Source organism: Zosterops lateralis (genome assembly GCF_965231275.1).
Source record: "Zosterops lateralis genome assembly, chromosome: 4".
Taxonomy (NCBI): domain Eukaryota; kingdom Metazoa; phylum Chordata; class Aves; order Passeriformes; family Zosteropidae; genus Zosterops; species Zosterops lateralis.
Genome location: NC_139765.1, coordinates 33,657,788 through 33,946,145, shown reverse-complemented (window position 1 = coordinate 33,946,145; position 288,358 = coordinate 33,657,788). Strand labels below are relative to the sequence as shown.

General features: G+C 37.8%; 1 protein-coding gene across 1 annotated transcript; it reads left to right on the top strand.

Annotated features, from left to right (window-relative positions):
• Positions 1-51,159: 51,159 nt before the first annotated feature.
• On the top strand, positions 51,160-282,716 carry TMTC2 (transmembrane O-mannosyltransferase targeting cadherins 2). Its single transcript, XM_083858728.1, has 12 exons — positions 51,160-51,258; positions 149,954-150,524; positions 189,241-190,069; positions 202,016-202,130; positions 211,124-211,209; positions 212,058-212,242; positions 213,848-213,926; positions 226,164-226,285; positions 239,696-239,777; positions 253,166-253,280; positions 260,303-260,366; positions 279,846-282,716. Exons 1-12 carry the CDS (start codon positions 51,176-51,178, stop codon positions 280,023-280,025), a joined length of 2,511 nt encoding a protein of 836 aa, XP_083714854.1. The 5' UTR covers positions 51,160-51,175; the 3' UTR covers positions 280,026-282,716.
• Positions 282,717-288,358: the final 5,642 nt, after the last annotated feature.

Sequence of the window (288,358 nt, the reverse complement as noted above, 5' to 3'; positions counted from 1 at the left end):
CTACTGAAAGGAGATTTTTGAACCTTATGAAAGATATTCATTATATTATACTATTATATGTAGTTCTTCTATATTAGTAGTAGTTCTGTGCATGCTCTTCAAGAATTTATTAGTTTTCTTGAAATATTTTTAGATTTTCCTTTTTTAGTATGACAGTTAATCACCAGTCACATAATCAGCATTCCTACCTGTATTCCTACTAGTCCAGGATTTCTTGTATAGCCTATGAAAAAGGGAAAAGTGAATTGATGGGGACAGTTCTCTGTGACCTATATAATCAAAACTTCCTCTTCTCAGTGAAAAATATAAGGAATTTTCCTACAAATTATCTTTGTACCATTTTTATGGCATGTAGCAAGGACACCAGTACATTTTCTATTACAAACAAGTATCAACAATCCAAACTAGTTCTCACACATTTTTCTACCAGGAAGTTAAATTAAAGATTCTTTTTTATTAATAAGAATGCTCTCCTTTTTTGTAGCAGCAAGCAGGGGGAAAAGAAGAAGAAAATCAACCCATTTGCACAATACCTTTTTCACCATATAAACCAAAATTTGAATGTCAGTATCAAGCCTTCAAGGCGCAAACTTTTAAAGTCACCACCCCACATTAACTGCGGAATGTTACAGCTCTCTTAGTGAAATCCTTACATTTGCCAAGAAAATAAGCTTAAATTTTGTCTGCTAGGTTTCCCTTCTTTCAGATTTCACTTTTGGGTCTATGTATACATAACCATGTGTCATATGCTTCTACATTTTTAAAGTCCTACCTGGACTTTAAAAGTCTTACTGGAAAAGAAAACTGAATTCAAAGTGTTGAACTACAGGTTACTCTTGGTCGACTGGAATTGGTTCATGTATGGTTTTGGGTTCCATAAGCTTCTCTGTTAATCTTTGGCTTACCCCAGTTCAAAGCATTAATCTACACTGTAGATTCCCAAAAATGGAAGTGCTTGACAGAGGCCTATTGTACAAACTCAGTATGGATTGTTTTCTCCTCAAGAAAACTTAGGTATCACAGTAATTGCATGACGATGTCACCTTGCCAGGCTTCTGGCAATTTTCCAGTCTTCTGAGCTTGCAGACCTCAGAAATCCATTTAGCTCCCCACAGAATATAAATTTTAGCATTTGCACATGAATTTAGCTCACATGAATGTTTCCTGTTCAAAGTTCTTTTTCCTCCAAACACAGGCAGAATACTTATGAAGGTTCAGAGAAAATCTGCAGAGCTCTCTTCTGAGAGTAAGGAAGAGAGATGCTACAGGGCTATGTAACAAGAGATGGAAAAAATGATTTTTTTTTCTACTGATGTGTGCTGTAACTCACTGACTGTCACAGATAATCAGTTTTTCTCTGCTACCACCCCAGGCCTCCTGTGTCTGTATATATGGCTGGCTCCAAAGGCACAGGGCTCCCCATCTCCCATCCCATCTTTTGTACACCCTGTTCACTGTAACTTGCAGCATAGAGCCTTTCAATGCACACAGTGATGAGCACAAAGCTGGCAGGAAGATGAGCATTAATATGGGATGAATGCTCACTTCAGCCTTTCCAGTGCAGTATTGTGTCTATATCCTGCTCACCACTTCACATCCACTCATCTGCATCCTCATCTCTTACTGAGTCCATTGCTTATGCATCCAAGGGCACTCAGGCTTCACTGCATTAGGATGTTTTTTATGTAAAAATGATGACACAGGAGATGTTCAGTTGGCACAGAGCCAAGTCGGCTCTGGCAAAGCTTGATATCCAATCTAATTCATAGGTGACCTCCACTCACTAGAATCAAAAGGGCTACATGATCCCTAGAGAGCCCTTCCAGAGCCATATCTTTGTCTTTACCCCAGTGTATCATCTTCCACATGTTTTACTGTCCTTATCAAAGCTAGAAATACCAATTTACACAATGTCAGCTTTCAAATCTTCTCAGTCCTCTAGTCAACCACTGAACCCTTTTGTGAATTACAAAATAAGGTTAGTACTGGCACTCAAACAACATAAAGAATATGTTCATAGCTGCTTCTTCCTAGCTTTGACGCTAAGAATATTAAAATACAATTCCATGCCTATTTTTCAAATGAGAGAATGAAGACAAATGTAATAAACTATGTTCTGCAGAAGAGACAAATAGATAATATATGCTCTCCTTCTATATGTCAGCTTGCTCACTTCTAGGACAATCACATTCACTTTTCATTACAGGGCTTCTGAAGTAAATTATTCTTTGGTTAACCCGCAACTTTCTCCCTGTCTCCCTGTCTACTTTAGTGATTTCATAGACTAACACTACAATATAAGTTAAAGGTATATCTCACAGGAGTAATAAAAAAAATCAGTAGTATTTAAAGAGCACTTTAATATTGAGTTTGAGAATCAATTAAATATATACTGACATTCACCAAATGTATATTTAAATTTGCATTCAGACTTAAAGCTATTGTGATGATCCGATTCTGAACTCTGAAACATGTAGGCAGGGAAAAAGTTTACAGACTAATGGCAAACTTATTAGAAAATGAAAAAAAATATGTAAGTTTATATTAAATATCAAGAAGTCCTATATCATTGTGTATCAAGAAAAATACACATCTTCAGCTTTGACTGAGGTTCCTTTGTGTAAGTTGCTGAACTAGCAGAGAGCTAGAGATTTCACAAGCCCTTCAAAAGCTGCAGGGAATGCATTGTGCTCTGCTGAGGCTCGCTTTCTGTATGTGCTGCCAGCTTACAACTCAGGCACTGAGGTCATGCTCTGACTGCACACTGCAGTCAGGTTTAGAGTCTATAGTGCAAGATCAAAAATCACACCGTCTAAAGGCAGCATTAACACCCTGTTGAGTGCTCTTAATTTTATGTAACAGTATTTGTATGATTACACCTGATCTCCATCAAGAATATATTAGTGCTGATCTGGAAATGTATCAATACAGTGTTAATGACTGCAAGATTACAACCTAAAGCAGACACTTGTCAAGCACTTTGATATTTATGCTTCCTAAGGGATGTGGGATGCCAGAAAGGAAACTCAAAAACACAAACACCAGGACAGACAGAAAAGGCACACTCTGAAACTCAGAGAAGTGGAGGAATGCTCTGCTTCCTGTTACATGAAATGGAAGGAAGGTGTTCTTAGTCACAGAATGAACAGAGAATACAAGACTTTCCAACTTACAGAGGGTTGAAACACCTCAAATTTTGGAGGCTAAGTTTCTGAATAGCAAATCACATTGGAAATCTGAAACAGAATTTACTAATTAATAGGGGATCCAGTTTCAAACCTTTAAAAATTAACTTGGATTTTACTTTGAAGAAGTGAAGGCAGTCTCGACCCAGAAGATGCAAAAGAAGATTAACTACTGCAATAAGGAAGAAATAATGCGTGTGGAGATGAAAATCAGCATACATGGAACAGTTCCGTGCATTGCAATAAACAACACAATTCCTGGCCTTCAGAAAAGAATGTAGACACTGTAAGTAATTACACCACATTGTAAGAGTTTACTGGTGCCAGGAGAGAATAAAGGAACAGGAATTTTTAGATGTCATTGCATCACAAGATGAATTAACCACCAGTCCAAAACAAATGAAACATTCATCCTTTTTAAGTTGAACACAGGTGCACAAGCCTGTGTGCGGCCAGAAACCAGGATATTATCACTGAAAAAAAAAAAAAGGCCAGAATTAGTAGATGATAACAGAGTCAGGGTTCAATAGGCAGGATCTTTCACCTATTAAGAAAGGAAAAATGTATGTGAGGAAAAATGATTTGGAAACTTCACAATTTCTGAACCCTCCCAGCCCAAAAAAAAGGTGTTCATTTTTGTAAATTATCTTCTCAAGAAGAATCATTGTTGAAAGAAACAAAATACTGAGGAAGAGTTTAAGGATGCTTCCCAGTAGATAATATATTTCCCAAAGGAGTACCTGCCAGGTCTGACAGAACTGACAGTGCACACTTCCAGCAAAGTTCTGCTTACTGTTAGGGATCCACACAGTATCTCTTAGCTGGCAGAAATAAGCCTGTGAGCAAGACCAGAAGCTTTGTGTTGTGCCAGACATTACCAAAGATACAGATCTAAAATCTCACCATTTAATTTGAACATAAGGAACAGAAGCAAGAGATAACCATAGAGAATGTCAGTCTCTTGTAATTCCCAGAAGCATGGAGGAGGAGGAGTCCATGGGGATCACAGGGAGAGCCTATGCCCACTCAGCCACAGCTGGAGTGTGCCCCTTTGCCTTACCACCCAAGACCCAGAGCTTAAAAACTCTGGTAGTGTTTGAGGTGGCTGTGCAAGAGGTGCATCTGAGAAATGAGTTAGAAATACATAGAGACCAAGGCCTAAGGTGTCACGAGCCTGAGGACAAAACCTTTTGGATTGCCCATAAATACTGAAGAGAAGATGATGCATATGTTTGAGAGTGGAAACTTACAACAGCTGTTGTCACAGGACATTTCCAGGATATCTGAAACTACGTCTGTTTATTTGCCACTCTAGTGAAAAGGGAGAGCTCACACCTGGGTAGAAGAAGGTCTGCAGAGTTTGTAGCCATATGTCTACCTCTCTAAAAAAAAGATGGCCTCATCCATCCTTTACTGTTTGGAATGTTCCATGACCCTTTACCAGGGTCCTGATGACACCACGGTCCTCAGGATCCTGATCCCATGCCTGTGCCTGTGACGCCATGTGAGCCCCCGAGGCAGCAGCAGCTCTGGAGCGGCATCACTGCCCAGCTGCCCACACCCTGCTGCCCCCATGGCCCGGCCTCAGCCCATCCCCAGGGAGGGCCCAGTGCCCCGGGATGGGCTGTCCCTGGCTGGGACAGTGGGATGGGGTCTGGAGCCAGGCCCTGCCCTGGTGCACTGAGGAGACTGCTCCCCCTGCCCCCCAGCACCCCAACAGCATCCAAAGCCAGGATAAATGACACAGCCCAGCACCTCTCCGGGGCTGCTTCATTAGGAGTTTATCTTGAACCTGTGTCCTCTAATTTCTGCCTATGAATAGAGACATGATCTCTAGTCTAGTTGTGTTCTGCTGGTATCTTACAGATAGATGGGAAAATATTTTGACCTTTTTTGCTGCATTAAGATGATTTTCAGTTACTGATTTAAAGTTTAATTTCAGCTGGGTAAAAAGAGTGGTAAGGTATCAAAACTTAAAGAAGCACTTTCCTAACCAGAGCCATAATCTGTGGCTTTGAGGACTTGGTTCATGGCTTGCTGCTCAGCTCAAAATGGTGCAGAAGTGAAACAAGCTCTCTGCCAGGCTGCTTTAGTGCAAAACCAGAAAAAAAGTTGCTGAATAAAGGATCTTGTTGAGAAACCCAAATGCATTTTAGCTGGTATCTGAGTGGCTGGAGTTGAAGTTCATTTTCCCCAGAGACAGTCCTCTTGGTATCACATCTGAATTTTAGGGACTGAAATTTTAGGCACCCAGGAGATATGAGTCCTACTAAGTAGTACCTGACATCCCTTAAGAGATGGCAGAATCAAGCATCCATACGCATAGTAAACTATCTGCATCTCACCAGTTTGACAAACTCCACAGACAGGATTTAATTTCCTTAGTATTTCTTATTATTTATACCTACCCCCTTATTCATTGCAAAATTCCCAAGGGAAAAAAAAAAAAAAAAAAAAAAAAAAAAAAAAAAAAAAAAAAAAAAGGTCTACAGTGTTTCTTGCAGAAAATTAGCAAGGACTACTGCTGGCTTTTAAAATATGCGTAGCAGGTGTTATAATCACATAATAACTTAGGCTGGAAGGGGCCTCTGAGGGTCAGCCCCAAAACAAGACTAACTCTAAAGTCAGCCAAAAGCTAAGATGAAGCGTAGCAGTCTCCATTTGTCACGTTAGTGGCCAGAACACAGCAGGTGATGGGGATGCAAAAAGAGAAGGAAAAAGGAAGACAATTAAAAACTTGTTTCTCCTGGCCATATTCTGAAGGGTTTGCTTGCTTCACCTGTGTGCTGTGTGGACTGCAGGCTTTTCAGACGTGCTCTGAGAATGTCTCCCAGACCAGTGCAGCAGCCTTGGTCAGGGGCTCCCAATTCCATCCCTCTAGTTCTAAATTAGATGTAGCACCAGGCGCAGACAGCACTGCTTAGCCCTGCCAAGAAGAAATACATGTGCACATGCCAAGAATAGGAGCTAAGGATATCAATGGAAACTCTGTGATAAAAACAAGAGTGCCTACAGAATTTAAGCAAATCCAAGGTCTGTTAGCAGCTGTGCAGAGATTCACAGGATTATATTTTTGTATTGGCACTTACATGTGACCTAAATTTCACCTGAAATGGCGTCCTTTTGTGTTGTCTGCAGTGCCACCTTCTTACTGATTATAAGAGCACAACCCTGTGTTTATGCAGGTTTGTCTCTGCAGGTCATTAGCAACACTTGATCACTGCACTTTCCCTTCCAAATTCTATTTTCAAATTACAATTTTCAGAATAAATATATGTGGAACCACTTTTGTGAATGATGACAAAAAAAGACTGCTTTTTCTTGTAATTGTCACATTGCTTGAGATGAAGTTCTTCGTTTCTCTTAATTAGTTTATCATTGAAAAAAAATGTTAGTTTTTATTGGAAAACCACTAGTTAAAGTCTTTTAAATTGCTTCTGCAAAGGAATTGTGTACTGCTTTCTATACCTCTAGCACCTGATTTGTGTGCCCAGAACACATGCTTCATTAGTCCTTTTCACAAGCTAAGCGTCTGCTGCTCCAAATGTAATGCAAATCACTTTTTAATGGTCACATTGACTAGATAGGAAATGCTTTTATTGGAGCTATGACTTGCAGTTAATTAAACCAATTAGCATGTGATATAAGCACTTCTGAGAAGACAATGCCCAAGAATAGCTCTCAAAAAAAGGTGGAAGACTTTCATGCAGATAGAAACGCTATAGAAGAGAAAGGGAATGAAGCAAGAGGAAGTTTAAAAATAAATTCTAAATGTATTCACTACTTTTTCTAGTTTACAGCAGTCTCAGCTGATCTTCTGTGAGAAACATATTTGTGGGGCTGAGAATCTACTTACTATGTCTGTGTAAGGAGATAAAAACAGACTTTTTACTCAGCAGAGATGATGGGCCCTAACATTTCTGCTGAGATCCTGCTTATATCATGAAATTATCTGATTTATCAATTGCACTTTTGACTTCTGAAAGAAGACTTTTCTGCTTAACACCAGAAGAGAGTCTCAGAGTCTGTCTGTGAGGGTAAGGACTGTCCTTTTTCCAAAGTAACAGCAAAAAGACTCCTGAGCCTTTAAAATGGAAATGTGTCCCATTCCTTCTAACACTGTTTCTCAAAATAATGGGTAACAGTGAAACATTTTATAATTTAACCACCCTAGAAATATGCAGTCTATACATGAAATCTTAGGAATAAGTTGCATTGCTCTTGCAGAAATTCTACTAAATTGGGTCCATGTATGATTTGAAACATGCAAGGACCAAGAGGTGTAAGTTATGATACATTCATTTCAGTGTGCATGATACCTGGGTTTCATTTCCTGGGAATTTTCAATGCTTTTGAGAAACCTGTTTTTGCTCAATGTAAAATAACAAATCTTTTGCAGTCTTTCCTAATACAAAAACAAGGTTTGAACCTTGTTATTGTTCTGCCAGTTGCTTCTTCTTTTATATCCCGGAATGAAACCTGATTCTCAAACAAAGAAAAATCTCATTCTGTCAGATAAAGTAGAAGTTGGTTAGGATGCTAAACTACTTAATGGCTATTGTTAGTTAATTTTTATGCCCTTCTAATTTAATTAATAAAAGTGTCAAATCAGCTGGCAGGATTTTGAACAAAGGAAATGAGCCTGTATGCCTGTATTGCATTCTTATGCTTTAATTGGAAATTTGCTAACTGCTGTTGCAAAACTTCAGACTAGAAAATTACTGCCTATACAGTGTTCACCCCTATGTAATTCCACCCCCCTCCCCCATGTTGCATCCCTCCTCTTTTTTTCCCCCTCTTTTTCTTCTTTCCACCCTGAATATACAGGGGGTTTAAAATTACTGTTTAGCTTATTCATAAGTTTGCAATTGGCTTTATGAGACTGGACCTGACACCCTCCAACTGAATTTGAATTTCATACAAATACAAAGGACTAATTGTGTGACAGACATCTTTTGCAAGAGGAAAGCTTGGACAATTCTAGCTGACCAGTCTTCCTCTAAAAATAAAATAAACTCTACTCTAGTTCTTTCATATACATAAAGGTGCCTTGAAAGATTTTTTTTGTCTCACTTATCAACTATGTTCCATAGTTGCTCCACAGTTTCTTTTCTGTTTTGCTTATGAAGATGTTAAAATGGCCATAATCATGTAATCTGTAATTTTGTGCTCAGTAGCAATGGCTAAAAGAGTTTCTCTTCCCTACCTTTGATTTGGTTTTAGGAATGGGGTGTTTTGACTTCTCTAAATAAAGAGGATTTTTTTAGGAACATGTCCTAATCAAAGAGGTTATAGTGAAGATGCAAGTCCTCTTGAAAACTCATATATGGTTTTTAGAGAACAGTTGATTTTCTTTCCTCATAAAATAATCCTTGATCTTATAATTCAGTTCTGCAAAGGGCAAAATACTCTTGACTTATATTAACTTGAATAAAATGGGGGGGACTCACTGCACTACAGAATTGTGACCAGTATTTGGTAAATCACTGTTGGTCTCTCAAACCTTGCCTAAACACACAGTTAAATTGTATTTAAATTTAACAGAAGTTTAATTCAGTAGCTGACAAGATTCTGTTTGTCAGTAATTTATTGATTTTCTAAGGTACTTTCTATTACCAAGCCATTTACTAGATAAACTTTTCATTTTTAGAAAGTCTACAAAATACTAAACTGAACATCTGTTCTTCACTGAAGGATCACACAGGGCAAATTAGTTTGGATATTTTTCTCATGGTGCAATCCTGCTTGCAAATCATAAAGCTAAAAAATACTGTTATGTTACCTATTGACAATGCTACTGTACAAGAAAAGATGTTTGAGAATTCTAATGCACTACAGGAAATGACATTAGGAAAAATAAGTACTTAATTTTAATATCAGCTTCAATTAGAAACAGACATACGATTAAGGAGAGAGTCTGGAAGAAAATATTTCAACCTGCTGAGTGGGAAATTAAAATCAGCACAATGTAAACATCACCAGCAAAATAGTTCATCATATTCAAAGCTAGTAACTTTTTATAATAACACTCTTGCATATCCACACTTGAATTTTTGTGCCAGCTATTCCCATAGTGCAGCAGCTGTACTCATCCAGATGAGACATGCCCTAGGATTTGTGTTGGGCAGCAGTAGGGAGTAGATGTGAGCCATCCCTATGAAGTTACTGTTGCTGGTTCCCTCCCTGCACCTCTGACCCTGCATTGCTGCAAGAGGCCGAGCTAGAAGGGGCTCTTGGATGTGGCAAAGGTCATCAGCCAGGCAGAAAGGGTTCAGGGATTACGTGAGTCATGACGTGTATTTACACCTGGGAGCTGGGTGCTCTGACAGCTCAGCACACCCAGCACCTGCTGGTTTTGCAAAAAATTGGATGACTCTTTTGCACAGCAGACCTTACGTAAACAACTGTGTGCTGTTAAATTGTTGGCTCTCCTTCCATATTGACTGGCTTTTGAGACTAAATGTTGAATTAAACAAATGTTTTATTCCACTGTGGCTTACACCACTATGATATCTTTACTTCCAGATGTCGGTGTTTTCTAAAGCTTCCTATTTGCCATTAATCTTTCTCTTACAGGCTTTCCAGAAGAGAAGGTTCGAGTCAATCTGAAATGTGTACATAACATGATAACTGAAGCCATTTGACTGTTCATACCATGTAGTTTTAGCAAAGAATCTGTATTTCATATGTAGCAAACTTAAGGATACAATAATCCACTCAAGCCTAACTATCTTATCTATACAGAGGCTGAGATGAACTGTTTTCGTGCTGATTGAGAAGTCTGAATGTGACAATTATTCAGATTAAGATTTAGGAATATTACAGAGCAAAATTTTAATGGCATTTTTCAGCGCACTGGCAACAGCTCTTATCCCTGAAGAGAAATGCTTCAGATCCAATTAAAGATTAGTGCTTAATAAAGAATTCTCTTTCCAAAGGAACTGGACAGATTATTGGATGTGGTGACTGCAGAATCACATAGTGAACCAAAATAACACACAGCAGTTTGGTGTAAAAAAAATCAAACAAAACAATCACAGGAAGACTCTTTTTCATTTCAGGGACATGCATTTGCAGTAAAACTTTAAAATCTCTCATAGAAGCCTTTTGGTGTATCACAGACTATATTTCATTTTACACTGTCAAGTGATAAAAATGGTTTCACTATTCTGCAATCTTGTGCCTTCTATCTAGAGTATTTTATAACTTCATTTTCCATGAATCCTGAATTTGTGAGTACTCTCTCACTTCTGAGTCAGGAATGACTGCCAGCTGTGACTGATGTGTAATTACCAACAGTTGATTGAACTGCTAAACGTCAATAGACAAATTAGAGCTTCTTTCTAAGTGCACAGTGACCTACATGTAAAGAATTCTATACAGGGTAGGAACCTGAGACTCAGGAAAAGAAAAATTTGGAAGTGGTAATTTGGAGGAAAATAATGATCAAAATTATTTATGCTCTTACATGCAAACAGTGCAGAGGAGCAAAGTGACTAGAAGGTAAGAAAGTGTGTTGAAGCCACTAAGCTAAATGCTGTTCTGCTGTTCAAGAAAGGCAGCTTTACATAATTCATGAGCAGATGAGATGTTCAGATATGAGCATGCACACCCAAGTTTGCTAATGATAATATCTAGCTGATAAAACTTTTTAGGAGGTTTGGCTGTGACCAGATGCCCATAAAGATAGTGTGATCAGGTCACAGAGAGTTGTTTTCTTAGTCTTTATTAGTGTTCACCACTGAGCACATCTCACACCAGGAAGTGGGAAATCACCCTTCCTAGCTATTGTTAACTGTTTTAAATTAGATTTCTAGCTTGAGGAACTTTCCACTTAAATAAATTCTTAATTTAACTTAAAATACATATTAAAACCTGTGGGAGCAGGCACAAAATGGTAGGCATTAATTAAAAATGGTCATTTAAGGTCATGCTTTTGAGTTAATTTAAGAAGAACAAAAACAAAGAGTGGGAATCTGAAGTAATAGTCTTCACATGGTTGCATGTGATTGTTAAAGGATAGGTGGTTGAGTAAATTATGTGACTTTCTCATGATAAGCCATGTCACCTCATCTAACTTAAGTGGGATAGTAAAGAAATGCCATGGAGTAGGGAAATTTCAACTCAGAAGATGGAAATTTTATATACTGACAAACCCAGATGCAATCTACCTTTGTTTTGGGATTTTTTCAGAAGGTAGGCTGAAAAATAGTTTCACAAATTAAACTGGGTTTTTTTGTTTGTTTGTTTGGGTTTTTTGTTTTGTTTTTGTTTGTTTGTTTGTTTTGTTTCCTAGCAAAGTAGAAAGGTTTGGCTGTGGGCTGAGAAACTCTGTTACCATTTTTGCTCCTGCAGAGTCATATGATAGACATTAGAATATTTTTAAAGCCAGACTTTGGAGTGTGAAATAATCTCTGGAGAAGATCACAAGAGAAACTTTCTCTTCTTGTATAAATGTGTGTATCCCAAACAAAGGAGTGTAAATGTCTTGCTAACATTCTACCACTGGAATACAGATGTTACAAATCATGTTTATATTCATGAATATTCATTGCCTAAACAGTAGCAGGCATGAAAAAGTCTGAATGGGAAGCTTAATAGGAACAGTCTTCTTTATTATTTATTATTTTTCAAAGTGATTTTATTTTAAAAGTGACTTAAAATTCTCTTTTAAAAAAGTCTTTGATAACTATGAACACTTGTATTATGGGGTATTTTATTATTGGATATTACTGGAATTTTTCCTGATCTAAGTGCAGACTATAATCTAAAGTAACTGCAATGTCTTAGAGCAGTAAGTTTGCACTAACTTCTGCCATGTTTCATGGAAAGCCCTGAAGGACCTTGACTCATGTTCTGAAAGAAAGAGGCAATAATAATCTGTCTCGGTTTAAGACAGCTTAAAGAATTGGAATCTTTGAAACAAGTTACTTCCCCTTAGTTCCAAACAATCCTCTTCCACTAATAAGGAACAAATACCAGTCGATAAAAGTGAAAAGAAAAACCACCAAAAACCCCAGTTTACTAACAAGCAAAACTCAACAGGAAAAAAATGTCAGTAAATAATATCTAGATACAAAGTTGCTAAATGTCAGGGACTCCCTGAGAGCAAAGGGACCCCCAGATTGTTGGGGTGCTGCCCCTTTCCACAATGGTGGCTCCTGTTGCCAGCTGCACTCAGGGAGACAAAGGGAAAATGGCAGCTGGGGCTACCCACAAGTGTCTGCCCTCACAGGCAACTGCATGGCTGGAAAGGCCATGGGAAGTGGTGTCAGCTCTCTACCCCAGGACTGTGGCCTTCCCAGGCAATGTACCTTCTTTCCCCCTGCACCTCTCATGATGTTACACGCCCTATGTGTGCTCAGTCTGGGGGCAGAAAAGTGTGCTGCAAAAACACCCCCTTTTCCACTAAAGCCTCCTTACAGGTTCTTTAAAAGAAATGTTGCTTACCTCTTCCCTGAAAACAAAACCAAGCCAAACAACCTCACAGATCCACAAGGATATTCCTGGTGCAGTAAACACCTTGAAACTTTCTGGGTGTCTCAGTTGTGCCACAGCAGCTGGAGCAGTCAATGCTCATGCACCTTAATCTCTTAGCCATGCGAGAGTTTCAGGATTTAGAAACAAACTGGATTTTTCTCTCTTCTTTCCCAAACCCCTTGATTTTTGTTTTTATCACTTAAAAAGAGAATAGGAACACGTAGAAGAATAAAGCTGGAAAATGGGAATGTAAAGGCAACATCAATTCTTTAAAGTATTTTATCCTGAACCGAATTTAATTAAATTCCTTTTATTCCTGGGGCTCTACTAACACCAAATGACTTTGTTCAGGCCTTGCATGACATAAAATGTGCCTAGAAGAGATGCAGCATGTCAGATGTTTTTAATCTTGAATCTATTGAAGGGTCCCAGACAAATATCACAGTTCCATCTACTGAATCTCACTCAGCAATGGGTGCTGTCATACCTTCTGGGAAAGGATATAAATAACTTTACTGACTGAACAAGGATAAAGAAAGGTAGCCTGGAAAAGTCTTTTGTTCCAGAATGTGAAATGGTACCACTGTTTGTATTGACTAAGGCATTCCCATCTTCTAAATCATCTGTCATTTCAGATTTTGGAAAGAGTCTGAAGGTTGCAACAAAACATATGTGAGTGCAAGTCATGGATCTTGCCGTTGGTGCCATAACTTTGTACTGATACAGTTTTATTTCTGCGATAGTTTTGGGAAGTGAGAATGAGAGTTATATGGAGAATCTATGGGTTGCAGATAAACTGTTGATAGTATTTTGCACAGAGAAAATACTTTCTAGCATGCTTCTATACCTTATTGCATGCTAAATCTTGGAATTTATAATTTAGAAATTAATAATGAAGTTGTTCCACAAAATGAAATTACAGATAGTGTATTTTATTCAATATGCACAATTTTCATCTGGGTAAACAACAGATGTGGCCAAACACCTGGAGTTACACTGGACAGCATTTCAGCTGAAATGTTCCAACACTATTATAAATCTGTGAAACAGGCACACCCTATTTGAGATACACTGTTTTCTTCTAGACTCAAGTGGTTTATTGTGCAGCTGGTTATCTGAAACCTTCCCAAAGTAGTCCAAGCTAACATTGCAGAAAAAGTATTGTATGTTTTCTCCATGAAATACTTACATTTGTTGCAGTGCTGTGCTTCTGTTAAACCTTGTATGACTACAGCAGTGCACAGGAAGCAGAGGTCACCACACATCAAGCTCCACCCGCCTCCACACTTCAGCTGGGAAGTGGGCTGGGCACCAATTCACATAACATTGGTTCCAATTGATCTGAAACTCTGAAAGAGTTCTAGTCAGCAAATGACTGCATATGGTGGGAGGAACATTCTAAATGCTGCAGCAATAATTGACTTCTGGGAAAAGAATACAAACATTAAAGTGTTTGTAATTAATAACCATTTCAAGATGCTTGCCATGAATTGGAAACCTTTTTGCAAACTGTCCTGCTTAACTAATCATCCTATACTAGTCCTTGTAATTTGTCCAGTGCCTCTGAGACAAATTGTAAAATGTCTGATCCATGCCCTTTAAAACACATTAATAATAAAGTGAAATCCAAATGTGTTCATTTTAGCTCTGAAGTAAAGCTCAAGCTCCATGCTGAGCACAATTACAAATAATGTATGAACTACCATGATGCTAACTACAGATGTCCAGCTGGTGAAAAAGAGGCTAAGCTGTGTTTGCTAGTGTGTGTACTTACATAGTTTAAAACATATGACTTATCTTAATGTATTTTGCCTTCCTAACAGTGCACAACTTCTTGCTGATACCACAGTGTACTCAGCTGCAATTGGGTATTTTCATGGATAATCTGTAGAAGGAATGTTCTCAGACTAAGGGCAACATTATCCACAGGGTTTTAATATATCTACAAAATATAGGGTAAACTAATATTGTTTAAAAGGGGGAACTCAATAATTCATGTGCAATAGCCATGAAAATGTTGCTAACACAACGTTGTCTAAGTAAGTGTTAAGATTTCTGAAAATACTGGAGTGCAGCATTTTGTATGTAGTCTCTTGTAGGTCTTTGTCATGGTTTGAAAGCAAAACAACTGAGAGGCTCCAAAACAGAAATACAATTTAATAAGAAGAAAGGTAAAAAGTCAAAATAAAATAAAATAAAATAAAATAAAAGCAATAACACAAAAGACCACTGACAGAGTTAGAATACAACCTGAACAGGATAGTGGAAGCAGTCCAGATGAGATGGTCTTCCTGAAGCAGTGATCCTGTAAAAAGGTCTGGTAGCTCTGGTCCTCTGGGAATCCAGTGAGTAAAGGCTGCCTGTGCTGTCCCAAATCCCAGATTATATCCAGGTGAGAATGCTTGGCTCCTCCTCCTGGGCAGAGCATCTCACAATGGGATGATGAGTTGTGAAGTGGGTCCTTGATGGCCCATTAAACAGAGATAACTCCTGGAGGGAGTTACCTGTGAGTCATGGGCAAGGCATTGATGGGCCATTAGCAGAAGACAGCCCAAAGGCAGGGGGGCCTGGGAAGAACACTGCTCCACTTGGTTTAACAGTTCATGAAAGATGGTGATAGAATACTTTGTGTACATCCTACACTACAACCCAAGACAGTCTTTGATTGAAGAGGCTTCTCCATTTGTTTTTTGAACTAGCATAAGATGAAAGAAGAGTGAGTTTTAAACCAAAGTCAAGGTGTTGCTTCATCTCATAAAGATGACAAAATTGCAAATACAGCTGAAATTTTGTCCATAGGTTATGCTGTGTTCTGATACTGGTGCAGAAGTACAGCAGTCAGGCTGAAGAAGAGGGAGAGACCAAGCATGTGTCAGTGAGGAGCCTTGAGGGAGCAGTTGCAGAGACACAGATTAAATTTGAGATGTGAAGTCACAGCTAATTTACGAAAGTTATTTTTAAAATGTTTTGTGAGTGTTTTATCAATGAAGTGGGTGTTTTGTATCTATTTTGTGGCTGAGAACAGAAGGGTGCAAAGTCGAATGACTGATAACAGTTTTGTTCCACTCTCTATGAACTTCTGTTTTCAGTGGCTTGTTTTTGGCCTTTTCAGTAACCTCAGATTGTACATCACTGAAACATTCCTTTCAATGAAGGTAAAGCTGGATCAGCACAAAGTCTGTTAACCATGAGTTTAGGTATAGAAATAGCTGGTGATATGTCTCCTAAAATTAGAAGACACTGTGTCTGTTTTTCTACTGAAGTACCCTGACTGGATACCTACTGTATGCATATGGCATCTCTCCAGTGGAAGAGCCTGCATCTCTCTCCAAAGAAGTCCTCACCAAGTTGTCTTCTTCTAAAACCCTCCTTTGAGGATTGTAGCACTGAAGGGGATGATGTGGTCCAACTGTTGTAAACAATAATTCAAAAACATAATGATACTTAATCCAATGGGACAAATGCATAGAATGCCACAGAAATTAAATTACTCAATCTGATTAAATTAGTATTGTAAAATATTATAGAACCTATTCCTAAAGGTATCTAAAACCAGTCTAAATAACTTAATGGAGAAATATGTCCATTCTGTTAAAGGTGTATGTCAGTTCAACACTAACTGTAGCAAGATTTCTCTATAAAGAGAGAAAAAGATTGATTCACATTTAAAATTATCTTTCATTCTTGTGACAGCTCTTGTAAATGCTTAAAATTTCCTGTAGTTTCACCCTTTCTCCCCACACTAGACAATATTAATGTATTTTACATTCATTTATTATACATTCCCTCTGGTCTAGATATACATTATAATATTTGCAGGCAGAACACTCTATTTAACTAGTAATTTAAAGTTTCACAGCTCGCCAAGAAGACTAAGGAGTTTGAGTGGTGGAGATTAAAATGAAGAAGAAATTCCAGCACTGTAAATTGTAAAACTTTACAGCTTACAGCTGCCTGCTGTAATCCACAAGGAGACAGCGTTCTTAAGCTCCCAGGAACTTAGACCATTTTTTAGCAAATACTTTTGTTGCTCCTTCAGAAAAGGAAGAAAAGGGAAGTCAGACCCCAAAAAAACCCCAGAAGTCCCAAACCCCAGAAGAACCTTTACATACAGAGTACACAGCATTCATGAGGAGTTATTTTGTCCTTGAGTGTGGAAGGATTGTGGTGATTTGATAAGATCTGTTAAGATTGCACTTTGCTTGTTATTGCAGTTGAAATATAACAGCTGAAATGTTACACAGGCTAAGTCATACTAAGCCTGAGAGGATTTTCACAATGTAACATTTATATAAGATAAGGACATGGTGGTTTCTAGTTCTTTTTAACTAAAATGCCTTCATGTTACTATTACCACGCTATTTCTATCTTAAACCAGCTTTTACTGTAAGATTAAATGTATTTGTTTTAAATCCAAAACAAGGTTTATTTTAATAACCCATTTTCTTAATAACTTTAATAAATTAGCATCAGACAAAATCCAAGATGCAGTTCAGATTCCTGAAGTTACAGCTAACTTGCAGAAGTAAAGCAATACTTTCAGCACTGAGGGATGCTGGGCAGCACATTGCTGTGCTGAGACCTTCAAAAAGGAAAACCACATCTTCTGAGAGGCCCAACAGTTGCCTCTTTTTTCCTCTAACAAAAGAAGGAGCAATGGAAAACTATTTTGGGCAGGTCCAGGGAAGCTTGAATTTAAGAAGTGTGGCAAGGCAAGGGAAAGGAGAGAAAGACACAGGACAGCTCTACCTATCTGTTTATCATGTTTTGTCTGTTTCTTTGTGGTGAGAGAGAAAAAAGGAAGAAAGAGGCATAAGAAATGATCAGTCAAAGGTCAAATCTCAAGATGAAATAACCACAAATGCAGAGCTCAGAGGGAATACTGGAAGACAAGAGAGAAAAAAACCTTCTGAACAAAACTGAGGGATAGTGTGTTCCTTGCTAGTGGCTATAGCTTATGAAGAAATATCTGGATTCAGAATGAGTTTGTTTTCCTGGTGAAAATATCCCAGAGAAGTCTCTGTAAGATCTAGATATCCAAGGCAAGCAAAATAACCTAGTGTTGTAACCCTTAAAATTCATTAGTCACTGGGGGGACAAAAAGTAATCTTGACAACACTAAATAAGTGCATTACAAAAGAAAGGGGCTTAGTAATCTGTGTATTCAGTAGTTTTGAATAGTGGCTATTTTTTCAAGTACTTCTTGATTGTGCCTTTAAATTGCACCTTTGTTGTCAACTGATCTTGATTTTGTCTGAGGTTTCTTCCATGTCCATTTCTTTGGAACATACTTTTTAATTGGTACTATAAAACACTTCTACAAAATTAAATAGAGAACAAATACCTTGTGTTATGGAAGAACTCCATGAAGTCCCTAGACTTAGTTTGTTTTAATTCAGATTCACATAGGTAGGTTTAGTGCTAGTCAAATCTGTGAGCTGAATTAGAGATACTTCCTTAAACCATGCTTAAAAGATTATCATATCTTCCTCTGTCATTTTCAATGCAGCCATCACTTTATGACTTTTCTTCCAGTTAGAAAAGGGAGGCAAGATTAATATGGAAATCCACTGCTATTCTGTGGGGTTTTTTGGTCTGAAGTAAGCCACAGGAAAACTGAAGTAGCAAACACAAGAGAAAATGGTCTTATGCTTGTGTTAAGCTGCATTTACTTGGTTTGACCCAGGGATAAGCACATGAAATCTTAGATCCAAAGGAAATTTGTCTATATAATTCTGAAGTTTGCTTTTTGGTCCTGAAATCCTATGAATCTGAGTCCCTTCATGGCACTTTGGGGACAGGTCATTAAAAAGAAAAACCCTTTTCACTGGGCATGGAAGGAGCCTTTTCCCTCTTAGCAGTCCATATGGTGTGGCTATAAAAAAGGTGACTCCACCACCAGGAAGCCTGGCTGTCCAAAGAACCAGCATTTAGTAAAAAACATTTTCCTTGTAGGCAATGAATGAACCTGCTAGAAATGTTATAATGCTGGAATAAAATCCTTTCCAGAAGTCAGATTTTTACACAGATTTCCCATCAGTATCACTCTAAGAGAAGGCACACTGCATTTAATGTGAGCCCTAAAAAGCATGAACCAAAGTATAATTTGAATCTCATGTCAAAACCAACTACTCTGTGAGGAATTATCTCCTGGCAATAGTAAAGAGAAATGTAAGAGAAACACAGATTTCAAAACACTTCAGGATAGTTATGCTTTTCACATTTTAATCTTTTCTGACACAACAGAGCTACCTTCCCTGCCATCACATTTCATCATTGAGTTTCTGTAGCAGGAAACTGCATACAGAAGAGCTCTTATCCTCTAGGTAAATCATAGATAAAGGGGCTTAAGTTGGAATCTCTTAGACTATAAGTAGTTTCTACTTAAATGTTGAGAAATGCTCCAGAGAATGCATCACTTTGAAATAATTTTGATAAGGAACTATAGGTCTTTTGTAGAAAGCATTTTTAATGTTTTTAACAAATTTCTGAGGGTTTGGGAAAATATGCTTTTTCTTAAAGTTTGCCAGGTTTACTAGTTCAGCAAGACCTGTTGAAAGTGTTGCTTTAATAAGTGACCACTTCTTCTCAGCTCAGTAAAAAGTCATTATTTATCCATTTATCTTTTCTCTGTCAAATGCAAAATCCAATCCAAGTTTAAAAGGTTAATTTATAGTTATTATTAATATTACTCTTGTTTGTTTTGGTTATTGTTTACAATGGCTACGTGGCTACGTAGAGAACTTTTACACTATTGAGATTTATACTGTGCAAAACTTATGTCAGTTGAAATACCTACAGTACTTTGAGTGATGCAGAACTAGAAGAGGATTGGTCAAGGAAAAGAGACTGATACACTCTGCTTTATTCACTCGATACAATTTAAGGGATAATTTTCTCATGTAACAGATTCTGTATATTTTTCAAATACAGCCTTATTCAAAATATTTTCAAATTCAAAATTTGTTAGTAACTATGCTTGTTGTCTCCTGTGTTTTATACCCACGAATTGATCTCATATTGCTGCATTTCAGAAGTGACCCTGTTAATAATTTTTCATATTTTCATAGAAGGACGTAAAAATTACTATATATACACATTCTGAAGAAGTTCAGAGTGACATGCTGAAAAGACAGGTGACTGGAAGAATATCTTCACAGCTGCTCCACTTTTGTTAGTATTTCCAGTATATGAATATCTCTTATTTTGTTCAAATGAAGTATGTTGACATACTAACTGCTTTTAGTTTTCATTGCTAATGTTTAATTTTCACTGTTAATGATTCTTCAACAGGTTTTCCAGGGTCATGCATTTTCTCTTTTCCTACAGCTTGTGTCAGTCACCAAGCAAACTTGCAGGTTACCACAATATCCTGGACATGAAAATAGCCTTAGTGCATTACTTTTTTCCAATGCTGCTAACCTGGCACGGGTAGTCTAAGAGAGTATATACTTGAAAAAAATTGTTCTTTCTTTGACTTCTTTTCCTTTTCTCAACACCATAGTGGTCTGTCAGGTTTATAACCGTATTGCACATGGATGTCTCTCCCTCCTTGCTGTTTCATCATGTATCATTTCCAAATGCTCTGGAAGTGCTCAGTAAAGCTGAACAATATCCCTTTTTTGAAGACTTATTGCATGTGGGTTCTAAAGCTGCACATATTTCCTATGGATGCTTGAATGCTTTATCAAGTCTTCCTCTCTTTTTCGCCTTTTAGTTCACCTGTGGCCCAAGATATCTTTTTCAACAGATTTTTGTTGGGGCTCATTACACTGACATTTGTATTTTTATGGAAGTTTTCCTTTGATGTTGACTGTGAGATGAGTAGATTTTATAATGAAATGTACATCAAAGAGTTTGTTCACTCTTTCATGAATGTTCTTTGGAGACAAATGGGGGAGAGACATCTTGAAAATTACATTTAAATTACTCCTGAAAATGCATAAGCTGCAAACTGCTCATCTCAGTAAAAGTTTTAGCCAATGGAAAAGGCCAGCTGGAAGAGAAAGCCAGGTTCAGCCCAAGTGAGTGGGCAGATGGAAGGGGTTAGTCAGGCCTTTCCAGAGCCAAGAGCTTTAAGAGATTTTCGCACCCACTGTCATCACTCTTCCCTCTCCCCACTCCCTCCAGCTATCCTTGAGCTTTTTTTCCTTGTACTCCTTTCAACCACTGCCACTTTTTTTTTTTTTTTTCTTTTTTTTTTTTTTTTTTTCTGGAGCAGCAGAAGCCAGCAAGCCTTAGCCATATTTGCCCCTTCTGGTCATGCTTGCTCTGCCTTGGCCCATCATCACGCACCATCACCTCCGTGGAGCACTGACCCCTCCGCAGCTCACCTGCGCTTCCAGCTGCCTTTCTTCAGTCTCCCCTTCCTCCCGTTCTGTTTGCCCTGTGCTTCATTTTCACCCATCATCTTATTCTCATTGACACAAACTCTTCTTTACATTTCCCCTGGCAAAATAAAGGATTCACTGAGTGAATAAAAATTATACCTGAATGCATGTCCATGAGAGACAGTGAGAGGATAAAAAGTAAAGAACAAGGAAAGCTACAACGAGGCCTGATAGTAAAAAAGGTACCCCCTAAATCCTTTTCAGACTTCACTAAGCTAGTGTGCTTAGTGAAGCACACTAAGGGAAAAGAAGACATGGAAATAATTCAACTGGGAAACAATAGGAGAAGAACCTTTATATGAGAGGAAAAATTCAGCATTTCATTGTCACAGCCTGGTTTATGGAGGACATGGAGGACTGAATCATGAATTTACATTGAAGGAACATAAATTTAAAGGAATTTTATTAAGGGCCTATGAATATAGGAAAAGGGAACACTGTAAGGTCATTATTCACCTGGAAGAATAATGTCTTTAATATTTTGCTATTAGACTCTGACCTAATATGTAACACATTACAAAACTAAAAATATTCATCTTATAATAATTCTAGATACAGAGATTCAATAGCTTTTTTTGCAGGGATGTCAATATTACAGCTGAAATAGAACTTTAAAAGGAAAGAGGAGAAATAGGCTGATGATTTAGATCCACTGTTTTTGCTTTATAGATAATTGTATTGATTACTCAATTGCAAGTGACATGCCTGATTATTTTATTATGTTAAACTGTAAGTGCCTCATAAATCTAGGGAGTGAATCATAGTAATGACACACTCCCAAAATCATAGACTGGAAGTCTTGCTAAATACTTGTAAAAGTTGATTTTTTGTGTATCTGCATTGAATATTAAAAAACAGTTGTATCACATCATGCAACAAATAACTTCAGTGAGGAACTAGAAATACCTTTATTATCACACATGGAAATCAAAGTTCTTCCATTTTAAATCTGCTTAAACTAAAGTGGGCAGTTCCACAGAACAAGTTTGACAGTCTGACTGTTTGTGGAGAATGTCTGGAATAGAGAGGTCCAAATCTTGTGCTATGTTGATAATTGTGTTGTTTCGTTTGCAGTAAGTTGCCCTAGTAGTGATAACTACTCATCTTGGTTCAGTTATGCAACTGCTCCAGTCTGTTTGGCTCTCTTTTGGATCGTATCTGAGTGGAGGAACTTAATCAGTCTCCTGACTTCCATATGGACCTGGAGAGCTATTAGGAGATAGAGCTGTTGCTGAGGAAAGGGACCAAGTTGACACAGGCTTGTGGTTTTGAAACAAAGAAGTTTTGTTGCTTCAGGGTACTGACATATGATAAAAGCACTATTTGTAGTGACAGTAGCATCAGAACAAAGAAAGAAATAATGTATAATGGAAACCTCAGGTCATATGCTCATCTATCCTTACATCTGTAAAGGAAGAACCTTCTCTGAAATGCAGGTGGTCCACAAAGAGGGGCATATAAAATGCCTAAATCAAAATACAAGCTTCAGATAATGGCTGAAATAGGTCCCCAGAGGATCTCCCTTCCTCAAACCAACTCTGTACATGACAGCCTGTAAAAGGGAAGACAGAAACACAGATAATTTTACAATACAATAGTTGTAAGATCAGACTGTCGCCAGCAGATGAGCCTGCTTCAGACCTACTGTTATTTTAGAAGAATCCAACACTAAACGACGCTAGCAATGGCGCAGATGAATCTTATAAAACACATTTAACTATTAAAGGTCTTGACACAAAGGTGAAGTAATTCCAGCTGTCCTGCTGGACCACATGAAAGTGATATATGATGTCTAACTAAGATATTTATACCAGGTGCAAGTGACAGATGCAACCAGCTTGATGGCAGATCAAGAGTTCTTGTAAATCTCATCAGGAGAGGCCATTTATTAAAGGCTTCAGCATCTCCAGCTGTTTCACGTCAGCAGATCTGGCTGAATTTCTCTGTTAATAGACCTTACAAAGTTTCTGTGATTATTCTCGTCCTTATTCTAAATTTTTGGTTGTGGATGATGTACTACAGGAAAGATAGTTGAAAAGTTCCTTGATACACAGACCTTATTTCCAGCCCCATTTTGGTTTTTATCTGGCTGTATTCAGACATTTCCTGAGGCAAGGCTTTTCCAGCTGAGAAGCAGAACACAGCACAAGTATTTTGAACAGCAGGAAAGTATATGTGGGACTGCTTTTTATGTCACTTTTCACATGCAATAGTGATCCTGGACAGCAAGAAGCTGAACTTAAATAAACTGCATGAATCATCCCTTTCTGAACATGTGGAGAGTAGACTGAGGCATTATAGTACAGTCTGTGAAAGCCATGGGTTGCATTAGTTGCCCTCTGTGACTCTGCAGTGACTTTCTCATGGTCCCTAGAGGATGAATTCCCTCTGAACTGGGCCTGATCTAGATATCCACTCCAGTGTCATTGCAGACATCTTAAGACATTACAAATTAATGATAATCCTAGCCAAATTAAGTAAAGCAACTGAGCTAGCATAAATTGCACAGCTGGGGTGAAAAATTAGTTTCTCAAACGATATTAATGTTATTGTTATACCCATTATCTGATTATTACAGATGACACTATTTATATATAATGAAACAAATGAGCTTTTTCTCAGTGTTCAAGCTTGTTCTGTGTTTTTAGTTAAAATCCTCAGTTATGGGAATAACCACAAAGTGACAAGGGCTGACCGGGGTCAGTACAGACTGGAGGATGAGCAGATTGAGAACAGCCCTGCCCAGAAGGACTTGGGAGTGCTGGTGGATGAGAGGCTGGACATGACCCAGCAGTGTGCACTCACAGCCCGGAAACCAAACATATCCTGGGTTGCATCCAAAATGGTGTGTGCAGCAGGGCCAGGGAGGGGATTCTGCCCCTCTGCTCTGCTCTGCTCTGGTGAGGCCCCACCTGCAGTGCTACATCCAGCTCTGGGCTCCCAGCACAGGAAGGACAGGGACCTGGTAGAGTGGATCCAGAGGAGTCTACCAAGATGATCAGAGGGTGGAGCACCTCTCCTGTGAGGAAAGGCTGACACAACTGGGGTTGTTCAGGCTGGAGAAGAGAAGGCTTTGGAGTGACCTAATTGTGGCCTCCTAGTACCAGAAGGGAGCCTGCAGGAAATATGGAGAGAGAATTTTTACATGAGCCTGTAGTGATAGGACAAGGGGAAATGGCTTCAAACTGAAAGAGTAGGTTTAGATTAGATATTAGGAAGAAATTCTTTACTGTGAGGTTGGTAAGGCACTGGAACAGATTGCTCACAGAAACTGTGGATGTCCTATCCCTGGAAGTGTTCAAAGCCATGTGGCATGGAGTCCATGGTAGAAGGATTGGAATGAGATGATCTTTAAGCTTCCAACCCTAGCTGTTTTATGATCCCATGGTTCTATGATTCTATGACTCTACTCTGGACAATGCAGACTGTCTGATGTGAGTGGCACAACTTGATACTGCAGTGACTGGCACGCCAGTACCAGTCATGGCTGGATTATGCCAGCTGCAGACCACAAGACTTCATGAGGCACAGGCCTGACATGGTAACTCTATAGGACTACAGCAAACAATTTGAAGAGTCCAGTGAAAATGACATAGCAAAGAATCAGAAAATGGGGCTTTGGAGGCATCAAGGACTCATTGAACCCCCTGAAAATCAGTTCTTTAGCTACACTGAAGTAGCTCTACTGACTGCTGAAAAATAAAGGTTAGAAAACTAAGTTGCATCTCTAACAAATACAAATTGATATTCTTTTTTATTTGGAGTTCTTGAAGAAGAGTAAAAGTGAGCATGTTTTTTATATACATAAGGTGGTAACATAAAAAAGCAGTAAAGAAAATCAACTGAGGTGTAAAACTGGTCCATTACCTAATGTTATTCTAACCTCCTCTAAGCCTCATGGTCCCTGACTAAGGATTTGTTTATAAGCTGGTGATATTTTGCTCTCAACGCTACTGCAGTATCTGAACTATTTAAATTAAAGTTAGCTTGCCTATCTCAACATTATATTGCAGTCCTATTCATGATGCCAGTGTAGATGTATACACCTCAGATCTCCAAACATTCAGGTCAGTTATGGTTTATCAAGAAACTTAGAAAAGAATTCACAGGGAAAGAACTGTCTTAAAAATTTCATCTTTCATTTCTGTTTTTTTCTTGCACAAAGAGCAGTCTTGTATTTTCAGTCTGCATAGCCTCAGGCAATTCACACAGTACAGAATAATACTATTCTACTGAATAGTATGAGAAATTAATTACAGTGAAAGGCACTGGAGAGCTCTGTAACCTCAGAGAGCATCAAAAAGTGTTTCATAGAGGTGTTGCAAAACTCCCCTTCAGCCAGGGGTCACAGTAACACTTCTGTGAGGAAACCTACCTATTACTCACTGAATACCTATCCAGGTTGTTCAGGAAGGACACAGGCCCAGAATCATATATACTGAAACCTTGAGAATGGATTTAAGCGTGTCAAGATCCATTACCTGCATGTCTGCTACCTGTCCTGTTTACGTGTTAGCTTAAAGTCTCTTTGCTCTTGGTGCACTTTGCCCTCCTTCCTTTTTCAGTGAATTGAACACCTGTAGCTAGGGCAAAGGAGAGGCTGCTATTAAGCAGTGGTTTTGTGCATCTACCGACTTTGCCCAGTTAGGAACAGGATCATCAGGAAACCAAATGTGTGCTGAAAGCCTAACAGGAGTTTGTAGACCTGCTAAGGAAACTACTCAGTCTGAGCATTCACAAGACTCTGGCAGTCTGGGACTGAAGCTCCTCCACAGCTCCAGTGAGCCCACGGGTGCCCCACACACCCCACTCACAGTCACACCAGGTTTCCTGACCAGTTCAACCCCAGGTTTTCCATAGCAAAGTCTGAGATGTCTCATTCCATAAAGCCATTCATTCACAGCACAGTAACACAAAAACACCCCGGGCTGGTCCCTCTAAGGAGAAACCCCCAACAAAGGAACCTCTGGGCTTTTATGCCCTCACGATCTACCCAGGTACAAGTTTCATTTTTCCTCCTGAGGCCTCTCTTCCTGCTGTGTCTCCCAGGATCCATCCACCTAGCTGGCACCGCCTTCTTTGTGCCATTTGTTAACCAAAAGATTGTCAGTTCATGGCCTCTTGTCTCAGGCTTCCTTCCAGAGTTTAACCTGTCAATCTCCAGCTTGCAAATAGAGCTACCTGCATCAGACGTATTCCTCAACAGACCATGCCTTCGGGCTGACAACTAAGGTACTGACACCAAAATTGGCTCAAAATCAGCCTGGGCGAAAAGTCATTATGTGATCATCTGTGACTGCTGCAGACTCTGTGCAGCTTAGTGAGGAGCTGTTTCAGCCAGTTTCATTCTAGAAAGGTAGATAACTTTGTATAGCTCTCTTCTAGATGACTTGCAGCATTTCACTGTACCTAGCCAGTACACCTTAGCCTTGGTAGATTTCAATGTGATACTTTTTTATTTCTTATAACTAGTCTCTAGGGTACACCATAAATTTGCAGAGAATTATTCTGTCTCTTTTTCATTTGTCTTTTCTTCCTTGTCCCTGCTTCCCAAAGCCCTATGATTAGCATTTTGAATGTATTCCTTTATACACCTTAGTTTGCACATTACTGGCTTTAGCCTGCACTTCTTACTTGCAGCCTTCTGAAGTCACACCAACGGCAACCAATTTATTATATAATGAGATATAATAAATGAAACATTCTTGTTTAATTGACAATTGTTTTGGTTGGCACCATATAAAGGCTTAATCTAGTGATAAAGTACTTCTGATTAATTCATTGTCCCCACCCCTGATCCCCACCATTATTTTCATGGGGACTTCTACCGTAGTCTTCATTGAGAACTTCTTTGGGCAAGTGTATAAATTGAAGTGTCTTGCAGTGATGAGGCCTTATTCTCAGTCACATACATGCTTCCCCTCTTTCTGTGGGCACCTGAGGTGGATTTATGTTCTGAGAAATTATGTTTATGTATTGGATGCAAAATATCTGCCTAGTAATCACCTGCACATGAACCTGGAAGGTCCCTGACCCTTTAGATTATTGTCTATCATCACCTACAGCCAGTCTCTCTCTCAGGACTGCTAGATTCATTCTCTTTCCCAGCTCTCTGAGGATGCCACTGGAAGAACTAGTGACACTCTTCTCTCAACAGTCAGATTTGTCAGTATAGGAATACTTGGTAAAGTTTTTGTTTTATTGTAATTTTTTAAAATATATTTTTAGAACTATCTCTGATGGAATCACCATAGGGCTCCTTGTTTTCAAAGCTCAAGTTCGTCTCTCACTGTCCATGCTAGAGCCAAGTCAGAGTTGCTGCAGAGGATGACAGAAGGGATGTGTTGAAGCAGCAGCTCACAAACTTTTTTTTGGTCCATGATGCAACATTTAGCAGTCCTGTGCTCTGACCTCAACTGTAACACTACTTGGGCCTGCAGGAGTCCATCCTCAAGCCCCAGAAGAGACACTCATACCTGTCTGCCTGCTTATTTCCTTCACAGACTTGTCCTAACTGGCTTATCCTCACTGACTTATCTTAGTCAAGTGCAAAGTAAGGTTATACTGCAAAGGAAGGTTGCTCCTATGGGAGAATGGTGCACCAATCTGGCACCTCCTGTGAGAAGCTTGCAGCCCAGCTGAGGACAAAGTCCTGACAAGGAGCTCTCTCAAACAGACACAGAGGGCCCTTAATGAATGTACAAATACCCTGAAGTGCCAGTTCATTGTTGCTCCAGGCCAAAGGCAGAAGGATCCTTTTACTCCACCCTCTGTTACAGGGCCCAAGAGCCAAATACCCTCATTGAACAGACTGTCTCTCGCTCTCCAGATGTTCGCCCACTCCTGGGCAGTGACATAGGAAAATGTTTCATGTAGCAGGAAGTTTAACAGTTCCTGCACATTCCTGAAAGCTTTTAATGAGGCTGAGGCTCATTAAAACACACCCAGCTCTCACACCATGGGAGCTGAAGTAAGGGCATAAAATACCAGATTAGTGTTACTGCAGGTGAGAGGACACACCAAGCCTGGTCTGGAAAACCAGGAAAATCATTCTGGCACTACAAGATTTAAGAAGTCTTCTGAAGCCGTGCTTGGCTGCACAATCTGAAGAGAGAGAAGTGTGATGGAGGCCATAAGTAGGCAATAATATGTCAATGAGACAGCCTGTCTGTCTCCTTCTTATGCACAAAGCCTGATATTTCTTTATTCTCCCTCTTCCATCAAATCACTGCCACCACCTTCAGCAGATGACCACTCAAGTCTGCAAATCATTCACTATGATCTGAGTCCATGCCCCTTCTTATCTGAACTGATGCTCTCCTTTTGTTGTCTAGTCAACATGTGCAGAGAGCAGCAGGGAAATCAAAGGGTTCTTTCAGATGCTGCTTCCTGGATAAAAATGTTCAGAATGGGGAAGTCAGTTCACAGATCTTGTCCAGGGGATGGACTTCAAAGGAAGTGGATAAGCAGACTAAATTCTATATTGACTAGGAGGTTCAAAGAGTCTACAAATGTAGACTTGTGTTATTTATAATCTGTTCCACATGAGATTCCCTCTTAAGCCTGCCCTGGACCTATCTCTGTGACTTGGATAGAGGATCATGAATAAAGACAGAAAATACTGGGTTCTGCAGTACGGGAGAAATCTGAAAACTTTCACAGTGGCACATGATCTCTCTTTGTGATGAAAGGGCCAGGTTGGTGTACTGTACATTTCACTGAGAATGAATCAGATGTTCCTGGCACAAGAGATTAATGATCAACTAAAACCGAAAATTTTTGCACTTTACAACCACCTTTTCCTGTTCTTCCTACAGTGCCTGCAATACCTCCTCCATGTGCTGATGGAGTACACCTCAGCTGTCTGCTTGTCTCCCTAGATTGTCACCATCCTGCACCTACAGGAGCCACCAATCATAGCAATTGCTGCAAGCCTGTCCAAACCAGGAGGGGCCACACCGCACTGATGGAGTCTTGTCTTGGTTTGAAAAGACAGGTGTCTGCCAAGGAAAGTAGGAGCCTCCCTTGAAATGGAGAATGTAAACTCCCTCCCTCCTAATTATTATAATTTTGAAATTAAGGGGCTCTCAGGCAAAGATATGGGAATAGGAATAACAGTTATTTACTAGGAAAATTAAAATGAAAATGTAGTAGTTGAAAAAAAAGCAAACAAACAAACAAAAAAAACCCCAAGATTGACAGAGTCAGAATACAACCTGACAGCCTTTTGGTCAGGGTGTTGTTAGCAGTCCAGTTAAGTTCTCCTGGAGTGACAGATGTGGTTCTGTTGAGCAATGATCCTGTAGAAAGGTGTAGTTTTCCTCTGAAGGTCCAGTGGTGGTGAGATGGGTCTGGTCTTCCTTTGAGAACGCAGTGGAAATAGGCTGTCCTGGTGTTCTGAACCTCAGGTTTTATCCAGGTAGGGATGCTTGGCTCCTCCTTCTGGGTGGAGCATTTCCAAGTGGGATCTTGTAATTTTACCAGACACGCAGTGAGACTCAATGGCCTGTTAACAGCAGATATCCCCCTGGAGGGAGGATGGGTCACGGAAGAGATAAAGAACACTGCCCCACCTGGTTTTAACAGGTGAAACAGAATCCATACTTTTGGTTACATCTTGCATTGCAACCTAAGACAGGTGTGAAAGCATCCATTGCTTGAAAATCTCAAGCTGAAGCCCTAGATTTTGAAGGTTACATTTTAGAGGCTGTGCATCCTTCAATCATTAAATCTTGGTTCCTGCCCTGGAGGACACAGTGGACAAAAGCCACTTACTAAGTCTTGTTTTCTTTCCAAACAAATCCTAGAGCTTTAAGCACATTTTTTATTTGTCATATTACTTAAAAGTGTAAGATGAAAGGGGCTGTCTTTATGTTCCCTGTATATCTTTCAGCAATTTGCCTAGCCCAAGCAGGAATGCTAGTGTTTATATCCTCTATATTTCACAAAGTACTCACTCTGTGGCCAGAGGGTTTATGTATTATTGTTATTTTTGGTTCAGCTTTCAGGACTTGCATATTGCAAACAGCCAATTTTTTTTTCTTTTGTAAGGAGACAGTAAAAAACTTTGCATTTGACAATGTCTGTGTCTCTCGACTCAGTGCACTTTTGGAAAGCCATCTCCTCTGGTATTCACACTATATCATCCTCCACCACAAGACAATTTAAAGTAAGATATTCCCAGTCCTGCCAGCTTTCCCTAAACAAAGCCAGTGAGTCAAGAATGAGCTCAGTATATGCATGACATGTATTGGCATAGACACACCAATGGAAGAGGTTAGGGTAATTTAGGATATCCTTGGAGATTTTGGAGAGAACTGTGGACCTCTCACTTGTCTTCCTTCAGGGACCTCAATTTTCATTCATTTCAGACCATCAGCCTTCATAGCCCCCAGTAAAGCACTGAAACAGAATGCCTGGGCAACAGGGTTTCCTGTTTCTGCAGCTGCCACAGAGAAATGGGATGAGAAGGCAAAGATTTATTCTCCATGAGGTGGTGGTTTGAGATGCATCTGCCTCTGGAACAGCCAATGCATGTTGTCTAGCAAAGGTCCAGTAGGGGTTCTGATGAAGGAGAGAGCTGCCTTTGTTTTTATACACAAAGCTGTCCCTGAACCTGATAAGGAGATATGTGGTATTCTTATATCTTTAGTATGGCTAAAATTTCTATTTATTGATGATGTGAATCATTAATGTACTAAAATGTACATCAGAATATACACTTTAGAAAAAATGAATAATCAGACACTGTTTTAAAAAGTGCCTAAATGAATAACAGAGTAACATGAAATTCTTATTTGGAAGTGTCTATATAATTTAAGTGCTATTTAAATATCACTAATGGTTTGAATTTTGTACAATGTTTCAGAAGCATTCACCTTAACATCAGAGCCTATGAGGCATACAAATATCTTTGCAGTAGTTTTCAAAGGTCTCAAATGCATATTAGCACTGAAAACAGAATGCTGGTTTGTTGTTTTGTTGTGAACTTTTATTTACAGGCTGCCTGTCTTTACCAGAAGTTTGTCCACTGGTTGCTGACTTTTTTTTTGAAATGTTCAAGCACTTTGAATAGTTTTGTTTGTCCTCAGTGTAACTAATCTCACAGATGGATTATTAGGCTTGTAGAATTTGTTTACATTTATAAATATTTTCTCTCATGGCTGAAACATTTTTGAGGGAAAATTTTTACTGAAACGCTCCCTTTCTTTATAGAAAATGTGCTTGTGTTTTGTTTGAAGGAGGCCACGTGCCCTCGCTAGCCTGCCATGAACTGGTGTATGGCTGCACGTACAGTACACAGTGTACTTTTTTTGGTAATTTTTTTCATCTCTCCCAGTCTCTGCTTCTTTTATTCCCACAAACTTTAATAAACTGAAAGACAAATCCTATGAAGGCTGGAGGTTTCAAACCAAAAATGTAGCACTTGAAATGAAATGGTATGATCTCATCAATCCCTATTTTTTAGTGCCTTTTCTATGCCCAGTAGACAGCTTTACTTTTATAAAACTTGAGTCCTTGTCAGCCTTGAAAATACTGTTTATTGACTTTGTCACTTCCATTTTGTATAAGCTATTACCTCTTGTATATGGCCATACATAATGAGTTTCCAAACAAAATATTAAGTATTTTTTATGTTGATCAAGAGATTTAATTCCAAAGTCAAACTATTCTCCAACTGTGCACAAGTGTAGGAAAAGTTTTTCAATGTACTATGGTACAGTTTTGTACTCCTATACATCTGACATAAGAATAATGTGCACTGGGCTGGATCCAACCGAGAGTGGCTTTTGTGTCTGTTGATCCTGGACATTTCCAGAGCTCCCCAGGATCTCTAGTCAAAAAGTCTATTTTTGATTCTAATGGGAGAAAAATGCTTCCTTCTATGGCTGCAGACTGCCAAATTATGCATCCCATTTTCCTGACTGGCACTGCAATAATAGCTGTAGTAAAGATTTTAGTCTTTACCTCTAAAGCCAGTTTGGCATGAAAGATTGATAAGCTGATGATAAGCTGATGACTCAAAACCAAATGTAGTATTTCATAAGAGAACATAGGCAGAAAGAGCTGCTGATTGTTTTCCCCTTTTGCACAGTAAATGAACTAACTAGCCAAATCCATTGTTAGGTATCTCTTAAAGGGCTTTTGTTTTCCCATAAATAACCCCTGCAAGTTTTGAAAATGAAATCAGCCATCACAAGCAGGCTTTTGAACATGCCATCAGGGCTGAATGCAGTCAGCATGCTCAAGAAATCATTTATCATGATTCAATCAATGGGCCAGAGCAAAAATCTAAAGAAAAGGCTGAAGCAGAATAAAGCAGCATCAGGTTCCATGCATACAGTTTCACTTCAGAAAATGATGAATCCAGCAACAATTACGTACTTATAGTATCCTGCATATTAAAGAAAAAAAAAAAAACAAAACCAAAAACAAACAAACAAACAAACAAAACCCACCAAAAAACCCTGAAATTGGAAGAGTACTTTATTTATCAAAATAACCTGATAATAATACCATTGATGCAGCCAGAGATGTAGGGAGCAACAGGAAATTGCCAGACTGCCTCTGTTGATACCTTTCAGTACTGTGGATCCAAAGCTGGAATAGATCACTGATCCACTGAAGTATTTAAGCATGTGTGACATTCCCAGTGAGTTCAAAGAGACTTAATCTTGTCCTTAAAGTAAGCATCTGCTTAAACATTTAAACTGAATGAGGACCTATCTTGATCCCATTTTTATTGGAAACATCCACTGACTTCCGTAACTGCAGAATTATACTCCTAAATAGGACTTGCAGAACTGTGGATCTGGGCTTTAGTTATTCACCTACTTTGGTTTAAACATGTGTCCTGTGTACAGCCCATCAGGGTATGTATTTATTCAGTCTTGGGATAGCCAACTCTTCTCTGTAGTGAATGTTGACAGAGGATCTCTTCTCTGTAGTGAATGTTGACAGAGGATCTCTTCTCTGTAGTGAATGTTGACAGACGGAAGTTGTGCTGGGGAGGCTTAAGGTTGGATATTGGAAAAATGTTCTTCTCTTGTTGGGCACTTGAACAGGCTCCCCAGGGCAGTTGTCACATCACCAAGCCTGACAGAATTCATGAACTGGTTGGACAATACTCTCAGGCACATGGTGTGACTTTTGGGGAGTCCTATGCAGGGCCAGGAGTTGGACTTAGTGATCCTTGTGCGTGCCTTCCAACTCAGCTAATTTTCAGTATCCTTACTTGAAATCTCAGTAAGGATGGTAGAACCTGACTCAGCAAAATACTTGACATGACTGCACAAGCTGGATAATAAGATGAAGTTGGTTGGTGTTGGTCTAGGAATGCTCTGAATAAATACCACAATTGCCACTTACTCCCAGTCCATTTTCCCAGAGGCCAGATGCAGCTGTGAGGACACAGCTGAGTGGAACAAGGTCATAAGGCTCATGGGGTTGCAGAGCCAAAGGGGCTGTGGCATTTTGCAAAGATTCAGGGCACAGGCCCTGCTGCAGGGGCGGGCAAGGTGGAAGCAGTGGTGAAAGTGTCATGCTCAGCACACAAGGTTTGATGGGTCTTTATGTAGCCCCATTAAAGTCAATGAGAACGAAACACACACTTTGCTCTGCAGAGATGGGATTACTCATGCGCCTAAAATTAAACATGTGGTTAAGTGCTCTGCTGAATCAGGGCCAGAGAGATGGAAAATGAGCACTGCCAGTACTGATTCTCCCCCATCGTCTTTTCCACACAGCTGCCTCCTGACGCCTGCTGACTCTTTTGTAAATATGGACTGTAGCTGTAGTACTATATTAATTACTGAAAGAGACTGGGCCATATCCAAAGCCCTGGCCTCACTGAGGTCTAAGACAAAACTTCCATTAACATCAAGTTAAGATCATAAAAATGGGTTTCTGCAGCATAAGAATGGAGTTGTTCCTAACACAATGGATGGAGATGAGGTTTCCTATGACAGAACCAAATTAGTGGGAAAGTACAACTACCAGATAAGTCTAGAGGAATAAGTCTAGCTAAATTTTCTGTTGGAAGGTGTACATTAGAGAACTTCTTCTGTACTTCCCTTTTGTGTGCACTTAATCAGTTAACTTGTCAAATTTTTAGTGTAAATAACTCTTACAGTTCCAGAGAAAATTATGTATGTTTCTGTACAGCAGATTTATTATTAACACATCTGCTTATTTAACAGGTGTGTTAATAATCATTAATTTGATCCAACATACAAAAGATTTGTGGTTGCATCAAATTGTTTCTTTAGTTTAAAAACCAAAAATGCAAGCTAGAGTGGAATCTCTGAATCAGGGAAAATGTCATATGTGTGTGTTTGACATAAATGATTATTCATTTGACAACCATCTGGAATTCGTGTTACATAAATTTGGTAAGTCACCATATTCCTACATTTCCTCACTGCTTTCAGAATGACATTCCAAGAGTTACATTCAACCTTTTTCTAGAATAGGCTGTATTTCCTCTATTCATGTAAGCATCCCATGAGAAAACAATTGTGGTAAAGCATATCATACAAGAATATAAGTGGTACTACAGATATTATAGATAATAAACTGTGTTTTATATTTGTATAAATTATAAAGCTATGGGTTTTCTGATAAACATTGCTGATAAGGCTTTGATATGCATTTTATTATCTTTGGAAATGTGGGCATTTCTGATTGAAATAAGCACTGAAAAGTAGACAGGATGCAGAATTATAGAAAATGTTGTCTTCCCCTCTCACAGTGCAACAAACTTTAAAAGATTTTAAAACTGCTTACCATATGGTTTGTTCTGTTAAAATAAATCAATATCAGAGTAAAGACCCAGGAATTCCAAGAATTTTTGCACAGGTCATTTAACTTATCTGTTTCTCCACTTGTTACTGTGTTATCAGTGTATTACTGATAACTGCCTTTGAACCAACAAAATAAAATAGAATTTGAATTGTAAAAAGCTTGATGATATTCAATAAAGACTGATGTGTAAGAATAAATTACGATGTCAAATATGTACTAAATCTACTATGTAGTACACACTACATAATAATTGATAATAACCAATAATAATGCAATGCATAACAGTCCTTTAAAAACCTGGTGTCTTTCATTACTGCCAGTAGATTTGGGTGTACAAGAGAAGATACTCCAGCTACTTGCTTTTTAATGAAAAAGTGTGTTTCCAGGCCAGACACTTATCAGTCAGGCTTTGTTAGATACAGATTAACCCCAGGAAACGCAGAACTGGGCACATACTTCTGCCATGCTCCAGAAGACCATAAAGCCTCTACAACTGTTATAAATAATTGGGCGGAGATAATATTAATCTCCTTAAAATGCCTTTATTAATCAGCTCTTACAATGGTTGCTCGAGGGGTGTGGCAGCCCGATGCGCCGTGGAAGAGGAGGGTCTTTTCAGCCCTGCAGCAGGACAGCAGGGCTGGAGAACTCTTCCCTCGCTGGGAGTATACCCAAAGTTCTGTATTTCCTGTGTTTTCCTCAGGGTCTCACCTCTGGCTTGGTACTTTCAAGTCACAGCAAGTCACAGAAACTGGAAAAATCAGTTCCCCTGATACTCTAGGGTTTACACGGCCTAGTATTGGTTCCTGTGTGTTTTAATTTTACTTAGTTTTATTTTTATAAGGGGTTTCTGGTGTTAAAAGAGTCTTGAGATGCACCTCGGACTTTTGATTTGCATGTACAGGGTCGCCCTCGGGCAGCAGGGGCTGTGGGCTCTCATGGCAGTTTTGCAATTCAATATGGCGTCTTGGAGGTTTCGATGGTGGGCAGCACCGGGGCTGTGAGGTGGGGATGGAACGTGGCGGGCATGGGTTCCCCTTTTTTGGAGCAGGGCGGTGGTCTGGGCGCTTGTGGACGCGCCCTCCAGCAGCGGCGGCTAGCCGCCCGACGGCCGTGCCACGTGGTGGTTTTGCGGGCTTTGGGGTTTTCCACACTGGGGATTGGGCCGGGCAGCTGGCTGCTCGGTGGCTGGAGCCGCACCGGGGGTCGCCGCGCCGGGGCGGGCGGCTCGGCAGGGACACCAGGAGCCAGCCCTGCGGTGGCGGCGGAGGTCGGGGCCAGACGGCCCCGCTCACTGGGGTCCCCGCTGTGGGCAGGGAGAAGTGGCCGGTTCTGTTCGCTCTCGCCCCAGGCCGCCGCCGCTGCGCCGCAGCATGGCGCCGGCGGGGACGAGCTCCGCCCCAGTGGCTCGCTCCGGGAACGGGGAGCTCGCAGACAGCCGCTCGCATGGCGGGGGGGGGGGGGGGGGGGGGAGTCCGGGGACAAGGCCCGCGCCTTCCGTCTCTTCGAAGCCCTCTCTCTCGGTCCTCGGCGCCAAGCTCTGGTGGCGGCAGTGCCGGCTGCTCCGGCGGTGGTCCCCCTCGCTCTGGCGTCAGGGGTGAGGGAGCCGCGGTGCCGGGCATCTCTGAATGGAGCTATCGAGGTTCGTTTTTAAGGTGGTCTGGGGGGAGGTGCCATGGAGGTGGCCCCTCACTGCTACATTTACAAGATAAACATTCCAAATTTCATTTTTATCACAACCATGCCTCAATATTTAACTCCCTTCTTGGTTCTTGCCTTGATAATCATCATGGAAAATGCAATCTAAGACAGTTGGTCTGTGTTGCTTTTTGTCAATTCTCACATATTAAATGCATACATGTTCTATCTGTGGTGTTTTAGGTGTAAGAGGGCAAATACAAAGGTCATACAAATCAAAAACTAATTAATGTCCCTTTCCAAAATTAAAAGAACTTAGCCTTCACAATGTCCTTATCTTGCAATGACACTTTTCTTTAGTCATTGATCCATACTTACATTTACAGTTGAAATCTGAAGATGGAGAGAAGCACATCCATGTTAAACTTCTTGCCTGTAACAGACATTTGAAGAACACAGTGGCTAAAACTCAAAAATGCTGCTGTCAATCAGACTTCTCTGTTGAACAGTAGACCTTGGAGTTTGTGTTTGCTCTTCTTGGTTGTAAAAAAAATCACCTTAAACTGAGCTCAAGTAAAATGCATTTTAAAAAATTTTCCTCCCTCCCCCCGCCCCACCCCAGCATTACTGTTTATAAGGTAATGAAGAGTGTATAGGGAATGTAATCCAGGAAAGATGGCAGAGGCCTTTTTGTGGTTAGATTAATACTAGAGCAGCTATAACTCTTACATGACCAGCTTACTTTAAGAGATAGTGATATTTGGATGAATAAGCTAAAAGGCCTGGTGTTGCAGTGTGCATTTCGGGTTTTCTAGAATTTCTGTGATTTTTGTTAATAAGTTTCTGTAAAAGGTTTCATTCCTACCCCCACACCCCCCTGCTTCCCTTGATCACTGTCATTAACTCACATAATAGCCTTGGCCTTGCCCATTGTATCTTCTTAATAGTCCTGGCCTAGGCCATTGTAGACCTATTGTATCTTATCTTGGACACTCCCGGGTATTTGATGGCTCCAGTAGCCTGGTGGCTCAGCCAAAGCATCAGGTATCATCCACACCCCTTTCACCCCTATGTCAATGTCAATGCCCCCTGTACCTGAATCCCTCCCCCCTCATTTCCATTTGTAACACCCATGTTGATAAAGGGCAAGCCAGAACTCTCACAGACACTTACGCTTTGACCTCCTGGGCCTTCGCCCTGAATAAACACCTTCCTAAGTAACACCAAGTGTGAGCTGCTCCTTCTTCCAAGCAAGGTCACGTCTCTGTCTGAAATCTGGACGCAAAGGATTAACTCATTTGTATGGTGTCTGAAGAGCAGAGCTAGCAGGAGAGACAAGCTTGGAAGGACCATAGCCTGGAAGGAGATAAAATCGAACAATGCTGCACAGTGGTGAGCAGCAACAGATGCCCAGGCATATCCTACGGGAAATACTAATGTGTGACAGTTTACTCCTGGCACTGAGGTATGTAATTTTTTCTCTGCGTTCATCACAATCATCTTCTTCCCCACTTCCTCTAACCATTTTACTTATTTTTATTATTTTTTCATATATTTTTAACACATGTATTTTCAGTGACACTGAGTGTCACAGAAAATAATCTACTGTACAGGACCCAGGATTAAGAAGCCTGTATGATTTACCCATCCCACAAGTAACGACCAGAAGCTGGAATACCTCTGTCTAGCAGTTTTTAGGGTGGTTTCAAGAAGATAAGGACTCTCTGTAAAATGTGACTGAAGAAGCCATTTAGCCTGCAAGGCAGACAGGACACGTCAATTAAGAATGACCTAGTTTCACTGGACTGGTGGAGATTTGGGGTATTCTCTGAACTATGTTGGAAAGAAACCACAAATCATACGGCTCTGCTTGGGAAAACTACCCATGAGAAGTGGGATTAATTTTGGCTTGAAAAATGGAGTTTTGCCAGTTTGGACAGCTATCTCACAGAGACAGTCTGGTCTGTGCCTGTGGTACCCTCAGCTTACCAAGCAGCAGGTGCTGAGCTGAGGGGTCGTAAGGCTAGATTCAAGTAATAGAATTAAAGAGTGGCTGGTCATTTTATCTTCCTGACAGAGAGAGCAATACAAGAGCAGGAAGTATGAGGTAAGAACCACAAACAAAGCCTGGAGGGATGATTTGTTACGGCTTAGGATCTTATGAGAAGTCTTGAAAGAACGTCAACAAAATCTGGGTGTGGTAAAAGTGGGTCCAGCAGAAGGTCTTAAAGCAGGCAGCAAAACAATAGCAGGACTTCATATGGTCTAGACCAATGGCCAAATACAGGAAACCAAAAAGTGTGCTTGCTGGCAGAAAGGAAGAGGTGCCTGAGAGCAGAAAATTGCTGTGACGGCCAAGCAATATCCAGGAGGGACACAGACACTTCCTCACAGAGCACCAGGAATTATGTGGGCGACCCTGGCTCTGTGTTCTCAAGGATGGATCAGGACAGATGCCAGCAGTGAAAGCAGCATCCCTGGAGGAGTGTATACAAGGAGGGAAAAGCAGAGCAGCAGGAGGGGAAGTTGAATCGAGACATAAATACCCATTCCATGGTTACCCATCACACAAAGTGGTCTGTAAGATCAATTGAGGTCTGAAAGCAGTTTGTCCTGCAGATGACCTTATGAAGGAGAGCAGCTGGCTAAGGGCTCTCTGTCAGCTAAGGAAAACAGAAGTCTTAGGGATTATGTCAGACAGTGATAGGTGTCTGTAGATGCTCAGCCTTGGATCACCATCACCCAGTGATGAAAATCTAAGGGTCACACTGGCTGTGAGCCACAGTGGTCCAGCTGCACAAGACTGCAAGTGAGCCTGACAACCCAGTGTCTGGGCAAAGAGTAACACTTACTGAGGTGTCAATTGGACTGAACAGAAAGAATCACTCGGTGGACTAGCACAAGATAAATTTGCAGTACATGAGTGTCATATGCTTTTTTGGTAAAAACCTAACATACTGCAAAAGAGAGTAAAACACAAAACACATAACCTTGATTTACAAGATTTAGATAACCCTGCTGTTCTCAGTGCATGCAGTTAACCTAATGGTATAACTTCTAGTTGACTTCTCTGATAGGGCTGAATGGCCGGAAAGCTACAGCCAGAACATCCCTACTGAAAAGCATTGTTTTTCTGCATTGCTGCTAGCAACTTAGTGTTGCCTGAAGCCATGACAGCAGAAGCATTTGGTATTTTGCCAAAGCAAAAAGGAACGGGTGTTTTACCCAAACTGCTTGGAAGGATTCAACTCTCTTTGTGTTTCCTGCATACCTCTGCAATGTACCCAGAGCACCATGGAGGCGAAGCAAATTTTGTATGTGAGTCAGAGAAGAAATTGACACTGAAAAGTGATGGAAGTTTGCTGGATTTGCCAGAAAAAACAGTGGAAGCAGGAACTATTATCCAGTCCTTTGCCATCCAGCAGTGATAAAGAAGGAGTGACCACCAAGGGGCAGCATTTTCTTAATTGCTTTGTCATGTTATTTCTAAGATCTTCTGCCCTACTATTCATTCCTATGACACCATTTGGATATCTGAAATAAATAAATAAATAAATAAATAAACAAACAAACAAATAAATAAATAAAGTAGTGGTTGTGAAAATGGCCTTGAGAGCCTGTATATGACAGTCAACAGGAGAGTGCCCGGCACTCGCCTCTTTTTGGAGGTACAGAGTAGAGAGGTCACAGAATCTGGAAGAGATTTGTAAATTGCCCTGACTTATGTGGAAGGTACCATTGATCAATACTTTACACTTTAATGTCACGCAGTGCAAAAGCGTGATTAATAGAACAATTAAATACCCTTGCTTCAAGCAGAGACCTGAACTTTCATTTTGGTGGGGTTTTTTTCAGTACCATAATGTTTAGCTAGTTTAAAGGTGTTCTTTAATTTCATTTTAATGAAATTAAATCATATCCAAATTTTACAGATACAGTGAAAAATTATCATATTGTCAGCAAAAACCAATTAGATTATGATCCTTTAATCACTCATTTTGAACATGAAGTCCCTGATTCAGCAATTCATTTAAGTGTGCTCTGAATTTTAATTATGTATGACGATCATTGTTATTCAGAAAGGTGTTTAGGCATATGCTTATATGTTTTGCTGAACTGAAGCTTGAGAGCAATAAGAAGGCATCTGGCACTTACCTAAGAGCAATTGAGGGTGAGTCATAGTAGCGAAACTGAAGCTGTGGCCACAGAGAGTTACTGCATAGAGCAGTCTCCAATCCCTGAATTAATAATCAAGAAAGAAAAAGATCTGCTTATCTCAGTCTTCAGATTCCATGGGTGTCTTTTTCTCTGGTTGAAACTGCATTATTTTACTAGGGTCGTTTCATTTCTTGTCAATCAAGGATGATGAATATGGGAATGTTTGTTTTTTTCATCACACTTTCCACTGGACAAATAATTCCCAGCACGAAGGGGTAGCTGTTGAACAAACTCCTGCTGTAAAACCAGTTGAAAGGCTCCCATTGATTCTGAGGAAAGCGGCTGCAGGCCCTGGGTGAGTCACTGCATGGGCAGGCCTGGTCTCAGCACTTCTTGTTCTGTTTCTGTAATACAGCAGCAGATCAAGGTCTCCCAGCCAGTGACTAACAAATGCTTAGATTGGAGAATCACTTCCCGATCCTAAAGTCTTCTGACAGCAGGCTGCTGCCTCTTTCTAGCTGTTTCTTTCCTTCTAGATGTCTCAGTCATCAGTGTGAGCTACTCTAGGATGGCAGACTGTCTCTAAGAGCACCTGGCAGGGCTCTGGCAAGCACTGCACTTGGCAGCACTGCTCTACTTGCCTCATCATGATACTAAGGGAAGAATTTAACCCCCTGTCAACTCAGAGTAATAAATGAGAGAACTCCCCAGCTGATTATCAGCTCTTTTACCTGCAGTGTCCAGAACCATTTAAATCTCACTATGACTGATTAAAAAACATAATGGAAAATTGATTTTTTTCTGTGTTATAGGGGGAAAATCAATGCAGATTAAGAACGAGAGAAACCAAGAGTATATATTCTAAACTGCAGAAACACATGCTTTCTAAGGCCTCCTAAGTCTCTGCACTGGTAAAATAATCTCAAACAAACTTGAAAGCAGATTGAAAATAGATGGGGTGTCTCTAAGCGAAAAGAGACAGTTATCCTCTGCACCTGCTAACAAACAGTTCCTTTTTTTGTTATGAAATGTCTCTAACTTAAAATACTGCCTGAAAGTAAACTCCTTCATCAGTTCATGATGAATTCTTCAAAGGCATTTTGGAAGACACTCTAAACCATTGGCTTTATGGTAGCTTTATTTAGGATTTGAGGAGAGAGAATACTGCAATCAGAAAGGAAGAAAGACAGACATAGGAAATTATTACCTTTCAACCCCTGTGATTTAGAAAGAATAACATGCTTCTTTCTTGATCTGTTATATTATATACTTACAGATTAAAATTTGACAATGTGGCATTGAACTGTAACTGCCTGCTGAAGTGATATCATTCACTGCTGTATACCAGGAACTTCTGGACTTGGGAATCCTGTGCCGTTTCTAGGATGTATCCTTCCACTGCTTTTGGATTATTCACTGTAGGCTCTCCTCTGTACTTTCCAGCAGAAATGATTAATGGAAAGGGTGGATAGCCATGCCCTCATTACTGTGTAATCACTTCTCTTCATTTAGAATAAAGGTCAATTTTGACAGCAATACTTTTTTTTTTTAATTATTGTTTTTCTAAGTTCCTCAAACTCTTTTGACAAACCTAGGTAAGTTTTCCTCCTTTCTGAAGTTGTGCACCCACACATATTTCTTCCTCATGTAAAGGAGAAAAAAGTTGTTGCTGCAGTGCTCTGGGCATTTAAGACCTGCTAAAAGTACAGCACCAAGTAGGTACTTCTTCTGGTGGTGATGAGTGCATATCTGTCTGAGGATGTAGAGCTGAGCTTGCTGTTCGGTTTTGGTGGCCTTCCCAAACACTTCACCATTTCACCTGATAAGGAAAGTAAGCTGGGAAAAATGCTAGACATTAATTGTGGCAAAGATTGTCCTGTCTCCATTTTGACAACAGGATTAAGACAACATGATTTCTAATGGCTACACTGAGAATTAGGGATGTTTGACATCTGTTTCTGTAATTCTGCACTCCCTAAATGCTCTAAAAAGCATCCAAAAGCATCAGATTCTGTGATAGGAACACCAGAACCAATACCTCGAGGAATATAACTGGGAAACTGGGCACTGCATATAATGGGTACTGACCTCCAGAATTGCCTTCAGCAGGGCCCTGAGCTCAGCATTGCCACCCCGTTCTTTTTTTTTTTTTTTTATCACGTCCTCTGCTATGTGAGTATTTCTGTCTATCCACTGCCAAACTTTAAACATCAGAAAACTTATAAACTCAAACTAAACCATTTGGCTTTAAAAGCTGCAATAAAAGTGAACATTGGAGAATATGAATCAGATAAATGTGTCCCTGTGACAAGAGTTTGTTTTTTCTACTGAAAAATAATTTCTTATTCTGTATGTTTTGCCACTGAAGGTTTGCTTTTAGAAAGCACCTTACAGAGACTATCAGAATTTTTCTCTGAAGCTGAGTTCAAATATGTGCAAAAATTGGATATTTCTCTTTTATGGTGTGTGTATAAATAACATTATAGCACTCTCCCCGCAGAGTGCATGGCAAAGATGGAGGTACATTTACAGACAACCTATGTAAGCCACAGCAGCTTTGGCGTCTTTGTACGAAAGCAATGAAGATGTAAGTTAGCTAAGGATTTGCTCCTCATTCACAAAACCGGCTCATGCCTCAGTTCCTTTTTTGCTGGTAAAGCTCTTGGGTTACCAGCAGCACTTTTGGAGTCTTATTTGGTAATCCTGTTGCCTGGCTGGTGCTGCTCGGTAGCCCTGAGGCAATATTTATCTGGCAGTATTTATGACTAACTTTTGTCAGAACCCTTTTAAAGTTGAATTCTTATTGAAGGAGGGTTGGAATTGCAAATAAAGAACCTTTTTTCTTATCTGATTTCAGCCATGGCCAGGGGAAAACAAGTATTTTGTGGATTGTTTGTGGGTTATTTGTACACGCAAAGGATTGTGTCACAGGAACCTTGCAGCCAACTACCATCTGCTGCTGCTAATGGAAACTGTATAAACGGGCCCAAATTAGCAAGTCTCTGAGATCAAACCATATGAAGAATGAAGAATCAGCAGTCAGTTAAATTTTCAAAATGGCATTCTAAAATGTGGGGGTTTCTTCCAAGTCCCACACTAAAATATGCTGCAATGTACAACAGTGCAGTGCTGAGGGTGAGTCTGGGGAACGAGGGGGTAATTCTGAGGTAATGGAAAAGACAGTTTCCTCAAAATACTTGGAATATACCCAGTGATTTGGATAGTTCTATATGTTGTGGGTGCTGGGAATAGGCTGGAGAGATGGAAATCACCTGGGAAAATTTATTTCAGTGGTGGAGTTTATGAACACAAGGCAACTGAGCAGACGTACCTTGCATGTTTGTGTGATTAATAGCTGTGGTGAAGGGTGAGTGATTAACAGCCTGGTGCCAAATGGATATCAATGGGATCAAACCATGCATTTGGCAGATACAGGAAGGAGCATTCATTGTTGCACACAGAATAAAGGAGAGTGCAGCAGCAGCTCCCCAAACCCCCGGTAGAGCTCTGGCATGTGAACAAGAATCTGGCTGTAACCCTGCACAATAAGGACCACGCATGTACACATGTGCACGCAATTACATGGCATGAATGTAACAAGAGAAAATTGAATATAAAATATTACAGAAAGCCAATAATTCTGGTTTATATCTTTCTTTCTCCTTGATGCATAAGAGAACCTGGCTATTTTAAAATCTGGGTTCTATTTACATAGCCAAATTTAATGCTCTTTCTTGTGCAAAATATGGTAGGAAGGAATTTAAAATGTTAACATTCTCTAGATCTGTTTATCTCTTTTCATGCCTCCCTCTGTATTAAGGAATAGACACTAGATGATTGAAACTGTGACACTTCCGCTGAAGATACGACAAACTATGCCAGCTGCAAACATGATCCAAAATCTTTGACAACGCACCAACGTACAGAATAAGGATTTAATCACATGGTAGCCAGCATATGGGAAAATCCTTTTGTTGATCATGCAAGTTGCATCTTTTACTCATTACCTGATTCAGGAAACTAAATTAAGGCCTTAACACAGGAAGTCAGTGTTTTCCATAAGATGTATTCAGTAGGACATTGTTGCTTTCCAAAAATTCCTAATGGAAATAGAAAGGAAAAACATTCTTTTTACCAACTTTATCTAAAAATTGTAACAAAAACAATCTCACGAGGCTCAATTTTCCTCAAGGTCATTAGAGACTGATGAAATCTCTGAAAGTTTGCTACTACCAGTGCGGAAAGACCTTGGTATAAACGGGCCAGTTTGGTGATGGCAAATTTCATGGCAGCTAGAGATAGGTATGTTTTCCAGGGTATACTTTCCCAAGCAAACAAAGTAAGCAAACATTACTGGAATAAAAAATAAGAAGAGATTCGATAAATTAGAAAGCTGCTACTTTGCAAATGTACATGGGAGGGAAAAAGTACTGGAACAGAGTCTCCAAAAAATTTTATTTTTGGTATGCACGCTGGAGATTATAACCTTCATTTCATTGCATCCTATGGCACACATCAATGTAATTGGAATTCAACATGTATGTGAAATAGCCGGTAGCCATCAACTCATTGTTCACAGAGTACACAATTCTGTATCTATCTGTTCATGTGACACAGCAGGGGAGAAATCTGGGTCACCTGCATTTCCTGAGTCACTGCAGTCACTTAAAAGCTGCAAATGTTCCACTGAACGGATTAAACTTCTGCTACAAATCTTGTGCACAAAAACAATCCCTCACATGTTTCATATTTTGCATTTTACCATATTTGAAAATAAAAGAAGGAATTGCCTTATCTCTAAATCAACATAGAAATGTCCTTAAACCACTAAAAATGCAGTAATGTGTTTATTTCATTAAAAATTCAGTTTAATGTGACTTTATTGCTAGCATGTGCTAATTATATTTTGACATATGGAGACAGAGGACATCCTCTGATTTCATGTATACAGAGAAGGTGTTTCCTCAAATTGAGTGAGCAGATGAGAAGAAACATTAATTCCTGCTAATTTACTTCCTGTTTCTGCTATATTGTTAATTAAGAACCTAGAACTCCTTGAATTATCCTCTCTGGGCTTGTCTATATTGCAGTAAAAAAGTCATTTAGTTCCAATATTATTATGAAAAATCAAACTGACTCTGTTTAGAGGGGTTCAAAGGTTTACTCCCTATAATAATTTTCCTTTGTTTATTTAACTCTTGAGAATTGTGCTTGTGCTAGTGTTAGATATGTTTTGGTAATGCTGACATATTCCCTCTGAAATAAGAATAATCATGGTTTTCCTGGCTTTACTTCATGCTTATACAGCAGGAAGCCAGGACTGTACTGAAGAAGTAAATTAGGTTATTCCATAGAAAATCTGCAGGGATTGAGGTGGAAATTACACTTGCATCTTTGGCTGCTTTTGCACTGCTGTGGGATGAAGATCTGATCTTGTATCATTTTTTTTCTCCAATTTTCGCAGCCAATATCCTAAGTTGTACATTTGAAGAACAAATAAAGTAGAAGTAGACAGAGCTAGAGTAAAAACTGTCTTTCAACATCTGTATCACAGGGGAAGTGTCAATAGCCTGAAAAGTAAAGGACTTATGGACAGCACAATGATTCACTTCTTTCTATGGGAAGGAAGATGACAAGGAACAGATTTTCAGTTGCTGATGAAACTTTTCCATCTACTGGGCAATACAGCTGCCAAGAAATGATGAGAGGCAGGATATGATACACAACTCATACTCCCTATCCTCCACCTGCACAAAATCCAGACACTGCACCACAGACCTCTTGGTTATGTTGCAGGCATCCATCTGTCACGTAGGACTTTTCTCAGAATTAGTGTCCTAGGCCAAATTAATCCCTCAGATAATTCCATTGTGTTTTGTCTAAGGAAATATCAATAACTGTGAATGGAAGGATGATCTCATGATGAAAGCAAATGAATGACTTGGAGTCAGGGCTGGGACCTTGGATAGATTTCTCTTCTGCTGTAGATTTCTCATATGATTTGGGTAAATAGACACAAATGCCAGTTGCCTCAATTTCCACCTATATAAAATGGGCTTAACTCATTTCCTTCCAGAGCCATCTTTTAAGAATCTGTATTTCTTTGGGCTGTTTTGATAAAAAAGAACTACAAAAAGCCCAAGCTAACAAAACCAAACCAAAACAAACCAAACGAAAAAAAACCCCCAAACTGGCATACTGCTATTTTTATTAAGCATGAGAAAACCGGTAAGAGGATCATGTTCTGGGAGATGACAAATAGACATATCTGCATTTAGTAACTTTATACTGTCAACTTACTCTGAACAAGAAGGATTAAAAAGTCTTTTTGATCCGTCTTTGAGTTATCTCAAAGGACATGGGGGATAAATATGCAAAGCAGATTAGGATTAGTCTAAAATAGAGTAATATTAAGAAAATAATCCTTGAAAATTCAGAAGAAACTAAAAATTACCTTTTTCTCTGCCAGTGAGATATACTCACCTATGAGTCACACATATGCTCCTGCATGTGTTGTGCATACAAGAAACTTCCCTTGAACTATCTTTTTTTTTCCTCTGTAGAGAGAGCCTGCATAATTAGATTAGGTCAAGTTAAAAATGCATTCGTTTTCTCTCTCCCTCTCTCCCTTTCTCTCCTCCCCTCTCTCTCTCCAGCTCTGCAGCAATACTCTAGCTCCACTGACTGATCTAAAGTAGGAACTGGTGCCTCCTAGAAATGTACATCCTTAGGAAATGTGTTCAGTTTAAATATCTCCAAATACTGACAGAAGTCCTGTGTGTGCTTGTTTTTCTTGCATCTGTTTAGTTTTTATTGTCATATTTCATACAGATTTCTATGAAATTTTACAGTTTTGGAGTTGCAACTTATTTTTACTTTGGCTGTCATTGCTGATATTATCATAACACTAGCAAAAAAGAAAAAAAAAAGCAATTTCTTAGAGAAAGCAGAAATACTGGTATCTTTGAAGATTTACATGATCTTGTTAGCATGAAAGGAAAACAACAGCTTGGATCCTAGTCCACAGAATCCAACAATTTTACTTCTATGGATCAGTGAGTAATTGTGAAAGCATCAAGGCTAAAGCATTCTCCTCTGCTCCTCATTCTCCACTTTTGATCAAGTAAAATCACTTTTTCCTTTCTTAGATAACACCAGTTTATTCTGGAATGTGTGGATGTTTCAAAATGCACCCAAGTTTACATTTTGGAGGTTTATTAAGTTACATCTTTGAGTGTCATTTGGATTGTTCAAAATTAGGCACAGTATGTTACGACATTTCTTTGGTGTTATCTGAACATAAAAACTTGCAAAAAAAAAATCCCACTTAATTATTACTATAGTAACATTTAATATCCAGTTACCTCACTCTAATCAAAACTCCAGCAGCTTTCAAGGGGTTATCCTTTCTCTTCTCAGATGCTTTAAGGAAGTTGGCACAAATATTTTTTACAAGCTCCAGCAAATGAACCCAGTGTATAGAAATTGAAGTGTCTAATCTAATCTGTTGAGGGATCTGTACCACATGCATTACCCTGACATTTAAGGTCTCATAGTCAGTGACCGGTTAACCAAATCTGTCACTGTGACAGACATGTATTTCTACATGCTGTGCCACAACTTAATCTTTCAGGCACCGTTTAGGTGAAATATTTTGTAACACAGTGACTCAGAGTCTGTAATTCTTTAATGAAGAAATTTCCCAGCTGGCATTAAAACAGATAATTGTGATTGTCATATTTGCAGTAAAGCAAAACAAAGTGAATTTGTCTACTAAGCTCTACACAGTAGATCAGCTGTTAGACTATGTAACTCTAGTTATCTTTACAATTACTGTTGCTAATATGTGTTTTTACAACCCTACACCTCTTCCCTCTTCCCTGGCACCACAGCCTATGACTTTCTGGAGGTAAAGACTGTTCTTGAAATGTCTGCTTAGTGACAGATCTGAACTTCTAAATTAGCTCTTCTGACACCTTGTGGGCTCCTGTACATCACACTGTAAATGTGCTGTGAGTCAGAATGTTGTCTGATATCTCTCAATGATATACTAAAATACAATTTTTTCATAACTGCATGCATTTAATATTTTTAACTAAGTATGAGAAGGAATTCTTTTATCATGATTTGATTTGATTTTTCTTTTGTGGGGTTAACGGGGTCAATAATTTTTATGTTCAATTTGTCTCCAGGTTTCTGCACTGGCTTTTTCTAGCTGCTGCCCCTGGCATGGTCTGGCTTGTGGAGTCCCAGAGCAGACAGGTGGGGTGGTGCATGCACATGTTGCCATCTGTATCTTTCTACAAAGCTATCTCCACTGCAGACAGTCCTTGCCATTGGGAGGAAACTTGTCCTTTGCTTGTAGAGAAATATCTCCGCAAGATACAGACTCTGTGGATTCTTGTAGTGTAGTTAAATCTACTTGGACAGGCTGGTTCCAGCCACCCTGGAGCACTTGGGATGTCCTGGGGAACAGGCACTCTCTACACAGTCTACACATTTCATCCCACCCTTTCTTGACATTTGCTTTTATTAGACAGTGTCTGGTTTTGTTAAACTTTTTTTCCTGGAGGATCTATTTTGTTTCTAAAGCTTTTCTGCCAGACCTCATCTGCAGTTGGTAGTCCTACCTCTTTGAAGAAAAAATACACATGCTTTTGATGGATAACAAGAGGTTTCTGCCACTATGACTCAGCAGCAATTATACTGCTTTTTATGCAGAGTTTATTAGGATACTCCAAAGAAGGAGCTGTACAAACCTAGTGCATGAATTCAGCAGTTCCACTGCAGCAAGAAGGACTAAGTCGTGATGACTGGGATCTTGGAAGTAGGTCCAGAAGCATATTGAGAACTGCGGTTTGAAAGGAAGGATCACAGGTCTGACAAAGAGTACCAACTCTTTAAAATCTAGGTTACTATATTCAGTGCTTCAGGCTGAAAAGTTTAATGCCAGATCAATGTGATCTGCTAATGGGTTCAATAAGGCTCCTCAAAGCCTTAATATTCTGAAAAAAATGCACCCTCCCACCATGTCTGCAATTACTGCCACTGATGGTGATAACACACTCCCTGAATCTAAGTAGAAGCAGCTGAGACGTTTGTGACACTTGGGGCAGACTTCCCAGGAGCACTTTAAGCATTGCTCCAAGAGAGGTCTTAATGCACTTCGTATATTTTGAGGTTGCAAAGAACAGCATTAAATAATCACATAGGGGAGAAAGCTTGTTAAAAGCTCCCCAGTTTATTAGACACAGCTTGATGAACAGACTCCCATTCTTCTGGGACAGCATGATGTGCCACTTGATGGAAATCATGAGGAAAGAGTTACATAAAAGGGCTGGCCAGCACCGAAAGGAGGCGACGTTTTAAAAGCTCTCTATAAAATGAAATAATCAGCTTGATGGACCCATATCCTTTCCATAACTTCATGCCTCTATATCCCATGAATTCTGGAAGACTGTTTCAGCACATTTCCTTTCTAGTCTATTTATCTGTTCTACTCAAAGGGCACATCTCTGGCCATACCCACCCTCCTCTCACGGACAGCAGTTGTGGGGCTGTGCTGAGGGGCGCCAGCTTGAGCACTCCTCGCCTTGGGCTGTGTTTGTTTCCAACCCTCTCTGCCAAGTTCCAGTGATTCTGCTTAACTGCAAGCTGAGCTAAGAGCTCCCAATGTTCACACTGACAGAGGGAGAAACAGCGGGCTGTGGGCGAGTGGGGAGGGGAGCCCCCTGCTCCGGCACCCCATCCCCAATATACCGATCTGACCTATTCAGCAGGGCTGAGGAAAAGGGAAAAAAGGAGGGAAAAGGGAAACAGGAAAACAAGGAAAATAAAGACGGGAAAAGGAAGAAAAGGGGAACAGAGAAAAAGGGAAGAGAAAGGAAAAAGAGAAGTCAAAGGGAAAACAGAATGGCAAAGGAAAATGGGAAAAGGAGGAAAAAGGAAGAGAAATAAACCCAGCAGCACACAGCCGGCAGGGAACGCGGCCCGGCCCGAGCCCCGGTGCCGGAGCGGGGCCGCCTCAGCCGCCGGCGCGCGGGAGGGGCGGGGAGGGGCGCGCGGGAGGGGCGGGGAGGGGCGCGCGGGAGGGGCGGGGAGGGGCGCGCGGGAGGGGCGGGGCGGGGAGGGGCGGGCCCTTGCGCAGGCGCGGTGGGAGCCCGGGGCGCCCCACGCGGGCGCTCCCAGAGCCTCGGCGGCGGCGCCCGGCTCGGCTGCGAGGGGCGCGGGCCGGGAGCGGAGCTGTGGTAGCGCCGGGGCGCCGCGGGAGGAAGGCGGGAGCCGCGCCCCGCTCCGCTCAGCCCCGCTCCGCTCAGTCCAGCTGCGCTCTCCCGCCGACCGCCGTGCTGCCATGGGGTAGGGGCGGCGGAGCGGGGGACGCCGTCAGGCTGTGGCTGCGGGCGGAGCGCGGGCCGGGGGGCACGAGGGGCTGGCGCGGGAGGCCGGGCACGGCACGGCAGGGCAGGGCAGGGCAGGGGCTGCCCCGGTGCCAGAGCGGCGGCGGCGGCGGCAGGCGGAGAGATGATCGCGGAGTTGTTGAGCAGCGCCCTGGGGCTCGCCCTGTACCTCAACACCCTGAGCGCCGACTTCTGCTACGATGACAGGTAGGGCGGGAGCGGCGCGGCGGGCGGGCGGGCGGGGGGTGCTCACCTGTCGGGGACGGAGCTTCGCCCCCCTCCTTGTGCCCGGGCGGCGCCGGAGGGTCCCGGTGCTCCGGAGCTCCGGGTGGCCGCGGCGGCACCGGGGCTCTGACAGCTCGTACTTAGTCCTGTCGAGCCCCAGGGCAGCGGAGGGGACCCGCCGTTCCGAGTTGGCGTGTCCGGGCTGATCTGATCCCCCATGCGCGGTGTCAGCGGGGTGCCCGTCCCGTCCCGTCCCGCTCCGCCCCGCCGGGACCAGCGCCCCGGGAAGGTGCCGTGCGCTGCTGGGCGGCCGCGGGCAGGGGAGACCCCGGCCGGGCTCGGGCTGCCCCGGGCTGCCCACCTGCTCCGCTCCCGGCCCAACCTGCCCGCCGGAGCTGCGGAAAGGCGCTGCTCTTAGCCGGGGGAAATTCCGATTTGTGCCTTTTCCGGTGACTTAATCTGATCGCATTTAAAACAGATGCATAATTATAATGTATTATTAGGGAGAACAGCACGCCTGGCTAAACTTATTAACCGTCCTGGGGTGATTCATGCTCCATTGGAATGAAACCATCCAAAAAGTGAGCTGGGATTGACTCTGACAGCGTTTCAATCAGCCTTTCTCCTCTGTGGCCGGAGCCCGGCTGCCCCGGGAGTCCCGTCCCGTCCGGTCCCGTCCCGGCAGCGCGGCCGGAGCCCCGCGGGAGCGAGGAGGGGCCAGCAGTGCCCCGGGCCGGGTGTGTGAGCCCAGGCTCGGGCTCACGGCGCCGGCGAACTCCCTGAGCAGCTGTCAGGCAGGGTCGGTGCCTTGGAGCCTTGGTGTGAGAAGAGGAAAGGCGAGGAAGCGCGGCGAGGTGGGATGAGTGATGTGCCTGATCAGGAGGATGTTTGCTGGATGAGTTGAACTTCCCGGCGAGCTGATGGGATGCGAAAGGGTCAGATGTGTCCTTGATTAGGCATTTGCCTTGGAAAATAACTTGCCTGTCCTGCAGTAATTAGTTACTAAAGTTGGAATTTTTCTCCCTTAAGCGGTGTTACAGTGCACCTGCCGTGTTTAAGATCTGTCACCGCTTCCAGAATACTCCCCCCTGTTTGCAAGGCTTGCTACTATTAAACCTATTATACTGGAAGCAAATGCCAAGTGTTAGTCCTGGTATAGGTCTCTGGCTGGGAACAGAGTTGGCTGCAGAATGTGGCAATTCAGGCTTCAGCCCTCCAGGTAATTTACATGTACTTGAAGCCTTATGAGCAATTAAGTGGTTTTAGGTTTCTGTGAGTCTTCCAATTTTATACAGTGCTTTTTCTTAAACCTATTTTAAAGTTTTGAAGCTTCATTCATAAACAATGAAAGAGAAAAGTCGGCTGTTGCCCTGAAATGTCAGGTCTGAGTCGGATCAATAGGAAGCGGTGAATATTTTGATACAGTGAAGCTATTTTAAACCCACTTATTATAGTTAAGAACTGCAGGAGTTGTGGAGTATTTATATAACCCTACGTAGCATCTATTGCAGTGTTTGGGCAAAACTGGGTTGTTTAAGCACAAGCTTAAAAGCTTGTCCTGCGGGCCGGTTCAAATGGACTAGGCATGGAAAGCGGTATGAAGTATTTTCTGGTGCTGTTGATGTGGAGGTCAAGGTTGCGCTTGATCTTGGCTGAGCGAGTTTTAATGCAGTTAGAAAAAAGTGGTATTTGAGTGTCATCTCTGAAAGTGTGAAAAAGATAATCACACACTGATTTTGCTAGTACTAATCCCACACTGTTCAAAAGGTGTTCTAAAAGACTGCTTTGTTCATGTGTTTACCTCCTAACTAACTAAAGTACTTCTCATCATTGTAGCTGAGATTTAGGCATTGACTAGAGTGCTCTGAAAGACAGTTAATGGCGTATCTGTATGTGGGGTCATCTAATTAGGATGTTTTTCACTTGCAGCACTGGAAGGGACAAGACAGAAAGGGCTGTTCCGTGCTAGTGATTGTTGAACTAGAAAGGGTTATCTATTCAAAGAGGCAGGCTCTCAGACCCAAAATTTTCTTTTAACTGTAATCACAGAATCTTGCTACCCTGCAGCAGCCAGCTCGAAATGTAACAGTAGAAAAGGAGGTCGATGCTGGAGCTGCAGGACACAGCCCTCCATGTGGGAGATGGATCATGCTGCTAACTTGAACTGAACCAAGATTGTGCATTTAAGCTGGGAACCAGCAATGTCTGTTTCAGGAGGGCAGCACATTGCCATTTTTTTTTCTTACTTCCTTTGCTATTATATTGAAATTACATCACACTGTTCTCTTTTTAATATAGTGATCAAACTTAACACATAAAGGGTCTGTAATTGCTTTCTGTATTTTTTTATGTAGGTTGGGCAAGATTAAGTGGCATCATAAAACTTCTTATAGCAAAATCAATTTTCCAGTGGTAAAACATAATATTTTAGCAGCAGCATGGCACCAAACTAAAGACTATATGGACAGTGATATAACAAACTTGCTTGTAGTCTGGGCTTTGACTGTGTATCAAAGGATTCAATATTTTGTTTCCCACCCTTTACCCACTTAAACTGAAATAGCATGGATTTTAAGCCTGAGGAAGTTGAGCAAGCAAATGTACGTGTTCTCACTTTTTGTCATCAGTCTGCCTAACTTGTTTCTTTCAGACTAAGCAGATCTATTGCGCAAAATCAGTGCAATCCCGATATTTTTGAGCAGTTGACTTATTGATTACTTTGAATGAAAGTGTCACTTGTCAGTTTCTAACACAAGAGCCAGTGTTGTTGAATTTTTTGGTTTTTTTTTTTTTCTTTGTTCTGTAGATGTAGACCTAGAAAACACAAGCTTTTGCCACCCTTGTCTCTGCCACTGTAATTCTTACAGACAGCTGTGATATTTCCTAGTTACGTGTGTAGATTATTACTGAGAGTTTCACCTCCCCAGCTCAAAACCTCCTTGTTCAGCTAGGAGCAAATAGATGTATTTTCCCCCTCTTTTTTACTTATTTATTTGAAGCTGAATGTGGCATGTAGTAACCCAAAACAAGAGATTAATGAAGAAAGGGGGAGAAAATACTTAATGCTGCAGTAGCTCACATTGCTTCTTAATAAAGGTTTATTTATTAAGCAAAATCATCTTGAAACTGGTAACAGTAGAAATGAGTTCTCTCTGTGTACAGAGAAATGCAATTTCCATTCCTACAGATGTGTTGAAGATCTTGCTTGTTGCACCGTGTTAAGTCCAGCTTCTTGCTAGATTAAGGGGGGGCTAATCTCTGCACACACAGTTTGTGTTTCATGCTGGTATCTACCAGTGTTACAGGAGGGAGACCCCTTGCTGCAATTAGGCTTACACATAGGCATGACTCCTTTGCCTGCCATTTAAGCTCCAACAGCCCACCTGGTAGTTTGACCTGCAGGTGTCTTACACTGAAGCTGTCATCCTTCATGTGGCCTGTGCTGGCTAAGACAGGTCACTGTCAGTTTATAGCTGGGGTGGGGAAGATTCAGTGCTCTGTGTATCCAAGGTCGTGCATTGTTACAGTGAATGTGGCAAAAGCAACTCATCTATTGAGGTGGTCCTTCCTTCTAAATCTCAGAAGAAAGGCATATTTTAGGGAGAGTACGGTAGGAAGCTTTAACCTTGAGTGATGTATTGTCTCAGTGACACATTGTCAAAATTGATGTTCTGGAAAATGCATACAGATTTGTCTGTCTGTGTAGGGCTCTTCCATGAAATTTGGTAGCACAGACCACCTTTCTCTAGCTTACACTGCATTTTATTTAGCAAGCCTGAATGGGGCAGCCTTGCTGATGGTAAAAAATATCCATCAACCCTGTTTCAAAGTTGCTGGGCAATATTCCAGACTGTGTTGAAAAAAATCCTGTTAAATGTTTTCACCCTGTAGTGTCAGACTTGCATCATTTTAAAACAGGCCGAGCCCATACACATTTGACAGTACCTCTGTTGGGTCTGCCACATGAGATTTAATCTAGCAAGTGACCCAAATACGTGCACTAGAAGAACAAGTGTAAGTGCACTGGGGAAAATTACTCGCCATCTGTCTCCTTGTTGTGTGTGTATATTTGATTATTAATTTGCATTTGTGATTTTTATGGCCCCTTTTTGTTGTCTTCTCAGTTTATTCAGCTCCAACTACACCTCTCCAGTAGTTTTTAGTAGCTCCAGTTTACAGGTAGCTGCAATCTTCTGAATTCCAGGAGTGAGGTTGGAGATGGGGGGACAGGGATTTGTGTGCTTTCTCTATAGTGTTTTCCCTTTGTCACCTCTGTTCCATCTTCTGCATGCTAATTTCAAACCACCATAAAGATAATTTTTATATGAAACAGGAGCTTTAACATATTCATAAAGGATCAAAGGTAACTTGGAGAAGATGACTGAGTAACTTAGGCTGTGTAGTAAAGGTTTGTAGTTAAGTTTGTGTTGTAGCTGAGTATTAACCAAGTGAACCGATAACTGACTGTCTAATGGGATGAACCTGGCACAATAATACTCTTAATATCAGTTCTTTTTTAAATGCTGAGCATAACCTAAATATGTATTTGGCTTTTGATTTAAAAATGGTTTCTGCATAAAAAAATTATGTGGAACAAAACACTTGGATCCAAATGTGAAATCTTAGTTTCATCTAAATATCGGTAGGTGGTTTGTTTTGGTTCTTTTCTTTTTCCATTTGAGATGCTGTAGTACAGAGATTTTAGAAAGAAAAAAAAAAAGTCCCCACTGGCTTTATTTTAAGATTCTTGTTGCATATGTAACAGTAACATAAAGCATGTCACTTCTGGTAGCTGGTTCAGAGAATAAATTCATGCCTGTTAGCAGACGGAAAGTCTCCCTGAGTCACTGACGGGATGCGCCTCATCTGCAGGAAGTTCTTCCAGCACACAATGGAGTTACAAATTCAAATGATCAACTTTCTCCAACATCTCCCATATGTATTCCAGCTGCACTTCTGAATCTTTTAAGTTTGCCAGAGCGAAAGTTGCTGAAAGGCTCAGAAGTATCTCATCTCAATTTGTTAGCCATCTGATAGCTGCAAGAGTGATGAATTAGAGCTCCTTTGCTTCCCTCATCTGGAAGTTTGCCCTTTCCTTGTTGTTTGCTGCTAGGTTTGGGGTTTTTTTTTTTTTTTTTTTTTTTATTCTTTTTATTCTGTGAAGTTGACTGAATCAGACTTTGCTGTTTGTTTATGGAGTTTCTTTCTTTAGCTGAAATATTTGATGCTGAAACTGATGCAAGACTGCTGGCAACCTGTGCTGAGAGTTGCTCCAAAAACAAAGCTGGAGAAACAGACTAAATCTGAAAGCGGAGATGCTTAGTGTTATTGTTACTTATGTAAAGGTGAATCTGTTCTTTGGGCCAGTGTTTTACATTAGATTTTTTGAAATTTTTATTTCTAAATATTTCGTAGGCTTTTGAGGTAATTCTGTTTTTTTTGGAAAAGAAACCTTTTTAAAATGCCCATTTCCTTTTCTCTTCTTTTAACCCTAATTTTCATCTGCAGTGGTTGTTTGAAAGGTGGAAGCATTTTATCTGGAGACCTGAACCTTATGCCGAAAGTTTTAAAATAAATTTTAGAATTTCTCTTGGTTGTGGAAGCCTATTGTTTGCCTTGGGGCTTGGCAACCTTCGACTCCTTCTGCTTTCCCGGTTGGGGCGACTGATCATATAAACTCTCCATATGATCCTTTGGAGTTGGAGCTTGTTGTGTGGGAAGATTGTTTAAGTCAGGATGGCTGTAGGATTTCATTCCACATCTGCTAGATCAGGTTCTTATCTTGTTTCAGGATGGTCATCCAGACTTAAGATGTGTTATTTTTTGTGCAGGCAGTCCCTCCCTAGTCAGATGGTGTAAATTTTGCAATTTCTTTCCCAGTTTCACCCTCTGCAGAGCTCCATACTTAACTTAGCTCCATTTTTCCCCAAAGGCTAGCCTGTTGGTGAATGAAACTCAAAGAGTCAGGGGAAAGTGGCATGGAATGGCATCCTAAATATTGCTTAACATGTCAACTCTACTGCTCCGTTTGTTACTTCAGGACAGTTGAAATATTTTGTGGACTTGTGAATGGCTTATGACAGACATCTCCAAAGGCAGCGACATGCACTTGGCTCTGCCTTCAGAGGATGCTTCAGGCTAGCACAGGGTTGCTGCTGTTTGTGTATGACAGCTGATTGTGGAACAAAGGAACAAGCTGGATTACTGGAGCAGCCGCCAAGGATCAAGTAATCTATCAATCTCTGTTTTACTTCAAGGAAAAAGAAAATTGGTAAATCAAACTGTTTGAAGCAAATAAAATTTTGTGACCCAGCCTCTTCTCCTCTGTAACTGGGGAAGATTCATTGATGATGCTTCACCAACCATTCCTGGCCTTGTTAAGCTTTGAGAGGGAGAGAAAAAGTAAAAGTGGCTTCCTTGAATACTAATCCTTGTGTTCCCTAGGACACTATGAATTACTCTGTTAGCCTTCATTGTCCTAGTGGCTTCATGAGGAAATTTTTCAAGAATAGTGGCAGGTTTCAGTTGGAGGTAAATAGTTCTCGTTTACTGTCTTCATGTCTCTTATTTCCTTTAACACTTCATATTTTTAATTGCTTTTTGTTTTATTGGAAATATTGTGCTTTCAGCATAAGATTTGTTTTTCTTTTATATCTTAATTATTTTGATTTTTTTTTTTTTGTCCAGTGGTTTATTCAAGTGGCCCATGTTAATGCTTCAAAACTGTTAAACTGTTAAGCAGCAGTGTAATCTGTAAAAACACTGTGAGTGTATATACTATCATTACATTGAATAACAGAATTCTGTTGTATACTAAAATTTGAGATCCTGCCTTTTATGGCATCTTTCTTCCAACAGAGAGCTGGACAGGTTTGCTATTAGTCTGCCACAAAGGCCCCTTAATATATTCACGGGGGTCACTGTTGACTGCCTCAGATCATTTCCTTCTCTCCAGGATTTAAGCACATTGGCCTCAGCAGCATTCCTGGTCCCAGCTGGCCTGGGAAGCCAGAGACTGACAGATAATTGAACGTGGATTTTCTATTTGATGGTACAGACCATTGTTTCTAGATGACTGGACTGGGCTGTGGAATCCCCTTATCGCTCACCAACTTGTCAGTAGACCCCGAAAGCCCTGCCCTGACCTCTGACCTGGGTTTTAAGGGAGAACAGATTTTTCTGAATTAAGCATCCTGCGTCCAGGATGGGTGTTTCTGAATTTAGTGTTACTCTTGGCTATTTTGCTAATGAGAGGATTGTATGATTTTTAGCTCCTGCATGTTTTTGTCAGCTAGTCTAATTTGTGTTCAGGGGAACAGCACATTAATTGGTAGCAGAACTATTGCTGTGAAGTCCCTGCCAGTGCCTGGATGCTATTTTCATGCAGCTTGGTAATTTGCGTACTTAAATCCTAAAAAAGGACTTGAACTCTTGAAACAGGATCACTGTTCAGTGACCAAAATTGTCATGGAAACAAACCCATTCAACAGCAGCCAATGCCCTCCTAGGCCTCTGTCCAGTCTTCTCTTCTCACCTCTGTGGCTTTTTACATATAGCAGTTCGTAATTGGAAGCTGGGCCCAGGAACCAGACTCTAGTGTGCCACTTCCATGTCATTGCTGTAGAGTCACCTGCACCCAGTGCTTGGGTGGGAAACCAGTCTCTGAACACTCTCAAATGCCTAACTAAAAGATGCACCACAAGTGTTTATCTGCAGCCCCAGCTTAGAGAGAGCATTTAATTTCTGTACATAGTGTTTCCAATTGCTTGGCTGCCTGCTCTAAGTGTAACTTGAGTTAACTGCTTGTTTAAGATTTTTCTCTCCCTCTGATACAAGGGAATATGGCTCAAAGTTGTATGGCTTCATGGAGAGCTCTCTGTGAATCAGGCACTTTTATTTAGGAGGTGGTGCTGGGCTGAGTGTGTGGGTTTCGTGTCATGATGCATCAGGAGTGCCTTTGCAGCATCCAACCTCCAATTTCTACACAGGAATATTTCTCAGCTGATGCTTTTTAAAATAGCTTTTATGTTTTTTTTAGCAACTATTGAAGCTGGTAATGGTTAGTACTTTGGTACTAAAAAAGCCAGCATGGAGTTCCAGTGTACAAATAAAGCACTAAGAAATATTCTTCCACTGAAAATAGTTTCCTGAAGTTGATGTTTGGAGCAGTTTTAAGGTGACATAATTACTTAATGGGGGGAGAAAGAAAAACCCCCGAGTTACTGGATGTTGTCTGTTACAAAGATCTTTAAGAATTAAGGAAAATAAAAACCTGTCTGTAGATAGGGGTCAGCCAAGCCCTTTATTGTGGAATATCATGGTTGAAACCAAGCCCTGAAATCCAGCCAACCAGTGCAAAACTGTTTGCTTTTATCAAAGAGCCCCTTGATATGTCTTCATCCAGATTTCAATAGGAGGTGAAAGACTTCAGGAGGAAAACGGCTTGTGTGTACAAAAGATTGGGTGTGCTGAAGTTGCCTCTAGAAGGTAGGCAGAGGAGGTCTGTCCCATTGTCATTTAAATGGTAAATATGCAGCGTGTGGCTGATTTTGGCACCACGTTATTACTGTGTGGTAATTCCTGTGCCTGCATTTTACCCCAGGTGTTTCCCAGAGATGTTTTGTAGCATGCTTAGGGTTCAACCTGCTGTACGTCAGGTTGTGAGTTGTTGAGTTGAAGTTCTTTACTGTATTTATGCCTATACACCTGGCAGGCTTTTAGTAAACAATTTGCTTTGAAACATGCAATTCATTGGATTATAAATAATCAACATCTTGGATGCAAACTGGGGAGAACTGGAATTCTTGATTTCTTAATCCAGGATAATTTGATTTTTTTTTTTGATAAATGAATGATTTGTTTCAGGTTTCTCACATAAAATCTTGAAGTGGGAATTAATTTCAAAAGTCTGCCACTTCTGTGACTTTAAATTTGGTTTCTCCAAGTCTTTTGTGTGTGTGTATATTTTAATCTTGTTTTCAGTGGTGGACCCTTGAAAAGACATGGGAGGCTCTTGCTGCCCAACGTGCAAAACAATACGTTAAATAATACACTTAAACATCTTCCTTTTGAAACACACAATGCCTGTGCCATTATAGGCCATTTAGTAATTTCTCCTCCACAGACTGATCCTGTTGGTATTTTTAGTCTTTGTGATATTGTAGCACTTTGGAAACCTTGGAATATTCTTGGTTTCATTTCACAGCCTGTCAACTTTCCTGGGTCGGAATCAGTTATGTTTGGCTGACTTCTTTGTTTGAGGGGACTTGTATTGGGCTACTTTGAGAAGAGGGTTAGGTCCAGTTGGAAATTCAGATGAGATGCCTGCAGTCACTTCTGGCCTTTAGAGTAACTTTCCTAAGTTTCCTATTTCCAAATAACACTGTAGATTTCCTTTAGTGAAGTAGAAGGAGCCCATATTGTGCTGTGCGTGACTGTGGGTGGAACTTGCAGCTGTTTTTCTGTAGGTTATGAACCTTCTGGTCTATACTCTTTTTATTCATGCTTCATATGCCTTTAAAAATAGATCTTTTTCTTTTCAGATAAAAAGACATGAAGGTACACTGTGCCTTGTTTTGTCCTCTCATTTCCAACAGTTATGTGACAGTGAAGGTGCTGTCATACCTTCTCTTATATTTGGTATTGTACTTATTTGATATTACTACTTAGTGTGACAACAGTATTGATTGTTTTAATATTTTGTATAAGAAGGTGAAAAAATTAGACTCACATTTGAGGCAGGATCTTAACAAGCCTTATTTTCTGTGTTTTACATCGGCACTCAAGATACCACTAAAATGATAAGAATCTTTATATCCTGGATTAAGCCTCTCTGTATTGGTCCATCTTTTTGGTATCAGTATTTAGTTGGTGAATCATCTCTCTGAAATAAATGAATTGGTGAATCATTTAGTTGGAGAATCATCTCTCTGAAATAATTTCTGGTTTGGAAGTTTGGTTCATGAATCGCTGGGAAGATTGATCCCATTCTGTTGTCCTTTCTTTGGCTTTCTAGGCCTCCTTCCAGCCTACATGCCAAAAGAAACACTGGGAAGATACTTCTAGGTATGGTATGCTTCTATCTATGTATTTCCTTACTGCAGAATCTTGAGTTATAGCAAGAATTTCCTTGTAATAAATTCCATGGATTTTCAGTGTATGTGTTTCATTTTCTTCAAACAGTTTTAGATGTACTTGAGGAAACTTTTAAAGGTAGTTTTTTTCTGTGGGTGGTTTTTTGTTTGTTTGTTAGGGTTTTTTTAAGAAAGAAAAGAGGGTTTCTCTGGAAAAATTAACATTAGTTGCAGAAGAAAGGTTTCCTTTTTTTAACCAATTATTTGTAATTAAACTTCTGATGTCTTACATTTTTATAATTAAAGGAGAAGAAAACTTAGGCTTTTTAAATCACTTTGATCTGAATTAAGGTTCCAATGCCAAAAAAATAATTTAAATGCTGCGTGGCTGTATAAATAAAGACTGCTGAAAGAAAAGGTACTAAGAGCATAATGAAAAAATTTAATCAAATGGAATTTTTGTGTCTAGCAGCTCTTATTTTGTAGCACAGTTCTTTATAGCTTCTTTGTAATGCTAGTGTACTTGAATAAATTTTCTGTTTTTGTGAAAAGATGTAGTTATATGTTCTATTCCATTTCACAGTACATTACTCATCTCCTGCATGTAAATCACTTGGCTTGTTAAAAATGTTAGTATTTCTCTTTAATAAACATCACGCTTCTGGAGAGTTCTCAAAATAAACTTTTATCCAGAAGATGAAAGACTTAAGGACAAGGAAAGGCCACAAAGAAAACGGTTCCTCACGTTGTTCTGCTCTCATGGTAAAAAAGCCAAGCCCAGGCTGGATCTCCTGGAGTTGTGTCTGCCCTGCTGTTTGCTGCCAGGCACATTCCTGCTCTGCCTGGCTGTTGGAAGCAGCTCCTGCTATGGGGTGATGTGGCCTCTGGAGTATGGCTGGCAGGAGAAGCCTCAGGTGAGTGCCTGCTGCACCCGCTGAGCCTGGGGCTGTGTGTCGGGATGGGCCCCGAGCGATGCTGCAAGTCACTGCGAATCTCTTACTGCTTTGTATCTTCCCCCATTCCTGCTCATTGTGACAGCAAGCTTGTGGCCACTGAACCGCATCCTTTGATGGTCTGTGGTGCTGGATGGTTCCACGTGGTTCCATCCATGTGCTGGATGCTTCCATCAGGGTATCTGGCTATTTTGAAATGACGGCTTGGTCTTAAAGAAAGGAACTTGTTTTATATACTTCCCCTTTCCGCAGGAATTGCGAAGTGTCTAGATGCTGCTTAGCCAGAGCAATTTTGGTTTCTCTAGTGTGTTTTGCTGTAGTGCTGTACTTGCTTTAATTAAAAGACAAGAGGAGTTGTGGAGAGTCTCCTTCTCTGGAAGTAATTAAAACCCACCTGGACACAATCATGTGCAGCCTGCTCCAGGTGAATGTGCTTTATTTGGATGGAGTAGGGTGTGTCTTGGACGAGATGACCTCCAGCGGTCCCTCCTGAAAGTTTCAATTCTGTGAAAGTCTCACTGAATCAGTTCTGTTTAATGTTGAATGAGTAGGTTTGTATGTGTTCTGAGCAGAATTTGGGATTACCCTGATGGAGTTGAGTAACTGGAGTTTCATGCCTGACTGATACAGGGTTAAAAGCAAAAGGAAGGGTTGGATGTCCAGTGACCAAGGAAGTTACTTGGTCTTCTGAAATTTAGAGCCCACTTGTAGCACATGACAAAATAAAATAGGATATTAATAAAAAAGGTGATGTTTATATGTTAGCATCAGTAAACCTTTGAGAATTTTCAAGAAACTCTTCTCCTCTAGGGGACACTCAGCTCTTTCTTCCATTTTTTTCATAAATGTTCAGTTTTCATTCAATATGAACAATCCTGTCTGAGAACATTTGAGGGCCATGTCATTTAGGGGCTGGGCAAATGTGTGATGAGGTGAGGAAAGAATCCCACAAAGATGAAAGGCCTTAAGTAATATTGACTTTCACCTATTTGTATGCCATGTACCTGGTCTGCTAGCTTGCCATACTAATAATTATTAATATTTGGTATTTTACTCTTGAAAAATGATGAAAAGACTGTCTGTATAGGAATACCTGTAGCGTTTTGTCCATATATCACTAAGATAAGTGTTAACCCTATTGTAATTCTGAGCCGTTTGCTTAATGTGTACAGGAATAAACTAGTTTTGCAGGCAAAAAGGTTTGCTGCTCTTTGCAGCTCTAGATCTTGGTGCTGCTTGGAGAAGGCAGCTTCTCGAAGCAGGAAATTGGAATGGTGCAGATCTGCAGGTACCGTGGTGATGAGCACCATACGTGCCTTGAAAGGCTCTCATGCAGTAGCTTGGAGCAGGGTACCCCCCTGTTAGGCACAGTTTCCAGAAACACATGCTGTGTGTGGTATTTCAGTCTACCAATTTGGCTCTGTGCTTGGCTTGTTCTGAACATCTTGCAGACTGAAATTTGTAGATTTTGTTGAGGTTCTCTGTGTTGTAGCTTACTATAGGCAGGGAGCTCCAGTTTGTGTTCACAGTATGCTTGCTAATTGTTAATAATGTGAAAAAGCACAGGAGTTTATTTTAAAGCAAAAAGATTTAAACCTCAGTTTCTTACTACTGAATCCTAATGTTAGGGTACTGTTTCTGAATAAATAAAATTACTCTAAAGCATAAAAAGAAATAACTAAGACATAGGTAAATGAAAATATGGGAAAGGTTACAGCATTCCAGAATAAAAACTTACTTTACTAATGCCTGTGCCTCAGTCTTTCTGTAAATATTTAAGGAAAAATCTGAGTGATATGGGTGAGAATTTTCAGTGATGAATGTGATTGAAATAATTTATCAGATTTTTTCCTGCTTGTCCACTGAACTGAAACAATTCTGCTTCAGAATGCAAATTGCACTGGATCTTAGTGTGTTCAAGGATCTAAGGAACTAGTCTTTGTGTGGCATAGTGGGAGTGATGGCTGAAGGTTTTTGCTTGAACAAGGGCACTGAGAGCACTTTATTTTGCATACTTCTTTCAAGATAAGAAATCGTGGGGAAACATCTGTGTGGAAATGTACCATGTTGTACTTTATGTGCTGCTGTATGCTGTATTAGTGGAGAGTATTTGTTTTCCACCCTCATTTTTCTTGGACTGAAATCCTGTATAAAGTGTGTGAAGTAGCAGAGAATGGTCCTGTTAAGGCAGAGCAAATACTGTCATAGTTCTAAGAATGAATCTGAAATTGTACCACTTTGCCAAGAGTGAGTATACTTGTAGAATAAGTGCTCAAGGAAGACTTCTTGTCTTTTATGGTGTATTTTGTGTTGTAAAATGCAAAAGAACCCTTTTCATTACAGGATGGTTGCATTTAATATGCATACTTAATTACGTATCTAACTATATATATATACACAATAAAATACATAATTTTTCATTCCGTCTGTACTCGCATGCCATCTTATGTCTGCACCAGCAGCACAGGTCATGGATAAAGTAAATGATTGGGCCCTGCAATCAGTGACTTTTCCAACAGAGTGATTAAATTATTATCCAGAGTGATTAAATTATTATGCCCTTGGGAGTTTCTGAGCTTCTAAATATAGTAAGAAGTATGGTAATCAGAAAAAGCAAGTTGTTTGTTTTGTGTTTAGTGAGTCCTTATTTCTTTAGTCTTTGTTCTGAATAGCATCAGGAACAGCTGAATTTTTACTTTCTGCAGTGAAGGATCTCTTCTGACTTTGCAATATTTGGGTTTCCTTCTTTTTTTTTTGCTGAAGGTTGGAAGTTAGCTCCTTGGGTCAGCTTACACTATTATGTTTTAAAATAAAACTAAATGAGAAAGCAAATGCAGAGATCATATTTCAGGTCTTGCTTCAGAAACTGACTAAACTTTGATGTAATTGAATTCAATTTAGATTGGTTGAATATTGCTGCTGTTCTAATTAAAGAAAGAAGACTAGACCTTACTAATCTGTTATTCTTGTAGCTGCCTAAAATTTATTCTCTTTTGAAGTACAAATGAACAAGTGAACTCTTCTGCTTCAGTGAAGAAGCAGAGTCAGTGTTTGTGCATAGACAATTATGCATTAACTATTTCTTGCAGATTGGAGAGGATAACCTGCTTAGTAATATTCAAAAATAAGGATAAATATAACTTAATAATCTGCTTTAGTGATGATTTGTTTATTTTGTCCAAACTTAGTTAAAATCAAAAGGAAAGCAAATAGGTCTGACATGCTAGTAAGAGATAAAATGGCAGAGTATGCCTTGGCTTTGCTGTTGGGACTTCAGTTTTACAAACACTTGGACATGTGTTCAGCTTTTCAGATGTAAATAGTCCCATTAGATGAAATCTGGGTCTAAATGGAATCAATGGTAAAACCTGTGGCAATTTAAATAAGGCTAGAATTTCATGAATGAGTTCACTGAGACTACTTGTATGCATAAACACATGGCTGAGTGTTTGCAGGATGGAGGGCCTGCGAGGATGTGAGAATAAGACCCTTTCGACACAGTTTGAAGTCTGACCTGTCCTGCTGCTGAACGATCAAGAGCCACAGTGAGGAAGTAGGGGACCATTTTGTGCATAAACAACTGCAGTACATAAAACATCATAAATAACTACAATTCATAAAATGCTTGGTTGGTCCTAAATAATGAAGCAGTGAAAATGTTTATGGGATGTGCTTGTAATATGTTTTTATTTTATATTTTTGGCACAAATACATGTAAGCATCATTATTATGCTTTATTATTCAGAAAAACTCAGTAGCAGTAGACTTTCTTTTAGAAGAGGGACGGTAAAATAGAAATTACAGGGCAGCCCCCCTACCTTGTTCTTTCAGTCGTAGGAGTCACTCAACATTTGATAATTGTGTCAGCTGTTTTAATCATCATGTATATTAACTACTCAATTTTACATCACACTTGGTAAAGAAACGCTGTGGGTATTACCATAATTGTGATGGTTCTCACCATCTGAGGCTCTCCCTTCCAGATGTTTCACCAGTTTTCAAATTTGATTTGGAGCTGCATGTGCAGCAAAGCAACTGTTATATAAACTAACAGATCTGTCTCTCTTTGTGCAGAGCATCTTTGCAGAGCCTAGTTTCACATTTCTTGGTGAGAAATATTACTGAATGACTGCCCTCTTACAATCCTGTGAGATTTATATAAGTGCAATTTTCCAGGTTTTTGAGGGAGCCCTAATTTACATTTCATAACACATACAAAGCAATTAGCATGAAGTCTTATGGCAGCTTGACAGTCCTTTGTGCCTGTGGAAACAGTTATACAATAGTGCATGTGCAGATAATGTTATCAGGTGCCCTTTGTGCGTGCTCACTTGTTTTACTTGGGGCATACTAAAAAGCTGCAGCCTAATTCTCATTTAAACTAAACTTGCTCTATTGTACAATGAACTTGCATAAAGCGAGAAATGTCGAGGTCTTAAGAATATAATAGTTACTGTTCATTGTTCTGAGCGACCTCATTTTGGCATGCTCAGGGTGTTTTTCTCTATGAGTATGGCTTTGAATGGCAGTGATGAAGTAACATGACCTCTTAGGTGAGGTCAGACTCAGGCTTCAAGGCTTCCTTCTGTCTTTGCTCTCTGTCTCCTCACAGTTGGATGTAGAACCTTGTATCTTCCCTGAGGTGGCAACTAATAGTGCTTATGTCTTTGAAGAATGGAGAAGAACATCTCAACTGCATTCTCCTGCTGATTGTGCAGTCCAGCCGTTGTTGGGGAATAGAGAGGGGAGAGTTGGTGTAGTGGGAAAGAAGGCAAAGAAGTAAAGCAGCAAGGTTGTAGAAGGTTTGACACTGGTAACAGCTTCTTTGGCTGTTGTGTGCACAGATGACTGGGGCAAATACTTCTGTACTTCTTACTCATCTTTGTTGATTTTTTTAAGGTTTAAAGTGTTTTTGTTTCAGTCTGGTAAGATACTGATACAATTTCATTCACTTAAGTTAATTTATCCAGCTGTGCAGGGAGCAATACCTTAGGGTGCTTTCAGGAGCTCTTGAGAAGAGATTTTCTGCCCCAGGGAGTTGTGGACTGAAAGGTGTGAGAAGAGCAATGCATGGAAAAGAGGCAGTGTATGCAGGGTGGTCCTGTGTCTTGGAGATGAATAGGTCTGCGGGTACAAGAGCCATTTAAACATTATGGTGTCAAATACGGGGAGTCTGGTGAATGGAAAAGGCAAAGCAGAAGGTGTAAGGGAAAGGTGAAATGGGATACAGACCTTACAGACTTTGTTGGCTTTTAGGTGTGTGACATGCAGAAGATACAAGCCCAGTACACAAGCTGTGAGAAGAACTGCTCTCAGAGTATGAATGCAGCTGAGAGACATTATCCCTAGGCTTTGGCAATCTCAGCTGTTTCTGTTGTAGGAAGCCAGGCTGGGTCAAACTGCTTAAGCCTGTTTGCTTGATGGGAACAAACCTAAGATCGATCACACCATCAGCATGGTCAGCAGGTCTGAAGGGATGACAGTTAGTAGGGTAAGTAAGGGTAAGCAATCAGTGCAGATAATGTGGTCAGAAGGTACTGGGGAAGCCTGTCCAGAGAGGTCTCTGGGGATTTCACTCCTGCCTTTCATGGGTTTTCATCTTGCTCTTCTAACCGGTTCTCTCTGTCTCCCTGGGTGGTTTCTCGTCATTTCCTACAATAGAAAGCTATTAAGACATATACTGAAAACAGATGCTGGAACCAAAGGAGGAGAAATGAGCAATGACTGACTTAATGGACTTGGGCCCGTTCAAGAAGAGACACAATATGGCCTAAAAAAGAGATTTGCTTCCCCTTTTGGGGAAGCAAAATGGATAAAACAGTGTGGTTGAAGACAGACTTAGCTGATGCTGTGCAAAAGCGAGGTTGCTACAGAACCTACAATTTTGTGATTGCCTTGTTTGGCTGTTCCTTGCACTAATTCCTAGTTTGGGACAGATGGTGATGATGCAGAGCACTGCTGCTTTGAGCTGGCCCTTGCCAAGGCTGCTGTGTGGCTAATGAAGCACGAGGCTTTAACCTTGTCTTGGCAGTAGCGGTTTGGATGGAAGTCCAAGCTGAACTATCGTCAGAGACAAGGCTATTTTTAGGGCTATGTGTATGAAGAAATAGTCAATACAAAGCTATGGAAAACTCTTGAAAAGTGGCCTTGTGCCTTGAATACTTTATGCTGAAGAAATTTTCAAATCTCTCTCAACATGATAACTGACTGTGAGTGTCAAACCTGGCACTGCACAGCATGTGGCATTCATTTATTACTCCATTATAAGATTAAGTGTTATGAATGACATCAGTATTCTTTTTTCTGTTTGCTTAGATTATTGTTATAGTAGACACACATCTTTAATTCCAGGAAGATAGGCTTTTCTCTCTCTTTTTGGACTTGCTCATTTTTCCTACCATGTCTTAGCTTCAAGGACAAAGGAAAACTTAATTTTTACATTAAAGAAGAAATTATTTGTAAAGACACATTATACTCCCAGGCTTCCAAAACTTGTGGTCTGAAACTGGAGCTGTAGCCACAACTAATGTGTTCAGAGAGCAGCTCGGTGTGGAGTTTTACTGAAATGTTTGGTGAATGCTCTCAAGAGCAGTGAGTGAAGCTTTATAAGTTTTCCTGTAGTTCCCTGTATACTGCCTGATGTTTACTGCTGGCATGATCTTGCTAGAAATGCATTATAAAATTAGACCTATCAATTTACCATGAAAGACAGAATAGCGATAGTATTCCCCATCCACATTAGCTTGTTTGTATATCTCCTCTCTCTTCCTAAACCAGGAAGAAGATACTGAGATTTTCATGTTGTTGCCATTTTTTAAAAATATGCCATTTTCTTAGGAAAGAGGAATGCTTTAGAAGTGCTAATGGCTATGGCCTGTGTTCACCATACAAGAAATGATACAGTGTTTCTTGTAATGCATCTGTATTCTGTGTGTGGTGAGCTGGGCTTTGCACTTAGTGGCAGAACTGCAGTGTGGGGGCAACATCCTTGAACAGGTGAGCCCATAGCAACTGCAGGGAAAATTTTCTTGTACTCTGGAAGTGCTGCTCCCACCAACTGTTGGTCAAGGTAATGCTATGAAAACAATTCAAGTGGTAGGTAGATAATGGCAAAATTCAGAAGGCAATAACTAGACCTATTATATGTAAAAGTAAAAAACCCACCATTATCTATAAGTGAGCATTCCGGAATGCTAATACTTTTCATAATGATTTTATCACTTGTTTTGGTTAACTATTTTAAGTTCATGTGGTAGTAATATTCTATTTTCAAGGTGATTAAGTTGGAGTTTTGGAGACTTTAAATATGAGGAACAGCTGCAATCTCTGTCTGACCTAAGAAAGGACTAAAAGCAGGAAATCATCCAGGGTGACATATGGGCAGTGCTTACTCTTGAGTTCCTCAAAGATCTAAATATACTCAGAATCTGAGGTGAAACAGTGTTGTTTGTGTGCTTCAGTGTTAATCTGGGTTATATTTCTGGCATGTGCTAGAGTCGTAGCTCTATCTTCAGGGCAGGTGTAGCCAGAAAACTGAGATAGAGACCAGGACCAGACTTAGCTGATGAATGGCTTATCTGCAGTGTGGGTGGTTGAAAAGTATAAACTATATAATTTATAATTTATTATCATAACATGATTTCTGAAGCAGTCTGATCCTTCTAGAGTTGCATCCTTGCTATTTGAGAGACTATAGAAATCAAAGCTGTCTCAGCCCCTAAAACCTTGTTGTTCAGGCCCCTATTCTGGAAAAAAAGCCCCTACCCAAAATCAACATACTTCATATCTACCCCTGCACATTTTTTATCTTATTTAGTAGGATTACTTTTATAAACCTAAACATTGGTATGGCTGTCTTATTTTTTCAAGAACATTAAAATCTCAGGCATTTTGCTCATGTTTTACTTCTGATTACTTCATGCTGTGGGTATTGATGAGATAAGAAAATCTGTATCTAGAGCATTGTTGTGGGGAAAGAAAAATTGTGTGCAATGTTTCTCATCAACCATAATTAAAAGATTGACTATTACAATTAAAATTAATTGATTTTTAATAAAGGATTGCTGTACTTTAAAAAAATATATTTAAATCACCCACTCATAACTTTTGCTTCATGTTTCAGAAAGCTTTTGGAAAATTTTGTTTTCCTCTTTCAGTGTAACTATGTCTAAGAGAAAAGGAATTCGGTATTTCCTGAAGGTAGTTATATTTCTTAAATCATTGAATCAAAATGCAGTGGTTAAAGTTAATAAATATTTACTTTGGTTTTAAGCTTGGAACCATCAGCCACCAGCTAATCTGTGAATTTGCCTGAGGTGGTGATATGAGCCTTCAGAGCATTATATTTGAAGTTGCACTCATCCGTTGATTAACCGAATAAAATTTGCATCTTTAACAAAGACCAGCCTATAGCTTTCTCTAAGTAAATAATTCTATGCATATTTTTCAGTAGTGTTTTACAAATTTTTCCCTTTTAATTGTTTTAACATTACTTTAATCTGTGTGTTGGTTTTTTTTTTTTTTTTTTGGGGGGGGGTTTCCCTCTTTTTTTTATCTTTAGAGAAAGCTTGTTTTCAATATCAAACAAACCCCAAACCCTATCAGAAAAAAAATGTTGGGAATAAAAGCAATTTCATATTATCATAGACCATGAACTGTGAAAGTGATACAAGCTCAACTAATCTTCTCACAAGTCAGTATTAAATTTTTTTAGTCTCTGGTTTTTGTGATGTTATGTTTGGTTTTTTTTAATATATCTTTTTTATTGTTGTCACTTGCTTTGTCTGCTTTATTCTTTCCTACCTCACTGCTACATCATACTTTCTATGGGGCAAAGACAAACCTCCTTGAGCTTGTACTTGTCTTTTGTCTTGTCTTTCAGGAAAGCCTCTTCAGTGATGGATTGAATTCTTTAAATGTCATTACTCTCTTCTCAAAACCTGATATTTTTATTGATATTTATAACTTATGTAACCTGCTGCCTCTCACTTTTAGGTATTTGGTCAGGATGAGTGTCAGGGTTGATGTAGGTGAATACAGGTAATTATGTCTCTTCTATATTACGTGAAGTTTTTGAAAAATATGAGATCATAAAATAGAAAAATAATAGGAAACCATTGTGTTAATGTAAAATGTGTTCTACTCATCAGTTTTGCTCATGAGCTGCGGTGCACTCTCTAGGACACATTTGCCAGCAGGGCAGATCTATGAGAGTTTCCCCTTGTTGGGGTCAGGATTGCCTTTAGATCTGGAGCATCTGCAGTCCTGAGGATGTGCTGGTTTCTGGGAGTGTTTGCTGCAGAACTGGTGTGTCGCCTCACCGAAAGCCTTTGGCTTGTCCTCCCCTGCCTGCTTTGCTTGGATAATCCTGCAGCAGCTGTCGGAGTTTCCCTTTGATCCCTCTGGCTTCAGAGACACTAGAAACCTGGCCCTGACCCCTGCTGAGCTGGTGGAGATAAGAGCAACATCATCCTCATTGAACCTGTGTGTACCATTGCCCTATTTTAGCTAAGTGAAGGGTCAAAATCAGATCCCTGATTTGATTTCCAAGGATGAGTGACAGGCAGTCCTCCCCACATTGCTTGTTCCCCAGTGATGGCAGCTGCATGTGCCCTGTCCCCAGTGTCCCTGTGTGTGGAGTAGTGATATGGTGTCAGCAGTTCCCTGTGATAGCACCCCTGCTTCTGACAGCTGGAGGGAAAAGCAGGTGTTTGTGGATGAGGTTATACTCATATTTGATTGAGACCTGCTGTCTGTCATTGCGGTCCAATGCAGAAAGTGTTGTCAGTGGATATCTGGGGAGAAGCTGCATGTAAGGCAGCAAGAGATCAAAAAATACAGAGCTGCTGAGTTTGTCCTGTTGTATTTGGTATTGTTTGTGAGGCTCAGTGGAACGCACATCCTTTATTTTAGATGATGTCTCACTGTCCCTGAAAACATGTCTTTTAAAAGTTTTGCTCTTATTATTTTTTGCTTCAGCATGCATTTGTGAACTAAACATACACAGGAAGGGTGCTCTGCCATTGATTCAGTTCCTGTCCTACAAAGCATCCCCACTGAATTGTTTTGGAAATGGTTTAATGCATAATCTGCAGTGTGAAGAGGCAGGCAGTGAGAAGGGTAGGTGATTAAATCATTCCATAAATACTGATACACAATTTGAACACAATACTGCTTGGATTAACTGCCTCTACTTTATGTACATCATTTTCTGTTAAAATAATTTGTTTTTCTACAGGTAAAAAGTTAATCTTGTAATTTTAAATTAATCTGGGTTTAAATTCTATTGGCACAATCTACTTTCTCTTTTCATTTTGACAAAATGTTCCACTCTGCTAGGCAAATGCAAAAGTTTACCATAGGAATCTGGTACATGAGACCTTTTCAAGTGTATAGGTATTGCAGATTGCCTTTTCTACAGCTTCCACATCACTTTGTTTAATAGCAACTTTTTCAATGTCTAGAAATGTACAGGGGTGATGCAAAGATTATGCTTTACTATTTCAGTCTACTTTGAGGAACTGGACTTGGCAATAACCCTTGTACCCTTGGCCCCTCTTGTGCAGTATTAATCCCAGGGTAACTAATGAATGGTGCATGTACAAGATTGAAATGTATTTTTGCAAAGTCTTGCAATGTCATGAGATTAAACGTGTGTCTTTCTGCCTTGGTTTTTGTTGTTATCAAAATGTCTAGGTTGTGGCTTTGATATTAGGTGGCTGGTGTAAGCTTGGTTTTGACCCCTCTGTGAGGTGTCAGAAACTCCTGTCTGAAGATGTTTTCAGCTCCAAAGTCGGGTAGTCTTGAAGCATTTCTTTTTGTCCTACTGCTGGCAGTACTGATCTGACAAGATGCAGGTGAAAGCAGCAGCCCGAGGTCCCCACTCACAGTGTGTCTGGGGACCTCAGGGCTCAGTCACAGTTGCTTCTGGCTGCTGAGAGCTAAAACTCAGGCATGAGCATGGGAACCTGCCTAGGGGTGCCTAAACTGCTGGTGCATCCTGGAAGAATTAGTACCTAAGTGCTTTCTTGCACAAAGTGTTATGAATACCATCCTATCACCATTAAAAAACCCAGAGTGAAACAGAACCCTTTGTGATTGTTTGTTCCTTTGTGTGCTTCATGGCTTTCTAATTAAAAAAACACCTAATGTGTCTGTTCTGTTCTTTCTTTCAAAGCACGAAATATGCATTTCTGTATTGGAAAGGGGATACATCTTTTATCCCTTTCCTTTTTCATCTGAAAAAAAGTGGCAGGAAAGAAATACAAATGCAGTGTTTGAATTAATTTCCCCCTGATGTTGAAGAAGGCTTTTCTCACATATTGACTGTAGTTTTTGCTTTGAAAAATGATGTGTGTGTAACCCCTAGTGTGCTACACAGTCACTCTGTGAATGCTGGATGGGGACATCAGTCAAATCCTCCTTTAGCCACTCTCTACTAAGCCTAGTCAGGCTTTACTTTACTGTCCAGTGGATATCTCTGGGCCTTGCAGATTTAGTCTCTTATCCAGGGCAATTTTCAGGAATTCCATTTTGGGGCATTCTTGCTACCAGAAGAGTTGCCCAAATATTGAAACTTGTAATTTCACATACGTTGCTCCTGTTAGAGGAGATAATGTACAATGGGGAAGAGTATTTTTGGCCTCTGTAAAATGCAGTTTCTCAGCAGCTGTACTTTCTGGTTCCAGTGTGGTAATTCATAGATTTTGAAGTTTTGTTTGTGTCTTCGTTGGGTTTTGGTTTTTATTTTGTATTTTTTGTTCTGATGTGGGTGTTGAGTTTGTCTAGGTTTTTCAATTGTGTTGCATTTCCACCTTCCTCAGATTTTTCTTCTTTACTGTGGGAAAACTAGCTGTTCTTTCCTTGTTCTTTTAATGAAAGTTTTGAAAATGACCCTGGAACAAATGACACAGAAGTTCTTTTGGTGAGGTAGCTTTACCTGAGTCTTTGCATTTATGTAGCTGGGTGCTGCTGGCTGTAATGCAAGCAGACCTACTGGCAGATGCTTTAAGGCAGATGGAGATTTTTTTTTTTTTTACCTCTTTTCCAGGTGTTTTCTGATTTTGGTATTTACTCAGTTGTTCTTTGGAGTGGTTTTAATGTTGGATCGCTGAGCAGTATTACTGACAGTGCAAAGCCTGAAGATATCTGCTTAGTTATTGCAGTATTTTCTGTTAATAGTTGACAATATATTTGCAGAATGCTTCTGTTTATTAATTTAATGGTTTTACCTGTCAAGGCATAGGGCTAAGCACACTACCAGCTTTAAACCAGCATCAGTCCAATGCACAGATGGAGAACACCTATTTTGTGCTTCAGGGTAGGATTTTCCCCAGCACAGATGTGTGTAAATAGAAGTCATAGATATATTTGCTTAGTTTGTGCTTTTCATCAAATTCTGCTTCTGTTTAAGGACTTTTTCTCAACCTCTTAGGAGTTTCTTTCCTGAACATGTATGAAGAAGAACCAGGAGGTGAACTCCTGTTTCCAGAGTAATGTACTTTTAATCAAGTGGGGTTGTAAGCTCTTAAATTGGGTATGACCTGTTTGGCCTTACAAATCCCTTCTAGAAGAGATAGTCAGCAGATGTATTGTAACTAGAGTCTATTGGAAAAGGTTGCAGTCTGGAGAGGAATGTGCATGACGTCCTTTAAATCTCTTTCCATTAAAAGTTTCTTTTGTTCCCAAGGAAGTAAAGCAATGATTATGTTATGGGGTTGACGGTTTTGCAAAAGTTTCATATTTTCAGAACAAGGCTATTCAGCTGTTGAGGATGATGTAAAATTCAAGGACTCTTACTAATCTTTTTGATGGGACTAAAGTATATTTTTACACCTCCTCCCTCCTTATAAAACTCCAAACCTCATTTCACAAGGTGACCAAGGATTGGACTCCCTATTTCATGGATTTTGGTAATTATAGCAAGTCATTAGGTACTCTCTGCCCCTCTGGTGGTGTAAAAAGCTCCACAGACTCTCTCAGCTGGGTTCCCTTTACTGAGGATTAAGTGTGTTGGAGTTCTTCCTGCTGTGTCCTGCTGCTGCTTTTCACAACGCCTTTGGTGTTGTAAGTTGTCACTGGGAGGAGGAGCTGTTACCCACGTCTGATTCATAGCTACCTTGTTCCTACTTCATCTCTTCATAGTGAAAAGTGTTATTTTCATCCCTTCCTTTTTTCCTTTGGTCCATTCACTTAGGAGATAAGATACAGAGGCTGTGGTTGCTCTCTCTGTTGCAGTTACCTTTGTGTGTTTAAGGGCATTGGAGTTAAGAGTTTTATTACATGCATTGGGTATCTATGCTTATGGTAAAGTGATGTTAACTCAGGTACTGATGACTTTTCTTTCTTCCTCAAATTCAGGACGTCAGCAAAAGACTCAGGAGTGACCAATCTGCAGTTGAGACCATGATGCTGCATCCTCATCCTCTTCCCTTAACTTTTTCCGAGAAAGAGACAGGAAGTGATATTCTTCCTTACTTTTGATATTGGCAAACATGGTGATACCTTTTTTATTGAATAAAGAAGAAACATAACTGGAGGCAGTTTGAATTCTACTTTTTTTCTGCTATGCATGTTGTTGTGTGTGTGTTTGTTCTCAGTGGTGTCTGATACTGATTGAATAGCTCTTGCTGTGTAACCCATTTCTGATTTAAAATCTTGAGCCTGATGTCATACTAGGAGTATGAACAAGATTTATTTTGCCTAACTTCTTAAAGTATTTTGGTCTAGTTGAAAGTTGTTATGAGGGTAAGAATATTGTTCACAGGGAACAAAGGTGTGCAGCTTGTGCAGGCTCAATGAACTTCATTACCAGAGTGGCTTCTCCCCTTCTCTGTCTCCATTCACAATGGTTTAGTATTTCAAGTCATATATTTTAAAACATTTACTTCTACATGCATGAGAGGATTCTCTCCTTTAACTTGAGTATGGTTGTTTATTAATAACCTTTGGAAATAATCATCTTAGTTGATAAGGAGTGAATGCTGGTTTCTTGCTTTAGAGGACAAAGATATTGAATATGACCAAATACTGTTGCTAAAATATGGAGAATATATCATGTTAACCTTTGTTTTAAAAATCTTTCTATGCCTGTAATACCACATGAGAAATCTATCACATAAAAAGATAAGGTAGAGAGAGACTAGCATTGTTGATCTGCTGTGCATACAAATACTAGTCTTTTTTAAAGCAGGATTACTAGAAAAATAATCATCACAAAATCAGTGGCATAATCTTTTATCCTCCTTCCCTTTCTCTGTTCTTTGTGTTAAAAAGAAAAAAAATCCAAGAAAGCACCCTGCTATTGTATCTGAGCTAAAGTTTTAGCTGCTGTAAGTTAATACATTGCTAGTAAACAGAATTAGGCTGACTCACAACAAAAGAGGTTCCTTATTTCAGCTTTCAGATGCAGGAAGAAGGCAGACTGATTTTTAACAACAGCTACAATTACAGCAAAGGAAAGAAATCAAAATATTCTGTAGAAACAAGGAGAGTTCACGGAGTTGTCTTTTCCTAGGCATGCAGGGAGACGGAGACATGGTGCAAGTGAAGTGGTTAAATTAGGTTGTGGCATGAGCTTTAGTGGGGATTGCTAGGAAATAATTTGCAGAGTGGAGGAGAGCTTCCTTCCTTAATTGTTTCCACCTGGTAGCAGGCTATTGTCAGACCAGGGACCTCTCTGCCCCTTGGAGCAGCACTCTGAATGAGAAATACACTGTGCTCTGCGAGTAAGTAGTGTTTGGATAATAGCTAATTCTGCCTGGCTTCGTTTTACAAATCTGTTTGGAAATGTGGTAGAACAGCATTCTCCTCTAGGAATATGTGCTTTCCCGCTATGGTCTCACTTGGGAGACTGTTTTTCTGTGTTTTTGTGTTGTTGCTACTGCAAGCACCATGGTATGTTTTCAAAGTTCTGTATAAAAATGTGAAGTGTTACATTACTTGTTAAAGTACTGTGACTTTTTTGTCCTGAAAAAATGCACCCAGAAGTTTAGGAATGCAGTGCCTTACTAGAAGACAAATTAAGTAGAGAGTCCTTTATTATGCTCTAGATTTAGCTACTAGGAAGGAGAAAAAAGCCTTGCCTAACACTAAAAAAAAGTGGAAGGAACAGGCATGCATGTGAAGTGATATCACCACCTGATCTTAAAAAAAAAAAAAAATCATAATGACTTCTAATGCAAGACCTCACTCTGTGAAATTAACTTACCACATCTAATGCAGCTCAGAAATTCGATCCAGTTTCAGTAGCTGAAGGCTAGAATGTGGAAGTCCCTTCTTTTGTAATCTGTGCCTCTTAAAAAGTGTCCTTGATTTCTGCCTTCAAAGTCTAGAGGACATAGAAGTGAAATGGGATAAGCCTTTATCAGAAATCAAATGAAATGTGGATTTCCAAGGTAAGTGTGTAGGATTACTGCAGACTGCCTGTGTACACCTGTTGTAGTTCTAGTCTCATTTAATTTCTCTCAAATGATGGTACTGTATCCTAATTAATAGTTTGCTATGTTTGTTGATGGACTTGGGAATCAAAAATTCAAAATGAAGTTGCAGCGATTAAAAACGTCTCAGCAATGAGACTCAGGACTCTGGATACATTAGTCAGTGCAATCCCATTGGTAGCTGACAGCCCACTGCTGGTGTTGCACAGGTGGCTTTGCCACAATGGAACCTGCACATTCCTCACACACCTGGCATCCCTGACATGGAGCAGGAGGCAGACAAATGCCTACCAACTACTGGGGATGCTTTGTCTGCCAGAGCTACCCTGGATTCCAGGAGCTGCTTGGTACTGGCTGTGGAATATTAAGCAGGGCTGAATCTGCCTCAGTATGTTGGAATGGGATTGCATATTTCATTAAAGCCTAATTTGTTTTTCATGGGGAAATACCAGAGGCTTCAGCAATTATCGTACTTCTAAGATCAGGAGAAAGATGCTTGGATGAAATTTAGCAAACAAGGCTGTCAGTGCTCATTTGGTAACTCCTTTGTGAATCATTTTGAACCAAATTTGCATGATTATAGCAGACCCAGAAAACCTTTTGCTGCAATTATTCAGAGATACCACTATATAATCAGCTGGAGGTAGTAGGTATGCTTCTTACAAAGCTTTTTTTCACCATTTCTGGCCTTTTCAGTCCCTTTCTCAGCCTCCCTGGGGGCATTCAGAGACAACCTGGCACTGACCCAGAGAAGATAGATACATGAAGGATAGTGGGTTGGACAGAGGAGGGATGTTGACCTTTTGACAGAAGGATAAGATTCTGTTTTTTCAGATTTGACCCTGCATTTCTTGAAATCTGCAAGGTTTAGGGACAAAAACCTTGTGAGTTGCTCACATCCCTCATACTGGAGCCTGGATTGAAAGTGCTTCATACATCTAGGGTTAACAATCTAATCTAGGAATTGAATTGAGCCCGTGTAACTTGCATGCTAAATTTTGAAATGCTTGCCAGATGAGGAAAAAAAAGGTGGTAGGGAAATTAGAGAGTCAGTAGTGCCAAATCAGCTCTAAAGCTGTCTTGCTTTGCTCTTTATTTCAAGTAGTGGAGTAGGAAGCTGAGTCTTGCGTTACAATGAAAAAGGAGTTTGTGCCTCACAGTATCGTTGTGAAAGTTAATTATTTGTAAATAAGAGAGTTCAAGACTGACAGGAAAAAAACCCCACATTAAATCTGAAACAACAGCACAGGTATTTTTGATGGTGATGGGGTAAGGGGGAGAGTGCATGTGGAGCTCTGTGAGACAATGTAATTTTTGTTCCCAGCCTATGGAAGTGGTTAGCAGCTGCTTATTGACTGTAACAGTTTGTTCTTAATTGACAAGGTTCCCATCTTGAGAGTTTTCAGTTGTATGCTTATATCTCCTCTGTCTTGGTGTTCTCTAAACAGTTGAAGAAGCCTGGCATGTCTCTTCCACCACGGCAGCAGAAATCGAATTGCATCAGAACAATCAGACATTGTGAAGTGAGTTGTTGGGAAGTCTGTGCCTGAGATACAGCTGTTTCTCAAGCATATGTTATCACAACAGCTATGAGTCTCAGTAATGCTGCATGGAAAAGAAAGAATTGTCACTGAATTACTATTCAAAAGAGAAATAAAATCCAAGTGAACACACATCTTCAGAGGAGCTGAAATACAGTGTGGCTTGCATTTACTGCCTTTTGAGTGTGCTTGGTTTTTATTTATTCCACAGCATAGATGGATGGGCTGAGGAAAAAAACAATTAAAAATACACAGACCGTTTTCAAGGATAATATTACTGAACTGACTGGTCTATTCCGTGCAGAGCAGTTCCAGTATGCTGTTGCACGTGTGTTCGTGCACATAGAAAATTGACTTCAGAAGTTTAATGCTGTTCTTAGTCCACAGTTGCTTTTGCAATTGCTTAGTTTGATACTTGGTATTAAAGCTGGGAGTAGTTTTGTCAATGTGCTTGTAATGTTAACTAACACACTCCTAGTTTTTTTAAGAATTCAGAGATAATTTAATTGTTTTTAAATATATTATTGCTATTTAAAAGATGTGTTGGCTAAGCTAAAAGGAAACATAAATGCTTTGAATAATATATATATATGTATGAACACTGTTTAATTTTAAGCAGTCATGCCACTTTACCTGCAGTATATTGGTTTCCTGAATTTCAATAGCCATTGGTCTGATCCCTTCATGAACAACTGAATCCTGCTGGCAGCACAGGGATCTTCTCAAGTATTGCCATGCCATGTGCATGCATTTCTGCGCTGTGATATTGTTGCCTCCAGTAATGTTTTAAAAACTGTGCCTCCATGTCTAATATTCTTGGTTAGTAATTTTCCCAATCTCTTCTATAAATGTGATCTTTTTGTTTCCACTTCATTGCCGTGCAATTGCATGGCCTGCTTAATTTTATGGTTAACGGACAATCTCTCTTCAAAGGATTTGGAAATCCTTCTACCAGTTAGATAACATCTATTTTGCCATTGTGCTTATATAATGGTGTATGATAATGTAAAACTGAGGCTCCTAAAGCAATTTGATTATTCGTTCCGATAAGAAGTCTTACCATAAGTCACTGTTGACAGTGAAATGGAAACAGGGTGATTTTAGTGACTTAGGTGAATGTACAATTGCTTCAGCATTCTCTGAGTGTGCTATGAAATGGTTCCCTGTAAGAGAATTCTTACGGGGTACCCTATGGCCATGTGTTCTTTGTTCTTTTTTATGGAAACAGTTTCTTGTATCTGTTGTATCTCTTACTAGGCAAAAGCATCATTCTCTCCTGCAGAGCAAAGGTGTAGTGAGGGAATGGGTTTTATGGTGGGCCTCTGCTTTTTCTCTGTGGAAACACAGGACAAGGATATACTGTGCAGGAGAAATGGAGATGGGCAAAGTCATTTAAGTGCTCATGTTCTGCAGTGAAGGAAGCTTGTAGCATGAAGAGTGCACTTGAACTTAATGGTGCTCATGTTGCAGAATAAGACAAAAAATGACCTTTTTGATATAAGCATCTTTCTCTTGAACCTTTAAGTTTCACAGTTGGTGGGAAGGGAAGGAAGCCGCATGTGGCTGCTTCATTAAGTAGCAGAGATTGTAATTATGACTTGTATTTTTGATTTATTGTTGAGCACTGATGTTGAGTGACAGCATGAAGAATGCTCTTAGAAGTACAGTCTGTCTCAAACTTTGTGGCTGAGCTTCAGCTTGTCTTTAGCATCTGTGTTGGTTGTGTTGGGCGGATGCCCAGGTTGTCAGAAATGTTGGTGACTCTGCTCTCTGCATCTTCATCAGAGCATAAGGAATCTGAATAAATGATTAGGAGGCCAGGCTGGTTTTCTGGCTTCTCCTCCTGCCTTGCCTTTTCATTTTTTTTCTTTTTTCTGACTGAAGGCATCCTTAATTACATCTGCACACTGCTGTCAGAAGTGTACTTGGCTAGCAGGAAAGATACCAGCCCAATTCCTACTTGCTGCCTCCTGGAGGTGAGGCAGGACAGAAGAAAATCAATTAAGAGATGAAAAAGCACATTTTAAAATAAACTGAGTAGATGAAACTCCCAAAAGAATGGAACTATTTGCCAGACATGATGAAAGTTTTGACATTTGCATAATTACATTAAAATTTGTAAATCAAATGCATTTCTTGCATCACAGTGAGATAGGCAGGTTTTAGGTATTCTATGAATTTTTATTTAATATTTGCTAGTGAAAGAATTTTTTAGAGCATGTAATTGACTTGGATTCATGGATAAACAAGTTAAAAGTGATTTCCATCTGTATTTCTTGTTCCACATAAATCCCCAATTTTGTGTTTTCTCTTGAGTACTCTTACACTTCAGCAGTAAAACCTTTATTTTACCTGACATTAGAACTGATTTCTCAGTGAAAGCAATTTCTACTATTAAAGCATCATTCCTTTGTCAGTAAGAATATTGCTTAATTGAAAATCCTGTCTGTAAGTACTAATTTGTGCTTCCAGGTAACCTCCAGGTATGCTTCTAATCTTGTCAATATAGAAGGGTGCTTGAAGACCAAAGACAGAGGGAACATTTTTGGAGGGACTGTATTCCCAGCTTAGTTACCTGACGATAATTTCTTCTGTATCACTTAGGACTTGGTGTCCCTGATATGTGATAGTAGCATTTTCTTCCAATTTTGTTTTGCAAGATTGTTAAATGATATATTCATGATTTGTGAAATGTTAGGCATATATCTGTTGCATACTATGTTTTTATAGAGTTCTGTTATTTTGACAGTATTGTCACTACCAGTAATGTAAGGTTGATTTGAAATTGAATCTCTGCTATGCCAGTGAGTAGTGCACTCAATTTGCATACAAACCAATCCATTTGTGTTCTGAACTCAGGGGAAATACAGCCTTTTCCAAAAGAAGGCCTGATATCCTAGAATGTTGATTACTTTTAAAATATCTTACAGAGGTCTATGAACACCACTTAATAATTAACAGATTCATTTAGAAAAAAAAATGTGTTAACCTCCTTGATACAGGAAGCCTTGCATAGTTCTTGAGCAGAGATTTGTATCACATTCTTCATCAAGCTGGGCTTCCGTGGATTGTTCTGAGCTGCAAGCACGAGAATCAGCTTTGCAAACAGACAGTTTCACATTTGCTTCAGAGGTAGCTTGTAAATGAAGTGGTAAATTTTAGTTAAGGAAGGTACAACAAAGATTTGTGTGCTTAATCTTGACATTGCTGAACTCTGATGTTTGAGGATAAGTCCTTGCAGCGTTTTGCTTTGATAGCCAAGCCAAATCCTTGCCACTGTATCACACCGCCATTGTTCAGTGCGGAAGGATTGGAAAGTGTCTTGCTAGGAATTGTTTGGTACAGTGTAGTGTCTCAGCGCTCTGCTGGAAGTTATGCTTACTAAGTACAATAATGTTCTTGGTGAGGAGAAATAACATGCTATCAGGAAATAACTAAAGAAAGCTGTATGGCATACCATATATTAATTGTAGGGGGCGGCAAATTCTTGGCAAGAAATTTAGGAATGTTTCCATTTAAGACTGTAAAGTCCAAATATTTATTTTTCTTTTCTTCCAAGAAGGAAAAGAAACATTGGCTTTTCAAAAATTAAGTGTTTTGTCCTGTTTTGTAAAGTAATGGTGTTGCTGTTGAGTCTCAACTGGAGAATATAAGCTCTCACCTCTCATAGATAGAGTACTTAAGATACTGTGTACTCTACATGTTAGTCATAGTTAGAAGTTCCTATCAAGGAAGCCAGCAAATGAGGAGATAAGGGTACACTTAAAATGTACAAAAATGATTGTAGACTCATTTATCTGACTGCTCCGGTACGCCCTGCATTAAAGTACATAATGAATAACTACATCATGGTTCATGTAGGGTTTAACATTCTTAGGTTAGGCTTTTATCAAAGGCATTAAAAGAATGAATGGCTATCGTATGTATAAATCACATGGATAAGCAGAATGTAAAGCAGCAGTGAAGTATGCTGCACTCCTTGGTGGCTAGTCTGCAAAGGATAACAGCATATTTTCTACTTTTATACTATAACTATGGTTATGTAGCTACCCCTTCAGTTTGCATAATTCCCATCATTCATCTTCAAGCTTCAAATCATATTTGTTTATTTATAACAATTTATTTGTTGTCCGAATTTGAAGTTATTATATGAGAATAATGTGAAGTTTTCTCTGTTAATGATGAGTGCATATAAGCAGTTAGAATGTAGTACAGTACTGTGTCTTTTGTTTTCTGTTCTTCCCTGCTCTCCCCCTCTTTTTCATTTTTTTTTTGCCTTCTGATTTTGTACTGAATAAGAAAGGATCCTACCAACTTGTTTGGTGTGTGCTTGGAACAAAGAACACTTCTCTGGTAGACTTTGGAATAAAAAAAAGTACATTATCAGTACTGATGGATGGTTAACTGGTTTTCCATGATACACTGGGAGAACAGTGAGGAGAAGTTTAGTCATGTATTTTTATCTCCTTTGCTTTACACTAGGGAGGTGTGATCTTTAGTTTGGACTGGTGACCTTTCACCTGCACATAATGTTTTGGTTGTCTAGTTCAATCTAGATCTAGATCTTGATTTCTGTGTTACCTTAAATATGTTGAAAGAATGAAGTTACTGCAAGAAGAGAGTGTGCTATTTGTAAATGGATTCCTCACTATTGCTTGGTGGCCCCTACCATATCACTGTATATGAGTGCAAAAATGTAGCTTGTATTTGTCTGCAAGAGAAATCTGCAAATAGGCTCTCAGAAGTAGGTGTCTTCTGCTGCCTATTACATTGAATGTATCTTCAGGAGAGGCACCAAAAACTCAAGGCTGCTTGGAAGGGGACTGGGCTGTTTGGTTCTGAGGTTTTCTTCACTTCAGAATTTACTTAGTTTCTTTTTCCCTCTGACTGATATGAAAAAGTCCAAACTAGGATTAGCTCTGAAGCAGGCTGTGAAGTCATTCTGTTTTCCCAGACTTTAGGAAGAGAAGGTTATGTTGACTTTACTCTCCTTAAACTCTGTTCTCATCCATAGTCAGTGCATTCTCTGGGTTTCTGGCAAGGAGCACACCTTATAGAAGAAAATTTATTTAGCTGGTAACCTTTTTCAGGAAACCCTGAAAAAGAGAGCTTTTGGCGGTGTATAAATATATATCCACCTGAGGCAATGTCTGAAAATTACTAAGGGGACAAAATTTTTCCACTCACTGAATCTGGTTTTGATGATAATAGAGAATTACATTGAAGCAAAAAGAATGTACACCTTTAAGCCTTCAATTGATATTAAAAATTAATCAAGAGGAGGATATTCTTCCTGTGCTTTCCTTCTGCTTCAGATTTTAAGATCTAACCATTAGAGGCTTTGGGTTATATAAAGATACAACTGTTGGCTTTTGTACCTTCATTTTATGCTGTTTCAGTGAAACAAACAAAATGACAACTAATCAAGTCTAATACTCCCTCTAAATTATTGCAAACTTAATTAAGAGACATCTCTAACGGTGCTGATATTTTGATAATAGGGAGGTGCTTACAATCTGATTAACACATGCTGCATTTTTCTTCTCTTCTGCTGGGAATAAAAGTCTGGGGCTAATAAAATGTTTCCTGACCTTGAATGGAAGGGTATAGTATTTTTTTCTTTATTAACATATAACTATGAGTGCTTATATTTGCTGATTTTGTTCGAGGGGTATAGTAAACAATACAACTTGTGAGAAAATATCCATAGTAAATTTTACTCATCTTTTCTCTTTTTTTTTCATGAGAATGTCTTACTCCATGAAGGATTAAGTTAAAAAAAGTAGGTATGTATGTAGCTACCATGTAGCTAATAAAATAAAGTGTTCGTTTTAGTTTAAAGAGCCTTCTGTTCAAAATTTATACTCAAAACATTGAATTAAAAATAGGATAATTGTTATAGTTTTTTGTATATACATCTGGAATTCTGCTTTGCTTCTTCTTAGCACAGTAAATATAAAAAGAAGGAACTAGAACATATCTGACTTTAAAAGTTTGCTAAAAATGTATCTAAATTTTTTTTGAAGACGCTTTCCCCCTTTCTGATTTCCCAAATACTTTTTATTTCAGTGGTGCTTCCAGTCTTTTTGGGCTGAGTTAAAGTGGTTTCCTTTGTAGCTTGCAATGACACATAATAAGGGTCTGCCTACAACCACAGTTGAATTAGGAAGTGTTGAGAGTCAGGAGACTAGAGAGGAGAAATGCCTGGCTGAAAGCATTTGAATTGTAGATGTTTAGCTTTTCATAACAATCAAACAGAAAAAAAAGTAATGACTTGTTGTTCCCTCCTGGTTATGTAGTTCAGATGTCTTAACAACAAAGGTTATCCTAGTGTAGCCAAGGTTTGCTTCTAAAGTAGCAGTTTCCTCAGCTGCAGATGATAACAGATGGAGATGGATGGATGGATGGATGGATGATGGATGGATGGAGATGCAGATGCAACTCAAGCTGGGGAGATGTTTGCCAGTCAGTTTGTTATCCCTCACCTCTTTGAAGTGCTGGCTCCGGATTTTGTCAAGAGTCCCATTTGGCTTCCATTCAAATCTGATAAAATAAAGATGAGAGAGAAATTTACATCTTTGCTATACCAGACATTCTCTTAGGGGTATTTGTTTTTGGTGGCTGGTACACCATATTTGTCAGGAAATTGTCTTTAAAATGCTCTTTACACTCAGCACTTGATAGATATCTTCCGTACAGTATAACCTGATACTTCCTGAGCAGTTCTCAAACTTCTTCAGGAAATGTGGGAGCATCTTCCCCCATTTGAGTGTCTTGAGATTCAGGAGTTCCTTCCCAGCCCTAAAAATGGGATTAGTGTCATAGTCACTGTTTAAAACCAACAATAGCTCTAGACCAAATAATAGCTAGCACAGTCTTGCGACAGTCCTAGAAGTGGGAGGTTGGTGCTCACTGAAAAGTGAGTCTGGTTTTGTTCTGATATATAGGAGATGGCAGCTAGGGGCCACCTCCAGTGATGTTGAATTTCTGTGGGTTAAGGAAATGAGGATGAGAGGAAGAGCTCTGTAAGATGAGCCCTTTTGTCTCAGAGTCTTCTGGCATTTAAGGTTATGGAGAGCACATCTACACTGGAACTGTGGAACTGCAGGAACTGTGACGTTTTTGTTGCTATATTGGTTTTAGAGTTGGAGGAGGAAGAGAGGAGGGATGCTTGTAAAAGGTGCTTTCCTCCTAGGGAGGATGTTTTTCCTGTTTGAACCTGTGACTACAACAGGAAGGAAATAGAGGCCATAGAACTTGCAGGAGACACGTTTCTTCAGTAGAAAGTTGCCAACATGCAACTGTCAGCTGAGCAATCTCCTAAAATGCTGTTGCTTCCATCCTGTTTGCTCCTGGTTTCCAGTGATCAGCAGCTGGGCTGTCAGCTTCTGTTTATAAATCATTGTTACTAGCTTGGTTCCTCCTTCTGGGGTTGGTGCAAGATGCAGACATGGCTACAGCAGTGCCCTGTGGTATTTATTTGAACAGTTGGGTTTTTGACACGGGAGGGCAACATTTACTGAGAACTTCAGAGGGACAATGCGAAACGTCATCCACAGCCTTGTGCCTGGAAAGTGAAGGGAGGGATTATAGGATTTGCTGTGGGTGATGTGAACCTGCACATCTGCCTGGTTTTGTTATGGTGAGGATCAAATGTTATTTATGGATTCATTTTGGGGCCTTTGAAGTGGTGGCCTTGCTTGAGTCAGTAAGCAATGCCCGTATAAAGGTTATGAAGGTCAATCATGTGACACAAGACTGCATAAATGAAATATACATTTTTTTTATACAATCACATTGCGCCTGGTCCACTGGTGCTCTACTCCTCTAGAAGCCTTTGGTGATGGGCTGGCAGTCTATTCAGATCAGAAAAATAAACCTTTCCCTGCTTTTTCATGATCTCACACAGTTCACCATTTTCAGCTTGCTATTTTAACAACAACAACAAAGGTTAATTCATGTATTTAAAATGCATCTTTGAAAACAATTTTCTAAGCATTGTTCAGTTATCATTTATGGCTCTGAACTTCCCATGTGGTGTTTATTAGAAAATATTTTAATAGTTTTCCAGTTGTTCAATACAGATATGTTTGGTTTTTTTCTTTTTGAAGGCAGCTTTTAGCAGATCAGTGGGTTTTGAAAATCATCCCCCTATTTTGTGACTGAAATTACTTCATGTCCACCTTTCTGCTGTGTGTGAAATCAGTGGCGTTGGGATGGAAGTCACTGTCTGCAAATGTACTATTTCTTGTAAAGTCCTCTGAAGTGATAAAGTGATCTAAAACATTTTGTTGAGAAGAGGATTGTTTTCCTCAAATACAGGAAGTAAAAGCAGCATTCTTTTTTCTTTTCAGTGTTAACAGAACAGTATCAAAGAATTCGATGTGTGCTTAAAAAGCAAACATGCAGAAGAACAAAAAATAAGAAACAAGGCTTTGATGTTTTTTCTCCCCCCAGACTCTAATACTAACAGGCTCTGAGCATTATCTTGTAGGGATTTACACCTGATAGGAAACCAGAGTGCATTTTGAAGGACAGAATTACTTTGTTGTCTTTGGAATGGTTACTAAGCCGGGTAACAGCATGACTGTTTACAGGGAATAATGCCTCCAGGCTTTTGGCAAAGGAGTGTGAAGGATGTGAGAATAACTGGCCCTGGGAGACACCAGAGAAAGCCGAGCCTGTGATAGGCTTCAGCATCCCCAGGCATCTGATCCACTGTGAAATCCAGCAAAAATAATGGTACTTTGTAACTCAGGTAGCAAGAATTTAGGATCCAGTGTTGCTACTTATTTCTTTCCTGAAGTGGTCTGTTGACATTTATGTTGTTTCTTTTGTGTGCAGATGCGACTCTCTGGGCCTGTGGGGAAGGCTGGTAGTAAGATACGTATGTGTGCTGTTTATTGTGTCTTTGGCTCTGACACGTTACATATTTCTTATTTAATCCTTTGAAGTTTTTAAATGGAAACTTTTACTGTGAATGATTTTCAGAAATTGAGCTATGCAATTGCATAGCTCATATTAATGTTTGTGCAGTTATAATGTGCCATGATTTTAGTAATGGGATTTGCAGCTCTGGGCTGATGATCTTAGCCCTGCAGTACTATTTGGAAATAAAAGTGCCTAAAGTGGTTAGCAAAATTATTTGTAAGCTCAGTAAGCATCAGGCTGGAGTCAAGGTTACTATTCTGTAAGTGAGCATCCTGCTTCTACCAGTCTGCCCTTCCAGCTCTCTTCTCACCTTTTTTTATTTCTCCTCTGCACGTTTAGTATGTTTTGACAATAGTTCCAATAGGAAAGAGTCTGTCCCCTGCTGAGCCCAGGGAAGCCTTCAAAGCTGGAAGTTAGTGTTTTGCTGAAAGGTAAGAGATCATATTTTGAAATAAAAAGAAGAAAAAGGGGGAGGGGGCTGGGTTTGAGTCCGAGTCTGGCTGGGATCTGGGATCTGGAAGGTAGCTGTGCAGCGCAGGGTCCTTCCTCATGTTTTTCAGCCTCCTTATGCTAGGCAGCCACTGGAAGGATGCTGGCTCTCAAAATGAGTTGGTCTTGCATGAACCAGTATTTTATTTAGCTCCCAATTTACGTATATTAAAAGTGTGAAGGAGGAATAGGTTATACTGATCTAGGGGAAATAATGTCTTCTTCATTTTCAATATTGCTCTGCCTTTGAAGTTGATGTATGATAGGGCCTCTGTCCCGTCCTTATAGCAGACTTGAGCTCTTTTGAAGTTCCTTGCACAGAATGAAAACATGAAGGAGCTCAGGTAAATATTTTGTAATAAAATTACTAACAAAGACCTCTTACTGAGAAAGCGTTCTTCTCTGTTTAGGGGTGTGCATGAGGTGATTCCACTACCCCCCCATACTTCATATAATCTTGTGTGTTTGCATGTGTGGACTCTCCTTTTTCCTCTGTGCCAGCTCTCAGTAAGTGACATCTCATTGATTTATGTGTGCAGAGAATCCTGCACATATAACACAATAGTTCCAGTAGGCATGACACTTAAAATGCATTCTTACAGACAAGTGACACTTACATGAGAATCATATTGGTAATTAAAGTCTTTCCTGAAACACTGATTTGAAATCGGTTTGAACCCACACTCAATTAAGACAACTGTGCTGAGAAACTATGTTCAGTTACATTGAACTAGCAGCTATACACACACTCTACAAAAATATCTATGCTATTATTTCCATAAAAGTAAACCTTCTGTAGCAGTGTAAGTCAAATAAGGGAGAGTGTAAGGCTGGTTATGCTTTCACCATGTTGTCGCTTCAGAGCAACGTGAAAATGGGAGTGTGTGGGAATGGCTGCAGATTTGTATTTTTGAGTTGGAAAAGGTCACCTTTCTGCATTTGAGTGTGTAGGGACGCTGAATACATTAAAAAATGGGTTGCTAGTTAGTTGGTGATAGAGGGTCTGATTGTGACCTTGAGCTCTACTGCTGTGAATTAAGTTTGTTTTGAGGTGTTACAAGGTTGAATTAGCACTTTTGTTAGTGAGGGAAAGTTCTGGCTCAGCATTTGCTTTTTAATGCCAAAATCTAGCCACGGGGGGAAAAATTTCTGTTCTCTAAATCCCCAGATGCTATTTTCTGGAAGTAGGTAATACACTGATGCAAGACAGTGGTTCTTGGAGTATCTGCTGCAAATGGTTGTATGTCAAAAAAATGTTATGGATACCTAGTGTGAAAAAAAAAAAAAAGGAGGCAAGTATTCTGTTGCCTGCATGCTCTGCTAGTAAATATTACACTGAAGCGTTGTCAGAACATAAAAGGACTTTGAGTAAAATCATTAAAAAAATAGGTTTCACATAAATTCACAATGTAAGGCATGAAAGGAATGTTAAGACATCCTGTAATCTGAATTATACTAGATGCTTCTATCTTTCACTCATTTATCCCTTTTGTAAAAGTGTTAAATTACTGGACAGAAATATAATCTAGGGTTATACAACACTTCTTCTTACGTACTTTGCTATTTTTCTGTTTTTTGTTTTTAATCAAGACCTGCAGTCTGTGCATCTGTGGCTCCTAGAAAGCTGAAGACAGATGTATTTGCTTCCATGCCTGATGTATAATTTCTGCAGTTGTGATCATTTCCATTCACTTCACTTTTCATCTTTTTTTGTATAGTGTGAAAAAGAGGCCAGTTGGTTTTTTGAACATCTGTCTGTTAAAATCTGTATTCTGTGGGTTTTGGATGAGTTCTGCATCTCCACTAAAGGACACTGGTGTTTGAGGACGGTGTCTTAAAAGACCTTGAAGTGAATCTAAGAGGTGGGTTGTGCTTTTAAGTGTTTTTCCTGCCATTCTCTCATCCAGAGGAAGGTCAGATTTTGGTCTAGAGAAAAGGACCTTCTTGTGTCATTGGAAAAGTTGAAAAGCCTAATTGTCTTTCCTCCACTTCTCTTGAAGCGCTCCTCAGTGTTCACCTCATCAGCTTTCTGAGGGGAGAGGGGGCAGGGGAGTCAGACTACCTTATAAGTACAGCAAGTTTCCATTTAGTTGACATTTGAGTTGCAGTATCTGTAGCACAAGTAAATAAATAACAATAATAATTGAAGCCAAACAAAGCAATTAGAGGGCAAGACTTTACAATCTGACTGTCTACAGGAGAATTAGTACATCAGATAACAAACCAATCACACACAGCATCAGGTTATTAAAAAGCCTGATGATATTTTCAGTTTGTTTATGGCCAAGACATAAATCCATAAAAACTGGTTTCCACAGAAAAGTATCAGGCTGTAAAAGCAACAGTTTTGTGTAATATGTGTAGAGTTGTTGCTTCTGCATCTTTTGATTTTTTTAAAAAATTTTTATTTCAAACTGTTTCTAGATTTCTGTGATGATGCACAATGCAATAATCCTATTGAATCCTGAGAAAGAAAAATGCAGTATTTTATTCACTTCCTACTTTTTTTTTTTTTTTGGTTAATGTACAGCTGTAGAGTGGGAAGCTTAGTGGCCAATATCAGTGCTGCTCTGAGTGCTGCTTCCAGGTGGGCTCCAGTGAGTCACATACATGACTGTCCTGCCTGGGCCCCAGCCGGCTTTTGCTGCTGGAGGCAGAGCAGTGACTGTGTGCTGGGGGCATCCACTCCTGCCCTGAACACTGGTACACAAGCTCTGGGAGGCGTCAGGACGTGCCCTGGCTGGGACAGGGCGTGTGGGTGAGGCTGGTCAGGAGACCTCTGGCCAGTATCCTCACTGTGTGATTCTTGGGAATAAGGATGTGTGTTGAACTACACAAAGTATTGGAGCAAATCAAAGCCTGGTGTTATCAGTTGAACCATTTGGTATCTTATGTTTTTACTTTTTTTAAAGATCAGTATGCCTTTCTTTAAAAAATAAAGAGAATCTCTTAGTGATGAGATTCAGCGCTGTTGCGTAAGTGGGCACTGCAGCACCCTCATTGCACTGAGGGGTTTTTTGTTTGGTTTTTCAAGTAAACTACATTTCTCTGGTTGCTGACTAGCCTTCACTTTTAATCAAACACAAATAAAGGCGCATCAAAAACTGGAAAACAAACAAAAACACTTAGGAAGGGGAAAACTAAAGAACTGTTGAAGACATGATATGTATGAAATAGTGAGCCTCCTATAATGTTTTACAGTATAATAAAATGTGTAAAGGTTTTTATTACAGTGTATTTTTTTACTTCTTTACAACACAGGTTGTCTGAGACACTCAGCTGATACTGCCTTTCATCTCTCTAGTCTGAAACAAGTTTGTTAAAATCACTTATAATATTAGGTGAGGATCAGAATATCTGTTTTAGCAGGGCTTTCAGCCAGAAGCAGCCTCAGAGCCGAATCAGTGCTTGATACTTGATGTTTCATGAAAAAAAAAAGTTGAATGAGAGAATACAGATTTTTCAAAATGTGGAAATAGCATTTATGACTGTCATGTAGTCCAACATCTTATCCTCCCAAATGTCCAAAATCATTTACATCTAAGGGATACAAATGTTATATTTTTGTACAGTGAACAGAACCAAAAAATGCTAGAAACATTTGTTTCAGAAAGACATGGTAAATCCTTTTTGTCTGATCTACTGAATAAATTTTGCTGCAGCACAACACTTCAATATTGCAAAACTAATATTCTAAGCACTATGAGCAAAATCTAACTTCTATTATGAATAACCATATTTGCTGTGATGTGCTGAGATTCCAGAAAATCACTCATGCAGTTCACTGTCTCTATCAAATCCCAGGTTAGTCCAGTGGTACAAACTCATGTGATTTCCAGGTAAGTAATCTGACTGATTTATTATCTTGCCAGATTTTCTTTTCTGTAAAGCTGGCAGAATTTCTTTCTGACACTTGCTAAAAAGCATTTTAAAAGGATTTTTCCAGTTCTCCTTTTTATCTTATTTTTCTCCTGGGCCAGTACTCTAAATGATGATTTTAGGTCCTTGCTGATGGTGATATATTTGTAATTTTCATCCTGAGTCACATAATCCTGAACACAACAGTTTGCAAAACGCTGCTTTACAACACTGAAGTGCTATTCTTGTGATCTCATGGAATACTATTCCGTTTCATTTAATTTCATCAGGATTGATTTTTGAGTAAGCAGATGGCTTGATCTTCTCTAAGAGTCTATAAGGAAATGCCTTGCCAGAAATACTTTGTGTTTCATGATATTTAAGTTTGCTGTGATTTAAGGCTTTATAGGAGCGTATTCAGCTTTTTTTTTTGCGCAGTTCATCAGTAGGGTTTCACTGCTGATCCTCAGACTCATAAATGAAGACCCCAGTTCTGTTGCCAGATGCCTTTCAGAGCAAAGCCTGTTTGGCCGACAGGAGGCTGGCTCCACGCGTGCCGTTGCTTAGGTTGCTCAGGGAGGCTCTTCAAAAGCTTAATCCTCTGTCGGTTTGGAGGATCTGAATATATCCAGTGCAGATAATACGAACTGAAGAAAAATAGCACAAAAAAGACAACATCTTCTTTTGTTTTTCCTACATAATGGATAAATCCAAATAGAAAGATTCTAAAATGCTATTTTAATTGCCCAAATAATTATTTTTAAAAAAAAATCAGGAAATATTTAATTCATTTTGACCTCTAACTATCATGACGTACTGGATAGTGATTAAGTATATAATTACATATTATGAAAATTAACTTTTCTATTACTTAATTTTTTCTTTTTCCAATGTATATGTTCAGTGTTAATTTTTCTTTTGTTATAAAACAGTGAATGATGCTTTGAATTGCATTATTTTCCTCAGGTTTTTTTTTTTTTTTTTTTTTTTTTTAGCTTTAATCAGGCTACTTTCAGTTAAATATTGTTGCAGTATCTTGGATATTATTGCATTGTGACACAGTTAAGTCCAACCAAGTAATGTTCCATATGAGGAAAAGTGCAGCCAGAAGGTAAAGATAAGCAATGGCTCTCTTTTAGCCAGTGCCTAGGAGCTTGCACCTGGGCAATTGCATCCAGTGTGGGGCTTCCTGGTGCAAGAGAAAAGTTTATGAAGAAGAGTGAGTCCAGCAGAGCAATGTTCTTGGTTTGGGGATGAAGGTGTAAGTGCAGGGGGGAAAGCTGAGGAAGTTGGATTGTCTCAAGTTGAAGATGAGAGTACCGAGGGGGAGTCTGACTGCTGACTTCAGCTCTCTAAAGGAGGGCATTTAGAGAAGATAGATCTTGGACACATTTAGTGGAAATGGCAGACAACAGTCACATGTTCTTGAAGGAAAATTCTGATTAGGTAAAAGGCAAATAAGTATCTACAGTGTATGTAGCTAACCACTGGAAGAGGTTTCTCAGGTTTCTTTGCTCTTGGAGCCCTTAAGCAGCCTGGACTGGTTAAGGTAATGGAGCAAACCAGTCTTGCTCATGAATTAGCCCTTGTCTGGTGTAAGGGTTTGGATGAGATGGCCTCTGAAGGTCTTTCCCAACTTAGAGTATATGCTGCTTCAGTGAATATTCTTATGAATGATGGATGTATTATTATCTTTTTTTTTAAGTTCTTGTTGCCTTGTATATACTGAATAACTAAGAGAAATCTTAATAGCCTTCCCTCTAATGTCTACTTATCAAGGGAGGTATTTGTAGTTGAGGGACTAGACCTAATTAATTTTACTTACGATTGTCCCTCCAGATTTGTTTGTGGAACTAAGAGAGATCACACTTTCATTTTACTGATGGACTGGAAAATAAGCTCTCCTGTTTTTGCAACTCCCGGAAGGTTCATCCGTTTTGAATAAATTGGTAACTGAATGGAGCAATTTGCATGAGCCAAGATAAAAAGAAAAAATATAGAGCCTTGCTGTATTCATAAAACATGTTATAGCTGTCAAAGCTGGCTTCTCTCTTGAAGGAACTACATGTGCTTAGACAAACATATTATATCGGGTTTTTAAAATAAAAGCTCACCATAAAGTTTTCACTCTTGTATTGTCATGCAGTCAGTATTGTTCTTGAGAGTGTTAGTACATTTTTGCATGTATAAAAATGAATCTGTCTTGGTCTCCTTGCCAGGCAGACTAGGTGCATTATGTATGTGGAATAATAGTGTAAAGTATATGTATATTAAAGGACCTTTTAGGGGAAAGGGAGCTTAAAAAAGCAGGAATTTTGTTTTGAAAATTTCTAGCAGCTAGTATAGTGTAGCCTTTAAATTTGGACTGTTTGACTGGATTTTATTGTTACATATGCCCTCTCTGCAGCTCACTGCTTTTGAATTGAATATTTGCTGAGGTGGAGGGAAAGTTTTAAATTGGTACTATGAGCAAAATTGCCTGAACAAAGTTGTGCCTCAGCAACACAGTAGTTTTGTTTTTCAGTTGGTTGTGAGCTAAACGTAAGGAAAGAAACTGGGAAACCTCATTGGACAGCACTGTTAATTAGTACATTCCCTTCAAAAAGTGTTAGGGTGATTATCAGCTCAAATTTACTGTCTGTGATTGGGATTGTTTTCACATGTCCCAGATCTTACCTTTTCAAAGCAACTCCCTGACAGGACTATGGATTGTTAAGGATTTTCTTGAGTGTATGTGGAGTGGAGCAACAAATAGAATTGGGGAAAAAATGCTCATGAATTGTTCTAGTATCTTTTCCATTCCCAATTTTTTGCTATTTTAGCTGGTGATTCTGTTGGTCTCTCTGACTGACCTAAATCACGGGTTATGTTCTTTCATTTCCATCTTCCAAGATCTTCCTACTTCTCCTGGGCCTGAATCACCATCATTGTGTGACTGTATGTGTAGCTCAGCCTATGCAACAATGGCTCAAATGTCCTTTCCCTGTTACATGCAGTTTCTGTGAGTGGTGAATTTGGGAGGCATGTGTGGTGAAGAAGTAGTTCTACAGAAATGAGTATTCATTGGTTTCTGTTTCTTCCTTATTCAGTTTGCACCATGTGTGTTTCAGGGATAATCTGGGGTGTGGAGGCACTGGTAAAAACAGCACTGCTCCCTGTGCTCATGGACTATGAGGTGTCTTTCAAAGCACTGGTGTGTATCTAGAAATGTAATAATGATAGAATCCTGCTTTCTGTCTTAACGTGGTTGAGAACACTGGGAAATAAAAAACCTCATCTCATTTTTTTAGTCAGACTATTGCCGTATATGTACCAGCTACCCTACTTGGGGGAAAAACCCCAAACAAAAACCTCGGCAAAACAAAACCTCAAGCAAACAAACAAAACGACCCCACCAAGCCCTCTAGAAACTGCAGAAAGACACCAAACTTCTGCATAGTGATATCATGAGTATCCTGAGGGCTCAATCTGGTGAGAAGAGTGTCTAGCAAGAAGGGCTTGGCTATATATTGATGTGTGGTCACACGCCTGCCAGCCATTCCTGTCTGTTGGGCATTGTTTCTGCAGTGCTGAAACTGTTTTGCCCTCTGGTCATGTTCAATGATTTGTTCCATGCTCTTGGTTGTAGATGCTCTTTACTATTAAAAGGTAAAGCTTCACTGTGGGTGAAACATGTTTAAGGAGAAAACAGACCAGTGATCTTACCCAGCAGTGCTTTAGCAAAATGGTACACAGTGTTCTTTTGTCTCAGACAAACTGTCCTTTCTATTTCCTCTTAATATAATTAGGAATGGAGTTCTGTTTTGTTTTATCTGCTTTTGAAATATATTCATGGTATCGTTTCTTTTCTTGTGCAGAAAAAATAAATTGCATTTCCAGGGACAGATCAGACCACAAACTTAGAAACAATGCAATTAGGTTATAAAGCATGTAACTGATATAATGTGTTAGTAATAGCATTGTTCCATTAGATAGCTTCACAGCAAAGTGGGAATCATCAGAACCACAATTACATATTTCAGATGTTCCAATTTATGTCTTTTACAAGTGAAATCAAGCAGATGCTATTCTGTAGCAAGAAATACATTAGACTGAAAGAAGGCGTGTTTTACTTGCCTTTGCAGGTGTCTCTAGGTTATGAATAATGTTAGATGCATTGGTCTTCCTCCTGGCTTTAGGGGTCAGCAGTGGTGGCAGGCACAGCTTTGGTGCTGTGAGATTTGTCTCCAGCTCTGCTGTAAACTCTTCCTGCAGTGGTGAGGGGGATGGGGATGATGTTGTAGCTGAAGGTCAACCGAGAAAGATGCAATCTGCTGGAAATGTTAGCTTATTTGAAAAGCATTTTTATCCCATAATGACTAAAATGATGGCACCAGATGCAGAGTAGTGGTTTTGAGATGATTTGTATTGATCATCTTTACTGGTGTCCTATTATACTACCTAATAAGTACTGCTGAGATTTTTTTTGTCCTAAGCTGATGATAAGATACAAGGATTGTCAATACCTTTCATTATCATTATTTTGAATTTGCATATTAACACACACGCCATAATTACCCTGTTTTTTATGGCCGTTTGTACAGAGGGAAAGGAAATAAAAATCTGTATTTTTCATTTTGGTGTTTGTCTGGACAATAGGATGGATGCAGTAACATATAATCAGTAGGAAGGGCTATAGATAGCAGTCTTAAAAACTTGGCTTTTTTTTTTCTCTTTGTTTTAACATGTGACCTTTTCATCTCTTTGATCCCTTAAGCTGTGTACTGCATAACCTTGGATTAGTAGAAACAAGAAATGCTGTGCATCATCTAATGACATATTTCTTCTACATCAAAAGAAGGTTAGATAAGATCTGTTGTAGGAAATCTGCGTAGTCTACAGGAGTAATGGTTTGTAGCCAAGGATACTGTGACTTCCTTTTGCAAAGAAGGATAAAACTGAAACAGTCTGCCATGCTGATTTACCTTAAAATGCTTAGGAAAGCCTTGAATATACTCAAAATAATGTTAATGGTGTAAGGGCAGAGCTCATGTGTTCTCCTTGCCTACATGCTGACACTGGAAATAGTAGTGAGAAGTTACTGAGGGTTGATACGAGTTGTACCTCATTCTAGATTATTGAGAACTGCTTTTAATTCCCTTGGTATTGATAGTGCAGTGTTCAAAATTCTTCTTGGGTGAAGGTGGTGAACAATATTTTTTTCTTCCATCTAAAACTGAAATAGTGGTAATACTACTTTTCAATATGTGTTGCTGTTGTGTAGCCCTGAAGGCAAATAGGTTTCGTTGCATCATGTAACAGAAATGGATGGCAAATCTGGCTTTGTTCCAGCACCATCTGTAAAATGGGAGTAATGTTTTTATGGTTTGGAGATGGTGCAAAACTGGCAAAATAAGTTCAAAGATGACATCAGTTTTTAACCATACATAGTGCTCCTCTCCTCCACTTTAATAAAATTGATATTCACTTCTATTGGGAAGAAAAACAACCAGTGTGAGAAGGAATCTTTAAAATTACTTCTCTCTTGAAAGGTTAAAAACAATGCTGTAGTCTTGCAGAACAGAAATGTGTAGGCACTGTGCAGTAACATTTGGGATGCAATGAATTAAAGTACTATGTACAGGGAGAAACAAGCTGATCTCACTTTATGTAGAAATTCCAAGGTGCTTCAAGTTGGAATTGGTTGAAGTTACTATGTGTAGGTACAGTAAAGGTAGAAGCTAGCTTTGATGCCAGGCTGCATCTTCTGTCCTCCATTTGCAGCTCTTTCCTCCTACTCCTGGCACAGGGAGAACTGACACCTGCATTGAGTGATATCCCAAGAATTGGTGCAGTGTGCTGAAGTGCCCTGCAGTGAATTACTTCTCCTTTGACAGTTTGCATCCGTCACACGCTGGCCAATATTATTGAATGCAACAAATCTATGGTGATCTTCACGTTTAATTGATGGCTTTTAAGAAATCTGTGCAAAAGCACGTATTTCAACTATACCATGTTGTGACTGATATTCACAGAGATGTTCAGTTGCCTCATTCACAGGGTGGGCTTGATGAAGTACAGAGGAAATACCAACATAATAAACAACTTATTATTGGCCAACAGAATTAAGGATTTGTGAGTGTTTCTCATTATTATAACTGAAAGTAACATATTTACTTTCTTGCATAAGAGAATGTGTAGTGATTGTAGTAAGTAGCAGTAAGATGATGTTACAAATGTTAAACTTCTGTGCATAAAGTTATTTGATGGCTGATCTGGCCTGAATCAGCATTTTCCTTTAATCTCAGTGCAGCAAAGATTCTGCTCCCCTCTGCCTAGGTACCATTACTAAATGTCTTAGCAGAGTTCAGTCTTTGCATCTATTAAGAAGAAGAATAGTCAGTGTGAGAAGGAAGTTTCCTGTAGCTGGACCCTTAGACTAGGAAGAGACCTGAATAGCTTTTTTAGGAGAGAAGTATGCTTTAGGATAGAGAGGAGGGGGAAAACTGACACAGGAAAATTCAGTAATTCAGCCTAGAATTTTTGTAACTAATGTTTTCAGAGGTAAAGTAGGCAGGCTAACAGTTCAGGAATCCAGTTCAAAAGTATTTTTGCAAAGCTTCTCTTGGGAAAGTGAGGGTGGACTGCTATTTTTGCTCTGGCATTTTAGCAAGTACAAATCTTTAGCTTTGGCATTTCTTGTCTTCAAAATCTATTCTTAGTTTAAACCTAAATAGCAAAACTCACATACATGCACTGAAGTATTGGCTGTATCTGACATTGAATAAAAGTGCCTACAGTAACAATGAATTTTAAATAAATAAAATATTTAGGATTTTTTTCACTTGGCATCAGAGCTCCAGTTACCTCAGAGCAATACCTTTTCACCACTGTTCATTGTGGATGAAAATGCTTCTGATTCATTGCTGAAGTGGAAGCTCTCCCTAGCCAAACTGCAATCCAGCTATCTGGGGTGTGAGATCAGAATTTTTAATGAAGTTTTTCGTTTACTTTCGGCAACTGAATTGTAAAGATGTGATAATTGTTTAAGATTTGGCCTTTTGTAGAACTAATGTCAAACCATGTTACGAATTTCCTTTTGAGTCCAGTGTACATGTTGAAGTAGAAGCTGATCATTTTGGTTGTAAATATTTTGATCTCCAAGCTGGATATCTGGATATCACATGAAGATACAGTTAAGACTGTCTACGTTTAAAGTGTATTTCCACTGGTTAATTGAAATGGTGCAAATGGTTGAAGTGATTGCAAGTCATTGCTAGTTGTTTAGAGCCAGTTCTTCATCTCTTTTGCCTGGTCAAGGAGCCTAAAGCTGCTCAATGTGTCCAAGTTTAGTATTTCAATTTAGAACAGAACGGAATGAAAAATATTTCATTAAAATGCATATAGCAAGAAAGGAATTCAAGACAGCTAATAGTAATCGATCTCTAAAAAAAATTCTGTAAACAGAAGGAAAAGCACACACTTAAAAATGGGCTTCTTGGGTATTTGTGAGATCATTTGGACAAGTCTTGTCCAATGTAATGAAAAATGTCTTTGGTGCCTCCTAGTTCATCAAGTTTGTACATCTGCAACATTTCACATGATACAAACAGAACAGAACTTTTGGTATGTAGTCATTTTACAGAAAAAAAAGTAATTGGCGTGAATAAGCTTTTTAATGTTATCCCTTTTTTTCAGTTCGTTCTGTAGCACTGAAATCCTTTCCTCTTTCAAATGAGCATGGAATCACAATTTGATCATATCCTTTCCAAGATTCTACTGTTTAAACAGATGGGGGAAAAAAAAGAAACAGCAAATACAGCTCTTTGCAGCAGATGACTCCAGCCGGTGTGTTTAGAGGAAGTTTAGCTGCCAGAGCGCTTTTCTGTTCCTTAGTGATTCATTGTAGAACAACTCTGCCTTTAGCACTACTGGTGCTTGCTTGGTTTCCTTCCTGGGACTTACTGGTTTCAAGTTTCTTTTCTGTGTACCCCCTTGTAACCCTGACATGGATTCTGTGACTGCAGGGACCATAAAAGATTGGTATTGTGCTGCTAATCAGGAGGGTGTGGAGATGTTTCATGTGGATGAGACTGAGTCAATGAAGCAGTTTCAGAGAGTGGTCAGGGCATATCAGATTGCAAATATATACTTTCATAAAACTGAAGAAGTGGGATGTAGGCTGTAGATATTTGGAGTATTCTGAGATTATATTTAAGTATGTGGTCCCTTCAAGGCCAGGCAGAAGTTCCTGGTTACCTTCTTGTGTGATGGTTTATCTTATTAGAGCTGACTCTTCACTGATCTTCAGCTGGTGTGGTTGATGTTTGTCATTGTGGAGAATGTCTGCTCAGAGCTAGTGTAGGAGCTTTGCTTTGAAGTGTGGCGTAGATGTTTGTGCCTTTGAAACTGTGGCCCTCTGGAGGGTAGCCCTTAGAGGATGACAGTATAAAGCCTGGGGATCATGATACATTGCTCTTAAACATGATATCATTATCAGGGTACAGAAATGTTTTTTAATGACTGAAATGAAAACAAGCATAGGAAACATTTCATGCTCCTAACAAGCTACATCTTAGTAAAACTCTTAATTCTCTGTTATTTATTTCATTTGGGAGATGTGCAAAGTGATACAATCAAAAGACTGTTTTAAGTCATAGTGATGGAATAGGTTAACTCTTACTGTGCATTTTGCTGACAGCTGGGTAAGATGGCATTCAAATGTTAAGCACAATTTTCAGTATCAGCAGTGTTAGTGAAGGCTTTTTGAGCATTTTGCTGTTCTAAACAGTCTAACACATAATTTATTTCTCAGTCTTTGGACACGAAGAACACTGTAAGGCTATAATGAAAAAAGTGTGAAGTTTCTGAGTAGCACTCTGAAAAATGAAGTTCTAAAATAACTTCTCATTTTAAATTCTTAATTAAGAAAGTGTGCTCAAATTCATCCTGTGATTTAGTTTTTTACCCCCCATGACAGTAAGTAAATAGCTCCTGTCAGATTTTCTTTTTGCTGTCTAACTGTTCTGGCCACAGCAAGTTCTGTGCTTAAGTTATGGATTTTACTTTTTTGACAGTAACTTTTGGCCCATAGCTGGTTTATGCTGAGGCTCTAACGTGGCATGAATCTGATTCAGTACAAACCGGACAATGAATTCTCCAAAAGATGAAAAAGCAGAGCTGAGTAAAGCCCACAGAGTCCAGAGCCAGCTGAGTCTTAAAAGCTGAGCTGTTCACTTAGCAGGTGAACTGAAATGACCTCCACAATTTGTGGCTGGGCTTTTTGTTGGAAAAAATTTGCTAGAATTGTGTCTACTATGAGAGCGTGTGGTACATGGCTGGTCTAGAGGGATTCATCTGCTTCGTATGACAGTATGTAACCACAAACCATATGTTCCTAGCTATTGAGTACATCTCTTATGGGTTTTAGGAGTTGGGAAGGAGCCATTAGCCTCAGAAAATTAGTCTGGGGTGGGGGAAATATCTCTGCAATGGTCTGTTTCATCATGGGCTTTTGCTTAGTAAGCATACATACCATGTTAAATAAGGATGTGGAGAAATATGTACCTATAAATCTCAGTGACACTCTGCCAGTCTGACTTGGGGTAAAGTTTCGTCATGACTCGGCTGTGGAGATTTGATAAGATATTAAGTGCTTGAGCAGAGAACATCAGTTTAAATAGAAACATTAAAGCATCCTTTATATAGTTGTGATAGAAAGCTCATGCTTTGGAAGAGGGTGAAATCTCCCTCCTTCTCATTAGTCTAAATTAATTAACTAATAGTTAATAGAGAAATAGTGAAACAATGAAAATTCTAGTTTGCCCCTCATATTGCAGTGCATTCCTGAAAATCCTCCTCTGTTCCCGTTAATAAACCCGCTAAGAAGTTCAGGACAGATAAACTGAACTTTTTTTTTCTTGCACGACTTGGGAGAGGCACAAAGAGTTCTTTATAGAAGAGATCTCTTTTAGAGGAAATGCTCTGAATTTCTCCTGCTGTGTTCCATTGTCCTTGTGGTGATCAGTGGAGTAGCTTGGCCTGCGTGGAACAAGTGAAAATAAATGTGACTTTACCCATTTAAATATTTTTGAATGTGATATCTAGCTCATAGGTGCGATAAGGTTTGAATATACAATATGGCTCTGTTCTTAAATTGGTACTAATTTCTTTATTATGGTAATTTTTACTATTATTCTTTATTACAGTAATTCTGTACCTGGTATGTGCTGCATTGTGCACAAGAATCTGAAAAAAGGTGCTTGGATAGATGACAGAATATCTATGTATTTTGAGAATTAAGAAAAAAAGAATTTTCAGACAGAATTGTACCTCAAGGTCAGCTGTCAGACAAAGCAAATGGTGAAATTGAAGCATTAACAGGTGACAAGAGAAGTGGAAAGTTTGTCTTCATAGCACCAGTCTGCCTTATAGTAAATGAAATTGCTATTCCTGAATTATACAAGTGTTGCGCTTTACTATTTCTGGCCCAGACATATCCTGGCATATTATAATTTTGCGGATCTCATAATGGACAGAAGGAAATGTGATTAGAGGCCTTTTTTTGTTGTTGTTTTTTAACATTAGTATGGAGAGGCTTACTGACATTGTAATTTGATAAAATGAAATGGACAAAACGAGTTAGAATAGTTAGAATTCTTGTAGGCCATCAGGCTTTTCCTATTACTGTATAAACCCAGAATATTTACCTTATTTTTTCTTTTTTTCCTTTATTAAATGTTCACAGTATACATTATTAGTTATCCAGGTCCAAGACTGAATAATCTTTGTGCTTGTGTGGGAATACATATCCTTGCTTTCTGACTTCCAACTTCTGTGTAAAATGTAATGCCATTGTGATTATCCAGCTGTGTCAGTATGGTCAAAGTCTTGTTACATCAAGATTTGTAAATGACTCTGAGTGAAATGGCTGCAGAAGGCAAATATTGTATTAAATGCCGCCATCCGATATTTGAAGCAAGCTGATGTTACTGGTTCACGGTGTTCTGTGAGGAGTAAAATAAGCATTTGGCCAAAAGCTGACAATGGAAAGCAGTAGCCTGTGTGAATGTGAGTCAGTAGTGCTCCCTTGAGCTAGAGGTTTTAAAAACCAACTGACGTGTGAAAATAGTTCTTAAAAGGAAAGGTTGAGAGAGTAACTTAATATTCGTTAAAACAGTAAAACACTTGGACTCCCCAAATTTCATTTAATGGATGCTAAAATCATGGCTTAATTTTAACATTTCAAGAACTGAAAGCACATGTGAGAGTACTGTAGCTAGCATGTGTAACCAGGTGCCCATAGTCGTCGTTTCATGAGTACTAAATTTGTAGCTCTTCTGGAAGCAGTCATTGTTTTTAAATTTGATTTCTAGAATTTGGGAAGCAGTGAATGCAGTTTTACTAATCAGCTGCATTTGTTGGTAAATTATAATTTGCTATTTAGTTAGGCGAGCAGAGTATTTTATTTAGACACTTTCCAGTTAAAACCTCTTGTAGTTTGTAAGAGGATAAGTACACAAAGCATCAGTCTATCAAAGCAGCAAGACTGTCATTGCTACCCTGACAATCTGTTCCTGTTTTATGGATGCTTCCCTCTATATGGCTAGTATAGGCTTTGTTTTCTGGAATTTGGAATATACCTTTTTAAATTTATCTCAGAATACTAAAGGATATTGTTGTATGCCCCCAGAGGGGATATACAGTATTTAAAAGAATTGCCATTCTCATTCCCATAAAATGTTAGTTTTGTTTTCAGCAAGATGATGGTGATTTGATTGCATATCGAGGTAATTTAGTACCTGAATAACTCCCTTTTTTAGTAAAAACTGCACAAGAATTTCTTCCTAGCTCAGATCAACTTTTCATTTTTATATATTCAAGTAAGCAGATTAATAGCTGATCTCAAAGTTTAAAAAATGAAATGCCTGATCTTTGATTTATAGAGGTCACAGAATTTGTTTAATCATCTTCTAGAATGTAGATAAACATGATGTGCCTCCTGATAGACTGAAGGCTGCTTTTCTACCAGATGAAACTAGTAGGCTTTGCTGTGAATTTTTGAAACAAGTTCCTGCAGTGATATAGATTTTGGATTTTAATGCAAAAAATAGAAGCAAATAATTTATTATTACAGTGTTTAACATTTCAAAAGTTTCCGGTCTGCTATCATGCTATATATTCTAATGTTTACAAGTAAGCAGAGATCTAATCTTGCTACAGTTAGTTTCCATTTTCCATGATTTGTACAAACATCTTTGCTAAATAATTGCTTGAAAAAATTGTGTATACTAATTCTTCCTTGGAATATTGGATTGTTTCATTTTGACTCAAGAACTGAATTACATGTGTTGAGCTTTTTTGAGTGTAAGCAAGTTTTCTTTGACTGCAACATCTTGCTCACAGTTTGTATGATTTGATGTAGCTTTTGGAGACTGCAAGAGCATTTGCCTGTAGGGTTTCAAATGAAATGAGCTTTCTACAGCTGTTGGCTTCCCTAATGCCAAGACTCCACAAATTAAACTGTTCCTTGTTGTTTTCAAGAAAGATCTTCAAGCATGCTTGTAACCTCCTACAAAACTCCCTCTCCCTTGATATTAGCCATATCTGAGAATGAAAGCAAGATAGGTCAAATGAAAAATAAGAAAATATGATCTTTTGTATGTATTTCAATATATATTTAAACTTGAAAGTTGAAGTTAAATGTACAAGTCTTGTTCCCATCAGCTGTCTACATTAAATCATGTAGCAGCTTTAACTTTATATTTAGGATGTGGGAAAAACAGTTCTGTCAAAACAATATGAACATTTATTATGCAAATATCCAAGAAGCATATTCTGAACTTTTGAGCCTTAAACTTGTCAGTTTCTGGTGTGCATTGTGTAAACAGGCTCTCCAATAGGATGTTAGGATCCTGGAGTAAGAGGCTAGGAAATAATTAATTCTTCCTGTAGACTCCACTGGGGCAGGCATTCTCAGAGTTCTTATATGCGTGGTTCAACTGCAGTCTTTCCAAACCTTAATGCCTTTGTGCTCTTTTTTTTTTTTTTTTCCCTTCCAAAGTATGTGTGTGCAAATTAGGACAGAATCATTAAAATGCCTGTGCACATGCATGTGTGTTGGTATATTCACTGTTCCCATGTGTGCTTTTTGTGAGAGACTATTGACAATTAAAACCTATGCTGTATTTGGACCAGCTTTAGTTTTATTGCTATGTCCAGATATACATACCTGCCTTACATCCTCACTTATTAATGCTAAATACATCTATTCAAAAGGAGACTTAAGCTGTGTGGTTTCCAATTCCTGTTTCTTTCTTTCTCTGTGGATTATTTTGATGCTCTTCATTTAGCAAATGAGGAAAGCAGCATTATTTAATACAGCTCACCCACATTAATGAAGTTGGCAACTAAAGAATTTACATGTTATGATGATGTGCTTGTGTACAGCAGGTTTTAAAAGAATGTATAATGAATTGTAATGGAAAAAAGGTATCATGGGAACAGATAATATATGTAGTGAGTGTGCAGACTATTAAGACTGCAGATTTTCCCTCTGAGAATGTTACAGTTTCTTCAAGTATTTTAACTATTCTGTTTTGTAATCTCAGAGAAGAAAGTTCTCATTTCTTTGTTGTTTGTTTTTCTGAAATACTAATCAATAGTGTTGTATACTTCATTACAACAGAAAGTCTCACGTAAGTCCAAGATACAGGTTAAATGCCTATTCACTTAATGAGTAAGATTAAATGTCAGATAAAATGGCTGAAACTTTGAACTTGTTTCAGGGAAAACAGTTTTGCTGGCTTCAGAGCTGATGTTCAAGTATTGTAAACAGTAGCAGCAACTGAATTCCAGGGAAATACTGCACCGGCGGAGGTCGCTTACACCAGGTTTGTGCTTGTTGCAGTAATGACCTGGAACGCTTCTCAACCGCTGTTCATTATAAATCCAAACAGTTACATCGGTATAATAGGATGCAGTGAAGAGCAGTATTGTATTGTTTGGGAGGATCTCATCAGAGCTTGGGTTCAAGCCCCAAAGATTTAAGTCTTCATCATGTGTGGTTTGCAGAGAGAGGCAAGCGCTGAACGGGCTTGAGAGAGGGATGTGTTGGCCAGGCCAGGCTGAGCCCTGCTGCCTGAAAGGCTCTCATATACTCATGTTGTTACCTCCTCGTGGCTTAAGCTTGAGTAAAGCAGAGGGAGGGAGTTTCAGTGTCTTGTCAGTATTTCTAGACTGAGAGGTATCCTTTTTCCTTTGTTTTGTTGTTTGAAAAAAGGAAAACAAAAAGAAAGGTGCCATTAGGAATTATGACCTGGAGGTATTCACCAGGTTACTTCACTGGTCCGTAAATTCCTCAGATAAATCTTGTTAGAGATCACAAGGTTAAAAGAAATGTCAGAACTTGAAAAGGAGATAAGGGTGAGAGTTATGGCAATGATTTTGATGGTAAAAGAAGTTAAAATTTTGAAGCCTCATGTGGATGATGTAGAAGTCCTTACAAGTTGTCACAGCTTCTCTCATTTAGAGAAATAAATCCAATTTATGCTGATATTTAAATTTCAAAGCATATTGCATGTTACAGTGATGTCTTTTGATCTATATCCAGAGTATCTGCAACTTTGAATACAAGTAACACTCCTTGCTGTTACTAAATTATTAAGGAGGAATCAACATAAAAGTAATTAGCATCTTCATGTCTTCAGTCTAAATTCAGAGGAACTGGCTTGCAGAAACAATAAGAATCAAAACTTCTTCCTATGTGCTGAAGAGCTGCAAATTAAAAGATATAATGCTGAATATACTGTTATAGACAGTTTTTTTTTCCTCTGAGGATCATGTAATGAAGTGCAAGCAGCTGCAAATACATTAACCTTGTTAGTTGAATAGAATGAAATTTTTACTTGCCTACTTGCAAAAAAGTGAAAAAAGATCCTTACCCTCTCCCCCTGTGCAAAAAAACCCCCAAATAGACCTAAACCTCATTATACCTTGTCTTACCTTCATGCAGTCTGTTTTTCATGAGGTCTTGAGAATTCTGGATATGATCTGTAATCCAGCCACGCAAACGTTTCTCATCTTACAGCTTTATTTTAGACCTAGTCTGCTTGCATGCATAAGAAACTCGTCAATTAATTTTTCTTCGTAGGGTTGCAGTCTTTCTTTCAGACTTCCTTGTGATCACGTTCACCTAGTCTGAATGGAATTTTGGACAAAAAATTGGAACTATTTACTTCCTCTTTAGAGACCTCTCATACAGTGAGGTTGATTTTGCTTAATCGGAATCAGACCTTATGAATTTAAGTAAGTGCTGTGATTTCAAAATTGGATTCTTTGTTGTCCAGAAAAAAAAAAATGAGTGAAACACTGGACTCTGTTCTGTCTGTCTCTGGGCCATAATATGCAAAATACAAATTTAGGGAAAGGAGGGCAGGGTGTGAGCAGTCACAAGGTCAAATTTGTTAAATAAGTTAATTAAATTCTGTTTATGGATGTTCTTTTGTAAGCCACTTTAGGAAAGGAATGTGTTGAGAAAGCTGTACCAACCACAAGCAAAATCACTTGTCATTTAAAGAAGTTGAGGGGAGGATTTGCTTGCAGGTAAGGTGGAGGTAGAGCAGAGTTGTGTTGTATCTGAGGAAAGTCCCTCACCACCATTCAGTGAATTGTCCATCACAACTCTTAGTTCTGGAACTCTGGAAAAACGAATTGCATATCTTCTCCTCTTAAGTAGCTGGGTGGAACTAATATAGTAATTGTACTGTGGGAAAAAAAAGATGTTACTGAACCTCTGGAAATACCTCCTGCAGTATGATGATCTGTCTGTGATCCCAGGCAGTAATCTTGTCAGATTGGCGTGAATGTGTAGTCATGCCTAATGAGGGCAATTTAGGGCTGAGATACATATTGCATTGCCTAATAGTTGCTTTCTGTAGCTATCAGTATATAAATTGTTTTGTTAGTATATACAAAATACTTCAAATGTAGAAAGGAACTTTACAATATCACGTTTATTATTAAAATTCCCCACTAAAAGTCCAGCTGTAGCTTGAGTTCTAGGGAAGCAGTGAAACGTTTAAACTTCTCAAACCATGTAAATTTGTATATCCGGTAAAATATGCAAAAGTCCTTCTTTTTACTTAAAATGAGTTTGCTGCTCCTTTTCCTCATGTGCAGTGGTTCTGATGTGTATATTTATTCTATAAACATCTATAGAAACAAATAGTAAATTCAGGAATACCTCATTCCTTTGTGCTGTAGATGAGCTGTGTAATTATTTAAGAAACTATTGGAGGGGCTTCAGTGTGATGCAAGATGTATTTGCATTGTGTTACGCTGTGGAATCTTGCATATGAGGTTTGTGTGCATGTGCCAGCAGCAGAGCTGAGTGATTTACTAGGGGCACTTGAAGAGTAAGGATGATTCATAATACAAAGTAGAAAACATCCAAAGTAATGTTATGATCATCCATGTCCCACATTTCTTGCATTATTGATACACTTTTTCTGTACCTTCTCTTTCCAAAATAGCAGATAACCTTGATGTCCAACAGAGTGCCAATGGCTTAACATTTGTTGTCCCTGTGATTGGTACTGGTGGGTCTGTTATGCTTCTGGCTTTTGCAGAAATGTTTGGTGGTTTTGTGGTGTGAAACGTGTTGTTACATACTCTGAGCAGTGGCTAACAGGTTCACTTCAGCTTTTACCAGAGCCTGATTCCAACCAATTACCCCAGAGAGTGCATCCTGGCACCTTGTGCCGGTGCTGTTACTCTGGTAGACATCAAGAACAGATCCAGGCAGCTCTGCAGCTTCAAAGTTAATATTGTTGTTCAGCACTGCTGTTGCTGTAGACACATTCTTGTTCCTTGTGCTTGCTGAATGGAAGAAAGGTGAGAACTAAATACTTACTTAAAATTAGAGGAAACATTTTCAAGAAAAGCACTCAAAATGAGATTCACCTCCAGCTTGTTTGCCTCTCATAAGTTTGAGTGCTCTTCATTGACTGAATGTTGTGTGCTATTTTTCCTGTGTAGACCTCTAGGGGAAATTTAAGTTAACTAAGAGAAAAATGTTAATATAAATTAAATACTTTTTTTTCTTTCCTTGGTTGACATGCCATCTTGCTATCTGCCAATTGCACAGAGGAAGCACAATTGAGTGTTTCCAAAGTCTAGTTGTTATTTTCTTTAGCACGGGAGTTATTTTCTTTAGCAAGCTGTTCTCAAGAGCTGAGTCCCTTTGTTCTCCCCAGAGTAGCTTATACAGTGATGACTTCAGGTTTTAATCAACTGATAGCTTGTTCTTGCTTTTTCTTCCAGCTCTGGCACTTCAGCACTTGCAATTTTGACAGTGTTTTGGCTGGACTTCACATGCATATTAGTTCTATCGGGTCAATAGTCTCTTAGCTGTGTTAAGTTACCTGCAATATTGCCAGCTTTCACAGTATCACTGGACATGTTCCTTCCTGTCTTTTGCCTGCTTGCTTACTTTCCCTAGCTCAGGTGATAATGTAATAATTTTCTTGGAAAATATGATCCAAACTCCAAAGTTTATCAAGAAATCCATATTCCAGGAATAAAGCACCTGTGCTCTTAATATGTGTCTGCCCAGTGATGTACTCCTGAAGACATTTATCATTCAGTTTTGATAGTTACTACTTCGTAGTTGCTTGGTGATGTCATGAGCAGCCAGTGTTCTAGTCTTTTTTTCTCTCAGAAAAGACATTTTGGGGAATGTGAGCTAAGGATAATTGATGCTAGCATTCCACAAAATCATGTCAGGACTATTTTAAGATGGGAGTACTTCCTGCTTTTTCTACTTCATTGGATCCGTAGAAATGGTGGTTCTAAGCACAAAAAGCTACATGTTATACCTTACATGTTATACATATATATACATGTTATACATGTTGCACTGCCATTGGTATTGTGTGCCACTTGCTTACGAGAAAAGGAGCTCAAGTTTACTGAAGCTGTGCCTTCGTGTAGAGAAGGAAATGTTGGAAATGACCAATTTTGTCTCTGCACTAAGGTAGAGTTTGAGTGAAATAGGAGAGCGTTCCTCTTGCAACTGCTCGTGTAAGTGAACTTCTGGTAACGGTTGTGTGTGTGAGACTGCTAAGAGAGGCTGGGAAGGAAAGAACCTGTCAGGGGTAGAAGAGCCTATCAGAATGTCTCTGCAGTTTGTAGTATTTCAGCTCTGGATCCCTATTTCCAATTTTGAGGCATGGATCTCCATGAAAGCTAAAATTCTCTTTGTAATATACTCGCTAAAATGTCCACTGCTAGTGTCAACATTTCCCACTGATCTGCCATTGCAATAGCCAGCATCAACCCTGTTCTTACCCAGGCCAGAGTAGATGGTGTTAGGATAACAACCTCAAAGATTCATGGTGGTGAAGAAGGACGTCATTGTTTCTGTTTATTTTGTTAAACTGAGAGTCCAAAGTGACATATACCTGGGGAGACACAAGAAGTAGAGCAGGAAGGAAAGGAAATCTTTTATCTAGTTGTGAGGATGATGAGCAAGAGTCTCCTTGGTATACCATGGCATCTGAGATTTAAAGTAAAGTTGTATTTTTGATGATTCCTCCTCACAATGAAACAAAATTTCTTATTCTCTAGAGTCTCAACAAGAGTTTTACCTTATGTATTTATTTTCTCTTTAAACCCAACTGATGTTGTTGAGCAACTGAAGCGCTTAAAGGCAGTGCTTATATTGGAACTGCTCAGTAGCCTAAAGTAGAAAGCCTTATGGGATCAGGAATGAAAAGGAAGGGTATTATGTATATCTCCCCCGGCTTTCAGTGAAAAAGGTGAGATGCAGAATTTTCTGTCAAACACCAATCTCTTATTAGGGAAATAAATATGAAATATTGATATGTGATGGAGTGCCTGCTTGTTCCCCTAATGATGCTCTGAGAAACAATTTTTTTAATATCCATAATCATATATGACTCTGAGACTGGACTCTAATCTTGTTTCTCAAGTACGGGGGCTTTATTATTGTTTTATAATAATAGCTTGTCTTCTCTTTGAAATGTAGATTTATTTTTTTATTTTTTTATTTATCTTTGTTTATGTGTGGTTTAAGTTCTTGTAGGTTTGCCAGCTAAAGCTGTTCGTGTGGTTAAAGTGTGAGAAAAGGGAAGTCTTTTCTGTTCTCTCCAATTTGACTTCTCTCTGGTTCCTGGAGTGGAGCAGAAGAGAAAGGAAAGAAAAATGCTTGTTATTACAGTTTTTAACATTGAACAGCTGCTTTTAAAATTATTATTATTATTCTTACATGTACATTCTGGCAAGACTCACAAGTGAGATAGGGTTTATGGGATTCAAAAGTTATGGGATGTTTATCAGCATCAGAGAAAAATCACACATTGTGACAGCATTGGCAACCTGTGTTCCTCAGAGACCCAGTGCTGGAACCGATGGGTAGTTGTAGGTAGGGAGGGAGCCGCACTGGCAAAGCTTGCTCATGTTTGCACAGCACCTGCCTTGGCTGTGTCTTCATCTGTCCCAGGCCCTTAGTTCCAACAGCAGTATAGGACCCAAATTAGGACTCTGCTTCATGGGAGGGAGGAAAGACTTGAGCCATTCTTGCAGAGTCCTGCAAAACTCCACCAGTGGCTTCCAGAGTTAAATCTGTAAGCAGCCAACATGCAATTTGAGTGCCCTAAGGAAGACACTGTAAGAGACCTTAAAAAGCACTGTCCAACAAATATTCTCATTAAGTTTCTGCATGGCATCCATTTCCCCCTTACCTTAATAAGCAAACATGCTAATAAAATGGTTTAGTAGGGGACAGTAGATACTTACTACAGTATGTGGCAGCTTCTCTGAAAGACAGAATACCCTTGCAGTCATTTGAATTGTATTTTGCAAGCAGAGCGATGTTTCAGAAGAAATTACACTGGCAGTCAGCAAACTGGCTGGTGAGGAGTGAGGAAGTGCTACAGTCAGTATTTTGGAATTCAGCTTGCTTGTGCAAAGCAGGCTTCTATCCAGTTTTGTGAAGACTTTTGGAAGGAAAGTCTCAAACTTGTGGAGGGTTTATTATGTCATTGCAAAATACTAAGCCTGTTTTTCCCTTTTAGCGCATCTTGCTAAAGGCTGTCTTCACTCTGGTTTGCAGCTTCATTCAATCCATTCTGGTTTTGCTCTTTTAAAGGTTTGGTTTCGCTGCAGTATAGCTTTCAGCATCTGTAAGGACTCTCTGTGGATTGGTGAACAATAGAGGGGAGTGAAACCTGTGCCAGCTCCACATGAACTGAAGCCTACACTTTAAAATGTTCTGGGCCTCAATGCATCCCTCTAATGTCAAGGTCCTGATTGATCAGTGCTGGGAATAGCATCAGATTCCATCTGGTTGTGATGTGCCACATAATGATTAAACTGTCTCATTTGGAAAGAGGGAAAGAAAGGGAGATGCATAAATACATATTCTGCAATTCCTTAAGTCAGGATTCCTGTAGCTCTACAGGTGTGGAATAATTTTGACCACTTATTCCTTAGTACCTCAGAGCTTTTCTAGACTGAAGTCAGTGAGGAATGGCCTTATGGGATCAAGCTGCTGTTAGAGAAGTTTGGGTATATTGCTACCTGTGATTTTTTTTTTGTATGAAACCCAAAGTATTCAAGTCTGGCTTAGCAAAATTCTGAACTCTTGTGCAAGCTGTGATTTTCCCAGCTGTGGAATAATATCGCAAATAAGTTTTTATATGTAACTTAAAAAGCAGGAAGATTGCATTTTGTTTTGTGTGATTAGATAAGGAATCCTTTAGTTAAAGGCCTGTCCTAAATGAATCCCTCTCAAAGAAATGAATTAAATTAAGGTTTTAAGCATGTTGTCTCAAAAGTTTCTCTTCAATAAATACTTTTTAAGAAAAAGAATTTTGAAATTTGGGGTTACTAGATATGTTAAATGCGGGCCTTGTGTAGTAAAACTTAAGCTCAGCATAAACTAATGCATTTGCTTTAATTCCTCCAAAAGCATGAAACTAATATGTATGGAGCTGCAGATCAGAATGTGAATGTGGTGTAATGTTTTTTAGTGGAGATGTGAGTGAATTCACCAACAAAATTAGAGCGAGTTTGTAGGTTTCCAAATTACGCTTAACTATAAATGTGGTCACTTCTTCTATCAAGTAGTAGAAAATAGGAAAAGCAATTATAAAGAAAATGAAGATTTGTTTTCCTTTTTGTTGATAGGCTCATTTCACAGAATCACAGAATAGGTAGGACTGGAAGGGGCCTCTGGAGATCATCACCCCTCTGCCAAGGCAGGGTCATCTAGAGCAGGTTAAACAGAAACTCAGGTGAGTTTATTTCTCCAGAGAGGGAGACTCCAAAACCTCACTAAGCAATCTGCTCAGTGCTCTGCCACCCTCAGTGTAAAGAAGGTCTTCCTCAGATTGAGGTGGGACTTCCTGTATTTTAGTTAATGGCCATTGCTCCTCATCCTGTTGCTGCACACCACTGAAAAGAGTCCATCACCACCCTCTTGGTAGCAGCCTTTGAAATATTTAAACACACTGATGAGATCCTGTCTCGGTCTTCTCCAGACTAAACATGCCCAGCTCCCTCAGTCTCTCCTGACAGGAGAGATGCTCCAGATCCCTCGTCATCTTTGTGGCCTCTGCTGGACCCTTTCTAGCAGCTCCTTGAGCTGTGGAGACGATAATTATTGATCACAATATTCCAGATATTCTGATATTCCAGATTAGGGCTTAGCAGAGGGGGAAGAACACCTCCCCTGAGCTGTTGCCCACACTCCTCTGATGCACCCCAGGGTACCACTGGCCCTCCTGGCCACAAGGGCACTGCAGGCTTGTGGCCAGCTTGTCACCCACTGGGCCTCCCAGGTCCTTTTTTAGGAGCTGTTCTCTAGTCAGTCAGCCCCCAACCCCCGTGTCCTTCAGTTTAAGGCCCCTCTCACCACTGCCCAACTGGCTGCCAAAGGGTCTCTTGCCCTTTTAGGCAGGTGGATCCCATTTCTCCTTGCCAAGCTATAATCATTTAAGTACAATTTCTGAAGTTAATTTTAAAGTCTGTGGTCTTCCTTTTCAGTCATAACCCAGACTGCTGTTTTGAAAGATCCTGATGAATTGCTTAAACAAGGGTGGGTATTCTGCTGTTACAACATTTGTTCTTTAATTTCTTTGATTGAAATATTTAACACAACTTGCTACTTGCTTATCTTAGATAATGCTATGGTTACTTGCCACCTCCATTCTTTGTCTTTTCCCCACCTCAGCTTTGTTTAACTCATTGGTTTAAAGATTCATTTGAAAATAAGTCTCCTGAAACTTCAAAATAATTAGTCTTTTCACTTTAATGATAGACCTTGAAAAGGGAAGTTAGATTGGCTTTCTCTGAGGTTTAAATTCTCCTCCATTCTTTAAAGCAGCATAAAGTGATACTGCACATAAGCAAGGAGGGGAAAAAATTGCCCCATTACGTTCAAAACTGCTCCTTATGGAAAAGCTATTAAAAAGAAATTGCATGTAAAAAAACCCCAAAACTTTGTTTTTCAAGACAAAAATGTACTCCAAAATTGTTAGTGACTTTTTTTTACATCCTATCAATAACTGAAATGAGAACTGAATGCATGTTTAACACATAATACATATGGCACGTATTAGGCATATATAGTACTAAAAGCATAAGTTGGGTTTTTTCTCCTTTCTTGGAAGAAAATTTCCTGAATGTCAGGCGCCATGTTAGTTATCATTCCTAAGACATAGCATGAGATATTTCTTAAATTCTCAGCTTGAACCAATAGGAATATAGATCTCCATTTGAATGTTACCATCTCTAGAGCATTCACTGTAGTTAAATATAGAAAATGTGTGAGTTAGTAAACAGTTAATACACAGGTGTTATTTTAGAAGGGGCCCCATTGCATTGTTCTATTTAGAAAGGTTATTCCCTTTCCAATTCATCTATCTCTAAACAACGCCCAAATGTGAAAGCAGTGATTTATTTTAACATGCTGAACTGCTGCTCCTGACCTATATTATTCTGGAACATCTGTTGCCCTAAATTTTTAGGTTTTGAAGTAGTCTGAAGAAGTCTACACTATTTAGTCAGGTCATATATTGACTTTCTATGAATTTCCTCTTCCATGTTAATTTTATTTGAATGATGACTTCAGATTTGACTCTTAATAACAAGCCTTTCTTTCATCTTCCCAAGGCTTCATTTCCCATCTCCCACCCTGAATTTAAGAGTTTCAGAATTATCTTAATGTTTTGGTCAATTCCTCTTGGTCATTGAGCTCTGGCTCTCTTTATGTGTATCCTTTAGTGTCTTTGGAGCAGTGACCACCTGTTTACTCCTACTCTCATTATATTTTTAGTGGTCTACTCATTTAGTCACTTAATTTTTTTTGAAAACATACTGAGTGATAATTCCCGAAGCATCCCAAAATGTGGATTCTTTTATTTCCTTTTAACACAAAATAATGTTTTCCTGTTTGTTTGTAAGTGTGTGGCTTACAGGATTAGCAATGCAGTGTATACCTTCTTAAATAAAATAATTACACAATGTCTTGCTATTTATTCATCACTTTTTGGCAGAGTTCCTGAACTGATTAGGAGAAGACTCGAGTCCTCAGTGGAAGTGCTTTGGTTTTTTTGGTTTTGGGTTTTTTTTTACCCCCTCCAGTTAGCACATGGATGGTACCTTTTATTCTATATTTTATAATAATCACTACAAAACACCAAATACAACAGGACGCATAATATCTTTGGAATGTCATTTCATTTCCCATTCAGGGTTCTTTTGATGCCCTGCATTCCTGTGCCTTTCACTGCTCTTGCTCTTCCCTTGCTCTCCTACTGCCTTAGCTCCCTTCTCCTCCTCTGTGTGTAAACCTGGTTTTTGCCCTCCACATCTCCCCAGGGTACACTCATTTCCCATTGCCATTTCCTGCCTTTGCTGTGCATTATATTGAGGTTTGGCCCTTTGGGCTTAGAGAAGTTTGACTTGATGCCAGGGAAGCAATGAGAAGTGATGGTCTTGCTGGCTGATGACAGCTTGTTCCTGAGCAGAGCAGCTGCAGGTAAATTTAGTTCTCTGATGAGAGCAACACTTTCTGCCCCCTCCCCCCCAGTTTTTTTTTTTTTTTTTTTTTTTTTTTTTTCCCCCCCCCCCACGGGGAAATTTTGAAAACGGACAAGCATTTCATCAAAGTTTAAGGAAGATGTGAAGTTTATGAAATGTCTTAATTATAATAGTTTAGCAAAATCAGACAATGTACCTCAATTTTTACATGATATTTGAAGAGGAAAAAGAAGTCCACCAGCAACAGAGCTTCAGTGTATATGTTAGCATCTAAACTAGGATTCTGGACCCCCTTCAAAGCCAGAGGAACAAATAGGCAATCTGGGCATGACTCGTTTTAAGCTGTGTTGAAAATAGGTGGATGAGTGCTAATTTCTCAAAGGTAGACATCTAAAGTTTGAAGTGTGTTATCTCACTGGAGGATCCCTTCAGGAATGAGGAGCATTTACTTAGAAGCAACAATCAGTAGTAATTTTACTTTTGAGAAACAACTTTCTGAACTTAAATTACTACCTTTTAAAAACAAAATTCATTGAAGTATCAGTCCTTGTAATTAAATAAATCAGAGTCGTTGAATATGTATGATTGATTCCTTACAGAAATGTTTCTGTGTGTTTTCTACCCTGTATAATGAGAAGCGTGTAGTTTTTTAGGGAATATTTGTACTTTCTTAATGCTCAGCTAATTAAAATATAATTTTAAATATATTTATGTAAAATATATTTTATATATAAATAAAATACTAAAAATATAGCATAAGCATGATGTTTATGTTAAGGGCCCTTAAATATTGCATAAACATTTTTGGCTGGAAGTGATGTGGACTTGGCCTCTGCTTCGTTTTGGTTTTTTTTCATTAAATTGTAACTGCAAATTAGTGATTGTGTCACAGTAATGACAGAGGCATTTAATTTTATTTTCCCCTTTAGGTAGGGTAAGACAGTGAGAAGGAGGAGGAGAGTTTAGAGTTTTTAGCATAGCTTATTGTCTTCGCAGGCGAGAAGCTTTGCTGCCTTGTAGCTTCTGTATTGTCCTGTAGAGTTTTGGTGGCTTGACCTGCTCTTCAGTCTGTTTGACCCTTGTCTTTCTGCTCAAGCTTGTGCCTGTCTGATGCTAATTAGAGAGCTGTTTTCAGCCGTGTTCTCCTGAAAGCAGGATGTTGTCTAAAGACCACACTGGTGGTCCCAAACAGAGTGATGCAAGACATTTTCCCATTGCCCTCACTGCCTGCACTGTGAGCAGTTACCATACAAAGTCCATTATGTAATTATTAAGCAATGAGGTTAAGGTCTCCAGAGCTCAAAGGCTGTAGCATTGGCTTGGTCTCTGACTGGCTAGGTAACACATTCAGCAAGGAGTGTGGTGGTGTCCTGCCTGTCTGTGCTCACATTCTGGTTTAGGTTTTTGAGATGTTTTTGAAATGAACCCCATTGATTCCGAACACGGACAGTGCCATATAAAAGACTATTATGTTGAAGATTCAAATAGGGCAAGACTTTTTGTGTGCTGGGCTGCCTTTGCATTCTTTGTGAAAGTAGCACAGAAGACCTGATAGGCATTAGGTGTCAGGGCTTCAGAAAATAACTTGAATGTTTTGAAGCAGCTGCCTTAATAGAACCAAAACCAATGTATAAATTACCCTCAAATGACCTGTTTCTATTCTTTCTTTATTGTGCAGGACTTTGTTAAAAGTATGAATCTTGCCTATAGAATTTTTCTGAATAATTAGTATAATGTTGTTATATTGCACTAGTGAACTAGAGTATCCTGGAAACATATAATAAAATACATTGACAGAAAACAGAGTTGCCTGAGTCCATCTCAGTAAGGCTCGTATCAACTTCCCAGGTATGTCCTTGGATAGCTAGGACGGCTTGGAAAGCATATGAACTAAAATTTCTAATTTTATGCCTTTTCCTTGCATCATGATTTCACATTTTGAGAAAGATTGATGATGGTGGTGTTCAGAAACTGCTGATTCTTTTGGTTTTTTTCTCCTCTTTCGAGTAGTGTTACAAATGACATGAAAAGTTTGCTTTTGAGTCCATTATAAATTGAGAACCGTTTTTAAAATCCAAACTATTTTGAGGTAACAAAGGCACAAAAATTAATTTCTATAAGATATCTTTGTGTTTAGCAAATGAATAATTGCAGAATATCTGTACTCAAAACCAGCTCAAACAGTTTTATGTGCATACTGCAGGTGTATAAGACTTGCTTAGTCAAGGAAATAGTCTTGACTAATTGAAAAATGTGACAAGTTTTGAGTTCAGAAATTTTGTTAGTGAGACCTAAGTGCTTTCTTGAGTGAAGTTTGTGAGCAAGAAAGACTGTGCACAGTCCCTTTTTAATTAGGAGCTGTGGGCCTTATTATTTGGAAGTGATTAAACAATGCTGAAAGACTGTCAGCTAAGGTGGAAAACTTACTTTCCTGCTGACTATTTTTAAAAATTGCAAGTGCAAACATAGAGTGCAGTACACTAAGGGTGATTATTATTCATAGAGTCATAGGATATCTGGAGTCGGAAGGGACCCAGAAGGATCACTGAAGTCAAACTCCTGGCCCTACAGGAGAATCTCAAGGATCAGACTGTGCGCCCAACAGCATCGTCCGAATGCTTGAACTCTGTCAGGCTTGGTTCTGTGACTGCTTACTTCCCTGGGCAGCCTGTTCCAGTGCATGACCACATTCTGGGTGAAGAACCTTTTCCTAAGCATCTTCTGACACAGCTTCATGCCATTCCCTTGGCTCCTGTCACTGGTCACCAGTGAAAAGAGATCACTGTCTGCCCCTCTGCTTCCCCTTGTGAGGAATCTGTAGACCATGATGAGGTCTCTTCTCATTTCTCCAGGCTGAACAGACCAAATGACCTCAGCTGCTCATCATAAAGGTTCCTCTCCAGACTCAGACCCATCCCCATCTTGATAGCCCTTCTCTGGATGCTTTCTGATAGCTTTTAGAAAAATGAATGGAGCCCTGTGGAGCCTCTCTAGTGACAAGTCACCACTTTGATGTCACTCCATTCACTGTAACCCTTTGTGCCTGACCCGCGAGCCAGTTGCTCACTCATCACATGATGTGTTTCTTCATCTGTGTGCTGGACGTTTTGTTCAGAAGGATCCCGTGAGAGACAATATCAAAAGCTTTACTGAATTCTGAAAAGATTACCTCAACTTGTTTTCCTCCATCAACTGGATAGGTCACCTTGTTGTACAAGGAGGTAATTTTGACAAGTAGGACTTTGCCTTCATGAAGCTGTGCTGGCTGTGACAGATGACTGTGTCGTCCTTCACGTGTTTTTCAATACCTTCCAGGATAATCTTCTCCATAATTTTACCTGAACTGTTACTCTGTTTTGTGTTTGAACACAGTTATTGTGTTAAATGTTTGTTGGTGTGCTTGAATATTGAGAAGTTCTATAATAAGTGGATTGCTATGAGTCATCTTGGTTGTTCATCAGACTGAAAAATTACTCCATAGAAGAAAAATTACAGGAGTAAAAGCTTCTTAGTGCATGTATCTGTGGTTTGTAATGCAGGAATGTGGATTTCATGTGTGCGTGCTTTATTTCCGGTGTCTTTACTGTGAGTGATTACTGCTGAGCTTTCTGTGATTCTATCACAGCCCCAAATTGCTCTCAAACAGGAAACCTTGTCCAGTCATTTTTTAAAAAGAGTGCTTTGGCTGATGTATTTGGCATGCACCTTGTCTAGGACTATAGTTATAAGATACCTTTTTATTAAGTGAACAAGAGGAAGAACTGTAATAAAGAAAAATGTCATGACACATAAGATCTCTTCAGGTGTTTTTAATCATAGTGCTGCTTTTCTCTTACTAAAGCAGCATCAAGATTTTCACCCCTTCATCACTCTCTGGTTTACAGATACCTTCCTGAATATTACTTTGCTTCCAAACAACTTCATTTTTATTAAATAAAAATCAGTTAAGAGTAATTTTTGCTTGGAATCTGTGCCTCTTTGAACTATCACCTGAACATTTTGATAAAACATAAAATACTTCTTAGTGTTGATTTCAAAACTGGTGTGCTGATACCATTTGATGTAAGGGCTGCTTTAAGTTTGTTTAAAACTTTGTGATCTACTTTTGTGGGAAACGTACTGGAATATTTTTCCTCTAAAAGTGAGTAAAGTTATATAGGGACTAGTGTGAAAATCTCTGATTTTATAGCTAAATACAGACTGCCTAGAGGTTGTTTAAAAAAATCCTGGAACTTGTGTATTGATGCCCTTTGTAATTCTGTTTTATTTTGCTACAGTTATGGACGTTGTTCTTATCTCTGTTGCTACTCTTACCAAACTGTTGGAGTCAATGTCTTCCAAGAGTTAATTCCACCTACTTCACTTTCTTGCTTCTACAGTGAAATCTGTTCTTTTTAATTTTCGTCTAAATTTGAAAGCTCTCTTCCCCCACTAGTTTTGTGTAAGAGCATTGTTTCATTATTCCTGTTGCATCCCGAATGTTTTATTTATTTATATATTTCTCCAGTGGAGTGGGGTTAGAAAAGGTCATTAAATAATTGGGCATTTTCTATCCCCTTTTTCTCACAGTAAATCAGATCTTATTGCTCAGTTACTCTGGAGCTATTGCAGAGTAGGTATAAGTCACTATGCTCTAATTTGGCAGCATTTTAGACTTTCTCTTTTGGCTTTTCTACCAACACTTCAGCTATTGGTAAAAATGACTGTATGATGCAAGACAAAGAAGAGTCAAATTGAAGGGTATAACAGAATCTTTTCTTTAATACCAAATTTCTAAATCTGAGTCTTTTGCTGAAGTGCTGCTGCCTTCAAGTTGTCATGTGCAATGCCTTTTGCATGACTATGTTTAAAATTATTAATAAACCTTTTAAATTAAGGAGAGTAAGTTCTATGATGCTAATTACTAGCAGCATTTGACATTTATATTAGCACTTAAAATCCAGGAAGGCTATTGTATGAGGCAGGTTATTGTTTTTTAATGCTGTCTCATACAAATTTTAACCTCCAAGTTGTCATTTCTTTAATAATTTTACCAGCATTCTTCGATCATAGGTTTTTTTATCCCTAATAAGAATGTATGAGTGGTCATACTAGATCAAATTACTTATCCATCTTATTATTATGCTCACAGGAGTGAACAGCAGGTGAGTACAGATGTGAACGAGAGCAGAGGAAAACACAGTGATATTTTCTTGGAATCTTAATACCAAGAATCTGCATTTTGGATCTGCACTGAATACCTTTATTATATTAGTGAGTGTTAGAAAGAGTAAAGCAAAACCCCTCACTTTGTAGTTCATTTCCTGCATACCACCAAATGTTTACACATAGGTGTTCCATGGCATTTTTGTGGGTTTTTTTTTTTTCCAATTTACAAGTTCTCAGTCTGTTGAACTGCTCCTTATGTGAAATGTGTATATCTTTTTTTTTTTAATCTGTATGATTTCTTGTTTCCTTGTTAAGGGAAAAAGCAAAGAGAGCATGGGCTTTCTATATAAATAAATAATTGAGTATATGCACAAGGATATAGTATGAGATTTTTTAAAAAAATATCCTTTTATTCTACTTGAAGTTTGTAATAAATCAGCATTAAAACTCAAGTTTATGAATATCTAATAATTCCTGAGATTTTTTTTTTTCATGGCAATAGCTTAGTCCAAGTCCATTACTTTCTAAATAGGTATACTCAGGATATGTTCTGCTTGAATAAATGTACATCTATAGAATATGTTAGGATTTACTAATTTAATAATTTTCATGTAATGAATTGTGAGGACTTTCTGCAATGCTTCAGAGTTGGCAATAATCCTTACTATTTGATTTAACCCAGCAAACTTGTTTTATTTTCATTGTTACTTATTTTTACTCCTACACCTTTTTTTTTTTCTTCAATAATTTAATAAAATGTGAACAGCAGAGGTGCTTTTTGGATTTTTCTAAAGACATTCCAATGGGTGTTAAGAATATTTTGAGCCAGGCTCAAAATAAGGCTTATGTCTTTTTTCTGGCTGTCTTGTTTTAAAAGCAGCATTGTCTTTTAATTGCATCCTTCATGGCAGCATTTTGTTCGTAAACCTTTTATCAAAAGCAGTTTTATGGTTCTGGAAATTCCCTGACTTTTTGGAAGAAATCACCAAAATTGAATTGGTTAGGAATTTATAATACTATAATAATATAATACTAACAAGTAAACTAAGCCTTTAGTTTACTTGTTAGTATTATAATACATGCATTTTTCTATTTTAATTTTCTTCTATTGTATTTAGCTCTGTTTGAAAGTATTATATCTGCTTCTTTTGTTGAAGTTTTGTATCAGAATTTTGATCAACATAAATGGTTACTACCACTTTATGCAAATTAAACTAAGACTCATAATTGCATTAGCCATGGTAATGAACAGATTTTTGAGATATAAACTGTAAACCTAGAAGTGCATATGTGGTTTGTCTTTCATGAAGGCTTTATTTAAATATGCATGAAGATTTACCTGCAGCTTAGTTTTGCTAGGTTGCTTTGGAACTTTGCACAGTGCTGTTTCATCTTGACTAACCTACATAATTTCCTGCCATCAGCGTTTTTTCCATCTCCTCTAGGTCATTAATAAATACATGGAACAGTGTAAGTCTCCGTGCAGCTCCCCAGGGCACACCGCTGTTAACTTCTTTCTGTTCTGAGAGTCTGCCATTTATTAATACTCCTTTGCTTCCTACCTGTTGGCTGGTTTTCAGGCTGTGACAGGGCTTTACTACTCTGTGGTTACCAAGGCTGTGTTTTGTGTTGTTTGTTTCTTAAACAGCCTGTGATGTAGGACGTGTAACCTACATTCAGGGCTGCTTCCTTGCCCATTGTTTTCTTAACTCTTCCAAAGAGTTCTGGCTGTGGAGGGAGGCCATATTTCATTTGTAAAGGCTGTACTTCTTTTCATCTCTGTAATGCTCATCAAAATGCTTTATCTGTCCATGTAGATTCAACCTTACAGTCCTCAACCTCCAGATACTTTTCACTTTCAAGTATGCTACAGCTTACTGTTCAGTAAAAGAGGGTTTTAGCAGAAAACCATAATTCAGGTTGATTGTGTGTGGTAATGAATGACGCAGCTAGATATTTTCTAGTGAAATTGTAGCACTGGTATCCTCCTATTCTGTTGCCTATTCTGTAGCAAAGAAAGTGAAATTATATCTACATATGCTTAGGGTTTTTTTTCAGTTACCTTATTTTGTGAAGCATATACATTTTGTTACTGAAAATTGCACCCTAAAAGTAATTTACAGGATTTTAAACTTCCTGAATAAAGAAGTCCTTTCTTTCTATACACTTTATTTAATTTAGCATATTAGAAACTGTAAAATTGTTTTATTAATTTGGTGATATTACGGTGTTTCTTTCATGTGGTATTTCTCTTCTATGGTATTGTTTGGCTTTGAATTTATTTTCTGAGTTTCAACAGTTAACATAGTTGCTATTTTTTATTTTGGGTTCATTGCCCCATTTCACACTTCCTCCTGATTCTCTCAAATGTGAGAGCTAAGTAGGCTGTTTGCTTGTTTTAGCTATGTTGCAATTTATGGAAAGAAAAGCTTTTCTGTTTAGCAGCAAGCATAGATGTAATGAGTTTTATAGCTGGTGTGTAGGAAATCAAAGCTTGGTTTATCTTACCTTTGTCTAAAACATTTCAGGGCATTTCCACTGTCAGCTGAAATTCAAAACCATCAAATTTCTGTCTTCAGTCTATTGTAATGTAATATAAATTTCCACATTGGTGGGTTCATGAACAAGAGCTTTGCTATCACAGGATTTGTACACATGCGTAGACATGTTGCCATATGCAAACCCCTTACTAGTTTAATATTTAGAAATTTTGATTATTTTGGGGTAGACCATTGGTATTTTAAAGCATGGTGCACGTGTTGCATATTTGAATTTCTCATCTGATGTTACTGAGATAATAAAGTTTTCAAATTAAGAAAAAACATCATGTGGATGAATGGAAGATGATCTGTAACAAGATCAGGTGCTGCTGTACTTGGGTGTATCCGTGTGTTTCATTATTTAAATACATTGTGACACGGATTATGTGTGTGTATGTGTGTGTGTGTAGATATGAGTGTGTGGATCAGTTAAAGCTTTGGGGTTTTATTTAGAAAAATACTTTAAAAGCAGAATAATAATTTAATACTGTTATGATTGATTCCTCCCTGAAGATTATGGGGAAAATAGTTTTGGGGAGTGGAGGGGTTTTAGTTCTATTTATAACCTGGTAATAAACTTCAATATTCCCAGCAGTCAGAAGGCTGCTGGGAAGACCTTGTCCTTTGGCTTCATTTGCTTCATTCTTTGTAGAGTCTGTTCCTTTGGGAAATACTTAGGTAATACCATTTATTTAGAGTATTTGAGATAACGAAGTAATTCATAGCAGATTGCTTTGATTGATGATGAGTGCTGCTGCTGTTTGCAGTGAGATAGTCAGAGGTAGCTGAATAGATAGCTGTTCTTCTACATGGGAAATAATGTCTTAAATGTCTTAAAGCTTGAAGTTGCTCCTTGTCACCCTCCCTTGCCTCCTCCCAGCTGTGGTACCACATTCCAGCTGAAAGCACACAACTTTCTCAATAACAGTGAGGAAAATAAAGAGATCTGTTGTCACTTATACTTGCTCTGCAGTTGTGAGGGGTTCCAGTTAAGAACAGACTTTGTTGTGTGGCATCTAATGTAATCCACCCAAGAGAAAGACCTTGTGCTGAACAGATTCATTCAAATACAGATAGATTAGTGCAAATCAAACAGAGGTAGATTAGCCCAAACCAAATTCCTTACTTTTTTCTGGAATGCTATGCTGCTCTTCGGCATTCAGAGGTGACAGACTGCCTTCTTTGTCCTGTGAGTGCAGCCAAGAATGGGGCTCACCTCGGGGCGAGCTGAAGCTTGAGAGGTGGTTGTTTAGGTAGGTACGAATGGATGAAAGATGCAGATGTTAAGTTCAGATGCTCCTTCAGAAGACCCAAGAGGTAAAGCTAGAGAAGGGTTGTGTAAGTTGTTTTTTCTCCATTGTGGTTGGAGCCCAGCAGCAGGGTTGAGAAACCCTGGGGGCGTGCAGATGCTGAGCATGAGAATGATTAGTCTGGGCTGCCAGGTCATTCTGGACAGGCATATCCTCACTGCCTGAGATGTAGAAGTGATTTTAATTCTTGTTTTTTTGGCCAGCAGAATTACAAACAAATCAATTTCTCTCACTTTCTTCCCTTATTTAAGACTCGATTCATAGTTCCTGGGTTTTTTTCCTGCCTCACCCTTTATAGTTTGGTGGCAGCAGGAAAAGGTGGCCATGCAGGTCTTTACTATTCTCTGGACAGTTGCTGTTGAAGGAAGATAATTGGGTATATGTGGCTCCAAGCAAGTGGTGACATACCTTGAACTGGGGAGGTGTGTGCTGGGAGTGGCACAGCGCTGCTTTCATCTGTTCAGCTGTTAGAAGCTTCCAGGCTGGGCATGCTTTCTGTACAGTGCCTGTCTGCTGTTGTTCACTTGCTGCTGCTGTAAAATTTGCTTCCTAGTTTTGTTTCTGCTGAAAGTTCTCAATAGTGTATGCTCATTCACACCTAAATCATCCTGTCTTTCTGGCCAAAATGTAATTCTGTATTCTCATAATAAAAAAACCCCAGCATAATAGTCATCTGGGTCATTTGTTAGAGGATGACATCTTAGAGGTCAGGGCAGGCAAAGAGCTGGCTGCTATATTGATTTGGAATGCTGCAGAGTATTTCTTGAAGGCTGGAAGTCATTACTTTTACAGACCTGTTATGTCTTATGTGCTCAGCATAAGCTTACTCTTTTGGCCTTTGCTGCATGCTCTCCTGCTGTGGTCCAAGTGTTTCAGACACTGGCTGCACAGCCTTGCTTCCGCCTCGTATCACTCACAGCTGATTCACAGATCTGTGACCTTTCACTGATCTACTGGTGTATAGTCCAGAAATGTGGGAGGGACAGAAGAGGGGCTCTGTTACTTGTTGGAAAATCTGTTAAAAGAAACAGACTTTCAGTACCAGCTTCATAAAGTAGGCATTCCCTTTCAAAGAGTCTAATTTGCCTTTGGCAAAACAGCCTCACAGCTCTGCACGGGCTGTGTTGTGAACCCATGCAGAAGTGCGTGTTTTTTGTGTGAATAGATGCCTTCTTCCCTGGATGCTGCTTCCATGGAATGATGTGTTAGACTTTTACATGAGACTTCTAAGAACTGGGGACATTTGCTTTTGTATAAAATCATTTGGGTAAAAGTCCTTTTGAGCTAATCTGGGGAAGAATTGAACAAAGATGTCTTTGCTGCTTATTCAGAAATTACTGAGCTGCCACTTAGTCTGAACAGAGAGGTAGGGAATAAACTTCATAGAAAGTTTAAGAAAACGAAGCAGGAATTTTCAGGAATATAACAGACGTAATTCACGCTGATTATTCAAAAAAATTATGTGAAATTAAGGGTGCTACTGCTGATAGCTTTTGCTTACAATTGCAGATTGTTAAATTACTCAGTTATCTGCATGCACTCTGTATTGCTTTCTATACTTTTGGTTTTGTTAACTGCATAGCCTTTACCTTCTTCCACTTTCTGCTTTCTCTGAACAGTCTTTGAATGTCATGAGAAATGCATGCATCTTTTTTTTGTGCTTGAAGAGATGTTCATGTGCCATCTCACTTGGAGTGCCATAAAAATGCAACTGTTTGATACTTGCAGACTTCAAGTTATTTCACGTGTGTGGTGAAGCATGAACATCTCACGTAGTGGTCATGGAAAAGGACAAACAAGATTTGCTTTTCAAAAAAGAAAAGTCATGTTTTGGTATTATAAGTAATGTACAATCCATTATTTACAAATAAAATGTGAATATATGAAATGTATGTATGAACGAAGAGTTCTGTACATTCAGGGCAGACACTAGCTATATATGCTCAGTGGCAAGCACTTCCAAACTTCTATCAAGTGTACAAGATTTTTAAGAAATTCATGGCTAACATGACTGACTTTGTTATTCTATAGGTCATTTTGTTATTGTATAGAGCAGCAGCTCTTGCACTATATATGGTATGTTTAAAGCCTATAAATTACTTTACGTGCTACTAGGACACAAAAAATCTTTGAAAGGAGTATTTGGTATGAAACGTGTTTGTTTGCAAATCCAACTGATTGATTGCTGAACTTCCATTTTTCATATTGCCAGCCTATTCAGAAAAATCAAGGTTTTTCTGAAACTAATTCATTGACAAAATCCCATTTTCATCAGTGAAGTAAGATCCAGATATGCACTTCCATGTAATCTTAATTCTTTTACATGTCTCTTCAATTTGTCTGCCCTGAAATGTTGTTCAGTGGAAATATTAGCGCTTAATATTTTTCTTCAAGGACTGTTATGTTTGCTTACATAATAATTTTATTCCTCTCCACAACAGAATAAAGAAAATTCCCCTGCAGGGATGAGTGCCTTCAGTGCAGAGCTTGAATGGAAGCCCAAACACTGAGCTGCTATTTTTCTTTTCAACAGGAGAGAAACGTGTAATGTCTTAGCAGTATTACTTCTGCTCTTCCCGTTATTGATGTAATCCCCCTGCATTCCATCAAACTAATGTCTTCCAACGAAAATACGTGAAGGAAAAAGGAAGGACTATTTGTAATTATTTTCATTTGTCAAGCGAATTAGTGCTTGTTCTGTCTTCACGTTACTTCTTGCATTTGAAACTGAGTTCTCCATCCTACGTCATTATAGCATTTGAGCTCCTCACAGTCTTTGTAGTGCTCATTATTGGAGCACAGTAAATAATTTTTTTAATAACTTTTCTACAGAAAAGTAATTATGGATCAAAAAGTTTTTTAAAGTTACATCTTAAGCATTTCTCTGTGTCTTTCAATGATATTAGTGGGCATTAAAATTCTGGTAATCTGAGTTATGTTCACTGCCAAGCCTAGAGCTGCATCCCGTTTGCCTTATGTGAGCATGGCAAATGGTAATGCTGGGTACAGGCCTCTAAGGAGTGTTTCATTAGACCACAGAGGTGATGTGCTTGACAAAGCCAACTACATGAGCTCCTCCAGGTTGGCAGTTTCTGTTGGTCTTTGGGACATGGAAACAGGATTTCCTCCTCTCCCAGGTGGTTCACTGTGACCTAAAGCTGCAGCAATCAGCTGATACTAAGGGACAACCTTATTACTCATCTCCCTAACAAATAGTACAGCATGTATCTTTTAAGCAGTGAACCGGCAACGAATTAAATAGTTTTACTGTTCGTGACAGAACCTTAATTAATAAAATCTGACTCAAAGTGAGCAATTCTGCCCCTAGGCAGAATTGTAATTAAATGTTTTAAAGAATCATGGTAATATTTTTCATGTGTTGTTGCTGTAATTATTGTATTTTTGGTCTTCAGTTCTCATTCATGCATTCAAGAATCCTGAAGATCTGAAAACTGAGAGAAAAGAAGTATTACTATACTGTTGTGTGATTAAGTGTTGCTTACATTGTTCTTTCTGTTTGTAACTCATAGGCATTTTATTTATCCCCTCTGGTTATTTGCTGCTTTATTCCATGCCCGTTGTTGATATTTTTAAAAGGAAACTGAGAGTGAAGTAAAAATTGACTGAAGGATACAAAGTTATTAGAGAGCATCCAAAGGCAGGTCACAGAAATGGGGAAGGTTCTGGAGGAGAAGTTACGAGGAGCAGCTGAGGTCACTTGGTGTATTCAGCCTGGAGGGGAGTGGTCAGGAGATTCCTCATGAAGGGAGGTGCAGGGGCCAGCCCTGATCTCTTCTCTGTGGTGACCATGGCAGGACCTGAGGGCATGACATGAAGCTTTGTCAAGAGAGCATTAGTTGTGGTGTTGGGAAAAGTTTCTTTGCCCAAGGGTTTACTCAAGCACTGAAAGGTGCTCTCCAGGGACGTGGTCACAGCACCAAGCCTAACAGAGTTCAAGAAACACTTGGACAATGCTCTCAGGAACGTGGTGTAATTTTTGGGGTTGTGTTGTGCAAGGTCAGGAGCTGGACTCAGTGATCCTTGTGAGTCTCTTCCAACTCAGAATACTCTATGATTTGAAGTAATTACATTCATATATCTGTCCTTATGTAAGCTCGCCTGGTTTTAGTAGCCCATGTAAATTTAAATTGAATTGCCAGTTATGGTTAAACCATGACAATGGGACACTATTTAATGTTGAAATAGAATAAATTCTCCTGTTAGATGGTTAATTTTTTTTTCTTGTAATTAAGGCATAATGGAATGTTTAACCTCTCTGTTAGGAAGCCAGGTGGAGGATGACTGACAAGAAAATGGGACACAGTGTTTTCTAGAAAACGTTGGTCCTTTCTTGCAGATTTTTTCTGTTGAGGAATTGGCAGTGCTGTCCAAAAGTGATGTTTTTCTCCAACTGTACTGTTTAATGCAAGATTGATAAATATTATTCTTGATTTGAGTCCTTGAATAGATAAAGGAATATATTTGTCAAATTGGTAATGGTTATGTAGGCTATATATGGCAGGTAGATGCTGTAGCATGTGGGTTTATTTCAGGTGGCCTTTCACGCTTCAAAACCCAGACATTTTTACAGCACAGGTGAAAACCAGTCAACATCATATTATTATCAGAAACTGGTGGTGGGGAGGAAGGAGAAAATATCAAGGAGCTGTTAAGGGAACTTCTTTTTCTACTGCAATGAGTTTTTCAGGTAGTGAAGATACTACCTTCTTCTTGTTACTCAGCTAATAAATGTTGACCTCTAAAACATGATTCGAAGTTCACAGTAGTTAGATCAGTCTCATTGTCCTCTATGACTTTTTGGGTTACAGCAGCCAAAAAGACACTCATTCCTTGCCTTTTCATTTGGGAACTGTGATTTTGTGGGGGTTTCTGTTACCATAAGGTGACTGCTCTGAGTTGACTTCATTCAGAATTGATTACAGAAACAAGTTGAGGGTGTCCGTGCTTTTAGTGTGCTTGTCAGGGCCTATTAACGTGTTTGTCAGGCTTTTTATAGACAGTCTGCGAACTTTAAAAATATAAAATGTTTACATTCAGTATGATGAATGGGATTTAACTGAACTACTCTTATTAACTGGGTGCCTGTAGTATTTATGTAGCATTTTACACTTTTGAAGTGCTATACTAACATTAATTAATTTTCAAAACGCCCCTATACTATACTGTACGTGAGAAACTTGGTGTCTAAATACCCATCAGCAGTACTGAGAATGTCCCCACAAGGCTATAAAAAATGACTGAACAAAGGTGTTATAAATTAAAGACCTGTTTTATTTAGTTTAATGTAATTTACTAATTCTAACTTTCATTCATAAAGAACAATAGATGACTGTGCTTGCTCTTAAGACTCTTGGCTCTCCTGGGTATAATGGGACAGTAGTATGCAAGACACAATCCCATGTTTCTTTGCTTCCTCTCCCCTAAATTATGCTGACTGGTTTCTGCATAAATATATTTATTGTGTTTGTAGTGCCTAGAGAGGGACGTTGTAAGGTGTGAAGTTTATACGTACATTAAAAAAAGCCATAAAAGAACAATGTGCTTGATGATAAATCTGTTTATGTAATTGGGGAAAAAGAGAGGGTGTGTATTCACAACAGCTCAGAGTCAGATGTAAAAGTTTTTTGACCTGCTTTTAGGAGCAAGAACTTGCTATGAAGGCATTTTTAACTAGACTATTAAGAAGTGACATTATCCAAAAAGGCAGATTGTTTGAAATTTTGATCACTTGCTTAATAGAATGTTTAAGTTCCGAAGATTGCTGCATTTTAAATTAACACTTGGTCGGAGAGGGAAGAACCTCTAGCACTCAGTCCAGCAATCAACAAGGAAAAAAGGTATTTACTGTAAATTGATTAATTTCTAGATTATTGTGGCATTTAAAAGGAAGCAATATAGAGGGAAAAAAAGGTCCCAACCATTTACTGGATGGAGTTTTTTATTTCTGAAAGGACCATCATGTATTTGGACAATTTAATGCATTTGTATTAAATTAAAGAATTTAATTTCTATAGCATGGGAGAGTAATTGTATTATTTATTGTGTAACATTTTTTTTCCTCAGTGTGGTTTAGTAATCCTACAGTCCTAAATGGAAATGGGAGAATACAGAAGACAAAAAAAAAAAAAAAAAAAAAAAAGCTGGAGGAAAGGGAACTGTTTTCTAATCTGATGTAGAACTGAAGAAATGTTAAATAGTTTGACCAAAGAAGAATATGAAGTCTTATGGCAGAAAGATACTTGAGGCTCAGCAACCATAGTTCTTGAAATTATGGTGTGTAAAGCCAGTTTGCCGTTATAGTATTGAATGTTTTTGTGCACGAAAGCACACTTACAAGAGAAAAATTTACTGAATGTTAGATCCCTGCTGCTGCTGTAATTTTATTTGTTTAGATTATCTTTGTTTGGCTAGATGAGTCGTACAAAAGGAAAATTAGTCAATAATGCATCAGTCATGTAGAAATAATTCTTTACAGGGATATTTATTTTGGAATGCCTGAGTTTTTATTTATACTAACCACTTTACCCCAGGAGCTAAAGAGCTTCCAGATACCTAATCATTGGGGCTTGTCTCCTGAACACTGTTTTCTAGTGGCTGTTAAGTTATTGTACCTTTTCCTAGAAGTCATGGAATTACAGAATCCTTTAGGTTGAAAAAAGATCTCTAAGATCATGGAGTCCAAGATCACCACTAAATCATATCCCTAAGTGCCACATCTACATTACATGGAAATTTGGATCTAGGAAATTGGTGAATATTTTAGTTGTTTGGATTAAAACAGAAATAATCCCCAGCAAGTTGTTTTTTCTGTAAAACAAGATCTGATTTACTCTCAGAAAGAAGTTGGCAGCTTAGACAGTGTTAATGGCAAAACAAGGAGATGTAATTTTACATCATAATGTTTCTTTGGCAGTTAATTTTGAAGTTGAAAAGGTGGTTTCTGTCATCTGACCATAACCACACTTCCAAAAGGGCCAAGTGCCTGCTTAAAAATAAACCACATCAGCTTTATTGAGGGTGTTGAAATTGTTGTCTTTATGATTCTACCTATTATGTCAGTTTTACTACTACTGGCCCTGCAAAACAGGTACTGTCATGGGAGGCTGAGCTGGTTCATACGTAACCTAGAGAATTGCTAATGAAGTTTCAGCTGCCAAATTCCGCCTGCAAATTAGAAGCATAGAACACTTTCACCTTGTTTATGTGGCTATTTAATATTCTACTTTGTCTTTTAATTTCTAATGAATCTGCTTGCTCCTCCAAAGCCTTACTCTTGTTTTTATGTTCAACTCAAACTGATTGTCCTGTACATTAATTTTCAGTGTTACGTTTTTGAGCACAGTAGATGTACTCCTATGCATGTCTTGTTGTGATCTGTGATGTTTAACACTGCATTATATAGATGTCACTGCAGTTGTAATTAGTCCTCCAAACTTTTACTGCTAAATCAAAGGCCATATAGGTTTCAAAGGGGAACAGTTTGATTTGCAGAACTCTGATGATTTTGTAGAGCTAACAGCTGGAGATCAGTAACTTCTTTTTGTGAGCACATTGATCTGGATTAGAAGGCTATAAACGTAGAACCAGTCAGTCATTTTCACAGTTGGTTTTCCAAGAGGAAGTGCTCTTTCATTTCTGATTAAATGACATAGAATTAAAGAACCGTGACAGATGAGGTAATATGTCTATGTGCAATTCCTCTGTTTTTATGAATAGGAGCTATGATTGTAGCCATCAGTGTGGATTAGAACTTCCATTTTGTAGCAGAAAACATGCCATGCCTGAAGACTTGAAAAAGGGGCATGAAGGGAGTTGTCATCGATGAGTAGCTGTAAGTTTGTAGAACATGGATTGCTCAAGACAGTCATTCAGTTTTTGCCTAATTTCTGTCCCTACTATTCTCCAGCATGGGAAAACCTGAAGAATGGAAAGAACAGACAAAGAGGTATGTTAGATTGCTTTTAACACTGGTGTTCTAGGGCTGGAATCCAATGACTTCAAGAGAGAAATAGGAGCAGATAGAAAATGGCTTCTCTGAATTCTAGTTCTAGCTAAGAGCCTTGCAGTTGCTTCCCATATTGTCTTTCCTCCTCTCAAATTAATTGAGTTTGATGAAGAGAATGGATGCAGTTTGAGTGATTATTCTGTGGTCAGGGATGCTATTTCACTGGTCAAGAAAGAGAGTGGAATGAAGCAGTGGCAGAATTTTGCCCTACTCTACCATGATGGGAGCACTCAAGACTCGTTGCATGTGTACTGTTCTCTAAAAATAAGATGCTCCACCGGAAAGACTGTAACAGAAATCTCCCACTTTCCCTCCCTTGCCTCAGCTAGGAGAACCAAAGTGGTGCTCAGTAATTCTCTGTTAAGAAGAGCTAAAATCACCTGGGTTTAGGAAATCAGTTGCAGTGCAATGCGGATTTCATTTTTATGTGAGGAGCTTCATAATTAATCATAATAAACTCTACAGTATTCCAATATGAAGCTTTCAGTCTCCCTCATTGTAAATCTGTACCTGTAAAAAAGGTTCAAATGTTATTACTGGTACGTGTGTGGTTCTTTCTAGTTGTTGCAGCTTCTCTACTGGAGTATTTCTGGCTATATTCAAAGAACAGTTATCCACATAAGCAAGGTTTTTTTAATATTAATACTAAGACTGAAATGGCCTTGAAATACGTACCAAAAAGTACTTTTATAATATTATATTTAGAGAGAGATCTGTGTATTTGTAAGGGTTTCAGAAGTAATGGGAAGACATGCCAATATTTGAATACTTTATTTATTTGAATAATTTTATTTATTTTTCCTATAAATTCACTTTCCTAAAGCCAAAGAGTAATTTGTGTTTATCAGCACCAGAGATGAATTTGTTGTGTCTTCTTTCCAGTCACAGATATCTGGGGGTATATATTTAGACCTGATCCGAATGGCAGAGATGGAAAGGGCTCTGCACTTACAAGTTCATTTGTATAGGAGTTTTTACATCACAACAATGAAGTTTTATTTCCCACAAGTGAATAAAACCTCCAACAATCCATGCTTATAATTTTCTAGTAGCAAAACCCCCAGAAAACTAGAACTAAAAAGCTTAATTACAATTAATTGAAAAGGTTTTTCTCTAAAAGCTAGTGGCAGTGATTTGCATAAATTCTTATTTAGGTGAATAATATATTTTCTTCAAGATCCATTAAACAAGCTTTAATCAGTTGAGCTTGAAAAACATTACCATGAAACTTCAGTTTAAAAGTAATTGCACAGCATCTATTTAACTTCTGAAAAATTACAAAAATGTACCTAAATAGACATCAGCGTTCTTCACAGAGTGAGAAGCCATGTTATAAATACCAAGAGGAAAGGTGGATTGTTGTTCCTGGCTTTAAGTTAATTCCACAGAGGCAAAACATGCCTGGTGGGAAGGAAGCCCAGTGGGGTGTCCTATCAGAGTGAGTCTGCAAACTACTTTTTGTGCTATTTTGATGAAGGGAACATAATAAACTGCAGGTATGCTACAAAAATCAGTACTTATCACCTCTGCCTTATGTGGTAAATACCCTGCTACAGGTCTGGCTTTTTTTTTTCCTTCCCTTTTGAACAGTTAAGCTGAGGTGGCTATTAAAGCATTTACTTATGTATGCAACCTAAACATTTGTGTATGTTTCTATCCTGTTTTAGTTTTCAGCTTTGTCAGATGCAGTCTTTCAGATCACAGATACAATTGATTAGATGCACTGTCTGTAGCCTGTGTTTAATTAACAACTTTCCTTTCTGAGTTAATCCATTTGATGTTAAGATGTGTGGAATTCAGTTTGGAGCAACCATTATCTTTTTTTAACAATCTTTTGGATGCTGGGAAAGGTGGAGTTTCAGGAACTCAGAGTATCTGCTGCTCTTGGCAATACTTTCCTCTCTTTATTTAAGGCCAAAGAGAACAGAGCACTTTAAAAGTTGCTCTAATAATAATAGTAGTAGTAATAATCATAATAATAATTCAGTTTTATTAATTGATATTTAATGTTATTGAAAGTTGCACTGAATTCCTTCCTTGGCATTTAGTAAGAAGTCACGTAGATGTCAAATTGAAACCTTATATGCAGGCACTGAACTATCTAAAACAGCAGTTCCTCAATTGCAGTGTGTGTCACACTTGTATAATTTATTGCACACAATTTATTGTTCAAAGTGGTAGTTGACCTGGCTGGAGCTGGTCCTGCTGGAATTGATACCTGACAACCTGTATTATGGTACCTGTTCAGAGAAAAAAAATCATTACAGTTTTGTCCTGTTCTAGTGTGTTTTTCTTGCTGCTTTCTTTTCTTTGATCACTATTCTTCACAATGTGAAATATAGACATGGGGCATGTATTTTAGAAGGGATAGGGATGACTGCTATTAGGAAGTCCTAAAAACTTCATTCTCTTTATTTGGGTCTTTGGGTCAATGTGACACTTGTTGTCTTTGAGAGATACCTTTCATGGTAGATAGCAGTATCACCAGCAAGAAAACAAAGCAATAAGTATAACTTTTATGTACGAAAACAAGTTTGACACATCTTTCTTCCTGCTGATCATTTGGCATAGATTTTTTTCCTCATGAGTTTCTTTTATTTAAGAGACCTCAGCTGTAAAGGTTGAAATAAGATAGTCTGATATTTTCTTGCACTATGAAAACTCCCTTAATTAAAAATTACCAAAAAGTTTCTGGAGCTTTTGAATGAAAAAGTAATTCATGATTACTTTTGGGGCTCTGGAGCTCAGAATGAGAAAATGATTCTGTGTTTCTTCAGTTAGCAGGCTGCCCCTAAGACTACTGTTTGTTGTGAATGTTCAAATTTTAATTTGTTTTGATTTCCCCACATCATTGTGGTATTCTTGATAATATGAGTTGCAGCTGTTGCAGCTTCTTTTTGTGACTCTGGAGGAGAAAGGGGAAAAAAGAGTTAATTTTATTTATTAAAAAACTTCACAACCCAAACAAACGAAAAAACAAATCTAAAAGACACAAAAACACCCCAGTATGGTGGCCTAAATGACTTTCTGTTTTGTAATAATTATCACCATTGTTTCTTGTTTTATTGTATTGGGCAGTTTGTGTATTTCTTTTGGCTGTGTAAGGGCATTTATGGTCTTTATTCTGCTATTGTAATTAAACCATCCCCAAAATGTTGCCTGACTCATCTGTAGAGGCATATACACATTAAAATATCTCCAGATAAACTCTACTGTGATGTTTTTTCCCTGTTGCTTCAATTTTCAATGATTTTACATCATGTTCGAAAAACTAATGTCCCAGGGATAACTGGTGTATGTTAAGATTCAGTTGATTCAGCTCCTTTAAGTGTTATGGGAGGTCTATAAGTTATGGGTGGCCCAAAACCCAAAGTCACCATTCTATTCAAATAAACACACAAAGAAAGTATGTGCAAGACCTTTAACTCTTACAGGAGCTTGGCTTTGTGCCATGCTTCTGACTTAATGGAATGACTGATTTCAGGGTTGCCTGGGGCCATAACCACAAATAAGCATATGTATCTCTGAGGTCATTGAAACCAATTTTATTATTTTCAGACATACTAGAAATAAGTCACCTGGCTTGATTTATACATAAAATTGCAGAATGTCACCCTACAGAAGGGCTGTTTAATTAAAAACTTTCACCTGTTTTGTTGCCCCGTAATGTTAAATTAACAGCTGCTTGTGTCTCTAGAAATGCTGTTTTACCCTTCTTAGAAGTTGATGTTAAGCATTCACTTAAGGTTGAGATTTAAGTTGAATGTCTTCATTGAAGTAAGTGGAATAAGGCTCATATTCAGCACTGTTGCAGTTCTGGGTTTCCTGTGGACTCCTGGTGCCTCTTACGAGCCAGAAGCTACCTCTGTTCTACAACAATTTCTACATGCTTTTGTCCTAAAAGACTAAGATAAAGAAGGAGTTGATTTAAATGAGGTGTTTATGGCTGATTACATTCATCATCCAGGTATTTTTTTCTAAAGTAGTTGGATAGCAATTATCTTATTGTCTCAGTATTTCTTTGGATTTCCTTAAAAGAACATGGCAGCATACACTGAAATCTTCATAGGCCATTGCTGTCACTTTGTCTTAGTGGATGGTACAAATGGATTGCATCGCTGTAATTATTTATTGGCTATGTCATAATTAATTTCTCAGTGTCTTTCTGTGTACCACAGCATGTGAGGAACTTGAGAAATTTATGATGCACAATAATACATCAGTGTATTGTTCCAAACAACTAATTTCCTGTGGTAAGGAATAAATCTCAAATTCCTGATTATATTGCAGCAAGATCAATGTAGAGCCCTAGAAAGAGAAGCAAGAAACTGCTAATTCCTTGTACTATTCTAGGTTGATTTTATTATGCAGAAATAATACATCCTGGTGATTTATATGGCCTAACAAACTATAATTTTCTTTATTAAACTTTGAGTGGCTTACAGTGCCAGGGGAGACAGTAAATAGGGCTCCTGAACTCTGAAGAGGCAACCTTCTCCTAGCTTTGCAGGCAATAGGTATTTGCTTAGTTTATGTAAAAATTCAAATGGACTGTTGCTCTTTGGATAAAAAAAAGGCTTCACATTGCTCTTTCTTAAATGGTACATAAAACATGTGTTTTCTATATCATCATATATCATCTCAAACATCATTATATATCATTACATATCATATCAATCTGATCATATCAGTCTTCATGCCCGAGCAGAAAAGAATCTCAGTTCAAGCTCAGACATGTGAATTTGAACCTTCTTTCTGGAATTCTGCATTTCTCATCTTCTCACATATGGACAGAAGATACTTGAAGAGAGTATGTTTGCCTTGTCAACAAGTGTAACTATACAGTACCCACTTTTTTTCCTTTTTGAACTCTGAAAGTGCCAAATGACCTCTCCAAGGCAGCCCGTTCTCTGATTTGTTTGGGTCAGCTTCATTGTGCTGGGTTGCATGTTTTTCTTCTTAATCTACCTGTGTTTTTCCCCCCTATGTTTGAGGTTTCTTCTTATTGTGATCTCAAGCAGTCTTCCTGCTTTGGCAAGAGGAGCAAAATTATTACTGTTCTTTGGCAGTGCTGGAGTTGTGATAGATAACATACAATTTCTGTTGTGATAAAATGCTACATGAATTGTGCTCTCACAGACTTTTTTTTTTTTTAATGAAGGCTACTAAAAGAAGCAAACTACTTACTTTTTTAAAGCTTTCATAAACCTTTGTGTGTGATCAGTTTTCCTCTATAGGTCTCTCTAGGCATAACTTACAGCTGTCATTGTCTAAAGGCAGGTTTTATGAAATGCCATAACCTTTTGTGGCACTTGAGTTTCTTCTCTGCCAGGAAAAAATGTAGTCTTCTGTTGTGCTGCTGTCAGGAGTGGTTGTACTTTAATGTTAGAGTGGACAGTTAAGCCTGGCGGTTAAGTATCGGTTTGATCTTTCAGGAGATCTTCAGACCTTCATTTATAAAAGGATGGAGTTTACTCTGGAAAGTTAAAGTTGCTTGGGAGAAAAAAAAAACAACCAAAAGCACAGAAATCACTACTGGAGAAGAATGCAAGCACTTGGCTAACATAGAACTGGAGAGACTTGAAAATCTGGCATGTTTCAGTTCAAAGCTCCCTACTTTTGTAGTTCAGCTTGATTTAGCTCTAGTTTTATTGTCAAGAAAGGTTGATCAGTTTTGTGATTCAGGTAATGGCTTCAGTTTACTTGAATTGCTGTCTGAGATCCTTCGTGTTAACTGCCTGCCTCCTGGTAGCTGTTCTAAAACATAGAAAGAAATGGGGTTTGGTTGTTTTGTTTTTATGCTCGGAAGTCTAAAAAGTGTACAGAAAGGCTATAAAAGCTTATGCCAATTGCAGTTGATTGTAAAACCTACTGATTTCAGTGACATAAAGTGCAAGTTATTCCATTACCAATGTGAGCTAAAGCTAATATAGCAGAAATCAGGATTTGATCTGGTGTGTTCTGATAACATAATTCAACTAATTTGTAATTTCCTGCCTTTTTACCTCAATCTTTGACTGCATGCAGTAAAATCCTCAAGAGTATGCTTGATACAAACTTACCTATAATGGTACCTGTAAAGCACATTTTTATTCCAGAATAGCTGTGAGTAGTTGTCTTGATGTCACTCCCAAACTGTTGCCTACTAGCTGGAGCTCTAGCCAAGCAATTCAGTGAAAATAAAATTTATTTTAAACACTGCTATGGTTTCAATTTCTAGAGTTTCACAATTGCTATGGCATGTCATGAAACTTGTTTTACTCCTGTGAATTCCTGCATCTCTATAAACTATTGAGGCACAAAGGTGAAACAAATCAGTAAAAGTAATTTCAGCCTTTTTCAGTAGGATTCACACTTTCCAAATGAGTGGGTGCCATCTGCTCTGTTAAAGTACATTTTTGAAGGGCATCCCACAGTGCTCTCTAAAGATGTTGGGGAGTAGGAAAAGCCTAGTTCATTCATAGAATTATTATGGTTTAAAAAGATCTCCAAGATCATCAAGTCAAACCTGTCATGAAATACCACCATGCCCACTAAACCTTACCACAGAGTGCCACGTCTGCTTAGGTATTTAGTACTTCCAAAGATGGTGACTTCACCACTTTCCTGGGGAGCCTGTTTCAGGACTATGCTGAACAGTCTCTCTATTCACTACAAGTGGTTACACACCTTCACGTACGTGAACAAATATTGGTTTTAATTATCTGGGTAGTTTTACTTTTTTGTGAGCATTTAGTTTTCATAAAAATTGGTTTTGACATAAGTCTGTAGTAAGTCCCACTTTTTCCCAGCTAAAATTATAAAACTATAAAAATGCTTACAGGAATGTCTGACATGTCTGTGCAAAGACTGAAGGTGAAATCTAACTCTGTCACAAATGCTTTTTAGCCAGATTTTGGGCCCTCTATATATTATGTAGAAATTTTGATTAATAGACATCTGAGAAGGGAAAGTCTGCAGGTTTTTTTTTAAATTTGGAATCCTCTGAGAAGGTACTTAAAATTTATTTTGGTTGATTAACTGGTGAGTAAACTATCATCACAGAGAAATGTAAGTCTCAGCTATATGTTAACGTTTCTTACTGCATTTTCCATCAAGTTAAGCTTTCTTTTTGTGTTTCCTCAAGAGAATTTAGCTGAAATGGCAGTACATCTCTCTTGGTTCATGATAATGTAGCTGGACTTTATAGCTGACACCAGAATAAATTTTGGTAATCCTCAGGGAGTATTCCCTTACCCTTATTTAATATCTGCCTTTGAATGGGACTATGATTACAACATCATTGACGGCATATCAGGCAAGTTGATAAATTAGACTAGGAAGATAGTAGTGACTTAAAGACAAGTGGTATCTGTTTGGTTTCTTAGACCTGACTGATTTCAGGAAAGAAAAATTACAAGCAGAAGTTGCTGTCTAAAAATGGTACCTTTTGTAGTCTGCTAATGTATTTGTGGGCAATTTATGTATGTAATTGGGCAGGTTGTGAGGGCAGTTATACTAAAAATGCATAAATATACTGCAAGAAAAAAATATACAGAAGTTCTAGTTTCTTGCCATTCAAAATAGTCTTTTAAAGCCTCAGCATCAATATTTGTAATATACCAAAACAGACTTACCCTAAATGGAAAATGTTTATTCTGTACAGTATTATTAAAAAAACCCAACTCCAAACCCAGACAACCCACCTGACAAATCTGCTAATATGGTACCCTTTGGATAGGAAAAGTGATATGTGGTGCACAATTGATGTGTGTTAGAATATTAGTTTTACGTATTTATGTATCTTATTGTGGGGCTGGAGGGAAGGAAGAAGAGACTTCTTGGAGACAGGAGAATTTTGGGGGAGCACCTGTCTGATAGTTTGTAGTGTGGCACAGTCTGTCCTTGCAATTCTTTGGATAATCAGAGCCAAGGTGGATCTGACTTCTCTGAATCACTTGATTCTTATGGTGAGTAACATGAACATGACAAGGGATAGCTGGGTGTTTTTGTGATTTGGACTTTTTTTGTGATTGGGTTTTTTTCCCCTCTCTCTGCCCATACGGATATTTCTTCAGTATGAGTTCTAAAGACAGCGTGAAGGTTAAATTGAGCTCTGTGGATATGCATGGACCAAATTGTTTTCACTGACTAGATTTTGAATAATACTTTTCAGTTAAACCAGTAAAACTAAGTTTAGATCAGCCCTTGTTAATGAAGGGGTTGTTTTACTGCTAAAATAAAAGACTTGAAGGAGCAAACTTATGCACTAAAACCCTGTTGCATTTCTTTATCCTTTGCCCCCTTCAAAAGATAAGAGAAGGAAAGCGTCTGTACGTTACCTTGTGGTTTGGTGGTTTTTCCTAAACTCAATGTCTGTGTATTTGTATGGGTATGTCTTCCTGGTTATTCTCTTCAATGCTTCCCTAAAATTAAAAAATCAAAATCAGAACCTACAAAGTGTTTCAGGCTTTAAATTTAGAGTGCACAAGAGTCATGGCCTTAGGCATAATTCTGTACAATCTCCTCAAACTTCCTGAAAATCCTCACTATCAAAAAATAAATTAAATGTGGAAAAAAAATAGTTTTTCAAAAATAAATTGCTGAAGTTAATTTTTGTTGTAGTCTGTCATGTATTGAAAAATAACCAGTGAATTGTCATGGGACTGAAGTATGGCTGATAAACTCTTTTTTGTAGTGCTACAGTATGGGTGCCTCTGTTTTCAGATAATGGCTTAAAATGTGTGTGTCTTGGAGAGGCTTTTTGCATGTTCAGCAGGTGACCTGTCAAAAAAAGTACTTTAATATCCATACTATTAATTTGGGTAAGAAAAATCAACATTTTTACTCTAATTGCTCCATTCTCAAACATTTAAATATCTGTCCTTGTACTGAGTGGCAAAAATTATTTATGTTTAATTTTTTCAGCAGGAAGTGGGGAAGAGAAATAATGTGGTGCCATATTGTACCACAGAACAGTAAATCTAATAAGGCCTACTGGGCCCGCTTTTATAATCTAAAATAGATCTGAAAAAGTCAGCAGAGGTTCCAGCTATGGATTCTAACCATGCTCTGGAAGCTGGTATTACATACATATATAAAATAAACAAATTGCAAGTTATTGCTAGGCAGTGATTTGGCACAGAAGAATGTTTTAAAGAACAGCTTCAGACAGATGTTTGAAAGAATATTTATCAGGTAAAAGCAAAGTATCTTGAAGTTTCAGAAAAACAGAATTAGCAATTTTGTGTTGCTGGGTGTGGTCGGGAGTGAAGCTAGTTTATAAAAGAACTGTGAGAATAGCAGAAAGCATTTCCAATTTAAGAATGAAAGTATCTTTTCACAGACCTATGGTCCATACTGTGATGAAGAAGCTCAGGGAGCAGATACAAAGACAGGAGTTGTTCTTAAGTTTTTATCTGCCTCCTCATAAGGGGACACTGATGGTGTCCCATTGTTCAGCATATGAAAATATTTAGTACATCTTTTATTTCCCTCTAGTGGTTGTTTTTTTTTTTTTTTTAGTCTGTGAATGAATAATCAAATAGTACTGTGCCAGGCAGTTGGAATTAATTAGGATTTCAAATTTCACATAGTCCATCTTCTAGTGTTTGTTATGTCAGGCTAAATCTTAAACTGGGTGAGGTGCATTTAGGGTTAATATTAAGGCCATATTTTTTCCCCATGGGAGGACATACATAGAAATAGAAAGGCTTATACAATGGAGAAAGAGTCCAAAATCTTTATAGTTAGCTTTTGAAATATTTATATTCTGGACAGAAAAAAAATATTTAAGGCCATCTTGACCTTCTTGTAACCAAAATATTTTTAACTTCTAGTTACATAAAGATTTGAAAGCTCTCTTAGTCAATAAGAAAATCAATAGATGCAGCATGCTTCAATGTAGTTAAAGCAATTCCTAATAACATTCAGTGTTATATGTAAGTATTGCCACCACTTCCTTCTTTTGAGTAACATCCTGCATCTTTAGTTGCAAAATTACAAATTCTAGAAGCATATGCAGCTGATGGGCTGCTGGATCATAGCCAGTTACTGGCAAAGTCAAACCACAGCAGATAAAGTCATTGATGGAAAAGAACAAGGAACAAGTTATTGCTTATTTTAAAAGATCAATTTCATTAAAAGAGAGAATGCAATACAGAAAAATCTTAGAAAGTTTGTGTGTATAAAACCATGACCTTTGTGTTTTTACTGTTTTTCTTTGAGGTTTTACTGTTTTCTTTTCTTTAGTATTTTTGTTTCTTTGTCTTTGGTACTGGTTGCAATCATCTAATGGTATAGTTACAGTTGTCTCACTCATCCATTTTTCCACTCTGTTCATATCTAATTCAGGAAAGTCTCATCCAAGAAAGTTTTACAAAAAAACCACTCTTTACCGACCTGTTATTTGTAGCTCTTATTTGTTCTGGTACTAAACTGAAGGTGGCTGTAGAATTACTTTCATAGTCAAATACCAAATTAATATTATCATTTGTTAACATATTTTCCAGAGGCCCTGTACTCTGTATAGGGTTAATAGCTTTCACTAGTAATTACATAAGATAGGAAAATTATTTTAAAACTGTATGTTGTGTTGTGTTTGAACTCCGAGTTCAGCTATTTCTATACAGTTATAAAACGACCATAATATTGGCAGAAATTAACTAGATAGAATGTTCTAGTAAGCTAACTTTCCCTTTTGTGATGTGTTTTTCTTTAATTAGTTTAAAATATGACTTGAACCTAGGTGTTTTCATCAATCTGTATGTATAGACCCATTCTCAGAGCCAGCTAGCAGCTCAGGATCCTGTATGTCATGTAGCTGGTTGTTGCCAAGTATTTCCTTTCTGAAAACAGCTGAATTATTAGATTTTCCTTAGAGATTCACTAAGAACAAATTTTCGTGAGACAAACCAAAAGCTGCAAGTTGAAACTCAGAGGATGCACAGATTTTGGCTCCTGCAGGTGTCCCTAGTTGATATACACTGCAGAGGTATATCCCTAGTTAATATACACTGTTGTTGTTGTGAAGTGGCTTGGGTAAAGCTTCACTACCTGCTGGGTTTGAAGGTAGATTCCACTTCAACAGCTGTTGAGAATGATGAGCTTTAATACATGTCAGACATAATTGCCACCAGAATTCTACCAGAATGGCAAATAGTTCCCTTGAGTCTATAGTTAACCATTTAGATGAATGTGTTTTCATGTACTTAAGCTTATTACTTTCTTAAGATATCACTGCATCTTTAGTAGTATTTTCTGTCTTTATCCTATCAATTCAGACTCTGTGTGTGTATATATATAGTAGTCTGCAGGCAAGTATGACAAGCTCTACTTCCCTGTTTTCTGACCACCACCTGCTTAACAACCTGTAAGTAGTTTGGAGGATTTACTTAGCTGCTGTATGTTTTTGGGGATGTGAAGCTGTTTGTACTCAAGCAAGTAGGCTCTTGGATGTGTTTTCAGTGTTGTTGTCTATATAAGTAACATATAGTCTTGAAAGCATCCTTAGGGTATCTCATTAATATCCACTGTAAAAATACCCTAGGGTGTTTTCCCATTGCTATTCAAGAAAAAAACACTAAATTAATACCGTTTAAAAATGACTGAGGAAAGACAACAATGAGCCTCCATGTTCATCCTTGCCAGTCCATCACTGACTATCTATTTTATGTGAGAGACGTCTGGTCAATGGCTTCCTGCATGCACAGTTGGGAATTCTCCTTTTCCTTTAAAATACGTTGTCTGCTTCAAATGCTGATGGTAATTTTCAGCATATGGGGACCATTAGCAATACTGGGGCTGGATATAAGGCTTAACTTGTTAAATCACTTTAGAATGTCGCATCTGTTTTTTTACCCTAGTGTTAACACCTGGATCAGTTTAACACCAGCACAGAAGTTTAGAACATATATAGCTGTTAATTTTGAGAACATCTGGAATTTTTTTGTGTGCGTATGCACGTATATGTGCACGTGTGAACAGCTGTATCTCTGGCATTTTTAGGTTTGATGAATAAAACTCAGTGAGTTGTGCTTAAGGTGTGTACTGACCTGTGGCAAATAAGTGATTTATGGCAGGAGGCTGAAGCATTGTTTCAAGTGGATTAGAAATGATGATTTTGTCTTTACAACTTTTTTGTCCTTCTTCAGCTATTTCTGAACAACTGATAATTGAATCTAATTCCTTTCCTTCTCCCTGCCCCCAGCATGTCCATTTGTTGTATACTGAATAAGGTACTCCATTCTCCTGGGATATATGAAATGGACAGGCATTGCAAATTGAAGAAAGCAAGTTCCCTGCCTGAGGATTGGCCTTTTCAACGTTGGGCGCCAGATTGTAGGAATTTTTCCGTGGATGGCAGGGACAAGGAACTTTGCAGACTTGAGATGTTCTAGAAACACGTGGTTTTATTATTACAAGGGTCGTGGGTAAAAAGGGCCTGCTTCCAGCCACCAGCCTCGGCTGGAGCAAAGCCCTGAAGAGAGAATGGGGGAAGAGAGATATAGAAGAGAGCTAGGGGGTAAAAACGGGGTAGGAGCAGGGGAGGGAAAAACGTGGGGAGAAAACAGGAGCAAGTGAGGTGAGAGAGAGGAGGGGAGATGGGCCAAGAGAGGTAAGGGAAGAAGGGTGAGAGGGCCAGAGAAGAGGGTAGGAGACCCAAGAGAAGAGAGTGATCCTCTTATTACAATACATTATATCTCTTTTTGTGTTGAATATTCTAATTTACAGTGACCAATCGGTGTGTGATACAAAACCTACAAACCTTGCATGCAGCCTATAAGAACTACTACATTACCATGTCATTTTATATTCTAAACTCTATAGACTTCTTTCTTATGCACTTGTTCCCGGATGTCTTTGCCAAAGTGGAAAGGCAACATTCTTGTCTTTTGTTTTCCTGTCTTCGGCTAATCACCGTCTTCCTGCCTGCCATGCTCGCATCTCAAAGCTGGCTTTCATTTCTATTTCACTCACAGGTTTTATATCTGCAGTATTTCTTACCATGAAGTCATATTCATAAGTCCTTCCTGTCCCTTCTTTCCCAACAAGTGTGCAACCCTGTTCAGAGGCTACTTGGAAGTAAAATGCCAGTTGTGTTGGAATTTTGAGACACGACTTTTTCAGGTGACCTGCTGCCTGTTAGTGAGAGCAGAGTTTGCAGCTCTGGCAAAGAATGATGAGTGCAGTTGGAGAGCTTCTCTTATGCCTATTAGCAAAATTGAACTAATTTGCAGGACACAACTTCATGGTAAACTGTGAGTGAAGCAGGAAGCAGGGCTAATACAGCATTTTGCAATTCCCAGAGTCTTTTCCAGAGCCAGCAATTAATACAATTTTCTATCTGCGGAGAGTGAGGGTGGCTGCTAGCACCAGAGGCTTTGCTGGAGACAAACTGGCACTGCTGCCAGGCTCTGAGGGGGTGTTGCTGTCAGAATTTCTGCTGGAACTGGAGACCAAGCAGGGTTAACGGCTTGGTAAATTCAGTAACTAGAGAAAAAACCAGAGTCTTACCACAGCCGGGAGTCCAAGCCGTGGGCATTGGGACAAGGACAGGCTGGGATACAGGCTCAGCCCAGCAAGACCCTTGTCAGGGTGGGGCCTGGGGAGCTGAAGCCTGGCCCTGCTGAGGTGTCCCTGGGGCAGGAGCTGAGAGCCTTGGGAGACTCACATGGGGTCCTGGGCAGCTTTGGGGGACCTTCGGAGACCTGATATGAGGTCCTGGGACTGTGGGCAGGGTGTGGGAACCTCGGGAGGGGAGTCAGGCTGTCAAGGCTCATTAGTGCCCTTGGAACCATATGGAAACCATACAGAAAGAAATTTTATTTAAAATTTTGATCTGTAGGAAAAGCAGCATTTGATCTGACTAAACACTGAGTAAGGTGGAACTGTCAGCTTCTGTATTCTTCATGCCAATGGGCATGCTAATTTGTTGTATTCACATGCACAAGAAACTAGGAGTATTATAGAACTGCCTGCTGAAATCTGTACCCAAATACAGTTGGATTGATACTGTATCTTCAGGGCTTCTTTTGATTTTTTTGTTACATGTGGGGCTTTTTTTGTTGTCTGTTTCTTTGTTTTAATTTTTAATATAGACAGGTCTAAACAGAAAAGAATCAAAGATGCATGAAATTTGTTGCTAAAGCTGTGAATAAGATTTGACTGAATTAATGCCTTTGGAATTTACAGTAAGTTTCTGTACAAACAGTTTACTTTTGGTAGGGATGAGTTCAACATGAATGTCTGCTGCATGAAAACCATCAGCTTAGAGAGAAGGCAAAAGAAATACTAAAAGTTACCATTTCCTGGGAACAACTTAGGAACCGTCTGGGTTTTTTGTAGAAGAATGCTTTGCCTTGGAGGAGGGTGGTTGTGCTGGCAATGTTGTTGCCATTCTTATTGTTTCCCCAAGAAAAAACACTTTTACAGTTCAGGATTTCAACTCTAAATCCTGACATCTGATAGCCATTCTTAGCCTTTGGGAGCCTGTCATCTAATATATTATGTTTTTTCTCAGAGAAATGAGTCTTTCTTGCCTGACACCTGCTTTATTTTTGCCAAATTCCTAGGTTTCTGATAGCGGTTCTGAGAGTTATACTACAAACAGAAATCACAAACAGAGGAATTAGGTTTCAAGAAAGGACAACACAGAAGGACAAGATAAATAATGTGAAAACAACGATCTTGTTTTCCTCCAGTGTTCTTTTGTGACTCGCCTAAAATGAGAAAAATGTGTGTGGGATTGGGAAAACAAATGCAGGCAGCCTGATCCACTGCATAAACAGAAGTCAAAATTAAAATTCTCAAATATTATAAAAAGCATCATCAGATCTTTAAAGGATTTAAGCTGACCTCTCTATAACCTCTGTGTGCTCAGAGACAAAAGGACATGCTGAGAGGAAGCGTGTCTGAAAGCATTACAGCAGGATGCTCTGGACAATGGAAATGCTGAGCTGTGTGGTATTTGGAGTATTTGCATGGAGATTCTGTGGTGCAGTATATCAGTTTTGAGCATTTTTTTTCCCAGAACAAGACAACATTCTTGAAAGGAATGTGATGGAGGAAAAAAAAAAAAAAGGGATTTTGCATACAGGTTCGAAGGAACTGGAGAATGTGAGGAGAGTCTTGGAATATGAATTAGTCATGCGTTTTAAATGTGGGCTTGAGTTTCACACCTTTTTTTTTCCTTCCTCATCTGAATTGGAAAATTATTAATTATATGAGGGTATTTATTGGTAAGGAGGATAGAGGTCTTGAATAGAGAATGAGATATAAATCATCTCTCTTGTTTAGTATTTTGTATAAAAGAGTCTTGAGCTGGCTGGATTCTTAATTACCTTAATAAAATAAATGCTAAATGAGTTAAGCTCAGTGGTAACGACAACAATGCATCTTTAAATAATTGCTTAAATACAACTAATTAAATTCTAGTCATATCTTTGCACCAAGCAGGTCTCACACCTTCTCCCACTGCATAAATTTAAATGCAAATCTTTGGATTTGTACAAACACTATAGGAGACAGATTTTTACAGTAATGAATTAGACTTAGAGACTGCTGATGGCTGGCATGAGTTCTTGCCAGTGTGGTTGTAAGCACAAATGCTGAAAGCTGCAGCATTTTTTTTCTAATCAAGTGGACAGACTTGAATTCATAAGCTAATGCAATGAAAAATAGTTTTTCTCCCCTCATTTGGAAATACAAGAAATTTAAAAAGAAAGTGTATTTTCATCTGTAAAATATTCTGTTGTCTGTCTTCAGCAAGGTGTTGCAGAAAATGTTGTTAGTCAAAATATGCACAGGACAATTATACAAGGGAAGTGCCCTGTCCAGAAGCAGGAAATTGCACACTCCTACCAACTTCTATATTTATTGTTCATCCATGTTAGCAAAATCCATTCCAACATCTAAATTAAAATTTCAGTATAAAAGGGCAGTTGGGGTTCTAGTTCTGAATTACTGGAGGATCCATTGTTTCAACAATAATGTTTGCAAGATTTTCATATTTCTTTTATATTTTAATTATAACTCATCAAATCTTAACTGATTACTCCTGGGTTAGACTCAGAAGAATGTCACTGAAGGGTGTTTTAATTTAACAGAAACAGCATAACGTCTGTTTCTAATGTTTTAAAAGCCAATTTATATGGAAATTTTCCTCTAGAAGGAAGTCAATAGATATGTAGTTTTTTAACACCTCCTGTTAAAATTCAAAACTTGAATTGAAGCACTACCAAAGCAATGCCATTTTTTTTTCTTGTAGCAGTGTGATTGCATTTTCACAGCCTTTCATTTGTAGCCATTTTCTTCTGTTAAAACGAAGTTTTTATTTGTCTTTTGTAGTCGAGCTATCAAGACAAACCAGGACCTTCTGCCTGAGACGCCGTGGATCCACATCTTCTACAATGACTTCTGGGGGACACTGCTTACTCACAGTGGGAGCCACAAATCCTACAGACCGCTCTGCACACTTTCCTTCCGCATTAACCATGCTGTTGGGGGAATGGACCCATGGGGCTACCACCTTGTAAATGTCCTCCTACATGCTGCAGTCACTGGCCTTTTCACAAATTTCTCCAGGATTCTCTTTGGTGATGGGTACTGGACCTTGATAGCGGGCCTGCTGTTTGCATCTCATCCCATCCACACGGAAGCCGTAGCAGGGATTGTAGGGAGGGCAGATATTGGAGCCTGCCTCTTCTTTCTGCTTTCCCTCATGTGTTATGTGAAGCACTGCTCTACCAGAGGTTCCTCACCAAGTACTTGGGGCTGGATCTTGGGAGCAGGGCTGTGTGCAGGATGCAGCATGCTGTGGAAGGAGCAAGGAGTGACTGTTCTTGCCATTTCAGCTGTGTATGATATCTTTGTGTTTCACCGACTGAAAATGCATCAGATCATTTCTGCTTTATACAAGGTGAGTCTTCTTTGCGGTAAGCTTTTTGTGAGGCACCATTCACTGTTAAACAGGTGCTAAATGAGTTTTTGAGTACACAATAATTCTTAGTAGTTTAGTCAACTCCCAAAAATAAGCACAGATGTTTAATGCTGAAAGAACACTTTAGAGCATTAGTATGGTCTTCTTACATTTTGTTTAAGCAATGTGTTATTAGCCATTGCTATTACTCAGTGCTGGGGATGGGCTTTTTCAGTTACTCTCCTTACTTTCAGCAGCTCCCTCATTCTGTTTACTATCAAGCACTGGATATCTGACTGCCTTTTGTAAAGACTTCATTCATTCTCTTATCCTCTTGCATCTTGCAAACTCAGCTTAGTTTGGTCAGGCGTGCAAGTGCACAGCTGATATCATCAGCTTTGCTCCCTGAGGCAAAGATAAAACTCTTATTGTTCTAGTTTTAACAGAGATGCATAGGACTTGGTGCGTGCCTTTGGCACATATTCTTTTCTTCCCCTAGTAGGAGCTATGACTTAAATGTATTACTGCCTTAATAAAATAAGTATTTCCTTTTTTTTAACTTCTTCCCAAAGAACAAACAAGTAAAATAAGCAAACAAACAAGCTCATCAAATCCCCTGCTTTACACAAAACTGTGTGTATTTTAGTGTACTCAGAAATCCCAGGTACAATCAAGAGTCCTTTACAGCAGTTGCTGTTCAAATGAGTAAGCTGAGTATATGTAATTTTCTTTTCAGTGAAATGGCTGTCTTTCAGAAAAATACTGTCTTGACAGAAGGACACCAGGGTTTCATATGGACACGTGTTGTATTTTTCAATTGGATGTAGATTGCAAAAATGAAGTTTGTTTTATTGCTTTTCTTACTTATCTCAAACACCTTGATTTGCAAATTTTGATTTCTCTTTGAAATGGATTGAAAAGAAATTGTAGTTTTTGATAAAGCACTGATGATTTCTGTTTGTACAGACTACATAACTGTAATACAAAAGAAAATAGTAGAGGAAAAAAAACCCCTAAACACCCAGTCACTTGTAGTTTCCTCTTAAACTGCTCTAAGGTGTTGACTTAGTTATTATGCTCTTTTCTGACAAAATGGTAAAGAAAAGAACAATTTCATATATATACACATACACACACATACTTGTTTTTTTTTTTTTTACTCATGTACTATGACATATATAAGACCTCTGAATGTCTGTAGCCAAATGCTGTATGGTACATTGTGCATCTAACACTGAGCAGAAACCAGCAGGAAACTGATTAGGTTGTTGGATTTAGCTTTTCCTTAAAGTGCATCTGCAACAGCAGGCTTTATACTGAAAGGCACAAAGATGGGACCTTTACAAGTGCTTCAAGGAGTTTAGTTAATAACTCAAGTATTACTCTATCCTATGGATTTAAACAGTAGTAAAAATGTGTTTTCTGTCATATGACGGAAAATTCTGAACATCTAGGAAGTTTTTATTATTGAACACTCATTGCTCAAACCCACAATCTTTGCAGATATTTCTGATGGACTTTTAATTGAGAAAAGTTTGTTTTCAACTTTTCCCTCCTTTTCCATGTCAGGGCCAGAGTAAAATTGGTCCAGAAGAGACCTGAATGACACAGGTGAAATCCAAGCTTCCACATCCAAACTTTTTGAATACAAGATCTCTCTTCCTAGGTGTGGAGCTCTAAATTTGGACACCTGGCTTGTGAGATTTTTTTTTGCACCCAGCATCAGAGTTGTCTTGGATAGAAAGCTGATGTCTTTGAAATTTTATTTTTTCATTTGTACTGCTAGAAATGGTAATTCTGTGTTTTGTAGGTTACAGAACTTTGTGGAGATTTGATTTTTGATGGAGACAGTTTTACGGGGAAAGACTACATTGAATGAAAATATGAATATTTCGATTAATTGGCCAGAAATGCATTTATTAATTCACTACATTACTAGGCTGCATGTTTCTTGCACATACGTTCTGGCTGAGTGCTGCTCAGCCGGAACAAATTAGAAAGAATTGTGTCCGTATACCTGTTCTGGAATTTGTTCTTTGTGTTTTCCTAGTGTAAGACTGGGAGAGAGCAACTTCAGAAGAAAGGGAAAAAAAAAGACATCAAAAAGGTCAGTTGAGGAGGAAGTTGTAGTCTTTTGTAGTGTGTTGGAGGGCAGTACTGTAGAATGGAGCCAAGGAAGAAAGGAAAATAATTTCAAAGTTGGTTAGCTCAAGCTTGTACAACCTGAGTAAGCAGTAACTGAATGTTTTGTAATGGAACAATAAAAGGTCTGTACCTTTCAGTCTGCCTAACCTTTAGCTCAGCCCTGTCCAGTTGAGCTGATATAGCTGTTTCCTAGGCTGTGCTTCAAACTGAACTGAGAGGAAATGCAGGTAAAAAAATAACCTTTAAATGCCATAGCCCTTCCCCAAATATCCCAGGTACATCTTGTAGGAGTTATTTTAAACCTGAATCCATTCAGTTATATTCAGTCCTTGTCAATTCCCTACAGACAGCTGTACTGACTAGCAGTGAGAGGAAAGATGCAGTGTGGGCACAGAAACAAGGAATGGAGAGAGACAGATTTGGAGGAGTGGCTGGTTAAGGACCTGGGCAGGTGTGCTGCCAGACTATTGCTTTCAACTTCAAAAACTATAACATTTTTCAGAATATACCACTGGGGAAACTGAGACGTAATTATTTATGTTTAAAGAATAGTAAAACTACTGACCATCTTCAGGATGTTCAGTAAAGTATGAACTGGTACAAGCAACTTGAAAAATACTCCAGCTGATGATAGGATATTGTATTGGGTGACAAGCCTATTTTTTTTCCATTGTGCTCTTATCTTTGGGCCAAGTACCCAATGATATAAAATGATGGCTACTACACAAGACCAGTTATCATGTGCATCCTGATTTGTCACATTGAGAGAATGAAAACATCCCACTGGAATTTGAGTAGACTGGCAGGACTTACAGACAAGGTAGTTGCAAAGCTGGACCACTAGTTGAGCAGATTAATGCTGCCCCTCATTTAGATGCTGTTCTTGAGGTATCTTAAAAATTTATGTTGTAGTCACTTGTTAAACTATCCAGCTTTTTTCTCAGTCATCTGTGAATTAGTTATTCAGTAGAACTTGGCTACTGATTTTTTTTCTTTTGCCAAGTCTTGTATTCCTATCTGTCTGTCATGCTCTCACTCTGGCTGGAAAAGTTGTCAGTCTGGACTCCATTTTGTTTGGTTAGTTCCATATTATTCTGACTGACTGACATGAAGGTATTCACCATTTTTGACTCAGAAGATTTTGATGGAATTGTATTTATTGCAGTAATAAATGAGTTGTCTGAAATGAGAGTAATTGAAAAAGTGGTGTTCTGCTGGGGTAAAGCATTCCTTGTGGAAGTTAGACTTTTGTTTTATTTTTCAGCATTCTTGACCTTGAGTAATTTCCAGTGTAAGTTGCATAGCAGGTATGCAGATTGAGTTGTCAGGTGTGATAGGTATCAGAGACTGTACCTGTCAGCAGCTGGAGTTGTGCAAGTTAAACCACCAGAGGTGTAGTACTGGGAGAGGGAGCTTGAATATGAGAGAGAGCTGTGATCAAGTTTATTATTACAAAAAATATGCAAATAGAGAGGCTTAATTGTTTTGTACTTTCAATATTCAGCTTGAGTGTGGAATCATTAATCAACAGTCTTCTGTCCAATTAACAATACAAAGCTAATACAAACCCTACTGTGCTGTTCTTTTTTCACCTTGTGGGGTTTTTTTTAGGTTTTCTTTTGTTGGCTTGGTTGTTTTGTTGTTGGTTTTGTTTTTTTTTGTTTAAAGTGTGAGTGGATCTGAATAACATTGGCAGTTAAAAAGATGGGGCAAATGCATTTAAAGCTCAGTTTAAATATAACGGATAAAGTATTTATTGCTCTGTGGCTTATATGTACAAACTGCTGTACTGAAATAAGTAAACCAGATGTAAGTTCTACTAATGTTGCACTGCTACAATACAGTAACATTTTACCAGATCAACATATTGTTAGTACACAGGGTTTGTTATACCAAAATAAGGAAATGTATCTTTTCCCATCACTTACTTGATTAAAATCTCCCTCTGGGAGGTCTGTCTCACATGTGGAATTAGTTATTGGTGTCTATAGCTTAACATGAGCCCCAAATTGGATTGCAGGATGCATTATCTAGCCTCCTGTACTATTATAACAGTATTGGTTTTGTAAAAGACAAATATATTGGAGGCCTATATTTTATTTAAGATAATGATGTAAACCTAGGGCCTCCATGGATGACATCAACCACCAAACTAAATTTTATAAAATTCTTCTTTCTTTTATGGTCTTGGAACAGTCTTAGTTGTGGGTGATGATATGCTGCTAAGTATTAGATAAAGCCACTGATTTTTGAGAAAACTCTAAACTTCAAGTAAGGGGGTTTCTGCATTCTTTAGTCTTTTAAGTTGCTACTTTTAGAACTATTACGCTTTGAAAAGCAATGTCAAAATAAAATTCTGCACTTGATTTAAATTTGCAGTTTTATCTTTCTCTTCTGAGGCGCTCTAACCCTTAGTAATGTAGTAGTCAGTATTGCTTATTGTTCTTCTCTTCTCCATTTGCAAGTTATACTATTTTACAGAAGTGTTTTATCATTATTTAAAATCTAACTCAGTGGTTTATTTTCTGCTCATTCCCTATCATCTGAGGAATTTTATTATGCTGAATTTACCCAGAAGTCTTGATAATTTGGCACAACTGATCAGAAACCTATTATTTTGTAAGTTATTTCTCTTTTGGGTGGTCATGGTCCAGTCTTGTCTCCATGTCTTTGAAGTATAACATTTACAGTGTTTAGACTGTTAGGGCAGCAGCTACTCCCTTGCAGGACAGACTTCATCCTTGGAGTCAGATATTTAGTAAATATGCTTTTCATAGAGACAGCTTTTATTCCAGTTAAAAATAATAAATAACTTACACCTTCAAAACATGACTTGACCTCTCACAGGTTCATTTTGTCTAACAAGGGCCACATATTCAAGTGCACTGAGCTGTTAAATACTGCGTTTGTGGGTTGGGTAACTTTTAGCATTTCAAGAATTGTGGAAGAGATTGGGGGCTCTGTTGCCAGCTGGGGCCCCGTTTATCCCTAGCATCTCTCATTCTGCAGTAGTGAGCTGGGGGTTAATTTTCTTGTCAGGTTTAAGGCTGTACAGAGTGCTGAAGATGGTGAGACAAATGTGCCTGCACATACATTGCTCATATTTGCGGATGAGCCGGCCTGATGCTTTTCTCTTCACTCTGCTGGATGGCAACAACATGAGGCCTGTGTGGTCTTGACCATCGCTCCCCCCTCTGCTCCCCCCGATATTTCCTAGACAAAAGAAGCTTTTTCCAATTTACTTCTCCCTTGACAGTTTCAAGCAGCTAATACTGCTGTTTCCTGTAGTTCCCACAGCTCCTTGCTGGTTTTCTGTTTGATCCTGAAATAAGAAAAGCAAGATTAGCCTCCACTATCTTCTCAGAGATATTGATCTCCTGCAGGTCTCTGTGATGTTGGTGGAGTGGTACTGAATTGGACATCAATATGTATAAATAGCTGTTGTTTCCTGAAAATATTTTCATGGGGTGATTTAAACCACTGGAACAGATCACATGTGACATAAATACAGCATCCTAAGGCAAATTTATCAGAGTTGTATCTTGTTAAAAACGAGAAATCATAAGATGTCTTGCTGAAGTCGCTGACACTGGCATAATATGGATTGTATTTTAATATTAAATCTGTAATGTCTTCATAGGAATTGCCACTAAAATCTCCATTACTTTTATCTATCCACTTGAAGTCTACAGTAATATTTAGGAACCTATATTTGAAAATGCCTCTCTAGAAGAATGAAAAAGGCAAAGTATTCTTTAATAAATGAATAAGTAAATAACAAAAGAGAAAAGGCTTTTCATATTTATAGGAACTGTGGAGAATCTTCAGTTTACCAGAGAGGTTAGTGTGCCCCAGAAAGGTTGTTACTCTCTTCAGTCTTGCATAAGGTTCACACTGCATGGTAGCATATAAAGTATGCTGTGTTGCTCCATTCTTCCCTGTTACGGTTTAACCTCACCCGGCACCTCAGCCCCACACAGCTGCTTGTGTACTCTGTCCCCTTAGGATGGGGAAGGGGAAAACTCAGGATTGAGATAAAGGTAGTTTGATAGGTAAAGCAGAAGATGTGTGTGCAGAGAAAGCAAGGAATTCGTTCACTGGTTCTCATGGGCAGGAAGGTGTTCAGCCACATCCAGGAGAGCAGGGCTCTATCATGCACTGCCATTACTTGGGAAGACATACACTATCACTGTCATTATCTGCCCCTTCCTGCTTGTTCCCTTAGCTTTATATGCTGAGCATGATGCCATATGTCTGAAACATCTCTATGATGAGCTGTCCTGGCTGTGTCCTCTCCCAGCTCCTCGTGCACCCCCAGCCCCTCGCTGTTGGGATGGTGTGAGGGGAAGAAAAACCCTTGATGCTGTTTGAGCACTGCTCAGCAATAGCTAAAACATCCCTGTGACATCAACACTCTTTGCTGCACAAATCCAAACATAGGCCCATTCTACCTACTATGAAGAAAATTACCTCTATCTTAGACAAAACCAGCACATTCTCCCTGGCTTAAAAGGGATCTCTTTTAGAGGTATGAGTTACAAAAGTTTCCACAGGCTTTGCATAGTTTTTGTTAGCACTTTTCATTCTGAGGTTCCATGCCAATTACTGACATCAACAGCATGACTTTTTCATGGTGGCTTTTAATTACAGGGTATTGGGGCACTCACTACTTTCAACTCTACAACATCTTTGCAAATAATATCAATCAGAAAATGTTACTCTCCTAATTTTTAATGTTTTCATGATATTTAAGGTATTAATTGAAAGCACCAAGCTTATTGTGTTGTTTAACAACTGAGTTTCAGAATATTAGGCATTATTGCAGAAGTATATTTTTTAAATCTTAGTGATTAGTTAGCTCCCTATTTAAAGAAATTCTGTAAAACTGTTTTCCTAGAAGCTGACAATTTTCCTGTTTAAAATACCAGTATTAAAGAACAGTTAAATTTCATGCTTTTTGGTAGGATTAGTCAATGTTTAATATGTTTAATACTTAGTGTATTTTATGCTGTGGTAAGGGAACTTGGGTTTCTGCAAACTTTGAGGGATAGGAAATATATGTAGCTTTGGCCAATCTTCAGTTATCCATTTGTTCACTAGCTAGAAAGCAGTGTTCCTTTCCCCTCTGGCTCTGCTTCTTCCATGGGTCAGTTGACCAGGTACTGGCCACAGAATGGGAAAAACACCATCCAGTGCTAAAAGCTCAGTGGTGTTTTAATGAGTTAAACATTACAATTTGGTGTGATTCCTTTTGTGCAGATTTGCCTCAGGAATTATACCTTTCTGCTTAAACCTGGTGTATGCCATGGTTAAAATGCATGCATTCATGGTTGTATTCATCAAGTATGGACTGTGCTTGTTAAATGCCACACAGAAAGGTATACCTGTGCCTGTGTGTTCAGTCGTAAGTACTTTACATTAGCCTCCTAATATCATGTTTACATGTATACACCTAAATATCCCTGGTTTGTTGCAGAAATGCTCGTAACACCTGGTGAGCTTTACCTAATGAACCCATTGCACTTGGTCAATCACAGCTAAATAGCAAGCTAAACCTCTTGCTCCCAGGAGTCAGGGCATACAATAATAGTGTCAGAAGAGGGAAAACCTGGAAGTAGGTCCTCAATCAGAATCAGATAGATTAGGGAACAGGTGCAGCTTCTGGATGCTCTGAGTTCTGACTTCAGCAGTTTGTTACAGCACCTTTGAGAAAAATAAGGAGCCCAAGGGTGTGAAGGTCAGGCTCCTGATATTTTCAGCATCTTAATTGTGGTCATCTAAGTTTCAGCACTGTAGACCTCTGACAGCATTTCCTGAGTCTCTTCTAGAGAGCTGCATTCTCAGTTGAGTTCCTAGAGTCCTGTGTAAGAGAGAGCCATTCCTGGTACATGAACATGAGGTCTGGTTCCTAACCTGAGAGAACTTCTTCTGAAGGAAAAAAATATACAGAAGCCTTGAGCCACAGGGGAGATATTTTTTCTGATATTAGGTTTCATTTCAAACTTCCTGGTTTATGCTCAGTTTCATTTAAATTGTAATGATTTAATGATTACATACATGCTTTTTCTGAGTGGTTCTAAACCTTAACCTACGTAGGCAGTTACAATATTGAAAAGGGGGGGAAGTACAAGTGTGTGAGATTTATGGTGGAAATAGCCAGTTGTGATAGGAGACAGCAAACACTTCTTGACATATTTACTGGAGGAACTGAACTATATTTTGTACCTATTGCATGTATTTCTTTTTTCCAGCTGCAATATCGATTAGTTATGTGTAGGGAAGGAACCCATGCTTGCAATTTTGTAGCTGTCTTTATGGGTCAGTTACTACTAGGTGAATTTCTGGCCTCACTAACCTTGAATGTCACTTACAAAAGAGAAGAATCTCTTGGTAATGTGGGTAGTCCTCATTGGAAAAAAGGAAAAACAAAATATGTTTTATTCTTGAGATTCTAGGAAACTAATTGAAAATGCGCATGCAGAAATTATGTTAAAATTATCCAGAAGGTTTTGGGGGAAGGGAGAGAGAATTTTTGTACTTGGCTTTTAAATGCCAGGTGGAACATATATACCTTTTTGTGATCAGAACTGTAAGACTTTCAAACACATACACAGTTGTTTTTTTTTAAGGCTGTAGATTTGATTAGGTTGTGCAAAAGTCAGAGCTTCTGTGACATTTAATCACCAAAATCTTGTTTTTCTCCCTGACAATAAAATATGGAAATAAATTCCCATAGCAACAAAGTCTTTAAACTGAGTGTAGGGACATATTGAGTTAATAAAGGCAATGAGGGAGCAAGGCAAAAGAGAGGGTAGAATTGTATTGAGTCTCTGTAAATTCTTCCTCTCCCAGAAAACAGGACTTTGGGGGTTATGGATAAATTTTTTGCATGTTTTAGTCTGCATGTTTTAAAAGTATCCTGGCCAGCTTGTACTGCTGTAGAGTACAATGAAGATTGCATCAATAGCAGTGTTCATTTAGTAGGGATTTTGGGATTATGGTTTATTCCTAAAATATATGTTTATTTTCATTCTACCTCTATACTTAGAAACTTTTCTCCTTAGAACATTATTGAAAGTAGCAAAACATCACCACAAAATATCTCTCACAAGTTTTAAAACAGAAGAAATGCCATTTTTTAAAACTTTAATTCTTGCTTCTTTGGACTACTTCATGTATAGCGTTTTTGGCTGTTTATAATTTGAAATCTGTGGAAAGTCCACATTAGCAATCTTGTGGAGTGATTTTTGTTCATTTGTTTCTTTGTTTAAACAATTACATTTTTGCCTCTTCTGATCTGAGTTGTTAGCCAAGAATTTGATAGTTGTGGGTAATTCTGGATTGAAAGATACCAGGTTCCATGATTTTGCAGTCTTGTTTAGATTTCCCAAGAAATCTAAAGAAAGAAAATCCCAAGGAAAATTTCTTCCAGAACAAAAATTACCAAACTGTGTATCTTTGTTTTACTTCTAAACCCCTTTCAGCTAGAAGGTACCTGCATAATATATTTTTTTGCACCTCCTCTGATCTCTTCCTGATTCACCTATAAACCACATACCACACCAAGCTAGAAAATTAAAAATACCCCTCCAAAAAAAACCCCCCAAATTAGAAACTCCCTCAAAGCAAAGAAAAATCCCTCAACCACACCCACTCCTTATATCTTTGTTCTGGTGGTAGCATTTTTGCTTGGAAAAGCACAATTAATTTTTTCAGTCAACTTCTGTAAAAGCTGGCTGAGTTTAGGGGCCTTGGTACAGGCTGCAAAAATGGATTTAGAGGCAAGGTAAATGGGTAGGGTCCTTGGCTCCCCCATACTAGACTGATACTAGTGCACAAAATTTGAGGCTGGCCAGATGGTACATATTTGCTAATTTTATAATTTGACCTAAGTATTTATAAGCCCTCTCTTTGTCAGGACACCTTGTAAACAAAATAAATTAGTACTATTATCATCTCAGGCCCTTCAAAATAAGAAGGAAGTGTTAATAATTTAGAGGTAAACTTTGGAATGTTTTAATTTGCTTTCTGTTTTGCAAATCTGTGGAATAAATCTTTTCAGGATTTCATCTCTAAGACAGAAGTTTGAAAAGGGGGAAGAAAAATTCTTTACTTGCTCAAAATTGTGCTTGTTACTCAATGTTAGGATGCTTTCAGATGGAACTATATCCTGGCTGCAGTTGGGACAGATAACTTGATGTTTATAATTCCACTTTTTACCTGCAGTTACACTTTAGGTACCACATGTAACCCAATTTTTTTGGGGAAAAAAACCCCCCAAGACCAAAAAAATGCCACTAAAAAGAAGAGTAAGCACAATTAATATCTGTTTATATTTTAATTATTGGTTTGATACCTCTATGTTGATGTATTTTGAAGATGTTGTTTCTAAGTGCAACTTTGGATTTTAAAAAGGTGTTTTTTTTAATTTTCAGACCAGAAAATTGTTTGCACTCCAACATAGACCACCATATATATGGTACTATATTGATTGTAGATCCTGTTAAATAATCATTTCTGCCTTGGCAGTGCCTTGCACATGGTGTGGCATGTTGTCAGCAATCTGTGGTCGCACTGCAGCAAAAAGAGTTGATGTGTCCTTGTGCTCTCAGGTTGGTCTCCAAGGCTCTGCATACCCAGATGGCTCCTCTGTGCTCTGATAGTTACCCCTGGCATCATCAGGTGAAATACTGAAGGTACAGGTGCCAGTGTAGCTTCTTCGCTGTCAATCTGCCCTACTCATATTTGTGACTGCAAATCTACATCCACTGAGGAAGAAGTATGTCTGTGTAATAGCTACATGGCATAGAGCTCTCCTTCAGTTACAGCCTGGTTTCCTGCTGGAAATGAATGCAGTCTGAGAATAAAAGCTTACTCTGAAGCAGCAGAGATTTATTAGTAGGTTTATTAATGAAAGCAGTGCTCTTTGACTTAGTCCTTATTGCTCAGTGTTTTTAGCTTCAGGTCTATACCAATCCTAATTAAAATGTTTGGTTTTCTCCCTGTGATATTTAGAATGAAAGAATGGCCTGCTTAAGTCCAAGTCTTTGGACTATCTGCTGAAATTGTAAGGAAAAAAGGGAGAAAGTAGTAAAGGTGGAAAAAAAGCACATTGGAAAGCTGAGTATTCCCAAGTGAAAATTTGGGAACATATACAGGTCAAATATTAGTATTAAACAGCAGAATTGTTCTTATCAGCCAGATGATATATCTCTTTTCCTCTGCCCTTATTGTATGCAGTGTTTGTACTTTTTCTTGTTAATTTTGGCAGAGTAATGAAAAGTGAAATTTTAGAAAATCTTTTTTGATATGTGAACTTCCATTCTATGGCATTGGTGGTTAGCAATCAACATACTGCCTCTGTGGGCTAATAAATTCATGTTTTAATAGAGTTATTTGTTTTGCTTGTAGTATAGCTCCCTCCCTCAGGGGGAGCTTTACAAGTCCATCTGTCAGGTGCTCTGCTTTGCTGTTTCATCCTCTGGGCATGGTTACAGTATTTTGATTAAATGCTATATTACTGTGATACACAAATAATGCTAATATTTTTTCTAAAAAAAAAAGGTATTTAAAAGAACCCCAAATGTACGTGTCTGAAAATGCAGGCATAACCTTTTTGTGAGTCTCAAAGCCATGTTGCTTCACATCAACAGACTTCTTCCAAGCCTGTCAACATGAAGAGATGCACCAAAATGTCTCCAAAATTTTCTAACTAGAAATACTAGAAGTCTTTTTTAAGGAAGCTAATTTTTCTATGAGTTAAAGGAAATAAATAATGTTTTTCTTCATTTTTCCTCCTGTTACTACTGTCAGTAGCTGCAAAAATTTAAGTTTGTCATGTTTTTTTATACGTAGTATTTTGGTAAGGTGATATATTCCTCCAGTAGCTGGCTGCTACAGCCAATTCTTAATTGCAGAAATACAAACTCCTTGTGAGAGCCTACTTACGTGTAAGTGCCCTGGCAGCCAGGAGGGCCAACCCTGTCCTGGGGGGCACCAGGCACAGCATCACCAGCCTGGCAAGGGAGGGGATTGTCCCCTCTGCTCTGCACTGGGGCAGCCTCACCTCCAGTGCTGGGGGCAGTTTTGAGTGCCACAGTGTAAGAAAGATCTTAAATTATTAGAGAGCATCCAAAGGACAGCAACACAGATGATGGAGAGCCTTGAGTCAAGCTGTATGAAAAATGGCTGAGGTCCCTTGGTCTGTTCAACCTGGGGAAGAGGAAACTGAGGGGACAGTGACAGACCTGAGGGAATGGCCTGAAGTTGTGTCAGGGGAGGTTTAGGTTGGATATTAGAAAAAGGTTCTTCACCCAGAATGTGGGTTGGGCACGGGAACAGGCTCCCTGGGGAAGTGGTGACAACACCAAGCCTGACAGAGTTCAAGAAGCGTTTGGACAACATACACATGGTGTGACTCTTGAGGATGATTCTGTGCATGGCAAAGAGGTGATATTGATGCTCGTGGGTCCCTTCCCATTATGTGGGTCCCCACAGCGTATTCTGTGGTTCTGTATGTTGTTGCCCTTTTACTAGAACAGAAGATCTGAAAAGGGTAGCGTTGGTTTTTTTTGTTTTGTTTTGACATACTAGATTCAACCCCTGTGCCTCTTTGCACCTTGCCCATCTGCTGCAATTTTTATGATGCCAAATGTTTCTTTAATAGGTGCTCTGTTGAGCTCAAATACACGTTTGGAACTGGAACGCGACCCAGTTTTAATGATGTGCAATTTCAAAGTGGCTTTAAGAAATCAGAGTGATTTTCTTCTGAGAAATTGTAATCTAAAACTAATGATCACAGATGTTCACTCAGGTGTAGGAAATAATTACCATACCTAAAGTCAGGATACAGTTTTGCCATTCCTATCTTCCACTTAATGTTTCAAAGTGTTGCTAACTTAGGCTATTATCTGTTACTTCAGAAGACTGCCCTTGGGATTGCATTAAAAAGGGTTTATAGTCCTGTGTTTTATGAGGATATATGCAACCATTTAGGAACTATTACCAAAAATTGGTTAGAAGTATAGATATGAAAATTTGTTTTAAAGTGCTAGTCAATGCAGGGGATTTATTTGCAAAAAGGACAACTGTGTAAAGAAATTCTGGGTGGTGGTGTGGCAAAATACAAACTGTGTGTTAGAAGAGGAATAATCTGAAGATGCCAATTGTGAAAGTGTGTCCTGCCATATCTTCCTGAAGACAAGGATCAGTGAATTCAACCTGAATATCTGTTTGCTGTGGTATGAGAAACTGTCATTGAAATAGATTCTGTGGCCTGTGTCATTCTGCCACAATGCAAGAATAAAGTAATTTCTTGGTATATAATATTTTCATATTTAAAAGCCAAACCTTTTTTTTTCTTCAGAATTTTCTCCATTTGAGATAATTATGGCTAAAAAAAGTGAGAAACCAGAAAAAAGCAGCATAAAATTGTAGGCTGGATGCTTTTAATTTTTTTTAAATAAGGAAAACCAGAAAAAATACGCAAGTTAAGCATGATGATGACAGCTCCCTGTTAATTTATAAATAATTGAATAATATAAACATAATGCTTGAAGGGACTTCCTTTCATGTTCTCTAGCAAGGAATGAACTTCTTATACCAGGTTGTCAGAATATTCCTTCAAATTAAGATGGAAGCCTTTTATATGGTGTGAACAGAGCCAGATCGGAAAGGTTCATTATGAGGAGGAAAAAAAAAATAAATAGGTAAATCATGGAAGTGGAATGTGTTCCTAATTCATAGTCTGATATCTTAAGGTCTTGTCTTTACCTTCATGCTTTGTTAGAAGAAACATGTCCTATAAAAATCTAAATCTTACGGAAAGAGAGGTATAAATACAAGTTAGCTGTAGAGGCTTATTGGCAAGGTATGTCAGTCCAGACTCTGCCATAAACATACAACAGATCAAGATGTGAACAAGACTTTCATTTAACTAGTTCCTGCAAAATAGCCCTTTGCTTTAGAAGAACAATACAGGCCAAACCTAAATATTATTAATTTATACAGGCCAAGACTGTAAATTTGCCATAGAAGGCTTTCTTTTAGGAAAGACAAAACCCATTTACTCTTGTGTTAGCTCTGTACTGTCCCAAGGACCCAACCCTTTATTCTTGTTTTAGTGTGGTCAATGATAACCTAAAGCCAAAAAGTTTAGTCTTATCTAAATATATCATCTTTAAAATTCCAGCAAGGAAATGAAGTAGGAAAAAATCGCTGAACCTGAAAGACCTGCTAATTGCCCACATATCTCTCAATCATGTGAAGAGTTACTTTGTCAGTAAGATTGAACAATATGTATGTTGCTCTCTAGGTCTAGTAGAGTGTCTTATTAAAAAAAGGATTTAAAAATGTGTATTTGGCCAGTCTTTGTACTGTCAGTTATTGTTTAGGGAAATGTTAACAACTGATTAGAATGCCTAGACAACTGAGTGGCAGCAAATTTTTTTGAGTTCAGGAGATAAGCTGAAGAACTTTCAGCATATTTTAATATTTTATTGTTTATCTCTGGATATTACCAATCTGTCAAAAAGTTATGCTGTCATGTCTCTCTCCTGTCAAGTAAATAGTCATAAAAACATGTGTGAAGCACTGGGAGGTTCTCACTTCCTCCACCTGTCAATTCTAAAAGGGAAAATACTGTCCCTCAAAATTAGTGAATTTTATGATACATTTTTACAGAAAGCTGAGGTCCTCTGCCTTCTGTTTTATGCACTGGGTTTTGTACGATACCACTTTAAAACCAAACCTGTCAGTCTGAAGGTAACATCATTAATGAAAGTTGATCAATCACTGTATTTATACTGCAGTCTTCAGACCCTAGGACACTTCTCAATTAGCAAGCAAGAGTAAAGCTTGTTGAGACCTGCATCACTGAGGTAGCTTAAGAAAAACCCAGTGGGAAAAGATAAGCTGACAGTTTTAGCGTCTAATCTGTAAGGGCACACATGACTGCTGGTAGTACGTTTCAGGCATGAACCAGGAAAGTACCATCCTGTCAGCCCAGCACTGTAAGGGCTACCAGAATGTCTGTCACAATCGTTGGAGTCTCTGGAAATCAAGGGAACGGACTGGTTCAGCAGCATAATTCTTTGTGTGGAGGAGCCAGGGGACAACACATTTAAGAGCTTTCTTCTAAGAACCAAAGACCTGATGCCAAGTACTGGAAGTAGATGATCTGTTCTGAGTCAGATAAATAGAAATATATTAAACCCTATGTCTGGCAATTACAGGTGATTAGCACAATTATGTTTCTTTCTGAAATGCAGTTTCCTTCTGAGTATCTTCCATTTCTAATTCTTAAGTTCTGTTTTGTTCTCTAGAAGAAATGTAATTTCAAAACTCTTCCGGATAAAACTCGAAACTTGGAATTTTTAGACATCTCAGTGTTATCTTCTCCCTACCTATTCAACAAAATAACATTTTTAATACTTTCCTCCCAGTATCCTCCTAAAGTGACCTTGACAAACAGATGTTAGTTCCAAACTTACTTCTAGAATTTATAGCCTAGCTATAAATGTTTTTTAGGTCAAAATTTAGCATAGATCATAAAGTGGCAGAAAAAAGGTTTGATATTCCTGAACTATGGATAAAATTTGCTAATTTTCTATCTCACAGAAGGTCTTTAGCAAGGTAAGAATCTCTGGAGGGTGTTGTCTCAGAAACTAGTTTTAGTTTAAGCTTATGTTAATATGCTTGGAATTTCTGCCACCTTTTTATTTACTTATTTTAGTATTCATCAGTCAAGGAGAAGCAAATTTGACAGAGGAACAATGTTCTCAAAGGTGAAGCACTTAAAAGCTTTATTAAAATTGTAATAGGAATCGAGAAGTTTCCTGAGAGAAGAATAATTTGGGAGCACCTTTTAAGATACTGGAAATCCAAGCAGCAGCAGCAGCAACACATTCTGAGTTCTGTATCAGGCAGGCCATGCCTCTTGCCGTTGTTATGTGCATTCAGGGGAAAGCAGGCTTCATTAATGCTAACGTTTGCAAACTGATTGTATGTAGGTGGCTTACAAGTTTTGTTTTTTTGTTTCTTTTGCAGTCCTCCAGAAATACATAAGCTTTATGCTGGTACATACTCTACTCCCCAAGGGCAGAAATAGGGAGGTATTCTGTTGAAACACCTAAATTGAAAACAAAATTTTCTTTCAGTTCTTGTCACTGATACTCAAAACCTTCCTCATTCAAAGTATTCAGAAACAAATAACTGAATAGGATTTGTCAGAAGGTGTGTTTTCAGTCTGTTTTTTAAATCTATTTTTAAAGGCAATGTTAAAACTGATTGCCACAAAACTAGTCCTCTCCATATAGACCTGTGCTCACTAAGACCCAAGTCATGTTGTATTCTCTTATAACTTTGCTTTCTCTTGCTTTTGCGTGGGAATTCCAAGCTAATAGTCAGTGAAGAGTTTTGGGGAAAGTTTGAATCCTATGCATGTACACAAAAGCTCATTTTATACAGTATGAAGAGAAATGCTCATCAATTAGCTGAAAGATTCACCAGTTTGTGGCCAAAGTTTTAAATCCTTACAGGAGTTATTAAAAATGTTCTTTAGTGTGTTTTATGTGTAATGTGTTTATGAATCACCATGTAAAGGAGTGATACTTAATCTTTTGTTGGACCAGAGTCACCTAATCCTTTGGTTTTGCCAGTAAAAATGCTACCGAGATGATAATTAGCAATTGTTTTTCTCCCTCTTTTTTTCCTTTCTTTGTAATGTTTAAGACAGAATATTCTCTGTGGCTACTTGATCGAAGTTCTCAATCCCTTACAGGTTTTCTAAAGCTACTGCAGAGCTTTCGAAGAAAATGTGCTTCTTTTTGCTTTGAAAATAAAATAATTGGCTGTAATTGCATGAAATGCTTCTTGAAAATGGTTAGCAGTTTTTAAAATGCTTTAATATTTCAGAATAATATATTTAATTTTGCTTTGTTTTCCTAATAGTTACAGAAGCTTTTGTCAATTCTAGAAAATGTGATGAGAAAAGGGCAAAATAATGTGGCTGCTGTTCTTGTAGCTAGTTATAACAGAAATTTACCAGAAATAGGAATGTTTATCTCACAGGACAGTGCTACAAAGTGTAGATTTTCCCCTGAGGAATCTGACAATATTTGCCTTTTCCCCTCTCTGCTTTAGTATTGCTATTTAAATACTTTCTATGTGCTGTGTTTACCAACATGCATTAAACTGCTGTGGCAAGATGAAAAGGATTTTTAAGAAGGTCAGGTTCTTTCAGCTTCTACCACTGACCCATTATTACCTTAGACAAGTTCATTATTCTATCTAGATTCTTTTTCTGTGGATTAGGAATGATAATAGTAGACTGTTTCCATGATTTCCACAATCCTTTAAAAAGCTTAATTTCTATAGGCTGGTTTGCTATAAGTTTATTGATACATTTTTGGAAGTAGTACAGTTAAACAGCTCACAAGAGTTCAGAGTGAGAAATAGAAAGGAATGGGATTGTCTGTAAATGGCATTTGTGTGGTGTAAATTCCTCTTCCTTCAAGGAGGTACTCTGGTTTTAGGTTTCAAGTATGAATGAAGTCCTTTTATAAAGTTTATAAGAGACTAGCAATTTTAGAAGACATCTCTTTTGTCTATGAGATTCCTTTACTGAGAAATTTTCCAAATAGGACTTAATGAGAAAAAAAGATATATGGAATATTCAGTCTTAAAATTTTGAAGATTATTTTGTATCAATAAAGGGTCTAGTGTTGGAAGAATTTCAGAATATGATCATTTTGTCTACTGGTAAATTAAAACTTTTCAATTTGTAATTTTAATTTCTAAATTAAATTCCATTATAAGAGTTGTTTAGTAATTTTTCTCATCTACCTCTTTTTCAGATTGCACTAAGCCTTCATTCCTTCAAGAGGAATGAATGCCAGTTAAACTGAGTGTAGATCTTCCCCTTCTTTTATGTAGGTTAACTGTATCAGACTCCAGTCAGTTTTGTCAAATTACAATAACCGCAAAGAAAGCAGTGTAAAGATTGGAAATACCTTAGTCTTAAGAGAAATGTGATTTGCATATATATATGTATGTATGTATGTATGTATTGTATTTTTGGAGGAAATATCTGTGCTATGCAGTGGTAAATTTCTTCATTTATGCTTTATCTGCGGCACTGGCCAGTGTAGTGTTATGAAAACCTGCTCTATCTCCATACATCTGTCAACAGGTCTTGCAGTTACTCATCAACAGTTCACTCTGCTGCAGCTATGTTAGTTTGGCACGATGAAGGTTTTCTCTTAAAGCAGCGGTTGTTTCCCACCTGTACAGGTCCTTGCTGGTCTGCAGATCTGGGGCCTCACGTGGGCCATGTTTGCCTATTATGCCAGATGTGCAATCCATTAGGAACTTGCACTGCAGCATTTCACACATACGTAACAAAAATTTTCTATAAAATAGCATGGCTGTTGGCCACCTGGGACAAGGCAAAAATCCAAGGAGGTGCCCAAAGCAAAAGGTCAGATTCCACAAATTTGCTCAGTGCCTCCCCTGCTGGTTCCCTCCTCCTGCTCTCTGTATGAGTGCTGCACCTGATAAAGCACCACCCAGCATTTCCCAGCAGGGTCATGAATGCTGAAAGCCTATCAGGAGATGATTGACGACTTGATGGAAGTGCCTCAGCTCAGGCATGATGCCCAAACCAGGCAGAATTCCCATTAGACATATTTATCTAGAAATTAATACAATTACTTTAATCCACTGGACAAGTTGTCTAATCTCATAGGTCAACAGAGTGGAAGGTGTCTTTAAGAATGCCAGTGTTGGCAATGGAACTAACACATACTCATGGTTTTCAGTCGTTGTGGAAAAATTGTGTGGGGTCAGATGATCACTTTCTAAATTCTGAAATTTGTTAACATTCTTTAGGTGTTCATTCAAGACTGTGTTTAATGTGTACAAAGTGTTTGTTATATGATGTAGAAAAAAAAACATGTCTACCTTTGCTTTAAGTTATTCATGAAAGTATTTCCTTACTAGTAATAGTAGGGTCTTACAGTAAATCTTTGGAAGACAGCAATGTTTTGTACAAGCTCTTTCTAGTTGTCCCCTGGCTGTACAAAGCAGGATCCCAGACAGACATGAGAAGTTAAAAAAACCTAAGCTACTTCCTAAAAAAAGCTTTACATTCCGAGATATATATGTTACATTTTCCAGGCTTGTATTCCTATTTTAACTTTGTTTCCAGGGTAAAGTATTATATGAATTGTCTATCATAGTGTCTATGAACAGTGCTCTGTGGCCAAGTACCATGTGCACAACTCTATGTAGATAAAAAGGTGGACTCAGCACTGTCCCAGAAGGCTTGGATGGTGACAACTGGCTGGACATGGAGAGATGCTGCTTTGCAAAGTACAACTCTTGTGGACATTCAGTAACTCTCATATCAATGTTTTCATATCAAGCATAGGTTAACTGTACAAAACTTCTCTTCGTGTTCTTCACCATGTGTTTTATTTACTACATGCAGTGGAGGAATGTGGCGTAGCTTTGAGATCAGCTATACATTGGGTGAATGATTGGGACTGTTCTGATTCTTCAGTTGCTCACATCCTTGTAGTATCTTCTTTTATTAATGGGCAGTACTATTAAAAAGGCATGGTTATGGCTGTAAGAACAGCAATTAGACGTATTTATTAATAGGTTTTTTTCAGTTTCTATAGTTCAGATGTACAGTACAGTTCAGTGAAGGCTTAGGGGAAACTTTTGACTTTGGATAACATAAAGACGATTAGCCAACCAAAAATATCTCCAAGTAGCTTCCTTCATTCTTCATTTGTTTATCCACCCCAAAAGCTAAGCTTGGATTTCTCAAAGCTGTTTTAACCCTCTTTAGACCCTGCTGGAAACTTTCAGGCTCATCCTTAAGCAGTTAATGTTAATGAAATAATGAAGGTTGTTAATTCACCAAAGGAGATCAGTTTGTGTAAGCTGATGGTTTTTGTCAGTTGGAAACTATCATGGTCAGCTAAAGAACATTTGCTGTATTCAAACAGATAAATTTACAATTGCAATGGTAAAAAAACCAAACCAATCACCAAAAACCCCCAAATCAATGAAAAAAATTGTAGTCTCTTTAGGTGTTGTAAAGATTGTATGCCTAGCAGAATGGGAGAGCTCTTTAGTAGTTATTCTAGTACCTCATCCAACAAATCCCTGCCAATACTGTGCTCTTTCTGCCTTCAGTATCTGAAATTGTCTTTCAGTCAAAAACAGTGTAGTTAGTCTACCAAAAATGTCACTGTGCTAAACACTGCATCTTTACTCCACTTACCAGCCCATTTTTTTTTCAGGGAGAGTTATTTCACTGTCACACACATGCCTTGCAAAACTCTTTCTGCCCTGTCCTGCTCTTACTCCTTACCAACCTGCAGACAGAAGAGCTGTCTTAGCTGGTTGCTAAAGAGGGAGTTTGAGTTGGGACAGCTGGTGGGTAGGGTGAGGAGAGAAAAAGGTCTCTACTGCACTGAGAATCAAGGTAGGTGTCTTGGTTTGGAAAGACAGGTGTCTGCCAGGGAAAGCTGGAGCTTCCCTTGGAATGGAGAATGTACCCCGCCTCCAAATTATTATAATTTTGTAATGATATGGGAATAGAAATAATAGTTCTTTACTCGGAATATTAAGAAAGACAAATGTAGTAGTACAAAAAACAAGCTGACAAAAAAATAATCCTAGAAACACTGACAGAGTCAGAATACGACCTGACACCCTGTTAGTCAGGGTATTGGGAGCAGTCCTCCCAAACATAAGTCCTCCTGGAGTAACAGATGTGGTTCTGCTGGAGTAGAGATCATCCTGTAAAAGGGTCCAGTGGTGATGAGATGAATCAGGTCTTCCTCTGGGAATCCAGTGGAAAGCAGGCTGTCCTGCTGTTCTGAATCTCAGCTTTTATCCAGGTAGGAATGCTTGGCTCCTCCCACTGGGTGGAGCATCTCACAATGGGATGATGTAATTTTATCAGTCATTGGTGAGCCTTAATGGCCCATTAACAGCAGATATCCCCCTGGAGGGAGGATGGGTCATGGAAGAGATAAGGAACACTGCCCCACCTGGTTTTAACAGCTGGCCCATTAACAGAAAGACACCTTCCCCTCCCCCCTGGAGCTGTGAGGAATGGGTTATACAAGAGATAAAGAAAACACCTCCCCAACTGGTTTCAGCAAATGGCAAATAGAATCCACATTTTTGGTTACATATTGCAACCCAAGACAGTGGGCATGAGCAGAAGAGCTGGGACTGACGTGGGAGAGTGAGAAGGGAAAGAAGAGTTTGCTCTGCTGGAGCAAGCTTTTAAATCTTGCTTTTGCTCAAGTGGAGGAAACACAACAGGTCTCAGGAGCAAGTTCTTGTACTTTGTTTTAATGCCACCCATGTTTTGTTTGGTAACATTTATAGTTTTTCAGGATATCCTTCCTGAAAAGTTTTGCAGCGCCCTTTGAGAAACCTGTTAAACTACTGGTAAAAAGTTTTATTAGGGATGTGAAGGGAAATTAATTAAATACTATCAAGAAAAGAACATAGGATTAAAAGAGTTACTTTATTGCAGAATTATCTAGTATATACACATTTAATATTGGTACAATGATCCCCAACTGTGTACTTGGTGCTTTTGCAACTTTGCAAATTCTTGGTGGGTTTTTTGTTTGTTTGTTCTTCACTTCACTTCACTTCACTTCACTTCACTTCACTTCACTTCACTTCACTTCAAACAGAGTTTTGGAATTGCTGATGGTTTTTTTCCTGAGCATATTCATTTTGCATGCTCTCACAGTCTGCAATATTAAATGCAGTTACTGTGCAGAGGAAAACAAGCACATTTTGGCTATAAATTTATTATTTTCTGAGATTTTCAGGGGCACAACTTAGCATATATATCCTGGCTAGGGTGGTAGTTCTAAAGATATTTGAAAGGTACACCTTCAAGCCAGAAGGATTTTAAACTGGGTGATTATGATTTAATTATGATTTTTAGAGTATATAAAATCACATTATTGAGTCAGAGAAAACTATTTTTCTGTTTTGAGATGGAGGGAGAACTGTCAGCCTGTCAAACAATTTTGATCTGAAGAATTTTGATTAAAATTTGGGAAGAGCTTGCACATTTTTAGTTAGTGTAAACACAGCCACAATGACATGTTCTGGACTGAAGATGTCTTTTCTTACATGGAAACCTTTACTGTGGCAGAGGCAAAGTTTCAGAGGATTTAAAGCATACCATTCTTCAAAAAACATTCTTCACTTGATTTTACAAATTTCTTTTTTCCAGAAATCAATATTTTTTAAAACAAGTTTAAGTGATGTTCCCTTTTTTTTTTTTTTTTTTTTTTTTTTGGCTCAACTCTTCCATTAATGTCTGGCACAAAACACTTTAACAGAGGGGTTGCATAATGACACCAAATATGTTTATACTTGAAAGGCCAGTATTTTAAATACTCAGTCATGTGGATCTGTCCAGATCAAGAACTCAGTCACAGCGTAAAGGGTTTTAGGGGTTACATTTTTAACATTCTTCACATAAATACATCAAAGCTCAAGTACTTCAAGAGCAAACCAAATTCCTTATGCTTCAACACACTGATGGAGCTGAAGAAAAACCTATATTCCAGTTCTTAATTTTTGTTTTTTTTTTATTGAAGAAGGGATATTTGCAAGAGTACAAAGATCCTTGTGCAGTGATGCAAGTTAACTGAAGCATTAGCTAGATGGCACTGAAACATGCTTGTGCTAAGGTGTCAATGTGGCTTGTCTGGAGCACAGTCTTTGTAAAATGAAATTTCAAGAATAAAATGTCTCTTAGCTACTTCTCTTCCTTTTCTAACCATACTTATATATCCATGTCTTCATCTGAATGTATTTTCCTTTAAAGCGTGCTCTCAATTTCACAAGCCTTATCCTGTTAACTATGTATGTTGTCACAGAAAGACAACATGAGATAAACGATGCTGAAATTTTTTCTAGCCACGTTGTATTTTTTGGTTTTTATCTTTTCAGAATTTGGAAGTCTGTATTTAAATGTACAAAGGAAAACATTTTATTTCTTGCTGGTTTGTAAAAGAAGCTTTTCCAGGCTATAGGCTGTAGGAGGGACAGCATGCTTAGCATTAATAACATTTTAAAATATAAATTCTATGTGAATTGTAATTGTGGGATAAAAGAAAATTTGCCTTCTAAGAAGTAAATGTTCTAGCAGTAGTAGCTTCATCATCAGAAAAGGTTAGATACTACCCTTCTGTGAGTCCACTACTGTCTGGCTTTGTAAGTAATTGGGAATTCAAGACACAGATTGGCCTAAAATACAGCTTTCAGGTAGCTTCAGGGTAAAAATGAATAAATTAGGGCATTTAAAAAAAAAAAAAAAAAAAAAAGCTCAAGCACTTTCTACTCATCTGTGCTCCTTTCAAGTAAAGAACTTTATTCCTGCAAAATCCTTAGACATCCTACATTATTCTGTACTCATCCGCAGGAACTTAAACAACCTTAATGCACATTTCTGCTGTCTCACCACCTTCCCCCTCATGAAGCTGCCACGATTGTCACTCTCGTGTTTGTAGAACTAATCCTCTGATGTCCTGAAGCACTTGCAAACAAACAGGCGTTTGATGAAAGATTTTTCTGGTTACACTTCTTTCAGGTTTTAGTTTGTTTGTTTGTTTGGTGGTTTTTTTTGGTTTTTTTTCTTTTTTTTTTTTTTTTTTCTTTTTTTTAAGTCAGACTTTTAAATAGTCAAAATTGGTTATGAAGTTCCTGTCCTTTAAGAAACTGATATAAAGCAATAATTGAATCTGATGAGGAAATGGCAGGTCATGGAAAAGCATACTCAGCATCCGCACACTGACACTGCAGTCCTGGGCTGGTGGAAACCCTTCCAAGACTGTATCCAGCTTAGATCCCAGGCAAGGCTGTCCAGCTTTCTGGGCATGCTTTTAATCTCTACTCTCTGTGGAGCTAAATTTTCTCCTGTGTTGATTCTGCTTGTTACCTTAGAGAAATGGAAGGGTTTTGCTGTTAGTTTCAAAGTGCTGTATGCTGGTTGATCTTTTTTATTTGAAAAATCAAATCTCATGTAAAGACAAGTTGGCCTTTTATTCAATGAGGTTTTTTTCTGCCAGGGTCAGTGGCATTTTTAGAACAAAGGGGAACCTCCACGTAGAAAGAATAGTTTACTGACAGTAGAAAAGAAAGTACCTCTTTGCATCTTGAGAAAGAAGGCTGATCTTGCAGTTCCAAATTGTGTCAGTTTCCTTAGCATTTTCTGCTTTAGATCTTAGGCCAGTAATGCCATATCTGAACTCTGAGAAATGTCCTGTCTGGATATTTCCATTAAAGAGAATACACCAAGAATCTTTAATTTTTTTTCTTTCTAATATAAATATTAAAATAAAGCAGCAACTCATGAAAGAGAGAACAGATTTGCTAGGTGGTGTATATTCAAATAATTGAAAGCAGGTTTAATCCTTGTCTATTGTCATCCTTGAAAGGGAAAAGCCTCTTATTTTTCCCTTGTTGAATCTTTGTGGTCTCCTTTGTGGTAGATGTCTAGAAAAGTCTCAGTTGTCCCTGAGATGTAGTTCCCTCCTTTTTTCAAGCTCCTGTTTCCATCCTTGTGGCTCATTGCTTCCCACAGCTTTCCCTGTTGAGCCCTGCACTGCAGCAGCATTTCCCAGCTTGGTGCTCTCTGAAAGCAAGCTCCCTCCTCCTTCCCAACATCCAATTGAACCAGTGCATAATTGCCTAGTAAGACAAGCAGCCAGCCCAGTGCTCTTTTGACAAGCCACAGCCCTTAAACAAAACACATACGTCTGGTAGACTGTGAGCAGCAAACTACATACTTGTAACATCTGTCCCAGTGAGAATCTCAGCTTTCACAGGAAAAAAATCCCAAACCAAACTAATGTATGTAATCATCATGGTTTTGGCCAGTGCTTAAGAATGTAAACCTCTTTAATCTGCAGTTTCAGAAAGCAAGTAACAAAAATTGAAATAAAGTGGGTTTTCTAGCTTTCCAGTTATTTCTGAGATAAGATTCAAAGGCTTTCTAGGGGTTTGACTGAAGTGAGGTCAGCCCCAGCTGTTAATGCTCCAGTCCAAGGGAGGCCTGTTGCAGGCAGTAGGTGATGTTCTTCATAATTTAACTCTTGATTTAAACTCCTCTTTGTTTATACTTGTGGTATGTGGAAAATATGTTAACCTTGGCCAAGATGCAAAGGAGGAGGTAGAGACACAGTCGATTCTATACTATCACATTACCCATGTCTAAAGTTGCGTCTTAAGGTCCTGTTCATCTGTTGATTGTAGCTGAACTGGATCCCTGCAAACCATCCTTACCTCCTTTGAGGCATACACTAACCAGTTTATGAGCAGAGTATCTGTAAAGCCTGTCCAACCGTGTATCTTTCCTTCTTTGTGGTCAGGATGTTTTATTCCTCGTGTGCTCTAGCACACCAGGGCTGCTGTAGGCATGGTGAGCTCTGAGTGAGGAGGATATGCTTAAATAGATACTAAAATACTTACTAAGTAAAATGGCATGGCTCAGGTCTTCTCCAAAACAAAGAACTCAAGTCATGTGCACTCATGGTAGTCTTTGGAAGAGAATGTCTGCATGGTCTGGAGTCTATCACAGATAATGTGTAGAGACTGAAATGTGGATACTCTGGTTTTCTTCTTTAAAAGGAGGGTTTTCCATAATTCTGGAAAGTTACTGAGCAAAAATAAGGAAAATACATTCTAAAAAAAAGTCCAACTGCCTAATTCTTCTGTTTGTGAAATTAAGACAAACAAAGTTTCTGAGGAACTTGGAGACTAGCTTTTACAAAGTGATGGTTTCTGTGGAGCCTCTGCTTTAAGGCATTTCACTTTCGAATGCTTGAAATGTTGATACTTTCAAGCTGGTAGGTGATTAAAAATGGATTTTCATCATTGAGATGTTTTTATCATTTTCATAGTTTTCATCATTTTAGTATTAAAAACATTAATCTCAGAAATCACCTCAGACAAACAACCCAACAATACTGAAGTTTTTTTCAAAGAACTACAAATACTACTACAAGGTTATCTTTGCAGTTTAGTTTCTGTGTAGATATATGAATTGTGGAAGGTGTAGATTTTAATAACTGGAAAAACTTCAAGGTCCCTTCATAGAGACACTTGAAAATTTTAGCAATTTTTTCATTTCTGTCCTGGAATGTATTTTGATTAAGGACTTTTATGTACTTGTGTATGTAAGAAGGAATTTTAATGAAAATTGTAGTTACATAATTTAAAATGTTAGTCTTTTCAGTCAAATTTTTCATCACTAAAATGAATATTGCTAGCCAGGTAAATCCATACCGTGTGATTGTTTCTTGTCTTTAAAGGTTATTCTCATTTTTTTTTTTCTCTAAGCAATGTCAAGAAATGTATTTTCTTCATTGATTGGCAAAATTGAGAGGAACATGAACGATTAACAACTTGTCAGTTTTTTTGCTGCTCTGAGCAACCTTATCTAGTTGAAGGTGGCACTACTCATTGCAGGGGTGTTGAATTTGCCTTTAAAGGTTCCTTGCGACCTGAACTATTCCATGAGTCTGTGAATATTTACATGGCCTTCCTAGGATGCCGTGTTCCATCATGTTAGATTTTACAGCACACTGTGTATAAAATGATGGGCAACACCATTTTGAGAAGCACCATTGCATTTCAGGGTAATATTTGGTAGAAGCAAACAGAGAAAGGAGCAAGGGGCAAAAAAAGATGGAAATTAAATCATTGACAGCTGCTACTTAGGCTGGATAAATATGCAACAGAAACATGTTGGATGACAATTTCCAGATCACACAATAAAAGAGTTCACTGCTGTCTGGAGTGCTTAATTATTTGTATAATAGATGCTTATGTAGGGGCAGAATCATCTTAAATTCCATAGAAAGCATAATTACAAATTCCTACTACTGTTAGGAATACAGTGACTAAATTTAAAGGCAGTATGGAAGGATTAGAGCAAAAGGAGACAAGGTGGTTAAACAACATGCTTAGTATCATTCAGCTTATCTGTGTTAGAGGTGGTGACAAAAGCATCATCTTGATCTATTATTAGGTGCATTTCATCATGGTAATTACAGCAAAACTTTGAAATATTCTCACTTTTTTGAGTGATTTGATTGTAACTACCATCTATGAGGTATAGATGAAGAAGGTTTCATAGGAAGACTTAAGGTGCTTTTGACAGGAGAATGATGAGCTGATGAAGGATCTGTGGGTTGGCCAGATGGTTTGAGACAAACACAGCAGTGAAGTTCATCCTACTGTCTGAGGATCATCATGAAGCTGAAGATGTTCAATACTTCCAAGGGACAAGGAAATATGTCACAGCTTTCTGAAAGATTCAGAAATTTGGACCTTTACTGTCATGACATCTGTGGAACCTGTGTAGTGACCCTGAAAAGAAGCGTCTGGTAGAATGAATATTTAAGACTGTCGGGGGGAGGGAATTTTGAGGCCATGTAATCCTTCTTTGTGCAAGATAGCTCAAGGACTTCTTGTTTTAATGTAGACTGTGTATCTTCTCTTCAGTGGAACTTGTTTATTTTTCAAGCCTTAGAAAAATGAAATGTTACTTCTTCAGGTATAAGAGTTATAACTGTTCTTAGATAAGTATTTCTGTTACAAGTCTCACTTTGCTGAAGAAGCAGGGATGGGTATGTGGTTTTTTACCATGCATGGAAGATTGCAGTTGTCCTAGTGATATTCTTGGAAGTCACATTTTGAGAGGCATCTTTGGTAGCAGTTAACCACTTTCTTTAGCTTCCCACTTTCGTACACTGTTCCCTCCACTGGGCTGACCCAATGACACTCTGCACAAGGAATGGAAACAATAGGAAAAAATAAACAAAAAAGTTGCCAAGGCATGATCACTGTTTAAATTCTTCTATTGTCAAGAAGTCTAAATTTACTCATTAGAAAAATGCAACTTGAATCAGTTATGCCTACATTTTGATTTTAAGAATTCTGGCATATTGTGCTCCACTGCCTTCTTCCCACCTTCTTGGTGGCATTCTTCCTTAGCAAACTCAATAATTTAATTGAAAGCCAAAGTGAATGATTTCTAGCATGCAAAGCCCTTATGTCCCCATCACATGCATAAAGATTATGGCATATAGTTTACTGAAAATGTATTTATTTTTAAATAATTATTGGAGGCTGGATGTAGCTTTGATCTGGAGGTGGACTAAGGGGAGGCTTCAGGTTTGTGTGTAACTGAATCTGAGTCATCAGCACCCTTGTGTTTCCCCAGCAAGGGAGAGTGCTGTACAGTGCAGGGAGCTGCAGGTAACTCAAGCCTCTCCTGAGCTTGCTGAGGAAGGGTACCTCTCTGCTCTTCTGTTGTGTCTTTGTCAAACAGTGTCTTGCTTCAGGACACATTTTGTTCTTGTTTGCTCTGTGGAGTGTCTGACCTTAGGCAACCTAGTTTAGTTCATTGAACTGCACTAAATTTTTATATACTGAATTGTGTCTATCTGCTAATCTCTACAAATCCATATTTTACATTTGAAAGAACTTACTTAAAAATGAGCCAAAAACTCAAGATAGGAACAACTTTGAGGATTTTTCTTTTGGTGGTTTTTGCTGTAGCAGCAATGTTCAGTGATGTGGGTGTCTGCATAATGTAACACATCCTATTCCAAATCTTGCCTTTTTTGAATTCTTGAAGAAACCCACACTCATTAAATAGCTTTCTGTTATGATAACTTGTAGAGAGCACTGCTGTACTTTAGCTTTCCTACTGAGTGACTTCTCATTATAAATCATCTCTTATGGCTCAGAAATACTGCACTTCCAAACTCCACTCATTAGTTTGCACCAGAGCTGTGCTAAGGAAAGGCTGTTGCATTTATGTCCTTGATGCCCAAAACATGTTTGTAATGCATTGGACCTGAACAAACCAGGAATTAGCTAAACCAAGATTAGCTCTGTGTGTTTGTGTGTGTAAATATGGATGAATATGTGCAGGCAACGTGATTTCTGTTTGCACTTCTTTCTCTTCTTCTATTTTGTCTATGAAAAATGAGAAATATATTTTAAACAAAGGTTTTGGTAATGATACTGACTGTATTTAAAAAAAAAATCTTCCTTTCTTCTAAAAGAGTATGTAATTTTTAATTTCCTTCAGAGAAGCTGGATTGTTTTACAGGTAGACATTTGACCACAGATCATTACCTCACAAGAAGTATTAAAGATCTTTTTTAAGGTAAACAAGATAAGTATAAAGGCTTTCAAGTAAATTTATTGTAATCAGTTAAGCGGTTTCAGCACACCTCTTACAGTACCAGTAACTGACCTCTTAAGTACTTCAACCCTTAATGGTTGGGAAGTATTTTCGTGTTGGTTCACAGGAGATTGCTACTAACTGCTTCATTTCTTCACTTAGCTTAATGACAATAATGACATTCCATGTCATGAAGTAAGTTTTGTCATTCATATTGTGCTTCCCCATTTTTAATCTCTCTTTATTTGAATTATTGAAGATTTGGTTTTGTAATATGGAGGTCAGTAAATGCTTTGCTTTTTACTCTGTCTCTGATTCAGACTCTAGTAATGCAGTTTGTATTTTTAAAAGGCTATCCTTAAACGTCCTTTTAAATATGCCTTAAAAGGATCCCTAGAATAAGGGAAGAAAGCAATTAACACAAATGTTTTTTATATTTTTTTCCTATTTCATGTATAGGGAAACAAAGTAGAGGACATCCCATTCAAGGTGTATTCTGTTACTTTTATCAAACACCTTTTTGAGGAAATTTTTGGTTGAAGTGTTTGCAGTTTTAATTATTGGCTAAATGTTCTTACATTCGAGCATTTTTTCTCCTGTGATATCTTTGCAACACTCTTTGCTATCATTGAGCAGTAATTACTTATGTAGTTAGCCAAGAATGCTGCAGAAAGTTTAATTTTTCTCTATTCATTTTCTGATAGGTTTTCATTCCCATTTCTGTTTAGTATATTCCATAGGGAATGAATACAAAAAGCTTCCCCAGTAATTAACATAGAAAACACCAAGCTCTCTCTTCTTTAAATTATTCTTTGACCATAACCAATTCTATTAAAAAGCTTGCAATGTAATGAAAAACGGAAACAAACTAAGTTCTTATTAAAATGGTAGTTTTCCCAGTCTTGCTTCTCAAGATTGCAGTACTTACTGATCAGGTCTTAAAAGGTTGTTTATGTAATTTCTTTTATGAGTTGTTGTTTGTTTGCTTGTTTGGTTTTGGGTTTTTTGGTTGGTTGGGATTTTTTTTATTTGTTTGTTTGTCTTTTTACTCCAATGTGTTACACTTCAAACTTTTAAGCACATATATCCAGCATTAAATTGCTAGTGCTTCACAGCTACTTGGTTAGCTGTGTGGTGGCAAGACTTGGTTGGGTGAGAAAGGAGGCATGAAGATGTGCTTCAGACTGCTTGATTTGACTAGGAGTTTGAGAGAAGTTCCTGTCAGTACACCTGGGAACAAAGCTTTTCATCAGTGGTGGTGACCTACTTTGTCAGCGTTCTTTGTGAATTACCTTTCATCTGCTGTTGGTGGGACTTTGAATTTTGGAGGTGTGTTGTTCTCAGTGTAAGACACTTTGGTTAAGGCTTTCCAGGATGGTTAGTTATTGCTGTGTTGCCTTTAGCTTCTTCAGTTCTTCACGCTTCCCATTTTTTGTGATCCTAGTGGAGCATAAAAAAATGAGTAATTAAACAGAGATTGCATCCAGACTGCAGGAGAACTCCTTCAGTCCTGTTTATTATAAGCACTGCATAATGAAATAAATGCCCAGTAAGTAGCTGATATTGTGAAATTTGTTCCTACTCCTAAAGGGTACTGTTTTCAAACACAATACTTATCTCCTTGGGAGTGTCTTTTGGCCATCCTATGGCGCCTTCCTTCTCATAAATAAATGTATTCTGTGGGTGTAGAAGGAAGGTGAGTTTTTTCAAATAACTTTTTAGTTACAACTAGCCTGTGTTGTTTGCCCCACAGATAGGTTCTGACTCACTTAACAGTCTTCTCCTTATCTTGTTAAACTGCTAGATCTGAAAAAAAAGGTGCACAAAAATCAGCTTTAAATGATTTTTAAAGAAAATAATTGTCTGCTTGATCTTAAATGAATCTTTCTTAATAGTATGCCTTCTGAATTGATAAGCAGGTTCTGTGTTTTGCATGGACTTTCAATTCTTGTGTTTCTCTTTGAAATGCTGTAGGTTTTTAAGCTTTACTAGAAGAATTACAATTAAACATTCAAAATTATATTATCTTTGTTAGGAGTATAGTTTCAAGACTACTTTGCTGCTTGTACTTTTAACACATTTTAAATGCACAAGTAAAACAAAATATCTTGCTTTTTTTTTTTTTTTCAGCAGGCAAAGAGAAAAACAAAAAACCCCATGCCAAAGATGCTGGTTGTTTTTCCATGATCCACTCTAGAATCCTGTTATCGACTGTAGTAACTGCCTGCTGTAGCTTGATGGGCTTCCAGCTGATAGACTTCTGTTACACCTAGAAAGGTTGTTCTGTCAAACCTAGAGCCATCTTGCTACTTATCCCATGTGCAGAAATTGGTTATTGATGATGTTCTTCTACTGGGTTCGTAAAGTTGCTTAGTCATTGCCAGAGGCTTAATCTGGGATTCAGTGACATTTTTGCTCATAAAATCTATTGGTCCGTATGCAGTATTATTTGCATTCTAACAGTGTGTGTTTTTCTCCCACTGCATATTAAACCACCTCAAAGGCTTGATTTTTTCTTTATTGCCCTCTTATTAATGTCGGAAACACAAAATGTGCCATTACAGTTTTTTTGTGTTAGGTTGGTAGGATTGTGGTCTGTGCTTTTAGGACCCGTTTTATACATTGCTTCTTTTTTCTTAAGCATGGCAGTACATTGTAGAGAAGAGAAGAAGAAACTGTCAAGAAGAAAAACTGCATATCTGTCCACTCAAATAAGCAGAGCTTCACTAAATTGCATTGTCAGGTCAGATTTACTTAATGTGATGAAGGAGATATAAATTATATTGTGAGCCTTAGCTGGTTGGTACTCATTTTCATGTAAATTTGTTACTCAAGAGGATGGGCCAGCTGTACAGCAGGTACAGTCTTTGTGTTCTCAGTGAGACTGGGGCAAGGCCTCCTGATCCATTTGCTCAGGTGTAGTGCTGAACTGTGCTCCCCACCTCAGCTGTGCAGCTCATCTGTGAGACTGACCTGCTTCCTTGTAGTCCGTGTGGCAGTGGCAGAAACAAACTGGTTCCATTTTACACAGCTGGAATCTTCCTTTGGTTTCCTTTGAACATAAAGAAATTACTCTGTCATGTTGCTTTATGCAGTTCCATCTTTTATTTCTGAAAGATCTGTGTTGGAACCAGAGCCTTTAGGATTTATTAGTATTGAGGAGAGTGGAAGGATTACTTCAGGTATCTTGGAGGGTGTGCTTTCATTTGTAGCCTTGGTACAGAGTTTACCTTTCTAGCAGTGGTTTAAAAGAGTTGCTTGTGGTCTGTGATGATCCCTTATGCTTCTCTGAAAATGGGCCAACTACTTGCTCCACTTCTCATATTTGTGTACCTTTAAGCAAACAGTGTTGCCCTTGCCTTTTATGCAAGTTTATTTTTCTTAACATTTCTTTGTTATTTCAAAATTATTTAGAATTCCAGTTCTGCCTTACAACATACTTGTGTATTCGGTGAGCTCTCAGTTTTGTCTAGCATGGAAAGTGCAGCACTCTTCCTTCACTGCAAAACCTCTGGATGAGACAATATTTGTTAAATGAAATGCTGGTATGATGACCACCTGCCTACCTGTGCGGTGGTAACAGTAGTCGTGGACAGCAGCCCTGAGCAGTCTGGCAGTCCAGGAATGTCTTTGGGCCCCAAGGTTTGTAGTTTCCTATGTAAAGTTCTTGCTGCTGCAGATAGATGGAGTAACTCTGGGTAGATATCCATAGCATTACCATTGTCACACAGCCTTTAGTTTTGTGGACTTAGAGAAAGCCTTTCCTTGCACTGATCATGAAAACAGATTTATCAAGCTACTTTATTTTCATACTGAAATTGGCCAAATATAAACTTTCGAATGCAGATTTGAGTGTTAAAAAGCAGACATTCATTATTGCAGCACTGGGCATTTGGAGGATCCTTCCACTAATCAAGTACCCTGAGTGTTGGGTAAACAGAATTCTTATCATACACACTAATTACATATCATTAGCTATCCCCACTTGCTTGATATATATGTATTTACTTTGTTTACATAGTCACAGTCCTTGTCAAAGTCTTCTTATGATTCTTTGGGGTCTTCTTTAGTGGTCTTTAGTGTCCAATGTCCTTTAAAAGTGGCTGTTCCTCAACCCCTCCTTTTGGGTAAGTGTGATATCACTGTTTTGCTTTGTCAGCCTTTGCAGTGCGGAGCTGGCATCCTGCTTGTGTTTTGCATGACTTCTGCTTGCCTAAGTTACATCTTTTATCTTCTTCTCCAAGGCTTTGTTTTTCTGTTCTCCTGTCCAGATGAAGTTGTTCTGATCTTGTACTATCTCCAGTCATTCATGCATTTTCTGATCTTAATGCAGTCTATCTTTTCCCCTGTAGTCCTTATAACTATTTTACATTGGAGAGATTAGAGTCTTTGTGGGATTTTTTTTTGTTTGGTTTGGTAATTAAAAATTCATATTAAAGAATCAGGGATTTTAGAGTAAGACCTTGGCAATTTTAAATGCCAGTATTTGTAACTCAAATTAATGTAAGGCAAGTCAGTTGTAATAAGGACTGTTTTACTTGTGCTACAGACTAATTACAATAAAAGTATGTACCGCTGATCTTTCGCTGTTTTGTGAATGCACTGACTTCCTTGTTGGAGAAGAATTGTGTGGGGTCATAACACTAGAAGTAAATGTCATTAAATATACGCAGTTGGTCCCGATATTGGACAAGCTGTTGACAGAGTTCCAACTCTGAGGAAAAACACACCTTCAGATCAGTTGTTGCATCACCAGTGAAAATGAGTAAACCTCATTAAGTGGGTCATGCGAGCAGGAACAAACCAGGCAGGTGATCAGGCACCGTTAAAGGCCACTTCTGTCTCAGTACTGTGACCCAGCAGGGTTTGTAGCAAGTAGCTTCATTCCTGGTGGGGATATGTTTTGTATTGTAGTTTGGCTCCAACTTGGCTGATCTGTTATCCAGGAACCTCTACCTACTGTGGGAAGAAGATGCTGTCAGTCTAGTGATCTGGCAGCATTTTACTACTTTTGGAAGTCCCAGTTTTCAAGCCAACATATATTTAAGGAACTCTAATTTGGAAAGGAAATTCCTGTGAGTAATGCCTGATGACACATCATCTTTCATCCCTGCATTTCCTGAGTACTAAGAATAATATTTTGTGTGTGATGATTTTGATATCTCGACTGTCATGTGCCATATTTAATGCTGCTTGTGAAATGGACAGTGTGAGGTTAAAAGAACAGTGTCTTTTGAAAATGCTTTGGATACCACTTAGGTGATGACTGAGTTTTGGCAGTGGCTGCCCAATTAAGAAATCTGCTGCAGTGTCTTATTTAAGGGCATTGTAATGAAGTGAGGAATCAGGATTTAAAGCAAGGGAAATGTGCAGTGTGGGTGGGTCATGCAGATGGATTTTGGTAGGGTGATGAAAAAGGTTTTTACAGTCACAAAGACTAAAATTGCAGTGGTGGTATTTGCCTGTTAGCAGGCAGGAGACATGTTAAATCTCATCTAAATCAGTGCTCATTTTTTTCTTCAGATGAAATGGCTACTTATGAAAGGCTGGAGGATTTATGGGGGTGTCAAAACATATGGCAGATGGGCTGGATTAGGACTCATGAGTATAGTAATCCAAATCCTTTCTGCTGAGCATTACAGAGAATCTCTTCTGCTCCTGGGTTGCACTGAATGTATACAATCAGATCAGAGTAGCACAGGCTGTCAGGAGCCTCAGAAGAGTTACTAGTGAAAGTGCTTGTCTGAGCAGAGTTCATTTTGAAAGCATTTCCTTTGCAGGCAAAAGTCTACTGGGGAACTGGCAATATTATTCAATTTTAATAAATTGCTGGAATGATTTTTTTCCAAAGCCTTAAAGAAAGTAAAGCCAAAATGTGTGCTAAGCCTTTCTCATTATCTGTGACTATATTAGCACAGAGGGATAAAAGTCATGAATGTTGAGAGAGGAAAAAAAGGGGAATGAATTTGTCTTTCCCTTCTAGGCCAGTGCTATCTCTGAGATTTGAAAACTAAAAACCTAAAAAAAAAAAGAAAGGAAAAAGACATCCTAGTTTAAATTGTTGTGTCAGATGTTAAAGTGTTAGGAACAGATTTTTCTTGCCTCTAGACTGAGCCTCCTCTGAAACATGAAAATTCACAATGGTGTGTCAGTGTTATACAGGTTATTGCTAACTGTACTTAACGTGTAGTTCATTTTAAAGGGTTGTATAGCTACTGGCTATTGAAAAGATCCATGTGTGAAATTTGGGGAAGCATGCAAACCATTTCTGTCTGAGGGAGCAACAGGAAATTTGCACTTCACTCCTGTGGTCAGTTAACTGAGTTTAAGAATCTACCAGAGCTCAATCTCCAGTTGACTAGTGCCTTACAGCATGATAAATTGATATGCTGGGGTGATAAATCTACTCAGATATTTCTGAGCTCTAGGAGTGAATGCTTAGATATTTCATTTGAAAATAATGTAAAATGCTTAAAAATAGTAAAAAAATGTTTTATTGCAGCCTGATGCACAAACCTGTATATGGATAATCTGTATTCTTTGTAAAACCTACAACTGTGAGGATACAGATATTACAGACCTTAAATGTAAAGCTTAAAAGAGAGGCTGCAAATATTTACTCCAGCAGTGAAGATTGATTAGCTCTGAGCTACAAATTGTTAATGTTTTTGGGATAGGAGCAACAGGCAAACTTCTAGTTGTTAGTAATTGGTTAGCATATGAGGAAGATCTGAAAGTTTTTAGGTTTCACTATTATCCATGAGGAATAGCATATCTGCTCTCACATGCTTTTGTGAGAACTTTGTAATGTGAACTTTCTTGGCATTTAATTGAAAAGTGCAATGGTCAGAACTTCAGGAAAAAGAGATTTTCTTCCAGTTGTTAATAAGTATTAACAAAATGACAAAGCAGCCTAATTAGTCTGTGAAAGCTCACTTCTCATCTCTTTATCAAGTTTCACCTCCTTAGTATTTGGGATATCTTAATCTTTCAAGGGGTATATAGCCTTCCAGGGAAGACTATTTCTAACCCAAACAAAAAGACCATCTCTCACTTCCCAGCTTCTTTGTGTCTTAGCAGCCTCTTCATAAGAGATTCAGAAGAAGAATGTATGAAATAGCAAATCAGTCACATTTAACATTTGAGAGTTGTTTATATGTATGTTTGAAGGAAATGAATTTGAAAATTATTGAACCAGAAGGGTGGGCAGAAAAAAATTTCATGTAGAAAAATACGATGAGAAAGAAAGGACGAGTTGAACCACGGACATGAGGTTTTATTGTGAGGACATACATGCAAATCCATGAAATCTCAATAATCTTTTTCTTCCAAATATAAAATTAGTTGGGAGTTTCAGTGATAACCAGTTTACACAGCTTTATAACAATGAAAGCATTTAAATAGTTTTGGCAGGCATGTATGGAACCATATGTGAAGTGAGTTGTGAAGTATTATTCAGCTTACAAATAAAAGTAAGTTGTTCTAATAGGCTTTCTGGCAAATGTAGTTATCATGATGTGTAGGTGAGGGTTTTGATGGATATCCAAGTGTATGAATGTTTCCATTATAAATTTGTTTGTTCCCTACTAATGCCTCCATTAAATTCCATAATGTAGCATAACTAATGAATGAATCTGATGTTTAATATTTTAAGCTTCACAAGGAGGAACTCTATAGAAATGTGAAAAGGTATAAATTTCTTCCTGATATATTATAAGATAAACTATAAGTTATCATTACTAGACTGTGTCTTCTTAGTAGAACAGTAAACTGTAGAAAACTATTAGTAACTCACCTAAAATGGAGCAACACAATAATCTGTAATTCACAATATCAAGGGTTGATCCCACCCACAAAGGAGAAAAATTAGTTGTTTTATAGAAATAAGATAAAACATTATACTGTGAGGTTCTGCTTCTGAATAACTAAGTAAACATTGAATAATCCTCCCAAGAATGTATAATGTGAGATGGAAAAAACAAACCTAATGAAATGAAAAATGATTGACAAATAATTCTTTCTAATAATGGGGAAAAGGTTATCAAAGCACTTAATCTGTATCTGGAACTATTTGGGAGATAGTTATTTTTCTTTCCTTAGAAAAGGTGTCTGAGAAATTGAAACATAAAAAATACATATATTTTAGCTTCTACATAGAGGGTGAGTAATGTAAACCAGCTTTCATTTAAGGTGCCCATGTAATCAAGAGCAGAACTTACCCAAGAAGCAGCTCCTTGTGGAAAATGTTCAGTTATTCCATAAATACGTGCAAATTCTTCAAGTTGGTAGCATGATGATATTGATTAGGTGGGCCTGCTTCCCGTAATGTTATTTAGATGCATATGAAGATGTGAAAGGTTTTGGAGTGCTTATTATGGCTTGAAGAAAAACCCCCAGTGTATTGTTTGGCTCTGAGGTCACGGAATCATGGAATCATTAGGGTTGAAAGGGACCTCTGGCAGATCATCCAGTTCAAATCCCCCTCCAAAGGTAAGGTCACCTAGAGCAGGCTGTACAGGGACAAATCCAGGTGAGTTTTGAATATCTCCAGAGAATGAGAATCCACAACATCCGTGGGCAGCCTGTTCCAGTGCCCTGCCACTCTCAATGTGAAGAAGCCCTTCCTCATATACTGAGGTGAACTTAACACAAAAGCTTTTTGTGTTTTATGGAAAATGAAGTGAGACTTTCAGTAGCAGGTAGATGTGAAGGCTCCAAGTGACCACTGTAGTTAATAGGTAGGAGGTAGGAGACCTAAATATGGAATCTGAGTCTGTTTTCCTCTCTTGCTTTCTTGGAAATTTTAATCAGTTCTCTAGTGAAATGCTTTGGGAGGGACTTTGATTAAGGAAAATGGATCTGGAACATCCTTTAGACTTTAAGTCTAGCTAAGGCAAACTGGTATTTTGTTCACAACCAGAAACAGAGAAGGGATTTGGGAGGTTATGTAGGAACTAATGTAAGAGTCCATAAATTCCTCTAAAATAGGAGTTTCCAGAGCATTACACAACTAAATCTTAAGCAAGGACTGACAGCCCTAAAATATCTGAAGACTTATCTCTGATGCATTCTTGATACAGCTTAAATGAAAGAGCAAGTTCCTTTAGTCTGTAGTCAACAATGTACTCCAATATGGCATGAAACAAATCAGAGACTGAGATCTATTGTGTTTCTTTCCATTACCAAAAAAAATTCTAGATACTTTCTTGGTTCTTTTTTGTATATAATTTACACAACTAAATACCTAGTTTTATAATTTACACAACTAAATCCTAATGTTGATTTATGCTTTTATTTTTTTTTTTTTTTCAGAGAAAGAATTTGACCCTTTTCTTCAGCCTTGGTTTATTGACCTCCTGGGGAACTGCACTGCTGGGTGTTCGCTTATACTGGATGGGCAACAAGCCCCCAAGTTTTTCTAATTCTGACAATCCAGCAGCTGACTCAGACAGTTTTCTCACACGTACTCTGACCTTCTTTTACTTGCCAACCAAGAACCTCTGGCTGTTGCTATGCCCAGATACCCTCAGCTTTGACTGGTCTATGGATGCTGTGCCTCTTCTTAAAGCAGTCAGTGACTGGAGGAATCTACACACTGTGGCCTTCTATGCAGGACTCCTCCTCCTTGCCTACTTCAGCTTGAAGGGCTCCAGCAATGAGAGAGAATGCAATGGGAAAACTGTAATGAATGGCAAGCAAAATGCTAATGGGCATAGCTGCCACCCAGAGATGGAGTACAAGACACTGGAGATGAAGTCAAGCTTTGCATCAAAAGAAGAGAATGGCCTAAAAAAGCATGAAATTCAGAAACTGCAGCTTCCTTCAACTGAGAACATTGTCATTCTGTCTCTCTCTTTGTTAATAGTGCCCTTCGTTCCTGCCACAAACCTGTTTTTCTATGTTGGCTTTGTAATAGCAGAGCGTGTGCTGTATGTTCCTAGTATGGGCTTCTGCCTGCTGGTTACAGTAGGTGTCAGGGCCCTTTATGTCAAAGCCCAAAAGCGCTTTCTGAAGAACTTGGTTTTTTGTTCCACTGCTGCATTAATTGTTTTCTATGGACTCAAGACTGTTGTCAGGAATGGGGACTGGCAGAATGAGGAGATGCTGTATAGGTCAGGGATAAAAGTAAACCCTGCTAAAGGTAATTTTTGCTCTTTATGGTGAATGCTTTATTTATTCCTGTCTTTGAATTACTAATTTTACTATCTACATCTAAAGAGGATACTTTAAGAAGTGTCATTTCAAGTTGCAGTGGTATGTACATTAGTCAAAATGGGGAAAAGCAAGAATGTGTTTTGATTAGGTGTTACCGTTTGGCATTAACATGGAGAAAAGGAGACCCTAAGGTAAGGGGATACTTTCTTTTTCAGTGGTATTAGTTCTGTATTTTGAAATTAAAGATGCATTATTGGTATTATAAAGACCACCCTGGTGTTTTTCCATTTAGAATCTGGTATTTAGCATGCTAATGAAGATTTTGGTTAGTTTACCAAATGTTCTGTTTTCTATGATTAGAAAATGAAATAAATAGTCAAGGACAGCATCAGGGAAGTGCTGTTCCTTTATTTCATCTGACGCAAATAATGTCAATACTACATAATAAAAATGAGGAAATGAAGTCATATAATTCAGCCTAGGAAATGACTGTAGTTCCCCCTGCCTACGAGTACTGTAAAGAGTTATTGTCAAATAGTTATGCTTTCCTGTTCATGTGAAAATATCAGCTATTTGTAACATTGCCCAGCCACGTCTCACATTATATCTATGCTGTAATGAGATGTGACCACAGCTAGTGTAAACATATCCAAACAGGCAGTAAACCTGCTAGTTTAGGTATCAGTAACAGTGTTTAGCTGTGGCTTTGTGGTTTCAAGCATGTATGGCAGATCCAGCTTGGATCCTGAACTCCTTGCTGCCTGGTTGTACTCCTCTTGGCACACATGCAAGTTCATCTGAGAATGGTCAAAATATCACCTGTGAGTACAATGTAGACATTGACTAAGCCTTCCTTATTCACAGTTCATCAAAAGTGAGAAGGGATTAGTTGATTGCTTTGCATGTCTGTGAAAGAAAAAATTGACAGCATTTGAATACTTGAGTTTTTTCAGTCCTTTGCTCAGAAACCCGTTATATGATTCAAAGTCATTGCTGATAGAGTTGTGGATTTTGGCTAGACGGTTATATCATGCCGTAGTCTAAAAGCTGTGATAGTAAAAGGCAGATGGAGGTGGTTACTGTGAACTGATAGGAAGTGGAAAAGTAGATTTGGCAGATAAAATGCCTAGCAAAGCAGCATTTTAGTAGTTTGTCAATCTGATTTTGTAACTCTTCTTCATATCCTTTCTCACCCTAAGAAAATTGCTAAACTTGTTACTGCAGTAAGTGACGTTTTTAAATTGTGAACAAGCACATCCTGTTTGTTTTACTTTTTATTTCAAAACTAGCGCAGGAGAGCAAGAAATGAAGTAACTGAACAGCAAGGCAGCAAACCAGAGTGATTAGATGAAGCTCAGAGACTTACAAGTTTAGTGACAGTATAAAATGTGCATTAAAACACTGGAATTTCTTGGAAAGTGTGTATGCACTTGATTAGTTAATGCATATTCCATTTTTGCCATTGGTGGAGATCCCCAGACATTAATAGTTGTCTGCTTGCAATGAACCAAATTTTGTGATCAAAAAAAATCTATCCTAGTTTTTTGCCCAATAGTAGGATTGGCTGCAGCATTGTCTGGAAATTAGACTACTGGGTATTATGCTCCCAGGAGACAGGATGAGCTATTTTCATCATACACATCTCAGAATGCACAGCCTCATGTGTATATGATCTTCTGGTTTCTTGGTGTATAAGCTGACATTAAGTGTCTTGTAAGATGTGTAAAAGCAAAGACAGTATGTCAATGCAATGATATAGACATGACTGAGCTTACTTAAATAAATCTGCTTAAAATATCTTGTTAAACTTCTGAATATTTACTAGCCCACACACATTGTAACAAGGCTGGATGTAAGAAACCCTAGCTAATGCGACCTGTCAACCAACTCTATTCATTATTGTGAGTATTTCTAAGATTATCCCTGGCTTTGACTATGCTAATTTTATTTTCTATTTCTCATATAGTCAGGCAAGCCTGACTGGACTAGACTGGCTGCCTATCCTGCCAAAGCATTAGGTGATCAACAATTCAAACTACTTTTCCGTAATTAAATGAGGTTGACATAGGAAAAACAATTTTATTTTTGTTTGCCTCTTTTTTCCTACTTTTATGAATGCTAGTGCTAAATAGGCTATTGAGAGAGTGGGACAATGGGCTGCTTAGTCAAATGGTAGAGTGGAAAAGTGTTTTCCTTATTTTTAGGCTACTAAGAAAATGCTGTCTCTCCTCATTTCTCTGCTTTCCTCAACTCGTAGCAAGTTTCTCCCTAATAGTATTTTCTTACTTCTGAAAACTGTGGAGTGGCAGGATCATTTTCCCTGATAGTTCTGCTTTTTCTCTGATCTCCTGCAAAGAGCTTCTTCTGAATGAGAGCTGCTTCTGTCATAATCTAAAAAGCAATGAGGTATCCCTTGAAAAGCTCACAGTGTGGAAACCGATAAAGAAATAGAAATCTGTGAAGATCAGCTTTACTAAAGCAAAAAGATGAATGTTTCGTTCTGGATCCATCTGTATTCTGGGCTAGCAGGATGAATGCCACTGATGGCTGAATGCTGTGCAACACTGAGCTGATGTGCAGTAGTCATAAGGACATTTGTGAAGCAAGGTTTTAGCATGGGTGCCTTTGTATACTAATGTGGCTGAACTGCTTTGGAAATGGAGTTGTCTCATTTGGTGAGGGTTTATTATCAGGTCCTCTGTGTTGCGATATGTGTAAGATTATAATCTCCTCTGCTGCTGTGGGACTTGCAGGCAAACATATTCAGGAGCTTCTCCATCTTCAGTGCTCAGTGAAGAAATGGGTGATAATCACCTGACTGGTACTTTCTTCTGGTCCCTTCAGGGGTACCTTGCAGGCAGTGCAGGCAGAGTAGTGTTCTGCCGCAGGTGAGAAAGCCTCTCATCCGGCAGGCAGCCACAGCCTTTCTTGCAGTTTACATTTCTCCAGGCTGTTTTTGTCAAGCACTGACAATGTGGAGAAACTACTCAAAAGCGTGTGGCATGGTTTATGTCTTAAAAAAACGTGAAAATGCACCGTGGGAGAGTCTAGTGAGAAGAAGGTGGTGAAGCTGCCTCCAAACTCCCCTGTGTACCCAGCTTTCCTGGCTGCCTCACTGTGTGACAGGCAGCTGCCATCCCTTTGCTGAGGGAGTCCTTGTGAGGACTTGAGGTGCCTTAGCTGCATCTTTACTGGTCTTGTTCTGCTGTTTTGGTTATGAATAGTATTTCAGATAACTTAAAGTGATCCACCTTGTTGGAGTTTGTCAGCACTTGAGCAGAAATATGCAAGACTGACTAATTTAGTTTATGGATTCTGAAGTGGGTGTATGCATGTTTTGACCAAAGGGAGGGAAAGACACAAGTGTTTCTCTGTTCTGCCTTCAACTTAATGAGCAGCCCAACTGATATGAAACCATTCTCATTATCTGAATGTTCTTTTATAGCAAAGGAAGCCTCTCAAAATGTAAAAACAAATGAAAAATTTAAAAGTGGGTGGTAGCTATCATCTCTCTTTCAGTTAGACCGAGGGTCATTCTGTGGTGACGATTACCTTGTGTTTAATATAAAATTGTAATGACACATGAAATAATTGTGCTTATTATATGCCTCATTAACTCTTGTTTTCCCTGTGGTACCAAAAATAAGCTTCAAAAAGCATAATCTTCCTGTGGGCCATTTCATACCTTGCAGCCCACGTCTGAACAACAAAGATCATTATGATATATTTCCCATACCTGGTACAGACATTGATTAAAGAAGTGGAAAATAGAGAGGCTGAAACTGCTAGAGGTATTAGTTGCTTGGTCATATTTACTGATGAAATTTTAGTTTCCTGGTGCCATTATATTTGTAAGTATGCTTTGAGGATCCTTCCAGGAAATAGTTGACTTATTACACAGAGCAGATGCTTAACTGAAAATTCAGCTAACAGTTCAGTGAGGAAAAACAGTTACTATACTTTGTACTAAGCTAGGTAGAGAAGCCATATTTCCCACAAATGAAAAAGATGCAATACAACATTATTTTCTGTTATTATTATTTTTGTGTCATTACTGATAACCGGAAACAAAAGGAGATGAAATATTTAGGGTACAGCATTCTTCAAATATGCTTATTATTAAGAGCTTACATTATGCTGACAAGGTCTCCTCTAATACCTTTAGACCTTTCAGTAGGTATTGCTCTGACACACAGCTTGTTGTTCCCTACACATTTTTTATACCTTCTAAATATAGCAGTGTGTGTCCTAATAAATACCACATTGGGCATTTAAAAATAGTTTGAGCATTTGTGAATGCATTTCAGTGTTTTGGTGCATATATTCAGTTTTTTTTTATATGTAGCTTGTCAGCAAAACTCCAACTCATTTTTGGCCCAACAGCCCAAAATACTGCTCTCTACAGTAGTTATTCCTTTTTCCTTTGGCTCATTTCATGTCAATAATAATAAAATTAACAGTGTGATTAATGTAACATTGTGCTGAATAGAAAATGTGGGTTTGGGGAAAAAAAGGCTTGAGAGAGAAAGTGCACAGATTGCCATCAGATTTTAAATGTATAAAACCTGCTGATGAGTACACTTAAAATTTTGTATATTATCACTGTTACGAAATACCAGTGATATGAGCATACCATCTGGAGTTAGGTAATCATAAGTTAGTTTTAATTTTGCTGATGAACTCTTCTCTAGTTTTTGAACAGACCACTTTAATCTCAATTTTTCTCTCTGGAATGGAACTCATTACCTATTACCACAAGATATTAGAAATATTTTTTTGGATGATTCGTGGTCGTTTTGAAATGTCTCTGTATTTATGGCAGTATAATATCCCTCCTAAACAAATTGATAAATATATATCAGAATATGTAGTCCTTATGGTGATTCTTGACATTTTTTTTTAGTTAATATTTTTGGAAATTGTCAGAGAAACATAATAAGAAGTAATCATCCATTTTCCCAATATCTTTGCCAGAACTTTCTGATACTTAATCTTTTTTGACTTAATGTTGCATGGATATTTTCCTAGACTTCTGTAATAATTTTCAACTTTAGCTACTTTTCAAAGAAATTACTTTAAGGTATTTCATCTTTCAGTGGTGTAAAATGTTTCCAGCCACCAGTAAGAACCCTTGTAACAGCTACTGTATGGCAGATGCAATGATCTTATTTAGGTAACAAAATCATAGGTTAGATTTACACATTAAAAGTATAATTTATAATATATAATGTTATATGGCCATATAAGTCTTCTATATATGAATTATGCAGGATATACCATCATAAATTTAATAAATCATAACAAAAATGTCAGAATTTGAAGGATGAATGTTCTACAGGATTCTTCAAAGTTCTTAAAATAAATTGGAAATACTTTTTCTATTCGTCACTCTTAAAAGCTTGTTGTGGTTTAGGAATACTGCTACCCAAATCAGTGTCCCCACCCACACCCTCCCAAATGCCCTCTTTCTCCCCTGCCTGGAACAAGAGAGATCTTGCAAGTGATGGGAGAATAACCTTTGGGTCTGGCCATGCCTGCTAGGGTAGCCGGGACTACAGGCACCGCTTGCCTGGCTCCTGTAAAAAAATTATCTCTGTCCTGGCCAGAACTAGGACACAGCTTTGAAAGAGTAAGCCTAAGTGAACCACATAGAATTGTTTGAAAGTTAAATAAGAAGCCTACTCCCTGAAAACAGTGTGGGGCTCTCTAAACGGATGGTAGTGCCACTCTGGATGATTAAATAGTGTAGAAGGAATGGTCATTTTTAAGTTGTATGGGGAGTAGCCATAGTTATTTAGGGCATTCGAGCATGCCACAGGCAGCCCACCCTCAGCAAAACAGTCTGGTTATGCCAGACGTGGTGGAGGGCTGAAGGAAAGTGGTTTACAGTTCAGTTCAAACTCTGAATTTATTCTGCAGTAAGAGTGTCCTCTTTTCCAGTTCTTTAGAAGCGCTGTAATTTCCTCTGAAACCCAAGTCAGTGTGGGATGTGCTTCTTCAGCAGGATACGAAAAATCCTGGTATTCTTTCTTTATATATGTGTCGAGGTCTGCAAACAAGGATTTCTTCTTTTTTCCCTCTTGGAGGATAGTGCAATAGTATCTCCAATCTGTGAATCTTGAAGTGTAAGGGGATAGGAAAGAAACCATTATTAACTAATAGTTAGGCTTTTTTAAAGGAACAAACATGAGACATTGAGACATGCGCCAGTCAGACTGTTACATCTTCCCCTGTCTTCCCTGAGGTCCTCTGCAAAATCATTCAAGAAGCTCATCTGGGCTAAAAACTACAGTCTAAGGGAAAAGAAAACCAAACAGGCCCAGTCAAGGAGGAATCAGCTTTGGCAAGATGAATTTCTGTAGCATATCAAGCAAAATGGCATAAGTTTGGTTTTTTGTTTTTGGGTTTGTTTTTTTTTTAACCAGAAAATGATAGATTTTATTTTTCAATTTGATTAAAAGAGTGACCTTTGGTCTATATTTGTGTATTCTTCAGAATTAGCCTGAGATTTTTTTCACAGGGAAAGCTATTTTTAATTATAGGAAAATGAGATTATCTGGATTGGGTCTCAAGCCGAGTATGTTTGTTTAGGTGCATTAGATAATCATCCAATTGTTTTCTTATTTGCCCTTTTTTTCAAAATATGATAACTTGGAAAAAATTCCTCTTTATTTAATTTTTTTGCTATGAATTACATGTCATCATTTTCCTACCTTTCAAAGAGTCCTCCTTTGGAATTGGATGGAATTTGGAATGGTGAACTGAACTGTCATCATTGCCAGCCTTCATGCATCCAAAAAGTAAATGGTGGCTGATGCAATTACAGTACGCACAAGAGGCTTGCATATAGTTTTGTTTTAAATTGCAGAAAAGATCATGAAATAGAGTGACTGAATTCTCAATGCCGTTTCCTTCTCTTTCTTTAGATGGTCTAGCACACCAAACTTTTCTTTGAGGTCTTAAAAGACAGAAGCTATTTTGAATATGGACCGTTAAAGATGCTAGTTAATAGTTGTAGTGTCTTTAATTAGTTTCACTGGTAAATGAAGGAGGTAATTTTATGACCTGCCTTCCTTCCTGCCCCCTATATTTCCATACCAATAGGCATGTGAATCGGCTGGCAAAGCTTCACGGGGTCTTGTCTTGGCTTTCTAAGTGATTTAAAGCAAAACAAACAAAACCAGACAACTTGAAGTGTTATGAAAAGCCTGCTACCTGGATATGAAGTAATTTGCATTTTCCAAGTCTGACATACGTCGTTTGAACACATCTGAACATTCTCTTGGTTTGACAAACCCAAATGCTGATTTTCTTCTTGCCGTGGCTCCTCTGGGATGTTTCCAGGACACTGTGCTCACTGTTCCCCTTTTCTGGAAAGAAATGATCTATCTACAATGATCTATCTACTCTTAGCTTGGAGGACCAGGGCTGACATTTCATACCCTGCCATTGCTGCAAGAGGCTGGCTTGCAGTTCATCACTTCAGACATAAGTGATAATTCAAATGTATCGTAGATAATTTTTTTAGAAGCCTACTCTTAAGAAGGTTACATAGTTTGACAAATTTAGTACGTAGTCACCTCATTTGCCTGAGTCACTATGAGGCTTTGAAGAGTTCCTCTGAGATGACTGAGGTGACTGGGGTGCCCAAATGTGTCCTTCTCTTCCACTTGTATTTTTATGCTCCTTTGTCCTTGTTTCATTTTCTTGCATGATTTATATTCATTGCCTCTGTAAAATACAGTTTCTCATATAATGAGAGTTTCAGGTCAGCACAGTTCACAACTCTCTTCCTGACCATTGTGAAGTTTCATAGAATGGGAACCTTGTGGGGGTAATGTCTTAGAGTGTTCACACACTTGCAATGCACACTTAGCTGACAAAACTGTGCAAAGCTGTGATCGGGCTCTGCTGTGAATAGAACAGTGAGTGTAGATTAGAAGTTAAAGGTACTGTGGTCATCCTTTTCTCATTGTTTTCCCTAACTTGGACCAGTTTAGTTGTCTGATTGTTACCATACTCTTCACAAAAATCATTTTAGCATGAGGGAGGCTGTGGCAGAACTTGGTGGGTTGTAGGGTTGTAGGTAATGGTGAAGCCAAAGAACACTAGCAGCTGCTCAGTCTCTTTCTCAGGTTCATTGAACTGCCAGAGTCACTCTGCTATCCTTTTAGGAGGAAGAGTTAATTTTCTGTAACATAGAGGGTGAAAAGGGTGTATCAGCAGTGGAACAGTGATGAACATGCATTCACATTCATTTGGATCAGGGTTTCAGAACTGAGAAACAAAACCGAAGCACTGCCTGCCAAATGTGTGTTGGTTAGTACCCATGCTGACATGATGCTGGATAGCTTTCAAAGGAGTGCATAGTTTTAAATTCTGTTTTTCTTTCACCTGCTGTCATTACAAAAGCCCTGCAATTGATCAACAAATGAACTGTTGAACAAATTATGTAAAAAATAGCCTTAATAAATAGAAGAATATGTAAAAGTTAAGAGGTGATAGATCTCTAACACAGTCTGTCTCAAAATTACCACATATCCAGTGATATAAAAAAAGAAATCAATGTGCAAAGTAGATTAAACACATAAATTATGGTTAATGTAGAAACCATTATCCCTTTGGAAAACAAGAAATTGGGTGATTTTGTGGTTGAGTTAGCAAAAGAAGGTAACTCAATCAAAATGTTCTATTAATAGGTGGTGAATTTTTTAGAAGAAAATTATTGCAAATTATATGCGTAAATTTATTGCATATTTTGAAAAAATATTGCTTTGAAATAACAGGAAAAATATACCTTATACAAACCATAGTACAGAAATTATGCAAAAACTGTCTCACTTTGAAAGTAGCTACCTGAAGCATTTAGATTTTCCGTTCTCAAACCACTTAATAAACATGATCTAGTTCATCTTCTTGCTGTCTTTGTGAGTGATAGTGGATCTTTATTGTAGAAAAGCTATTTTAGCTGTTGACTTCTTTTCACTATGTTTTTATGAATGTGCAGTTGAGCTTTCAGAGATTTTCTTGGGGAAGCCTGTCGTTCCTCTGTTGGTGAAACTGTTTCTCCCTTGAAAAAAAAGTGAAGGCTTTTCTTTCTGGACCAGCATAGTTTCATCCTTAAACACTATTGAAGGAAAAAAATAGAGATTCTAGTTGTCATGCATTCACTTCTTTTTCATAGACAGGTCAGAAGAAATGTGGAAGGATTTTAAAGAGCGGGAATGCAAACTGGGACTGCTGTTTCTAATTTCACAAGCTAAAGGATAATAAATAATACACAAATATCTGTAAAGCTCCATAGAGGTTTTCTTGGCTTGATGTGCATTTTTCTGTGAGCTAAAGGTTCTAGTTTAGAACTGCTGACAAGTTGATTACAAATTACTGAGCTGTTCCCTAAATACTTCAGTCTTTGTTCAAGTAGTTTGTTTTACTTAAATAATAATCTAGTTCATGCTCCTTAATGCATTCATCACTTTGTGGATTAACTTGTGTGAGTCTGATAGCATAAGGTGCGAACAGTATTACCAAACTTTAATAATTTCATGTGAATAGTGAATGTTACATATCAACTTTTAAGTCTTGCATTTTGTTTCATTAGTTTTCAAGTATGTTTTTATAACATACATAGAAAGGCAGCATTTTTCTTCTTTGCTATGTTAATTTTAAATGTTTACCAGGATGTATTTGAGTGATTTAATAGGCAATTCTAGTTGGATTTTTTCCTCTTCATGTTTAAGCAGAAGTGTTTGGACAACAGATATATTATTAGAATAGAAGTTTCCGAATAGATTTCATTACTACTTAATTTTTCATGGATTATATGGGGGTAGCAGGTAGGAATCAGAATTTAATACTTTGGGTTATCTTTGTTGATTTGCAATGTTAATTTTTTTAAACTTAAAGCAAACTTTTGAATCAAGAAATCAACATACATGCTTTTAACCCATCTGACTGCTTTTCTATGACCCTTTGTTGCTTTATTATCTTCATTTCACTGAGTAGCATAGCATCATCTTTGATGCAGGAGAAAGGGAACATTTTATTTAAATGAAAATGTCTGTACACATTCATTTCCATTTCTCACTTGTTTTCATAGTTCAGTGGCAAGCTGGAAGTTTACTAGTTTTCTTTAGGAAATATGCTTCTTAAATCCAGACAGATGAGATTAGACAATGTTCTTGTTTTCCCATTTTCTTTCAGTCTTCCAGAATGAAAGTGCTTAGAGAAGGTTTAATATACCAGCCTCGAATTTTTCAGTCTTTTTAAGATTATATAAGTCTGTGTTTTTCTTCCAAGGGTTAATGCCTACAGACTGGCTAGTCACTTTCGTTGGTACTTCCAAAGTGTTTTCTCTGTGTAAAAAGGGAAGAGTAGCAGTAATGGGGAAATTCCAGAATTCTGCACATGTGCTAGCCAAGTGTAAAAGTTGAATGAACCTGAGAATAGTTTTAGCAGCTGTATTTCAAAATAAAGGAAAATTTTGTAACTTTTTTTGATTTATTGATAAATAAATATTGATAAATTATTTTTCATTTAATACTAGGCTAAAATTAATTGACTCACTGAAGCAATAGTTACTTTCCTTGCGGAACTATTACATATATTTTCTTTCTTTTATTTACAGAGTATGTTGTTTTCAGTTGAATGACATGGATTTTATGTATTCTAAATGGATTTATTAATTTTTTCCCAGCGTGACTAGTTTATTCTGCTCAGAGGAAATTCTGTGTTTGCTGCTGTTTCCATCCCTGTAGTAGGATGATTCTGCAACAAACCACAGCACCTTGAAAGTGATGCAGTTTCTGAGGAAAAACAATACCTATCTCAATAATCAACCCACAGAGCAGTGTTATGTTAAAACTACTTTGAAATTTTGCATTAGTCAGAACTTTCTTGAAAAAAAAAGGGCTCAACTGCAGCATTGGAGTTAGTTGCTACTTAAGCTAATGTTTAAGTGCATTTGGAGGGAGGAATATTCTCACCTATATTGTGTTTGGTGGAAAGGACACATCATCTTTCCACTCATTTCTTTCATTTAAAAAAGTGTGGGAGTAGAACTTTTTTATGAAACAACTTTGCATTTATAAGCATAATGTGGGGGATTTTTTTTGTGTTCACACACACTGTAACTGTAATGCCAGTTAAATTAGCTTCCAAAATTCTGAGTAGCAGAAGTTGTGTTTTCATAAAATGTTAGTTCCAGTTCCTTTTTTAAGTAGCTTTTGTGCCACTCAACAAAACTGCAAAGGGAACACGTGGAGCTTTAAACAGTTTTTTACCTGAAGTCCTTTATAAATGGGCTATAAAAGCACATTGTGTAACATAATAAATTGTGCTAAAAGGGACCAATTTTTTTTTTAGTAGAAAAAAATGCATTTTAGTGATCTGTGTAGTATGTGTATATCCATATGGCATATTATTAATACTAGTTACTTACCTAACTGTTCTTTCAATTCCTATGTCATATGTCAAATTTTATTACTTCAGTGGGAACTATGCCTTCTCTGGAAAATTTTCTTACTGTTTAGAGTCAATAGGCTTAAAAAATAAGTTGAAACTAGAAATTTTCCTCAATTCCATGTCTGACTCTGAAGATTTTTATTTATAGGTGTTATGAAATAAAATGGTCCTTTCCCTTTGCTACAGTAATTTCTAGAGACATATTTTTGTAAAAAAACTTCCTTTTCCCACCCGAAAGCTATATGCATGCAGACTGCATGTAAATCACCTCTATGAAATGTGAGTCTCACAGTAACATGCAGAGATCTAGAGGGCTGGGGGAAAAAAAATAACCAAGCTTCCCTCCTGTTCCATAAAAATAGTTTCTTTGTGGGGTTTGTCTCCCTGAGAAACTTCCTGATGCTTGCATACTCTGTCATGTGTAATTGGATTGTAGCTCTTTCTGAATACTGTTTTCTCCTCTTGACAGCATGGGGTAACCTTGGAAATGTTCTTAAGAGCCAGAGCAAGATTTCTGAAGCTGAAAGCGCCTATAGAAATGCCTTGTACTACCGCAGCAACATGGCTGATATGCTTTATAATTTGTAAGTATGTGTGGCTTTTCTGGGGTTGAATTGTCTTTGAAACCTGTTGTGAATAGAGCTACTGATTTACTTGCTGGAAATGGAGACAATGTTATTTATTGCTTTGTAATAGTAATTTCATTAACTGTGCTCCTTAAACTATGGGTGGATGGGATTTTTTCTTGGTCATCATTATTGTATAATCATGTAATCGGTATGGACAAGGTAAACTTACAAATCTGTTTACTTCAAAAGAAGAAAAAAAAAAACCCTACACTGAACAAAATACCAATAGATGAGTTGTGAGCTGGAGCCCTCCATCTGTTTGAGACTCAATTAAATTGCGAGGTGTTATTTAGACTTCTTTTTTAAGTCAGAATAACACTTGGTGGGCAGAGTGGGTGTAAGCACTTCTGAGCATAGGCTAATACCCTTCCGTTAGCTCCAGAGGTCTGGAATGTTAAAGCAGCAAATTACTTTTCTCCTGTGACTGACTTCAGAGCAGCATAGGTTAAATAAAGTTTAATTACTTGAACCCTGTTGTAGGTGAGTAAGAGGATAAATAACATGAGCATTAAAATAATTATTCATTGGGGGAAAAGATTTCCCGTCTCATTAATGTACCAAGTCATGAAGACAGAAGCAAGCATGGTGCCAAGCTTTGCACTGAGGTGGGCTGGTGCTGTGTGTCCCATCAGGGAGGGACTGTCCTGGCTGTCCCAGCTGGGCATGGCCCCTGCACCCTGCACAGCAGTGCCTGTCCTGCGGCCCTGGCCCTTCCTCCCCTCCTGCTGTGACCCAGCCAGCACAAGCCCTAGTCTCGTGGTGTGTGTGGAGGGCAGAACCCGGGTGACTGCCATTCCATACGTAGCCGTTTGAAAGTAATATCCTGCATGCAGCAGAAATGTGTGACTGTAAGATAAAATCTGCGAAAACTGAATTCAAATAGTAAGTGTCTTCAAATCAATCAATCAAAAAAGTGTTCTGCCTGTAAGTCCAATTTAAAATGACTGCTTATAATGTGTGAAAATGAAGTTTACCGTAATAGTATTTTTTTACTAATTTTTTCCTTGTTTAAAAAGGAGGAATTTGACCATGTCATTAATTTGCCTTTCAGTTAAGCAAATTAATTGATTTAATGAAACTCAAAATAATCTAATGATAGAATTCCTGTTCCAAAATGAAATCCATATTCCATAATATGTGTATTTTTACTAATCATTTAATTGCACAAATGCATGTATGCACAGATTTTCCCTCTGTTAGGCAGTGAGGAGTATGAAAAACGTATTTTTAAGAGGAATCTTCTGCTCACATTTAAAAAGTAACTTCTGAACCCAGCAGAAGATTGTATGAAATAAAGTGACAAGATTGATACATGTATATTTCCTACATGCTGTCATTTTGAAGGTGAAAATTATAACTGTTAAATTTTTGTATGCCTGTACAGTACTTTTGTCTCTTACTGTGTTGTAGAGAGAAGCTGAAGTTAACCCTGGGGTAAGAAGAGAAAAGGGGGTTGGACGATAAAGACAGAGGCATAAAAGAAATCAGATTTCATTCTTTTTGCTGTTCTTAGAATAAGCTGCTAGCCTTCCAGTTTTCCATTGATACACAAAATATATGTCTATAAACCTTCATCTCGGTTGAACAAAAAAGTTTTTGAAATTCTACTGAATTCGTGTGGAAGGATTTTAACTAAAATGCTGGTTGGAATATATAGGGCATAAGAAATAAAGTTTAATTCTTAGCCTTTCTATTACTACATTGAATAAAATAGAATCCCTTATTTTTTAAACAAGCTTTACAAAACCTTCAGTTATTCAACAGTAGTTGAAAAAGCTTGCATAATTTTTTTCTTTTTGTAGGCTTTTTCAGTGTTGGATGCTTCAATATCCAACATGAGAAATAGATGGTAAATGAAGTGTCCTTTGATATTACACAAATGAATCAATTCTTTTAAGCACAAATCCTCAAGAACGCCTTTGCAAATTAAACCCATCCTTGGCATATAGTTCTGTGGGAGCCTTTTACAAAAATCCTCTGTAATGGAAAATGTGTCTTATATGTGCTTACAAGACACCAGTCAATTTTACAGTTTCTGGTTTTCAGTATGTGCCTTTGAAACTAAAGCAATCACTCCATAGAACTCCAGGGAAAATATACCTTTACAGTTATTTAGAAGCACTGTATGTGTTTCACATGTTCATTATTGTTTCTAAGCACCTATACCTCAGTATTTGATGCAAATTTATTGGCATATGCAGCTCAGTGTTCACTCATAGCCATAACAAATTCAAGTGCTCTCTGTTCAAGCACAAATTATTAAGGTTTAACTCACAATTTTAATGGATAACAATCAAAGAGAGAAACTATATAAACAGAAGTGCTTGATCTCTTTCCTTCTTTTTCAATAAATTCAAATGTGAGGTTAGCTTAGAAGTTGACTACTAATACATTAAAATCCAAAGAATTTAACAAACTAGATGAATTCAGTGCTGTATTTTTTGGTTTTTGACTTATACCTTATGGCTGTGAGTTACAGCTGCTTTTGCCATTTATAAAAAAACTTAAAATGCATTAATACATAACTACATAATCTCCATTTGAAGGTTTGCCTGATTATGAACGTGTTATATTTGTGTTCTCAAAGCTATGTAGCTCTGCTGATTTCAACTAAATTTCATGTGTAGTAAATCAGCATAAAATGACCTATCTTTATCTGCTTTTCTTTAACTGAGAAAACCATATATTTTAATACTGTAAAGTACCAAGGACAGAGCTGAAGAGAAATGATAGTTTATTCTTTCAAACAAGGCAACATTCAGTAGATTAAAACCAAACTATTTTAGTTTACTTTGGATTTTCAGTCTTTGTTATCTTAATGATTATTACCTAAAGCTTGTGCCTTTCTTGGTAGTGTTTCAAATTTCGTACAATTAGTATCTAAAGTAAAATTGTTTATCAGTTAAAAGACAGTTTTGCATATATTATTTCATTCTTGTTTAGATCTGGCTGTGCTTAGAGTATTTTTTTGTCATCCACATTAGTGATCTATGTTAGCTTGTTCTATGTTCTATGTTCTCAATCCGACATAGATATTGAATATTCCTTTAAAATTATACTAATTGCTTGAAATGTTGTAATTTTGGAGTATACAGTGCCCTATAAAAGATGATTTTCTAGCAATCAGCCATCCCCTTTATTCTCTCCTGAAGTATCTAATTTTGCCTGTACTGATACAGAACTGTGTGTACAAGTTTGTTACTCAAATAATTTAATGTCTTTGAATTAGGTTGGATTATGCATTTCCATAAACGTTACATTGGAAAACTTTGTGGTATTATATCAATAAATGCGGAATTTTTTTAATGTTTCTGTTAGAAATTTCATCCACTATTGAAGACTACCTATCCTAGAAAGTCTAGGATTGCTGTGTTTTACAAGCAAAGTTTGACTCTGCATCCTTAGGTAAAAATCAATATACGCAAAATTCTTCCTTGTCTGTTGTTGTTAGGCTTATTTGTTGGAAAATGTGTTCCCTGCCTTTTAAGGATGCTGCCATAAAAAGCTCCTTATCAGAGACAAAAAACTCTAAAAGCAGGCTGACGTACAAACTTGTGCTGAACTGTGGCTGAACCTTTCCCAAGCAAAGTTCCTGCAGCAACTACCTAGTAGGAAACAGGTCAAGGTTATGGTTCCTCTTCCTTGATAGTCCAGAAGATTTTATCGTTCAGGATGTTGAGTTAAAAAGCGAAGAAGATGTGTCATCTGATGTCTAAGTAGTTGATTATTGTTTTTCTCAGCTGTGAATGGAAACTTGTTGCAAACCTGTTTGGAATTAATCTCTGCTTGGCCAGCTAGTTCTTCCTCTGTCAAAGATGGCAGCTGAAATTTGTGTCTTGCTGTAACCAAAGATGTCTTGATAAAATCTTGCTGTGCTGTCAGACTCGCTCTTGAGGTAGCACCCAAAGGTCACGTAGGTGACTCGTGGTTTTCTGTGGTGCAAAACTCTGCTCTGGGACACTTTGTAGGGCCTATATAAACTACAGATAGTTTTCAAAGTCGTATTGAGAGGTGAAAAGCATTCAGTGACCTAGCTATTCAGTTGCATGTCTCAGTATATGAAATTATGGGCACTTATAGTCCTTACATAGACTTCCACCATTTTATAAAATTAGGAAAATAATGGTATGCATCTGCCATTTAGTTTCAAGAAGGACCCCTCTTGCAGGAAGTTCTGTCCAGCTCTCTATCTACATTGACTGCTGGGTTATATGAGAGGGGATAGGCATCTGGTTTGAAGACTGCAGACACAGCACAGCACTGTCCATTGTCCAGAGACGTGAGAAAAACAGGAGCGGTGCTATTCCTCATTCTCACAGCAGCCCTCACTCTGTCAAGGAAGTAGGGGTTGTGCAAGTTGATGTGGTCCTGAAAGGGTAGTATTCCCAACCAAACTGTAACAGGAAAAAAAAAAAAAAGAGACTATATTTGCTGACCAAATTTGCTTGCATTTGGGAAACTCTCCCCAGATCTGAGAGAACTTAACAGTTTTACTGCGCTGGCTGAAAGACTAGAGGTTGTTTTGGGTGTGATTGTTTAGTTTTGATTTTGAGGGGTTTTTTTACTACAGGAGTGATAAATTATTTAGTTCTGCAAAGGAAATGGTTATTCTCTGTATGTTTGGGTTCTTATTGAGCAAAAAATAATGTTTTGTGGTAGCATCCTTCCTACCCACTAGTCTTGCAAATGACAGCGGAAGAGTTGCCTTAGGCAAAGCACATCCACTCTTGCTGTGCAACTGGAGACAGGTCTGAGTGGGGAATAAAAGAGGATTTTCTTCCATTCCTTTCTTTGTTTGTCAGTGCAGCATTTAGGTAGATACAGTCCTTTGTGGATAATCCCACCTGAAATCAATGGGATAAATGTAGCTTGAGGCACATAAGAACCACAGTCATTGTAAAGTAATAGTTAACAGGGCTTGTATTAGTTGTTACAAACCAGTAAACAAAATTGATTAAACTGTTTCAATGTTGTACCTGGGTTGAAAATGTTATAAATATTTCACTAACACACATGTTTACTTTGACAATTGCAGTTCCTGTTTATCGTACTTGGCCAATTTATGCCAAGTTTCAGTCCCTGAGGCGTTTGCTTTGTGAGCAGACCAGCTGACTAGAATAGGACTACCAACAGGAAGAAATTATTATGAAGCTTGAGAAAGACCATAGACCATCTACTGCTTATTTTTATTCTGTGACTGCCTTCTGGTCTCTGAAAACATTTTTTGCCATTAGTATTTAGTGACTTTTGGTCAAAACCAAAGCAGATGAGGAAGGCAGGAAGCATTTTCATTGTTGGGGAAGCAAGATAGGTTAAAGTTTGCAGCTTAAAGAACTCAGGAAGGTTGCAAACTTTTTTTAATTTTTATTTCTTTTCTTTTTATTTTTTTTCCCATTTAAAAAATAGGATTCTGAGCCACTTCCTAAGTCACTTGGAGAAGTCTGCTACTCCTGCAAGCAGTCAGTACATATCCTCCATTTCATAGATTATTAATACTCCATGTAGAAATAGCTAGAAGTAATGCAGGCAAAAAAAAAAAAAAAAAAAAAAAAAAAGAAAAGAAAAATCCTGTTGTAAGGCTCCAGAATCTTGTTACTTATGATAGTTAGAACTTGTCTCCTAATTAATCATAAAATATAGGACAGTTTATAACTGTCTACTGTGTGTCCTATGGTTTAAGTAGCTTTTTCTTTTCCAATTACTTCTATCATCATGTATTTCACAGAATCAAAGAATGTTTAATATTGGAAGGGCCCACAGTGTGTCATCTGGCCTAACCTCCCTGCTCATACAGGGTCATCCCAGAGCACATAGTGTAGGATTATGTCCCTACAATTTCTGACTAACTCCAATGAGGGAGACGCCACAACCTCTCCGGACAGTCTGTTTCAGTGTGTGGTCACCTGCACAGGGGAGAAGATCTTCCTGATGTTCATTTATTCTTTCATGGTACTTGTCTTATTAAGCTATAGAAGTCACATTTTTCCAGTTATGTCAGTAAACCGTCTTTGCACAGAAGTTGCATATTTCATTTAACATTTTTATTTGTCTGCCTTACAACTGGGAAGGCGAACTGGAGAGAATAATAAGTTTTGGAAGTATGAACTTAAAGCAACTGTCCCTGTGTTTTGTTTTTTTTTTGTGGAGGCATTTTGGTGGTTAGGCTTTTTTATTTAGTTAGTTTGGCATTTTTAGTAACTTTAGAAAGTTTAAAGTGCCAGAAAGACTTTAAGGTCTTCATCCAAGTTTATAACTTGAACTTACTCTTCTTTCAAGCATGCTTACTTCAAGGATGTTCTTTCCTTTGTTCATCCTTGAGTAAGGAAAAAGGAAGGCTTTATGTCTTTGTAACCACAGAAGTTAGGTACATACTCAACATGTGTTAGTTGCTCTGCTCCACCTCTGGCTTATGTCCAGTGCTTCTCACTGTATTGGTGCCTTTGTGGTCTTTCTGCTCCTTCTCCCCTTTGCCAAAAATCTCCACAGAGCAGTTATCATTGCAGTGTAACCAAAGAAATGAAGGGCATGTCAAGCAGAAATCTGCTCCTGGCTGTAGTGGATACTTCCTTATACAGCCAAGTGCCCTGGCCACTGGGAGGGGTGAGACGTGAACTGCAGTGCCTGTAAGGTGTGAACTCCAGCTGAGGGGTGTTGTTCTGTTGTTCCGATGCATCTAGAGAAGTCAGTTTTTTGCTGACTTTGTTTAATATCAAACTAGAACTGGACACTCATAAATCTAATAATGTTTGTACTGCCAGAAGCTACAGTGAAAACTAGTGATCAGTCAGGACCAATTTCACACGGAGAAGAGGCAGTTTCATGCCTTGCTAAGATTATATTCTTCTTCTCTTTCTCCTCCGAAACTCATAATGAATACAAATAAAGCACTAATTATCAGGTGGAATTCGGCACTCAGTCTTTCATCTGAGCTGCTTGGGTTATATATATGAGAGAGACACACATTGACAGACTGACTGTTAATGGAACAGCTTTTAAAAGAAAAATGTCTTTTCGAAGAAAAGTTAGGAAAAAATACACCTCAAAGTCTCAAGCACAATAAATCAAAAGTGTCAGTATTAGAGCATATAGTGAATGCAAAAGATTAATTTGTAATAATTGCAAATATAAGTCCTTTTAATCACAAAACCACAAATGTTGTATACTTACCAAAGTAATTTGTTCTGGTGAAGTTGACCAATTATTGCATTACTTCTCTCAATATGTTACATTATTCATTCCAGGGCTAAAATAAGAATGGAATTTCTTAGATAAGTTTCAAAATTGTCTGTGAGAATGTTTTTTCTTTTTAAAAAATTAAGAAGCAGCTTAAATGTCAGACCATGGACCTCATTTTTTTTTCTGTTAATTCTCCTGCTATCCTGCAGGCAGGATCAAAGTACCATAATTAATCTTCCTTGAAGTAAGGACAGTGTATAATTTTTTTTTTAGAGTAAACAAAATTCAGCTTCTAGAAAATTTAGAAAATGTTATTTCTATCCTGATGATCATACCTCTTGCTATTTGGAAGATACTTGACAGTAGTTACAAACTCTGGTGCCATGCCAGAAAGTATCCTGAATGTATTCCCTCATTGCTTACTTGACTGCACGTACATACCTAAATGTATGTTCTGTTAATATTCAAAACTATTTATTGTCTAATCTGAAGTTTATTGGAAAACAGTTTTAAAGTGAGGTCATGTGATGCTGATAGGATAGTCTAGAAGAAAAAGAGGGTATATTCCTCAATTCTGTTAAATCCTAACCCAGTGGCAAGAAGCAAACAATGTAGATGGTGGTTACTTTAGCTAATTGTCCTTCTCTTTTCATCCCTTGAAGTCTACTGGTTTAATTCAAAAAGTTTTCCTGAGATGTTAGAGGGAAATAAAATCTTCTCTGATTTGATACTGGAGATAAAATAATTCCAAGCTCTTTGCAGTTCAAAAAGCTAATCAGCAGATAAAAGCATAGAGGAAGAAAAGAAAATTGCTGTAGGTTTGGGAAACTATAAATAAATATGGTACCGCTTCCACCTTAGAGGAAAAGCTGTGTTTTCCTGGATATTTAGAGTTATATGACAAGGGATGTTTACCCCTGGATACTGAGGTCTGAATCTCCACTCTGAAATGACTAATTTTTAAGGATTTTTAGATCATTCTGGTTTTAATGTATATGCTCTTTTTCAGTCTTCTGAAACTTCCGAAAACTGTAATGCTTTGGCCCTTCTTTTAAGCATACAGTGTACATTCATATCATTAATGTTCAGACCACTTCTCAGAAATTTTTGGGTGGCTGGTATAAATTGTAATTCTCAAGGATGTTTGTCTTAAAAACTAAATTAAAGCCCATTTATTATGAAACTGGAAGTATTCAGTATAATTTTTAATACCTCTGCAGTTAGTAAATTTGTGTAAGGAATACTGGAAAAACCAGAACTGTTGCATGTGCTTAGCTGTACAGTGAATAATCTAGTGAAATTGCTCAACAAGGGAGTCCTTAACATGGAGAAAGGCTGGGTGCTTAACTTTATCATGCATTTTTTTAAAAAAGCTGCTTATTTCAGGTCAAGACAAGATGCCAGGCTAATCATTAATGGCCTACAAATACCTCCATCATATTCTATCCACATTTCCTCAACTGAGTAAATTAATCTCCAGGTTTCCAAGAAAGCCAAAACTATTGTTTAACATCTGCTTTGTTAAAGCCATATGGATGCACGTGATGTCTGTGAATTCATCTTTATACATGGAATACTTTTCACACTAAACTGTTAGTGAGTGCTTGTATCTCTGAAATACCAGTAAGCATATTTGTATTTGTTACCCAATTTTTGTTTTCAGGATTTGTTTTCAAGTTTCTCTTTGTAGTAAACTCACACCTCACTCTCTTTTTTTTTTCTTTCCTTTTTTTTTTTTTTTTTTTTTTTTCTTTTTTTTTTCCCTTATGCAGAGGATTACTACTTCAGGAAAACAGCAGGTTTTCAGAGGCATTGCATTACTATAAACTGGCAATTGGTAGCAGACCCACACTAGCTTGTAAGTATTTTAACTACACAAGGTTGTATAATATTGACTATTGTTTTCATAGAAAAATTTCCTACTCTTTAATAACGCTTCCTTTTTTTCAGAAGCTTTTAAGTCAAAAAGCAAAAGTCGAAATTGTTCCCTTGAAAGCAGCTTATTAGTAAAAGTGAAAGTTGTTTATTAGTAAACAGCTACATTTAATGTGGTACAAGTAAGAAGCAGATAATGAATTAACACTTAGTAGCACTACTAGAGCTTAAAATGCTTTCGATCTGGGCTGTTGAGCCAGTTACTACTGCCCAAATTTTCAGGCTCCTGTTTTCTGTTCCTTACAGCCAGTTCCTGATATTTATGTGAGTGAATAATGCAAATATCAAGTCCTTTCATTTTTTCTTTCTTGCCTGGGTTAAATGGTGAATAATCTTTTGGGTATTGCCAGTAATAGGTTCCAAAATTAAGTGGTGCTATTTGACATGGCTGAGACTTTTGTATCTTCAGTATTAATCTTCTCTGTATGTATATATGTTTTTATGTATATGTCTATTTTTTGTAACACTTCAAACAGTGGTGCTATATGCTTTATACAGTCCTAAAAAGAGGAACAAAATGGAACACCCTGCCTAACCAGTGCTTCCTTCCCTTAGTCTTTATAGTCACTTTTTTCTTTCTTTGCTTCTGAACTTCTTCCTTTTATGTTCATGTATGTCACATCTTCACACTCACACCAGTGAGTGCTTTATGTTGTTCAAAAACCAAATTAGATAACCATGGGATATCTACCAGTTACTACTTAGAATTGAAACTGTAGATATAGCATGATAGAACTCCATTAAAAGATAACATTTTTTCCCTCTTCACAGCTGCCTATTTAAATACTGGTATCATCCTGATGAACCAAGGGAAAACAGAGGAAGCCAGAAGGACTTTCGTGAAGTGTTCAGAGATCCCTGATGAAAATCTGAAAGATCCTCATGCTCATAAAAGCTCTGTTACCAGCTGTCTTTATAACTTAGGAAAACTTTTTCATGAACAAGGACACTATGAGGTAAGACTCCAGATTTGTATATAATATATTTGTAAAACTTTCATATAAAAATAATACATCCTGCTTCCACCCAGACTTTCAAAATTTATCACATACATGATTGAATTTCATCAGATCAAGATCAGCATTCTCTACAGAGAATATTTGTTCTCTACAGCCACTGGTGTAATGCTATTAATTAGCAGCGTAATGTTCTCATGTCAGAGTCAACATTAGCAGTGGCCACATCTGATATGTGTTAGTTCATTGATTTTGGCTTTGTTCCCATATGGGTGTGCAAGGATAAAACCTGATTAAAGGCCAGTCAACCTAAAGTGTAGAAGCATTATAATTCAAAACACAATAAGTCCATCTTTAGCTGGAAAAGTGCAATTATGCTTGCATTTAAGTCTCCAAAAATAAGACCCAGTTAAAATAATTTAAAACTTTGGTCATAGAAAACATTCCACTGTGTGTCATTTTCAGATAACTTGACCTAAGTGCTAAAGTAGGTTGGATATTTTTAATGTAACAATAAACTGCACCCAAGCCATTCCATCTCATTTAAACGTGCAACTGTGACTGTTGATTCCTCTCCATTTTCCCTCATGAACTTTACTGAAACTGGACATTCACTTGAGGTTTGACCTTTAGCAGTATTTGAAAGAAATTCATTCTCTCTTTGCATTGTCAGGCATACTTCAGAACAGGAGTTGTGAGTGATTTTGATCCCTGTAAATGTTCCTGACCATGACAGTTATGTCAGCTGTTTAAGATCAGGCATACACAAGCTGGACAGATTCCCTGTCATCTGTCTGCTGCATCCAGCTCTGTCAGATGGAGTTACTAATTGGTTAAAACACAGACAGATAATGCATATATAGAGAGAACAGCAGCATGTTGTCTGCACAGCCGATAGAGCGTAGAGTTGGAGTTCTATACCTGCAAGATACGAGAGCTTTTAAGAATATAAAAGTTCAGATTTCTTCCTGGTGGTCACTGCAGCCTTTATAAGCTGTCACTGTTTGATGCAGAGCTAACAGACTGACTAACAAGCGTCCAGAGTGATGAATGACTAAGTGTGTGGTCAGGCAATGCAAGGCAGAGTATATTTGCAAAGGGATTCCAGTTTTGGCTTTCTTGACTTTATAGCGCATCTCATCCTTTCTGTGGTGCAGGCTTCAGTTGTGAGGATTATGCTTTGTTATTATTTGGCAGTACACAATGATGTCTTTATTTTTAGGTCCTTAGTGTAGTTAGTCATCAGAATGTCCTTTGTCTGCAGTTCAATAATATTCTTTGACAGCCTATAGAATTTTATGTTTATAAACTCATCAGTCATTAAGAGGTGTAAAAAAAGTCCTTGTTTCTTTTGCCTGGACAAGAAGTTGCAATACTGGAACTAACTTGATCTCTTGTCTATAAGCCTCACTGAATTTGGTAAAATTCAAGCAAAAAAACCTTTTTAAGAGGATAAATTTTGCACTTTCTGTGGCATTTTTGATGCCGATGTGTTTTCTCTATCCCTACACCTTTCATGTGGGGAAGGAGAATAATTGATCTTACTTTATATGTGGAAGGATGCTTTTTAAGTTGATGTTTTCCCACCTGTATGTCTCTTTTCAGGAGGCCCTTATGGTTTACAAAGAAGCAATACAGAAAATGCCGAGGCAGTTTGCACCACAGAGCCTTTATAACATGATGGGTAAGTCTGTTGTTGGTGCTTCAGAATTTGAGGTATTTGAGGAGTCAGGGTGAAACAGAAGACCTTATGCAGGCAACTGATGCTCAGATTAATAGGCTAATAAAACCCAAAAATAATTACTTCCAGTACAAGCCAAACTAGGTTCAGAGCTTAAATGCTGGCAACTGCAATGCTGGATAAAGTACAATAAATAAGTGAGACTATTGGACACTGGATGCCTTTAAGAGTGTCTGTGTGGCAGTTTACCATTTAGAATGCACGCATTAGTATTTTGCTTTGTCTCCAGAAACTCTCATCCACTACTTTGGAGGCCCCATGTGCCCACATGTGTGTGGGTGTTAGGTGTTGAAATACCTTGTAAACCAACAAGGTGTTCAAACAGACCCACAGAGATAGTTGAACTTTTTTTTTTAGGTTGTGCCTGTGCCAAAAATTTATTTCCAGCTGATGTACTTTAGTTTAGGTGTCTACAATGAGACAGTTTTTCTTATTTTTCTTCCAGGACCACCTCTCAGTCCTTCAAAATTTCGGAGTTCTTTGGGTACTCCAAAAACCCATCAATTTATCTGTGAGGTGTTTTTTGTTTGACTTCAGTTCCTCATATTCTTGCATTTTTATATGGAATACATTAAACAGATAAAGAAGATAATATGAATTATTACTTATCAGATGAATTATTATTATTACTCAGATCTGAAAACAAGAGGGCTGGTTCTTATTGTTCCAGAGATGCATGTAAGTGGAATTCTGTCTCAAAGCTCATATGTATCTGCTAAGGAACCTTAGTGTTTGGCCCAGTATTCTCTTGTTCAGGATAGAAAAGGATGTAAGAACCTTCACTTTAAAGTAGTTCAAAGTGGAGCAATTAAAAATATTTGTGGAAACAGTGAGGATCAATGGGAAGCATATGGGGTTTTGTGTGGTTTCCCCTACCAATGCCTCATATACAAGGGAATGTATTGGTTGAAACTAATTGCTTTTACACTAATTGACTACAGGAAAGGCATTTTTTATTAGTATCTTACAAGTATTAGGGAACAGGAAAAGGTAAAATTGTAGTTGTAACCGATGCTGTATGTTTGAAAAATGTAAGTGCTCTATTAAGTAGTTCTCTTGCCACAGTGACTAAGTATCTAATGTCAGTCTAAGCACTTTCTTAGCAGTCCGTATAGTTCAATGGAGAGTTACTTCTCCCTGAACACTTAATCCTTGCCAGATTGAGGCCAGTGGCTAAAAATCATAAATTGCACAAATTGATGATTACGTATACTTTTGTTCATTGTCAGTCTTAGTGAAATTATCGTTTTATCAGCTTTATTTGCAGCGTTTACTGATCAATTTGGTGATGGTATCAACAGTCACTACTGTGTGAATGAAACCTCTGCTTACTATTGGTGTCCTATAGTGACTGCTGAAATACTGCAGTGCTTTAGCAATTCTCTGAAGTTATGACTGCCCTCTTTAGTGTAGATACATTTTTCATAATTCTGATTAAAGTGTTCCTCAGAATACAAAATTGAAAAACACAAACTAGTGCTGTTTCTAGTATGTAATGCTTATCCCATTGCAAAGCAGGCTTGTGCTCCTCTTTTCTTTTTCAATGAATAGATGCTACCTTTAAAACCACTATGACCTATGAGTTTTTTCAGATTTTTCCCTTTTTTTGGTTGCTTTTTTTAGGCTCAGGAGGTCTTTCTCAATTTCCTTTGTACGCACAGTCTGTGAGGTCCAAGTTCACTCTCTTCCTGGGGTTTGCATTTTTTAACTCACAAAAACACAAAGACTAGCTTAGGTCCTTTGCCCAGCCTTGGCTCCTGCTATACTTCCTTCCTTCTCTCCTTAGCCCATACTCTGGCTTCTGCTTCCTTTAAACTGCTGCCAGCACTTCATAGATGTCCTGGTGGCATAACAAGACATGGTCAATTGAATGTACCTTAGCTCTTTGTGGAGCTCTGAGAATTTCAACTTACCATTGACATAGCTTATGTTTGAATTTTGATTGCTGTTGTGATGGCAGATTTTGCAGGAAAGACAGTTTGCTTCTCACTGGTTGCTGAAGTGTTGCTTGTAGGTTATGCTGCAAAGGCAATCCAAGAGGCTGCCTAAAGCTGGGTAGTGACTTGAATAGAATGCACTGCAGCTGTATTAATAGGACTCAGACTGATTTGTTCAAAGCTGTCCTGGATGTGTCTACATAACCCTACATGGCTGCATTTAGTCTCTCTTACCTGAGATGATAAGACAGAGCTAGGGAGCTGTGCTTTATAGTGTGGAAAGAAAACCATACCTCTGGGGAGTAACAAAGCCCTTCTGATTTAGACATCTATTTATGATTATACACATAATCTCGGAAAGCGTGCTTCTCCTCTAAAAGAAGCTGAGATGACTAACTTATACTTAGTAGCTCCAATTGGGTGAGATAAATCCTAAGCACCTTTTCAGTCTTCTCTTTGCTTTGTGTGTGACAGGAGAACAAGGCAACCACATCCATTATCAGAAGTGTGTCCGCTTTGCGGCTCGTGCGGTGTCACTGAGTATCAGAAGGCCGCCCAGAGTGTTTATTTCTGTTTTGATGTTCAAGACAAAATTATAAACACATTCACTATAACACTTTCATTGATAAACAGCATTACATAAACTTGTCTGCCCACTTCTTGCCTTTAAAAGGGAGACTAGAGGAACTGAAATAGGCCAGTCCTATCTCGTGCATTTGCAACTGCAAAGACCTGACTGAGCTGTCTCCACTCTTTGTGTGCTCATTGCTGGGGAGGAAGGGGGAGAAACTGGGGACTGCTCCCCATCTGCCTTGAAAGTAGCAGAAGGAAGTAGTCTTCCTCATCTCCTTAAATGTGGAAAAAGACTTCACAGCTTATCGTGAAATGCAAGAATAGTTTGAGGATTATCTGCTATGGTTGTTATTGTGATGACTGTATTCCCAGTCTCTGGCAATCTCTTTGCTTGGTTGAGTGGCACACATATTGCTACGTATTGGCATGTCACATAAAGAAACAGTACTTCCCCCAATTTTTAATAACTATTCATTCATGTAATTGAAAATCTTTTTGAAAGTTTTTTTTTCTCCTATATGATGTACATGACCTACTTGAAAGAGAATAAACAGGAGATGAACTGTTTAAACTGAATCAAGTTTGAACTCCAGCACTCCAGCACTAGCATTAACACTCCAGCAGTGCTAAGCCTTTACACCGCCTGCTTTCCCTGTTTGTGTTACACTTCTTTTCCTGTGCTTGCTTCTATTGGCCTTTTGCTCTGAAAGGCCCAGTGACTCATTCCTGTGGTGTGTCAGTCTGCCTGACAGACTCTTATCCTTTAAAACACTCTGTAACTTGCATCTTAATGGGAAAAAGAAGCATTGGGGCTCAAGAAGCAAGCATCCATTTGACTTTGCATTTTTTTCACAGTACAAAATACAGGGCTGTAATACTAGCATCAGATGTTCTAAGTTTGTGCATGTGAAAAAATTGCAGGGAAGATTTTGGTCTCCTGTTGCTGTGATTTATTTTGCCAGGTGTGCAACAACTCAGCTAAGGAAACCATATGTTTCTCTGGCATTGTATCAAGAAATAAAACCTTTTCATTTTTTTTTTCCTTAGGAGAACCCAAAACAGCTGAAAATTGAAACTTTAAAACTAGAATCAAAATAATTATTCAACAAGCCGTATAAGGTTGGCTTGGTATTTATTTTCTGTATACCATATAGCTTTGATGTAAATTAAAAAGTACATGCTAAGGTTACACAGATTAATTTGCTTGGCACGGTAACTTGCATTACAAAGGATAGAGTCCAGCTTAGCTGTATTAAATAGGTAATATATTTTGTTTAAAGTTTCAATTAAAGCCTAAGGTCAAAAGATAAAATGGTCCCTGTGGGATCTTGAACACTTTAATGCCAATATTAGGGTTGTAGAAGGATCAGCCTCTGCTCTAGATGTCTTTTGCATTCCTTGAAATCTGATATTGTACAGTTGATTGTATTACATTGCTTTTAAAACCACACTAGCCCACCTGCTACAGTAATTCATACTCCTGACAGTTAAGTGGTGTGAAGTGCACCATGGAGGCTTTATTTTTAATACCAAACAGTAACAAGAAAGATGGTGGGGTGGCATTGTTCAGGTTTAGATTGGCAAGATACTGTCATAAAGACAAATGTCTTGACTGCACTTCATCTGTCCTTGCTAACTAACATCTGAATGTCTATTTTCAAATGCACTTCAGGCAAAGCCTTACAAACATTCTTTATGAGAAATGCAGTCACAAAAAGGCTAACATTGCAGGAGTGAATACAGTTCATGATGCACAAAGTTTAAATTTCTCCTTGCGAATCTGCTGGATTGCACATGGACAGAAAACAAATCATACACAAGTGTACAGTCCAGAAAAGGGGAGCCAGATTTTACATCTGGTGCAAAGGTTTGTATCACAAGTACAAAAGCTTAGCATGCAGAGAGACTTTCTGTGTTGATGATTATAACATAGCTATCACTTTACTTGATTATGCTTTTGGGTGGATGTGGCTGTTTCCACAAACCTGTTAATATTGTTAAGGCTCCTATCCCATTTACCCCTTGCTCCCATTAGATGCTTTCTTATTGAATTATTTTGAAATAGCATTTGGAACTCCAGGAAACACTTTGGTATAGTTTTACTGTGCATGCTGAGCAACACCTAATTTGTAAGGTCCAAAGATGATTAAGCTGTGAAATACATACCCCACATCATAACTTATGCAGAGTATGGTACCTGCACTTATCTAAGTTTTAGTCATCAGTGTGCTTCCTATGCATCTCATGAAGTTTTACTGGTAATTTCTTACTAAGTCTACATTACAAGTATTTTTTTTTCCTTTTAAAACTAGCTTGGTTGGGAAAAGTGTTTTTTTTTCTTCCATATCTACATTTCATTACATGTTCCATGGAAATAAGAATGGTACCAACTCCAATGGTGGTGGGAATAAAATGCTGGGCTTCCTCCTCTCCCCCTTCCCACCCTCATTCTGATGCTTTAACTCTTCCGCCTCTGAGACTCTGCAGACAGTGGTAGTTAATATCTGGTGTCCAAAGCTAAGTAGCTAAGTGCTGCATCCAGCTGGCAGCCAGTCCCTGGTGATGTTTTGCAGGGCTCAGTATTAGGGCCAGTCCTGTTTTAATATCTTTACTGATTATCTGTATGAGGGGATTGAATGCTCCTCCGGTAAGTTCGCGGATGACACTAAGTTGGGTTGGGAGTATTGATCTGCTGCAGAGAAGTAAGGCTCTGCAGAGGGACCTGAGCAGGCTGGATTGATGATGGGTCAAGGCCAATTGTATGAGATTCAATAAGGTGAATTGCTGGGTCCTTGATCACAACAACCACAGGCAGGGAGGAAGAGTGGCTGGAAAGCAGCCCAGAGGAAAAGGACCTGAGGGTGCTGGTCACCAACAGCTGAACATGAGCCAGTGTGTGCCCAGGCATACTGGCTTGCATCAGAAGTAGTGTGGCCAGCCGGACCAGGATAGTTATTGACTCTCTGTTTTCTGCACTGGTGAGGCCACACCTTGAATCCTCTGTCCAGTACTGGGCCTATCACTATAAGGAAGACATTGGGGTGCTGGAGAATGCCCAGAGAAAGGCAGTGGAGCTGATGGAGGGTCTGGAGCACAAGTCCTACAAGAAATGGCTGAGGGAGCTGGGCATATTTAGCCTGGAGAAGAGTCAGGAGAGACCTTATCGCTCTCCTGAAAGTAGCTAGCTGGGGGGTTGGTTTCTTCTGCCAGGCAATCAGCAATACAACAAGAGGAAACAAGAACAAGCTGTGCCAGGGGAAGCTGAACATCAAGACGAATTTAATCACCAGAAAAGTTGTCAGAAATTGAACGGGCTGCCTAGGGAAGTGGTGGACTCACCATCCTTGGAAGTGCTCAAGAAGTGATTGACTGGATTTGACACTTGGTGCAATGATCTAGTGTAGGTGATGTTCAGTGAAAGGTTGGACTTTGATAATTGATGTCTTTCTCAACCTAAATGATTCTGTGATTCTATGATTCTAAGTATGAATATTCAATCTGATTGCAGTGTCTCCTGTGTTTTTGACTTTGCTTTGAGGGAATCAAGCTGGGTATGAAGGTAACAGCAGTGGATTGCCGGAGATGGTAATTGACTGTTTGAGACCATGGGGTTTTTTTTCCCCCCAGGTTCCCTCATTTTCTTAGTTTTATCTCTTTGGACTATTGAACTATATTTTAATGTGAAGTGCTTGAGTTTTCTTAGGTAATAGTCTGAAAAAGTTGATTCTAAGGATGAAATGCATTTTTATTTTAAACATGCAGGGTTTTATATGAAAATAAGTATATTCATAACATTTTCAGACCGAAAATATGGTTCAGTACTGAAAATGGACTACAGGAATCCCAGCTAGGCATGATTCTAATGGAAAGTGCTTTTATTAATAGAGTTTTAAAGAAACCTATACTGGCATGGAAATAAAATTACCTATCTTGTGTGAGCTCGATGCCTCTATTTTTGTCAGTATACTTCTTTCTCTGGAAGCCTTTGTATAGCAGGAAACAGCTGTGCAGTGTCCATGCTGTTCCATGCTGCAACTGATGCTATTTTGCCCTTCATTTATATCTGTTTTCTGCTTTAGGTATTTTCCTTCCGAAGTATCTTAGTGGTCTAATTAAATCAGATAAGGCTTTCCTTCAGATAATTGAAGCCTATAAGAATTTTTTCAGCCTAACTAAATGTGAATTGACTCCCATCCATCGAAAACCCTGATAAAATATGGTACATTCCTTGAAATCTTGGAGGAGATTATTCTGTAAAAGGAAAAAAATCAACTCCCAATATGCTTGGTCTATGCAGAACTTGATGCTCGCTGTGTTCACATGCTTCAGCTATTTCAGGGAAGATGTGCATGCACTGCATATTTATAACCAAAACTGTTCGGCTGTTGCAGTATATTTTATATGTCAATGTAGTATAACATCAACAAAACTGTGCCTCCAGATTTATGATGTTACTTTATGCACTGGGAAAAAGGAGGGAAGTCATATATCTAGAGAGGTGCATTTATGATAAGCACATCTGCAGCCTTGATTTGCACAAGAAAGCTGCAGAGCTGGATTATCAAAGATATAAACTCCTTGTGGTATTGCAACACACAGGAACTCTCCATCGTTTTCTAAGGCAACTTGTTTACTCCCAATTAAAAGAAATTATGGAAAAATTAAATTTAAATCCTGATGGAATGTATATATTAGAGATTTTTATTTTCAAAGGGCATCTCCATCTTCCTTTGTGTTTTGACATTTGTATTTGTATTGTCCATGTCAAATTTTATGTTTTCTATATTACAGTTTTACCACCCTGAAATTTGAGGGGCAGATAATTAGCATATATAAGGATGATGCAAGGCATATTTACCCTACATTGTCTCCTTTATGGAGATAATTTTTCAGTTGTCTTTTCCTTCCTAAAATGAGGACCACTGGAGGGACATATCTTCTTAATCTGAAACTATGGGTGCCTTACACCTTTGGTACAGTGCTTTTACATCCACAGTTCTATTCTAGTTTCTGATTAGAAAGTCTGGCATGCTCCCTACCAGGATATGGCTTTTGCTTGGTATGACTACCTGGCTCTGAAACAGAAAAAGCATGAAATCGACAGATGAGAGGTTAAGCTAGAACCATGTAGCATACATTCATGTAAATGCTACCTAATTTTGCTTTTTAACTATATGTGGTATGTATTGGAAAATTTTGTGTCCTTTTATAAAATTCATTTTTCTTACAAACACATTCCATTCAATTATCAAGTAACATATTAGCCTTTAGGGAAAATGGCTGCTAGCAAGCTAATCTTTTATTAGCATCATTATTTATTGTAAATATTTAATGTTTATTATGATTGTTATGGGGTTTTAGTCATTATTAATTATATGTTAACTATTTTTAATGCTATGTTAATCAAATATATTTAATTATAATTAATATTCTGGCATGATTTTAGTGGGGAGGTTTTAGCTACTTTATTCTTTTTGTGGGATTTTGTTTAATTTTATTTTGAAGGATTATTTTCAAATTCCAAGGATTCTGAGCAAATATGGGAAAATACTGTTGTTGGATGGTAGTTTTGCTAGTAGCCTATCTTTATGTTAAATAAAATCCACTTGAGCATAGGGATTTTAATTTTGGTGGTGTAAATCTAGCTAAAAGGTATCCTATTTCTGATTTCTTTGAAAGTGTTAATAAACTTTGTATGCACTGCTTTAAATGGTGTTTCATTTGCATATTAATGCTTTTCTTGCACTACATTAGTAAATGAGAATTACAGATTAATAATATATGATCTTTCTAGTAGAATAAGACAAGAACTGGGTTCATAAAACTCAGAAAATGTTAACTGAACTAACCCCTGTGAAGCTGGAAACAGTTTTGAAATACTGATTGGTCCCATTTTACTCCAGTCATTTGTTGAATTTATTACCACTACTCATTGTGCAGGCAATGCTGCATATGTCTGTGTTGATACAGATTAGGGACTGGAAATAACTGACCATTTATATCTTAAGGTTTTCACTGTCATGAATTTCTTTCTCTGTTATTGTTACCCCTGTTGAACTTTACAGATCTGACAAGTTTTATTAATAAAGTCTCTATGTGTGATCTTTCAGATTTTCAGCATGAGATTTGGAAGATTTTGCAAAAAAAGTAATTGTTAAAGTAAATTTAGAAATCTGCTTACGTGTTGGTATGCATATTTTCTGCCAATGGAAACTCTTATCTTTCTAATGCCTAAATCATTTGTGTTGCAAGTTTATAAGAATGCACGATTGTAAATGGCAAATATTATTTTTCTTGTTTTAATCTCAGATACACAAATGCATCCTGAATTACAGAAATCAATCCACACATGTTCTCTGACATTTTGTTGGAAATTTATCTCAAGGTGGCATAGCTATTGCTAAATTGCATCAGCCTAATGCACGAATTCTCTTGATTGAATTGAATGATTCAGTTAGCTGTTGCTCGATTCTACATTTTGAATATGGCAGTGATGGGTCAATTTTCAACTTTCTTTTCTTCATTCAGAAGATGGAATTAATAACTGACCCCCTAACAGTGCTTTCTTCTGTAGTAAGCTATGCTCTAATTACTTATAATATAGGAATTATTGATGCAATTTCTCTGAAAAAATGCTCAGTTATAGAGAATTATCTGCAAAGAGTGTCAGAATCGCACAGTCAGCTGAGTTGGAAGACACCCATGAGGATCATTGAGTCTGACTCCTGGCCGTGCGCAGCACTATTCCCAAAAGTCACACCATGTGCCTGAGAGTGGTGTTCAGACTCTTCTTAAACTCTGTCAGGCATGGTGCTATGACCACTTCCCCAGGGAGCCTGTTCCAGTGCCCAGCCACCCACTGGGTGAAGAATCTTTTTCTAAGAACCAACCTAAACCTCCTGACAGCACTTCAGGCCATTCCCTCAGGTCCTGTCGCTGGTCACCACAGGGAAGACGTCAATGCCTGCCCATCCTTTTCCCCTCCAAATGCAGTCATAACTGCCATGAGGTCTCTCTTCAGTCTCCTTCAGGCTGAACAGCCCAGGTGACCTCAGCTGCTCCTCATATGGTTTCCCCTCAAGGATCTTCACCATCCTCATTGTTCTCTATGGGGTGCACTCTGATAGTTTAAGGTCTTATATTATGGCACTGAAAACTGCCCCCAGCACTGGAGGTGAGGCTGCCCCAGTGCAGAGCAGAGGGGACAATCCCCTCCCTTGCCCGGCTGGTGATGCTGTGCCTGATGCTCCCCAGGACAGGGTTGGCCCACCTGGCTGCCAGGACACTGCTGACTCATGGTCAGCTTTCTGTCAACAAGGACCCTTTATGTGGTGCTGCTTTCCAGCCTTTCATTCCCTGATCTGTCCGTATAGTCAGGGTTGCCTCATCCCAGATAAAGAGTCTGGCACTTGCCCTTGGTCAGCTTCATATGGTTGGTGATTGCTCATCTGCTTTGTTGAGGTCTTTCTGCAGAGCCTCCCTGTCTTCAGGGAAGTCAACAGCTCCTACCAGTTTTCACCTGTGAAGTTCAGGAGAATACAGTTTCTTTCTTTACATCTGATATTTAGATTGACATATTGTAACATTCTGCATTAAAGCATGCAGCTAGAGAGAGGAGTTGAGAGGAGCGTATAGCTTGACTTTTGGCTTCTTCTGTCCTTTCAACACTTAACGACTTTGCTTAGTGCAGATAAAGTATAATGTTAAGTCACTTACTTGTGAGTACTGACATAGCGGAAAAATCACATGTGAAGTTACTATGACTGAATTTGATGTTCATGTTTTTTTGAGGTTTCTTATCTGTTTGGATTTTTGGCTTTTTTAATTTTTTTTTTTTTATTTTATTTTGTTTTTATTTATTTTTTTATTTTTTAGTCTGGGTGTTTTTTGAGGGAATTGTTCTGCCCTTTTGGCCCTCAGTAGCAGAAGAATTATTTGAATGCTTCTGTGTGTGTGATCAGATATCCAAACCAGTGCATGAGTACAATATGCTATGTAGATCTTTGATTAAGGACAAGTAGACTTTTTCTAATCAGTCATGCAAGCCTCTAAATACAGCAGGCTTGTTTGAAAAAAGTCTGTTTGTTCTTAGCAGTCATGTTGGTATCCCTTAGCCTTGGCTCAGCATGACTTCTTTCTCTACATCATGCTCATTTTATCTGTGGTCTGAAGTTTGGTCATTTTGTATGCACCACACCCTAACTCCTGAAACTCAAAACTTATGTGCCACATTTCTCTGGAGTTCTTCTCCTCTGCTGACAAAAAAAAATCTGACTTGGCCTTTTCCAATTTTCTTTTATGAAGAAAAATCTTCTATAGCCTCTGTAAATATTCAAGATAAAGAGATAAAGTAGCTCCCATGCTATGAGTTACTTAGTTCTTCTCTTTAAGAATCTTTTTCTCCAAGTTTTCCAGGTGTGGTATTTAGTTTCAATCTTGATTAAAGGACTTTGGTCCCTCTGTCTCCCTGGTATTTTCACAATTATTAATTTCCATGTAATGCAGAACCAGAGGCTGTGACTCCTGGAGACAGCCTTAGCTGACCTTTATTTGGGTCAGCTGTAGTCTCTTGATCCTCCAGTAGTAGAATTTGATACCTTCTGACTTCATATTTTTTGGAAAATACTTAGTCATTTATTAGAAATGGATCTGCCACTGGGATGATGAAAATCTGAATCTTCAACTGACGTTTTAAGACTGTCATTGACCTAGGCAAGGGCACATTTTTATCCAGAGTCCTTGTGAAAGAGCTGTGTAAGTGCAGGGTGGTGATCTGAAAGCTGTTATTCTTCACCATAACATACTTGTTTCATCTTGATTGTTTCCAACCCTTGAGCAATTTGTTTGCTTCTTGAAGAGACTTTCTTGCTTTGTATTCTTGAAGAGACTTTCTTGCTAAACTCTTTCTCAGAAACTTAATGACTACAATTATCTGTCTTAACACTAATGTATAATATATATAAATATATAACAGGCTTTCTGAGATCCCATTCATATATATTGTTCTTCAACATTGTCTGCCTCAGCCTCTCATTGTAAAGGATTTCACTTTGAAAAATGTTCACTTTCAGTAGTTTTGTATATGACTTCTTAAGATTAGCTATTTTGAAATGATGGATGCTATATTTTGATTTAAACAAGCTGTGGCACATGATCTAATAAAACTATATTCAGAGATTAGCTTTTTTAATGTCTTGCCTCTCCCTTCAATATACTTTCAGTTTTCTTAAACTGCCCTAGTTTTTGAAACAAAATTTAGGTTCTTTCAGTTATGATTAAATGCAAATATTTTTGATATTCTTGCTGCTAATCCATGCTTTGCAATGTAGAGCAATGGAAAAGAAGTAGTTTTTCTAAAGTAGATGAAGTAAAATTTCTCTTACTTTGCGACTTTTGACTAAAGCTTAGCAGGTGATGTTCTCTTTGGCAATTCTATTCCAACAATACTTTTCATCTCAGCTATGCTATTTCAGCCCTAATAAGGCCTTAACTTAATCTCCTCACTCAAGTGTCTCCAAGGTTTTTTGTGTCTGACTGTGGTTGCAAGTGTTCAAATTACTTAACATTTTTCTAGATCTCTGCACTTTTAAAGCATAGAAAATTATGAGATAAATTATGGAAGTCTTGAGAAATTTGTGTCATTCTCACTAGCATTTGTTTGACCCTACAGGGGAAGCCTATATGAGAATGAGCCGGCTGCCTGAAGCAGAGCACTGGTATGTGGAGTCACTGCGATCCAAGAGCGACCACATCCCAGCCCATCTCACCTATGGAAAACTGCTGGCTCTGACGGTGAGTTCATCAGCACCTCCTGGGAAGTGGTCTCAGGTCCTTTGAGTAGGTTAGATAAAGGGATGGGAAGACTTTGGCCTGAATATTGCTTATTGCCTTATTTGTCACACTGTTTCAGTTCCTCATTTTAATTAAGGGCTTTGACAGCATTGGGGTTTTTTGTGAGACATTGCATCTATTTTCGAGGTAGTGCCAACTCTGTGCTGGAAAAAACCAGTTATAATGGCGCAGAAACTTTGCAATACACAATAAGGAGTTCTCTTGATAAAGCCTTTATTATAAGTTCTTTGGAGACAAGTAATGGATTTAATTCTGTAAGATATTCAGTGTTTGACTCAGGGGTGTTGGAGCAATCTGTGGCTGGGTGTCACCTATACTTTGTGAATGATATCTCATGCTTTGAATTTACACTTTAGGAGTATCTCTTTGAGCATATGAAAGGAACTACTCAACTATTAAGAGCTAGTTCTAAAAAAATCAGAAGAGTTGGACTTCTTTATTTCTGTAAAATTTACTTCAGTATGACTACAGGTGTGCTTGTAGCTACAGCTAAATTAACCCCGTATGATAGTTATAGCAAAGTGTCAGTCTCTCCTTGATGTTCACACATTTTGAAGATGAAAATGGATTTCTATTTTATTAATTCAAATAATTATTTTTTAAAACTGCCTTTCATTTGTTTTTTAATTTCTTGTTCCTATTTTTCTTTCATTTTTATCTATTCTACATTTGTTTCATTGTTTTCCTTAGTGGGTTCTTATTTGCTTTATGTGCTCTACTGATATACCTCTGTATGGTTAATGAGTCTTTGTGCCTCAGTCTGAATATTCTTCAACGGAATGTTCCTCAACTTTTCACCTGGTGATAAGTTTTTTTTATGGTCTTGATTATGCTCTCCAGTCTTCAAGCAAAAAATGTCTCTTGTCCAGTGGAAAACACCAGTTCATGATTAACTCCAGGAGATCCATTACATTAAAAGTATCTGAATTTGGAAACGGGGAGGGAATTACAACAAAAGTTGTCTGTATGAGTAACAGATGACAACACAGTTTGAAGACTTAAAAATTGGTCTGTGTTATCATGTAATGTTGAATGCAGAGTTTTATCAAAATCTACCTGGAAGAGAAGGCTAAGTTGTAATGGAAGTCAAGGTGGTAGTGTTACATCCCCACTGCCTGTCAGTTCCACAATATGGAAGGGTGCCTTTTTTTTTTTTTTTTTTTTTAAACTATTTCCAGTTACTGTTAAAATTGCTGGAATATTGACAAATATATACACCCACTGTTTACCCTCTTTTAGAATAGAACTACAAAGGAAAATTTCCTTTGCTTTTCTAGCAGATATCTTTGTATCTTGCACCTAAGATTAATAGCAGAAGGTTGGTGGTTTTGGCTTCTACTTAGCAGATCTCTGACACAAAAGTGCTAATTTATTGGAATTGCTGTGGGGAAGTGTTGTGGTTTAGGAATAGTATTTCCCAATTTAGTGTTCCCACTGTAACACTCCAAACCACACAATGCTCTCTTACTACTCCCTCTCCCTCCCACTGCAGCAGGCTGGAGAGGAGAATTGGAGGCAAAAAACGTAAAGATCATGGGCTGAAATAAGAAGAATTTACTGCAAATAGTAATAAAATAAGAAAACAAATAGTAAGAGCAACAATATTAATAACAAAGTGTATGAGAGAGGTGAAGAATTCACATGGGAATGCTCACAACACAGAAAGCCCCAGCAATACCTGAGTGTGCCACTATGCTCCTCCATCCAGAAGTGATCCCTTTCTCCCTTTCTGGGATGTGGAGGTGGTATAGAATAGCCTCTGGGTCCTGGCCGTGCCCCCTCTTGGCTACTGCAAAAATTAACCCTGTCCTTGAGCCAGGACAGGAAGTAAAGAGTTTTCTTAATAAAATCCAAATTTTTGTTTGGTTGTTTCTTGTTACACTCCCCCCACCCCCCCCCCCAGTACTCCTCCAGTTAATTTTTTCAACTGCTGAGTGTGTGAAATATGAAGTCTGTTAGGGAAAATCTTGCATTGGTTCTGGGAAACAAGGTCTTACCGTTTTCTTCAAAATAACGAAATCCCCAAATCCCAGAAGTGTACAAAGATTGTGAGCCACTAATTTATTTTTTTAATTCTGTCCCCTCATTATGAAAGCGCAGGTATAAGATTAAAATTTAGTGTTATTATCCCAGCTTTTAGAAGGAAGCAATGAAAAATCTACATGAGTCCTTACAGTAAAAATGAACAGTTTACATTTCTCTGGGTATATCAATGGAAGACATGATTGGGGTGAATCGTGCCTTGAGCATCTGAGCTGTATTTGTAGAAGAATGTGTCTCAGCAAGGAGAACTGTATATATAGCTTTGAACACTGAGTATTGCACTATGATAGGCAATAAAATACCTTTCCTATCACAACACACACTTGCTTTCATATACTTGCTCTGTGCCATAGTTGTAGTCTATTCTCCTCATATTTGTTATTATCTCTTAACACTTTTTTCTTTATTCCTGTTGGCTTCTCATATTCATCGTAATATGTACAAATAGGGTTGATGTCCGTTCTGTTTACAGCAGTACAAGCTGAAAAGATGGTGCTGATGTCCTGTTGACTTTCAGGACTTCATAAACATATAGCAAGGAACATTATGATGACAAAGTATTTACAGATGGCACAATTTTTTTTTTGATGGTTACTTTATTAATGAAAAATAAAGTTCCTTTATCTTTGATCTATTGAAAATTGACATTAATTCCAATTAGTTCCTTGAGCTACAGGTCTGAAAAAATATTCGACACAAAAATGGATCAAAAGATTTGGCAGTAAAATATTTGGGTTTTGTCTTCATTTTGGTCACTTAATCAGTCTTGCAGGTTACTGTACTCAGTGATTCACAAAGTGAATTTTGTCTAGTTTCTGGCATACTGAACTGTCCTAGTATTAGTTGCAATTGCAAATATATAATTGCTGTAGCTGACATGCTTCCTGGAAGTCTTCATGAACTTCCTTGGGATTCAGATTAGAGCAGCTCCCTTTGACATAGTTTTTTCAGCCCTGAGTTAATGATAATTTTCTCAGAGCCTGTAAATTTAGGAAAGAGAAAAGCCTGTTTCAGTTAGTTTTTGGATGTTAGAGAAGACATGTGTTAGAGGCTTCTTTGCCGTCTTCGGTTGGAATCAAACCTTTGAACTTCTTATAAACCTGTTTCTGAATATAGGTACTGAGACAAAACGTTAATAACACTTCTTTGTGTCTCTCTTCTAGGAGAGAAATGTTGGATCACTGATGAAGTGAAGGGTGGATGTAGGTGCTAATATAGATAGAATTTTTTGCATCAGTGAAATTGGGGGTATAAGGGAGGAGAGGAGGCAATTTCCAGAAAAAGTTCCCAAATTCCAGCCAAAGGCAATTCTAATATAAAACCTCCTAGCAGTATAATCAGACTTACAAATTTCACAAATTCAGCTGTTTTACTTCCTTACTTTAATTCCAATGAAGCGGCTTAATTTTAACCTCAGATTTTGTGCCTTCTCAAATCTGTGGCCAGTATTAGTGCTTACTGAAGCAGCGTCACATAGAATAAGAGAATCGCTTAGGCTGGAAAAAATACAAGTAATGCCCAAATGGATTTGGGCATGCTGCTGTATATGCACGAAAAAACAGACCAGCTTAAGAGCTCTGGAGGAATAGCTAATGAATTTATAGTCTTGGTACCTATCATAAGTCACAAAAATTTCCTAACTCATATATTAGTTCATGTTATATGTTTATATCTAAGAATTACAGTTCACTAAGCTGCAATTTTCTTGAAAATATGTTAGGACAGCATAATTTAGTGGTTGAAAATCATGATTAGTAGCTCAGTTACTAGAGTAATTGGAAAATAGCCAGTTGTCTGGGGCTTAGGTTTGTCCTTTTTTTATATTTTTGAAATGACATGTAGCTGTTTAGAACTGTAGTGCTTTAGCAATATGTGCTTTTCATACCTTTAACTTGTTAAATTACTTGAGGAATTTGTTTTTCAATGTGAGATGTTAGTTGACATAGCCAATCTTCTGGTAGCTTCATGCCGCAGCATCTGAGCCTCATCCCTTGCATAGGTAATTTATTTCTACATTACAAAGAAAACCATAATTTTTTAAAAGGCTTTAAAATTGAAAGGCTCCCAGCTTTGGGATAAAAATGAGTCTGTCAAAAATGACAGTGCCAGGTAATGCCTTGACCATGTAGTGTAATTCATTTTCCATTGTATGAGCAGACCTTTTAGAAGAGAAGGCATTGGCTGTCATGCTCAAAAAATAATTTGCAACAAAGTCTTTTAATTATTTTTTTTCTCCCTCTCCCTTTAGTAGTCCTAAAGAGAAGACTAAGAAACCCTCCCTCTTAATGTCTGGCCTCTCTGCCATCAGTCAGTGGTTGGTTGCTGAGAAGCTTTATTTTAATTACACATAAATGTTTTTAAGTTTTGTTGTATCTGTTTTGAGTGAACTTGAGCCCCCAAATGACCCTGCATAGTTTGCAGTAGGGGCTCTAATTGCTAAAGTACTTAGGCACAGCCTCATATTGTAACATTTAGTGTGTTGCATCTAGGAACTACAGGCTTTGCTATATTTCTCTGGAAAAAATTGCACAGTGGTTTCTTGCATTTTACATGGCTCCACACAGTGCTGTTAATCTATTTTTTTCTGGCTTGAAAAATCACCCAAAGTGCTGTATCAAAAATTTACTTTGCCTTGTAAAATTTTGGTGCTGGAGCTCCAACTATTAAATTCAGCAATAATCGTCCTAGAAGATTCCCTACAATATAAAATATTTTATTCTAAAATGTTTTCTTAAAAAGTGAATTGGGAAAAGGCAGTCATAGATATGATAGAGACCAGCAGTGTTTTGGATTAATATAAAAGTTTCAGGATTGTGACATACAAGTCTCAACACTGAAGTTTAGTACTTTTCTTAAGTTTTGAGATAATCGCTCCTCGGTGAGGGACCTTTTTTTTGCCTGCAGTTGATTGTTGCTTATGTTTCTGATAAACAGAAGGCCAGTGAGTTATCTTGTCATTTTTGGTTAGTTCTGAAATTACTCTGAGTGTTGTTATCAAATACCGTATTGTATTCAGAAGTTGATGTAGTGCTTGACTGTCGTCTCAAAGTAAATAGAAATAAATGACAATGTAGAAATAAGTGGAAGATAGAACAGAAAAGAATGGGACAGCATGGGAAAAGGAGAACGGTGTACTAATAATAACAATGTACTAATTCAACATTTACTATTTATGTAATTACTTGCTGCTGGTGTTTCAGCACAGAAAGGAAATTTGCATTTCTGTTGGAAAAATCCGTCGTATTGTCATCTTTAATGTCACTGGTTCATTGCTACTTTTTTTTCTGTCTCTCTAGATTTATACAAATGAGAGGAAAACAGGAATGAGGGAGAACAGTCATGATGTCAAAAGAATCATGCCTGTCTTTAAGACAGCAATTGAAATGCTCTATGTTAAATCTAGTCATGATCTTCTAGAACAGTTTCTTCTTTTAGTAATCAATTCCTTTAAAGCAAATAAAAATATTTTCAGTAATACTTAGGGGACCAATAAATGCCTACACATAGAGAAATCTTTAATTAGTGAAAAGGCATTTTCTGAACAGGTCAATTTGATTAGATCAGCAAAGCTCTTAGTTATTTTGTTTTGGGAAACTATATCCCTTGGCTGTTAGTACTGCTTCTAGGAAGATTTTTTTTTCAATGAAAATTGCATATTTCAGTAAAAGTCACATCATGACAATATAAAAATGACATTGAATCCATGAGAATGCCTTGCCTAAGAAATCAAGTTAAGCCAAGCAATTGCCACTACTGCTTTTCTGTGTTGTATTCAATTTGTCTTTGGAGCCTGCCACAGACACTATGAGCTTTCTTGACACTTGAAATCTCTTGAGGATTAAAATTGATACATGCACAGTTTGTATTTAGTTCTGAGTTTGCAAAATGTGAGCTGTTTTCATTTTTGTTTCCAGCGTACAAGCAATTCATTTGTAGGTGCTAGAAGGAAGGGGTTTTCCTTTTCAATGGATGAGTTCAGAAGTGTGAGCCCTTTTTTTAAAGGTTCAGTTATCTGGTGTATCTGGAGCTTTAACACCTCCAGTCTGAATGACAGGATTTCCGAACTACAGAAATTTCAATAGCTGACGTCTATTGGGTCTATAGTTCTTCAGAGGCTGGCTGCGTGCCAGAAGTATTGCATCCATAGATATACTTTCCAGTCCCCTTAGGACATGTGTTTGGCTGCAAGCCAGTTGTAATAGAATTAATTGTAAACCAGAATATTTTCATTTAAATATAGCATATCTGTCTAGGTCATAAATGACTCTGGAGCAGGTATTTATGCACATAACCCCTCACTAACCTCCTTTAGGGATCTCATCTTCAGTATCGTGTTTCTGACTTCCTGTAGGCAGGAAAGGGGAAGTCCTAAACTTCTCACTTTACTCAACATAAATTTAAAGCTTGTTACAGAGAATATCAGTGACACAGGATGAACTGCTTTCATGAAAGACTTAGAAACTGCTTTGGGTTTGGAAGCAACCTTAAAGATGATCTAGTTCTAACCCACCCAAAAGAGAGATCTTTTTGTGTTATTACGTGGTTGAATATAGCTGCTGTAGTTACTCTGTGCTTAGTAATTTTATCAGTAATTGTGGAAAAATAGGCCAAATTTAGCTTAGAAGAAATTCATAGGACTCAGTGAAAGCAGTATGTGAAAATACTGAATTCATTTTTTACTGACTGGACAGTGAAATATGGGTAGATATTGATACACTTCTTTATCAGAAAATATAAAATGTGGTTTAAGACTGAACAGAAAAGAAAGGGACTAACCTAGAAATTTACTTCACATTTCATTACATATTTTTGATACAAAATGGTCAAAGCTTAATGAAGTGAACATTTCAGTAGGATCTAGACAGTAAATAAATCACAAGGTATAGAATGAAATCTGTTCTTTAAAAGTTTACTTAAGACTTTACGCAATATTTCTTGTTTCCAACAGTGATGTAATGAGGTAAATTCCTTCTAGACTTCAAGCTGCCTCAAAAGAAAGACTAAAAATAGATAAATCATTAAAAAAAAACCACCAAACAAAAGAACCCCACCACAACAGAACAACCAAAAAAACCCTCCAAGGGGAAAAAAAAATTATGCATACATTTCATTTCTGTATTGTTTTGAATACTTTAATGGAACAGGAATGATTTTGGTTGTAGGAGACACATAAACCAAGAAAATGGATGTCAAATATTCTTGATATATTTTTGAATAATTTGTTACATAATACTTGAAGAAAATAATCAGCTTAATAGTGTCTCAATCATGTCCCAAGCCACTAAAGTTTTTAACTGTGCTTTAAATTTTTAGATCTATGTATCAGTTAACATGCAGTGATGTCACATTCAAAAACACTTAAGCTACAGTAGATTCCCACCAAAGTCAATGTGCACTGCTTCAGTCTCAACTCTCTGCATATCATGCCCTTAATTATCACTGCAGATGTATACTCAAGAACACAGTTTATGTTACTATTCTCTCAATTAACCTTGGCTCATGGAAGAATCACACTGACTTCAGTACTACCTCAGTGAAGCTAGTAGATGGATTTTTACTCAACAAAAATCCACAGGTATTTGAAGGAAGACTAATGTTATATATTAAGATGGATGTGAACCACTTAAGGTGCAAATAGAATATTAAACTAGAAGAAGAGGTTGCATTTTATTGATTCTGCCAAGACTTATTTCCAAAAGCAACTGGGTTATGTACTGGGTTATGCAAGCAGTGTGCAATGTACTGGATTGTGCATGTAAGGACCCTGGTCCAGTGAAATGCCTGGGAAGGAGAATGTTAGTCATGACCTCAGTGATGAAGTTTCATGGATGTGAAACACTGGACAATAATGAGAAAGTTGCTTCACATTTATTATAAAGTTTAATATATGGTGAATTACTTTGAATTGGTAGATAAAGATTTATAGTGCAATTTCCTCCAGAGTAATCCAATTCATGCTCCCATGCACTGAGATGGCTTCTCTGCCTTGTTTGGTTGCTGTTATTTTATTTTAATAAAGATGAGATGAAAATATGGGATTTGTCTCCTTAATGTACAGGAAGTATAGAAACTGAGATAAATTTTATACCTTTGCTGTTAATAATCCAAGTCTATATTTCAGTTGGTTTAGCATTTCACATACAAATTATGGTACGGGATATTTATATTGTAATTGGGAGTGAAGAGGGAAGAATTATAGAAATACCACAATTTGAGGAAAAACAGTAGAATCCTTTTAGCTACTAAATACTAGATATTCAGATTGTTTTTTAATTACTAATATTTAGAGCTGGGATGGAGAGCTTGCCTATGTCAATGACATCATTGTACAATGCAACTCTATGGTTCCTGTTTCTTTAGTCCAGCTAAGTAAAAGCTTTTGAAGACTTTATTACTCATTTACTCAGTATCACAACATTTAAGTTGTATTATGCCTCACAACTTTTGTGAGGCTAAAAGAACTGGTTATAAAACAGTCACAGGTTCAGTTCAAACTAGTTTATTATCACTGAATATTCTGTGACTTATAATGTTCTAGAGAAGAATAAAAAAACATGTTACATAATACTTGTTTTTCTCTATTCAGTGAGCACATTTTAATCAAGCTTCCATTAATAAATATTTTCATAATTCAATCTGTTTTATTAAAAATGTGAATACTTGTAAAAAAAAAAAAGAACAAATGTGGAGAGTGACAATAAACTGCATTTGTGGCATAAATTAAGTTTTATATGCAATCACATTATTACCAGTTACAGTTGGTAAAAGGATATTGAAGAATGAAGTCTGTGTCCTACTGGTGAAACCCTCATAAGTTTTGAAGAATGATGAATTTATGTCATATAAAGTTAGTTCAAATTGCAGAGACCACCTAATTTGTTGAACCACCTTTCTGGTTGCCACTGTGTCATCATAGTTTCCACAGGAGGGTTATTCAGAGCTGTTCAGCTGTATTAGTCTTTTCCAGTTTTACTAGCATTGCAGGGTCCCTGGGCCTCCAGCAGCCTTAAGTACAACAGCTGCCTCAACATGAATTTGGCACAGTTTACCAGAAAAGCGAGGAAAAAAATGGGGTGGATATCAAAATGCCAGTTTTTTTCCTCAGCTTTTTTATTTTAAGGATAAATACAGTCTTCTACTAATGTATGAACTGCCCTTAGCTGGCTCTCTTTCATTTATTCTGGTGATCATAACAGTCATTTCTATCCCATTTGTATGAAAGCCCAGATAAGCTTTGTGTCTGACCATATTAGCAAACACAGATACATTGTTTTGGTCTCTAGGGAAGAAGCAACCAACAAAACAAAAACCCTCTTTTAGTCAACTGCAGAGAACTGGTTTTAAAAATCAAACTTATGAAATAATATTTAAACAATTAACAGTTTGTCTTCCAAAAGTGCAAGCACCCAGCCATTCTGATTTAGAGTCTGCATGATTTGTGGAGAGTGAGGTATTTCTGAAAGCCAGGGCAACTTATGTTTTAGCTTGTAAGAGCCCTGTATTACTTACCTATGCTTTTAAAACTTTTTTTTTTCCTTTTAAATTTGTTGGTGTTGCTGGAAGATGGTAATCAGGGGCAATTCATCTTTATTTGGGCATGAGACAGGGAAGTTGGGGGACTGATACTTTCTTAATTAATGGAAAACTCCAGGAAGTTTTTCTTCATTATATGCTTTAGGTCCAGATCCAGTAAGGCAAATATCAGCCAGTCTTCTGAATCAGTTATTGAAGTGTCTTCATCCTGTTCAAGTTCTTTTCTTCAGCAAGGAGATGGACATTGATTGTTTTATGATTCTCTCTTGTTAGTCTCTGTACTGAAAAGCTAAAAATATGCCGGTGTGTCTGTGCAGAGGATCACCATTAGGCTTGGGCTGGGACCACCCACTCATTCCTCCTGAGCAGACCAGTAGCTGTCATGTAGCACCTTTTCATTAGCTACTGACCTGGACTGAATGTAAACTGGGGACCAAGAGGAGAAAGGTATTTTGTATCCCATTATTAATCCTCAGGGCTGTCAAGTATTTTCATTAAAATTTTTGAATAACTTCTTTATCCTTCAAATAAGTCTGCTATCATGTGGTTGTAAACTTAAAGTTTTTTTGCTTCGTAAAATTGCCAGAGCATGTCATTGTGCATATATGACTGCAAACCCTGCTGCTAGAAATTGGGAGATTTCCAGTGGCTCTCAATTCCTTCATTTGCATGGGTCAATTCATGTAACAGTGAACGCACACACCAAATGCCTTCCTTCCCCAAATCGGTGTTTTTCAACTGTTTAAACAACTATTTGGATTTTCTTTAAAAGTTGTAATTTTATTCCCTTGAACCATCTGTTTTATTTAACACGGAGAACATACAGTGGGAAAGGGACAATGACAGGATTATTGTCAAATAAACTACACAGTATTTGCATTCTGTTGGGTAGTTAAAATGTATATTGGATAATTGAAAAAAAGGTGATAGATACTAAGTTTTAATTGTGAAATAGCCTGATTCTGTCAGGTGGTTGTATTTTACATGTTTTGACACAAAAAAATAATATGTATTAAATCTGTGCTGAGGTATTGACATTTTAGCAGTAAACTGCATCAAAGAGGATATTTTAGCTGGTGTGATGCAAGGCTCCTCGTAATGCCAGTCATTTTTATTCATTTTTTAAAATAGTTTTTGAAAAATGTGGATAAATGAAAATGATGGTTGATGTGAACAAATGGAGCTTTACTCATTGTTTTTAATCAGATAACTTTATGCTGTGGATGATATAATTAAAATTTTTTTCCCCTTTATCACTGAAATGACCATTTGAGCCTGTAAATAGCACAGTTCTTTGATGTTATGTATGCTGGCACCTGTCATCATCGTGTATTGTAGGTCTCCTGACTAGCCTGAACTTGAGCGCAGTATGCCATTTGGAAAGTGACAAAAAGAGTAGAGCAGTCATGTATTTTTGGCAATTGCAATAAATAAAAATTAATCATGTTTGACAAATATTTGTGGCCTTATAGTGCTATAGGTGGAGGCTACAATTCTGTGACTATATTCAATGAACTGTGCTTTGATGTTCTAGAAATAGACACAGAGTGCAACCGGCTAAAACAAATTATGTTAGTCTGTTAAAAAAGGCAATTATGCAAAATCTGTAGATGTTCATTCTGTCAGTATTAATGTTACATATGCTTAGTGTCTCTCATTTTGTAGCCTCAATGCTAGACTTAGATAAGCCATTGTAACTTTTGCCTGTTGACAGTTGCCAGCCTTAGACTTAAATGTGCAAAATTGATTGTTTGATTATCACCTCACCCCGCGAATTGTTTTAATTGATGATTATTTTCATCTTCATTTTTTGTTCTTAACTGTAGTACCTTACTATTTAAAAAAAAAAAAAAGTATTTAATATATTTATATGTATGTCTTTACTGCACTAGTAAGAGAAAAAAAAATCAGTCTGGGCTATGTGTCATACAGTTTTTTGTTCTGGGCTTTTTGTTTGTGGGTTTGTTGCTTGGGTTTTTTATAAAGCTGGATGAGCCACTACAGTATAACATAGTGTACACTATTATGTAGTTGAACCATTTGGTTGATAGGAACCGTGTGCCATATGGATTTGGCTTTAAGAAACATGGGTTTACCAAAAAAGGTTTACTAAATAATAAGGCTGAATTCTTACCTCCAATGAACATTAATTTTATGAAACTGGAATCCTGTAAATGTTAAGCTGCTCGTATCTCTGCCAGGATGATCTCTTGAAATGTGGCCTCTATGTTGGTTTTGGTGGAACCTGGTCTTCATATAGTTCTTGGTGTGCTGCACAACTTCCTTCATTCTATTTTATTGTCTCTAAGACCCCTGAGGGAAATACTGAGACTCGAAAGCAGCTGTAATCATGAACAGACCTCATTATTATTCCTATGTTAACTTGTGGGATAGTGCAGGATGTGTGCCATGTCTGTTTCCAGACCACAAAACTTGAGAAAGCCTATAGGGCTGTATATGTGAAATAACACTCAAGCCAACTTGAGAGATGCAGACCACAATGCCTTTCTTCCACAGGGGTTAAGCTTAACTCCTCTTTATTCTGCAGGCTGCCTATTTTATAGCACAAACCACAGCGGCTAATTTTGTGGGGATGGGGATAAACAGGTCACAGGTGTCTTACTGAATGCGTGACAGTGATTTGTGTTTGAGTATCAGACTAGACTAATCCAATATTGCTGTTTTTTCAAGAATTATGACCACTAATGGATCTGCTCTGGCACTTCTATACAATAATGGAACTACAATTTGGTGATTCCAGTGATAAGGAAATCTCTGTCTCAGAAAATATCTATTCTTTTTACCATCAGTTCTGCAGGCTTTGGTTTTGTTGCTTTTAGAGTTTTTTTCCTTCACCAATTGTCATACCCTTGACTATTGTCTTTAAAAATTACTATTCTATTACAGTTTTTTTATGGTTGTCAGAATTTATTTCTGATAAAATTTGACTTCCCACATTAAAATCAGAAATGCATATTTTTTTACTTTCCACATTAAACCCTAAACTATGTTCTATTTATGTACTTTCATTTGTGGTAACTTTACCTTTGGCTGTGTAAATAGTGTTATTTAGGATACAGGGAAAAGAAACAGAGCTGCATCAGGGGACATTCAGAATGGATATTAGGAAAAGGTTTTTCATTGTGAAGGTGACTGGTCCAGGCCCTGCAGGGAAGTGGTTACAGCACCCAGCCTGTCAGACTTCAAGTACTATCTGGAAAACACTTAGTCTCATGGTTTTAGGTAGTCCTGTGAGGAGCAGGGACTAGGAGTGAATAATATTTATGGGTCCTTTCCAACATGAGAACTTCTGGGATTCTGTGATCTCATAGAACCCTAACATGCTTTCCCTACCCCAACCCCCACCGACCTTTTTTTTTTTTTTTTTAAGAGCATGACTAAAGCTCTGTCCTAGTTTCCCTTCTGATTTTAGCTTGGGTAAGTGTAGTGCTTGTCCGGAAAAGTAGCATGGAGCTGATGTTCACCCCAAAGCCCTTTGCAATACTTTTTGCAATATGTTTTTACCACTTCCTTACTTCTTGGACATTGATGATGTTGGATACATTTCTTCCTCAGTCTGGAGATCTGCACCATAAAGTAGCTGACCACAAAACTTACTGTAGCACTTAAACATTCGTATATTTAGGTTAAAGTCTAGTGATAATAGTGGTTGTTTTTCTGCAGTGCCTGGAATATGAAAATTTTAACTGTACATGATTGCTCCAGGGTGACACACTGTTAAAATAATTTCACTCCCTTTTTTTTTTATTTTAGGGGCGCAAGAGTGAGGCAGAGAAGTACTTCATGAAGGCTATTCAGCTGGATCCTACCAAAGGAAACTGCTACATGCATTATGGTATGTTTCAGATAGGATTTCAACCTGTATTCCAGGCTTGCTGTTAATCTCTCCACGTGATTAAAGATTTGAAATGTTCTTGTGGCAAAATATCTTTTTTTAAAGGAAAGAAACTAATCTACCGTATATTACTTCATTACAATTTTTCAATCATTGTAGAGGGAGAGGGGAAGATTTTCATATTTTGCATAGCTTTCCTCCTACGAGAGGAATTTCAGTATTGCTGCCTCTCTGGGAAAGAACAAAGGTGAACAAAGTTGACTATTCTCTATGTCAAGGTTTCATGGCCTAGAATATTATTGTTAACAGTTTTGGCCTGACTTCACTGGTCGTTGGTGGATGGGCAACCAGAAGTGTTTACTTTAGTGTACGTGAGTTCCATATATTGAAGTGTCTTACAGGCCTTACATCTACCTCCTTCCCATCACCTTCTTGGCTTGAAATGGCTAAGTATTACAAAAAGTTTTGACAGGTTGGCTGTATCTTTCCTTTTAAGCCATGCATGTTGCATAAAGCACACAGTTAATTAGAAGGTGTCTGTAACTTTGGATTGTTTTTGCTAGATGTGCAAGAAACATTTCCAGATGTGTTTAGTCTCAGGGAACTAAAATTATTTATCTTTATGGACTAATTCTTACTGTATTTTAAAGCTGATAATGGATAAATCTTAAAATGCAAGCTACGTTGTGCCAATTGGAACGTAGAAAGTAATAAGTTTCATCTTAGTTTAGGAAGAAGGTGGGGAACCACAAAGCACACTATATATATCTTTGTATATTATTTTAATTTCCTCTTCTGATTCCAACTGGTAAAATAAATAAAAATGAGTAGGCAAGAGGGAAAATCAGTCTTCCATAATAACCAGTTCTTTTACTCTGTGATATCGTTGTCTGAATTGCTCACATGTTGTATTTGTTTGGTCCTATGCAGAATGAAATTCTGTGTGTTAGGTGTCCAGAATCAACCTTTGGACTTAGAACATGTCATTGTATTTAAATTAATGTAGCCCAGTGTTGCACTGTTTTGCATATGAAACATTGCATTTCATAGTCTTGTCTTCTATTTATGCCTGTACAAGTAAAGATAATAGGGGTATTCGTGCATATAAACCCCATTATTTCAATTGGATGTAAGTATTGTGTATATCTCAAGACAATGAGGAAAAGTTACAGCTGATTGTTTCTTGAAATCCTATCCAAGTCTCTCCCAGAATTTGTTATTAAGAAATCTGTCCTTAGTTATTAGGAAATCTTTGCATACAAATTCAATGGTTGGTCTCAACTGTCCGTCTCAGTAAATGATGTTAGGATTTAGTGTATTTTATTACATGTCTAGAATTCTTTTCTTTTTTTGCTCATTATTCATTAACTTGCTTGTTCTTTCCTTGCTTGTCCTATTCAAATCATCATTTGTGTCTGATATATTACCAGATTACAATATTAACATGGTGTATTATTTCCTAATTAAGATTATTCCCTAAAATCATTGGAAAACTTTTCCTTTATTGTGTCCCACGTTCAAAAAATGGGTTCTGTCACTGTGCAGAGGTGATAATTGCAACACAGATGAGGTTCTCCTGAGCAGATTAAGAGTGAAGGGCTAAATTTAGTCAGTGTTTGGAATAAACACAGCATAGTAAAATGGGATGCCAAAGGGCAATAGACACAAGAAGGTTCTCTGTAACTGTCACTAGGTCTTGGAGCAGTGTACCCAGAGAGCTCTTCTGAATGTGTGTGAAATCTTTTCGTAATGTAACTTCTGTTGGCCTCACCAATTCAGTAATGTTATTCTTTATTTATATCAAAGTAGCTATGAGACAGTATGGTCTACTTCTGCTTGACTCTTGTGTCTGTGTAGTACAGCTGATCTCAAATCCTTATTGCTTTGGGTGCAGGACTTTCTAAAATTGGAAATAAATTATCCTTGCTTCTTCTTTCTTCCCCTTATTCCTTTCTTTTCTTCCTAGCTTTATTTATCTTCTCTTTTCCTCCTATTTCTTGAATTAATGAGGACTGTGTACTGTGTGTTACCAGGGGCATTCCAAATAATCCATTGGAATCTCTAGTGAACACTTCAAGCTTTACCTCTCCATCTCATTAATTTCTTCCAGCACCTTGTCACAGGTACATTCTACATCCTATATGCCAAGAGTTTAATTATGGGGAAATACATCCATTTTTTGCATGTAAATCTTAGAGATTACTTTTTTTTTTCTCAGCATGAGGATGTTGGAAGAGAGAATAAAGTAGTTGGCATTAGTCCTAAAAAAACACATACCTCACAAAGCAGCCAAATGAAAAGAGTGGTCAGCTGGAACATGACAAGGCGTTGATGGAGTAGCGGGAATAAATGGACTGAAGATTTTGTTCCAAGTGCACATGGATTGCATACATTTATAATTTGTGCTTCCAGGTTGTGCAGATGTTTTTTTTTGACTTCTAACCTTCTGGAGCAATGAGAAGCGTCTAACTTTTCTTAGAGCTATGAGAAAAACTGTCAATATGCTGTATCCTTTAAGAGGCTTACCTTTGTATTATAATGTGCTTTAATTCAAGCCGTAAGCCAAAGCTATTTTTAGGTATGACTTGGTGTAAGAAGCAGCTTATTTAATCACATGAAAAATTGGAAGGAATAGAACAGTTTCTTGGTTGCTCCTTTAAAGATACCACCACAGCATGTTTCTCTGCTCAAGCTGGCATTATAATTAGTTTTCTGTAGGTACTTGGCTGACTTTGGGTTTTAAGGGGATTTAAGTTTTAAGCAGTGTTTCCTAGACTTATTATACTTGAAGATGTCTGAAGGGAGAAACAGAGAGATAGATCCCTGTAGACTGCTGACATGATGCCGTTTAATTGGGCATAAGGGAAGTGGTTTTTACTCTAGTGACCATAAGTGGATGGCAGTCCCCTCTCAGATGGAAATGCAGGTTGCTGCTCACCTGACCACCTTTCTTTTGCCCTTCTTTCCTTTCTTCCTCTCATATGCCAGTTATATGAACATCCGAACTTGATGCAAACCCATTGTCTTACAAACACATGAGTGTTGATGAGTGATCTGGTACAAGCTGCTCAGGTACACAGTATGCTACCAGAAACACCTCATAGATGGAAGAGAGAAAATTCTCATGAATCAGGAAGGAAAAAAAGTGAGAGAGAAAAGAGTGAAGAAGCACCAATACTTTTTTTTTTTTTTTTTTTTGTACAATATGCATGTTTTTTAGCTAGAACACTGGAGGAATTTTTTTGGATACTGAGTTTGAATGCTTCTGTAAGGTTTGTGGCTTTTAATTGGATAATTTTAGTACACATTTTCTAAAGACCACCTAAAATGAACACTTGACTAACAGAGGTCAAACTTAACATTTATTTATTTTTGAATTTCCATTTTTTTTCTCTGGGAAAGTTTTCTTCAAACTGTCATACCTACATCTACTCAATATATTACTATTCATGCATCTCACTCTACTTTGAACATGTAATTCAAGTAGGCCATTTTGAATCATGCAAGATCTTGGTAATGCCGGTCATCAACAGATTAATGACATAATTGAAGTGTCTCCATGGGCTATTGATTCTTTCTGAGCTGCTTGCCTTGATGAAGTGAAAGGGGTGAATCTAAGTGTCAGTCCAAGAAACCACAAAGAGACACCTATGAACTAAAGTTAAAAGGAAGTGTTTTCTAAATATTTTAAGAACATAATGGCATCTAAAGAGTCAGTACATCAAATTTGTTAACAAATGTGACCAACATAGGGATATTCAGTCAGGTCAGACAAGTGCCCTTATGGCTCAGAGACTGTGTAGTTTTGGATGTAGTATTTGGACATATGACGACAAAAGAGGTAAGGGTCTATATTTCTGTCTGTACTGAGCCTATCTCAGGAGAAGTTGGAGAAAGATTATGTACAAAATTTGTCAGTGCACAGAGATGAAGTGCATTTCAAACAGTGACATACTTACATATACTTACATATTTACTTCATCTTTAAAAAGAAATAATTTCAGTAAGTTGGATGCAGTGTAATTGAAGAGTTGGAAATTGTTGAAAACTTTCCATACTAGCTTTCCCTTAAACAAAAAACACCATAAATCTACAGAGATACTTGTTGTGTAAAGGGTTTGTCTCCAGAAGTGTCTTATTTTGTTTATAAATTGCTGTTTAAAAACAAAAATAAAATAATAATAGTCATAAAAACCCCACCTAACAAACAACAGTGATACAAACCAACAAAAAAACCACCAAAACCCACACAAAAAAACCCCAAACCAAATAAACCCCTCAGAAAACACTAAAGCAGAGTTCATTTTACTTGTCTGCTAAAAGTTGATTTTGTCACTATGCCTCTTTAAGTGCATATAGTGGCCTGTCTCCAAAATTGTGAAAATGGAGTAGGGAATAAAAGAGAGAGACAAAGGAGGAGTGAGAATATCAAGATAAATGTGTGTAGAGGTCTCTTCTCCCTTTATTTGTAATGGCTTAATTGGAATAGAAAAGTCTAGAACCCAACAGGACGTTCAAATTAACTCTGTTTTATTAATAGCTATTGAGACCTTCTTTTAAAATAGTTTCCTGTGAATAATACATTCTTTCTAATAACCCCAAATTGTTTAAAAATTCCTTTTTCATTATAAAAATGGATTATTCTCATTATATTAGTTAAGCATTCACTTAATTTGCCAGTTCACATTGATCATCTGCCTTTTTAAGTGTGTTCCCAGTTAGAGATGTAAAACTAAGAGACTTTCAGATTACATAAAATTGAAGCATATTAGCTGTATCCTCACTGAACTAAGAACAGATTAACATATTCCCAAATACACTTTTGTTTTTACATTGTCTTTCACTTTTAAATATGTGATAATTCAGGAGTTATTTTTATAGATTATCTGTCTCTTTTTAAGCAGGTTTAAGTTCTTAACTCCTCTTTTTATTGTTTTTCAATTTCATACTAATCTTTCTAACCACTGTTTCTGCAAAGGGCAGAAGGCCCTTTTCCTAAATTTTTCACCTAAATTTATGAGCACTTTGTATCTGTTTTACTTCCAAAGATGGCTGTGTCACAGCCTGAAAATGAGTTGGAATTGCTATGGTTTAAGGATCAAAGTATTTCATTGAAATATGATAGCAGTGAGTTTTCAAGCACCATTTTTTTTCAGTCTTTAAGTCTTAGGCTTACTTGTATTAGTGAGTGTGAGAATTTGTATAGATTTACAGGTATGACTTTTTTTTTTTTTTTTCTTGGATTTTTCTGCTTGGATTGAGGTTCAGTAAGGTGATATGCTGGGTCCTGGACTTCAGTCACAGCCACCCCATGCACCACTGCAGGCTGTGGGCAGAGTGGCTGGAAAGCTGTGCAGAGGAAGAGTAGCTGGGGATGCTGGTTGTCAGCATCTGAACGTGAGCCAGGTGTGCCCAGGTGGCCAAGAAGGCCAATGGCATCCTGGCCTGCATCAGCAAGAGTGTGGGCAGCAGGATCAGGGCAGGGAGTGTCCCCTTGTACATGGCACTGGTGAGGCCACACCTTGAGTCCTGTGTCTGGTTCTGGGGCCATGACCACAAGAAAGACACTGAGGTGCTGGAAAATGCCCAGAGAAGGGCAACAAAGCTGGGGAAGGGTCTGGAGCACAAGTCCTGTGAGGAGTGGCTGAGGGAACTGGGGTTGTTTAGCCTGGAGAAAAGGAGGCTCAGAAGACACCTCTCTCCAACTCCCTGAAAGGAGGCTGTAGCCAGGTGAGGTTTGGTCTCTTCTCCCAGGCAATCAGTGACAGGATAAAAGGAAATGGCCTCAGGCTGGACATCAGGAAGAATTTCTTCGCTGAAAGGGTAGATAAGCACTGGAGCAGGCTGCCCAGGGAGGTGGTGGAGTTGCCATCACTGGAGATGTTCAAGAAAAGACTGGTCGTGGCACTTAGTACTATGTTTAATGAGCATGGTGGTGGACCATGTCAAAGACCAAGTCAAAGATCGGACTTGATGATCATGAAGGTCTTTTCCAACCTAAATGATTATTTGTGCTGTATTTGTAATATTTCTTTGTAGTCACATTGTTGTCAGAGCTTGAGCTTTGTGGTTTTTCTCTTCATTGACTGAAGAGCAGCGTAGGAAAAATTTATATATTTTTCCCACGTATTTAAGGAAAAGCTCCCATGAAGAAAGCAACAAACTTACGAAAAATCAAGTATTAATGTTGTATTTATAAGAAAGAGGAACATCAACCATGACCTGCTCATGAAATCTTACTAATTTCTCTAGGAGAGTTTTATGTGGATGGTAGAAATGTTACCCTAGTCCACAGGTAGGTCAGTGATTTTTTTTGTCAATGAAATGAGTAAAACTTCCAAGCCATAAATTCGGTGAATAGATTTCTATTTCTGACTGACAGGCTTGCTAAATGCAGTACATACCAGATGATATATAAAAGTGCAAGGATCTTCTGCATTGGGAATGCCAGATGCTGCACAGTGATTTTGTATTGAGAAATTAAATCTCTTGATGAGGTAGGGTCAGAGTGAACCAGATATACTATGTCCATCACTAAGTCACTTCCCAATATGCACTCGTGAACCTTTCTGCCAGTGACAGAGGTTTTGCCATTTTAAATCTTTCAGAAATCCTAACATTAGTATGCAATGATTTTGTGGAGAAATGATAAACAAGTCTGTGATACTCAAATAATGCATGTTCCCAGAACATATGTGCTCTTTGGAGAAAGGATCTGACTTGAACATACCATGTGCCATCAAGTCAGGATCCTGACTTTGGTCTAATGCTCATACCTGCTCCTACGATATCAATGAATGAAATTCCAAGAAGACAGGATTCCTAGACCTGAAACAGGAAGTTGTAACTGTCTTGCAGAAAGACTTCATTAAGCTTCTGACCTTTCTGCTCACAGAATTCTTCTCTATAAACTTTAAGAAAACCTTCAGCTACTACAACAAGCCAACAGTATTTCTTACTTCCAAACTGAGGACAAAAACTGAGCTGTTCAGAACAATCTACCAATTTTAAGTCCTTTTTGTCACTCTCCAGGCTACTGTTATCACACAACATTAAAAGAAGATTATTATAGACCACTTTAATAACTATTTTTTCCAAACTCCCTTTAGAACCAATCACTCAAGTGGAATGCAGTAGAGTATTTCCAAACAAGCTAGGTCACTGACCTGAAATGCTGTGGAATTTCCATACTTCTGGCTCTTCCCTTGGGTTTAGCCTTAAATCTAATCATTCTGACATCATTATACGTGGTTGATTCTGCTTCCTCAGCACAATATACTAGACTGCTCAAGAGATGTGATGTAGATAGTGCAGATCAGAGACAGGGTTAGAAATGTGTCTGTATGCTTATTCCATATTGCCAAAGTGTGACATTTCTGTAGGGATTGAAAAATGATCATGAACAATGCTGGAGGCTTTGTGGCACGAACAATGCTGGGGCTTCCTTGCTAATGGTCATATGTTTTGACCTATAAGTACCATCTCATGGGGATTTTTATAGAGATAGCATGAAGCTGCTACAAAAGTGCAACTGGATAGTTAGTTTTCAGCCAAATTTTCCATTTTCAAACCTTATACATCATCAGGTGTCTGGGAAATGATATAGCGTTCAGGATCTTCCTCAGTATTTCTAAATCATGTAGTATATATTTTCATCATTAATCTTTTGGTTTGGTGAGAGCTTCCAGTGATCCAGATGTGGTCACAGGTTTAGTCAAGTCCCAAAGGTTTGCTAGTTAATTTTTTCTCTCGTATCTGTGATCGTGCTCTGAATGACATCCAGTGGTATATTTAGCACAACTGCAACAGATACGTTTTTCAGACAAAGAAGAAGGCTAATAAAAAAAAGTTGTTCAACACCAGTTAAGATAGCATTGGAAGTTTTTAAACTTATTGTTCAGAACGTAGTTTACTCAGTTCTTCTTGGAGTACGAAAGATATCACCACACAAGTCTATCATGGCAGCCTGAGTAAATGCAGAACCAGCAGCATTCTGAGAACATTCAAGATAGTTTTTTTTTCAAAAGCAACACCAGCAAGATGAGCTATTTCAGAAATCTACTTTGTTCTGGAACAGAGTACCTTTGTATGTTTGCCAATGTGTAAAAGAGGGAACATTTCATCTAAAAGATTGGTGCAAATTGCACTTTTATCTAGTAAAATAAAGGCTCACAGTGCCTGCAGGGAATAGTTAAGTCTGTTCTAGAGAAACACGCTAATGCCTTTGTGCCCTGAACATAAAAGATTTTTACACGCAGACATATCTCAACCAATTAATACCTTTCTTGTTACAATAAAGCAGCAGAACTACCAGTTCAGATGTATGGCTTTTAAATTGTTAACAATTAAAGACAGTGCAGGTCTTAACAAGTGCTTTACAAATATTCATGATTGTTTTAGGGAGACAATGATACAGGATAGAGAGCTACATGCTTTCATTGATGTGGATAAACACTTTGTAAAAATTGATAAAAGATGAACATAAACTGTTCTTTACAATTGCTGGGAACTGGAAGTTTTTTGTTCTTGTTGAAATGAACTTTTATCTTACTTTTCAGTAGATTGCATATATTGCTCCAAAAATTTTTGGTCAAATATAGACTCAAAACCACTGTTGATGGTTTGCGATGAAAAGTAAATTTGAACAAGGCTACAGGTACAGAAGTTTTAATGCTATCTCTGATTCTTAGGTAGTTTAGGAAAAGAATTACGGAAAGGATTGTGAAATATTGAAACAGTTCTCTGCCGTCAAAGTCTTTAACAACTCTTGACTACATATTTACTCTTACCCCCGTGCTGTCTAGCAAGAAAGGTGGAAAACTTTATTTTAAAAAGTAACATTCCAGCAAAGAACAGCGTTTCTGAAAGTCTCATCTTTTTCTGGACTATGGATTTCCCACTTCCAGTTTAGAAGAAGAGTAATGAAAAATATACTTTCCTCTAGATAGGAAAATATGGTATTTTGAGCTGTGTTCTCAAAAGCTATTGTGATTCCAAAAAACAGTCAGACTGTCATAATTTATGTTGTTGGCAAGAGCTGGAATCGTGACACCTGCAATAAGTAAGCCCTCTGTGTGATGTTGGGCAGTATCTCATAAATCATGAGGTTTCCCAGCTGCTTGTCAGAGAAGAAAATCCTACATATAAATTTAGACCCACACAAGTGGTTCCTGGATGCAGAGGCTTGTGGATCTTACCTTCTGATCCACCTTCAACACCTTGCCAATATAACACCCTTCTAGTGCTCTTCTCTTGGGAAAAACCTCTTTATGGCTTTGACAGGAAAGGTTCAGAAGTCTGTTTTTTAATGAAGAAAGCACAGCAGTAAACGGCCAATCCTGCTCATTCTTGTATGAATTTAGTATATCAGATTAAAAGGAATGGCAGCTAATGTTTTCAAAATGGTATTTTTCTACTTAAGTGCTTTAAATTAAATTGAGATGTGTGAATAAAATTAGTTTGCCTTTCAGGAGAACTTGGCAAATCAGTTTTCAGCTGAAAGTTTCCACCTTCTGCTAGGTCTGGCTGGGATAGTGTTAACTTCATAGCAGCTTGGATGATGCCTTGTTTTGGATTTGTGACTAAAATAGCCTTGATAACACACACCAATGTTTTGGCTGTTGCTGAATAGTGTTTGAGCAGTGTCGAGGCTTTCTCATTTTGGGAGGGAACACAGCTTGGACATCTGACCTGAGTTGGCCAAAGAGATGGATATAACAGGCCATATAACATCATGTATAGCAGTAAAAACTCAGGTAGAGAGACGAGAAGAGTTTTGGCTTCTGATGTGGCTTTGTTTGGAGAATGGCTGAGCATCACTGTACCTGTGAGAAATGGTGACAAATTTCCTTCACTTTGCTGTTTGCTGTTTTAGTTTGGGGGAGGGGAGGGTTTCTTCCCCATGTTAAAGTGTCTTTATCTTGATGCAGAGATTTTCTTGGTTTTGCTCTTCTGTTTTCTCCCCTCACCCCATGTGAGTGCTTGGATATTGGCAGGGGACAACTCACCATGCATCTGTACACTCAGGTATTGACTTTTTCATTAGACCAAGAAAGTGGCAGCGTATTTTATTTGTAGCTCATGCAACTAAGGAAATCTTTGATCAGCAACCCTCCTCTGGATGCTGTCTAGTAGCTTCATAACCTTCTTATGTTATAGTGCCCAAAAGTGCACATAGGATTCAAGGTGAGATCAAACCACTGCAGACCAGAGTGGGAAGATCACTGCCCTCAACTGACTGGCAGTGCTGGGGTACTGTGACTCATGTTCAACTTGCCATCTACCAGGAACTCTTTCCAGGGTGCTGTTTTCCAGCATCTCATTCCCCAGTCTGTTTGTACATCCAGAGTTGCCCCATCCCAGGTGCAGAATCCAGCACTTGCCCTCAGGGGAGTTGAGAGCTCCTCTCAGTTTTGTATCATTGGCAAACATACTTAGTATGCCTTTAAGACCTGCATCCGAGTCATTTATTAAGGGAACTGGCACTAAAATGTAGTTCTGTAAGGGTTTGTGTATAGAGGATAATACAGTCTGTTTCACATATGCATCCTCTGGTACTTACCCACTCAGCACTCTACTGGAGATATTGCCACCTCCAGTAGAGGGAAGAGACTTGTGTGTGGTAATGTACAGTCCTAGATTTTTCTGTTTTGAAGAACTGAAAGTTTGACTTATAATTTCCTTCTTCTGCCTAGCTGAATGTATTAGTAGCACATCCACTTAGCAGTGTTTCACTCTGCTAATCCTGGGCTTTCATTAGCAAAAGTACCTTAATGTTAGCATTTTATGGCTGGTTTGCTTTAACATGGACTTAAAGATTAGGGATACTGTTTTGCTTTCCAGCACTTCTTCATTGGAAGAGAATTGGAATACTAGTTGGTCATGCTTATGTCAAAGATTGCTCTTTAAAGAAAATAGGAATTCAGCCCAAAACGAGAGATTTGAATTTTTATTTGGTAGATTTCCTTGGAGAATTTTCAGATTCAAATCTGAGTTTGTCCTGCTGCATATAAGGCGTACCCTGATGTGGTACCTAAAATTAAAAATAAATAAATTAATTAATTAAGAAAAAAAAAGGTAAACTCTTAGCTTTTGTCATAATTTTTTCCCCTTAGAAGAAACTCCCATTATGAAATTTCCATTAACAGTTCAACCACTGATTTATAATTTGGAAGGCAAATTATTTTTTGTGGTCCCAACTGTTCTTGAACTATGTTTTCTTCTCATGTTTTTTCCTCTCTTTTTATTTATTTATTTACTTATTTTCCTGTATGAGAAGGCTTTTTTTGTAAGCCATCTGTTTCTAGGCACAATAAGCACAAACAATAGTACTGCATCAAAGTGTGGTACATATTAGATTGTGGATGTAACTAAAGCAAGCAAACCTTATGCTGTGGATGCAGGAAGGTACCAAAATGTATTTACAAGTTTTGCAGATCTGAATAACTAGGAAATAGGAGACTGAGTAAATAATCTGCCAACTCTCCCAAGCTGAAATATATCTACAGAGAAAACAAAAAGCTAAGAAAGCTGCCTTTCATCACTTTTTGTATTGAAATAATGGCTTCTGCAAATGAATTTGTTGTGCCAAAGCATTACTGTGTTCACGATGTACAGACCTTACTAGCTCTGGTTAAGGGAATTTTTCGCATAAGCACACAACAAGTATGTGAGCAACAGGGAATGAATGAGGACAGGGGGAAAGAAAAAAGAAGATCCCTTACCATGACAGGATATCATTTGCTCAGGCTATATTGTTCCTGATGAGGCTTGTGGTTAGTGGTGGCATGGTGGAGTTTTGGTTGGGAAACCTTACTTTACAGGGTAAGACAAAAAGGGAAGGATGAAGAAAAGGAGACTCAGAGGTGACCTTATCACTCTCTACAACTTCCTGAAGGGTGGTGGTAGCAGCTGGGGGTTGGTCTCTTTCTCCAGGCAGCAACTGACACAACTAGAGGACACAGTCTCAGGCTACATCAAGGGAAATACAGGTTGGATATTAGGAAGAAGTTTTTCATGGAAAGAGTGATAAAGTACTGGAATGGTCTGCCTGGGGAGGTGGTGGAGTCCCCATCCCTGGACATATTTAAAGAAAGACTGGATGTGGCACTCAATGCCATGGTTTAGTTGAGTTGTTAAGGCTGGGTTGGACTTGATCATGAATCTCTTCCATGATCTCTTCCAACCTACACATTCTGTGATTCTGTGATGGGATGCTGGACTGTATAATCACTAGGCTTTAGGACAGCTTTTCGAAATGCAAAGTTATATAGGCACACAGACTAGATGGTTGAATTCATTAAAGAAGTTATGGCAAAAAATGACACATTTTACAGCTTAGGTGTGAAAAAGCATTAAAGGGAACAAAAATAGGGTTGAGTACCTTCCAAATTCTTTCTTTCTCCTTCTTCAAAGGAAAAGTCATTTTTATAGAGTTCTATTGCATGTTACATGTTTTGTTTTGAAACTACTGTACTTCAGTTAAAGCTTGGTTAATGCTAAATTATTCATTCTTTTCAGTGAATATTTGGTTTAATGATAAGGATTCATTTCATTTGTAAAAAGTGAGTCACTTGATTTTAGCCATCTTCTGTTTTTGTTTAATGTGAAAGGTAAGTATCATATAGGAAGCTTGTAAAAAGCTACCTGGTGTGATTCTTTTAGTGTTAGTGAAATACAGGATAAAATACAATACCTGTCCATTAAGGTGGGTGTGTGTGTGTGTGTATATATATATACACATATATATATATATGTGTATATATATATATACACATATATATATACATATATATATACACACATATATATAATGGTTTTAAAGCAAATACAACTTAGGATTTTGAAGCTGAAAAAATGCTATCATGTATGTATACAAAAATTTATCAATTTATGTGATTTTGGGATATGCTTTTAAAACAAAATTTGGGATATGCTTTGGGAATGTGTTTAATTTGTAGATACTATTCTATTTCAGTTTGTTTTGATGAAGCAAATATCATGGTAATTGTATAGGCAGAAAGGCATGTTTTCAAATGGCAGGCTTCTTGGGGCTTGAGAGTATTGTTTCTTGATGGCTGAGTTTTACTCTATCAGTATCACTTTTCTTAACTATATTCCAAAAATATTGTTATTACTTGGCATGTTTATTGCATTTTTTCTACATTGACTATATTTTAAAGATATTGAAAAACAGAGCAGATCAACAAATAACTGAAGATTGAATCTGAGACTTTCATTTATTACTTGGTTTATTAATTTGGGGGTTGGTGATTTGGTTTGTTTGGTTTCTTTTTTTTTTTTTTTTTCTTTCTTTTCCTGACTATACTGCCTGAAGTGTATTACATCATTCATTTTCTGTGAGCTTATGTTCATGCATTCCTTTGCAGGTCAGTTCCTCCTAGAAGAATCTCGCCTGATAGAAGCAGCTGAAATGGCAAAGAAAGCAGCTGAACTTGATAATATGGAATTTGATGTTGTTTTCAATGCAGCCCATATGCTCAGGTTAGTGTTTGTACATCTGGCTCACTTGATTTTCCTCTTCTTTTGGAGGAAAAAAGTCTTTATAGCCTCTGCTTATGCAGGATTCTTTTTAAAGCCCAGCAACTCTTTTGGATAATTCAGTATTATTGCTAATAAGATATAAAGAAGTGGAATTAAATTGTTGCAGCATTTAGCACTTTGCATTTCTTAAATTCTATTTATTATATCATAATTTCCTACCTTCAAAACATCTGTTGTTTACAAGCAGGTAATGCATTTTGCTTGCATGTGAGAACAAATGTTTCTTTTGTGAAGAACCTTCTGTAGAATTTCCTTTCACCTGATCTTTAAAATTTTAGTGTGCATAGCAACTGAAAAGAGGAGACCATATTTTTCATCTGGATGTAAATAGCGAATGTTGAAAATTTCTGTTAATATCAGTAGGGAACATTATGATAATTAGAAATCTACATATTCCTGGGCTGATAATTACTTTGAGACACATAGGAGCACTTAGTGATATTCGCAGAATCTGTGATTTAAAATGTACTCTTGTACTTAATTCTGTTCTGTTTGAATAGAACAAAACTTTGGACTTCTGCTTTAGCTTTTAAAGCTGCCAGACCTGGTTATTCAGTAACATTAAGCTTCTGTCTGTGAGTTTAACATTATCATTAAACTCACATTACTGTAATAGGTATCCTCCATGCTTATTTCTAGGATAACTATCTAATTATTGTCTATTGTCCACTTTACAGCTATAAGGATACTTGATTTCATTTAGATAGTATCTAAGCATAGAAAATGCATGAAAATTTAAAAATACACCTCATTAGCACAAAACAGTTCTTGAGATAATTTCTCTGCTGAAAATATCTTACTTCGCTCTTTTATACTTTTAGCATTTTAAATAAGAAATGAAAGAAAAAGAAAATAGCATAAAAGAGAAGGTAGAATCAGCTTCAGGCAAGTGACTTGTGTTTCAGAATTATGATTTCTATACCATGGTTTTGAAATAAGCCCTAAAAGTTATTTTTTAAAAATAACTTACTGCTTGTTGATTAGAAAGGAAACCAAGACAAATGGCTCGTTGGTAAAAAATAGTTTGACCTGACAGACTATATGAGCTATTGTAAGGATCCTTCCCTTCCCCATGATTATTTTGTGAACGATATCTCTCAAGACAGAATTCAGTAATTTGAAACACTTAGATTAATGTTACAAATTCACAGACATAAGCATAGCAAGTTAGGTATGACGGCTGAATTTAGAAAGGTATAGAGAGGTCAGATTCCTAATTTTACTGAGTGTGTTGTAGTAGATGGTTTGTATTGTTGTAATATGGTTGTGTATTATAAAATGTGGTGGCGTAGATCAATACTGTCTTGGAAAGAGGTTTAATAAATCTCCTGCTTTCTCTATGAGTACTGAATGCAGCGTTCAAGGTCTTTGAGGCACATATATTTATATCTGGTTATGAGTATTTTTCAACTTTTAACATGACAGCTATGCTGCTGTGCTGTACATCAGCCATGGTTACCTTGCTTGATCTGATTGGGAGTGTACTGTTTTTGGGAGGCCTTGAAAGCAAGGCCTCAGAATCTCAGTGATTCTAAGCTGAATTCTCAATTTTTACTGTAAGTGCAAAGCCAAAACCTTCAAAAACAAAGAAACGCACCAAACTGAAACATATTAAAAAATAGGCCTGCCTTAGTTTAGCTAGAATTTCGTGTGCTCCTTTGGGATACTCAGATGATCTAATTTTTCACTTAATACTCCACTCTCTTTGTGGAAGATCATAATATCTTCCTAATACTCTCTGAGAGTCTAAAGTGGTCTGTAGGATTTAGCAAGAGTCAGGGTGGCAAAGCTGAATTCAGTGCTGACAAGCATTTGCTTAAAACCCCATATGTTAACATCTGACTGATTTTTGCTAAAGATTGTGATTTTGCTGTCTGTCCTTGTTCACTGCTTTACTTAGCAATTAATTCAAATATATTGCTCCTGTTGTACCTGTTGGACAAGGGCAATGCATATTCATTCATTGTAATAGAGCAGCTACAAATCCACCAGGAGTCTGGCTCTTCAGAAGCAGATGATTTTTAGGATCTTTAGAACAATAGAGAGCTGAGGTGATTCCAAGAAGAAAACAGATACCAAGACACAAAGGAGGATGGAAAGAAGGGAGTACTCCAACTGGCAGAGAGTGATACTGCTAGGAACTGAATGCTAAAGACAGTCATAAATGAAAGGCTGACATAATTTCAAGTAGGTGACCAACTGCTCTTTAGGTACCCTAGAGAGCTATAAAAACTGACTGGTAAGTGAGTAAGAATTTTGAATGAACTGCACAGCTGTGAGATAGAAAATACATTATAGAAATTCACAGAGCATGAAAATGAAATGACTCTTGTGAGAGACATGGGATAAATTTTAAAGATGTGTTGTGGAATAAGAGACAGAAATTGATATTAATGTGGATGATGCAAGGTTTCCAAAATGACTGCAAGATAATAACAGCAGCTTATATTTTTGTGTAGATTCTAATATTTTCTTTTTCTGACCAAATATTTTTCACAGTGATGTATTTTTGAATAAGGAAGGAGTCATCTTTCCCTCCTCTCTTACTACTGTTTCCACCATTAGCCTAAGGAGTGTCACAAGACTCAGAAATATGGAGACGTTTCTTGGTTTACAGCTGTTTCGGATGGAAAATAAACATACCATTCTCTTGAAATGCAATTTATTTTTCTAGTCTAGTGCTGAAATATTTTCCTTTTTTTAAAATCCTCCTACTTGCTGAGAAAAAAAAATTGAATTAAAATACAATCTAAGTAAAAATTAACAGCTTTGAAAATTTTGAGCTGGAATGCTGCAAGTTAATTTTCATTTTCTTATATTTGCAACAGAATTGTTAACTGGCTCCAAATGCAGTAGCTGTGTTTATAGATATCCAGTTCTCAGTTTAGCAGTAACAAGAAGAATGTCTGCTCTTCCAGTCAGATATTCCAGCATTGCTGATTTCCTCTCTTTGTGACTGAATCTGAAAAAAAAAATTAATTACTTAGTTCTGTTTGCATTATTGAGAGACCTCCCCTTCCCTAATTACATTATAGTTATTAATTTTTTTTCCTAAATGACTTCTGTAGCATCCCATTAATGAAATGCAAAATGATTGAAGTCATCTGTAAGAGGGGTGAGATGTGGGATGAATGCAATTAATTTCTTTGCAACAGTCTGGTAACTTTTAACTTGCATGCTACATGTCTGTAAAATTCATTTTCTCAGTAAATTTGTTTTCCAGACAGCTTTCTTCAAGGCTGATGCAGCCATTTGGGTGGTTGCTCAAACAGTATCTGGTCATGTGTTTGACGTTTGCGGTGTTTGCAGAGCTCTCGCTCAGAGGAGCGGGAGGTCTCTCAGCGAGGCAGTGGGGCGTGTGTGCGGTGCCATACGGCGGCTGTAGCTGCAGTGCCTGAGCCATGTGCTAACGAGGGCCACGGTTCACTTTGCTCCCCTACACCAGCTGAGCTGCCATCAGCAAGGCCTTCTGTGGGCGAGGGAATGATTATTTCTGGAGTGAAGGGTGGCGGTCTGGTGGTACCGCCATAATAATTAAAAACATGAAAAGAATTTCACCTTGCCTTCACATGTAAACAAATGTAGGAAAAAGACCTCTTTGCTTAAAAACACATTTTGTAGGGATAATTCATTTTTCAATGCTTTTGTGAGAGGGTTGTTCTGGGAAAATCTCATGTGACATGAAGTTACAGGATGTTTATTGGCTGTTGAAAACAGAAGCGTAAATTAGAGCAGTATTACATGATATGGTCTTTATTTTTCAGTGATTTTTGTAAGAGTATTTTGGCTGTCCAGAATACGCTGACTGAACATGGAGTGTAATTGCTGATACAGTATCATAGGCACAAATTAACCCTATGGTATTGTCTGAGCAGATTGTCTTTATTCTTTATTTACTATCTAGATGCTTACATATATATGTATGTATGGCAAAGCATATAGTCTATATAGATTTTTAAAACAAAAAACGGTGGATGAATGGTTCATTGCAACAGAGCAGCTAATTATAAAACATGATTACAATTTTGTTGTTACACAAAATGGTCCATTAAGAATGCCAAGTGTTGAATGCATTCAGTGTTTTAAAATAGGAATTGCTGAAGAAAATTTCTTTGTAAGTGTGCTGACATTATGATTTTACTGTAAAAAGTGAGATTGAAGCATTGTCACAAGGCTGCAAGCAGGTTAAAACTAACCCTTTCCCACTCACATGTATCTAAATCAGTCAACATTAGTGGTGTTTTTCTTTTACAACAGTATTTTTCCCAGTGAACAATGTAAAAATCAAAATGAGCGTAAACTGATTATAGCTGGATGTCAGGAGAATCTAAGAGTGATGTGTCTTTAAGCACATTTATTAGATGTCACTGTTATTCAACTGGAGCTAAATATGGGGAATTGTTTTTTCTGGAAGCTCAGGTTAAAAGATATAAGGGAATAAAAAGTGGAAACATTTTTCCCCTTAAAACGAAATTGGATGCTTTTTGTTAGTGGGGAAAATCAGGTTTATTTTCAAGGTGATTTCTCGTGAAAAGATTCAGGATAGAGATTAAAATACAGGCCACAACTATGAAAAATACTCTTTTCTGAACCTCTCTTTGCTACCTTTCCTTCCTCTCTGTTTTCTTATCAACATTTTATCTAATATTTTACTTTAATGTGAGTTATGCTACTTTTAATAGTGTCCTTCCATTATTTGACGTTGATCCAGAGCTCTTTACTGCTCAGTGGCATAGGGTTACTGCAATTTCCTACCTCTGTGCCTTTAATTTTTCTCAAGGGAAAGCTGTTTCAGGGCTTAACATAATTAATTTCTAGCTTAGATTTGCAGTGAAAATGCGAACCAGAATTCTGCAGCATCTTAACTAAAGGAAATATTGCTGAATGCCCAAAAAATGGAACTAGCATTTTTCTGACCAGGTTACTGTGTTGTGCATTCATTTCTATAAACTGTTTTTAACAGAGACTATATATTCAAACTGATTTCAACTTGGCAATTAATGATCCTTGTTTCAAGATGTACATGTGTCAGGAAAGCAAGCTATGTATTTCCACTGGCCTAAAGGGGGGAGAGGATTTTAATGTGTTCCACACTCACATGCCAGCAGCTCTTTTTAGAGCTAAAGTGTATCCTTTGTACTTGCCTCCTGGGAAAGGCACCTTGTTTATCGTATGTTATTTCACCACTTTCAGAAGTGATTTGTGTCCTGACGGTTTTGTGCAAACAGGAAAAAAAAAGGAAAAAAAAAAGCTCTGAAACATGTTTTGTTTTGTAGTGCTTTGTTGTAAATCCTGAAATTCCTAAGTATGAGATTTTTGGGGGGGATTTTTTTTTTTTTTTTTTTTTTTTTTGCAATCGTTTCAAGTGCTACTGATGCCCAGCAGGAGCGATTCAGAAGCAGGTTGAATGAATATTTTTAGACATTCAATCATTTCTAACCACTGCAACTGCTGAGTCAATGAAACATGTGCAAAGTAATTTAAAACAGTTAATATATATAAACCAGGTTCTATTTAGCAAATTGTTTGTCATGAAGTGGTTTCAGCTTGCACAGGAATTATGTGAGAAACTTCAAAGGGATTATCCTTTCTCCCTTTCTCCTCCCAAGACCAATAGCTGTCAAAATGTGTTTTCTAGGATTAATTGCCTATCCATGTATTATGTGGCTAATGTTTAAAATCTGTGTGGATAGAAACAAAATTAGAACACAATTTGATAACAAATTATGTAATGGCTCATGTAATGAACAAGGTAAAACAAGTGCTCAGTTGATTGGTACCTTTTGAACTAGTAACTGTTTGCAAAAGCAAGAAAAGAATGAAAAAGGAAATTGAATAGCCAACTCTACAGTCTTATCCTTGTTTTCTAATGTTTCCATTCTGTGTTTCCATCACAGAAATGCATCTGTAATCACATAACAAACACAAATATGCTGAAGATCTCCTTTCCTAACTCCCCTGTGAAATGGGGAGTTAACACTTCATAGGAAAATAGCAAATAACTTTAGCAGAAGACAAGTAGCCCACCTGGGAGTCCTGCTTGGTTGTTCTTACAGATTTGCCATCTTACTCTTGACATGCATGTGATAAACTGATATTCATTGGACCAGTGGCCAAAATGAATAGTTAAGTGAAAATTAAGAAGGTGGAGACAAAAGGAGAACAGAGGAATTTGGGAGGAGTGATAAAAAAGGGCCTGTTGAGACAAAAACAGGTTTGGATTTCTTTGGCGACTGCATTTTTGTTTGAATACATTAAGCTAAAATCTCAAGAGAAGAAGAAATAAAAACTAAACTACTAGGAACATGTAGATGCTGACAGTAGTAGTAAGGAGAAGAAAAAGTGTTGACCTAATACTGCTTCAGATACCCAGAAACTCATCTTACTGTCTTGGAATATGAGATTTACATTTAAATGCCTGCTCAGAATTATGTGACTAAATATTGAAATCAGAACTCTTTTCTGAATGAATTCCATCAATCATGGAAACCTAGTTTTCAGAAACCTTTATGTTTCCTGACTTCTTTTCTTTTACTGGAATTACAGTGCTTTTGGGAGGACACAAACTGAAAAACTACATTATGGTGTAATACATGGTTTCAGAATTTAAAGTATGTCTGATAACAAAAAATGAGCCACATTTTCTTCTGGTGAAGACTAGTATGTCTCTGTTTTTGCCTGAAATGAGTGTTCAGTCTTCTGTATTTCTTTCCATTATGTACTAATATTATTGAATAACTAAAAAGAAAATGAAGTAAGCAAAGAGGACTTGTGCTAATGGACATTTTGAACTATAGGAAAAGTTTTAGATTTACATGTTTTGTGCATTTGTTAGGGTAATATCCTTAAGCCACAGGGAGTAGTTGCAGTGTTTCGTTTTTAGCTATGCTTCTTTAGGTATGGTTTCATTTTAACACGAGGAAAATGAAGTGTAACTATGTTGTTCTTTTCCATCCTGATAGACAAGCCAGTCTTAATGAAGAGGCCGAGAAGTATTATGAAATGGCAGCAGGATTAAGACCTAATGTAAGTACCTTCTTAATATATCCATTACTTAAGTTGATGAATGTGCTAGGGTACTGAACCCATTGTGTTGAGGAGAACTTCTTGCTGGAGCATTTGATCTCTCAGCCTGTGTTATATATGTTCTTTTAACAGTTAATTATTGGCTAGTCAGATGAAGCTGTTCATTTGTCAAACCAATCACTGCACTTTCAAGTTGCCTCAGTGAAGTGGTCTAGCCATAAATCTTACTTGGCTAACATCCTTGGAAAAGACTTCTAGATTTAGATTTATTTATCTATGTTTAAATGTGTTAAGTTTGGAAAACTTTTCCAATTCCATCTCTTCACTAGTAAAAGAGAATGAAAGTTTATCCTGTGAGCCACATTTTAAGGCATTTTTAATGATATATTTATGCATCTTCATCTGTCATGAACTTCTGGCAAATGTTGCTCAGCAAACGTAAAGATGTTTATCTCTGTAGTTGTATTTTGGCAAAAAAACCGTACTGTTTGAGCAGATATATGTAGGAGTAAGTGACAGATGCTTTTTATGATGGGAAGCTCATTTCCAATTTTCATTGCATCAAGAATTAAAGAAATAAAATATTTTTACTTATGGTTTTTTACTTAATATTATATTTCTTTTCAATTACCTTCACATTTTGAGAAAAAAATCATGAATATAAATGGGGCAGAATTTATTTTAGATACATAACACTTTGTCTATGCAATAAATAAAATCTAGGAAAATTTCTGTCACAGAAGTGTATAGTGCCAAAGTTGAGGATACAAGTCAGCAAATGCAGTAAAAAAAGGAAAAACCTAAGTTAAAAAAAAAGACATAAAAGAGTTTTCAGAGCTAAGAATCAAAAGCAACAACAGCTAAGACTCAAAACAAGCTAATAAAATATAATTAAAGAAACCTGTAATAACTTACTCATATGAAATTAGATTTTCATACTGTCTCTTAAGAACTCTCAAAAAACTACTTATTTCATTACTTCATACTTTGTGAAATGGCAATGAAGACTTTGTGATTCATAATACTGGCATAATGCAAGATGTTTTTGCCTTTTTTTTCTGAGAGGATACCTTAATGTTGAAAATATTCCCTCAGCTGTCTGCAAATTGGTACAATTTCTCTTTACTGTGCTTCATTGTGTGCTCAAAATGCTGCTCAGAAACTAAGAAGTAAGTTTATTGTATATAACCCTATATAAATATGGTCCTATGTGTGAGGTTTCTCAGAGAGCTTTGGAGTGACTGGTAGCAAGCTCATAGCAATAATACTCTAAAGGTTAAGTATTTCTGACTGTTGATGACAAGCTTTACATATTATGACTTAAACATCCTTTTTGAAGAATAAGATTATCAAAACAATTTATTGTAGAAACTTTCTTCTAACTTTGGTTAGCGTAAGTAAAAATCTAATAGATACTGGTGTTCAGCTTTCTTCAAAAGATAGTTATACTTTTATATTCAGGATGATAGTTCAATTTTCTAGCTAAGCATGATGGCTCGCAACTTTTTCGGATTATTTTCTTGTGCAGAGTGGGAAACTTGTATCCATTTTCACAGCCATTATCAGCTGTCTGATGACTTTACAGAGGTGTGTCTCAAAAATGTAAATAAAACCAGAAGTAGTCATACATATTTTTCTTATTGTTATTAGCTCTCAAATTTACCATAGTAGTTTCAGACTGGGAGGAAAAGAAGCCACTTGAAGAGGCTTACTTGGTAGTAAGCAGTTTAAAGGATACATGGTAAGACAGTAGCTCCGAATCTTTCCGAAGGAATATAGAATGAAAACTGTTGACAAACTGTGAACTTCATGGCTGCATCATAAATTAAATGTGCCCAGAACTGTTCTCTAGTGCTGATTGAACCGGTGGCTTAGAGTGTATCCAGATCCTGTCCTAGAGACTGCAGTGGCCCAGTCCAGAGCTGTGTAGAAACCATACTCACAGCCTGAAAATGCCCACAGTTGATTTTTTCATTTTGTATGTGGCCTGTGTATCCTCTTACTGTCTTATGGGTATGAAAGATCATCACAATTATGTGAGTCAAGATGATAAAGAAATATCCTTAAGCAGAATAAGGGCTTGAAGGATCTTTGTTTGGGTTTGCTTGGGGTTTTTTTTGTATTCATCACTAATGGTCTAGAAACATTTCTTGACAGAAAATTCAAATTACTAGATGTATTCATGTTATGTAATGTACAGATTCCTACCATTCCATGTGTATAAACACATACCTGTATGTGTATATTTGTGTGCATCAGTTTATCTGCTAATAGGTCTGTCCCCAAATTGACTCTCAGTGAGAATACTGTGGCAGCATTGAAGTCTCATTTTTGCAGTGGATCAGCCTTGTTACTAGTATAAGTAAGTTCTCAAAAGAGTCTGTTTAACAAGAGTCTTTCTTCTTCTGGTGCTTTAAACAGTACTATTTGATATGAGTGAATTATGGAGCAGCATCCCAAGTAAACTGGTACTGTACTTATTTTCAGTGTTACTTTTTACCTTTGGTTCCCCAGTCACTTGGCCAGATCCCAAGTTGAAGATCCATTCTTTTGTTATCAACTTCTTTCTTTCAATGTGCCAAAACAATTAAATTATCACTTACTCTTTAGGATAACTTTAGACCAAATGCCTGGCTCCTGAGAGATTTTTATCTAGCACAGCCTGAAATGAAACTCAGATTTCCACTCTCTTGCATCTGTTTCTTTCCAAATATAACATATTGTATAATAACTCTAATATTGCTACTATAAGATACAATCTTTAAGAGCAATAAGTGATTTTAGTAATACTGTAAATGCAATCTTTTACTGACTGTTAGTGATTTTTATGCTATTTTTTTATGTTATTTTCATTTAGCTATCATGACAGTTTTGTTTTCAGCATTCTATTTTCCTTTTGCATCCCTTTCTTTGGTTTCTCAACCATTCTGGTTGCTTTTGTAATGAAGCAGTACTCTTTGCACAGTTCCTCATCTGCTCCCTAATCTTTGGATCCCTTTGGATCCAGAAACTGCTCTGCTGAGCTTTTTTACACCCATGTCCAGTTTAAATGGCCATCTGATTTACTACTTTCAGAGATACTTAATTGGCTATTTTAGTGCTTTTTCCAGACAGCAGTCTCCACTCTTGCATTTGTCTCCTAGACAAGCCCTTTTATTTCAGTGTCTCAGAATGGGAGAACAGCAGCAAACACCAATATGCCTGCATGTCTGAGTCACATTCTCATTCAACTAATCCATTTTTAGAAAAGTTGTGACTAAGGCAGCTAAAAACATTGCCAGAAACACAGTATTCAGTTACAGAAAATGTAACTTCTCTGAAACTTGTAGGCTATTGTTTTTAAGAAAGCAAGCATAAAAAGATTTTATTTTTGCAATAATGGGGATGATTCATTCATCACTGAACTAATTCTGAGAGGTCTGAGAATACAATTTATTTTTTCATTACAGGCCTTATTACAATGAATAAAGTATTTGCAAGAGAAATATACTCAGTAAAGGAATGACTGAGTATAGCAAAGGTGTGTTAAAATGTATATCTGCTCTTGAATACCATCCTTGCTTTTGGATACACATTCTGTCTGCAGATGGTAAAAGAATTAAAACACTTTGATACAATAGCTACACCAGCTGAAAAGGAGCTTGGGTGCAAATTAAAAACAAGCCTGGCTGTGTTAGTGTTTGAGATATAGACCTAGCTGTTTTCTTAATAATGTTCACAGTTGGCCTTATTTACAGTAGGTGGGTATTTATCCTCCATGGAAGTAATTTCCAGACAAATTTCAGAAGAGCAGTATTTTCTTGAGATCATTTAGAGCCTTCTCAGTGAGAAGCACATATGTGTTTGTTCTAGTAGTGTTGGCTTGAGTGTACATTAATCACATTAGTCTAATTTCAACTAATTCAGTTGGATGAAGAAATGAAACAATAAGTTTCTTGGACATTTATACAGTAATTATTCTCAGTGTGAGTATCGCTGAAGAAAAGCTATATTCAGAGATGATTTCTGGGTGCCCTACATATTGTAATCTTCACAAACCAGGAAATAGTTTTAACAAGTCGTTAGGCACTCTAAAATGTGAACTTTAAGCTTGCTTTGTTGTGGAAAAATCAGTCATCCGGAAACGGTCTTTAAATTGGCATGCTTTACAAGAATGTGAGATACCGACTTAAGCTTCAGCCTTTGTTCAACTTTTAAGATATCATTTGTGTAATAGAGCTGCGTTTCTAATTTTTTAAGTCTGAGCCTGAAGCAGCCAGTCTTTAAAAAGCTGCTCTAGAACCCCCACATGTGGTCAATGGCTTTTGAGAAGAAAGGGCACTTTGAAGTGTGACCTCAAGAGTATTAAATGAAAGAGAGCTCACCAGAGCCTTAAGACTTTGAGCCACCACTTGGAGCTGATTGGCTTAGGAACATTCCTCACGGAGGTGCCATGACCTCTAAGTCACTACCATCCCAACCACATATTAGTGCTGCTTGCAATCTGGAGCTCATGACAGCTTTAAGCCCCCTGTCATCAGCACATTGTCAGATACAGCTGTTTCCACTCCACCACTTCAAAAGGGCTTGATTAAATGTCTTACTGTAACAACATACATAAAGACACACACACAGAGTGAGGGGGAAAGGAGAAATGTACCTATAAGCAAAATAAACACAATTTCCACTAGATGGTTTAATCATAATGTGGGGGACTAAACCATTTTTTGACTTGAAGGACTTATGTAATCAGTTAACACAATATCATATTAAAAAGCAGTTTCTACAAGTACTTATTTTTTCCCCCCCCAGTGCTGGAGTACAGGTTTCATGCCAAGGACTCCAGGCTTACAGGGAGCTCTGCCCCAAGCTGTCTAACTGGTGAAAGAGGAATGCTAGTGATTTCTACATAATTGACTGTAATTTCATAGGCACCTTAGAGATAACATGCTTTCAGTGCCTGCTTAGTGAAAGTGTTCATAATTCATGGGGTTTATTCATGGTGGAACTTCTAAAATAAAATACTTCCAATAGTGCATACACCTTTAAAAAATAAAGTAAATGTATCATTTTTGTCTTGAAACATTTGTAATCAAGATCTGCTTTATTATATATTTTTTCATTCAGTGTTTCTGTGCCAGTTTTTCCAGTTTGATTTTCTCATGAACATTCAGTAATTGCCTCATGTAGCTTTACCGGATTTGGAGTAATTGTGAGGGGAAAAAACTTCAATGCATTTTGCCAGCTTTGTTAAGGACAGGTCCTGTTATTACCAGGGGGAATTTTCATAAACTTTTATAAGAGCTTCTGCTCTGTTAAATCTACTGATGATGGCACTAATGGATAGGTTAACAGTGATTCTTGTGTTGTCTGCAGCTGATCCTCAGCTGACAGAAAAACTGGCTACACCAAATCCAATATCATTGCCACACTGCTCCAGAAATACAGCAGATCCCTCACCAGTAATGTATCTATTGCTCCTGAAGCTCTTTTGACCAGGTCTATCTAGTCCCTGTTACTCAAATGCAACTGGAGTGCCTTGCCATCCATACTCTTGGTTTCTGGAGCATAGTATGTATGTAAAGCTGATGTAATTCCCTAGAGAAAAAGTATATTTATGGTTTTAGCGCTATGTGTTATTGCCTTTAAACCATGACAATTTACAGCTGCGAATCCTTGTTTTAAAATGCTGTTCTGCCTCTTTACTTCTTTATTCAAAATAATGAACACATGGTAATATTTTAGCATTATCTACTGGTGCTATGGCATGACCACAGAGATGTATTTTGAAGTAGTTAGCATACAGCAGATTCATTTGTTCAGTTGTCTGCCTGTACTGAAAATGGAAAAGTGGGCCCTGTGGCAAAGAAGGAGCTGCTGTTCACTGCCCATGTGCTGTCTGAGTTGCTCCCAGCTTCGCCTGCCTTGTGCCAGGGCTGCACATCTTCCTACTACCAGCACCAGGTGCTGCTAAGCCTTGCTTTGTTTAAGGCTTCCTCTCAAGTGTGCCAAACTTTCTGCCTCAATAATATGAATGGCTGTGGATCCCTTCCAGCCCAGCAGCGCTCTTGGCCTCCTGAAAATGCCCCTTTTCTTTACTCCTGTTGAAGGCATGAGGAATAAAACTTTCCAGGATCGAGTTCTTCCTCTTCCTGCTAAAGACTGAACCAATTGTTACAGGGCATGCATGAATTTCAGGCACTAAAACAGCTGCTGTGGCTTCCTAACAAGAAGAATAGGCATGACTGATGAGAACTGTATTTCCAGATGACATGTTTTTAGAAGTTTGAATTCAGACAGATGCTGCAGGGGTGGGATGCTTAGGCATGGATCAGCTCCACTGAGAGAGGAGATAGAGGAACACCTTATTGAAAAGAGGACATCACTCTCTGGTCTCAAAAGGTTTAGAGAGCTCTGTCTTGGTTACTGTAATTTGGTTAGACTGTCCCTGTTGAAACACCATTAAAAAATGACTCTGAGATTTGATATCAGAATAGCCGTATCATTTTTCAGTCTGCATAGTGTAAAGGTGACCTAGCCTAAAGGTTGTGCAGAATGGAAAAATTCAAGAAAATTAGTATTAACTAACTGCAAGCTTCCCTTTATTTCAGGTGGAAAGACTCTTCAGTGTTTGCATAGAAATAGCAATGCTTCCACATTTAAAGAGTTTATCCATGCACAAAGTCTCTCTGGTTCTCCTGAGCTTTTTTAAAATTTTATTAGCCCCCAACTCATTTTTCTTTTGTTTTCTTCACCCCTTTCAGGTCCTTCTTGTCTGGGGTTAAGTCCAAGGCAGATACATTACTTATTATTTGGAAAAAACAGTGTTTATTCTTTTGAACAAAACTATTTCTTTCTTTATTTGCAATTATATTTCTTCACAGCCCTCCAAAATATTTTTATTACACATTTAGGGGAGTTTTTGTGCACAGTTTTCAGCTTCAAGATAAGCTTCTATACAGGCTGCTGCTCTGAATCTTAAAGTATTCCTACTTCAGCAGAGATTAGTGTCTCCCACCTTAAAAAAAAATACAACAGAAAAAACAAAAAACTTCATTTGGTGTTTTCCATCCCTGTGATCTCCATCAAGGGACAAAGAAAGAATACAGGCTACTGGAATGGGGATATTTACCTGTACCTGAAGTACAATATCAGCATGAGTTATGTAATATGAAAACCGATTTACTCAGTTGTGGAAAACACTGAATTTCCTTTGGGAAATATTTATTTGAGAGTATTTATTGCCTTACCCCAGAAAGCTGTACATGTGTTTTCTCCTGCATTGTAGCAGCTCTGCAAAAGCAAAGATTGAATGTGCTTTTGGGTAATTATAGAACACTTAAATCTAGTACTCAATATTATGATTCATCTTTGTGTAAGATGCAGAGGAACAAGATGGAAATCCTGTCATTGCAGTTCTTATCCTCACTTTTGTGAGAGCTGGGTTATGGGGAGTTGATTTGTAGTCTCCTGATTATGCAAGGAGTTAAACGCACAAATGTCTGAGATCAATTGATTTGCTCAGTGTAATTTGTGAGGTTTGACATTGAATTAAAAGATGTTTAAGTTGCTGTTTGTTTCCCATCTAGAATAATTTGTTGTACATTGATATTCTAATCAATACAAAACTATTCTGTGTGTGCAAGTTCTAAACGACTGAAATGAAAATACATTCACATTTCTTCTGCTTATACAGATATTGCATTGCAATACCACCATTGTCTTGTTTAGAGTTGCTTCCGTTTCTCCTGCATTGGAGAGATAAATTGGACTCTGCATGTTCTGATTTCACGTGAAAGTATGCAAGCAGCTATGAGCTGTCCTTAACTTAAAGATTTCCTAGCTGTAAGCTGCATACTCAGAAACACTCAGCAAAGTAAGCCAGAAACTCATTGTCATGGTAATTCAGAATGTTTTTCATTTCATTTTCAGCTATAAAAATGTTTACAAATGTCCTATAAATATTAGTCTTTCTACAGTCTAATTATTGGCATAATATATTTTTCTAGTCATTCAACTTCATGAACAGTGAAATGTATAGACATGCTTTCACTTAATGGGGAAACAAATGCTGGAAATAAGCATCTACATACTAACTCTAATTTATTTAACCTTTAGAACTCCATTGAATAATCGATTACTCTTACCAAGAACTGTGGAAACAGTTATTTTGTGCTAAACATGTAGTTTGGGAGAAAGAAACTCTCCAATAATTCATACGCTATTCACTTAGCACATAGGTCATACCAGGTTTTCAGTAGTCTGATGTAATCCCTTGTGCAGCCTGGAGATGCTAATAAAGTCTTTTCTTCACAAAAAACCCAAAAGTACCCTAGGGTGTTTTAGTTAATGCAACCATTTTCCTCTGTAGGCTCTGATGCCCACAGGTTCAAAATGTTATGGGACTGAATCTCAAAAAAAGAAAAAGACCATGTTTTCACAAAAATCATACATGTTTATTGTTGATTTAGTATGTTTCTCAAGAAATTAATCAGGGAAATATTAATTTATAGATTCTGTTTTCTCTCTGGGCACCTACCCATGTTCTTCCAGTACCATTAGGTGATGTAACTCTCCTTGGATAGCTCATAAATTCTCCAAAGTGAAAGCGTTCTCATGCTTTCATAACAATACTTGAGCTATTTCATTGTCAAGACTTTGATTCAGAAATTTTGTAGTGCTGCACCTCAGTTAACTTGAATGGAAATCTCACATTTTTTAATATGTACTTTCATTATTGCCGATCTGAAGTCTTTACCTCGTGTATATGTTCAATCCACTATCAAAATTGCTTGAAGAAAAAAAAAGATGTGAAGTCAGCTAGGCCTGTCCCTTGGAGTGCAGATTTGTTTCATCTAGCATTTTAGTGGTTTTCATCCACATCTTAGTAGACAGATATTCTTTTTTCCTGTGCTTACTCTTCAAGAATGAAAATTACTGCACAATGGTTGTATTTTTACTCAACTGTGATGTTCATTTACTGAATAATTTGAAAACTAGGGTTTTGAAACTAATTAATAGGAAACTAAATATTCTAGACCTGTACTACTGAGTTAAATAAAGCTAATCATTATGAGAGGTAGTAATTTGTAAAGATGCAATCTCTGCTGAAATTGTGGAATTGAAGATGGTGTATCATGGATAGATTTATGCACTTGATTGTGATTTACAGCCTAACAGTAATATGGCAGGGGATACTGTGCTGCTTAATCAGTTCCTGGAGAGAGCAAGATTGCCTTTGCCTGGTAAATTTGCCCTTGGTGTCAATCAGAAATAAAGTGTCATGAAGTAAAGAACTCACACCAGTAGATTAGCATTTCAGAAATTAAACCATCTGTTTGAACTCAATTAAAAGAGAATTCAGCAAGGCTTTTCCTAATTGAGTGTTCTAGTGCTGATTCTAGAAACAATGCAAGGGATTTATCACGCAATTGGAACTCATAAGAATGTGGGTTTAATGCCCGTTAAATAAACCCAGCAACTGCACATTCTCAGTAGGATGTTTTGCGATATATAACTTCCTAATTTTCTTCCTAATCTGTAGTTGTGATGTATTTCTCAGTCTAGGAATGATTTTTAGTTGTGTATTGACATATCCTACTAGGTTTTTTTCTCCCACAAGTTCTGGAGAAAGTTTCTTTGTCACAAGATGGTTTTGCTGCAACTGGTCTAACCGCTGTCCCACATTTTTGGGTTGAATGTAATTTTGTGTATAGGCAAGAAATGTCCTGTAGTGAACAGGTCTGGTTTTGGTCAGAGATCTGCCTGAGAAGAGCTGTACATTTGCAGACTGCTAGGAAGGGGTTGGGTGGCAGGTGTCTGTATGAAGTAATTTGCTTTGAATTTGTTTTTAAGAGTAACTTCACTATCAGTTTGAACGTAGTTTTGCCTCGGAAAGTTAGTCTAGAGATTAGATGCCTGCAAATGAGAAAGTTCTGGGGAGGGGATGGAGAATTGCTTGTTTCCCCCAAGAACAGTCCATTTTTGAGACTGTCTGAACCCCACTGTTTATTGGTTACTTCTTCATTTTGCATTCACATGATTCTGTTTACCACAGAAGTAGTTTTACTGGAGAGCAAATGTGCATTCCAGTGCACCTACCCTGTTGAAAAGTCGCCCATGCAATGAACAGCTTTATTACTAAGCTGAGGAAGTTTTGCTAATTCTTCAGGTGTTCCAGTAAGGATTGTCTTCCTTAACAATAAATAACTTTAATCTGACATTATGGTTTGTAACAGTGCCAGTTACCTCAACATCTGGCTGCCTTTGCAAGCTCATTGCAAACAATTACAGCATGAAAGAAAATATAAACTTCTTCCAATAACACAGCAACAGTAAATAATATCCACAATAAAACCCCTAGATTAAATTCCATTGGAAGATTTGCTGTATGTCCCTTCGATTCTTTGGAGGTGAATGATTAATATATTTTTGGCAGAGTTATTCGGTGGAGTTTTACTGCAACTCAGTAGTTCTACCTCATTTTTTCATGTTCTGACTGCATTTAAATACACTTAAAATTATCAGACATTTTCTGTCCTTTTTGAAAGATCCATGATCCTTTATTAATTCTGTTTAGAAAATTCTATTCAGATTACTGCATTGATAGCGTTGTTCTGCTGTTTAGTTCACAAATTGCATGTTTTACCCACAATAGAAGAAGAAAATGCTCTCTGAACAGAGATTATGGGAATTGCACAGAAGACAAACTCTTTGGTTTGGGTGGAAAAATGAGCTTGAACAGAAAATTCACTGGTAGAATCCAAAGTTAATTTCTGTAGGATCCTGTGGTGTTCATATAGAATGAGTGATAGGTGCAGTAAAAATTGAGGCAAAATAGCCTGTGTCATCAAGTACAAAATTGCTTAGCAATTCTACTGGCTCTGATTATACTTTGCTCCAGCCATAGATGGCTTTTTCTGGTCCAGTTTGGAACAAGCATCTGGTTTCACTGAATAATTTCTAACACTGAATTTCAGAGGCAGGAATTGAATTTTGATTTCTTGGTGCTAGTCCTGCAAATATTAATTGTCCTCTTGTGCCTTTAAATGTAATTAATTTAACTCTTTTAAAAAAGAAAAGTATTATTCAAATTGTTGTTTCGTGTGTCCATTTTTTAAAAGCTTAGTTTGACAAAACCAAAAATCTTCTGTTTAATAAACAACATTTGTCAGCATATGCTTCATAAAGTGCAGTCTTTCAGAGGGGAAAGTGTAAATCTACCACTGAATGTGTCTTGCGATTATGGATATTAATTACTGTAAACACACGTGTCACTATTTAGATGTGGTAAATAAGGCTATCCTAGCAAGTAATTTTATTTTTTTAGAAGTCACAACCTTGTAAAAGCCTAGTGAGCAATTAGTACCCAGTGGTCTTACTATTAGCAATCAAAAGACCAAATTTGAAAAACTGCAGCCCTGAAATCTTTAAGCTGTAAGAATAAAAATTAAATCCACGCACTTACTGTGGAAGTTAATAATTTTAATATGTACTGTGCATTTTATTGCTAAATACTGTACAGGGAACACCTGCAAGTTACTGGCTGCCAAAAAGTAAGGCATGAATTTTTATGAATTACACAGAACACTGTAATTCAGCGTTTTGCAAAGGACCTCTAGTACCTGCCTCTCTTCTCAGCTGCTCTCATAATTCTCTGCATAGAAATCAAACTCAAGATAAGTTTGGGCATAACCTTATTGCATTAGGTAAAAAGCCATTGAAGTGATAGGAGCCAGATGATAAAGGACAACAGGGAAGAAAAAAATATGCAGTGCCTCAGAATCTCGTGGTCTTTCCTTTTCTGTAATGCTCTAGGACCACACTTTGTCTGTGGGCTGTCTTAATAGTGATTGTGCATGATGGAAGCCTTAAAAAATTAGCAAGATTATTGTACTTTATGCTCAGAGCAGATATGTCAAGTTGCATAATGGCTTACACAATGCGCCTGAAAGCAATGCCTTGTAACTACAAATACCTAAATAGTTTGGGAAAACATGCAGTCACACCAATATTAATCTAGTTCTCAAGCATTTAATTCAGTTGTCAGCCAAAGGTGCAAAGGCTTGTTGGAATTTTAATGTTTAACTAAACATATGAGTCAAAATATTAGAAATCTCATTATATTGAGATTCCCCTAACTAGAACTTAGGTAAATAGTGTGAGTATAATTGTGATTGAAAACTCTGATGATCTGTACGTTAGAGTTTTCTCTGAAGATTAGTCAGTTTTGTTTGTGTTAATGTGAACAGCTATTCTAATCAGCCCTGCATGTGAGCTGCTGGGGTGAAATACATTACATTTTTTTAACATTTTACATTTCTTTTAAATTAAAAGTGAGCTTTGTCTTTAGGCAACAACACAAAGCCCTTTGCTTTTCTGTTTTCCAAGGTTTAGAAAGGAAATGCAGGCAAAAATACATTTACTCACAAATTGATTTTCTTTGTCTTAATAAGACAAAATTCTGTTAGTGAACGGTTTTGAGCAATTTCTGTTTGTCATTATGATAGTACAGATGACATTTCTGTTCACCAAGTTTTTTATTTGCTTGATGTACAGACTTCCTACTTAGTATGCAGCATATTTGTATTGGATAAGGTAAATGAATTGTTAAGTGTTTTATAATGTAATTGTAACTATATATTAAAATCATCAAATTGCAGACATTAGAGCACAGTTGGGTTTCTATAAACAAAAGTCAAGTAATTTGATTTTTTTGTTGTTTTAAATGGAATCCTAAAGTGCAAGGAAAACTGAACAAGATTATCCTATCCTATACTGATGACAACATTTAAGCTGGAAAGCAAAGAAGTTTAATTAGAAACACTTTGAGGTCTGGAAAATGTTACTTATTTTTTTTATATATACAACCATAATATGAAATGCTCATAACGTATGTTCCTCTTTAGCTTTTGTTATGGTAATGCAAGTATGTTATCTTAAAATGTCCCTCACAGTTTCCATATAAACTGAGTGATTACTAGGAGACTTCTTAAGCATAAACCAAAGCAATTGATGCATGACCATTGGGAAAAAATGTCTAGATACACAGAAATTACAAGTGTAAGTACATTTCTGTGGGATGTTTTCAGCTGTTTCCATAGCCTTTAACAGTTGTAACACATGCTTTTGTTAACTTGCCGATCTGTAAACTGGCCTGCCCTGAACCTATACAAAAGGCCAGTGGTAGATAGCTTTTCAGCATCAAGAGGTAAGATGTATCCATATACAGTTGGTTGGTTTTGGGTAACTATGTTTGTAATATGCTGAGCAGTCTTGGAGGGTTGAGATAAACAAGGTGTTGAAGGAAAAAACCTCTCCACTGGCTGGAGAACATTGATAGTCAAATGTCCCCTATTGATATGGTAATTTGAGAAACAAAGCCTGATGCTTCCTTCCTGTTCCGAGTCTAGAACTCCTCCTTGACTCACAGCTGTGGGTTTCCTTAATGATGCTGATGTCTCAATCCAGAAGCAAACTGAATAATTTCATGGTGTACTTGTGGGTGAAGACTCCCACGTCTGCTACCCATAAATAGGAAAAAAAGAGTGAGAAACACTTCATTCACTTCATGATTTCTGGCTTTAAATGTATGTATCATATGGTTTGCAATTTGAGATAGGAGAGTCTCCAATGTTTCAAAATACACAAGGTTAGATGCATACAAACAATTTCCATATGTATCCTTCTTTCACCAGGTGGGTTAAAGTGCCATCTGCTTTAGGTGTACAGATGAGAGTATCCAAGTGTGAAAGAATAAAAAACCTAAAAAAATATGTATGACCTAATGTTTTTGTAGTATCATCAGGTGTTAAAGTGACCAGGTATTAACTTATTCTGGTTTTCTGCCTTATTAGCATAATATATTGTCCTAACCTGAGACTATATATAAATAGTGTTCAACAGAAACTATTTAATTCCTAATTACTTCCTATTTACTTCTAAAACTATTTGTTTATTTATTTATTATTTCTTTGGAGGTTCTTTTTTTTTCTACAAGGGCCTTCACCTTCCCTGGAAATCAGTAATTTGTTAGTTTGGTGAACAATGAATGAGATCTCTTTCTGTTTAATGTCATGTTAGTAAATACTAGATAATGTTACTCTGTTTGGTGTTAAGAACATACTACTCTTAAAGATGATGACTCAATCCAAGGATCCACTCCCCTCCAGAACTTCAGCTTATTGTTCCTTATGTTTATATAGTTATTGATGTCACTCATTCTTAAGGTAATTTGATTGGGACACAGGTTCCCTTTGCAGCAGAGATGTTTAGGTCTATTTCTGACTAATACAGCAGTGGAAACTGCTCTGCTTTCAAATTAATGCTGGCAGGGTAAACATTCTCCTCTCCATTTCCCCTCTTAACTGTTTGAACTAAAAGCTGTTGTTCATACAAAAGCATACTTACTAAAATTGTTCATAAGCAGATTTGAAATTTAAGTGATTTACTTAACTCTTGTAGAGGAAGAGTTGCAGAGCATTTTTCCATTATAAGAGCTTGCAAAGACACTGATTTTTCTGTTTATTTGTTTTCCAGCAGAACTGAATTTTTGCTGTCTGGTTTGATGACACAGGAAATCCCTTTCAACTTTGAAGTTTAGCTTTTTTATTCTGTCTGATCCATTCTACTTTGCAATACATCCTGTCATCTTGATCCAGCATGTTTTTTGCACCAAATTGTTAGTACCTAGACAATTGACTTTTGTTGTCTTAGCCAGCTTACTGGAGATCAGTGTCTTAGTTATGGTTCATGTACTGTTTGGGACAAAATACCAGACAGAGCATATGCAAACTGCAGTTCTTTAGAAGCCTTATAGTGTAGAGAACCAGGTAGAAACATGAGTCTCTCTCCATACTGCTGCTTGGTTTATCTGAGAACACCAGATCACTGATAGAAAGATCTGCTTCCATGTGCCACTGATGAATTTACAGTGTTGTCAATGTATTACATTGGAGAGTAAGATGCAGCTGACAGCATTGCCTCTCAGCATGTTCTTCCCCTGATTTTCCCTCCACTAGTAATAAAAGTTTAAGAGAAAATTCTTTCCATCCCTGTAGGAGGATAAAAAAGGGCATCACAGCGTATTACTTAGTGGCCACTGGTCAGATGCAGCAGTCCACCATGATTTTCTCTCATGCCTAGTGAGCCATTTTGCAACATTTGCACTCTGCTGTTTGACTACTCAGTCATTGTACCACCTGTGTCTTCAGTTTTCAAAGAGAAATACCTGAATTCTTTCCTTTTTGAACTAGAAGTGCTGGCATGAAATACTTATTTGTGATTGATGTTTTGTGTCCTTTAACTCAAAAGAAATCCTTAAAAGAGTAAGTGTCCTTAATTGCACTTTTTAAAAACAATACACAGCCTCTGCGTTTCTGGTAGGTTGGCCACACTTATTACAGTATTAATTAAACAGTCCTGAGGTTGTTTTGAAACATCTACAGTATCAGACACAGCAGGAATTCCTTAAGAGCAAGATGGATTTTGGCAACATCTTTTCAATGACTTTTTAAAATGAGTGATTGAGAAGCATCTTATACTTGTCCTTGTGGTTGTTTGTGGAGTAAAAATTGCCATAATTTCCTTAGAAGTACCCCAGCATCAACAAAGTACACTTTCATCTTATAATCTACTGCCCTGATCTCTGTGGTGTTGAGCAGAGAAGGTCATCTGTTAAGCAGAGCTTTGAGGAAAACAATTTCAGATTTCCTTGCTTGTATTTGGACTGTTCTTTGTTCATGGTTCTCTGCCATGCAAAAGGTATATTTGTGCTAGATTAAGTGTGTATTTGTTTCTCTCTCTGTAACTTCTTTGACCATGTAGGAGTAAAACTGTCTTTTTGTGTTTGGGACTGTACTTCTGCTACGGCATTTGCTGTATGTGGAGCCAGAGATGACAAACAAGAAGGCAGTTCGTCTTTTGTCATTACAATTGATTCTATTGTGGGTCCAATACTATATATGGTTACAGTAGTGTAATCCTGAAATGATTCAGGATTACTGCTCAGAATGATTTTAAATTATTTGAAGAGTCTATAGTTCTCTGATTTTAGAGAGAAGTTTTTGATAAGATTTTTGCATGGCCCAGTGCTCTTCTTTTATTTTGGTACTCAAGGGAAAATTTGAAAAAATTGTCATCAATGTAAACCAAAACCACCTTAGGCAACTAAATGCTTGCCTTGTGTTATTTTGCTATTCATTAAGTACTCTGTTATTCCTTTCCCCTCCTCTGCACGAGCACCTTCCCCCACCGCCCCCAAAAAACCACTAAGGAAACAAGCACACCACAATAAAATGCTAATAATGGGAATAATTCCAAATAGACCATAAAAGACAGCATTTATAACCTCAATAGAAATGCCAGTCAGCTATTTTTGATGTAAAGCATCTGTCTCCAGAAGGAAATGAAGGCAGGCCTGTTTCTCCTTTCAAGTCTCTGAAGTAGTAGGTGGTGTCATTTGTTATACAGTGCTACAAGTCCCATGTTATTGCAGTGGTAGCTGCTGACTGCCTTTGTTAACATACTGAAAAGTTTTATCAGCTGTCTTTAATAAAAGACAATCTATGTGAAGAAAAACTACTGCAAATGTCTCTTGCTCTCTTATCCTCTGACCATCCTTTATAGATGCTGGAGAGCAACGGCACTGAAGTAGAATCTTGCAGACATGCAAAATTCTTGTGTCTTTTACAATAAACCATAGATATTGGGGTGGCTGATATCCTAGGAAGTTAGGGAGCAATCTTTCCAAAATCCTGTGCACTTCCTTATTTAAAATGTAAAGGAGCTGGAATGAACTTTGAGTACTACCTGAAATGATTTATCAGTTCATATTTTCCATGGATACCTTTGTGTAGAACATTAATGACTTAGAATTTGTTAGGCCTCCAGGAAATCAGAAATTATGTGCAGAAGTTGGAAAATTTCAATTAAAAGGCATGCAGTTTGTTCATTTTATTTGTTTTTGTTGCTTGCTCTTGCGATATGATATATTAAATTAAAGACATGATGGTAGAAGTGTTTCTTACCTAGGCACATAGTCTTACATATATGACGTTCTTGATTAGTCCCATACATACACCATATTTTCAGGAGGGTATGGAGGAAATGGAGAGGAATTCTGGAAGCCATATGAGACAACTGAGTTATTTCCTGCACAGTAAGTTTCATGAATGCTGTAGAATTAGCCCTGAGCACATTTAAACATGTGTCTTATTTATATGAGTTTTTCTAGGTTTAAGGTTTTTTTTACTCCTTATCCATTGTAAGCTTTGTCTTGGTGCAAACACGCACAGTTATAATTCAAGTGAGAGGACAACTTTCTGTCAATAACTTTTAGAAAGCTCTTTCATTCATGAACTCTCATTAAAAAAAAGAAATAGCATGACTATAGGGAATGGACATTCCTACTCATGATCTGAGAAGATTCTCTCAAACAATCTGAAGTCTAAAAATAAATTATAGATGGGGCTATTTAGACAGTCATCGATGTACATGGGAGATAATTTTCCTATTATTCACTTTAATACCATCAATTAGCACCCAGAACATCTGTAATTAAGGAGTATATTATTTCATTACAAAACAGTATGCAAGACTGGCACTTCAGAGATGGGGTTATGAAAATAAGGTTGCCAATATGAGGTACTTGTAGCATAGGTTACATTTCAGGGGCCTACTTTCCCTTCTTTTGGCAAATATTTAACTGATAAAACTATATTAAACCCAGCTGGCGTTTTTTGTTTGTTTGATTCACAGTAGAATGAAGTAACTAACTTGTGGAAGGTGGAAAAAATCTGTCAGGGTAAGGCAAGAAAAAGTAAATCTAAAAATTACATCTTCAGATTCTTCTTCATTAGCGTTGTGGTGTTTGCAATAAGGAGAGCTGAACTAATTTTGTTTTGTTTGATTTTGAAACTCTGTAAACCATTTGTTCTGAAAATTTGATGCATCACAGTTCTTTATGAGTTTTTGTGATACGTATATTAATAGGTTAAAAGAAGCAAGAAGAAAGCTGAAAAAGTATGAATATATAGTATGAGGATATAAAACATTGGAATATTCTGAACAAAACATTGGAATATTCTGAACAACATTTCCATCACAAAATTTAGGTTTGGGACATAAGAATTACAGGGATTTTGTTGAAGCTTGATTTAAAAGGATAAGAGTAATGAGTTTAACTTTGTAGTGGAGAGGTTTGTAACAAAGATAAGTCTTCCTCATCATAATGATTTCATATTGCCACATCAGTCTGCCATGAGCAGGGACATCTAGACCAGGCTGTTCAGAACCTCATCAAACCTGGCCTTGCTCAGCTTCTCTGGACAACCTGTTCCAGTGTCTAACCATTTTCCTTAAGTTATTGTCACTGGAGAGCTCCTAAAGCATACCAACACACCCTCACAGTAGTCTGTACTTGAAATGCTATATGGCTTCACATTTTCAATATTATTTTGAGAAAAACACTGATGAGTGGTGGCTTAAAACACTTATCCTCTGAGGTAAAACTATGTGACTTCGAAAGTGAGTTTTCCTGAAGCTCATTGAAACTTAGACTGGCCTGAGGGTGAGAACAGTGAACTTTGTGTGGTAGTTTTTTCCCATTTTTCTTTAAAATGCAAAGTACTGGTTTGACAAATGCCTTTACTGTGCTCTCACTAGGATGTGAATACCTTTGGTGCTTGCCAAAAAGTAGGCTAGACTCTTCATCTTCATAAATGTGCTTTTCTGCCCTTGTAATACTTGTTAACTCCAGTGACCAGACATGTTATTGTCATGAATAACCTTTTATTTTGTAATGGAATAACCTAGAGATGAAAAAAATAAAAACAAGCCAAGCATTTTGTCTTAGATAAACATGAAAAAAAAATTAGTAATGTAAGCTTTTAAATTGATTTGTTACAAAAGTTTATTTTTGTTATTAAAATACCATTTTTTCATTGTTAATTTTATTCAATCATTCATTAAGAAATAATTGCCACAACCTGGATCTAAATGGATGTCCTAGAATCCCTGAGCATCCTTAGAATCTGTGAGCAGGCTGTATTTTCTACCAGTTACAATTAGAACAAAGAGAGGAAAAGGTTAAGTTCCAATGTGTTAACTATTCCCAATGATTATAAACTCCTTATTAACAATGCATTTGATTAAAATTAATTTTTGTTGCTAATTCACTCTTGGATTACTTTAATTTTCTCTTGGAACCTGTGTTATGCCAACATTACCACATTTAAAGCTTTTAAAAATGTTCTGTGTTTTCTCATTAAAGAGAGAAGTCTTATGTCTCTAGGCACCAGATCTTGACCTGTTTAAAGCACAAACTACACAGCAGCTGTTCAGAAACCTTTTCTTGTTATCTGTATTTGCTTAAATTACTAAATTACACTCATGAAAAATTGGCAAACATAAGGGAGTAATTTAAGTGGAAAAAGATTGTCTAAAAAGAAAAATTGAAAATATTTGTAATATTCCTTTTTCCTTTTTTATTATTGGTACCAGTATCCAGCTGCCCTAATGAATCTTGGAGCTATTCTCCATCTGAATGGCAAACTGAAAGAGGCTGAAGAAAACTACCTCCTTGCTCTTCAACTTAAACCTGATGATGTCATCACCCAGTCCAATCTTCGCAAATTGTGGAATATCATGGAGAAACAAGGTTTGAAAACATCCAAAACATGATGATGAAAACTCTGAACTTCTTTTCCTTAAAGTGATTAAACCCAAGAACTAGAACTTCCACACAGTTGTCAGGTCAGAGAACTTGTGGACTTGACTGCAAGGATCAGAGGTCCTAATTGCTGCTAGGAAAAGCTACTCTGCTAGAGAAATAGAAAAAGGGAGACTTTGAGGGATTCATGAAGAACTTACACCACAACAAAAATATTTGGAACAATGGCACGTGAGAGAAGTTGTTTTGGTATAGTTGATAAATAATTGCAAATCCCATATTGCTTACTTTTGGGTGGGTACTTGAAATGTATACTGTCATAGAAATATGAAGGGAAAATGACACAGTATACACTAAGCCATATGGGAGTTAAAGTGGTAATAGTAGGTTAAAGTATTTTGCTGATACTGTAACTCATTAAAATGTGTACTAAATCCAATGTGTTTGCGGTTTGTTTAATGCTGCTGTATCTCACTTTTGAACCACTTGCTAGCCAATATCAGAACTTATATGGCCCATTTTGTTTTCAAACCTGTCACATTATTAGATGACAGCATTGCAAGTTGTTTACTGAGAATATGCCTGTTACTTCAGCTTGGTAATTTACAGTGCAGTTTCCTTGAGATACACAGTCCAATTTCTTTGAGGAAGACAGAATGACCAAGGGGATGTCTGTATTCTACATCAGATGTAGTATGGAGGCTGGTAAAAAAAGACCAGAGGTGTGATTTAGTAATACAGGTCAGAGGGATGTTTGCCCTGATACCAAATCGGTGTGGTCAGGCTGTCATCTTAGAAAAAAATAATTGGTATTATAGAATAATGTGTTTGGCTCTTTTTGCTATCAGAGAAGTCCAACTTTAAATTGGACTCTGCATATGATATTTTTGCAATTACTAATTAAAATGAGATTTGAAAATATTAGTGCTTGGGTAGGCTAAAATGAGACTTCATGAGCAACTCAGAGAAAAGGGAATGTTATGCATTGATGAGGCTAGCAAATAAGTGAAGGGACTCGATATGATCATGCTTAAAATAGTGTAGATGAAGAGGAATCAGTAATGGTGGTTGCCAGTTACTTGTCATATTGTTGGTGTTTTAAACAAACCTATTCAGATTCTAACCAAATATTAGCATTCTGTTTGTATTCTGACACATGCTAGCAGCAGAGCTGTCAAATATCTAAATATGCTTTTGGTGAAGTTCAATTTATTTCTGTTTCAGAATAATTTAGCCTCATTACTGTTTCAGTCTTCAGATTTTAAATGTAAAAATAATTTATTTTAAATCGAAGTGTATGAAGCTTTAGTAATTTTTTTTCCAGGCCATTTCTTAACTGCTTTCTTTCTTTGGAATAAGTATTACTGCTTGTAAGAAAATTTACTATTTCATTTAATGGCCCTTTGGTATCTGCTTCAGTATTCCTTTCATAATGATAGATGAAATGTTAAAGTGGTAGAGCACCTTGAACTGAAGCTTCTTCAGGATCTTCTGTTAAAAACTCTTTATTACCGAGAAGGGGGTTGGGGTTTTTAGTTTATGTATTCCTTTTTAACTGTTGAGCACCATTCCAACAAAAATGTAGAGAAGAACACTTTGCTGTATTTATTTATTTATTACTTGACTGCAGCAATGTTACCTGCCATTAACACAACAGTCTCTAAGTGTTGCTATTTCTGTTATTGATTTTACTTGCATTTGTTTTGTGGTTAGTGTATGTACCCAATAGGAAAGGGAACACTTGAGTTACACTCTACCTTCTTGGTCGTTCTACCCTTACACTTGGATTTTAAATCTGTATCGAAATAGATTGGGGAATAGCTGTTTCAAAGTCAGTATAGTAGAAAAACTGTGGTTATGTGTGCTTCCTTTTCTTTCCTCTTGCTCACTAAAAAACAGTAAGTTGCTGAGTTTACAACTGGCCCTCTAGAAGGGCCAGAGAAGCAAGACTGTTTGGTTTTGTGGAGTGTGTCAAGTGTTTCTCAAATAATGTTCCTGCTGGAAAAGCAAAATTGAAGGATCAAAATTTGAATTTCTACTTGATCGTTGAAACCAGTGTTAGAATACAATGGTAGCTTGAACTTATTCTCCTGCTTTACTGACTTTCTGGGAAAAGATATAGAAATAGATAGTAACTGTAACTGAGCTTGGTATAGAACTGTGGTATCCTGCAGCTTTATTTGCTCAACAGCCATCCAACTTCGATGGCTTCTTGGTCTTAACCATTCACCAGGTTGTCTCCTTCAACTTGTACTTATTCTTGTTTGGTAATTTTTATTCATTGCACAAAAGGGGGAAGAGGGGAGCACTCCTGTGATACGGTGTCATATTTGCATTGTTAACTGGTTTTGTTTGTTTCTTTAAAAAAAAATAACAAAAGAAAAAGAAAAAAGGACTACCATAAATTTACCAGGACTGTCCCTGAATACATTTTTTTAATATAGGTCTGGGCTTGATAACTTTCTTCTTTTGGGATAAATTTAAAACATGTTTAAAATATGTCTCTCTGCTCAGGGATTTGTGGTGGATTATTGCAGACAGTGCTAAAAAAAAAAAAAAAAGAGCACAAGACAAGTTTACTAAATTAAAATTTTATTTTTTGAAAAACTGTTATTTGTATAAATTATCAGATTTGTAGGCTTTCCTTTTTGTAGAAATAATTGTTTATGTGCCAGATAAAAGAATTTCAATTTTGTTCAATAATAAAGCATTGATAACTAATACCCTGTGTATTCCTTTGTGTTCTATAACAGCACTTTGGGGTTTTTAATACCTCTAATTTAATGAGTAATCTTGAATATTTTATGTGTGGTAGAACTGTATAGCATAAGTAAAATACAACCTGTCACATTGGCATTCTTCTATACTCTATTGCAATTAGGCTTCAATGGATATTTTCAAAGAGGTTCCCTGAAAGCATTTTTTAATACTTATACTCACTAAATCTAGCCAAAAGGATGTGATAGCTATCATATTTGATTATTGTATCTAAACTCTATAGGAATAAAAGCTGATTCATATATTTACAAAATATTTTTATGTTACCATACCAACATGATGTCAGTAAGAACTTTGCTAGAATGTAATTCATTACAAAAGCTGAAGAGAAGGTTACGCTTATGTACAAGGTGTTTTGCATGCATTGAGGTCACCTTGTCCTCATGCTGTGATGTCATATGATGAGTTTCAAATCTGCCTTCCTGTGCAGAGAACAGGAAACATGGTATGAAACATGGTTCTTTTGGCTTTCTCTTAATCTTCTGTGGACAGAGCCTGCTTAGCTCAGTGCAGCATTAATATTCTTATGTCCTCCTAGTTCTGTTGCATTCAGGTCCCAAGCATTGATAGGTTTGCTTTACTATTGGAAAACATGCATGGGCATGAGCAGAGCAGCCTTTCAGTCACTGACCTGCAAATCCACTGTCACACTTTATTTATTGTAATCATTCCTTGCCTGAGCAGGTGTTGATAATTGGCAGACAATGAATGCAGAGTATACAAGGAATCATCTGGAATTGTGTCACTTGTTTCTTGCGGAAATAGAGTCTAAGCATGGGCTTGAGCTCCTGCTCTGGCACCCTAGCCCTGAGCCCTTCTGTGTGAGAAGGGTTCTGTCTGCCTTGTGCTCTGCTTCCAATGTTTCTGTTCTTCCAAGAATCACACTTTTAGGCAACCGATAGTTCATCTCCATTTCTGATGAAGGCATGTGACAGCTTTCTGGTGATTTTTTTAGTCCTGCTTTCACAGACCTATCTGAACTTGCTCTTCGTAGCCAGTATGGATGGCTGTATCACTTCTGGGATTTCAGCTAGGGTAAAGGTAAGGCACTAAACGATTATGGGTAAGTATACCAGCTCATTTGGATCTGGCTTTGGCACTCTGTTGTAGGCATTCCCATAGCAGTTCTTCCTGATAGAGGTAAATGCAGGTAGCATGGGAGAGACACTGCTTCCAGTTCACATCTGGTAACAGGCACCAGCAGCTGAATTATGATCAGATAGGCTCCCTTAGGTAGGCTGATCCTCCAATTTGAAAAGTCCCTGCCTTGTTTCACACCGATACTGAATATTTAATCTCCCTGAGATTCAGTAGTGTGACATTGAAAGAATGTGGGTAGAAGAATAGAACACATCTGCTCTTGTGAGGGGCTATTATGAGGGAGGTTAGGAGCAGATGTTTTGGGGGAAATTAGTAAACCTTTAGAGGGACAGACTTTATTCCAAGACCAAGTTATTCTAGGATAAACTATGGAAAAGCGTATGCATCACTAATTTTTTTTTTAAATGCCACAAAACAAAACCCCAAAGCTATACAGACTTGTAAAAAGTTGTAAGTTCTTCTGTTAAAATAATAAATTGAAACCAAACATTGCCAACAGGAAAAGCTGGCCTTGGAACATAGTATTATAAAGTTCAGGACATAGAAATATATTCCCCATTGTTCTGTTTTGGCTGGGATAGAGTTAATTTTCTTCATAGTAGCTAGAATGATGCTGTGTTTCAGATTTGTGCTGGAAACAGTCACAGGGATGTCACAGGGATGTTTTAGCTGTTGCTGAGCAGTGCTCACGCAGCATCAAGGCCTTTTGTGCCCCTCATACTGCCCCACCAGTGAGGGGGCTGGGAGTGCACAAGGAGCTGGGAAGGGACACAGCCAGGACAGCTGATCATGAGGATATTCCAGGCCATATGGTTTCAGGCTCAGCAATAAAACTGGAGTGGAGTTTGGCAGGGGGCAGCTGTTGCTTGGGAACCATCTGGGTATTGGTTATTCGTTGGTGAGCAATTGCTTTTCACGTGTATCACTTGTGTTTCTTGGGCTTTATTTTTCTCATGGTTTTGTATTATTAATATTATTATTAATAATAATGATTTTATTTTCTCTAAATTTAATTTTTTATTATTAAATTTTGCCTAAATCAGCCTAATCAGACCTTTCTTGCTTTTACGTTTCAAATTCTCTCTTCCATCGTACCAGGAAAGAGTGAGTGGCTCTGAGGTTCTTAGTTGCCAGCAGGGGTTAAACCATGACACACACGAAAGGATGAATGCGTGACTCAAGTTATGCCACTTGATTGGAAAATTTATATTTTTATTCACATTTCAAGTCAATATTTCTCCCCTCCCTTAAGTGTAAATTCTTTATCTTATTTACCCTGTTGTTGTGTACTGTCTCTTTAGTAGTACCACAGTTCTAGAGCAGGTCAGCTTTAAAGATTACCTATGAGGAAGCTTTTCAGAAGGGCAGAAACACCATGGTGCACCTTCCAAAAAGATTTAAGATGAAATAGATTAAATCATTCACTCTTGCTGTACACTCAAATAATTTTGAATATAGTTTCAGTAACAAAGCATAGTTTTACTTACTAAAGTTGTTGAGCTTACAGATATTTATGTGTTAGGCTGGAGATTAAATTGTTTATACATACAAATTTCTATCTGTGTGAATTTAACCAGATTCATTTTTTTAAAAAAACCTGAGATTTACTTTTGAAGAAATGGGCTTGGAAGCCATATTGTGAGAAGATGTAGGGTTTTTTCATTTGATAGAAGTGTGTGAGCCATCTTTCCTTTCATCACTGGTCCTTTAGCTGATGACATTCAATTTCTACACAGATATTTTTGGTTTTTCCCTCTTGCAGCGTTTCAATAGTTTAAGTTACAGGTTCTATTTAGAGATAGGTAGAAATGGAACTTCGGTGGATAAACCTCGGCTCAGTTTTGATTTCAGTGATTATTTAACCCAGGTGAACAGATTTTTCAACCCAATGATAAAGTGGTTGGCTGCAACAGGTAATCTGAGAAGGCAGAGATTGTTTGAGTCTTTGTTGGTTCTTCTCCAGGTGTTTTTTTTCCTGTCAGCAAAGCATTTTTTATCCTCTTCTGGAGAAATATTGCATTTTGTGTCTAATTTTCTTGAAAATAGATATTCCTGCATGCCCGGTATTTTTTCTTTGTTACAATGAGAAATCAGCTTTTCATAGAATAGATTTCTTTATTATTTCGTCATGTTTGTTGCAACCACAACCATAAGTTTCTCTACAGTACATGATTCTATAGTACATGACTGTACATGAGTGTATAATTCAGTCTATTGTTCCTTATATTAAATCAATTCCTTCTTCTGGTTTATACTGATATGCAAAGCAAATCATTGCCAAAGTGACTCATTTCTGCACACCCACAGTTTCTGGAATACAGCATTGCTTTTCTTATTGTGATAGAGAATGTTTTTATACGACAACATGAAGATGTAAGATGGTAGAATAGGACTTTTTTTTTTTTAACCACCATAATTTCATAGCCTTTTTTGTCCTTTTCCTTAATGAAAGAATTTAACAATGATTTTTTTAAAAAAATAAACATACTATTAATAGCAGTAGAGCTCAATGAATGGCACTTATGCCTTAAAATTCATGCATAAAGCATAGTGGCTCTGTCATTAAAATCTATTTTGTTACTATTTCTCCCTCTAAAATGCCATTTCTCTATGAATTTTTAGTGGCAATTAATCTTTTAGTTAAATTTGTGTTTCTTGATTTTGTTTTAAATGGAATATGTCTCCTGATAATTTGCATTAATTGAAAGAATCTTTAGATATTCTTGCATAGAAAGTTTTTTCCCCCATCTCCTCTGTTAGTTTTATGAATTATTTAGAGACCAAAAGAGGAACAACTTTCTCTGAAGCGAAAGGCAAAGAAGACCCTTAGTTGAGCTTCTACATTGGTTTTATGCCTTTTAGCCAAAGCCAAAAAGAAATAAAATCTGTTTTGTTTCATTTTGGTTTGGTTTCGTTACAACTGGCTTCAGCATTCTAAGATCAACCTGATATCCAGTTGATGGGTTTTGCACTCCATTGTGCTAAAGACGTGCTTTGCATTGATGTGAACGTGTGTCCCACTGGCACCATTGCAGCCTGGTGTCTTCCTGTCGGTTCTGCAGATATGTACCATATGTACCCATTTTATTCTGAATCACTTATTTACTGTAACAGTTATTCAGGTTGATATGAAAAATTTCTCTCTGACATAGGGAGAAGAAAAACAAAAGCCATGTGAAATGAGATGGGTGCTGTTTAGGATTTTTGTGGACTCTCAGTAGTGATCTATGGAAGTCAATTAGAGGTGACCAAATAAAAGTAGATTTTTGCTCAGCCCAATGAAGGTCATGATTTTGGGATGATAAGGAATCCTCTGCAAATAAGATTATTAATACTTAGATTTGTGAACAGATTAGTTACGCAAATCCTTTTCCATACTGATGATTGTAATAATATTTACTGGAGTTATGTTGTGGTTTGCTATTTGCTTACCTTGGTTTTGTCATCATCATTTCAGTTACGGTACACTTCTTAATCTCCAATTTATAATTTAGGTATAAGATTTTCAATTTTTTTGAGAAATTACTAATTAAAGATATCAAACAGATCAATATTTTCAATATTTCTGTTCCTCTGAGGAAAGCTTAAGAATAAGGAAGGAGAAATCTTGTGGTTGTATTTGGTAACTTTTTAGATTTGTTTCCATATAAATAAATAATTAGCTATACAGAAACCTCACAGTTCCACAGAAAACTGATGCATGCACCTGGGCCCAAATAACTCCAAGTGAAGATAAGGAAACGTCTCACCTCTCCCTGGAAGAGGCACAAAATTATGAAGCAGTATCTTCACTCTACAATCATGCCAGCTGCAGCTTGTTAGGACATTTACCATAATTTTGATAATCCTGAAATCAAGTGAGCCCATCTGACTTTCAAGATCAAGTCTGTTTCTGAAAGAAATGCATAAACTAAATGATGGCCATCCCTGGAACACCTAGAATATAATACACTAAATCTTAAAAATGGCTACTGGCAAGAATTACATCAGAAAATTTTCCTGCATCTTTTGAGCTGTTGCAGCCTTCTGGCACACAAAGCAGGAAGATGTGGAGCGTGTGGGCGTGCTTGGCTCTCTGCGTGCCTGATAGCTTGTTGCATGTTAGTGAAGGTTTGATCTCTAAGCAAAGGGATGGCAAATGACTTACATAATTTCTACTGTAAATACCTCTACAAAGTTAACAAGTGTTCATTGACCATTAGAGAGAGGCTGAGCTAGGGGAAGCAGGCTGGGCCTTGATAGTTCCCCAAAGAACGGTCAGTGAGACAGGAGAGAGAACCTGGCAATCATGTATGGGCTTCATCTTATTAAAAAGTATAATATGAAAAGGACCACCTATACTAATTATATGATTTTTTTTCTTTGCAATTCCAGCAACCTCTTTAGGCCTGAGGTGTACAAAATACAAAACTATAGCAAAACTGGACCAAAGCCTCCTGAAAACATTTATAATCAGAGTGTACAA

What these genes read in the sequence shown, in the direction of transcription:
- TMTC2 (XM_083858728.1), top strand. Translation starts at nt 51,176, where the DNA reads ATGATCGCGGAGTTGTTGAGCAGCGCCCTGGGGCTCGCCCTGTACCTC. An exon ending in GACTTCTGCTACGATGACAG is followed by an intron (nt 51,259 to 149,953) that starts GTAGGGCGGGAG and finishes TGTCTTTTGTAG; the next exon opens with TCGAGCTATCAAGACAAACC. An exon ending in AAACTGCTACATGCATTATG is followed by an intron (nt 239,778 to 253,165) that starts GTATGTTTCAGA and finishes ATTCCTTTGCAG; the next exon opens with GTCAGTTCCTCCTAGAAGAA.